The following is a 288358-nucleotide window of genomic DNA, read 5'->3' as shown; positions in this document are numbered from 1 at the left end:
ATCACTTGGAGGACTCTGAGACAGACTGGTTCAAGGTTCTCTGGTCTGATGAGACCAAGATCGAGATCTTTGGTGCCAACCACACACGTGACGTTTGGAGACTGGATGGCACTGCATACGACCCCAAGAATACCATCCCTACAGTCAAGCATGGTGGTGGCAGCATCATGCTGTGGGGCTGTTTCTCAGCCAAGGGGCCTGGCCATCTGGTCCGCATCCATGGGAAGATGGATAGCACGGCCTACCTGGAGATTTTGGCCAAGAACCTCTGCTCCTCCATCAAGGATCTTAAGATGGGTCGTCATTTCATCTTCCAACAAGACAACGACCCAAAGCACACAGCCAAGAAAACCAAGGCCTGGTTCAAGAGGGGAAAAATCAAGGTGTTGCAGTGGCCTAGTCAGTCTCCTGACCTTAACCCAATTGAAAACTTGTGGAAGGAGCTCAAGATTAAAGTCCACATGAGACACCCAAAGAACCTAGATAACTTGGAGAAGATCTGCATGGAGGAGTGGGCCAAGATAACTCCAGAGACCTGTGCCGGCCTGATCAGGTCTTATAAAAGACGATTATTAGCTGTAATTGCAAACAAGGGTTATTCCACAAAATATTAAACCTAGGGGTTGAATAATTGACCCACACTTTTATGTTGAAAATTTATTAAAATTTAACTGAGCAACATAACTTGTTGGTTTGTAAGATTTATGCATCTGTTAATAAATCCTGCTCTTGTTTGAAGTTTGCAGGCTCTAACTTATTTGCATCTTATCAAACCTGCTAAATCTGCAGGGGGGTTGAATACTACTTGTAGGCACTATACATGAAAGCTTATGCACAGCTCTGGAATTGAATGAGCGGCAGCAGGTGTGTTTTTAGGGGTTAAGAAAGGGGTGAAAAAGGGTTTTTTTTTGTATTTTAGTCCCACTACTAACCTAGCGCTTAGTGACAGTGAGGACTGTGGAAGAAAAGGGCAATAGGGTCTTTTCAACAAAACTAGAATTTTAGTAAAAGGTAAAGAACTCACCTATAGGAGTTGTGCCCGTCACAACCCTTATAAACGTATATGTATCCAACGGTGAAACAGCTGCAGCCCCGGGTGTAGTATTTCAAGGTTTGGAAGGAGACGGGTTGTAATGCCGCGCTATTCACCACTCCAGAAATATAAAATGATTAATGACTTTTTATTTCATGCACAGGTCTACGCGTTTCAGGAGTACTCGATTCCCTTCATCAGGACATAAGGCAAAAGAACATCAAGCCTGCTGATTACATGGATAAATCACCATTATATACCCCTACAGTGACATAAAAGAAACACCCACAAAAGAAAAAAACGTGGCGGGATGGTTTAAACTTGAAAATAAATAATGACGCATTATACAGATATAACCCAGAAAAGTCAATCTAATATATAAAGCTTAATGTGTGTGTGTGTGTGTGTGTGTGTGTGTGTGTGTGTGTATGTATGTCCGGGATAGGCATCTGCATCGTCGCAGCTACAGCCACAACATTTTCTACACTCACACGTCTGGACCCCGATAGCGTCATAGGCTAGGTTGTGAGGTGATATTTTAACCCCGCGCGTTTCAATTTACCAATCAATTTTGCCCCTATCTACATAATGGGGAAAAAGTGAAACGAAAAGTGTATCCGCACCGTCACATTTACAATCACAAAATTTTTCACAGACACCTCACGTGACCCAGGGAACGTCGTAGACTATGTTTTGACAGGAAAATTTAACCCCGCGTTTTACAGTTACGCTCCAAAAAAACTTGCCTCCATTAAAGTAAATGGAGCCTGGAACTACAGGTTATTAGTAGGAGCTGTGATTGGTTGTTATAGGACGGTGAAGGAGACAGACCTGGAAAGAGACAGACGGGGAAAGAGACAGACGGGGAAAGGGACAGACGGGGAAAGGGACAGATGGCGAAAGAGACAGACGGGAAAAGAGACAGACGGGAAAAGAGACAGACGGCGAAAGAGACAGACGGGAAAAGAGACAGACGGGGAAAGAGACAGACACATGCAGACAGGGACAGAGACAGGCAGACAGGGAAGGAGGAGACAGCCAGAGAGACAGACAAAGATAGATGGGGAAAAACCCAGACCTTGATAGAGAAAGACAGGGAAAGAGAGAGAAATAGAGAGACAAGGAAAGAGACAGACAGAGACAGGCAGAGAGGGAAAGAGACAGACAGGAAAAGACACAAAGAGACGGGGAGACAGACGGGGAAAGAGACAGACCTGGAAAGACAGATGGGGAAAGAAACAGAGAGATAGAGACAGACAAAAAAAGAGACAGACAGAGACAGGTAGATGGGGAAAGCGACAGATGGGAAAAGCGACAGACGGGGAAAGCGACAGACGGGAAAAGTGACAGACGGGGAAAGCGACGGACGGGGAAAGAGACAGACGGGGAAAGAGACAGACGGAGAAAGAGACAGACGAGGAAAGAGGCAGACCTGGAAAGAGGCAGACCTGGAAAGAGGCAGACCTGGAAAGAGACACCTGAAAAGAGACAGACGGGGAAAGAGGCAGACCTGGAAAGAGGCAGAGCTGGAAAGAGACAGACCTGGAAAGAGACAGACCTGGAAAGAGACAGACCTGGAAAGAGACAGACCTGGAAAGAGACAGACCTGGAAAGAGACAGATGGAGCACATTACTTGGCCAATTTAGTTAAATCTGTGTGGAATATCTGGAATGTTTCATAGTTTTTAAGGTTGAAGGGAGACTCTAAGTCCATCTAGTTCAACCCGTAGCCTAACATGTTGATCCAGAGGAAGGCAAAAAAACCCCAATGTGTCAAACAAGCTCCAATGGGGAAAAAAAATCCTTCCTGACTCCACATACGGCAATCAGACTAGTTCCCTGGATCAACACCCTGTCATAAAATCTAATATACATAACTGGTAATATTAATTTTTTTAAGAAAGGCATCCAGGCTCTGCTTAAATGTTAGTAGTGAATCACTCATTACAACAACATGTTGAAATATATGTTGTGAAATGCTTCTATTAGCTTAGTTTTTGCCTTTTAATAATTACATTTCTATTTGTTTTGTGGTTTTTGTGTGCAGAATAAATTTTTGTTACCAGGAGTTATTAACCCGGGCGAAGCTGGGTAGTACAGCTAGTAATAATATAAAAAAATACACAGCAATTTTAATATAATAAGGATTAAAAAGTAAAATGTTATCATGTGAAAATAAATAAATTCTTTTTGAAAACAAATGTTTTGTTTGGGTCTTGAACCTACAGTTATCGCAAAACTTGTGATTCAGGGGTGTGTGAAAGGGACACCAAACCCTCAACCTACGGCTCCACTAGTAAAGATTGCTAGAAAAAAAGGAGACAAACTCTAGCGCCACCTATTGGACGTAGCAATCCTAAAAGTCAAAAGTGGCTTTTTAAACAAGCCTTTTCATAAAACTTGGATTTATACCAGATCAGAATCCCGATTGCCCCTCGTCAGTGCAAAGTATGGGTATCTGATCTGGCTTATGAGAAGCTATGGGGACCACGGGCAAGACTATTCTCCTTATGGATTGCTACTTCCAATAAGTGGCGCAAGAGTTTGTCTCCTTCCTCACTGGACGGACAATTTGAATAATTCCCAGAGGGGCATTGCAGCTATAAGTCCCCTCACTGGCAGCCAGCCTGGTTTGTCAGGTCTCCATAAGGAGAATAGTCTTCCTTGTGGTCCCCACATAGCTTCTCATAAGCCAGATCAGATACCCACATTTTGCACTGACGAGGGGCAATCACCCCGAAACACTGTCGGAAAATTGGGATTCTGTTCTGGAATAAATCCTAAGTCTAATGAAAAGGCTTGTTTAAAAAGCCACTTTTGACTTTTAGGCTATGTGCGCACGTTGCGTCCTGATTAGTGCAGGAACAAGTGCACCTGCTGGCAAACTTGACACTGCGTTTTGACAAAAAGAATGCATCCAAAACGCATGTATTTTGGATGCATTTTGCATGTATTCTACATGCGTTTTGGATGCATTTTTGTCAGTGCGATCCCCCGGCAATTCAGCTTTGCTACATGCCCGCTGACAGCAGACACAGACAGTGCCGGGCGATGAGAATGAACTCGGATGAACTTCACCCGACTTCATTGTCATCCCGTGGCTCTGTCTCTGTGTGCTGTCATGAACTCCAATGAACCTCTGAGGTCAGTGCCAGGACACAGGAGTCCGCAGCAGTGACGTCAGAGCTTCACCCGATTTCACTGACATCGCGCGGCTCTCTCTTTGTGTCACAGCCTGATTTGCGGTCACACGTGAAGGACTCACCTGTGATCACAAATCCCCTGAGTGACTGCAGTGAGCCGCGCGATCAGCTGTGCTGTCACTCTGGTGACCCGCGGCCACAGCTGCACTCCTCCACCTGAGAGCGGTGGCTGCGAGTAACCTCAGGACTCCCCGAGGACTCATGAAACGCGTAGACCTGTGCATGAAATAAAAAGACATTAACCCGTTAACGACCGCGGGCAGTAATATTACGTCCTAGCAGTCATAGTGTTACTGCCCGCGGTCTGTCGCCGGCAGCATGCAGCGATCGGCGCACATCTCAGCTGATTTTCACAGCTGAGATGTGTGCCTGCCAGGCACGAGCAGAATCATTATCTGCTCGTGCCGTTTAACCCCTTAAATGGCGCTGTCAATATGTGACAGCGCCATTATAACGGCATCGGCGGTAAACATTTACTTACCGCCCGATACTGGAAGTCATGTGACGTGACTTCCGGTGGTTGTCATGGTAGCACAGGGTCATGTGATGACTCCTGTACTGCACATAAACTACTTTCAGTTTCACTCGGCCCGGAGCCGAGTGAAGCAGAAAAGGAGCGTATCTGCTATTTACAGCTGTATAGCTGTGATCAGCAGATAGTGCAGAGCGATCGGATTGTTGATCCTTATAGCCCCCTAGGGGGACTAGTAAAATAAAAGAAAAAGTAAAAAAAAAAGTTTTAAAAAATTAAAAAAAAAACCTAAAAGTTCAAATCACCCCTGTTTTGCTCCATTGAAAATTAAAGGGTTTAAAAATTAAAAATATACACATATTTAGTATTGCCACGTTCAAAAACGGCCAATCTATCAAAATATAAAATGAATTAATCTGATCAGTAAACGGCGTAGCGGCAAAAAAATTCCAAACACCAAAATTACGTTTTTTGGTCACCACAAATTTTGCGCAAAATGCAATAACAGGCGATCAAAACGTAGCATCTGCGTAAAAATGGTACCGTTAAAAATGTCAGCTTGAGATGCAAAAAATAAGCAGTCACTGATCCCGAAAAATGAGAACACTACGGGTCACGGAATATGGCGTAAAACGTGCGCCACTTTTTTCGGACAAACGCCAATTTTTTTTTAAATAATAATAATAATAACAATTTATTCATTTATATAGCGCTATTAATTCTACAGCGCTTTACATACATCTATCCCCTTATTTAAAGTAAACCTATACGTGTTTGGTGTCTACGAAGTTATAAAAAAGCAAAAAAGAAAATATCATTACTTACAGCAAGATGGAATTGCAGCTGTATATTGCTCAGGCCAAAAGACTACTACTACTCCATCAGGATACAGCTAAACCCCCACTAGGTGGAGGCAACACAGGTGCAGGTGGAGCCATTCACACGCACTTCCAAATATGGAGGAGGTGACAAATATGGAGGAGGTGATGGCTGGATGGTAAAACTGCACACTGGTGGCTTGCATAGAGCACTGTTCACACTAGCAGACGCACAGTCACAAACCCGCAGCCTATTAGGTGACGCCCATACTATTAGATCAGGCGGGCTGCCAAGCCGTACACCTCAAAAACTTTTTTTGTACAGGATACAGCCAGGCCCCTTTTTGTTAGGCCTTGCTATCAGAGTTTCTGTCCCTACGTAGCGCGCAGTGGGGGTACGGCTTGGCAGCCCGCCTGATCTAATAGTATGGGCGTCACCTAATAGGCTGCGGGTTTGTGACTGTGCGTCTGCTAGTGTGAACAGTGCTCTATGCAAGCCACCAGTGTGCAGTTTTACCATCCAGCCATCACCTCCTCCATATTTCGAAGTGCGTGTGAATGGCTCCACCTGCACCTGTATTGCCTCCACCTAGTGGGGGTTTAGCTGTATCCTGCTGGAGTAGTAGTAGTCTTTTGGCCTGAGCAATATACAGCTGCAATTCCATCTTGCTGTAAGTAGTGTCTACGAACTTGCACTGACCTGAGGCATCACACCCACACATCATTTTTACCATATAGTGAACATAGTGAATAAAATATCTTAAAAACAATAGTGCTATCGCACTTTTTTTTGCAATTTTTCCGCATTTGGAGTTTTCTTTGCTGTTTTCCAGTACACTATATGGTAGAACTTATGGTTTCATTTAGAAGTACAGCTCGTTCCGCAAAAAATGAACTCTCACATGACCATATTGACTGAAAAATAAAAAAGTTACGTCTCTCGGAAGAAGAATGGCGAAAAAAAAAAACGGAAAGCGAAGGGGTTAATCATTTATATTTCTGGAGTGGTGAATAGTGCGGCATTCCAACCAGTCTCCTTCCAAACCTTGAAAATCTAGGGCTAAGTGGCACCTGTGAGCTGCTATTAACCCCTATTACCCCGATTGCCACTGCACCAGTGCAATCAGGAAGAGCTGGGTAAATTGCTGGGCTTGTCGTATCTAATGGATGTGAAAATCCCGGGCGGCTTCTATTTTTAGGCTGGGGGCCTAATAACCATGGACCTCCCCAACCTGCGAATACCAGCCCCCAACTGTCAGTCTTTATCATGCCTAAATACCAAAATTGGGGAGACCGCACATTAGTTATTTAAAAAATTAAAAACAAAAACACATGTGGATCTTCTTATTTTGATGCATTGCCAAGATAAGCGCACGGCTGGGGACTGTAGCCTGTAGCCGTATGCTTTATCTGTGCTGGTATCATAATAAACAGGGATCCTACCCCAATTTTTTTACTTATTTTCTTTTACTGTACTATAGACACACATAGAGCCTGTGATTGGAAGCAGTGAGACACTGTCACTTAGAATGGGGGCGCGTCTGACTGCAACCAATCACAGATGCCGGTGGGCAAGGAACGCAGTGCATATGCCTGAGCCTAATGAGCAGCCCCGGAAGTGAATGGGAGGCCGCGGCAACAGTAAAAGCCGCACTGGAGCCTCGGTAAGTATACCGCACCTGCTCGTATCCCTTCTACCACCATTTTTAATAGCCAGATAGTGGTCCCCATAGAGTTATATTCAGGATAAATTCTGGGCCAGAACCGGATTTTTTTCTTTAAATCCGCCAGTCCCTGTTAACTACGAGTTCGTCCATCACTATTCAATTGTATTTGGTACCATTGACCTTAAACTGTATGACTTGGGTCAAACGTTTTGAATATCCTTTCACAAGCTTCTCATAATAGTTGGTACATGTAACAGTGTGTCTCCCCAGCCTGTAGCATAATGTAATTAGGCCTCCAGCAGTATCCAGTGTCCTGTAACTGGTGGGGGATTGTGTGTATACTGTTCCCCTCTGCAGGGGGCTTCCCTAATACCCAACCCAAGTAGTCCTGCTGGAGCCTGTGTTTCTAGAAACTTATATATACCGCGAGCTACATGTTAAGGGGGTGGGTATGAGCACTTCTGCCCATCCAGGGGTCTGTTCTAAGGAGAGGTGGAAGAATTAGCCACATGTTTGGTTAGTTAGTTGTTGCAGTGTTTGGTGAAGGGCTAGGATCTGTTGCTCTGGCCAGGTCCTGGTGCCCGTGTATGGACTATTAGACATTAGAGATCGGCTGCTATGTAGGATTGTGTTGTCTTTGCCATCCTGCTGGATTTAAGGAACTCCTCTAAGGACTGTTGTTGCATTTTCCTTGGCATTGGATTACCGGGTGGTACCCCCGGGTCTGTTCTGTTCCAGACTCTAAGGAAATATATTACCGTATTTTTTGGACTATAAGACGCACCGAACTATAAGACGCACCCTTGTTTTAGAGGAGGAAAAAAAATATAAAAAAAAATTATAGTAAAAAAATGTGGTCGTTACACACTGTTATTTCTTTATCGCTTCATTGGGGGACACAGAGACCATGGGTTGTATGCTGCTGCCACTAGGAAGCGACACTAAGCAAAAAAAGGTAAACTCCTCCTATGCAGTATACACCCACCAACTGGCAATCATTCCTCAGTTTAAGCTTCGTGTCCATAGGAGGTGGACACACTTGGGGCTGCTCTCAGCCCCCCAGGTTTGTATTTTTAATATTTTACTTTTTCTTTTACAGACACAGCTCGTCGGGCGACAGGGTGTAATCGCTCACCCTGCTCTCCCCCCTAGAGACCGGTCGCACAGAAGTGGGGTCCGTCCGCCACTTCCGTTGTCCTCCGTGTCTGTCTGGCAGGACCCTAGCCCCCTAACACTCTCAAGACTGTTTGGGGGGCATCCACACAGAGGGACAGGCGGATGGTCCTTGCCCCCCTCCCCCTGCACGCGCGCCTTCCACAGCCGGCCTGATCAGGGAGGGGAGACGAAAAATCATACAGGACGACCAATACCCGTCTCCCTATATCTTTTCCAGGATCAAGGAGGACTATCAGCCGTCGGGACAGGTACTCTCCTGTTCCCCGGGCCATGGGGGGCTCCGTTTTAAAATAAAAAAAAAAAAAAAAAGAAGAGGATCCATAAGATTAACCCCCCTTACCCCGGGTCAGCTCTCCATGCAGGCTGTGCGCTCGCCCTCCCTCCACAGTCCCGGCCCCGTCCTCGGCGCTGTCCACCGGTTCCTCCTGCGGCCTCACCTCTAATTTAGCCCCCGGCTTCTCTCTGGCCTAGCTCCCATCCGGCCCACGCCCCTCCCGGCCAGCCTATCGCACGAGTCCTTACTCCCCAGCAGGCCCGCCCGCTCCAGCAGCCAGTCACAGCAGGCCTCTCTGCGCGCCCTTTCCAGCCAATCACGGGCGCTCTCTCTCCCAGCCGTCCCTGAGCCAATCCCTGCAGGTTTACTTCTGCTGTGCGCCGGTTTTGCGCGCTCTTTTCCGGCTCCTCCCCCGGTCCGGATGCTCTCAGCAGCGCCATCACAGCCCTGCGGTTTCTCTGTGCGGCGGCAGCATTCCACGTGCAGCCACCGGCCTCATACCCCTGCAGCTCCACGGAGCCCCCACCTCTGCTCCCTCAGCCTGCAGTCTGACACACCAGCAGGACACAGCGCCAGCAGACACAGGACGCCAGAACCTGGGTAAGCCCTGCCACTGGGAGGCAGCTCATTCCCCAGTACCCCATCCACCTGGCATCCTCCGCTCTGTTCTCTTCTCTCTCTCCTCGCTCTCTCTCCCTTCTGTCCCATGTCCAGCACAAGAGCGTCCCGCTCTCAGCCACAGGCCATAGTCCTACACTTCGCCTGCACCTCTTGTTTAAAGAAGTTTCCCTCAGGGCAGTCCTCCCCCATCTGCCAAGCCTGCAGCACCCCCAGCATGACTACTACGGAGCCCCCCACCGCCCGTAACGAGGACTCGGCCTCCACACCTGAGTGGGCTGCAGCTCTCTCACAGTCCGTGGACAACCTAACTAAGGTATCTCAAACCTTGGTTTCAGCCATAGAGCGTCTGCCCGCCTCCACCTCTGGAGCCCCCCCGGTGGCCCAGAGCGAGTCTGAGCCCGCAGCGCTACTAGCCCGGCAGGGCAGGACGCACAAGAGGTCTAGGAAGCGGTCCTTCTCGGGATCGTCCTCCAGCTCTCCTAACCCCTCCACGGCCTCCAGAGCGGTACACTCTCCATCTCCTACCTCATCTGCGGCAGCTCCGGATTCGGATCAGGACCCTGATTCGGACTCCGATCTGGACTCTGAACATATCTCCAAGATGACCAGTATGATGGACAGTCTGGTTATTGCCGTCAACCAGACCCTAGAGGTGAAGGATGTAGATCCGACCCCTACCAGTCAGTCGGTCCCTTTCAAAAGGGCCAAGAAACCGCCAAGGAGCTTTGGCAACCATAGGGAATTTGAGGACATTTTCTCTAGACAGTGGGAACATCCCGACAAGCGTTTACAGAAGCGCAAGCGGGCACAGGTCCTTTACCCCTTTGCACCGGAACTTCTTCAGAAGTGGTCAGCGTCTCCTTCAGTAGATCCTCCAATCTCCCGACTTTCATCTAGTACCACCTTACCGCTCTCTGATGGCGCCTCCCTTAAAGACCCCTCTGACAGGACCATAGAATCTCTTGCCAAGTCGGCCTTTGAAGCCTCCGGTTCTGCCATCACTCCAGCCTTTGCATCTACCTGGGTCTCCAAGGCTGTCTCCGCCTGGGCAAAGCTACTCCGGCGCGGTATCCTGGCTGAAGCTCCCGGTCCTGAGCTGGCAAATCTGGCAGATCAGATCGCCCATGCCGGAAAGTATCTAGTTACTGCGTCCCTCGACTCCGCTGCTTCTGCAGCCCTGGCAGCCGGCAACATTGCCGCAATCCGCAGAGCATTGTGGCTTAAGGCGTGGAACGCGGACTCAGCATCCAAAAAGTCTCTCACCAGTCTCCCCTTTTTCGGGGCCAGACTCTTCGGAGAAAAGCTGGACAAGATCATTTCTGAGGAAACAGGGGGTAAAAGTACCTTCTTTCCCCCAACGAAGGGTTCCCCGAGCACCTCCCAAACGACGGGTTTTTCCCTTTCGTCCCTTTCATCAATTTACTGCCAACAGCAACACCCGTCGGGAGCGGTCGCCAGCACGTCAAGAGAGACGGAAGCCCTCCTTTAAGGCAACACCCCACTGGCGTTCCTGGCGTTCCCATGGCCAGCAGTCCAAGACCTCCAGCTCCAGATCCAACAGATTCTCCTCCGCATGACTGGGCTCCCATTCCCGGATCCTCATCCAGGGTCGGCGGTCGCCTCCGGCTGTTCAGAAGCGCGTGGCTTTCCGTGATAGACGACACCTGAGTCCGAGACGTCGTCTCTCACGGCTGCAAGATAGAGTTTTCTTCTCTCCCACATTCACGCTTCGTCAAGTCCAAACCCCCCAAGGATCCCTCTCTCACGAAGGGTTTCTTCGTGGCCATCCAGTCCATGCGAGATTCTGGGGTCATCACCCCCGTCCCCCCTCAAGACCGATTTCGGGGTTTTTATTCAAACCTTTTTGTTGTTCCAAAGAAGAATGGCACCGTCCACCCCATTTTGAACCTGAAGTGGCTCAACAAGCGTGTCCGTCTCCGTCACTTCCGCATGGAGTCTCTGCGCTCAGTGATTGCATCCATGGAACCCGGGGAGTTCCTTTGTTCGGTGGACATCCAGGACGTCTATCTTCACATCCCGATCTTCCCAGCTCATCAGAGATTCTTACGTTTCGTGGTTCAGGATCAACACTTTCAGTTCACAGCTCGGGCTCTCAACGGCTCCCAGAGTCTTCACCAAGGTGATGGCAACCGTCATGGCTATTCTTCGGACCCAGGGAATTCTAGCCATCCCGTACCTGGACGACATTTTAATCAAAGCTCCCTCGACATCGGAGTGCAGCGAAAGCCTCAGCATCACCCTGGATACTCTAGCCCGTCTCGGCTGGTTGATCAACAGACCAAAGTCATCTCTGATCCAGGCACAACGCATCTCATTCCTTGGCATGGTCTTCGACACCGCACAGGCGAAGGTTCTCCTGCCCGAGGACAAGCTCTCGGCTATTCTCAGGGGAATTTGGAAGCTCCAACACGCTCCCCGTTGATCTCTTCGGTATTGCATGAGCATTCTCGGGAAAATGGTGGCGTCAATGGAAGTGGTGCCCTACAGTCAATTCCATACACGTCCTCTTCAGGGTCTCCTTCTATCAAAATGGGACAAGTCCCTTCACTCCCTGGATCGCCCAGTCGCGCTCCCTCCACGAGTCAGAGAGTCACTGGAATGGTGGAAACGCTCTCCCCTCATCCTCCAAGGGAGATCATTTCTTCCCCCTCGATGGAAGGTCATCACGACAGACGCCAGTCTACTAGGCTGGGGAGCCACATTCCAAGACCTTACAGTTCAGGGTCGCTGGACCGAGCCGGAAACAAACCTTCCCATAAACATTCTGGAGCTCAGGTCAGTTCGCTTGGCTCTCCTACACTGGGAGTCCCTGCTCCTAGGACACCCAATTCGGGTACAGTCCGACAATGCGACAACTGTGGCCTACATAAACCACCAGGGCGGAACACGCAGCCGAGCGGCAATGAAGGAGGTGTCTCAGATCCTCGACTGGGCCGAACAGAACATTCCAACGATCGCAGCGGTCCACATTCCGGGAGTGGACAATTGGGCCGCCGACTTCCTCAGCCGAGAAGGCCTCGACGCGGGAGAGTGGTCCCTCAATCCCAGCATCTTCCAGCAGATCTGTTCCCGGTGGGGGCCCCCGACGTGGATCTCCTGGCATCCAGGTGGAACCACAAGGTGCCCCAGTTCGTGTCCAGAGCATGAGATCCACTGGCGCTCGCAACGGACGCCCTAGCGATCCCCTGGTCGCAGTTCTCTCTGCCGTACCTCTTTCCTCCGCTTCCGCTCATCCCCAAATTAGTCAAGAAGATCAAATCAGAAGGAGTCCCGGTGATTCTCGTGGCCCCGGATTGGCCCCGTTGTCCATGGTATGCAGAACTCGTGCACCTTCTCGCCGACGTCCCGTGGAGACTACCAGACGTCCCGGACCTTCTCACTCAGGGACCATTCCTCCACCAGAATTCACAGTCGCTCAATTTAACGGCATGGCTGTTGAAGCCGCAGTACTAATTTCCTCGGGATTCTCAGAAAGGGTCGTCCAAACAATGATTAGAGCACGGAAACCTTCCTCCTCCCGCATCTACCACCGTACGTGGAAGGCCAACTTCCGCTGGTGTGAAGCTAACCAGGTCGCAGCCATGACCTTCTCCTTACCAGTTCTGCTGTCTTTCCTGCAGTCTCGTCTGGATGCGGGGTTGGCACTCAGCTCTCTTAAGGGGCAGGTGTCTGCTCTTTCCGTTCTCTTCCAGAAGAGGATTGCCTCTCGCTCACAGGTTCGCACATTCATCCAAGGGGCCGCTCATTCTGTTCCCCCCGTCCAGCCTCCAGTGGAGCCTTGGGACCTCAACTTAGTTCTGTCCGTTCTTCAGCATCCCCCCTTCGAACCTATTCAGGAGGTGTCTCTAACGTTCCTTTCTTGGAAGGTCGCCTTCTTAGTTGCCATCACGTCAATCAGGAGGGTATCTGAACTAGCAGCGCTTTCCTGCGGCTCCCCCTATCTCGTCTTCCACCAGGATAAGGTAGTCCTTCGGCCGGTACCGTCCTTTCTTCCCAAGGTGGTCTCCTCTTTCTATCTTAACGAAGACATTGTTCTTCCCTCCTTTTGCCAGAACCCGTCTCACCCTCGTGAGATTCTTCTCCACAAGCTGGACTTGGTCAGAGCCCTCCGCCTGTACATTTCCAGGACGTCTCATTTCAGACGGTCGGATTCTCTATTTGTGCTTCCATCCGGTCCACGCAGAGGCCTCCCCGCTTCCAAGTCCTCCATTGCGCGATGGATCCGTTCTGCCGTACTAGAAGCCTACCGGGTAAGGGGCAGAGCGCGCCCACTCAGGATTACGGCCCATTCCACCAGGGTGGTGGGAGCCTCTTGGGCGGTCCGTCACCACGCTTCAGCGTTGCAGCTTTGCAAGGCTGCGACCTGGTCTTCGCTCCACACTTTCACGAAGTTCTACAGGGTTCACACTTTCGCATCCTCTGATGCGAGCCTCGGTAGACGCGTTCTGCAGGCTGCAGTGGACCAAGGTCAGCCCTGAGAGTAACAATAGACCCACCCGTGGGACTGCTTTAGGACGTCCCATGGTCTCTGTGTCCCCCAATGAAGCGATAAAGAAAAGTAGATTTTGGGTACTCACCGTAAAATCTCTTTCTTGGAGCCTTCATTGGGGGACACAGCACCCGCCCTTGTGTTGGATACATGTTACTGTTGAATGTTGATTTTAATGTTCACTTCTGTAAGATTGTTCATTCTTTCTTGTTGTCTCCTATTGCTTTCTCACTAACTGAGGAATGATTGCCAGTTGGTGGGTGTATACTGCATAGGAGGAGTTTACCTTTTTTTGCTTAGTGTCGCCTCCTAGTGGCAGCAGCATACAACCCATGGTCTCTGTGTCCCCCAATGAAGGCTACAAGAAAGAGACTTTACGGTGAGCACCCAAAATCTACTTTTTACTGCTGACAGGGTGATATGGAGGTAATAATATCACCAAATTCTGTACTCAAATCTCCCATTCTGGGTACCTTACAGGTATATATGGCTTCCATCGTGGAATATGTATATTCCCCATCATTATATGTATGATCCTCCAATCTGGTGTGTGTATAATTTTATATATATATATATATATATATATATATATATATAGATAGAGAGAGTTATATAGTGTGTGTGTGTATATATATATATATATATATATATATATATATATATAGTGTGATATAATCACTGGTACTATGCTGAGAGGGTTAAGGTGTGTTACCTGGGCCGGCTCTGCTGTGGACAGCTAATGAGATAGGTGGGACGGCTGTTCACCATATCTCCACCTCGGGGTGTGGTCCCAGGAATGAAAGTCAGGCCTCTGGACACACCCAGGGCCCTGCACTGAAGTTCCTGTGCTGGAGGAAGTAGCTGGGTGTATTGGTGGGTGGAGGTAAGGAAACAGCATCTGAGAAGGCTCTGCAGGGACTTATGGACTGAACATAATCTGAAGGGCTGAGGTTTGGGAATGTACCTGTTTTCCTGCCTGTACATGCCATGTGATGTCCGTACCAGCGCGGTGCTTTATGAAGTTGAATAAAGCAGGCTGTGATCTTAAGAAACTGTGCCTCCTGTGTCTACCTGAAGCCCTCATGCTGAGCGAGTAACCCCCTATGTTGCAAGGTGCAACGTCACATATGGTGCTAGATAGCGGGCAGCGTTCCCAGGAGCACGTGGTGGATATACACAGCTGTGGATCGGCGGGTCCACGAACAGTGACAGCGCCCTCAAGCACCTGGCGGTGAAACAGCAGGTGGCGGGGTTCCGTGCTGCAGTGGCGAGAGTCCAGCGACTGGAGGTTCCAGGCCAGCCCGGAATTGCGGGGCCCTGCTTGGTGAGCAGTGATACACCACAAGCTGGAGATCCTGGTTGTACGGGCGGTACAACCCGAAAGCATGGAGGGGCTCCTGAAACAGCTGCTGCAGAGACAGCAACACCAACAGCATGTGCCAGGAGGGCCAGTGAAAGCAATTGGGGCTGAAAGCAGAGGGAATGGGTCATGCAGACGTTGTGGAGGAGCTGTACCAGTTCCTGGTGCGGGGACAGCAGGAGATGTCAGTGTGCAGCGATGTGGCAGCCATGGACCAGTTTGAGCGTTCCCTTCGGGGGCCAGTATGGACACTGGGTGCCCAGGGAGATAAGGGCGAACGGTGTGAACTGGGGGCTAAGGACATTGCATGGAAACCCCAAAAGGGAGTGGAGTCCCAAAAAGGGGTGGTTGCCCAAAAGGCGGTGGAGTCCGAAAAAGGGGTGGTTGCCCAAAAGGCGGTGGAGTCCCAAAAAGGGGTGGTTGCCCAAAAGGCGGTGGAGTCCCAAAAAGGGGTGGTTGCCCAAAAGGCGGGAGTCCCAAAAAGGGGTGGTTGCCCAAAAGGGGGCGGAGTCACAAAAAGGGGTGGTTGCCCAAAAGGGGTGGAGTCCCAAAAGGGGTGGTTGCCCAAAAGGGGGCGGAGTTCCAAAAAGGGGTGGTTTCCCAAAAGGGGGCGGAGGCCCGGAACGGGGTAGTTACCCAACAGGGGGCGGAGCCTCAGAAAGCTGTGGTGACCCACAAGGGGGTGGAGCATTCACAAGCCAAACAGGTGGACTATAGCAAGGGGCAATGGGGTTCGCCTTACATATGTCCTACCTGCGGTATAGGCTATCCATCCGGTATGAGGCCACAGAAGTGCTCCGTGGACTTGAATGGGCTACGTGTGTCTGGTCTGTTAGACCCGGGGAGCCGGTTGACCTTAGTGAGACCCATGCCTGATCTCCATGTGATGGTGGGTAGGACGATAGAAGGAAGTTGTGTGCATGGGACCACTAAAGTATATCCTCTGGCCAGGGTGATTATTCAGACGGCCAAACGTTTGGGACGCCCTGATGTGGGGGTAGTTCCAGATCTGTTATATACGGTTATCATAGGACGGGACTTTGAGCTCTTTCAGGATTTATGGAAGACAGAGGCCGGGACCGATTGCACAGGAATGAGTCGGCCCTCGCCTAAGAAAGCCTCTTTTCCGTATGAGGTTATACAGATTCCCTGTGGGATATTGGGGTGCAATGAGGAGATTGTACCTCCACATGAGGACTGTCAAGGGTTAGGGGTGACCATGGCGTCTCCAAAAGGAAGTGACAGTGTGACCACTACAGTTTTAGTAGCTCCAGGAAAGGGGGCCGACACCTGGTTAAGTGGGGACGTGTTAGTCCAGGACACCAGGGGGAGTGACGATGACTCCAGTAAAGACACTGACTCAAGAAAGGTGACAAACAAGTACAGTGAGGTACAGAAGTGTGAGAAGGGGAAAACTTCCTCCCGACGCCGAAGACGTAATAAGCGCCAAGAGGTGGCACAGTGTATGCCGCCTGAGGGTGCAGAGAAAGTGAAATACCTGGGTAATGAAAATACGTTGCCAGTAGCAACTGCTACGGTAGAGTCAGACAGTGATATCCTACAAAAGAAACAGGAATCAAAGACTGAACTGACACATTGTCACGACAAAAATCAGCAGGGTGAAATTGCAGGGAAGGAACTGACCAAAGAAGTAATGGCAGTGTCTCCTATAATTTCCAAGCATGAAGCTGGTGGTCTGTCGGATGAAAGCACTGTAGGAGATGAAATCCTACAGAGTAATACAGGAGACGGAATCCTGGACAGTATTGGTGGCGTACAAATCCACAAAGGTCCTGGTGAGCAGACCGGTAAGCTACCCAGTGTTGAAGTGATGAATGTTGAAAATGGTGCCAAGGTTCTAAGAAGAACAGAGTGCCATGCTGAAGGGCGTAACACCCTGGTAGAAGGCGATACTGTAAACTCCCAAGAGAAGGCAGAGGGTGACACTGCAGAGACCCAAGAGGAAGTTGGAGGGAATGCAGTGAAGTCCCAAGACACAGCTGGTGCTGTAAAAGTGGAAAGAGCCTCTGAGGAAGAGGTGAAGTCTGGATGTGAGGTCTCATCAGAAGCTGAGAGCCTGACTGACTCAGTGGGTAAGACCAAGACCGCAGACAAGAAGATTGACTCAGCTAAGAGCCGGAAACCCGAAGGCTCTGAGGCCGGGGCGGAACCCGAGGCGTGTGTAACTCAACAGGTGAAGCCTTTGGTGGAGAATATGGAGGAAGGCAAGAGACCTCAGGAACAGTCTAGTGTCCTTGACAGTGAAGGAAGCAGACCAGTCTTCAAGTGCAGGATAGACGTGCCGGAAGACTTAAGAGAAGCCTGTGCCAGTGAGAAGGTGCATGAGAGATTCCAGAAGGCAGTAGGGGCCTGTAAAGTGTACTTTGCCGCAGAGACTAATCAGTTGGTGGTGTGCTCTTTCAGTTATGTCACAAAGAAGCGAGTGGCCATCCTGAGTGACATGCACCTACGGTGTCTTCGTACTAAGTGGATCATCACTGCAAAGAAGAATGAAGACACCAGACGCTTGGCGCAGCTGACCGCAGGCTGTCAAGAAGCAGTGGTTGTGAAGAAAGCATTAATTGGACTGGCATTGAGAGCACTAAGAAATAATATTAAGCAAGCCAGGAAGGTTCCAGGTGTCACAGCTGTGCATTTAGATAAAGACAGTGGAACATTTCGTATCTATGGGACAACTGCAGAAGCGGTGAAGACAGCTCGACGGTTGTTGGAGTTTGTGGAAGAGATCATGCAAGTGCCCAGAGAGATGGTCTTGAGGCTTATTGGATGACATGGAAGAGCCATGCAGGAGATGGTTGATAAGACCGGTGTGACGACATTAAGAATTGATATTCATAACGAAGCCAGGAGGCCCTGTGAAGTTGGTATGGTTCCATGTGCCATTGTGGGCACAACTGGGTGTGTTGAAGATATACAAGCCCTCCTAGAATACCGTTTGGGATTCCTGGAAGAGTTAAAACAATTGAATCAAGAAAGACTGAGGATTGCAAATCAACTTCGCCAAGTTGGTGTGGTTTGGCGACCATATAGGGGCTATGGCCCCGAAGAGAAAGGTGGCCCACTTGATGAGCTTGTTGCTTCAGAGGGCAAAAGCAAGTCCAATGGTAAAAGGAGCCAGGGTCATAGAGGACCCAGGTATTCATCGGGCTATAGCCCAGACTCTGAACGGTCTCAGTCCTGTGAGACACAATCCAAAGGACTGAATGAAAGTAGCGATGTGTCGTTAGCCAATGTCGTTGACAATCCGAGAAACAGACGACGATGCCCGGGTAGAAGAGCCCACGATAGATTTATACACAGACCCTGCGGAGGGCCTGGATATGGCGCCTTTTCTGGCAGTTCACCGCTGAGGCCCCTCGATAGTGACCCCTCTAGTGGTCGGGATAGCTCAGGGTTAGACAGAACGGTAGTATCGACTGGGAGAGAGACTCCCTCCTACAGTGACCGTGGGTGGCAGCCTTGGAGAGCTGGGACTGACCAGGGGGCGTATGAGAGTGTTTGCTGGGGAGGGTCCGGTGACTGTGACGGACGGTACGTCAAGGGCTGTAGTCCGGGGCGGACAGAGCAGGTGCTCTTATCCGCTATGTCAAGGTGCCAAAACCCCCCGGCTTTGGGCAGAGGGGGAGGATATGTGATATAATCACTGGTACTATGCTGAGAGGGTTAAGGTGTGTTACCTGGGCCGGCTCTGTTGTGGACAGCTAATGAGATAGGTGGGACGGCTGTTCACCATATCTCCACCTCGGGGTGTGGTCCCAGGAATGAAAGTCAGGCCTCTGGACACACCCAGGGCCCTGCACTGAAGTTCCTGTGCTGGAGGAAGTAGCTGGGTGTATTGGTGGGTGGAGGTAAGGACACAGCATCTGAGAAGGCTCTGCAGGGACTTATGGACTGAACATAATCTGAAGGGCTGAGGTTTGGGAATGTACCTGTTTTCCTGCCTGTACATGCCATGTGATGTCCGTACCAGCGCGGTGCTTTATGAAGTTGAATAAAGCAGGCTGTGATCTTAAGAAACTGTGCCTCCTGTGTCTACCTGAAGCCCTCATGCTGAGCGAGTAACCCCCTATGTTGCAAGGTGCAACGTCACAATAGTTATATACTGTGTGTGTGTGTGTATTATAGTGTTATATACTGTGTGTGTGTGTATGTATATATATATATATATATATATATATATATATATATATATGCACACACATGTATATTATATACTGTATATATAGTTATATACTGTGTGTGTATAAATATATATATATATGATCCAACCCCATCCAGGTGTACAGTAATGCCTTTATACACTATATTATTTATTGCCTTACTTGTACAGATGTGATGCTCACCATGCTTCAGTTTGGTCCTGGCACTAGAAGCAAAGTCTCCCATATCTTGAGGACCTGCAGTGATGTAATGAAGAGGCAGGGCACTGTGCCGTTCTGGCCGACCCCTCTTCATTACATCACTGCAGGTCCTTGTTCAGCTACGGGAGACTTCGTTTCTAGTGCAGAGGAAGGATCAAAGTGAAAGTAATGTGAGCACTCAGCACAGCCTGCGGGCCGTGATGTGATAGTATGCCATGCTCTGGCCCGGACACTGCAGTGATCTGCACTTCCTCCGGGGCAGATGACTGCAGCGGCTCCCTGCTCCTGCCTCCTTCACAGCTGACACACGGTCTCCGCAGCCTCTGCAGGAAGCCAGCGGCTGGAGCTCCCACGTGTGTCCGCTGTTTACATTAAACAAGTATTGATTTGCTGCTCCTCACACCCGCTTCTAGTCACTGACTGCAGAGAGAGGTGGGCGGGGAGCAGCTAATGAATATTCATGTACTTTAAGCAGCGGGTACACGTGGTTTCTCCAGCCGCTGGCTTCCTGCAGCAGCGACCCTCCCTGCCTCCTGTGATCCTACTGCATAGCGCTGACTCCCCACAGCTCCCTACCCCGCACGCACCCCGCTTTGACATTCAGACCATAAGACGCACCCCACACTTTCCTCCCAAATTTGGAGGAAAAAAAGTGTGTCTTATGGTCCGAAAAATACAGTAATATTTAATCTTCTCCCAGTTCCCAATAAAGTTCCTTTAGATTATTCACCGGCATACTGTCTCTGCCTGCTCTGTCACACACCTCGCCCCAGTAGGAATTTGGGTCCATTCCTCCTGACTGAACTGCTGTTATAGCCATGATTGTAGGTCCCCTTGCTCGCACCTGCCTTTTCAACTTTGTCCATGGATTTGTCACACTTATGCATGGCGAACGTGTTCACATCAACAGACGTCTGACGCATAACGAAAATACAACAGACAATACAACAAGAAAGAGGGAATACCAGGGACACAATAACAACGGTGGGCCCTAGCTCTAGTGACAGGGGTAGATGGAACACCTCCTATCCTCACCTGTAGCTCTCCCTGCACTCCTAGCCAGGCAGGTCCGATACAGTCTTCGCAACTCTTGCCAAAAAGGAACCTGAGGAAAAACCCTGTAGCTGCCATGGCTTGTGCGTTGGCAGGTGGCAGACCCTAGCTTCACTAATATAACATAAGGAAAGGTAAGACAAACAGAGGAAAACAGCAACAAAAAAGGATAAAGTCCGGCTTCTGGGACGCTCCTTCTCAGCTACTCCCACCGAGGGGGCCAGTATACAAATGGAAAATGGATTTGAATCTTCAGCACGGATTGCTGGGAAACACCTCTATTAAACCTGAAGGAGTGTGGCTACAAAGCGGCTGCAGCTGACACACTCAGCTAGGAACTGCTGGAAAAGCTCCTAGCAGCAAAACTGACATTAACCGTTTCAGTACTAAGAGAAACGAAACAAGATTTAAATGTAGAGAGCCAGATGCATATGAGAGGCTCCAGTCCTAAAACTGTCACTAGTCTCCAAAAATAGGGAGACGACTGTGACAGGATTTCATCACTAATTTGCCTTTGTCTGGTGGGAAAACTATTATTTGGGTGGTAGTTGACCAATTCTGCAAACAAGCTCACTTTGTTCCTTTATCTGGATTACCCAATGCCAAAAAACTCTTTCCTAATGGTTCATTAATCGGGTTGTATATTTACAAGGAATTCCTATGAATATTGTATCCGATAGAGGGGTGCAATTCATATCTAAATTTTGGAGGGCTTTCGGTAAAAAATTAGTGATTGATTTGGCTTTTCTTCTGCTTATCTCCCTGAAATTAATGGCTGGACTGAGAGGGCAAATCAGTGTTTGGGACAAATTTTAAGATATTTTGCAGTTGCTCAGCAGGACGATTGGTCCTCATTTATACTTCTTGCTGAGTTTGCCTTTAACAGCCGATTCAATAGGCACACTGGAACCTCACCGTTCTTTTGCAATTTTGGTTTTAATCCCCATTTTGGTGTGTTCTCTAGAATGAGTTCTGGCTGTCCTGGGGTAGAGGTAGTCATATAAAAACTTGGGGATGTCTGGAGGAAAGTTCAAAAGAATATTGGGGTTGCTCAGCAACTGCAGAAACAGTAGGTCGATAGGAAACGCTTGTCAGGTCCCATCTTCAAGGTGGGAGATAAGGTTTGGCTATCTTCTATGAATAGTTTGTGATGTGAAATTCTACTGCCAGATCTCCTGCTATTTAGTATTAACCTGTTACCAACCTTGGATGTACTGGGTACGTCATAACTCGTGTCATTAAAGTCCTGCATACAGTTAGGTCCAGAAATATTTGGACAGTGACACAATTTTCGCGAGTTGGGCTCTGCATGCCACCACATTGGATTTGAAATGAAACCTCTACAACAGAATTCAAGTGCAGATTGTAACGTTTAATTTGAAGGTTTGAACAAAAATATCTGATAGAAATTGTAGGAATTGTACACATTTCTTTACAAACACTCCACATTTTAGGAGGTCAAAAGTAATTGGACAAATAAACCAAACCCAAACAAAATATTTTTATTTTCAATATTTTGTTGCGAATCCTTTGGAGGCAATCACTGCCTTAAGTCTGGAACCCATGGACATCACCAAACGCTGGGTTTCCTCCTTCTTAATGCTTTGCCAGGCCTTTACAGCCGCAGCCTTCAGGTCTTGCTTGTTTGTGGGTCTTTCCGTCTTAAGTCTGGATTTGAGCAAGTGAAATGCATGCTCAATTGGGTTAAGATCTGGTGATTGACTTGGCCATTGCAGAATGTTCCACTTTTTTGCACTCATGAACTCCTGGGTAGCTTTGGCTGTATGCTTGGGGTCATTGTCCATCTGTACTATGAAGCGCCGTCCGATCAACTTTGCGGCATTTGGCTGAATCTGGGCTGAAAGTATATCCCGGTACACTTCAGAATTCATCCGGCTACTCTTGTCTGCTGTTATGTCATCAATAAACACAAGTGACCCAGTGCCATTGAAAGCCATGCATGCCCATGCCATCACGTTGCCTCCACCATGTTTTACAGAGGATGTGGTGTGCCTTGGATCATGTGCCGTTCCCTTTCTTCTCCAAACTTTTTTCTTCCTATCATTCTGGTACAGGTTGATCTTGGTCTCATCTGTCCATAGAATACTTTTCCAGAACTGAGCTGGCTTCATGAGGTGTTTTTCAGCAAATTTAACTCTGGCCTGTCTATTTTTAGAATTGATGAATGGTTTGCATCTAGATGTGAACCCTTTGTATTTACTTTCATGGAGTCTTCTCTTTACTGTTGACTTAGAGACAGATACACCTACTTCACTGAGAGTGTTCTGGACTTCAGTTGATGTTGTGAACGGGTTCTTCTTCACCAAAGAAAGTATGCGGCGATCATCCACCACTGTTGTCATCCGTGGACGCCGAGGCCTTTTTGAGTTCCCAAGCTCACCAGTCAATTCCTTTTTTCTCAGAATGTACCCGACTGTTGATTTTGCTACTCCAAGCATGTCTGCTATCTCTCTGATGGATTTTTTCTTAATTTTCAGCCTCAGGATGTTCTGCTTCACCTCAATTGAGAGTTCCTTAGACCGCATGTTGTCTGGTCACAGCAACAGCTTCCAAATGCAAAACCACACACCTGTAATCAACCCCAGACCTTTTAACTACTTCATTGATTACAGGTCTACGAGGGAGACGCCTTCAGAGTTAATTGCAGCCCTTAGAGTCCCTTGTCCAATTACTTTTGGTCCCTTTAAAAAGAGGAGGCTATGCATTACAGAGCTATGATTCCTAAACCCTTTCTCCGATTTGGATGTGAAAACTCTCATATTGCAGCTGGGAGTGTGCACTTTCAGCCCATATTATATATATAATTGTATTTCTGAACATGTTTTTGTAAACAGCTAAAATAACAAAACTTGTGTCACTGTCCAAATATTTCTGGACCTAACTGTAGGTTTGCTGATTTGTACAGCAGACATGTGCGGCTATCAGGCGCAGGTGGATCCGCGATCCACCCGCACTTGTTAAGCCTTTAGGTCGCGCTGTCAAAGTGTGACAGCGCAATGTAAATGGCCGCAGTAGGGAACGCGCCTTTCCCCATCATCGAAGGCCCTGTGATGCGATCATGGGGAGCTGATGGTTGCACAGGGTCATGTGATGATACCTGTCGCTACCATGACGTAGTTCCTGTTACAGCCGGCAGAGTACTGGCTGTTACAGTAGAGCAGCATGTCTGCTGATCAGAGCGATGCTGCAAGCGAGGTCAGACTGCTGATCGTTATAACTAGTAAAATAAATACAAAAGATGAACCGCCCCCAAAAAAACCCAAACGTTCAAATCACCCCCATTCACCCCTTTGAAAATAAAAGGGTTAAAAATTTTTAAAAATATACACATTTGTTGTCGCCACGTTCAGAAATGCCTGATCAAAATATAAAATCAATTAATCTGATCAGTAAATGGAGTAGCAGCAAAAAAATTCCAAATGTCAAAATTATGTTTTTTGTTAGGTGCAAATTTTGTGCAAAATGCAATACCAAGCGATCAAAATGTAGCATCTGCGCAAAAATGGTACCACTAAAAACGTCAGCTCGAGACACAAAAAATAATCTGTCACTGAGCCCCATATCCTGAAAAATGAGAACGCTACAGGTCGCGGAAAATGGCGCATCACTTTTTTGGACAAACTTCTGATTTTTTTTTAACCCCTTAGATAAAAGTAAATAGATACATGTTTGGCATCTATGAAACTGAGGCATAACACCAACGCATCAGTTTTACCCATGTAGTGAGTAGTAACAGAATAAAATACCCCAACAATCTTGCACTTTTTTTTGTAATTTTTGCGCACTTGGAATTTTTGTTGTTGTTTTCCAGTACACACTATGCTAAAACTCATGGTTACATTTAAAAGTACAACTCATCTCACAAAAAAACAAGCCCTCATATGGGAAGATTGAAGGAAAAATAAAGTTACAGCTCTCAGAAGCAGGGGAGCAAAAAACAAAAACGAAAAGTCGCAAGTTGAAAGGGTTACAGGGAAAGTATAATTTGCATATTTTTTTTTCAAACTTCATGAAAAGCAGTAAATTATATGGTGTTGCTCAGCTGCGACTAGTAAGTATAAATGCTATACTACACACTACTGCCACATGTATTATGAGAAGCAGATAGTCAACATACTTAATGTTGCTCAATATTAGGCCTCCTTATAAAAATATGTGAGGTACCACTTTTTTGACCATCCGTGTTTATTTTTAAATCACCCATCTGTATGTACATTTTTAAAACTGGGTGTCATCTATGTTTTTCTGGTATGGATCTAGAAAATAAAATTTAAAAGTTTCTCCTATACTTTCAATCTTGTGTGTGTACAAGTTTATATGGATCCATAGATGTCTATTGGCCCTGGTCATCAGTGCTGCCAGAAAATACTGAATGTCTAACTTGTGGTTCACACGGAGACACGGCCGTCTGAAAACAGACATGTGAGCAGCAGAATAGATTATAATGGGCACATGTGGCATCCGTGAAAAAAAATATATGCTACATGTCCAGATGCTAAACATACCAGTAAAATGGACATTTGAAATGGGCCTTAGGGCTCATTCAGACGTCCTTGTGTAGTGACCAGAAAAGCCACTACTAATGTGTGTTCTGTATTATCTATGTGATTACATTTGTGACACCTATTCCCCACCTTGGGAGGAGGTAAATTATTTAGCGTTGTGCTGCCCACTACTGCCTTGCTTTGGTATTGCAATTGAAAAACCGGTTAGATGCGGTTGAGTTGCTGTGATGCAGAGAAAGAAAAAAAAAGACCTCCATTGAGATATGCGGGGAGTGTAATTATCACACTATTCGGAGCGCCCCGTTTCTGCAACAACAGAGTACTGAAAAACACAGTTAATCCAATTGATAGTGACATCCATCCTCCCAAGGCCGGGATAGGAAAAACGCTTGAACTAGTCCACTGTGTAAGAGATCTCTTTATTTATTGCTATGAAATGACTGTCTATTGGAAATGGAAAAAACAACTTTGATTGACTAAAGGTTGGCTACAAGATTTAAGTAAAGTTCCTCATTTACGTTTTTATAGAATCCTTGGTGTCTGTCTTCCTTCAGCGGCCTTATACCTGGCAGATATCACCACAACTCAGTCTCCTATCTCTGTTATTTTTCTCTTTATAATTTGCCACATAACCTAGGGATTTGCTGGAGCCATCGGAGACACCGTGACCTGAACATCCTCTGAGGTAGTAGGCCCGGCTTCTCACAAGGCGGTGCGGCAAATTACACTTGCACCTCAGTCCAATCCCAGATCGCAATACAGTTAATGGCTGTGGCTCCCAACCAAAACACGACAGCTTCATATATATTTCTCTGAGGCTGTGTCATTCTGGTCAGGAGAGCCACAAGCAGTCCATGCATTGTGGTCCTATATCTGACAGATGTGCACGGACATCTCAATGAGTCCTTAAAGCGCACCAATCACCTGGATTTTTGTATATAACCTAAAGTCATTGCTATGCTGATTCTACACACTTTTAGCTTTCAGCTAGGATGTATAGGTTTTGAAACACAAGCAAGTAAAGTTTGTAAAATGAGCAGCTTTTTGAATGACAGCAGCTGCTGATCAGCTGGGGTGGGTATTCATACTCATTCCCGCCACCTGCCTGTTGTTTCTCCAGTGTTATTTATGCTAATTCTATTATAGAATCGTTTTACTGACTAAAAGGACCTGTGCTGATGTCATACCCATGTGACTATAAGGGGTGGGGCCTCAGCCAACAGAAAAATAAGGTTGCTTCCTGATATTAGCTATGTTGGCTGAGGCATAAATAACAGATAGGGAGAGGAACAACAGGCAGGGGTGCGGGAATCACTATCAAACCCCACCCCAGCTATCAGCTGATCGGCAGCTGCTGTCATTCAAAACCTAAACATCCTAGCTGACAACTTAAGGTATGTGTAAAATCAGCATGGTAGTGCCAGTATAGCACTGGCTTTAGGTTATATAGGAAAATTCAGGTAATTGGTGTGCTTTAAGTGATAAAGGCCATACAAAATTATAATAATGAGCAGAATTAAAGAGAATGTCACCTTTCAGAAAAATCTTGGTTCCTGGGTGCAGTTTGATATAATAAAACAAACCACACTTAACTCCCTGTCTCCGGGTCCAGCGCTAAGTCTCTGCCTTGCTCCTGGAGTCAAGTATTGGCTGTGGCGTTGATGTTACATAGACAGCCAGTGTGCTCGGTGGCTAAACATCTAAATATCCTCCAAGAGCGACTTCTCCTAATGACCCAGTAACAGATTAGTGATGAACAATACTTTTTCCACCAGAATAGAGACCAAATCACTAGGAAAAAGGGATAAATGAGAGCCTCGATGAACAAAACATAGAAATTTTGGGTCTTTGGCCAGGAGACTTCCCAGATCTCAATCCCATTGAGAACATGTTGCTAATCCTCAAAAAGTGGATAATGAAACAAAAAACACAGAAATGGTGATTGACTCCAAGCACTGATTAGAACAGAATGGATAAACATCAGTCAGAATTTGGCCCAGAAGATGATATCCTGCATGCGAGGAAGAATTGCAAAATCTTAAGTCAACACTGTAAAATATTGAGTTTTTACATAAATTTGCTTGTCAAGAATAGCTTAAAAATATATTAAATGCTTATAATTGTACTTCAGTAATCACTGAAACATCTAAAGGATCTAAAAATACTTCCACTCTAAACTTTGTTAAAGGGAACCTGTCACCAGATTTGGTGACTATAAGCTGTGGCTACCACCACTGAGCTCTTATGGACAGCATTCTAACATGCTGCATATAAGTGCCCAGGCCGTGCTGTATAATGTTAAAAAACACTTTTATAATATTCACCAAGAGGGGTGGTCCAGTCCGATAGGTGTCGCTGCTCTCTGGTCCGGCACCTCCACTCTGCTGCAATGTCTGTCCTTCTTTTTCCCAGCTCAGTGTGGATGATGCGTCTACGTCATCCACACAAGCCGACATTGAGGTTCTGCATAGGTGCACTTTGATCTGCCCTGCTTAGGCAGATCAAAGTACTGTAATGCACAGGTGTGAGGAAAGGTAAAGACCGCCCATGCATGCACACCACAATACTTTGATCTGCCCTGAGTAGGGCAGATCAAAGTGCGCCTGCGCAGAACCGCAATGCCTGCTGGTGTGCATGACGTAGGACGCGTCATGCATATGGCCCTCAGAAGGATGGCGATCGCCGCAGAGAGGACAAGCCAGAACGGAGAGCATCGACATCCATCGGACCAGACTGCCCCCTAGGTGGGTATTATGAAAGTGTTTTTTATTTTCTACACAGCGGCATAGGCTCTTATATACAGTATTCTGGAATGCTGTATATAAGCGCTCACTGGTGGAGGCCGCAGCTTATAGTCACCAAATCTGGTCACAGGTTCCCTTTAAAACTAAAAATGTATTTCAGTCTAAAAACTTTTGGCCACAACAGTACAAGGGCAGAGCCGCTGAGCTCACCGGTTGGCTGCTGTACTGTCAACATGGTGTCAGCACTGCAGGCTTTACAGGACACTGGGAGAACAGCTGCATAGACTTAGTGCTAGACCCGGTGATAGTAGTGAGTAAAACGTTTTGTTTTTTTTTATAACAGTGTCCATGATCCAAGATTTTTTGAAAGTGAACCCATTATTATATTCATCATGTTGTTTTGGCTCTTAACAACAGGCACAGTCTTAAGTGGCAACTTACGAAAATATACTGCTAACCTAAGAACTATAGACATCATCTTGGTATTGACAGTAGTGTAATGTAAAGTAAGCAGAGTTCTGGTTTTACTCAGGAAGATGAGTTTAATGAGAAATCTGCAGACACCAGATCCTAAACAAGTTGTCAGTCTGCTTTCCTACACTGTACAAATAAAGAAAAGGAATCCGGCACTCATAAATAAGAGATATGGGTTTTAACTCCTTAATGACGGACCCAATTTTGACCTTAGTGACCAAGCCAAATTATAGAAATCTGACCAGTGTAGTTTTATGAGGTTATAACTCTGGAACGCTTCAACAGATCCCAGTGACTCTGAGATTGTTTTTTAGTGACATATTGTACTTCATGATAGTGGTAAATTTAGGGTATTTTTTACGTTTATTTATGAAAAAATAAAAGATTTGGAAAAAGTTCCTCTATCAGAGACAATGTGAGAGAGGACTCCATGGACTTTGACAATCTCAAACACATGGGCTAAAGTCTTGGCATTAGGCAACGACAGTAAGGCAATAAAATGTGTTACCTTAGAAAATCTAGCCACCACATCGAAAATAACCATATTACCAGCAGGGGAATGTAAATCAGTAATAAAAGTCTATGGAAATGTCTGTCCAAGGTTGACTAGGAACACGCAGACTTCAAATATCTCGAAGGATGAGAGTGAGATGCCTTCAACCACGCACAGGTAGCACATGCAAACACAGATACCGCATTCCTCCAGATTTTGGGCCACCAAAAGCAACGCAATATGAGATCTAGAGTACCTCTGACCCCAGGGTGACCAGCCAGGAAAGAATCATGATGCTCCCTCAGAACCTTAAGACAAAGATTCAGGAGAACAAATTACTTGTTCATCGTCACCCCAGTCAGTGCATCACCTTGAGCCTTAGAAATCTCGGATTCCACATCAGTACTGAGTGCAGACACCACCACTCCCTTCTGAAAAATGGGGATCGGTTGCTCACACAGTTACCCCCTAAAAAACGCCTGGACAAAGTGTCAGCTTTAATGTTTTTAGAATCAGTGAATAAGTAACCAAAAAAATCATAGTCCGCTGCAGGCAGTTTCCGCTGTTGCAGTGAACAGATTTTAGATTTGGCTAAAGATAATTTGTCTGGATCATCATAGATGAGCTCAAGTGCAGAGAAAAAAACATCCACCGACAAAACAACCGCTGACTCAGAGGACAAAGAAAAAGCCCATGCTTGTGGGTCCCCAACTCAAGAGTGAGGTCACAATTCCCAGTCGCTGTGCCTCACTACCAGAAGAGTAGGGACGTAAACGGAAGTACAATTTACATGCTCCCCAGAAAATCTTTCCATGAGGGGCAGCTTGAGTTTGGATGATGCAGCGACCAGAACAGATTGTGGCAGACTGCGCTTGTTGCTATACCATGCCCTTTAATTATGCCACTTGGAGAGACTAGGTCTGCATTTGCGTCAATAGCGAAGCAATGGGTCCATGCTGGAATATAAAGTTGGGGCACCTATAATGTCACAACGACTTTGAGATAGCGGGGAACTGGGACTCCTAAGCTGTCCCTCAAGCTAGGGATACCTAGGCTATCCCTCTTCTCAGGGATACGCCTAATGGTGGAGAGGCCTAAGTCTCTTTCCTGGCCCGCCCTGCTCCTGACCAGTCTTGATCTAACTTCCCCTCCCCCATGGAGGTATGGGACAGGAGTGTGATAAAACTACAGAAAAAAACAGACAAGGGAAAAGACAAAACTCTTGTCACACAACACGAACAAACATAGTATAAGACAATAAGAAATTCAGAAGGAAAACAAGGATATATTATAAACAAATTAAACGCATCAGTGGACCTCATTGCATTGTTTCAGGGCAACAACTACACTAAGCATGCAAACAGAAAACAAAAAAGTCTTTATATTTGCCCACAAAACATCACATATTCAAATCAGAATTGATTAGAAAAAAAGCACCGGTATAAAAAGTATAGAAAGAATATGTTTTCATTACAGTAAATATCAAAAAAGGTGCAAGGATATGGACAATACAGGTAATACATATAAATAAACAGGACAAACGACAGATGAGCGTGAAAGAGCTCCACACATCTACTCAGATAATACAGCCATATAGAGCTCAGGTATGTTATTGTCAGCAAGTGAATATAACTTTCAAAGCACAAAGGACATTTACCCAGATGGTAACCCCACAGTGCCTCCCAACAAGTATGTTACTAATAGTCAAATAGGGACCAAACTGGGGGGGGTTGGGGAGGATTTGGAATCCAATGTCATGGTACATCACATTATAATGGCAATAGAACCAAATCCAGAGCTTACCAAGTGGTTATCAAGGCCAGGGTAGATGTGGGGAAGGGAAGTCCCTACACATGTTTCGCGTGTTACCGATTCCTCGGAAAACAAGGGCAGGAAGGAAGTACATAACAGGGGTACACTCCACAACCGCACCAAGCAAAAAGCACCACTAAACACAACTGACAAAAGAGAGAATCTGGGACACCACATCACACAGACAAACACAGAATAAACTATAGCTGGCATGGGTAGAAAGATGCCAACAGTATAAATAGGAGGGAATCCGATGTGATACATCTCCCCACAACATGTAATTAAAGGAGCAAGCAGACTAGCAGAGATTAACTTTTGCTAGCCTGCCTATGAATCGGCAGACAGCAGGTCAATCGGGTGGATTGTCAGCATCTAAACAGAGTCCAATGCTACTATGACAGTAGGTAACGTTTGTGCAAAACTCCATGAGGAAAAGTACTAAACAATTGTGGTCACAATTAAAATGTAACTTTTAAAAGTTACATTTTAATTGTGACCACAATTGTTTAGTACTAGTGATGAGCGAGTACTAAAAAGCTCGGGTGCTCGAGGCTCGGGCCGAGCATCCCAAGATACTCGTGTACTCGGCCCGAGCACCGAGCCCAATGTTATCCTATGGGAGACCCGAGTATTTTTGTGAAATGACCCCCGGCAGCATGTAGAAACCCTAAAAATGGCACAAAAGTCTCAGAAGAGTGCTCAAATGACATGGCAACAGCATGGGGAAGACCCCTTGAAGCATTTATCACTCAAAAGTCACAGCTGTGAACAATTTTGTCCGCGTTTTACGCCATTTTTACGGACTCACCAGAAAACCTTCCAAAATGACACCAAAATGAATTTTCATGGCGGAAATGTTAAGGTCACATACCCAATAGTGAGATAGAGCTAATGTATGTTACTTTTTGAGATTAATACATGAAAGATTTTACGTAAAACATTGTGTGGCACTCCAATGTCCCTGAGAAGAGACGTACATAAAGGCCTCTGAGTCTAATGTGCCCATTTTGAGGAAGTGAGTCTTTGTAGTATTTTCCTTTGCCAGGGCAGTCCAAAATTGTGAGGTTCACCAATGCCCCTGCATACAGACGTGCATGAGGGCCTGTAAACCTGAAGTGCCTATTGTAAGGAGGTGGGTCTATTGTAGTATAGCCCTTTGGCAGGGCAGCCAAAAATTGGGAGGCTCCACGTTGTCCCTGGATAGAGACGTGCATGATGGCCTGTAAACCTGAAGTGCCCATTGTAAGGAAGTGGGTCTATTGTAGTATAGCCCTTAGGCAGGGCAGCCAAAAATTGGGAGGCTCCACGTTGTCCCTGGATAGAGACGTGCATGATGGCCTGTAAACCTGAAGTGCCCATTGTAAGGAAGTGGGTCTATTGTAGTATAGCCCTTTGGCAGGGCAGCCAAAAATTGGGAGGCTCTACGTTGTCCCTGGATAGAGACGTGCATGAGGGCCTGTAAACCTGAAGTGCCCATTGTAAGGAAGTGGGTCTATTGTAGTATAGCCCTTTGGCAGGGCAGCCAAAAATTGGGAGGCTCCACGTTGTCCCTTGGATAGAGACGTGCATGAGGGCCTGTGTGAGGTAAATCCGGAGATATGACGATAAATCATGATATTCAAGTTATGTCAGGAAGCCCTCTCCTGGTGTCACCCCCCCTTTCCTTCACACAACTCCTTCAATCAGAAAATTTACCACAGGGATAAACGGTTTGTTTAGCAGATAGGTGTCAAAGGAACTGGTCTGTGTTCCACTTACACCTCCAACAGCCATCTCCTCTGATATGGAGATTAGATGACTTGGGAACAATGGACGCAGGATGACCCCCTGCCGTCACCCTGTAACAAGAGTTGTATCTCATTATAAGGCTATGGAACTATCCAGACAGAACGACTCCAGTAAAAAAATGGTTCATATCTCGCAAGCCATATTTCCGATAAATATGGCAACCATAAAAATGGTGTCTCCGCATGCGGACGATGCTGGCACACCCTTTTTATGGGAGCAGGACCTGGGGAAATACCCCAGGCGTGATATCAGCCAATGGGGAACTAGTAGACAAGTCATGAGTCCTCTCGTTCTGTAGCTAAATTCATAACTGTCACAATGAGAGCGTTGGCGTCTGCCTACGACGCTCCCAGGCCAAGTTATGGCCATATCCCCTGTTGTGGATATTGTCCATAACTCCAGCCAGGGGTGGAGCAGTGCTCCCTCTGAGGTCACTAAGGTAGGAGGGGACCTGGATTTGCCCAGGTTGATAACCCTACTTCGGCCATTTTCCAGTGTTCTTTCGCCGGGGGTCACGTGTAGGAAACATCTGTGGGAAGGATCCTAGAAACCTGGTCTACAGCGCCCCCCTGTGGCCAGACGCACAAGGTAACTGCTGGGACTGTGTATGCCTGTTTGTAAACCATGCTTTATCTGTAACTGTACTCTGACATATGTATATTCTGTAGATCTCCTATTGTATATATTGTAGTTTCTAGTGTGCTTTAGGCTGATTAAATTATATAATTAATCTTGGGCTGTTCTGTTATCTCGATCTTGAATCCCACGTCTGTGTGTTCGGCTAATAGTTACCGTGAAGCGGTTGGTGGCAGCGAGTTGTGCCAAGGATTATTGTGGGGAGGCCAGTGAGATTCGGGGAGGTTTTATATATTCCGCCCGCGGAGGTCGGGGGAATATATACCCTACTCTCACCGGGGACCCTTCAATAATCGGCATAAGTAGTATAGCGGCCTCCTTGCTTATTGTCGGGCAATTCCATAATTGGCCTGACTATAAGAGGGGCGCTAGAGAGCGCATCACGTGCTCTGTCTGTCGGTCGGGAGGTATAAAGGAGGGGTGACCCCCACTTGTTACCCCCCGATTGTGACGTACTGGTAGCCAGCGCGGGGGATTTCTGAGTGACCCCCCCCGGTGGTTCGTGACATATTGGTGGCAAGCGGTGGGATCGAGATAATAGTGTGTGTGAGTGTGAGACCCATACTCCCAGACACTAAAGACTGCCTGCAGCAGCTGTGGCTGCTGGGGTCTTCAGACTAGCTCAACACTAGAGTGTCAGAGTGCAGATACTGTAAGGTGTGTGGGTGCATCAGGTGTCAGTTCTGTGTCAGTGACCAAAAGTCTGCAAGAATGGCTGATGGCACCAGGAGCAGAGCTATGCAACTGGCCAATGCTAAAGCAGGAGCCGAAGAGAGGGAGGACGGTGCTGTGGACAGTAATGAGGAGGTTGCCCACGAGTCCTCCAGGAGCTCGACGCCAGAAAACCGTTCTGCAGAGGACAGCGCACAACCTGGCAATTATGGACAAGATGAGGAGCAGCTCACCCAAGGGTCCTCAACGAGCCAGATGCCAGCCCTCCGCTCTGCAATGGACAGTGAATCACCAGGCTCCGCAGCGGGCCGCAGATCACCACGTGCCATTCCACCGAGCCTGGGAGGCTCGGATAGCCTTCTTCAAATGGCTATGGCCCTTCTCCAGGCTGGAGACCAGGAGGGCTACAAGGAACTCCTGGCAGAGCGCAGGGCAGAGCGGCAGGCAGCGCGTGAAGAGCGCCAGGCAGAGCGTGAGGCTGCGGAGCGACGGCAACAGGCAGACCGTGACCACCAGCTGCAGCTAGCTCAGCTCCGGCCCTCATCAGCCACACGTGACCTTCAAGACACCAAACTTCCAAAGGTCCGTGTTGAGGACTTCCCAGTGCTGGAGAAGGATGGAGACTTGGACTCTTTCTTGACTGCTTTTGAACGGACTTGCCTGCAGCACCATCTGGACAAGGACCAGTGGGCCAAATACCTGACCCCCCGTTTAAGGGGTAAGGCCCTGGATATCCTTGGGGACTTGCCTGCTGAGGCAGATCAGGGCTACGACACCATCAAGCGGGCCCTGATCCAACAGTACAACCTCACTCCGGAGTCCTACCGCAAGAAGTTCCGGACCCTGCAGAAGGGACCAAAGGACTCCTGGGCTGACCACCGGCGGGCACTTGCCCGAGCTGCCGACCACTGGACCCAAGGCCTGCAGCTTACCACCGGACCAGAGATCCTAGACTTGGTCATCACAGAGCAACTCTTGTGGAACTGCCCTGAGGATCTCCGCCAGTTCATCCGAGACCAGAAGCCAAAGGGGTCCACGGCTACAGCTGCCCTGGCCGATGACTACACCAACAATCGGGCTCCTGAGGCCAGGAGAGCAGCCACCAGCAGCACCTGGAGAGGGGGTAAGATGAATTCTGCGACTGCCCCACCTGCCCCTAGACTGCAGGGGGTGTCCCCCTCAACTCCCCTCTCCAGGCCCGTGGCAGAGCCAAGACGGTGCCACCAGTGCAACCTACCTGGACACTTCAAGGCCATGTGCCCTCAGCGTCCCAAGGCCCCGGCTCCGTCCCCGTCCCAAGGGCCGCCCAAGGTGTATTGTGTGGGTGGGGGTGGTGGTAGGTCCCTGGACAGCTTCCAACCTGTCACCGTCGGCCGGTCTGTGACCATAGGACTGCGAGACAGCGCCTCGGAGGTGACTCTGGTGCGGCCTGAGATGGTGTCCCCCCAAGACTTGATACCTGGAAAAACCCTCGCTGTCTCCGGGATTGGAGGCATTGACCCGGCGCTGCCTGTTGCTGGCATTTATGTGGACTGGGGCGCAGGGCGAGGGGTGAGGGAGGTGGGGGTAACTGATCGGATCCCCGCAAACGTGCTACTTGGGACAGATTTGGGGCAGATAACCTCCCAGTTTGGGCCCCCCCCAAAGGCTGAACCTTCAGCCAGTACTGACATGACTCCTGACAATGTTAATGTGTTCTCTATGAATGATGTAAGGGAGGGGGGAGTGAACTCTGATATTTCTGCTTGCATAGACACCATAGACACACACACAGCTGCAGCTGTGACAGGGGAGGGGGTCAGAGAAAGGTGTGACAATGCCTCTACAAGTAATCAGCCTGTGAGCTGGGATCTGTTGCCCTCTGCAGGGATAAGCAGAGAGCAGGGTGCTGCAGGGGGAGGACCAGTGTGTGGGGTGGGGGCTACCACAGCAAATGTGGGGTCCCCAGAGATTTCACAGCGGGGTTCTGTTGCTGCAGGGGGGGAACAGGCAGGTGAGATTGGGGCCGGTCCCGGAGCGGAAGTGCTCCCAGGTAAGATCTCAGTGCAGGGTTCCCCCACAACCGGGGTGTCAGGAAGCCAGGTAGGTCTGCCTGAACCGGCTACTTGGTCAGGAACGGAGGAGGAGCAGGCACGACCCACGGTCGCAGCGGCTGTGGCCGCTGTCACCCGCAGTGGGAGTGCTGGAAGCCAAGGGGCCTCCCGGAGGTCCGATAGCTCTTCCCCTTCTGACCAAGTGGCAGCCGAGTCAGGTGGAGGCCAGGACACAGGTCCCGGGGTACTGACCGAAGATGTGACAGTCTCGTCGATTCTGGCCACATCTAGTCAGGGGTTTCAGGCAGCGTTAGAAGCTGACGACAGCCTGAAAGCTCTTAAGGAGCAGGCGGCACAGCCTCCCTCGGACTCGGACCCAGAGCGAGTGGTCTGGGACCAAGGACGGCTGTACCGGGTCACGGTCCAGCAGGGTTCACCGGAGGCGTGGCCCAGGGACCGACAGTTGGTGGTACCCTATCCGTTCCGGACGGAGTTGTTGCGGATCGCACATGAGATTCCGATGGCCGGACACCTAGGGATCGCTAAGACCAAGGCCAGGTTAAACCAGCATTTCTACTGGCCAAAAATGGGGGCCGATGTGGTTGCCTACTGCCGTTCGTGTGAAACCTGTCAGAGAGTGGGGAAGGCGGGGCCACACCCCAAAGCCCCACTGGTATCTCTGCCAATCATCGATGAGCCTTTCAGGAGGGTGGCTGTGGATCTGGTCGGCCCGCTGGCCATCCCCAGCAGCTCCGGGAAACGCTTCATACTAACGGTAGTGGACTATGCCACCCGGTACCCAGAAGCAGTGGCTTTGTCGTCCATTCGGGCTGACAAGGTGGCCACCGCATTGCTGGAGATTTTCTCCCGAGTGGGTTTTCCCCAGGAAATGCTCACTGACCGGGGGACCCAATTCATGTCCCAGCTGATGGAGGCCCTCTGTAAGCAAGTCCAGGTGCGACATCTGGTGGCCAGCCCGTACCATCCACAGACTAATGGCCTGTGCGAGCGGTTCAATGGCACCTTAAAGCAGATGCTTAAGATGTTGGTCGACTCCCACGGGCGTGACTGGGAGCGGTATCTCCCACACCTGTTATTTGCTTACCGGGAGGTTCCACAGGCCTCAACAGGATTCTCACCGTTTGAGCTCCTGTACGGGCGACGTGTGCGGGGCCCCCTGGCTCTGGTGAAAGAGGCTTGGGAGGGGGATTTGGCCACCCCTGGAGTGTCGGTTATCGAGTATGTCATGCGCTTCCGGGACAAAATGCAGGCCTTGACGCAACTGGTACACGACAATATGGCTCAAGCCCAGGCCGATCAGAAGCGTTGGTACGACCAGAACGCTTGTCAGAGGACCTACCAAGTGGGTCAAAAGGTGTGGGTACTGGTCCCCGTACCACAGGACAAGCTTCAGGCAGCCTGGGAAGGCCCATACCTCGTGTACCAGCAGCTCAACCCTGTAACGTACCTGGTCACCCTGGACCCTGCCCGTGGAAGGCGGAAGCCCTTCCATGTGAACATGATGAAGGCACATCATGAGCGGGAGGCATGTGCACTCCCGGTGTGCAACCTGCCCGAGGAGGGAGAAGCGGAAACCCTCTTGGATATGCTAGCCCAAGTTAGGGCAGGCGGATCCATTGAGGATGTGGAGGTTGGCCACCAGCTCTTGGAGGACCAACGGTCCCAGCTGTGGGCCACCCTACACCCCTTCCGGGGGTTGTTTACCAACCAGCCCGGAAGGACTGACTTGGCTGTTCATCACGTGGACACTGGGGATCATCCCCCGATCCGGCGTTCAGCATATCGGGTCTCCCTGGAGGTGCAGCAACACATGCGCCAGGAGATTGACGAGATGCTGAAGCTGGGGGTGATCCAGGCATCCAACAGCGCTTGGGCCTCGCCTGTAGTCCTCGTCCCTAAGAAGGACCGAACCACTCGGTTCTGCGTGGACTACAGGGGGCTCAATGCTGTCACAGTCGCCGATGCGTACCCAATGCCACGCATCGATGACCTGCTCGATCAGTTGGCCGGGGCTCAGTACCTGACCATCATGGATCTGAGCCGGGGATATTGGCAGATCCCCCTGACTCGCAAGGCCAGGGAACGCTCTGCCTTTATTACCCCATTTGGACTGTACGAGTCCACGGTGATGCCATTCGGGATGAGGAATGCCCCTGCCACTTTCCAGCGGATGGTCAACACCCTGCTCAAGGGACTTGAAGGGTACGCGGCCGCGTACCTGGATGACATTGCCGTCTTCAGTCCCACCTGGGAAGATCACCTAGAGCATCTAGCACAGGTGCTCAGGCGGATCCACCAGGCAGGTTTGACCATCAAGCCGGGAAAGTGTCAGCTGGCCATGAGCGAGGTCCAGTACCTCGGTCACCGGGTAGGCGGGAGAACACTGAAGCCCGAGCCTGAGAAAGTGGAGGCCATCGCATCCTGGCCCACCCCCAGGACCAAGAAGCAGGTGATGTCCTTCTTGGGGACCGCTGGGTACTATAGGAGGTTTGTTCCATGCTATAGTAGCCTGGCAAAGCCCTTGACGGACCTCACCAAGAAGAAGCTGCCCTCTGCAGTCGATTGGACAATGGACTGCGAGACAGCCTTCCGGGCCCTAAAGGACGCCCTGTCCAGCCCGCCCGTGCTACAGGCAGCCGACTTCACGCGGCCGTTTGTAGTACAGACCGACGCCAGTGACTTCGGCCTCGGTGCGGTGCTCAGCCAGGTGGACTCTGCGAGCCAAGAGCACCCAGTCTTGTACCTGAGCAGGAAGCTGTTACCAAGGGAAGTGGCCTATTCCACGATGGAAAAGGAGTGCCTGGCCATAGTGTGGGCCCTGCAGCGTCTGCAACCCTATCTATACGGGCGCCACTTCATCGTGGAGACGGACCACAATCCCCTCAGCTGGTTACACACAGTCTCCGGGACGAATGGCAGGTTGTTGCGATGGAGCCTGGCGCTCCAGCAATACAACTTCACCATTCGACACAAAAGGGGCCGTGACCACGGTAACGCAGACGGGCTGTCCCGACAAGGAGAGGTCGCGGACGGGCGCACGGGGGAACACCGGAGTGTGCTGCCCCCTAGCGCCCTCAAAAGGGGGGAGGTGTGAGGTAAATCCGGAGATATGACGATAAATCATGATATTCAAGTTATGTCAGGAAGCCCTCTCCTGGTGTCACCCCCCCTTTCCTTCACACAACTCCTTCAATCAGAAAATTTACCACAGGGATAAACGGTTTGTTTAGCAGATAGGTGTCAAAGGAACTGGTCTGTGTTCCACTTACACCTCCAACAGCCATCTCCTCTGATATGGAGATTAGATGACTTGGGAACAATGGACGCAGGATGACCCCCTGCCGTCACCCTGTAACAAGAGTTGTATCTCATTATAAGGCTATGGAACTATCCAGACAGAACGACTCCAGTAAAAAAATGGTTCATATCTCGCAAGCCATATTTCCGATAAATATGGCAACCATAAAAATGGTGTCTCCGCATGCGGACGATGCTGGCACACCCTTTTTATGGGAGCAGGACCTGGGGAAATACCCCAGGCGTGATATCAGCCAATGGGGAACTAGTAGACAAGTCATGAGTCCTCTCGTTCTGTAGCTAAATTCATAACTGTCACAATGAGAGCGTTGGCGTCTGCCTACGACGCTCCCAGGCCAAGTTATGGCCATATCCCCTGTTGTGGATATTGTCCATAACTCCAGCCAGGGGTGGAGCAGTGCTCCCTCTGAGGTCACTAAGGTAGGAGGGGACCTGGATTTGCCCAGGTTGATAACCCTACTTCGGCCATTTTCCAGTGTTCTTTCGCCGGGGGTCACGTGTAGGAAACATCTGTGGGAAGGATCCTAGAAACCTGGTCTACAGCGCCCCCCTGTGGCCAGACGCACAAGGTAACTGCTGGGACTGTGTATGCCTGTTTGTAAACCATGCTTTATCTGTAACTGTACTCTGACATATGTATATTCTGTAGATCTCCTATTGTATATATTGTAGTTTCTAGTGTGCTTTAGGCTGATTAAATTATATAATTAATCTTGGGCTGTTCTGTTATCTCGATCTTGAATCCCACGTCTGTGTGTTCGGCTAATAGTTACCGTGAAGCGGTTGGTGGCAGCGAGTTGTGCCAAGGATTATTGTGGGGAGGCCAGTGAGATTCGGGGAGGTTTTATATATTCCGCCCGCGGAGGTCGGGGGAATATATACCCTACTCTCACCGGGGACCCTTCAATAATCGGCATAAGTAGTATAGCGGCCTCCTTGCTTATTGTCGGGCAATTCCATAATTGGCCTGACTATAAGAGGGGCGCTAGAGAGCGCATCACGTGCTCTGTCTGTCGGTCGGGAGGTATAAAGGAGGGGTGACCCCCCACTTGTTACCCCCCGATTGTGACGTACTGGTAGCCAGCGCGGGGGATTTCTGAGTGACCCCCCCGGTGGTTCGTGACAGCCTGTAAACCTGAAGTGCCCATTGTAAGGAAGTGGGTCTATTGTAGTATAGCCCTTTGGCAGGGCAGCCAAAAATTGTGAGGCTCCACGTTGTCCCTTGGATAGAGACGTGCATGAGGGCCTGTAAACCTGAAGTGCCCATTGTAAGGAAGTGGGTCTATTGTAGTATAGCCCTTTGGCAGGGCAGCCAAAAATTGGGAGGCTCCACGTTGTCCCTGGATAGAAACGTGCATGATGGCCTGTAAACCTGAAGTGCCCATTGTAAGGAAGTGGGTCTATTGTAGTATAGCCCTTAGGCAGGGCAGCCAAAAATTGGGAGGCTCCACGTTGTCCCTGGATAGAGACGTGCATGATGGCCTGTAAACCTGAAGTGCCCATTGTAAGGAAGTGGGTCTATTGTAGTATAGCCCTTAGGCAGGGCAGCCAAAAATTGGGAGGCTCCACGTTGTCCCTGGATAGAGACGTGCATGATGGCCTGTAAACCTGAAGTGCCCATTGTAAGGAAGTGGGTCTATTGTAGTATAGCCCTTAGGCAGGGCAGCCAAAAATTGGGAGGCTCCACGTTGTCCCTGGATAGAGACCTGTTAGGTTCTTAGTGCCTCCGTGCTTGCATTTAAAAACCGCACGTGTGTGCCTGTTGGTGGCAGCTTTCCGCTGCACTTGTGTGCGTTTTGCAAAAACTTGGATATAACGCACAAGTCTAGTGAATACACATCAGCACAGCATTGCAAAATGCGCAAGGGCGTTGTCAACGCACAAGGAAGTGGACGTGATGGTGGTGCCGGGAGAGACCGAGGTCGTGTGCAAGCTCTAATTTCGCCACAACAAAGGGCCACATCTACTCGCTCGCACGTCCTGTCCCAAATTCTTGGGGACCGCAGCAGTACACCGCTCTTGAACCAAGACCAGTGTCAACAGGTTGTTAGTTGTATAGCAGATAATGCTTCCAGTCAGATTGGCACCACCACAAACACTCTGTCTTCCACACGGTCAAGTGTCAGTAGCCGTGATACTGCACCGCACATTTCAGAACCTGATCCTCCTTCCTACCACCAGGCCGAGTACACGTCCACGGACATTACTGATCCCACACTTGGACACTCGGAAGAGCTGTTCGTTCACGTTTCCATTCACACATTCTGGCCTCTCGCCAGCTCCTGTTGAAGTGGGCCATGACGAGATTGTATGTACAGATGCCCAAATATTTGAGCAGCCACGTTCTCACGAAGTTGGCAACGTGTCTCAACAAGGGGTGGACGATGATGAGACACAATTGTCAGGAAGTCAGGAGGAGCAGGGTGCGGAAGAGGAAGACGACGTGGTGGATGATCCAGTAACTGACCCAACCTGGCAGGAGGATATGCAGAGCGAGGACAGCAGTGCACAGGGGGAGGGAGGCGTAGCATCCCAACAGGCAGTAAGAAGCAGGGTGGTGGCCCCAGGCAGACGTCAGGCAACTGTTCCCCGGAACAACACGACACAAGGTGCCTGTACAAATGTTAGGTCTTCCCGAGTCTGGCAGTTTTTTAAGTTGGCTCCAGATGATTCTAAAAAGGCCATTTGCAACACCTGCCGTGCCAGCATCAGCAGGGGTACCAAAACTAGCAGCCTGACCACCACCAGCATGATCAGGCACATGTCAGCCAAGCACCCGACTTTGTGGGATGTACAACAGAGTCGAGGAGCAGTGCTTGCTGATGTCACTGCTACGTCTTTGCTTGTTGTGCATGCGAGCCAATCCCCTGTCCATGCTGCCCGCGAACAAGCCTCCTCCGGCCCTGCACCTGCAGTTGCCCACGCAGAAATAGCACCATCATCAAGCACGTCCTTGTCCCAGCGCAGCGTTCAGTTATCCATTCAGCAAACCTTTGAACGCAGGCGCAAATACACTGCCAACGCCCCACATGCCACACTTCTAAATGCTAACATTTCGCGACTGCTTGTGCTGGAAATGTTGCCTTTTAGGCTGGTTGAGACAGAAGCATTCCGCGACCTGATGGTGGCAGCTGTCCCACGTTACTCGGTCCCCAGCCGCCACTATTTCTCCCGGTGTGCCGTCCCCGCATTGCATAACCACGTGTCACAAAACATCACACGTGCCCTGAACAACGCTGTTTCAGCCAAAGTCCACCTAACCACAGACACGTGGACAAGTGCATGTGGGCAAGGCCGCTACATCTCGTTGACGTCACACTGGGTTAATATTGTGGAAGCTGGGACCCAGTCTGAGCGAGGGACGGAACACGTCCTTCACACACCAAGTTTTGCAGGCCCTACCTCAGTCAGGGTTTCACCCACACTCTACAGCTCCGGAATGTCATGCTCCTCAGCCTTCTCCTCCTCCTGTGCATCCTCATCCACTTTACCCTCCACACCAGTCCCAAGCTGGAAGTGTCGCGGGCGGAGGAGGGGACGCTGCGCTCTCCCACTGCTCGGGTCCGGCTGCCGCTGCTCTACGGCTGCTGCTGCTCGGTGGCTCGAGTGATGGCCGGATCCCGGGGACTCGAGCGGCGCTCATCGCCCGTGAGTGAAAAGGGGTCGTTTGGGTTTTGGGGATATTGTCCGTGACGCCACCCACGGTTGTGGTGATTGTGTGGACACCACCGCTGCTCTGGACGGGGATCCCGGGAGCCTGTGACAGGGAGCAGCTTTGTTGTTATTTCTCCCCTCCGTGGGTAGGGGGGTTGGTTGTCCCGGGGCCCGGTGATGGGGTAGAGATGGATGACAGGCGGGTTGCGGGGCCTGATGAGGTGCAGGGTCGCAGGGGCAGCGCTGTGCTGCACGGCACGGAGGTACTCACTCAGCCCAATGATGATGACACAGTTCACGGTAAAACAAATGGCTGGATGGACGGGTCCCTCGGACAGCTGCGGTTGTTCCTCCCTGCAGGTTAGGGATGACTGTCTCTCCCTGCACCTAAGTTCAGTGTTGGTAGTGATGGTTTCCCACCGGTAACCCGCTCCCCGACCTGGATATGGGCCGGAGGAGCCCCTTTTGCCCACAGGCGCTGGCCCTGGGAGACGGTAGCCCTTGGCGGTGGCGGTGTCTCCCCTTCACGGTTGGACGGTTGCCTTCTATCGTGACTTGGCTGTTTGGAAACCCTGAGGTCCCCTTCACTAACGGATTTGGCAAATTCACGGCGACACCAAGCCTTGCCGGGATCCGAAAGGCCCCTGCCAATGGTGCTGGCTTCTCTTTGTATACCGGTCCGGTACGGCCGGGTCACCACCCGTCCACGGTCCTTACGGCAGACTCCAATCGGCCTCCACTGCAGACGGTCACCACATCCTGCCAACCTTGCTGTCCTGTCCGGGCCACACACCCGGACCAACTTCAGGCTCTTTGCTGTCACTTTTCTCCTCTCTACTACTTTACTCCTTCCACTTCCTTAGCTTAACTCTCACTGCCTGTGTTTTCCCTCCTCCTTGGTGGGTGGAGACCAACCGCCTGGCTCCACCCCCTGGTGTGGACAACAGCCCCTGGGGAAGGCAACAAGGATTTTGTGTTTTGACTATGATATGCTTGCAGGGAGTGTGGGGTGTGTAAGTGTTGTGCTCTGTGGCCCCTGGCTTGTCCAGGGCGACACAGAAGCACTGCAGCACTGCCTCAGCGAAGCGGCAACAGGCTGTGCTGAAGCTAATCTGCATAGGTGACAAACCCCACAATGCAGAAGAGGTGTGGACAGCTCTGAAACAGCAGGCAGATCACTGGCTCACACCTCTGAACCTAAAGCCAGGAAAGGTTGTGTGTGACAATGGCCGGAACCTGGTGGCGGCTTTGAGGCGAGGCCAGCTGACACATGTTCCATGCGTGGCCCATGTGCTCAACCTCGTGGTTCAGCGGTTTCTAAAGTCATACCCAGAGCTGTCTGATCTGCTGGTAAACGTTCGCCGCCTGTCTGCACATTTTCGAAAGTCACCTACTGCTTCAGCCGGCCTTGCCGGCTTTCAGCGCCATTTGCATCTTCCGGCTCACAGACTGGTGTGTGATGTCCCCACGCGTTGGAATTCAACTCTGCACATGTTGGTCAGGATATGTTAGCAGAAGAGGGCAGTTGTTGAGTACCTGCATCACCTAAGCCGTCGGGAAATGGGTCAAACTCCACACATAACACCTGAGGAGTGGAGATGGATGTCCGACCTATGTACCATCCGCCAAAACTTTGAGGACTCCACCAAGATGGTGAGCGGCGATGACGACATTATTAGCGTCACCATACCGACTCTCTGCCTTCTAAAATGGTCTCTGCTCAAAAAACAATAAGTGATGCATTGCAGGCGGAGCGCGATGAGTTTGAGCAAGAAACAGTAGTGGGTGTGGGTGATAACACACAGCCCAGCCTCGTCTCATCACAACGTGCAGTGGAGGACTATGACGAGGAGGAGGATGAAGACATGGAGCAACTCTCTGGCCAAATTGAGGATATGACATGCAGTCATATCCTCGGTTCAGCGTGGCTGGCCAGAGGACAGGGTAGATAATGAGGAGGAGGAGGAGGAGGAGGACAGCATGTTCAGTCATCGTGTTGGTCAGGATACTGAAGTGATGGCTGTTAAGAGTCTGGCACACATGGCTGACTTTATGGTAAGCTGCCTGTCTCGTGACCCTCGCGTTAAGAACATCTTGGCCGACAATCATTACTGGTTGGTAACATTGTTAGACCCACGCTAAAAGGAGAACTTTATGTCTCTTATTCCCGAGGCGGAGAGGTCAGGCAAAATGCAGCAGTTCCAGAAGGCCATAGTCACGGAAGTAGGCAAAGCATTCCCCTCACAAAACGCTAGCGGCATAGGTCAGGAATCAGTGGACAACCAAGGCGTACAGCCGAGAGGGGTACAAGTCCAATCCGCCAGAGATAGGGGAACAGTCTTTAAGATGTGGGACAGTTTTCTCAGCCCCTCACATACCACAGTCCCTGAGGTGCGGGGTAGTGCCACAAGAAATCCTAAGTTTGCCCAGATGCTCAAGGAGTACCTTGCAGATCAAACAACTGTACTCCGACATTCCTCTGTGCCTTACAATTAATGGGTATCCAAGCTGGACACGTGGCATGAATTGGCTCTCTACGCCTTGGAAGTCCTGGCCTGCCCTGCCGGTAGCGTTTTGTCAGAGCGTGTTTTTAGTGCCGCAGGTGGAATCATTACAGATAAACGCACCTGCCTGTCAACTGTAAATGCTGACAGGCTGACTCTGATCAAGATGAACAAGGGTTGGATTGGGCCAGACTTCACCACACCACCAGCAAATGACAGCGGAATTTAAAGTTTGTAACGGGAATTTGCCATGTACCTCCACTCACCCATGGTAACACACTTCTGGACTTTGGCTAATCGCTGGACTGCTCCTCCTTCTCCTCATGCGCCATCATGATGACCGTTACAATAGTTAGGCCGTTGTTTCAGGTATACCCCCAGTGATAATTTTTTTCGCCCATTCTTTCAGAATGGGCATTACAATGACAGGAGACCCGCTCCTTTGCAATGGGAACAATGTTTTGAGGCCCTCATGCACATCTTTATCCAGGGACAATATGGAGCCTGTACGCTGCCACCGACAGGCACACACGTGCGGTTTTTAAATGCAAGCACGGACGCAATAAGAACCTAACAGGTTTTTAGGAGCGACAATTACTGAGAAGTCTGACACTGTCAGCCACTGCTGACTGACGTGTATTATACACTACACTTGTGCGTTATATAATAGTTTGTGAAAAACGCACACAAGTGCACCTGTATGCTGCCACCGACAGGCACACACGTGCGGTTTTTAAATGCAAGCACGGACGCAATAAGAACCTAACAGGTTTTTAGGAGAAAAAATTACTGAGAAGTCTGACACTATCAGACACTGCTGACTGACGTGTATTATTCACTAGACTTGTGCGTTATATAATAGTTTGTGCAAAACGTGCACCTGTACGCTGCCACCGACAGGCAAACACGTGCGGTTTTTAAATGCAAGCACGGACGCACTAAGAACCTAACAGGTTTTTAGGAGAAAAAATTACTGAGAAGTCTGACACTATCAGCCACTGCTGACTGACGTGTATTATACACTACACTTGTGCGTTATATAATAGTTTGTGAAAAACGCACACAAGTGTGCACCTGTACGCTGCCACCGACAGGCACACACGTGCGGTTTTTAAATGCAAGCACGGACGCACTAAGAACCTAACAGGTTTTTAGGAGAAAAAATTACTGAGAAGTCTGACACTATCAGACACTGCTGACTGACGTGTATTATTCACTAGACTTGTGCGTTATATAATAGTTTGTGCAAAACGTGCACCTGTACACTGCCACCGACAGGCACACACGTGCGGTTTTTAAATGCAAGCACGGACGCAATAAGAACCTAACAGGTTTTTAGGAGCGACAATTACTGAGACGTCTGACACTATCAGACACTGCTGACTGACGTATATTATTCACTAGACTTGTGCGTTATATAATAGTTTGTGAAAAACGCACACAAGTGCACCTGTACGCTGCCACCGACAGGCACACACGTGCGGTTTTTAAATGCAAGCACGGACGCAATAAGAACCTAACAGGTTTTTAGGAGCGACAATTACTGAGAAGTCTGACACTATCAGCCACTGCTGACTGACGTGTATTATACACTACACTTGTGCGTTATATAATAGTTTGTGAAAAACGCACACAAGTGCACCCGTACGCTGCCACCGACAGGCACACACGTGCGGTTTTTAAATGCAAGCACGGACGCAATAAGAACCTAACAGGTTTTTAGGAGAAAAAATTACTGAGAAGTCTGACACTATCTGGACTGTTTTAGACTGTGTACACCAGCCCCAGATATGATGAAGGCTGGTATACGGTCACCACTAGGAATGGCTATATACCCTGCCTGCCTGCCTGCCTGTATACTGCTACAATAATCCTGACAAGGACTCTTCTGGTCACTAGCCTGTATTCCGACCTGGCTATACCCTGCCTGTATAAGTTTGGACATGACACAAGTCAGGTACAGAATATGTTTTTAACTTTAGTAGGTTAGGGACTGTCTCAGATGGGTACACCGTGACGAGGTGAGACAGCTTCTTACCTTTTTGCAAAAATGTATATACTAAGTACCCTGTTATTAAGCACTTGCAATTTATTTATAGTCAGGGTATTTTTCCTACAATTTTTCTCCTTGTTTTTTTTCTAGTCTTGAGGCTGCAATTCACATGCTTGTAATGTTGCATGTTTATTGAACATTTGTTACAGCTCAGTTTTTTTGTTTTTTTTTGTGTTTTTTGCCTGCCTGTATATAGCAACAATAGTCCTGAGAAGGACTCTGCTACTGTATATAATACTGTACTGTATATAATACTGTACTGTATACTGGCTATACCCTGCCTGCCTGTATACAACTAGAATAGTCCTGAGAAGGACTTCTGGTCACACTGTTTGCAGCCCTGCTCCGGAACTAACTATAAAGGGCCGCAAACCTTTCCCTGAAGCAGCGACCCTCTCCCTGCACTGACTGTCTGGATGGCTGTGAGCAGAGCACAGCGCGCCCGCCGGTATAAAGGCTCGGTCACGCTGTGCGGGCCGGCCAATCACTGCAATTCCACAACTAACAGGGCTGTGGCATTGCAGTGGTCTGCCAGCCAATCCCTGCATGAGGGCTGGCTCTCAAAAGAGCGCCAACATGCAGGGATGAAGACCACGAGTACAGCACGAGTATCGCGAGATTACTCGGTCCCCGCCGAGTAGCCCGAGTACAGTGATACTCGTGCGAGTAACGAGTAGTAACAAGCATACTCGCTCATCACTATTTAGTACCTTTGCTTTGCTGGTTATTGACTATTTGGTAAGCAACGACACATCTTTACTTGCAAAACTCCATGAGGAAATAAATAACTTTCTATAACCATCAGAAAGCTTCTAACACCTCTCAACTGGAATTTTGGACCTCTCTTCTTTTGTAAACTGCTCCTGGTCTCTCCTATTTGAAGGATGCCTTCTCCCAATAGCAACTTTAAGATCTCTCCACAGATGTTCAATGGGATTTTGATCCGGATTCATTGCTGGCCACATCAGAACTCTCCAGCACTTTGTTTCCATTTCTGGGTGCTCCTTGAATAATGTTTGGGGTCAATGTCCTGCTGGAAGACCCATGACCTAGGATGCAAAACCAACTTTCTGACACTGGGCAATACATTGCGGCCAAAAATCTTTTGGTAGTCTTCAGATTAATGATACCTTGCACACAGTCGAGGCACCTAGTGCCACAGGCAGCAAAGCAAAAAAATCTTTCAACCTCCACCACATTTGATTTTAAGTGTGAAATACAATATATTTTTCTATGTGCTTTACTACTGTGAGAATCCAATATATATTTTTCTATATGCCTTTTCTATAACCAAGCTTTCTTTTATATATGAGTAACAAGAGACTGTAAGCTTGTGTACACCAAGGTCAGCAGCTGATTTCATGAAACAAGGAAACAGAATGAAGAGGTTGATAATAATGATGACTGGCTACAAAGTTCAGATCCATGGCTGATGTGCTACGTGATAAAAACTCTACAACTTATGGAGTTGGAAGGGCTGTAAGGGAAGTCCCAAAAAATGGATAAACGTCACAGGCTTTTTGCATATGCTTTTAATATAACCAATGGTATACTTAGGAATTTTACTAAAAGATTAACCCATTATTGCTCTATAAAAAGGCTTCTGATAATAAAAGCACCTGGAGAGAAGGAATTCATACCAGCTGTGTGGTGTGAATTTCTTCCGCCGGCTCTCAGTGACCTTCAATCTGAGACTACAGCAGACATTCACTGTTACGAAAGAGATTTTCTGAAAACTATGGAATTTCTCCTTAACATAAGTACTGTGTTCTTTTCTTTGTAGTTCTCATTCTGCTTTCAATAGACAAAATGATGTGCCTTACCAAAAAGCTCTATTTTGATCTCATCTGTACACAAAACGCTTTCTGAGAAGAATTTTGGCTTAGTCATGTACATTTTGGTAAACTGCAGTCTAGCTTTTTTATGTGTCTGTGTCAGCTGTGGGATCCCCTGCGTCTCCTGCGATAGCCTGTCATTATATCAAATGTTAACGAACAGTTCGCATTGGCACTGATGTACCCTGAGCCTACAGGACAACTTGAATTTCTTTGGAACTTAGTTGAGGCTGCTTATCCACCATCCTGCATTGCAACCTTTCATAAATTGTTCTCTGCCATCCAAGTCCAGTGAGATTAGCAACAGTGCCATAGGTTGTAAACTTCTTGAATACGTTGTGTACCACGGACAAAGGAACATCAAGATCTCTGGCGAAGGACTTGTAATCTTGAAATTGTTGATATTTTTCAATAATTTTGGTTCTCAAATCCTCAAACAGTTCTCTTCTCTCTGTTCTCCATACTTAGTGTGGTATACTCAAATCTACATTAGTGTTTAAAATAGCAGTCCAATATGACTAACCAGATTATTCAGTTTTAGGTATAAATTATATTACTACATGTCAAACAATTTACCAGTTGGTGCAGTAGATTCTTAGAAAACCAACAGACTCAGCATTCATGATCTGCATATTTTTGAGTCTATATTTGAATAATTAATTGAAAGAGGGTGTATTCAAACTAATAGCAGTGTGGAGTTAAATTAGTGAGGTCAGTCATTCTGTGAAGAAACAGGTGTGAATCAGGTGGCCGTTATCTAAGGTTGAAGCCAGTATGTTGTACATTTCTCATTGAAAGCCTGAGAACTATAGGTAATTCGAGACATTATTCAGAAGAATTGCATACTTTGATTAAAAAGTTGATTGGACAATGATAACCTGTTTAGCTAAATGATCTCCAATGCTTTAAAATGAAAAGCAAAAACAGAGAGAAAACGGAAAACTACCATTCAAGTGGATCAAACAATAGCCAAAATGCCAAAGGCTCAGCCAATGACCAGCTCCAGGATAATCAAAGACAGACTCGAGTTACCGGTGAGTAGTGATGGGCGAACCCCCCCCACCCCCCCGATATTCGTGTTCGGGAGACTCGCCCAAGCTTTTTGTAAAGTTTGGAGTTCAGGTTCTGAGATAATGCGAACTTGCGTCCGAACCACGAACTTGGACTATACAGTTATGGGATAAAGCGGGGGGGGGTTCTGTAAGATAAAAAAAAAAAAAGTTAATAATAAACATTGTCATTATACTTACCTCTCCCGCGACGCGTCCTGCAGACTCTGTCTCCCGGCTGCTTCTGTTTCTGGGTCCGATCAGTAACGTCCGGGGGTATTCACTGCACTGCTTGTCACTCGGCAGTCTTCGGCTGTTGTCGCCTGTGTTCGTGGTAACATCAGAGTTCACCCGAATCCATGAGCCATGGACTCGATTGAACTTTGACTGTCACTGTGCGAGTCTCACATCGATATCACCCGGCACGGCACACTCTCTACAGGAGCGGGTTGGCTGCATGTATTTCCATGCAGCTGAGGCGCTCCTGTCAGGAGTGTGCGCAGTGTTGGGTGATACCGATGCGAGACTTGCACAAGTGGAATCATACCCTCAGTGTCAGCCCGCTTCTCGTTCTGTATAGACGTTTGTCTGCACAGAGCGATGAAGCAGCACTGATATGGCTCTCCCTGTGGACTACATCGGGCTAAGGAGTTTTTTTTTATATTAAAGATGGAGTCTCAATTTTTTTTGTTTTATTTTCTATAAAAAAAAAAATTTGTATGTGTTGTGTTTTTTCTTTTTTACTGTTTACTAGAAATTCATGGTGGCCATGTCTAATTTGTCGTGACACCATGAATTTTGAGCTTAGTACCAGCTGAGAATACAAAGCTGGTATTAATCCCTTTATTACCCAGAATGCCACTGCCATCAGGGCTGCTGGACGAGCTGGGTAAAGAACCTGGAAATGTCGCTAAGAAACAATGCGCCATTTCAAGCGGCAGCTGCAGAGAATCCCAGCCCCCAGCTGCCTTATTTTACCTGACTAGTGATCAAAATACAGAGCAAGCCCACGCATTTCTTTAATTATTTTTTTAAATAATTAAAAAATTAATGGGCTTCCCTGTATTTTGATTGGCAGCAAAGGTAAAGCCAGGCAGATGGGGGTGGCATCCCGTAGCCATCTGCTTTATCTTTGCTGAGAATCAAAAATATTGCGGAGCGCTATGTCATTTTTTTTTTAAAAGATTTATTTTTACAGTACTATGATGTTTCTTGTCGGGTCTATTTACCGCATACCAAGAATCATGGACCAGTTTGTATATATCAAACTACTTGAAGAGGTCAATTTGCCTGACGCTGAAGAGGAAATGCCCTAGAAATGGGAGGTTCAACAAGAGAAAACAAGATAATGACTCTAAACACACCTGTAAATGAGCAAAATGTTGGTTCCAGTACAACAAAATTGTGGTTATGGAGTGGCCAGCCCAATCCCCGGACCGTAACCCCTGACCGATTTTCTCTTTTTAGTTTTTTTTTGCTCCCCTTCTTCCGAGAGTCATAGTTTTTTATTTTTCTACCAATCTTGCCATATGAGGACTTGTCTTTTGCGGGACAAGTTGTACTTTTAAATGAAACCATAAGTTTTAACAGATACTGTACTGGAAAATGGCAAAATTCCAAGTGTGGAAAAAATGCAAATAATAACTGTGATGCATGATTGTTTTTGGGATATTTTATTCACCACGTTCAATATATTGTAAAACTGATGGTTCAGTGCGATGCCTCTGGTTGGTACGAGTTCGTAGACACAAAACATGTAGAGGTTTACTTAAAAAAAAAAAAAAATCAGACCTTTGTCGAAAAAAAGTGGCAGACTTTTTGCCCCATTTTCCACGACACGTGCATTCTCATTTTTCAGGATTTATGGCTCAGTGATGTCTTATTTTTTGCGTCTCGAGCTGACTTTTTTAATGGTACTATTTTTGTGCAGATGCTACGTTTTGATCGCCTGTAATTGCATTTTGCGCAAAGTTTGCTGTGACCAAAAAAATGTAATTTTGCTATTTGGAATGTTTTTGCCGCTATGCAGTTTACTTATCAGATTAATTGATTTTATATTTTGGCAGATCAGGCATTTCTGAACACGGCGATACCAAACGTGTATATTTTTTTTAACCCTTTAGTTTTCAATGGAGCGAAAGGAAGGTGATTTGAACTTAGTTTTTTTTAATTTACTTTTATTTTTACTAGTCCCCCTAGAGGACTATAAGGATCGGCAGTCTGATCGCTCACTCATTTTTGTTGATCACAGCTACACAGCTGTGATCACCAAAAATACTCACCTCTTGTTACAAGCAGCAATCGGCTGGCTGAAACAGGAGGTTCAGCTCATAGTGATCACGTCACAGCGCCACCGATGGAGCCGGGTGAGCGAATATTTACCACATTTGTCAATCACGAATCCACCTGTGTCTGTGAGGCACACGTCAGCTGTAGAAATGAGTAGACATGTGCGCATATCACCACCAGCTGCCCGCAGCAGCCGCAGGTCATTATACTATGGTGGCTTAGGACGTTAAGTGGTTAATCCGATATAACACTTGTGGGGTGACATAAAAAATCCAGTTTCTGAGGCAAAGCCAACAAATGCATATAAATTATGAGATGTATTTAAAGTATCCTGGGCTGGTATAACAGTTGACAGGTGGCAGAAGTTGGTTGACTCTATGCAACAAAGGTGTGAAGCAGATCTAAAAAACTGTGGTTATATGAGGTTAGTGATTCACAGAAATGCTAAATCCTAAATAAGAATACATATTTTGAGTATGTAAAGACAACAGCAGACACTACTATTTTTTTTTTTGAACAGCCCAATGTTCATTTTTTCATATTTGCTGTAAAGTAGTTACAAATTATATACATTTATATGCAGGTTTTGATTTAGAAAACATTGTGCAATGTTCCCAATGCATGGAAATAAAAACTATTATAAAGATTTTGGGCTTAACTCGTTTTTTAACACTTATTTTGAACACAATTGTACAATGCAAAGATTGAGTCAATTTATCCCTTTTTGTCTGGTTTCAAGAGTGATTTTCACATTGCCCACACCTGTTACCTGACACAGGTAAGTTTGAATGAGTATCATATAGTTGAAACAGTTGTTTACCCACAATTTTGATAAGATGTTAACAATTTTGTCTTGCTTGTTTTGAGGGTTTTGTGTTAAATTATGTCCAAATTGCCTTCTTTCCCCTCAGTTTTTTGTTATTCCAATACACAAAGGAAATAAACGTCTATAACAATGTGTAATTGCAATAATTTTGCCAACACTTTTGGCCATGACCAAGTATAAAAGAATTTATTTGGGTTACAAGTGCTTAAAGGGAACTAATCACCAGGATTTCCGTATATAACCTAAGTTCAGTGCTATACTGGCACTATCAGGCTGATTCTATACATACATGTAAGTGGTCAGCTCGGATGTTTAGGTTTTGAAATCCAAAAAAGTAAAGTTTATAAAATTAGCTGCTTGTTGAGTGACAGTTGCAATGGAGCAGATCATATATTCATAGTTATCCTCTCCCTCTGTAAGAATTAGCATAAGTATTATACAAACGATTCACTTAGTTGCAGGACCTGTGTGAGGCCATATAGCAGAATGAGCGCAGGAACTTCTGCCCTTGCGACTAGTCTCTGTGCTCATTAGTATATCATATAGGACCTTTAGAAAAACTCTAGATCCCTATATCTATGCTACTATGTATCGCCTGGGACTGCTAGGCATGGATTAGCAATATGCACCCAGAACTGCTTGCGGTTCTGGATGCATATTGCACCTGACAGATTCCCTTTAAGCCACTTTGTCAGTATGCTTCAGATCTTCTTTCCTCATAAAGCCACCTATTTTGTTAAGTGCACCAGTCCCTCCTGCAGCAAAACAACTCCACAACATATAGCTGCAACCCCGTGTTTCACAGTTGGGACGGCGTTCTTAGGCTATGTGTCCACGGTAGAATGTACCTGCGGATTTTTCTGCCGGATTTGCCGCGGATTTTGATGCGGATTTTTTTTTTTTCCCCATTCAAAACCAAAAATCCGCACCAAATCTGCACCAAACAATTGACATGCTGCAGATTTTTCCGGATCAAAATCCGCGGCAAATCCGCAGCAGAAAAATCCGCAGCATGGACACAACATTTCCAAAATGCCATTGAAATGGCTTGGAAGTGCCGCTGCTGCAGATTTTCGGGAAATCCGCGGCAAATCCGCTGCAAAATCCGCGCAAAATCCGCAGCGTGGGCACATAGCCTTAGGCTTCAAAGTTTCTTCCTTTTTCTTCCAAACCGAACGATAGTAATTATGGCCAAACAGCTCAATTTTACTTTCGTCAGAACATAGGGCATGTCTCCAAAAATTAAAGGGAACCTGTCAGGTCCTGTATGCACCAAAAACCAAGAGTGGTTTTGGGTGCATATTGCTAATCCCTGCCGATCAGTCTCAGCCTGTAGTAGCATAGATAAAGGGCTTTAGAAAAAGTGGTATTTCGAAATATCCTTTATGATAGGATGTTAGTTTCCTTGGCTAGTCTGACCCCTTAGCATGTAAGCACATCCCTTTGGGCATGCTAATGAATGTGCAGCGTCAGAGGCATGATTGATCTCACCTCTCTGCTGTCACCGTGCCAGTCGCTGGATTTTGGCTCAGTCTGTATGATCAGAAGTCCCGGACTTCTGGTCATGCGTACTATGAAGCTGGGTGTACGTGTCCCAGCTTCAAACTGGTGTAGTGCGCATGACCGCAAGTCCAGTGACGTTCTGATCATGTACAATGAGCCGAAAAACAGCGGTGGCAGCAGAGAGGCGAGAGCCTCACCTATGCCCATTCTTTAGCATGTTAGCACACCCACAGGGGTGTGCTTACATGCTAAGGGGGCCGACTAGCCAAGGGGACTAACGCCCTTGTGACTAGTCCCTGACCTCATTAGCATATGATAAAGGATGTGTATAAACTTTTTATTTTAAAAAAAAAATCCCTTTATCTATGCTACTGTAGGCTGGGACTGCTAGGTAGGGATTAGCAATATGTACCCATAACTGTTCTTGGTTTTGGGTGCATACAGGACCTGACAGGTTCCCTTTAAGGTGTTTATTCCTGTGTGCATTAGCAAATATTAATCTGGCTTTTTTTGTTTCTTTTGGAGTAATGGCTTCTTCCTGTAAGAGTGGCCTTTCAGCTTATGTTGATACCGTCCGTACTCGTTTCACTGTGGATAATGACAATCTTACCAGCTTCCACCAGCATCTTCACAAGTCTTTTTCTTTTGTTCTTGGGTTGATATGCACAAGTATAACCAAAGCTCGTTCATCTCTGGTATACAGCACCCGTCTCCTCGCTGAGTGGTATGATGGCTGCACATTTCCATCTTGTTTGTACTTGTTTATAATTGTACAGATGAACGCCACACCTTCACGTATGTGGAATTTGCACCCAAGTATAAACCTGACTTGTGCAAATCCACAATTCTCTTTGAGATCTTGGCCGATTTCTTTTGACTTTCCCATTATGCTGCAAAAAGAAGCAGTGAGCTTCAGGTGTGCATTAAAATACATCCACTGGTGTGTGTCTAATTAACTTACATGTTGCCAATAAACCAGAAGCTTCCAGAGATATAGCATCATCAAAAGGGGGTGTCCCATATTGTTTAAAAGCATAGAACTCTTAGTGTATGTAAACATTTGACTTTGCATGAAGTAATAATGCCTTAAAACATTCTCTCAATATTCTGGCATTTGGCAAATATAAATAATTTTGGTTCCTAACTGATCTAAAACAAGAAAAATGTATTCTGATTTCATGTCAGATAGTGAGAAAAACATGTATATACAATGCCTACAAGTAGTATTCAACCCCCTGCAGATTTAGCAGGTTTACACATTCGGAATTAACTTGGCATTGTGACATTTGGACTGTAGATCAGCCTGGAAGTGTGAAATGCACTGTAGCAAAAAAGAATGTTATTTCTTTTTTTTTTTTTTTAAATTGTGAAAAGTTTATTCAGAGTGTCATTTATTATTCAACCCCTCAAACCACCAGAATTCTGATTGGTTCTCCTAAAGTATTAAGAAGTATTTCAGGCACAAAGAACAATGAGCTTCACATGTTTGGATTAATTATCTCTTTTTCCAGCCTTTTCTGACTAATTAAGGGTATGTGCACACGTTGCTTTTTTTTCCGCGCGGAAAAAAACGCACCCTCTGGCAGAGGGGAGAATGGTAAACAATGCTTTTTGAGAAACAACGCATCGAAAACGCATGCGTTTTTCATACGTTTTTTTAGGTGCGTTTTTTAAGACTTGGGTACCTATACGTCAGAAAACCCCCACAAGTGACCCCATTTTGGAATCTGCACCCCTCAAGGATTTTATTCAGGAGTATATTAATCATTTTGAATCCACAGCTACTTCCCCCAAAATGTAGCTGTAGCAACAATATTCTCACTGATGGGCTATGTGGCCATGATCCAGCGACACGGCGTCTAGTACCCAGTGTCAGCCTTCCTGCAGAGATGTGAGTGTTTCCCACGGGAGAACGCAGCTGCCCATGCCCACGATTTGGGTTCAGGCTGCTGTGGAGCTCTATGCTACCTGCAGAGCACACTCATCTCCGCAGCATAAATTGACATGCTGAGGCTCGGGAAGCTGCGCCACCGGTCGGTTTATGCTGCGGAGAAAAGAAGCACAGTGGGCATGAGATTTCTAAAAATCCTTCCACTGTGCTTCTACTGCACAACGCAGCGTCATGGACGCAGGGAAAACAATCTGCGCCCAAAACGCTGCAAACCCCGATTGTGGGCATCCAGCCTAAAAAGCGTCAATGGAGGTCAAATATATATACAACGTCCCACCCCCCCCTGCATATTCTAAGCTGGCACCTTTAGTACCTTTCATGTGGCACTAAAGGGTGCCTAGCCTAGTTTTTATCACAAAAACAAAAAAAAAAATGGCGTGGGGTCCCCCTATTTTTGATAGCCAGTCAGGGTAAAGCAGACAGCTGTAGCCTGCAAACCACAGCTGGCAGCTTCATCTTGTCTGGTGATAAATTTGGAGGGCTCCCCAGGTTTTTTTTTTATTATTTAATAAATAAAAATAATAAAAAAAAAATAACATGGGGTCCCCCCAAATTAGATCACCAGCCAAGGTGAAGCTGACAGCTGAGGTCTGGTATTCTCAGGGTGGGAAGAGCCATGGTTATTGGACTCTTCCCAGCCTAAAAATAGCAGGCCACAGCCGCCCCAGAAGTGGCGCATCCATTAGATGCGCCAATCCTGGCACTTCGCCCCAACTCATCCCGCGCCCTGGTGCGTTGGCTAACGGGGTAATAAATGGGGTTGATACCAGATGTGTAATGTCACCTGGCATCAAGCCCAGCAATTAGTGATGTCACGGTGTCTATCAGACACCCGACATAACTAATTGACAGTAAACAAAAGCAAAAAAAGACAACAAAATTTTTTTTATTAGAAAAAACACTCCCCAAATCATTCCCTTGTTCTCCAATTTAATAAAAAAAAATGGGTCCGCAGAAATCCATTTGGATGTCCCACGTCGGCTCTGGACCTTCTAGAATATGGGGGCACGTTCAGGGAACGTATCCCCCATTTTCTAGGAGGGCAGACCCTCCATTTGAGGAGAGTGGGTGCAAAAATCTGCACCCACGCTCCCCGGGTCACAGCTGCAGAGTGCGAGCAGCCAGCACAGCTCACACTGAACACAGTGCTGGCTGTCAGCTGCTCTGCACATGTGACCGGCCAGCGTGCACTGTGAAGGAGGGGGCCGCGGGGGATCAACGCTGCGACCGGACAGGTATGTATGACACCGGGGAGAATTGGGGTGAACGGGCAGGGCCTGGGTGCATTTTTCTGTCGCATGTTTCAAGGCACATGCGACAGATAACATAGGAGCAGGGCGGCCGGTGCGCTACTGTGCGCGCGGCCATGTTGGATTTTCGGGAGGGGGGTCGGGGGTCGGGGCGGGCACTTTGGCGACACCGGGGGCTTTGCCAGGAAGTGAGGTCAACAGGAAACCTCTTGACCTCACTTCCAGGTAAATGCCTGCGTTCTGGCGTGCCGACAAAGCCCGCGGACCGCAACAAAAAAGGTCCATGCGGTGTAGCTGCGTTCTGACCCCACATCATTGATTTCAATGGGGGAGAGAACGCAGCCACAACGCACAAAAGAAGTGACATGCTGCTTTTCTTTCCGCACCGATTTTTGGCATCCAAAACGCTGCGGAAAGAAACGCAGCGTGTGCACTGATTTTTCAGCTTTCCCATACACTTTGCTGGGAAAGCTGAACGCATGCAATTTGCCACTGAAACGCTGCGGTTCAAAACGCAGCGTTTCCGCGGTAAAAAACGCAACGTGTGCACACAGCCCAAGACCCTCCCCAAACTTGTGAACAGCACTCATACTTGGTCAACATGGGAAAGACAAAGGAGCATTCCAAGGCCATCAGACACAAGATCGTGGAGGGTCACAAGGCTGGCAAGGGGTACAAAACCCTTTCCAAGGAGTTGGGCCTACCTGTCTCCACTGTTGGGAGCATCATCCGGAAGTGGAAGGCTTATGGAACTACTGTTAGCCTTCCACGGCCTGGACAGCCTTTGAAAGTTTCCACCCGTGCCGAGGCCAGGCTTGTCCGAAGAGTCAAGGCTAACCCAAGGACAACAAGGAAGGAGCTCCGGGAAGATCTCATGGCAGTGGGGACATTGGTTTCTGTCAATACCATAAGTAACGTACTCCACCGCAATGGTCTCCGTTCCAGACGAGCCCGTAAGGTACCTTTACTTTCAAAGCGTCATGTCAAGGCTCGTCTACAGTTTGCTCATGATCACTTGGAGGACTCTGAGACAGACTGGTTCAAGGTTCTCTGGTCTGATGAGACCAAGATCGAGATCTTTGGTGCCAACCACACACGTGACGTTTGGAGACTGGATGGCACTGCATATGACCCCAAGAATACCATCCCTACAGTCAAGCATGGTGGTGGCAGCATCATGCTGTGGGGCTGTTTCTCAGCCAAGGGGCCTGGCCATCTGGTCCGAATCCATGGTAAGATGGATAGCACGGCCTACCTGGAAATTTTGGCCAAGAACCTCCTCTCCTCCATCAAGGATCTTAAGATGGGTCGTCATTTCATCTTCCAACAAGACAACGACCCAAAGCACACAGCCAAGAAAACCAAGGCCTGGTTCAAGAGGGAAAAAATCAAGGTGTTGCAGTGGCCTAGTCAGTCTCCTGACCTTAACCCAATTGAAAACTTGTGGAAGGAGCTCAAGATTAAAGTCCACATGAGACACCCAAAGAACCTAGATAACTTGGAGATCTGCATGGAGGAGTGGGCCAAGATAACTCCAGAGACCTGTGCCGGCCTGATCAGGTCTTATAAAAGACGATTATTAGCTGTAATTGCAAACAAGGGTTATTCCACAAAATATTAAACCTAGGGGTTGAATAATAATTGACCCACACTTTTATGTTGAAAATTTATTAAAATTTAACTTAGCAACATAACTTGTTGGTTTGTAAGATTTAGGCATCTGTTAATAAATCCTGCTCTTGTTTGAAGTTTGCAGGCTCTAACTTATTTGCATCTTATCAAACCTGCTAAATCTGCAGGGGGTTGAATACTACTTGTAGGCACTGTATGTCTTTTTAGATAGTGTATGTAAACTTCTGGTTTCAACTGTACATGCATATTACCTTGTTTTGGTATGGTGGCCTAAATAAGAGTAATTCAGTACGCTTTTCAAGCATTGGTAATCTAAATAATCTTTTATACTTAATTATCCAAGCCTCATATTTATATATTGTAGTCTCTGAATGTGTGTGAAATATAGTACCAGGTGCCCCTGCCATTTTAATTCGTAGCAGTGTTTTTTAACTATATATTTTTGCTATGATGTTTTAATTCATTATTAGTTGAGCGGACTTCTAATAATCCGGGTCCGGCGGATCCGTCACAGGTTGGAAAAGAAGTCCGGATCCATGTATGTGAATGGGGAGCGGATTCGGGACAAGAGAGCGAGCGAGAAAAAAAAAAAAATATTCCAGATCGTGCAGCCGGATTCCTGCGACCGGGTCGGACCCGGATCGGGCGCTGATACCGCGCAGATCTGGATTTTTACAGTTCGGATCCGCTCAACACTATTCATTATCTAAGAAAAACAATGTTTTATATTATTGGTCTTGCATTTTTTGGTGTTTACCCCTAAAATAATGAAACAAAACTGGACATGTCTGGTATCGCCGTAATCGTACTGATGAGGAGAGTCATTTGTGAGGTAGTTTTGTACTACAAAATGTACACTGTAAAAACAGTTCCCAAAATACCATGTTACAATTGGGTTTTTCAGTTTCTCCCATTTGAATTTTTTCCCCGTTTTACAGTACGCGATGTGTTAAAATGAATGATATCATTCAAAGGTACCTTATAAATCTCAAATAGCTAATGTACAAAAAGACAGCTTTCATATAAAATATTTTATTGTTTCTGAAAACATTAAAAAAAAACAAACAAATTTTGAGCACTTTTCATAAAAAAACATAACTGAAATTCTACTGCAATTTTAAACTACTGTAGTTTCAGCAGTACAACAGACAACAAAACAAGGGGTCATTTTTTTGCCTTTTTAAATTGAATATGAAAGGATATGAAAGGGAGTTGTATCTGTCATATGCTGCAGATTAAGCACATTATGTTGGGTCTGTACAGTGACTCAAATGCAATGCATATATTCTTCCTTTCATAGTCCAAAGGTCTGAGTATTGCAATTTTTTTGCAAAATGATCTTCTACATTACCATGATCCAAAGGTCATTTAGTATTTCATTTTAAAACCCTAAAATAGTAATTTAAAAAGTAAAAACACAAGGAAACAAAAGAACATATTTAACAACTAAGCGAAGTTAGTTAAAAATTAAAAAAACAAAAACAAAAAAACAACTGAATAACAATGCTTGTCTGGTCAACACAGAACAAGTATTTAGTACAGCAAAAGTGGTTACAGGAATATACTGAGACTGTACAAGGTAATACACACATGCACATTTTGTGATCATGTATTAACACGGTGAAGCAAATAAACTTAATTTCTTCCTGCTGTAATATTCTCATGTAAGAGAATAAGAAATATAAATATCTCATTGAGATTAATGCACATTGCTACATAAGACAATTGTCTGTCATTTTTATGACATTCCACATTGCTAATATAATGAATTTCATCACTTTTTTTTTTTATATTTTTCTACTGTAAATCTGGGGCAAAATAGTTGCATTTATCCAAAAAGAGGTGCCGTGCCACAGGTTCAAAAGAAGTTTAGTGCAAGAAGTGAACCTGAGAACTTCTTTGTAATTAATGCTCTTCTTTCCAAGAACTGTTCCTATAGGATCAGGATGCATGAAACCTCTTTTTAAGTAGTTTACAGGCAATAAGAACAGGCACTACTCCCAAGAAGATGCCTTCCAGCAAAATGTAAAAGAGTTTGCTGCAATACTGTACATAAAATGCGCTGCCAATTTTTTTTCCATAGATCTCAAGGTTAGCAAATTGAGATTTCACCGCAAGAAGAGCCTACATTACACATTCGGCAAACAGTGCAAAATGGTCAAGCGGTAAATAGATCAGAAAGCATATATTCTTTTTTAACTACTATAGAATAAACAGTAAAGTACTAGCTATGGTCCAAATGCCCTTGACATTTTTTAGTTCACAAGTTGCCTTAAAATGGCTGCTTAGACCAAAATTATTCAAATTTACCCTTTGGGTTTTTTCCTTCCATTTTTTTGTCTTTTAATACTTTGGTACGCAATAGTGCTCCATCTCAATGTACAATAGTGAAAAGTACTAAGAGCAGGTACTGAAAAAAAGAAAAAAAAAAAACTAAAATACCAGCAAACACATAGAAACAGCCAAGTAAACTCACTATCACAATCAGGTTTACAGAGCTCTGAGTTGGCCGTAGCACCTTTTGGTAAAATGATATACAACGTTAATTGTCTATTTTGCATTTTTTTTCTTTTTCTTTTTTTTTTTTTAAAAGACGAAAGCTGGCGAAGATAAAACACAATCAATATTTAATATTCTATACAACTACAACTTCCATTAAACTATGAATTGGGCCAACACTGTAGTCAGTGGGAGTTTTGCATTTTCACTCTGCAAAAGTAGATTGATGAAGTGTTGCCAAAAGTTAAAACAATAGTATGTGGAAGTATGAAACTATCCAAGCTTGTTCACAGAGCTAAAATTCATTAACATGCAAAAGAAACGACAAAATAAAAACAAAACAAAACAAAAAAGTCAGCTTACTTTCAAATGGCATGTTTGGTTATAAAATGAATAGAAGAAAGCTGCTCAGACATACAGCTATCTTAAATAGTTGGGATAAGAAAGTGACAAATGCAAAAACAAAAAAAAAAAAAATCTCTATAGGAAATAGTTTTTCCTGTATGTTGTATCTGATGTTCCGGAATAACTTTTATTCCCTAAATAGAAGAGTAGGGTAGCCATTGATCGGCATGCAGGCATCTTAAGTAAAAAGGAGTAAGAAATGAAATGTTATTTGTAGTCCATTAGTAACTTTTCTGGGAAATTGAGCACATGCCACAAACACACAGTTTCTAATATGTACAAATATTAGAAATCGCAAAGCTTTACATTGGTTCCAGTTGAAAGGGGGAAGTCCGAGGAAGAACCTTGTCCTATCAGACTGGATACTTCCCAGATACTTTCAATCTACACCATTTATACCTTCACCAAAGAATTACTTTTATTTTCCTACTAATTTTTTTCTTCTTTTTTTTGCTTATGTGGATGTAACTAATAAAATATAAAACAAAAATGCATAAAAGGTGATGTGAGGTCATGTGTTAAAATAAGAATAAAAACATGAAAAAATTTACATCTTAGTGCATTTTCTTACATTTACAGCTTTTCAAAATGACTTTTCCTCAATGAAATAAATAACTTTTTTTTCTTTAAAATACATATGCCACAAATGATATGATTTTTTTTTAACTCAAGTCTCCATTTCTTCAAAATGGGCAGTCGTTGTTCTTTGCCGTTAACCGAATAGATTATAGGGCATGTCAGCAGTAGCATGTTCAGGGTTTATCTACAACTGTTATACTGGTTTCATTAGTGTAGCAAAATAAAAAAATGGACTTAATACTGGCTCATTAACTGCCCAACAATGCACTGCAGATTAATTATGTTAAGAACAGATGAAATATAGAGAACCTGTGCAGCAAACGTTTTGAAAATCTCATAATTATAAATGTTTCTGCTGCGGGAGGCACTTCCATTAAGACAAATACAAATGTCTGCCTTTTGTTTGATACAGTGTGCTACATTATAGTACAAGTTTAACCCAACATTTCAACTGTAGGATGGTCTTTACTTTCTATCCATTCAAATCCAGTCGAGGTCATAGAGTTAATGGATTCATTACAGATCTGCTGGAACAAAGGATCATTGTTCAGCTCCTCCAGTGTAGCTTCGTCGTCCTGTACATGTTGCCGTCCTGGATCAAACAACAAGTTCGGATCTAAAGTGTTCAGATCATTAATGCTGCCTGAGAGGTCAGAAGACAACCGGATGTCGCTGGAGAAATCAGAGGCATTGTTCAAATCTGAAGCCACTTGGACGACAAGTTGCTGGTTGGTTTGGAGGCTTTCCCCATCTAACAGGTCTTTAACAGTGCTGTTGAAATCAAGTTGCTGCTCTCCAATTTCAGATTGTGCTTGGTTGTCTCCAGTAGTAAAACCAATTGGATCAGTACTGCTGTTCTTTGTGAGGTAAGCTGGCGTTTGGAATTCATAAGCTGAAGTGCTGGAATTCATCATATTTTGTTGATTGGCACCAGAAAACATTGGTGATGTTTCCAAAATCTGAGTGAGATTCATTCTTGCAGTATAGTTAGAAGGCATATTGTTTATTCCCAACCCACGCACGGCATCATCACGGTCAGAATCCAGTTTGTTTAATAAAACATGAGTGATGCTTTGTGTGTTAGTTTGCTTCTGTAGGGATGGGAAAGCGGTCTGCATCATTACAGTTAAGGGGACAGACTGACTTCTTTGCGCTATGCTGTTGGCACTGGTGTCTGTCTGAACATTTGCAAGTATATTTTGAACTTCTGGAGTTACTATGGATCCAAAAGCAGTCGCATTAGATCGAGAAGCATTTGAAATGGGGCAATTTGTATTTCCACTTAAATTACGTTGGCGATGAACGGCTGGGCTGACACTACGACACCTGAAATTGCCATTTCCAGTAGTACCAGTACCTTTGTTGTCTAGAGGAGCAGGAACTGCAAAACCCTCCTGTTTGCTGGTACTGCTTATTGAAGGCAGCTGATGCTGAACTGGAGATACAGGAGTCAAACGTCCAAAGTGATTGTCATGATGTCTCGTCTGAGACTGATATGACTGACCTGGTACAGCAAAAGCATGTGGCTTTCTGAAACTGTCTTCTACCAGCTCCTTATAACTTGGAAGAATACCATGAGAGGAAACGGAAGAATTACCAACAGAGCTGTATCCATTATTCATCCATTCCAACTTCGTCTTGTCTGGGTGAGTAGCCATGGGCCTCTGCATGGGCTTTACAGGACTACTCGAAACAATGCTAGCATCATGGTAAGAGATGCTGGAGTTTATAGGGGTAAAAGCAAATGGATTCCTGCATTCAACTGGGCTTGGAGGAACACTACTGCTGCAGTTAGAATGTGGAGTCCCAACAGGGGTATGCCGGCTACTTCCCAAAGCACTATCTACAGGTGTTGTCTGAGCTAGCCGAGAGCATGGACTCTCTCTCGACAAACTCTGAGTGCCAGAAATCATCTCTGAAGTAGGAGTTGGAGTCAAAGTTGGAGTGGGTGTTGGAGTAGGTGTGTGAACTGGAGTTCCAGTGCTATGTACTGAATGAAAGAAGTGGGCACTATTTGAATGTGTGGGTACTGGTGTACCATGGGCAGCTGATGCTTGGTTTTGGAGCACCATTCCTAAACTACCATAGTTCTGAGAGTTATTATTCATTGACATTTGCTCCTCCATAAGGACTAACTCCTCAACAATGCTGTCTTGTGTGAGATCATCATCAAATGAAAAGAAACTGTCAGTGTTAGGAGGGTCTGTGAGATCAGAGCGCTGAGGTAACTGGTTAGAAGAATGTGCTTGAAGCTGATTCAAAGATGAATCCTCAAGTTGCTGGCTGTAAGCGTCTTGTGGTAGTCCTTCAAAGTCTACAGGTTCCCACACAGTTTTTTGCAAGTTATCAGCACCAGAAGTTCCTGGCATATCCAGGACACCAATAGTTTGAGCCTGTTCGCAATTACCAGATGTGAAATTTGAACTTTCAGCAATCTCCTGCCAAGTGTTTTGATCAAAGGGGATATCAGACTTTGAATCATTGACAAATTTAAACACGCTACCTTCTAGTTTCACTTTAATGTCCTGGGAGGTGGCTATGAGCTCTTGAGGAGGATCAGTGGTCTTTTCAACACAACTCAAGGAATAATTTGTTACCATCTCTGCAGTATTTCCTTGCTGCGTGCCATCACTGGGTACTAAAGTAACATTTACTGCATGATCATTTTTCGATGTCAATACTTTCTGAACTTTCTTAACACTACTAACTGCTCCCGGTCTCTGACACTCTGAAGTGGCTAAAGAGAGTTGACCAATAAGTGATTTTTTAGCTGGCGGTATCTGCAAGTCTTGAACTGTAGGAGTCAAACGCTTCCTGGGACTCTTACTAGACAATCTGAGGTCTCTTACAGCAGGATCATTTATAGTGATTGGACTGGGGCCACTGTTGAACAAGATTGGGGATGCAACACACAGAGTCACAGTACCTTGACTGCTGCCTGCTGAGGAAACAGAAGTGCCTTCAAATGAGCGACTTTTACATTTGGTCCTTGTTCCCTCTACCCTTTGATCAAGGACTTTAACGGTCTGAGTGTCACGAGCAATATCTAGAGATTGTTTATCCTGACTGGCTTTGGGTGTAAATAACATAACAGGCGTTGCTTTTCTAGACTTTGAACCATCTGTGTTCTCTTGGCACTGTACTTGATTCTCGTCAGTCACTATTTCAGGCTCAGTTTTTACCTCCACTGAAGATGCCACAGGGGTACCCATTCTAGGTACAGGAGATTGCAAAGAAACTACAGAGCCATTTCTGATTTGTGGCACAGTCCTATTGTCATCTGTTAAACTTCCACTGCTGCTCACAGGTGTTGTCTGTTTCACAGAAGTAGTAGCATTACTGGGAGCAAGAGATATTGTGGTCATTTTCACAACATTCAAAGCGCTAACATGTGATGCTGGCACCACATTTTTAATTGGGCTACTGGTGATAACCACAGTGGTGGGTGAACGGATCGTCAAAGGATTAGAACTGGCTGGCTTAGGCAAGATCTGAGCGTAGCGATGTCTAGCAGATCGATCACCAACAGGACTTGCTGGAACATTTTGGGGAGTCTTTGGTGACTGCTTTACAGACTGCATGTGCTGAGTGACCACTTGAACATTTAACGGTAGGACTTTCCCCTCAGAGGATCCGATGGGACTAGGTGAGGTCACAAGTGGCCGTGTTCTTTGCACCTGTTATAAAGAAATGTAATAGTTTAGTGCAAAGAAGTTATAATAATTATAAGAAATCAACTATTCAAAATAACAAAATATGTATGTGTTAATTAACATTATTAAACTCAGGTTTAACATTTGGGGGGTCCTCACACTGCCAACTGCCCAATCAGGGCTGACAGAATCAGAGGGGAATGGTAACACCTGGTTGACCATTCATAAATTTGTTAGCGGGATAAGAACAGCACAGATTTAACGCACAATTCTATATTCCTTATAAAAAAAAATGATCTGGAATTGTTCTTTTATGTGGAATACCAATATTTATTAAAGCAAATCTAAAGTTTTAGGTGACTCCTTAGGTTAAACCTTGGTATGTAAATACATAAGGAGCAGCTTTATTTCTGGCCATTATAGGACTTCAAATGATCATTTTTCTATGATCTCAGCTCCAGAATGGGTGAAGATTTCATTGGTGTCTTCTGTGCACTGCAAATTTAGAACAGTGGAGATAATGCTCCACTACCTCCCGAAACACACGCTCATAAGCGACAGTAGTAACATATAGAGAAGAAATATGCAGTGTAACTGTGAACCATAAAACGTCAAGTGTCTCAAGTTGAAAAAGAGACAGCAAACTTTTAGTAGAAATAAAAATAAAATTGTTATCTTCACTTAAATTACTGGCTACTGCTGTTAACCACTTAAATGCTGCTCTCAATATTGTGAATCCTGGAAACACACAATTACATCACAGGGTGCTAAAAGGTTGCCATTGCAGCGAGGTGCATACTTGAAAATCACTGTGCCTGCCATGACAGTACTACTACAAAGACTAACTGGTGGCTGGAGTCCATATTTTTTTTCAATATACTGCGGTATTACAGAATATAGCACAAGCAATCGGACAATTGCAGGTTCAAACCCGCTAAGGGAACTAAAAAGTAAGGTTAAAAAAAAAAAAGTAAAAAATATACATGTATAAAAATTTTTAATCGCCCTATTTTAACCCCATTTAAAATGATTAAAAATGTAAAAAGTAAACATATTTTGAATTATTGCGTCTGTAATAGTGTGATAAAATAAAATAAAAATAAATAAAACAGATAAATGTCTTTACATGCTTGCATGTGTTCTCTGCAAGGGGTGCAAGCACAGTAAGGGCTGGCGCAGATGACTATATTCCATCCGAGTGTGATCCGTCAAAAAATCTGATCACACTCAGACCAATGTTATTCAATGAGGCCGTGCACAAGTCCTTTTTTTTTTTTAATCCTCCACCGGCGAGAAAAATAGATCCCGCTTTGATCAGTATAATCAGACCGTTTTTCTTAGATAGAAAAAATACGGTTGTGTGAACCCAGCCTATGTGTGACAGTCTGGAGTGTGGCTAGAATCCCTGTATTTGGTATGTGCAGGTAGGAGTCCATTGTGTGACCAGGTGTGTAGAAGGTTAGTCTGGAATAGTCACAGTTCTTGGTGTGTAGAGTGTCCCTGGAATCTGTGCAGGTATGTACATTGTGTGTGTCCGATATCTGTGCAGAATGTGTGCAAAAGTGAGCAATGTGGGTGTCTGAATGGGCTGCAGTTTTTGTATAAATGTGTGAACAGGGCATCTATGCATCAAAATGTGTGCCTGGAGTTTGCACTGGTGTACATTTTGTGTAGAATTATGTTGCAAACGTGTGCAATGTTATCTATCCATATCTATCGAATAAGTTTTATTTCTATAGCGCCAACATATTCCGCAGCGCTTTACAATTCAGAGGGGACATGTACAGACAATATGAGACAACACAAAATAACAAAATTAGGATACCAGGAGGAGTGAGGGCCCTGCTCGTAAGCTTACAGTCTATGAGGAAATAGGGGAGGCACAAAAGGTGAATGGGGGGGAGAAAAGCTTGTTATATATGGTCCAGCCATAGATTTAATAGGGGATTCAAAACCAGCTGCATGGACCAGTCATCACCCAGAATTTATACAGGTACAGGGGACAAGAATTGAAAGTACATTTTTGGGAAGGGCAGAAAGGGACTAGATTAGATCAGGGCAGTGAGGTGATAGGCTAGTCTAAAGAAATGATTTTTTAGGGCCTGCTTAAAAGGTGTGGATGCTGGGAATTAATTGGATTGCTCTTGGTAGTGTGTTCCAGAGCATAGGCGCAGCTCGTGAGATATGTTGAAGACGGGAGTGAGAGGTTCGAATTGTTGAGGATGTTAGTCTTAGGTCATTAGGGTGGGGTGATAGACAGAGATGAGGGAGGAGATTGTAGGGTGGTGCAGAACCATGGAGAGCTTTGTGAGTGAGAGTGATAAGTTTGTATTGGACTCTGTAGCGGATGGGCAACCAGTGCAATGACTGACAAAGAGCAGAGGCATCAGTGAAGCGGTTGCAGAGGAAAATGATCCTGGCTGCGGCATTCAGAATGGATTGGAGAGGGGAGAGTTTAGTAACAGGGAGACCAATTAGTAAAGAATTACAATAATCCAGGCGAGAATGAATGAGAGCGACAATAAGAGTTTTTGCAGAGTCAACAGTAAGAAAAGGTCGAATTCTCGAGATGTTTTTGAGGTGGAATTGACAAGAACGAGCGAGTGAACGAATGTGGGGAGTGAAGGAGAGATCGGAGTCAAATATAACCCCAAGACAGAGGGCGTGCTTCTGGGGCGTAATGGTAGAGCCACAAACAGAAATGGTAATATTGGGTTTCGGATGGTTAGGAGAGGGAGGAAATAGAAGAAGTTCAGTTTTTGACAGGTTCAGTTTTAGATAGAGGGAGGACATGATGTTAGAGACAGCGGACAGACAATCGGTAGTATTTTGTAATAGTGCAGTGGTGATGCCAGAAGATGTGTACAGTTGGGTGTCATCAGCATAGAGATGGTACTGAAAACCAAATTTGCTGATGGTTTCTCCAATAGGGGCTGTGTATAGAGAGAAAAGGAGGGGGCCAAGGACTGAACCCTGAGGAACCCCGACCGTAAGGGGAAGAGGAGAGGAAGAGGATCCGGCAATGGATACAGTGAATGAGCAATCAAAGAGGTAAGAGGAGAACCAAGAAAGAACGGTGTCCTTGAGCCCGATAGAGCGGAGCATAGTGAGGAGGAGCTGGTGATCCACAGTATTGAATGCAGCAGCGAGATCCAGGAGGATCAGCAGGGAGTACTGACCATTAGATTTAGCTATTAGTAAATCATTAGAGACTTTAGTAAGAGCAGTTTCAGTAGAATGTAAGCAGTGGAAATTGGATTGTAGAGGGTCGAGGAGAGAATTATCTGACAGATAGCGGATTAGACGGGAATGGACCAGGCGTTCCAGGAGTTTTGAGATGAATGGGAGATTAGAGACAGGTCTGTAGTTATCTATCTATCTATACACAGTACAGACCAAAAGTTTGGACACACCTTCTTACTCAAAGAGTTTTCTTTATTTTCATGACTCTGAAAATTGTAGATTCACATTGAAGGCATCAAAACTATGAATTTACTTAACAAAAAAGTGAGAAACAACTGAAAATATGTCTTATATTCTAGGTTCTTCCAAGTAGCCACCTTTTGCTTTGATTACTGCTTTACACACTCTTGGCATTCTCTTGACGAGCTTCAAGAGGTCACCGGAAATGGTCTTCCAACAGTCTTGAAGAAATTCCCAGAGATGCTTAGCACTTGTTGGTCCTTTTGCCTTCACTCTGCGGTCCAGCTCACCCCCAAACCATCTCGATTGGGTTCAGGTCTGGTGACTGTGGAGGCCACGTCATCTGGCGTAGCACCCCATCACTCTCCTTCTTAGTCAAATAGCCCTTACACAGCCTGGAGGCGTGTTTGGGGTCATTGTCCTGTTGAAAAATAAATGATGGTCCAACTAAACGCAAAACGGATGGAATAGCAGGCCGCTGCAAGATGCTGTGGTAGCCATGCTGGTTCAGTATGCCTTCAATTTTGAATAAATCCCCAACAGTGTCACCAGCAAAGCACCCCCACACCATCACACCTCCTCCTCCATGCTTCACAGTGGGAACTAGGCATGTAGAGTCCATCCGTTCACCTTTTCTGTGTCGCACAAAGACACGGTGGTTGGATCCAAAGATCTCAAATTTGGACTCATCAGACCAAAGCACAGATTTCGACAGGTCTAATGTCCATTCTTTGTGTTCTTTAGCCCAAACAAGTCTCTTCTGCTTGTTGCCTGTCTTTAGCAGTGGTTTCCTAGCAGCTATTTTACCATGAAGGCCTGCTGCACTAAGGGGTACTTCACACACAGCGAGATCGCTACTGAGATCGCTGCTGAGTCACGTTTTTTGTGACCTCATTAGCGATCTCGCTGTGTGTGACACTGAGCAGCGATCTGGCCCCTGATGTGAGATCGCTGCTCGTCACACACAGTGCTGGTTCGTTTTTTTATTGTTGCTCTCCCGCTGATAAGCACACATCGCTGTATGTGACAGCGAGAGAGCAACAATCCTGAATCTGAAGGGAGCAGGAGCCGGCGTCTGACAGCCTGCGGTAAGCTGTAACCAAGGTGGTTACCCGATATTTACCTTCGTTACCAGCCTCCGCAGCTCTCACGCTGCCAGTGCCGGCTCCTGCTCCCTGCACACGCTAAGTTAAGCGGTGTGAGCTGGTAACTAAGGTAAACATCGAGTAACCATACCCGATGTTTACCTTAGTTACCAGTGTCCGCAGCTTCCAGACGCCGCCTCCGTGCAAGCGCAGCGTCGCTTGCACGTCGCTGCTGGCTGGGGGCTTGTCACTGGTCGCTGGTGAGATCTGCCTGTTTGACAGCTCACCAGCGACCATGTAGCGATGCAGCAGCGATCCTGACCAGGTCAGATCGCTGGTCGGATCACTGCTGCATCGCTAAAGTGTGAAGGTACCCTAAGTCTCCTCTTAACAGTTGTTCTTGTGATATGTGTCTGCTGCTAGTACTCTGTGTGGCATTGACCTGGTCTCTAATCTGAGCTGCTGTTAACCTGCGATTTCTGAGGCTGGTGACTCGGATAAACTTATCCTCCACAGCAGAGGTGACTCTTGGTCTTCCTTTCCTGGGGCGGTCCTCATGTGAACCAGTTTCTTTGCAGCGTTTGTTTTTTGCCACTGTACTTGGGGACACTTTCAAAGTTTTCCCAATTTTTCGGACTGAATGACCTTCATTTCTTAAAGTAATGATGGCCACCCGTTTTTCTTTACTTGGCTGCTTTTTTCTTGCCATAATACAAATACTAACAGTCTATTCAGTAGGAATATCAGCTGTGTATCCACCAGACTTCTGCCCAACACAACTGATGGTCCCAATCCCACTTATAAGGCAAGAAATCCCACTTATTAAACCTGACAGGGCACACCTGTGAAATGAAAACCATTTCCGGTGACTACCTCTTGAAGCTCATCAAGAGATTGCCAAGAGTGTGCAAAGCAGTAATCAAAGCAAAAGGTGGCTACTTTAAAAAAACCTAGAATATAAGACATATTTTCAGTTGTTTCACACTTTAAGTATTTCATTCCACACGTGTTAATTCATAGATTTGATGCCTTCAATGTGAATCTACAATTTTCAGTCATGAAAATAAAGAAAACTCTTTGAATGAGGTGTGTCCAAACTTTTGGCCAGTAGTGTGTGTTATTATATATATATATTATATACACACACACATACATATATATATGTGTATGTATGTATGTATGTATGTATGTATGTATGTATGTATGTGTGTGTGTGTGTGTGTGTGTGTGTGTATGTATATATATATATATATATATATATATATATATATATATATATATATATATATATATATATATATATATATATATATATATATACACACCGTATTTTTCGGACTATAAGACGCACCTGACCATAGGACGCACCCTGGTTTTAGAGGAGGAAAATAGGAAAATAAAATTTTAACCAAAAAATATGGTCATGACACACTGTTATGGGGCGAGGATCTGCTGCTGACATTGTTATGGGGGTAATGTCCCCAAATTCTCTACTAAGGTACCCCATTCTGATAAGGATCCTCCTGCTTTGTATATGATCCTGCTCATATACCCCCCATCCTGCTAATAATATACCCCCCATCCCCCATGAAATGCCCCCATCCATCCTGCTCATGAAATGCCCCCATCCATCCTGCTCATGAAATGCCCCCATCCATCCTGCTCATGAAATGCCCCCCATCCATCCTGCTCATGAAATGCCCCCCATCCATCCTGCTCATGAAATGCCCCCCATCCATCCTGCTCATGAAATGCCCCCCATCCATCCTGCTCATGAAATGCCCCCATCCATCCTGCTCATGAAATGCCCCCATCCATCCTGCTCATGAAATGCCCCCATCCATCCTGCTCATGAAATGCCCCCATCCATCCTGCTCATGAAATGCCCCCATCCATCCTGCTCATGAAATGCCCCCTCCTAGTAAATGGCGTGTATCCTGTGGCACAGGAAAGAAAAAAATAAACGTTTATACTTACCCTTCCTCACTCCCTGAAGCACCGATCTCTGTCTCAGCTGCAGCGCCGCTGTGTGGAGCCGTCACCGTTGTCTGCAGCATCGCGTCTTCTTGTCTGTGCCGGCGGTCAGCTGATCGATTCTGGTGGATACTAGCGGCGCGCACAGCGATGACGTCATCGCGGTGCGCGCCGCTAGTGTCCAGATCAGCTGACCGCTGGCACAGACAGGAAGACGCGATGCTGCAGGGGGGCGGCTCCACACACGGTGACGGGTGAGTACACTGATTCACTGCACCCCGCGTTGATAATGATGCGCGGGGAGCAGTGAATACAGCCGCACATGATCACTCCAGGCTGTAGTTGCCAGGGGTGATCACGGCCGGCTGCTAATTATGCACGCACCCCTCCCATCACCCCGCCCACCTGTCAGCGCCGGTTTCGCTGAGAGATGATGGGCGGGAGGATGGGCGTGCATATGTAATGAGCGGGCCCACGTGGTCACGGCAGGCTGCGGCAGGCTGCTACAGCCTGCTGGTGCCGCCGATGACCCGCTCCACCCTCATTCCCCGCACCCGCAACCTTATAGTCAGACCATAAGACTCACCCCCCACTTTCCCCCAACATTTGAGGGGAAAAAAGTGCGTCTTATGGTCCGAAAAATACGGTATATAACACTGTATATGTATGTACATCGTGGACACTTGAATAGCCAGCAGCTTTTACCCTGGACTTTCGAAGGCTTTTCCTGTCCTGGTACTGTAACATGTTACTTACAGCTATGCTGCACAGACTGACTATAATGAGCAAGCTCATCTATTAAACATTAAGAGGTATACTAATGGACAACTTCTAGGTTACACAAATAACATCAGAAAGGCAATGAAAGTGTACTGCTGTATATGGAGCCCTCTCTACAAAGGCTTGGTTGGTGGAAAGTGTCAACAGCAAAGATAAGGAAGCCTTGAAATTATAAAGATTACCTATGGAAGGCTCTCATCGTCCTCTATTTCTTGTAGCCATCATAAGCACGTGTGTCCTTTTTCCATTATCTTGACGACAGGTAACAGTAATCTTTACCTTCTAAAGTTTACCTTTAATAATTGTCTACCTCACCTCTCATCAGAAATGTGTAAAGCTGGGTTTACACACTGCAACATCGCAAAGGACATCGCTGTAACGTCTCCGGTTTTGTGACGTAACAGCGACCTCCCTAAGTCTCTGCTAAGTCTCTGGTGAGCGTTCAAACAGGCAAACCTGGCCAACAACTCAACAGCGATCCAGACCTGCAGAGCGACCTAGCTGGTTGTTGGGGACGTTGATAAGCAGCCTTTTGAAAGGGAAGTTGCTAACAAAGTCTCTGCAAAGTCTTCACACACTGAAACTTCATGCTGCACAGCGGGAAACAAAGGACCTAGGAATGGTCCTGAACGATTTGTAACGATTACAACTTCACAGCAGGGGCCGGGTCGCTGATAGGTTTCACACACTGCAACATCGCAAACAACATCGCTATTGCGTCACAAAACCGGTGACGTTACAGCGATGTCGTTTGAGATGTTGCAGTGTGTAAACCCAGCTTAAGTAATGGAGAGAAACAGCTTTCCTGGAGAAGCTTTTGTTGTGTGTGTTCTTCTAGGACATCACTTTTAAAACCCCTTAACAACCCATGAGTCGTCTCCCTGCCTGTGATGCAGGCTCGCATAATGAGCCCGCATCTTTCCTGCAGACGAAGGCTGAATCATTCAGCCTTTATCTGTGTCTAACAGTCGTGCGTGGAGCCCTTCTGATCCCTCATTGGCGCTCCTGTGACACAATTGCGGGACGTTAATGTGTTGTCATATACAGCAATGCTGTGGCAATAAAAAATAACAATACACATTTGGTATCGCTGCTTTTGTAAAAGTCTGATCTATCAAAATATAAAATAAATTAAGCAGAGTGGTAAACCATGTAACGAGAGAAAAAATAATCAAATCAAAAATCACCAGAATTGCAGTTTTTTGGCCAATGCAAAAACAGTAAAAAATTGAATGATTAATACATTGCATATACCTCAAAATAATATCAATAAAAAAAATCAGTTTGGGGAGCAAAAAAACAAGCCCTAGCACAGCTCTAAACCCCCAAAATTGAAAACATTACAGCTGTCGGAAAATTGTGATGCAAGCAACATTTTTTTTCTACATTATTCCCCGCTTAGCATTACAGTACATAAAATTAATGGTGTTATTCAAAAGTACAACATCCCACAAAAACAAGCCTTCACATGGCTATATCGACAGAAAAATAAAATAAGTTATGGCTCTTGGAACAAACCGAGGGAAAACTAAATCGTAAAAAAAAACAAAGAACGAAAAAAAAGAAAAGATTGCCTGGTCCCGAAGGGAGTAAAATTCTGGTGGAAACATGGTCGGCATTGACAACATTATTGGAGCTACATAAATTTATAAAAAAAATATTAATTTTGCAAAATTCTTGCTTTACTTATTTACAACCTGTATTGGAACAGTCCAGACAAGAATTAATAATCAGCTTTATGTTATTGAAACCACTTACAGCTTAGCCCCTTTCTGGGAAGGGTAAGGTCCACCAAACACCAATTAATGTTGGCCAAGTCTGCTGATATCTACAGATCTGACACTCTAATATGTATGGGGGACACAGATTGTTATAGAAGATGTAGATCGGGCATGTCCGATCTTGGGCTGTCGATTGCCTTATTTTCCAATAGATAACCTGTCGCCAGTATTTTTTAGTGACTGCTTCACACAGAGAGCACAAGAGCATTCGGCTGAACGATTGCTCATGGGTGTGGAAGAGCTGACCCAAAGTATCGTTTGGCCAACAGCCATCTAATGTGTATGGCCAGCAATAGCCTTTCCTACATGAAACCACTGTGTAGTATTTTGTGTAAGACTACAATTCCCATAAATGTGATTTACCAGAGTCAGCAGAATATGAGGGGATTCAACAAAAAAATGTAGCTGTACAACAGAATTGGCTCTAAAGGCAAGTGCAGACCTAGATGACAAATTTACATCTCAATATCTGGCAATAAAATTGCTATAAGCCAACGCATGAAAATTACCGGAATTGGGCTCGGAACAGCGGCCACAACAATTCCAATGGGCTGAGGAGAAAGGATTGCAGGGCTTCCGTTACAAATACTAGTTATTCCGTTGGGTGCGGGCCCATCTTGTTTTTTTATTTGCAGCTCTCCAGGTAAAGGTGACTGTAGCTTTTGTTCTTGCTGCTTTTTCTGGATTTTCCTTTGAAGCTGTTGTTTGGCATCTACGGGGGAAGCCAGGGTCTTCACTTGGGGGTGGAAAGCGTTGCTTTCAGACATAGGCACAAATGCAGATGTCTGGGTTATTCCTTTCAATCCTACAATAAAAAGATACATTTTATTATGGCGCATAACGAGATTAGCCGGTAGAGGAAGTCACATGACGTGACCATGTGACTTCCGGTAGTTGTCATGGTAGCACAGGGTCATGTGATGACTCCTGTAGCTGACATGAATTACTTTCGGTTTCACTCGGCCCAGGCCGAGTGAAGCAGAAAGTGACCATATCTGCTGTTTACAGCTGTATAGCTGTGATCAGCAGATGTGGCAGAGCGATCAGATTGTTGATCCATATAGCCCTCTTCTAGGGCAGAGGTCTCAAACACGCGGCCTGCGGGCCGCATGCGGCCCCTCAGAGTAGTTTGTGCGGCCCCCAGGCCCGTGCCCCTGTTCACTATCGCGGCAGGTGCAATGTCTCTGTCAGTGATTTATGTGAGAGATCACGAAGCAGAGATGAGGCAGCGCGGGACAGGTGAGAAGAATGGTGTGTGTGTGTGTGTTGGACGTTAACCCCTTAGCGACCTATGACGTACTGGGTACGTTATGGCTCCCTGGTACTTAAGGACCCATGACGTACCCAGTGTACGTCATGGCGAAATCGCAGTCCCGGTGGCTGCGATCGCTGTGCAAATACCTTAGATTCGGGGAGGAGGGGACCTCTGCCTGACAGGAGGGGTGGTGTCTCCTCCCAGGACCTACGGAGGCTGTGATTGCCTGACGAACGCCGCTCAGTCAATCACAGCCACTAATGTTTCAGCCATTGAAAATCGCTGAAACATTGAAATCCAGCCAAGATCAAGGCAGCTGTAGCCCTGATCATTGGATGGAGCTGGGTGACCTGTGTTTCACCCGCCCCCAGCTCTGATTGGAGAGACTGGCCTTGTGACCGATCTCTCCAATCACTGTGGATCTGGGGCCGCAGACCACTCCCCTCAGCTTCACTCCGGCGTCTGTGGAAGGTGAGGGGAGCTGCAGACCCATTACAACAGGATGGGGACAAAGTGCACACTTTACTGACTAGGATGGGCACATTATTAGAGGATGGGGACATTACTATAGGGTGGGGGCATTACTACAGGATGGGGACAAGGTGGGCACATTACTGTAGGATAGGGACATTACTACAAGGGGACAAGGATGGGAAACATTACTATAGAATAGTTAACCATTAAAAGGCATCAACCACTGAGGACTTCAGTTCTTTAAAACAATTTTTTATCTCTACTGGCTAACACGATACAAAGATATATTTTACCTGTATAGAATAGGGATAATGCTGGGAACATTACTATAGGGTGGGGACAAGGTTGGCACATTACTAAAGGATGGGCACATTACTATAGAATGGGGACAGTACTTTAGGATGGGGACAAGGATGGGGAACATTACTATAAGATGGGGGACAAGGATGGACACATTACTATAACATGGGGACAAGGATGAACACATTACTACAAAATGGGGACAAGGATGAGGAACTTTACTTTAGGATGGGGACAAGGATGAGCACATTACTGTGGGATGGGGACTAGGTTGGGGTACAATACTACAAGGGGACAAGGATGAGCACATTACTGTGGGATGGGGCACAATACTACAAGGGGACAAGGATGGGCACGTTACAACAATATGGGGAACATTACTAAAAGATGTTGGTCAAAATTTCTATATAGTGGTAATTGTAAGACTATTAGTTACAAGAAAGGAGTAAAATGTAAAAAAAAAAAAAAAAGTTTATATTTAAACAAAGAATGTGCATGTTTGCTATAATGAACAAGTGAAAATGTTCAAAATCAGCGATCCAAAGGTGTGTAAAAAAAAAAAATTAAATATATATATATTCTATATGGTACCAATAAAAATGTCACTTTGTCCTGCAAAGAATGCGGCCCCCCAAATTATTTTTTTTCCTCTGTGCGGCCCATACACCCCGCCGAGTTTGAGACCCCTGCTCTAGGGGGACTAGAAAAATACAAAAAAAAGTAAAAAAAAAATATATAATCAATTAATCTGATCAGTAAACTGAAAAGCGGCAAAAAAAATTCTAAGCGCCAAAATTAAGTTTTTTGGTCGCCACAAATTTTGCACAAAATGCAATTATAAGCAATCAAAACGTAGCATCTGCGCAAAAATGGCACAATTAAAAACGCCAACTCGAGACGCAAAAAATAAGCCATCACTGAGCCATAGATCCCGAAAGAAGGGAATTTTGTTTACTTACCGTAAATTCCTTTTCTTCTAGCTCCAATTGGGAGACCCAGACAATTGGGGTGTATAGCTTCTGCCTCCGGAGGCCACACAAAGTATTACACTTAAAAGTGTAAAGCCCCTCCCCTTCTGCCTATACACCCCCCCGTGCATCACGGGCTTTTCAGTTTTGGTGCAAAAGCAGGAAGGAGGAAACTTAAAAATTGGTCTAAAGTAAATTCAATCCGAAGGAAGTTCGGAGAACTGAAAACCATTCAACATGAACAACATGTGTACACAAAGAACAACAGCCCGAAGGGAACAGGGGCGGGTGCTGGGTCTCCCAATTGGAGCTAGAAGAAAAGGAATTTACGGTAAGTAAACAAAATTCCCTTCTTCTTTGTCGCTCCATTGGGAGACCCAGACAATTGGGACGTCCAAAAGCAGTCCCTGGGTGGGTAAAATAATACCTCGTAATAGAGCCGTAAAACGGCCCCTTCCTACAGGTGGGCAACCGCCGCCTGAAGGACTCGCCTACCTAGGGTGGCATCTGCCGAAGCATAGGTATGCACCTGATAGTGTTTCGTGAAAGTGTGCAGGCTCGACCAGGTAGCCGCCTGACACACCTGCTGAGCCGTAGCCTGGTGCCGCAAAGCCCAGGACGCACCCACGGCTCTGGTAGAATGGGCCTTCAGCCCTGAGGGAACCGGAAGCCCAGAAGAACGGTAGGCTTCGAGAATTGGTTCCTTGATCCACCGAGCCAGGGTTGATTTGGAAGCCTGTGACCCTTTACGCTGGCCAGCGACAAGGATAAAGAGTGCATCCGAGCGGCGCAGGGGCGCCGTACGAGAAATGTAGAGCCGGAGTGCTCTCACCAGATCTAACAAGTGCAAATCCTTTTCACATTGGTGAACTGGATGAGGACAAAAAGAAGGTAAGGAGATATCCTGATTGAGATGAAAGGGGGATACCACCTTAGGGAGAAATTCCGGAACCGGACGCAGAACCACCTTGTCCTGGTGAAACACCAGGAAAGGGGCTTTGCATGACAGCGCTGCTAGCTCAGACACTCTCCGAAGTGATGTGACTGCTACTAGGAAGACCACTTTCTGCGAAAGGCGTGAAAGAGAAATATCCTTCATTGGCTCGAAAGGTGGTTTATGAAGAGCCATCAGCACCCTGTTCAGATCCCAGGGTTCTAACGGACGCTTGTAAGGAGGGACTATGTGACAAACCCCCTGCAGGAACGTGCGTACCTGTGGAAGTCTGGCTAGGCGCTTCTGAAAAAACACAGAGAGCGCTGAGACTTGTCCCTTAAGGGAGCCGAGCGACAAACCCTTTTCCAATCCGGATTGAAGGAAGGAAAGAAAAGTGGGCAAGGCAAATGGCCAGGGAGTAAAACCCTGATCAGAGCACCAGGATAAGAATATCCTCCACGTCCTGTGGTAGATCTTGGCGGACGTTGGTTTCCTGGCCTGTCTCATAGTGGCAATGACCTCTTGAGATAACCCTGAAGACGCTAGGATCCAGGACTCAATGGCCACACAGTCAGGTTGAGGGCCGCAGAATTCAGATGGAAAAACGGCCCTTGAGACAGCAAGTCTGGTCGGTCTGGTAGTGCCCACGGTTGGCCCACCGTGAGATGCCACAGATCCGGGTACCACGACCTCCTCGGCCAGTCTGGAGCGACGAGGATGGCGCGGCGGCAGTCGGACCTGATCTTGAGCAACACTCTGGGCAGCAGTGCCAGAGGAGGAAACACATAAGGCAGTTGAAACTGCGACCAATCCTGAACTAATGCGTCTGCCGCCAGAGCTCTGTGATCTTGAGACCGTGCCATGAATGCCGGGACCTTGTTGTTGTGCCGGGACGCCATTAGGTCGACGTCCGGCATCCCCCAGCAGCAACAGATCTCTTGAAACACGTCCGGGTGAAGGGACCATTCCCCTGCGTCCATGCCCTGGCGACTGAGAAAGTCTGCTTCCCAGTTTTCTACGCCCGGGATGTGAACTGTGGATATGGTGGAGGCTGTGGCTTCCACCCACAGCAGAATCCGCCGGACTTCCTGGAAGGCTTGCCGACTGCGTGTTCCGCCTTGGTGGTTGATGTATGCCACCGCGGTGGAGTTGTCCGACTGAATTCGGATCTGCTTGCCTTCCAGCCACGGCTGGAACGCCTTTAGGGCAAGATACACTGCCCTTATCTCCAGAACATTGATCTGAAGGGAGGACTCTGGCTGAGTCCAGGTACCCTGAGCCCTGTGGTGGAGAAAGACCGCTCCCCACCCTGACAGACTCGCGTCCGTCGTGACCACCGCCCAGGATGGGGGTAGGAAGGATTTCCCCTTCGACAATGAAGTGGGAAGAAGCCACCACCGAAGGGAGGCTTTGGCTGCCTGAGAAAGGGAGACGTTCCTGTCGAGGGACGTCGACTTCCTGTCCCATTTGCGGAGAATGTCCCATTGAAGTGGACGCAGATGAAACTGCGCAAAAGGAACTGCCTCCATTGCTGCCACCATTTTCCCTAGGAAGTGTATGAGGCGCCTCAAGGGGTGTGACTGGCCTTGCAGGAGAGATTGCACCCCTGTCTGTAGTGAACGCTGTTTGTCCAGCGGAAGCTTCACTATCGCTGAGAGAGTATGAAACTCCATGCCGAGATATGTCAGTGATTGGGCCGGTGTCAGATTTGACTTTGGGAAATTGATGATCCACCCGAATCTCTGGAGAGTCTCCAGAGCAATGTTCAGGCTGTGTTGGCATGCCACTCGAGAGGGTGCCTTGACAAGCAGATCGTCTAAGTAAGGGATCGCCGAGTGTCCCTGAGAGTGTAGGACTGCTACCACTGTTGCCATGACCTTGGTGAAAACCCGTGGGGCTGTCGCCAGGCCGAAAGGCAGTGCCACGAACTGAAGGTGTTCGTCCCCTATGGCGAAACGCAGGAAGCGCTGATGCTCTGGTGCAATCGGTACGTGGAGATAAGCATCTTTGATGTCGATTGATGCTAGGAAATCTCCTTGGGACATTGAGGCGATGACGGAGCGGAGCGATTCCATCCGGAACCGCCTGGTTTTTACGTGTTTGTTGAGCAGTTTTAGGTCCAGAACAGGACGGAAAGATCCGTCCTTTTTTGGCACCACAAACAAGTTGGAGTAAAAACCGTGACCCTGTTGCTGAAGCGGAACAGGGATCACCACTCCTTCTGCCTTCAGAGTGCTCACCGCCTGAAGAAGAGCATCGGCTCGCTCGGGGGGCGGAGATGTTCTGAAGAATCGAGTCAGAGGACGAGAGCTGAACTCTATCCTGTAACCGTGAGACAGAATGTCTCTCACCCAACGGTCTTGTACCTGTGGCAGCCAGGCGTCGCAAAAGCGGGAGAGCCTGCCACCGACCGAGGATGCGGTTTGAAGAGGCCGAAAGTCATGAGGAGGCCGCTTTGGGAGCGGTTCCTCCGGCGGTCTTTTTAGGACATGACTTAGACCGCCATGAATCGGAGTTCCTCTGACCCTTCTGTGGCCTGTTGGACGAGGAGAATTGAGACCTGCCCGCGAGCCGAAAGGACCGAAACCTCGATTGTACCTTCCGTTGTTGAGGTCTGTTTGGTTTGGACTGGGGTAAGGATGAGTCCTTTCCCTTGGATTGTTTAATGATTTCATCCAATCGCTCACCAAACAGGCGGTCGCCAGAAAATGGCAAACCGGTTAAGAACTTTTTGGAAGCAGAGTCTGCCTTCCATTCACGTAGCCACATGGCCCTGCGGACTGCCACCGAATTGGCGGATGCTACAGCCGTACGGCTCGCAGAATCCAGGACAGCATTAATGGCGTAGGACGCAAACGCCGACGCCTGAGAGGTTAAGGACACCACCTGCGGAGCAGAGGCACGTGTGACTGCATTAATCTGCGAGTGACAAGCTGAGATAGCTTGGAGTGCCCATACGGCTGCGAATGCCGGAGCAAAGGACGCGCCGATAGCTTCATAGATGGATTTCAACCAGAGCTCCATCTGTCTGTCAGTGGCATCTTTGAGTGAAGCCCCATCTTCCACCGCAACTATGGATCTAGCCGCCAGTCTGGAGACTGGAGGATCCACCTTGGGACACTGAGCCCAACCCTTGACAACGTCAGGGGGGAAGGGATAACGTGTGTCCTTAAGGCGCTTAGAAAAGCGCTTATCTGGACAAGCTCGGTGTTTCTGGACTGCCTCTCTGAAGTCGGAGTGATCCAGAAACGTACTCATTGTACGCTTGGGAAACCTAAAACGGAATTTCTCCTGCTGAGAAGCTGACTCCTCAATTGGAGGAGCTGGGGGAGAAAGATCCAACACCTGATTGATGGACGCTATAAGGTCATTCACTATGGCGTCTCCTTCCGGTGTATCTAGGTTGAGAGCGGCCTCAGGATCAGAATCCTGATCTGCCACCTCCGCTTCATCCTCTAGAGAGTCCTCCTGCTGAGACCCTGAGCAGTGTGATGAAGTCGAGGGAAGCTCCCAGCGAGCCCGCTTAGGCGGTCTGGGACTGCGGTCCGTGTCGGAGACCTCACCTTGGGACCTATGAGTCACCCCAGGAGCACTTTGCTGCTCCAACCGAGGGAGGCCTGGGGTCAATGATTCAACAGTGCCCGGGGCCTGTGTTACCGGTCTGGACTGCAAGGCTTCTAGTATCTTAGCAGACCATTTATCCATAGACTCAGAAAGTTTGTCAGCGAATACTGCAAACTCCGTCCCTGTCACCTGGACAGTGGTAGCAGGTGGTTCCACCTGGGCCACCAGTGGCAGAGGCTCCGGCTGAGTAAGTGTCACAGGGGCCGAGCATTGCACACAATGAGGGTAGGTGGAACCTGCCGGTAGCATAGCCGCACATGAGGTACAGGTTGCAAAGTAAGCCTGTGCTTTGGCACCCTTGCTTTTTGCGGACGACATGCTGTTGTCCCCTCTGAGTACAATCCGGGAGGGTATATAGCCAAAAACCAACAGTGCGACCGTACAGAGTAAATGTATAGCATATAAGCATATATATATATATATATATATATATACACACTTCGGCACCCAGGGGGGCCAGCACCTAGTAACAGGTGCGGCTTACCGACCGCCCAAAGCGGTTGTGTGACCACCAGATTCCCTGCCTGGGCCTCCCAGAGCCGTGTTGTCTCTCCTCTCCAGCTTCAGAAGTGCTGACAGGAATGGCTGCCGGCGTTCTGTGAGGAGGAGGGGGCCGTGGGCGTGCCCTAGAAAGTGCGGGAATCTGGTGCCCCACGGTGCTCAGTGAGGGGGGAGGAGGATACAAAGTATGCTCCAGCCCTCAGCGCTGACGTCCATTGCAGCGTCCCTCCCTTCCCCTGACTGGCAGGCCCGGGGGCGGGAGTATGCGGTACTAGGCCGCAGAAGCCGGGGACTAAAGTTATAAGCGCGGCCGGCAAACAAGCGCGGTCAGCGCGGTAGTCCCGGCGCACTAACACACCCAGCAGTGCTGCAGCGTGTATAACACAAGCGCTCCATGCGCCGTCCCCAAGGGGACACAGAGTACCTCACAGTAGCAGGGCCTTGTCCCTGACGATACCCGGCTCCTGTCCAGCAGATTCCCCAGGGGCTGCGGAGGGAGCACGGTCCCAGTGCCTGGAGACCGATTAGGATCCCACTTCACCCAGAGCCCTTAAGGGATGGGGAAGGAAAACAGCATATGGCTCCTGCCTATGTACCCGCAATGGGTACCTCACAACCTTAACAGCACCGCCGACCAGAGTGGGGTGAGAAGGGAGCATGCCGGGGGCCCTGTTATGGGCCCTCTTTTCTTCCATCCGATATAGTCAGCAGCTGCTGCTGACTAAATTGTGGAGCTATGCGTGCATGTGTGCCTCCTTCGCACAAAGCATAAAAACTGAGGAGCCCGTGATGCACGGGGGGGTGTATAGGCAGAAGGGGAGGGGCTTTACACTTTTAAGTGTAATACTTTGTGTGGCCTCCGGAGGCAGAAGCTATACACCCCAATTGTCTGGGTCTCCCAATGGAGCGACAAAGAAAATGAGAACGCTACGGGTCACGGAATATGGCGTAAAACTTGCAACGCTTTTTTCGGACAAACTTAAAATTTTTTTTTTAACTCCTTATATAAAAGTAAACCTATACATGTTTGGCGTCAACGAACTCGCACTGACCTAAAGCATCACACCCACACATCAGTTTTACCTTATAGTGAACACAGTGAAGAAAATATCTCAAAAACTTATAGTGCTATCGCACTTTTTTTGCAATTTTTCTGCATTTGGAATTTCTTTGCCGTTTTCCAGTACACTATATGGTAAAACTTATGGTTTCATTTAAAAGTACACCTCGTTCCACAAAAAAAGGAGCCCTCACATGACCATATTGACCGAAAAATAAAAAAGTTACGTCTCTTGGAAAAAGAATGGTGAAAAAAAAACAAAAAACGGAAAGCGAAAAATCTGCCAATCTGCCGGTCGTGAAGGGGTTAAGCATGTTCATTGTATTAGCCCAACACTGTAGTTAGCACTACAATATTACAAACAGTTCAAGAAAAAAAAAAAAAGAAAAGAAAAGAAAAGAGGTTGGTATAGGTTTCTTACAATGGGACCCTAAGAATGACTGATGCCCTTCTCACACTCTAACCTGTCCTGTCACAACCAGGCAGCCCATTGATTTATGTACTACTGCCATTCTCCTGTGGCTAAGCTGCATAAATACTCTGTCATCAAAAGCTCAAATGTATTTAAAGGGAACCTGTCACCAGTTTTGGTGACTATAAGCTCCGGCCACCACCAGAGGGCTCTTATATACAGCATCCTAACATGCTGTATATAAGAGCCCAGACCGCTCTGTAGAACGTAAAAAACAGAAGGTCGCTCCGGTGCACACCAGTCGGATGGGTGTCTCCTCTTTCGGCCATCTTGGTCTTCCTTCTTCTGAAGCCGGGGTGCATGACGCGTCCTACGTCATAAACACAGGCCGGTATTGAGGTCCTGCGCCGGTGCACTACAATACTTTGATCTGCCCTGAGCAGGGCAGATCAAAGTGCTCCTGCGCAGGACCTCAGTGCTGGAGAGTGTGTAAAAAGATGAGGCGCCGGTCCCGGAGAACGGAGACACCCATCCGACTGGTGTGCACCGGAGCGACTTTTTAGGTGAGTATTATAAAGTGTTTTTTTTATGTTCTATACAGTGGTTTGGGCTCTTATATACAGCATGTTAGAATGTTGTATATAAGGGCCCAGTGGTGGTGGCCGCAGCTTATAGTCACTAAATCTGGTGACAGGTTCCCTTTTATAAGGGGTGTAATAGTTACCTACATAAATAGGCTTATCTATACCGGTCACATGTTTTGCCTGGCTTGATGGAGGTAAAAGGTCTGTTACTTCATCCTTGTCAAGGAATGGGGGCATAACATGTCAGGCACTGGCCATACAATTTATATGCAAAAATCGTATGCAAAGGTTTTGTAAGATATTCCATACAAAACTGTAGAAAATGGGTTGAAAGGCTGTGTGGACCAAGTGGAGAACCACTACAAATTACATTATTTTATTTTTTCTAAATTTTCAGTAATTAAAAAAAAAAAAGGATGTAATCTAAAGAGAAATGGGATTACCTGCAGAATCACCAGCCATCACAGTCAACGCTGCCATTGATTTAGTACCAATATAGTGGCTTTTGACCAAAAAACGAGCCAAGTCCAAAACGGAATCAAATGGCTGACTAAGGACCTTCTGTGCCCACTCACAAACAAGGCGACAGGCTGCAGACACAACCTCTTCATCAGCATTCTGCAGCTGAGCCGATACTTCCATGCCATCCAGCTGAAAACAAGAACAAAGAGTAAGGAGAGCAGCCATTTTCATGAAAGCTAACACACATAATTCCACTTCTATAACTTTTTTTTTTCCAAGTTCAGCTACTATGGTATGTAAATATGCCACATTACTTATTATACAGTTTGTATGATATAGCTTTTACTGCATTTACAGTTTTGCTTCTTGGCATTGTGAACAGTCAACAACAGGCACATTGCTCACAGCTTAGCTGATCTTCAATATTAGAGAGGTTATTTTTTCCTGCATAAGATACTGTTCAGTGACCACACTTCCCAAAATACAAATCACCAAGGCATACTTTACAGACAGTGAGCTGGGAAATTCCAGTTCTAAGGAGTGCAGAATTGTGAATGCAGCTCTGGACAATCAACAACTCAGGGTCACAAGATAAATAATACAATACAATTACAAAGCTACATTTTTTCTATGCAAATTAATTCTATATGAAAACGGTCAGCCAAGCGCTCTTATGCTTTTTATGAGAAAACCGCTGGCAGACATCTTTGGTGGTGGCTTATCTCAGGCAGGACAAAAGGATTGGCAGTTTGAAATCGAACATACCGGATCCTTTAAATGTAACTGTATCTATACAAAAGATCTTATATATGACCGGCGCTGCACAGTGCTGCTGATTTGTGGAGGTCCAGTTCCCGAGACCCTTAACGGTCAAAATACTGCTCTGAAGTCTGTAGCTCATACACAGAATAAAGGTGCAATAGTAAGTCTTTGAGGCTGTGCAGTCGGTCTCACAGAGCAGTTTACGGACCCATAAGCTTACTATTAAGCCCATTAACAGTTCTGTGCGCAGCTCATGAAGAAGATTCATATTTCAGAATTGTATGTTGACTGATCGGTGGTGGTCTAAGGACCCCCACCGATCAGCAGCACTGTGCACGGTTGTCACAAATAGACTTTACATAGTGACAGTTACAATTTAATGTCAAACAGACATTATCGGCCAAACCGTTGATATGGGTAGGTTTGTCTGATGTGTATAAGGGCTACAAGAGGTTTATACAGTGAATAAGCACTGAGCATTGGAAGTGGAAAAAATTACATGGGTTTCAAAGATTTATGTAAACCCTCCACTCAAAAAAAACCCAAAAAACTATCACATAAAAAAATTAAAAACTAACTTTACAATATTTCAAGTTTTCCCAATCATTTTTTAAAAGCAGATTGCCTATAGTGATGTTAGGTCGATTGGTAGGAAATGGTACATAACACAACCCAAGAAAGTGTGTTGTTTTACCATGTTTTCAAGTAGAAGGCTATAAAACATTTTAGCCTCAGAAGCATTAAATATATATAGACATATACATATACCGTATTTTTCAGACCATAAGACGCACCTTTTTTCCTCCAAATTTGGGAGGAAAGTGTGGGGTGCGTCTTATGGTCTGAATGTCAAAATGGGGGGTACCTGTGGAGTAGGGAGCTGTGTGGAGGGAGCGGCTATGCAGTGGGATCACAGGAGGGTCGCTGCTGCAGGAAGCCGGCTGCTGGAGAAACCACATGTGCCCGCTGCTTAAAGTAAAGGAATATTCATTAGCTGCTCCCCGCCCACCTCTCTCTGCTGTCAGTGACTAGAAGTGGGTGTGAGGAGCAGAAAATCAATACCTGTTTAATGTAAACAGCGGACACATGAGGGAGCTCCAGCCGCCGGCTTCCTGCAGAGGCTGGGGAGACTGTGTGTCCGATGTGAAGGAGGCAGGAGCAGGGTGCAGCTGCAGTCATGTCTGGCCCGGAGGAAGTGCAGATCACTGCAGTGTCCGGGCCAGAGCACGGCATACATCACAGCACAGCCTGCAGTCTCTGTGCTCAGGGCTCGCATTACTTTCACTTTGCTCCTGCCTCTGCACTAGAAACGAAGTCTCCCGTAGCTGACAAGGACCTGCAGTGATGTAATGAACGGCACAGTGCCCTGCCTCTTCATTACATCGCTGCAGGTCCTCAAGATATGGAAGACTTTGCCTCTAGTGCCAGCACCAAACTGAAAGCTAGGTGAGCATCACATCTGTAAAAGTAAGGCAATAAATAATATTGTATATAAAGGCATTACTGTACAACCTGGATGGGGTTGGATCATATATACACACACAAACACACACACACACACACACACACCAGATTGGAGGATCACACATATAATGATGGGGAACATACATATTCTACAATGGGGGCCATATATACCTGGAAGGTACCTAGAATGGGGGATATGAGGACAGAATTTGGGGATATTATTACCTCCATAACACTGCCAGCAGTAAAATAAGTGTGTCATGACCACAATTTTTTACTTTAATTTTTTTTCTATTTTTTCCTCCTCTAAAACAAGGGTGCGTCTTATAGTCCGAAAAATACGGTGTATATATATTTATTATATTATATATATATATATATATATATATATATATATATATATATATATATATATATATTTTAAAAAAAACAAACAAACACTCTCCCAATGGAAATTGTTACAGGTAATAAAAACACCTTCCAAAAGAGATAAGGCTACAGTATGTTTATAAATGACTGATAGACTGTGGCTTTTTCTCCTGCACACTCATTCAGATGTATGGGGTGGCTTTTAGTTGAGTAACTTCTGCAAGGGAAATTTAACATATGTGGACATGCCTAAAGTACAAAAACATTGCACCAAAACATTACTACTACAGCCATCTATGTGCATGTATTGTAATACATTCAATTACAACTAACTCAGAAAAGAAAAAACAGTAATTAAACTTTATTAATTTTAATTTCATGGATTAAGTAATAATTGCTTTTTTTGAGCCACAAATATTATTTTTTAAAATAGACAAGTAGTACAATAAGCCTTTGTAAAAACAAAAAAAGCAGCCAACAATTACCCCATCTCCCGTCTTGTTGAAATCCAGATTAGGCAGTGATGGCATATGCACGAAAGCTTTCTTCCTCAATCCACTGTAGCAATACGTAATATAGTTAAGGTTAATATAAGAACTGGGATATTAAGCATTCCATTACATTAGGTCATAAAACGAGATATATGGCAGAATATCCATCAATGTTATGTATTTGGTGCAAATAAATGCTGCCTTTAAAAAAAAAAAAACAAAAAAAAAAACAAAAAAAACCTCACATCTCAATGTTCGCAGTTTTTACCATAGTTTTTGACATGCGCTAATGGTGCAGCTATAGGCCTTGTGTTTCACCACATCAGAGGGGTAATTCCACCTCCACGAACTAAATCAGAACCTAGTTACTAAGTCTGTACAAATATGCAAAACTTGGGGAAAAAAATATTTAAAATTAAATTTTACTTATGTAGGCCCCAGGGTTTTTTTTGGTGCTGTTCCCTAATCAAGTAAATTACAAAAAAATGGAACAAACATTTAATACACAACCTGTCCAAACTAGCAGTGGTGGTGGCTTTCTTCAATCTAAGTGGAAACTCAGATTAAGGCTATGTGCGCACAGTGCGTTTTTGCGCGTTTTTCAGGTGCGTTTTTGGCTTCAAAACTGCAGGACTTTGCTTCCCCAGCAAAGTCTATGAGTTTTCATTTTTGCTGTCCGCACACATCTGTTTTTTTTACCTGCGTTTTTGAGTTAAAAAAAATGGACGTCAGTTCTTTCCTGCGTTTTCCCCCCATGCAATGCATTGGAAAAACGCAGCAAAACGCAGAGATCAAAAACGCCGCAAAACGCAGCCAAAAACGCACCAAATCGCGGCAAAAACGCATGCTTTTTTATGCCTTTTTTCGACGCAGGTGAGTTTTTAGCGGCCAAAAACGCACAAAAACGCAGCGTCAAAAAGACGCAGTGTGCGAACCTAGCCTATAAGGGACAATGTGACCTTGAGAAGTGCTATTTCCCTGCAGTTATAAGGGTAATCTTCAGGAAAATAGTGTATAAATGCTAAGCAACCGAATTACTAAAGTAGCAGCTGCAGGGAGAAAATAAAGTTAAATCCTCCCTGTAATTCCTTGCTTCTAATGAATCATCGGGGCAGGGAGCAGTTAGTCAGCATTCACTACACAATGAGTGTGCTGTGATCTTCATCCTGCACATCCATTGACAGCCTGCCACACACACACACACACACACACACACACAAACACACACACACACAAACACACACACACACACACACACACACACACACACACACACACACACACACACACACACACACACACACACACACACACACACGTGCTGCAGACACAAGGCGGAGCAGACTGTCCAAGTACCGGGGAGTGAATACATTGCGCTCATTGTGTAGTGAATGGTGACTGTAGCTGCTCCCTGCATCTCCCTGGTGACTGGAAACAAGAGGCTACAGGGAGGATATAATTTCATTTCTCTCTCTTCTTCCAGTAAGCCAACTACATGAAGTTTAACCTTTTCATGACCTTGCCATTTTCCACTTTAGTTTTTTTCCATAACGTTTTTATTTTTCTATCAATTTTGCCATATGAGGGCTTGTTTTTTGAGGGACGAGATGTACTTTTGAATGAAGCCAATCACTCCACCATACAATGTACTGGAAGACGGGAAAAAATATTTCAAGAGTGGTGAAATTGCAAAAAAATGTGCAATTCCGCAATTGTTTGAGTTTTTTTTCATTTGGTTCACTGTATGTTAAAGGGGTGGTTCAACCATTTTTTTATTTTCCCAATGAGTGTCACTTACCATTATATGCATCTTCTCCATTGGCTTGTATTTCCAGTTCTGGCACTGAGCAGCGCTATCCTGCACGCTCAGTGCCTGTCACATGACCCCCTGGAGCTGTGGCCGCCAGTATCCTCTAACGTCCCGGCATTTCCGGGCTCTCAAACTTGACGCTTATGTCAGAGGATGCCGGCGCCACTCACACTGATTGACTGGGCTGTGGGCGGTGACTACCGCACGTCACAGCCCAGCATCGAGGGGAGGATCCGGAGGACGCCAGTGTGGAGCGGTGAAGGCAGAGCGCGCCGCTTACCATCGTTCAGCTGTGGGAGGTACGGGCTCCAGTGTGGAGTACGGGGGGGTTTCCTCCGCTGAAATCCCCCCTGTCACGCAAGTATGTGATCACACTGTCCACCCGCCCGCTGTGCTCAGCTGTCAGGAGAGCGGGCGGTGTCGGCAGTGTGATCATATAATCCTACCAGCAGCACAGGTGACCGGACGCTGCATGGGACCAATCTGCTCCACTCTGTCACCTGCACAACAAGTCCCATAGTGGAGACAGTAAGTGACATGTAGCATCCGGTCACCTGCACAACAAGTCCCAGAGTGGAGACAGTGACATGCTCTGCTCTGACACATAGTGTGCTATATGTCACTAACTGTCTCCACTCTGGGACTTGTTGTGCAGGTGACCGGATGATACATGTCACTAACTTGCTCCACTCTGTGACTTCTGCTGCATGGTACCAACTGTATACACCCTGATTACCATGATTAGGCAGTGCACACAGGAAGGAGGGGAGGGAACTGTTGTGGTGGAGATCTGAGGGGAGGGAACAGTTTGGGTGGAGCTCAGAGTGGGTGTGAGATAGATTGCTAGTTACTGCAAAGGATTATGGAAGTTGTAGTAACTGAACCCAGGAAGTCAAGAGAGCGATTAACTCCATCAGAGCTGGAGCCAGAAATGAAGATGTTATGCTAGAGCATGATAAAAGGTAATATTGGTAAAATAACGTGATAGATGTGTGGAGAGGCACATAATAGCAAGATTTATCAGAAAAAAAAAAATCAGTTTTGGTAACTGGACAACTTCTTTAAAACTGACCTGGAAATGTGTTTCTCCAGAGCAGTACAAGTACATTAGATACCAAATGTATATTTTTTTTTTACATTTAAAAACAAGCAAAAAATTTAGAAGTTTGTAAAAAAAAAAAAAAAAAAAAAAAAAAATTAAAAAAAATTATCGCTTTTGCTTCCATTTTCTGAGAACTGCATATTTTTTATTTTTCAGGATACTGGAATAAGTGATGACTTATTTCTTGTGCCTTGAAGGGATATTTTTATGGATACCATTTTTGGGTAGATGCGGAGTTTTGATTGCCTCTTGTACTTTATTACAATGGTGCTGCAGGGAAAAAAACAGTAATTCTGGGGTTTTGAATAATTTCTGTTACGCTGTTTACCAAATGGGATTAATTTATTTTATATTTTGATTGATCGGTCATTTCTGAAAGCAGCGATACCAAATGTGTGTATTTTTAATTGCTTAATTTTGCCTTTTATTAAAAATATTTGAAAAACGTTTTTTGTTCACTTTTTATTGTATTTACAAGTCTTCTTAGGAGACTTGAAGCTCTGAATGTCTGATCGCTTGTGCTATACTGAGCAGTGCCTCTGTATAGCTGAAATCATGATCTCCTATGAGTGCCGGCTCACAGCCAGCATTCACAGGAGGATTATAATGACACATGGGTCATCAGGTGACACCTGGCTGTCATGACAACCCATCGTTGACCCGCAATCATGTAATGGGAGAACTGTTGGGTGCAAGGAATAACACGCTCTCCACCAGCGAGTGTTAAATCCCACCATCAAGAGAATGACTGCAAGCTTTAACAGGTTAACAGCAGATCTCCGACCCACACGCAGCTGTTAGAAATACATGACAGGTGATCAGATCAGCCGTCATGTGCACTGAAAAATGCGATCTCACTGCGAGCCTGCATCAAAGGCAGAGACACAGCCTTTGACGTAAATGTACATCATAGTTATGAAGAGGTTAAATGCTCTTTACCACAATATCTACAGGTAAAGTTTTGTATTTGTAAGTTATTAATTTGTGCATTTTTTTCTATTAAATGGTTTGCTCTCTTTTTTGTGCTGAACCTCCACGTGTTTTTTCTTTATGGAGGTATATTTCTTTATCCTCAAAATATTTAACTACAATTGTTTACTTGTCTTCTACACCCTATTTGCTATTATACAATTCTTCATTCTCTTCCTATAAGCTGGCTACATTGGTCTTCAAGCCTATTTACCAGCAGATTACCCCTATATCTACACGTACATTTTTTTCCAAGGTAGCAGGTTACCTTTAGGCCCTGTGCGCACTTACCGGATTTTGCCGCGGATTTGCTGCATGTTTCGCTGCAAAAAATGTTCATAACATCTCTGCAGTGATTCACCAGCAAAACCTATGGGGAAAAAAAAATCCTGTGCGCACTAGGCGGAATTTGACAGCTGCATGTTTTGCTGCGGGATTCCCGCAGCAAAAACAATTGCATGTCACTTCTTTTCCGCACAGCGCTGCACGATTTCACTCCATTGACTGCCATGTAATCGTGAAATACCGCAGGGAATAACGCAGGCAGCAAATTCTGTGCGGTTCACCGCGTTTTCCTGCGTTATTCCCTGTGGTATTTTGCGGTTAACCTGCGGTAATGTACATCGCTTGCCTGCGGTTTTGCAGGGAAGTGATGTCATTATGACAGGAAGAGGAAGCGGAGCAGAGAGTAAACACACACATCACAGACACACACAGACATTACAGACATAGAACACAGACATAGAACACAGACATATAGAAACACACAGAAATCAAACGGAAATATAGAAAACAAAACACGTGGGCTCCGCTGTATATTTACTGTCCAGCCGAGGTAAGCACACAGCGGCGGCCCGGTATTCTCAGGCTGGGGGGGGCGAGGGGCAGGGTTAATGTCCCCCGCCTCCCTCCCACCTCCCGCAGCCGAGAATATCAGCCGCAGCTGCCCCGGGACTGTCGCATCCATTATGCGGCAGTACCGGAGTGTCCCCGGCTCTTCCTGCTGCCGTGATGCAGTGGCAGTCAGGGTAATACAAGGAGTTAATGGCGGCGGATCACCGCCACTAAGTCCAGGCTTGATCATGGCAGCGTCTATGAGACAGCTGACATGATCAACCCGTAAGTAAAGTGAAAAAACACACCAAAAAATCCTTTATTTTAAATAAAACACAAATAAGCCTTGTTCACCCTTTTATTAACCCCTCCCGAAACAAAGCTCTGACGTAATCCACAGCTCTGGCATAATCCACAAGTCCTGCGCTGCTTACATCCAGCCGCGACTGACACACAGCGCTGAATGAATGCAGCCTCGCAGCGAGACAGCAGAGGTAATTACCGGTCATTTCCCATGGCCGGTAATGTGAACTCACTACCGACTGTGAGAAATGCAGCGATCTGTCATCTATCTATCCCTCTATCTATTCTTCTGTCTCTTTATCTATCTACTATCTATCTCAGAAGGAAATGATTTTTTTTTTTTTCAATGTGCTTTATTGCATTGAATGCAATAAAGCACATGTACCAACCCACACGCGGCAAAACCGCGGCAATACCGCGGTAAAACCGCAGCAAACCGCATGCGGTTTTCGGGTGCGGTTTGCTGCGTTTTTTTACCGCGGGTGCGGTAATCTTTCAGTGCCTGCGGAATTTTCTTGAGAAAATTCCATTTTCCAGTGCGCACATAGCCTTAAGGTGACAAAAGTGCAGCTCTATTGTGTAATATTGTAGATAGCTGAATGCCTGCTGAAAACCTTGTGGCCAGAATATGATGGCCCGTGAGCTGGGTCCTGGATGGGCAAAAGGCCACTAGATATAGCATTAACCAAAAATAGAATTGAGGCGATTACTATTCAAGTAAACCACAGGGGTAAAAGTATTTCTCCCTAGACACTTCGGGCATTATTATTAATCTAGTAGATGTTAGCAATTTTACTATAAAGCTAATAGGGAGGTCATTAACCCTCTACATGCCAAAAGGTACAATTATTCCTAATGTACCCCATGAATAATTATTTCTCCAAAGACCAATATGTTTAACTAGCCTGGAAATGATGCAGTAGATCTAGATTGTGTGATAAATTAGTGATCGTCTTTGTGAGCATGGAAAGGATAGTCTGATGACTTCAATACCAAAAATTGCTGGATATAGGTGAACAACCTGATCCAATTCTTCTGTTATTAAAACCATTTACTCTATATATTTTAAAGTCAAATGCGCAAAGAAAAAAAAATCCCAAAAACACACAGTATGACTAATTCTGACGCTATTTCTCCTTGAACTCCACTATCAGGGCTCAGGCAGACATTATGAAAATCGGATCACTCAGAGACCACAATGCACACCACGGAAGCGGATCACTCGACCTGAGCGTCACAGGAACCAGTCATTCTCCGATCTGGAATCCCATGACCATGCCGTGCAATGAGGTCCTAGATCAGAATGATTTACACGGACGTGTGCATGCGCTCTAAAGGAACATGGTCTACACTTCACATGCACTAAATCTTAGTTGCAAGTAATTTACAACAGATGTTTTGTGATGGAGCCGTGCAGATCTGGACACACTTGAAGTAAAGGATATTTTGATTTCCCTCTTGTGCCCAGGCGACGTGCCTTCATGTTTGGAAATACATTTTTCATAATCTTTCCAAAGTCAGCAGCACTTAGTGGGTGATAGCCAAGATTGTCACAATAGCTCCTGAAAGACAGTGATGAGAACATTGATTTAAGTAACAGGGTTGGACAGACACTTCAAGGTAAGGCCACGACATGAGACAAACACTGGATTTAAGGTATTACTCTAATCACAGATATATAGGATAATGTACAGGCCAGGCAAGAAAAAATCTGCAGTCACAATGCATAGTACAATCAACTAAGTAACACAAAGTGAATTTACTGTGAGATTATAGTACTCTTCTGATAGAGGCTTGAAGAGTAAGGGGTGCTTCACACACAGCGAGCTCGCTGCCGATATCGCTGCTGAGTCACGCTTTTTGTGACGCAGCAGTGACCTCATTAGCGATCTCGCTGTGTGTGACACTGAGCAGCGATCTGGCCCCTGCTGCGAGATCGCTGCTCGTTACACACAGCCCTGGTTCGTTTTCTTCAAAGCCGCTCTCCTGCTGTGACACACAGATCGCTGTGTGTGACAGCAAGAGAGCGACAAATGAAGCGAGCAGGGAGCAGGAGCCGGCGTCTGACAGCTGAGGTAAGCTGTATCCAAGATAAACATCGGGTAACCAAGGTGGTTACCCGATATTTACCTTAGTTACCAGCATCTGCAGCTCTCACGCTGCCTGTGCTGCCGGCTCCGGCTCTCTGCACATGTAGCTGCTGTACACATCGGGTTAATTAACCCGATGTGTACAGCAGCTAGGAGAGCAAGGAGCCAGCGCTAAGCAGTGTGCGCGGCTCCCTGCTCTCTGCACATGTAGCTGCATTACACATCGGGTTAATTAACCCGATGTGTACTGTAGCTATGGTAGGAGAGCAAGGAGCCAGCGCTCAGTGTGCGCGGCTCCCTGCTCCCTGCACACACAGCTGTGCGCTGGTAACTAATGTAAACATCGGGTAACCATACCCGATGTTTACCTTAGTTACCAGTCTCCGCAGCTTCCAGACGGCAGCTCCGTGCAAGCGCAGCGTCGCTTGCACGTCGCTGCTGGCTGGGGGCTGTTCACTGGTCGCTGGTGAGATCTGCCTGTTTGACAGCTCACCAGCGACCATGTAGCGATGCAGCAGCGATCCTGACCAGGTCAGATCGCTGGTCGGATCGCTGCTGCATCGCTAAGTGTGAAGGTACCCTAAAGGTGGCTTTACACACTGCAACATCGCTGTAACGTCACCGGTTTTGTGACGTTATAGCGACCTCCCCAGCGACATTGCAGTGTGTGAAACACAGCGACCTGGCCCCTGCTGTGAAGTTGCTGATCGCTACAAATCGTTCAGGACTAGTGATGAGCGAGTACTAAAATGCTCGGGAGCTCGAGGCTCAGGCCGAGCATCTCAAAATACTCGTGTACTCGGCCCGAGCACCGAGCCCAATGTTATCCTATGGGAGACCCGAGTATTTTTATGAAATGACCCCCGGCAGCATGTAGAAACCATAAAACTGTAAATTAAAAAAAAAAAACGTGCGTGTGTGTGTAAGCGTGCATATATATATACACGCGGAGTGGAGTGCGGGAGGGGCCGTAGCCGAGCGGGGAAGTGTCGGGCTAAAGGCACGGTCACGCTGTGCGGGCTGGCCAATCACTGCAATTCCACAACAGGGCTGTGGCATTGCAGTGGTCTGCCAGCCAATCCCTGCATAAGGGATGGCTGTAAAAAGAGCGCCAACATGAAGACCACGAGTACAGCACGAGTATCGCGAGATTACTCGGTCCCCGCCGAGTAGCCCGAGTACATTGATACTCGTGCGAGTACAGAGTAGTAACAAGCATACTCGCTCATCACTATTCAGGACCATTCTTTGGTCCTTTGTTTACCGCTGTGCAGCATGATCGCTAGAAAGTCTCAGTGTGTAAAGGGGCCTTTACAGCGACTTCGTTAGCAACTTCCCTTTTAAAAAGCTGCTTTACAACGTCCCCAATGACTAGCTAGGTTGTTCTGCAGGTCCGCATCGCTGTTGCGTGGTTTTCCAGGTTTGCCTGTTTGACAGCTCACCAGCGACTCACCAGAGACTTTGTAGCGATCTCGGCCAGGTTGGGATCGCTGGTGGGATCGCTAGAAAGTCTCAGTGTGTAAAGGGGCCTTAAGGCTGGGTTCACACATAGCAACAGCGACGTCGCTGTTACGTCACCATTTTCTGTGACGTAACAGCGACCTAGTAAGTCGCTGTTATGATCGCTGCTTAGCTGTCAAACACAGCGACGCAGCAGCGATCATAACGTCGCTACATGTGCACAGAGCAGGGAGCCACGCACACTGCTTAGCGCTGGCTCCCTGCTCTCCTAGCTACAGTACACATCGGGTTAATTAACCCGATGTGTACTGCAGCTACATGTGCACAGAGCAGGGAGCCGGCACTGGCAGCGTGAGAGCGGCGGAGGCTGGTAACAAAGGTAAAGATCGGGTAACCACCTTGGTTACCCGATGTTTACCCTGGTTACAGCTTACTGCAGCTGCCAGATGCCGGCTCCTGCTCTCTGCTCGCTTCATTTCGTCGCTCTCTCGCTGTCACACACAGCGATCTGTGCGTCCCAGCGGGAGAGCGACGACCAAAAGAAACGAACCAGGGCTGTGTGTAACGAGCAGCGATCTCACAGCAGGGGCCAGTGTCACACACAGCGAGATCGCTAATGAGGTCACTGTTGCGTCACCAAAACCGTGACGTAGCAGCGATTTCGGTAGCGATCTCGCTATGTGTGAAGCACCCCTAAGGGTCCCGTTACATGTAGTGACGTTCCAGTGATCCCGACAATGATACGACCTGGTCAGGATCGCTGGTATGTCGCTACATGGTCGCTAGTGAGCTGTCAAACAGGCAGATCTAATTAGCGATGCAGCAACGATACGGCGATCCGTATAATGACCTCGGCGGTCGTTGGGACACTGTCATACAGCAGCTATTCTGATGACTCAGACCGCAATGGAACGCTGAGTTCTGAGTCGCCAACGATGTTGCTTGTCGTCGTTATGGCGTCAAACACAGCAATGCATGCTGCCCAGCGGGACACCAACGATCAAAAAATGAACCAGGACGTTCAGGTATGATCGCAGCGGGGGGGGAGGGCAATCGCTATGTGTCACACGTAGAGATCGCTAGCGAGGTCGCTGTTGCATCACAAAACCTGTGACATTTCAGCGATCTCGCTAGCGACATCGCTATGTGTGACGGGGCTTTAAAGTTTACCAATAATCATAGGTTTTTTAATCTGTAGAAAAATGGAAAACACTGTTAAGGCCCAGTCACACACAACGACTCACCAGCGATCCCGAAAACGATGCGACCTGATAGGGATTGCAGGTAAGTGGCTGGGAGGTCGCTGGTGAGATGTCACACAGTCAGATCTTACCAGCGATGCAGGAACAATACAGGTCGCAGTAGCGACCTGTATAACGATCTCAGCAGTCACTGTGACCCTGTCACACAGTGTCAAACACAGCGATGTGTCCTGCTCAGCAGGACATCGCCTTTGAAGAAAATGGCCTGGACCATTCTGCAATGACTAGAGATCTCACAGCAGGGGCCTGATCGCTGGTAGGTGTCACACATAACGAGATCGCTAACGGGGATCGCTACTGCGTGACAGAAACCGTGACTCAGCTGCGATCTCGTTATGTGTGACGGTACCTTAAGGCTATGTTCACACAGGATATTTGTGGTAAGTTTTTGCTGCGTTTTTTAGCTGCAGATTTGCCTTGGTTTTATGCAAATCCATGCTAATAAAATGCTGCTTTTTACACTCCCAGCAAAGTCTATGAGATTTCTGATATCTCATGCGCACACACACAAACACATCAGGTTTTTTTCCTGACTGTTTTGTCAAATACCAGCAATTTTAGTCAGGTTTTTAAATAATGAGCATGTCAATTCTTTGCTGCATTTTTTATTGATACAATCTATTTTGTAGAAAAAAAAAGCAGCAAGTCCGCACTAAATCTGAAACAAAAACGCCACTAAAATACCCAGGAAAAATGCACCAAAAACGCAGATGACTCAAAGGAGATTTCCTGCCACAAGATCAGGTTTTGGTCAGGAAAAAACTTACCAAAAAAGCCCTGTGTGAACATAGCCTTAAAGGGTTTTCCAGGCTTATCAGACAAGTTTGTAGTCACTATATGTGGCAGCAGACTTGTGAATCCTCACATTGCGAGCAGTGCGTACTGAGGATTCTCCAGTGACGAGACTATGCGGTCATGTGATCATAAGTATGCAACATGCATACTCCCAGCCACATTCAGACTACAGTCACGGCCTTGCTCAGCTCACTTGTATTAAGCAAGACCGCGCACGTCTAGTTGGTATGTAACCAGAAGTATGCACATCGCATTCCTGTAGTCACAAGACCGCTCAAGTCTTGCCGTCTGCACCAAAGAGTTCTCAAATCACGCTGCAAGGATTCACAAGATGGCAGTCACAAAGTGACTGTACACTGATGAAAGCCTGGGTAACTACTTTAAAAAGAAACTATAATCAGAAAATGACCTACTTGAATCAGATTTTGTGTTAATTTATTTTCCAATGGTTTACTTTTACACATTACAATGTGTATTAAAAATAAAAAAAAAAAATCTCAAATCTTGACATTGTTCAGAGTGACCACTGCGGGTTTTTTTGTGCCAAAAATGATTCTGCAGGATTTCTCACCAAAAATAATTATATCCAAATGTCGCTTTTTCAAAAGAAGTCCACCGATACATTTACGTGTCCAGTCCATTCCTCCGTTACGGAGAAATCATAGTTTAAATTAATATGTAAATGTGGCTGAAGGACTATAGAAGATCTGAAGCCTCTGTCACTATAGCTCTATTCCCAGTCCAAAGCCGTCTCCTCCTTCTGCTTGACTGACCTGGAGGTACACAGCATGCAGGCTGATAGTCAAGCAGGAGGCGGCGCTGCTGGGCAGGGAATAGAGTTAAGCTGCTTTCACACTACGTTTTTTTAGCATGCGTCATGAACGTTTTTTTGCTGTAAAAGTGGATCCTGTTTTTACAAAGAAAAACGCATGCAAACGCATGTGTTATTTTGCAGGATCCTGCCACTTAAAGTTTATGGGCGGGCATTGGAGTCATGTGATCGGGAATGAGGGAAACTGAACGTGATAGACTGGGAGCCGGCAACTGACAGCTGCAGACGCTGGTAACTAAGGTAAACATCGGGTAACTAAGCGAAGTGCTTTGCTTGGATACCCGATATTTACCTTGGTTACAAGTGTCCGCAGCTGCCAGGAGCCGAGCTGCCTGCTCCCTGCACACGTAACCAAGGTACCATGGTTACGAGCGTGCGCTGCTCTCAGGCGAGGGAGAGAGAGGGGGGTGAGAGAGAGGGAGGGGGAGAGAGGGGGGGGGAAGAGAGGGAGGGGGAGAGAGGGAGGGGGAAGAGAGGGAGGGGGAAGAGAGGAGGGGGAGAGAGGGAGGGGGAGAGAGGGAAGGGGAGAGAGGGAAGGGGAGAGAGGGAAGGGGAGAGAGGGAGGGGGAGAGAGGGAGGGGGAGAGAGGGAGGGGGAGAGAGGGAGGGGGAGAGAGGGAGGGGGAGAGAGAGGGAAGGGGAGAGAGGGAAGGGGAGAGAGGGAAGGGGAGAGAGGGAAGGGGAGAGAGGGAAGGGAGAGAGGGAAGGGGAGAGAGGGAGGGGGAGAGAGCGAGGGGGAGAGAGCGAGGGGGAGAGAGAGACTGATCACGCCAGGCTGGTTTCTGGGCATGCTCAGTAGAGCAAGCAGGATCCTGTCTATCAGCATGCCAGAGTTCACATGCGTTTGCATGCAGTATAGTCAGGATCCAGTGAAAAACAGTATTTGGACGCAGCTCAAAAACGCTACAAGTAGCGTTTTTGAAAAATGTTAAACTGCAAGTCGATGGATCCTCACTATAACGCATGTGAACGCATGTTGACGCGAGTCATTATTGCAAATGCTTTGAAATGAAAACGCATTTGCACTGGATCCGTTTTTGCGTTTAAAAAACGTTCATGACACATGTTAAAAAAACGTAGTGTGAAAGCAGCCTTAACTATTTATTTTTTTATTAATACAAATTGTGATAAAAAAAACGAAGAAAAAAAAATACAAAACAAATAAACCTAATTGAAAGGGAACGTGTCACCAGGTTTTTGGTATGTCATCTGAGAACCGTATAACATAGGAAAAGAGATCCAGATTCCAGCAAGGTATCACTTAGTTTACTAGTTGCAGCAGTTGTGACACATCACAATTTTTAGATGTAGGATGAAGCAAGCTCAGAGAGCCAACCCCACCGACATCAAAGTTCTCAATAGACATTGTCTATTGACAGTGAGATACTTATTAGAGGAGGGGCGTGGTTGGACCAGAGTTCAGATGTTAGGCTATGTGCGCACTAGGCGTTTTTTTCACGCTGCGTTTTTATGTGCGTTTTTGTCTAAAAAACGCACCCGCGGCTAAAAAAACGCGGCAAAAACGCATGCGTTTTTTCCGCGATTTGGTGCGTTTTTTGCTGCGTTTTTGCTCACTGCGTTTTTAATCAGTGCACAATGCCATTAAAGATTGTTGATGGAAAAAAAAAAAAAAAAAAAGGTCTGATGTCATTTCCTTCTTCAAAATGTTCATTGTATGCAGGAGAGCAGACAGCTGCAGAACTAGTGTATGCAGGAGAGCAGACAGCTGCAGAAACTAGTGTATGCAGGAGAGCAGACAGCAGCTGCAGAACTACAAGTCTCAGCATCCTCCATTCACTAGTGTATGCAGGAGAGCAGACAGCAGCTGCAGAACTACAAGTCTCAGCATCCTCCATTCACTAGTGTATGCAGGAGAGCAGACAGCAGCTGCAGAACTACAAGTCTCAGCATCCTCCATTCACTAGTGTATGGAGGAGAGCAGACAGCAGCTGCAGAACTACAAGTCTCAGCATCCTCCATTCACTAGTGTATGCAGGAGAGCAGACAGCAGCTGCAGAACTACAAGTCTCAGCATCCTCCATTCACTAGTGTATGCAGGAGAGCAGACAGCAGCTGCAGAACTACAAGTCTCAGCATCCTCCATTCACTAGTGTATGCAGGAGAGCAGACAGCAGCTGCAGAACTACAAGTCTCAGCATCCTCCATTCACGAGTGTATGCAGGAGAGCAGACAGCAGCTGCAGAACTACAAGTCTCAGCATCCTCCATTCACTAGTGTATGCAGGAGAGCAGACAGCAGCTGCAGAACTACAAGTCTCAGCATCCTCCATTCACTAGTGTATGCAGGAGAGCAGACAGCAGCTGCAGAACTACAAGTCTCAGCATCCTCCATTCACTAGTGTATGCAGGAGAGCAGACAGCAGCTGCAGAACTACAAGGCTCAGCATCCTCCATCCAGGACTGTATGCAGTTTTTTGCCCAAAAAGAAAAAAAAATGACATGGGCTTCGCCATATTTTTTGTATGCTAGCCGGGTACAGCAGGCAGGTACGGGCTGCCCCCAACCCCCAGCTGCCTATTTGTACCCGGCTGGGAACCAAAAATATAGAGAAGCCCTTTTTTTTTTAATTATTTCATGAAATAATTAAAAAAAAAAATGACGTGGGCTTCGCCTAATTTTTGAGTCCAGCCGGGTACAACTAGGCAGCTGGGGATTGGAATCCACAGTGCAGGGTACCCATGCTTTCTGGGCACCCCCACTGCGAATTGCAGTCCGCAGCCACCCCAGAAAATGGCGCTTTCATAGAAGCGCCATCTTCTGGCGCTGTATCCAACTCTTCTAGCTGCCCTGGTGACGGGTGGCTAGCTAGGTAATAATGGAGTTAGGGCTAGCTGTATATTATCAGCTAGCCCTAAGCCCGAAATTCATGGTGTCACGCCAATACATGGCCACCATGAATTTCTAGTAATGATAAAAAAAAAACCACAACACAGAGAAAAATATTTTTATTAGAAATAAAACACAACACAATTAGTGACTCCATCTTTATTGAAATAAAACCCCCCTCCGCAGTATTCCTGGGTCAGGGTCCCGCGCCGTCCAATCAGGATCCAATATCATCTGATCGGTTTGCTGGAAGGCAAAGCGATCAGATGATGTGTCAGGATCTAGGGGCTGAATCCCATCACACATCAGCTGATTGTATAAAAGCCGGTTATACAATCAGCTGATGCATCAGTAGAAAAAAAAAAAAAATACATACTCACTTATGTGCTGTGGTGATGACCGGCAGCTCCTGGAGCGATCGATTGGACAGGAGTCTGATCCTATACGATCGCTGCCGGAGCTGCCGGTAATCAGCTGATGAAGTCCCCCTGACGGCAGGATCAGCTGATAGCCGGCCGGGCAGGAAAAAGCCGGCGACACCGCGATCAGCTGATGCGTCAGGTGACTGCATCAGGTGATCCACCGCCAGGTCCTGCAAGCAAGGTCCTGCCGGCCGGGGAGACTGCACACAGCCAGAGCGGCGGTACCGGGAGGAGATGGGAGCGGGCATGGCACCGGGACCCTGCGGACAGGTGAGTATATGACATTTTTTTTTTTCTACTGTTCACTTTGTTTTTCGCCGCTGCCTCCACCTCCCGCCCAGACATGGCGCCGCACGGAGCTGACATGGCACCGGACGGGAGGTGGACGCAGCGGTGACGGTACCGGGAGGATTCCTGCTTCTGTGTTTACAACAGAAGGAATCCTCTTCCTGTACACGTCACTGTAGTGCCCACCCCTTGCGTGTATAGCTGCGTTTTTAGTCATAGAAACGCGGCTATATGCGTTATTCATTGCGTTTTTAACATCTCATTGAATTCAATGAGTGAAAAACGCAGTGGAAAACGCAGAAATAATTGACATGCTGCGTTTTTGTGGTCACCACAAAAACGCAGCTAAAAAAAAACGCTGTGTGAGGACAGCACTTCTGAAAACCCATTGACATTGCTGGGGAAGCAATGTCACTGGCTTGCGTTTTCAGCACAAAAACGCGGTTAAAAAACGCCGCTAAAAACGCGGGCAAAAACGCCTAGTGCGCACATAGCCTAACATATTCGACGCAGTGACAATCTTCTGGTGTTAAAACCTTCATTGTATGGAAACAACAGCACACAGCCTAATAAGTGACACATCGCTGAAATCTGTCTCTCAGCCCTAACCGCATCCTGTCCTCAGATTACATAAAAAAGATAACTGAGAAACAAAAAATCCATCAGGTACATACGGTATTTATTTTGTAAAGGGGTAATTAGCACAAAAAGGACACTGTTGGGGAACCAAATATTAGCAACGCTAATTATACAGTATATCACAAAAGTTAGTACACCCCCTAAACATGTTTGTAAATATTTCATTACTGTATATCTTTTCATAGGACAACACTGAAGATATGACACTTTGATACAATGTAAAGTAGTCAGTGTGCAGCTTGTATAACAGTGTAAATTTGGTGTGTCCTCTTAATAATCCAACACACAGCCATTAATGCCAAAACTATTGGCAACAAAAGAGAGTACACGACTATATGAGAATAGATAAATTGTGCCCAAAGTCAATATTTTGTATGGCCACCATTATTTTCAAGCACTATCTTAAAAGGGAATCTGTCACCAGGTTTTTAACCCCCTAATCTGAGAGCAGCATAATGTACAGACAGAGATCCTGATTCTAGCTGTGTCTCACTTACTGGGCTGCTTAGTGTAGTTTTGATAAAACCATTGTTTACTCAGCATTACATTATCATTAGGGGACTACTTGGCGTGCTGCCAGGTAGTCCGTTCATGAGCTCTGCATAACTGCTAGATCTGCAGCAGAGAAAACATAAAACATTGATTTTTATCAAAATAACAGAAAACAGTTCAGTAAGTGAAACATCGCTGGATACGGTAAGCACGTGCACTCAACTTCTTTCTTCGACCATGACGAGGCCTGATCTGACTGGAGCCTGTCTTGTTAAACTGCTGTATGGTCTTGGCCACCGTGCTGCAGCTCTGTTTCAGAGTTATGGCAATCTTCTTATAGCCTAGGTCATCTTTATGTAGAGCAACACATTTTTTTTTCATATCCTCATAGTATTGCTTGCCATGCTGAACTTCCAGTGATCAGTATGAGAGAGTCGGAGTGATGACACCAAATTTAACACACCTGCTCCACATTCACACCTGATAACATGTAACAATAATGAGTTACATGACATTGGGCAGAGAAAATGGCTAATTGGGCACAATTTGGCCATTTTCACTTAGGGTGTACTCTTTTTTTGCTGCTAGCGGTTTTTACATTAGATAATAATATTAATCTTTACTTCTATAGTGCCAACATATTCCACTGTGCTTTACAATTCAGACTTTCATATATAATTAAATTCACTGGGTGGGCGGGGTTAAACAGAGTGCGGCATTCAGAGAACTGGCAGATCTACAGCAGAGAAAACAGGGATTTTTATCAAATTTGCAGCAAGCAGCCCAGTAATTGACATTGCTGGAATTATGGTCTCTGCTCCTATATCATGCTGCTCTCAGATTGGGTAGAAAAAACTTTAATATAGTCTGGAAGAATAGGATGCATCACAGCTTAACAACCTAAAAAAATAAAGTAGGAAGCCCACATAGGGTTAGCTATTGTGAAATATTTCCTTTAAGGAGCTGCTACTAATATTAAAATACGGGAAACTATGAACTCTAAATCCATAGAATGATATAAACTGCTCCCATTATAGTAAATCTGACACTAAAGACCTTCTGATTCACATGAACGATGTTAAAGTTGGAATCCATGGAAGGGTTAATAAAATAAAAATAGATGTTCACATGTGAGGACACACAAGGTGCTAAAGTCTTTAGGTTTAAACCCGCAGATGCCCATGTGCATCAGGATGAGAAGGCGATGATGTAAAAAAGCTGAGGAGGACTGACAATGAGCGGAGGGCTTTAAGGACGTGAGAAACCTACAAGTGTGTGTCAGCAGAGCGAGGATAGAAACAAAGACAGCTGCAGGAGTAATATGAGATGGAAAATATGGAAAGGACAGATATATTTGTATATCATCAGCATATAGTCGATACTGAAACCCAAACACATTAATCAGTGGTCTAAAAACTATATATACACCCAACACTGCTCAAAAACAGGAAGGGAACGCTTAGGCTGCTTTCACACTACGTTTTTTTAACATGCGTCCTGAACGTCTTTTTAATGCAAAAACGGATCCAGTGCAAATGCGTTTTCATTTCAATGCATTTGGAATGGACTCGCGTCAACATGCGTTCACCTGCGTTTGCATGCGTTATAGTGAGGATCCAGCGACTTGCAGTTTTTTAACATTTTTCAAAAACCCTACTTGTAGCGTTTTTGAGCTGCATCCAAATACTGCAAATTGCTGGATCCAGACTATACTGCACGCAAACGCAGGTGAACGCTGGCATGCTGATACTCAGAGCAAGCAGGATCCTGTCTATGCCCAGAAACCAGCCTCGCGTGATCAGTCCCTCTCTCCCCCTCCCTCTCTGTATCTCTCCGCCTCCCTCTCTGTATCTCTCCCCCTCCCTCTCTGTATCTCTCCCCCTCCCTCTCTGTATATCTCCCCCTCCCTCTCTGTATCTCTCCCCCTCCCTCTCTCCCCCTCCCTCTCTCCCCCTCCCTCTCTGTATCTCTCCCCCTCCCTCTCTGTATCTCTCCGCCTCCCTCTCTGTATCTCTCCGCCTCCCTCTCTGTATCTCTCCCCCTCCCTCTCTCCCCCTCCCTCTCTCCCCCTCCCTCTCTCCCCCTCCCTCTCTGTATCTCTCCGCCTCCCTCTCTGTATCTCTCCGCCTCCCTCTCTGTATCTCTCCGCCTCCCTCTCTGTATCTCTCCGCCTCCCTCTCTGTATCTCTCCGCCTCCCTCTCTGTATCTCTCCGCCTCCCTCTGTATCTCTCCGCCTCCCTCTCTGTATCTCTCCGCCTCCCTCTCTGTATCTCTCCGCCTCCCTCTCTGTATCTCTCCGCCTCCCTCTCTGTATCTCTCCGCCTCCCTCTCTGTATCTCTCCGCCTCCCTCTCTGTATCTCTCCGCCTCCCTCTCTGTATCTCTCCGCCTCCCTCTCTGTATCTCTCCCCCTCCCTCTCTCCCCCTCCCTCTCTCCCCCTCCCTCTCTCCCCCTCCCTCTCTCCCCCTCCCTCTCTGTATCTCTCCGCCTCCCTCTCTGTATCTCTCCGCCTCCCTCTCTGTATCTCTCCGCCTCCCTCTCTGTATCTCTCCGCCTCCCTCTCTGTATCTCTCCGCCTCCCTCTCTCCGCCTCCCTCTCTGTCTCTCTCCCCCCTCCCTCTCTGCCTCTCTCACCCTCCCTCTCCCCCGCCTGACAGCTGCAGACACTCATAACCAAGATAAATATCGGGTAACCAAGCAAAGCACTTCTCTTAGTTACCCGATGTTTACGTTTGTTACGTGTGCAGGGAGCCCGGCTCCTAGCACCTGCGGATGCTCGTAACCAACGTAAATATCGGGTATCCAAGCAAGTTACCCGATGTTTACCTTGGTTATGAGCCTCTGCAGCTGTCAGAAGCCGGCTCCCAGTCTATCACGTTCAGTTCCACTGACTCCCGATCACATGACTCCAATGCCCGCCCATAAACTTAAAGTGACAGGATCCTGCAAAATAACACATGCGTTTGCATGCGATTTTTTGCTGTAAAAGCAGGATCCGCTTTTACAGCAAAAAAAACGTTCATGACGCATGTTAAAAAAACGTAGTGTGAAAGCAGCCTATCTCTGTATAACCCAGAGTCAATGAAACTTCAGTTATTAATCTGTCCAGTTAGGAAGTCAGGCACTGATTGTAAATCAATTTCACCAACTTTGGTGCAAATGAATGTGACAATAGGTACAGGCAAGGCAACCTCCGAAAAAGGAAGGGTAGCACAGGTGCTAGCTACAAGACCATTACTCTATCCTGACTGATTCTGCCCCAATTTTGGACCTGGCTAGTGTCCTTGTCATTACTAGTAGCATGAGGTGGTACCTGCAGCCCATTTATGTTGCCCAATTAGTCAAGCTCCTCAAGGAGGATAGCTCTAGGAAGTTTGCCGTGTCTTACATCACATGCACAGGAGCACGGGGCACATACCAACACACAGGACTGGAATCTGCTCTTTGTTTGCAGAGGAGCACTGCCAGTGTCCTATAAAGTGCATGTTTATAGCTATTGCTCAGAAACCGCCTATATGAAGATGGCATGAGGGCCAGATGTCCTGTAGTAGGACCTGTGCTCACAGTCAGGCACTATGAAGCTTGAATGGAGGTGGATCAGTTATACTCTGAGAAGGAAGGAGGCTCGCAGTAACCTCCATGTAATAGCAAACAGTACCATGACTGCTGTTAGGTGCTGGGATGAACTCATTGGTGCAGAACAATATAATAATAATAATATATAATAATATTTATTCATTTATATAGCGCTATTAATTCCACAGCGCTTTACATACAATGGCAACACTGTCTCCATTGGGGCTCACAATCTAGGTTCCCTATCAGTATGTTTTTGGAGTGTGGGAGGAAACCGGAGTACCCGGAGGAAACCCACGCAAACACTGTGAGAACATACAAACTCCTTGCAGATGGTGTCCTTGGTGGGATTTGAACCCAGGACCCCAGCACTGCAAGACTGCAGTGCTAACCACTGAGCTACCGTGGCCAGAGAGTGTAGGCAGTTACTGGATGACAAAGGCAATGATGCAATTGAGTGGCCCTCAGTCCTGAATCTAACTAAGAACCTCTAGAACATTATGTATATGTGATGCAGCACCACACACTGATCAAAACATCACTAATGCCATGATCCAGGTCTGGGAGCAGATCCCCAGGACACCATTCACAACATCACCAGGAGCATATCCAGATGTCGTTGGAAGGACATATAGGCATATGGGGGCCATACACAATACTGAGCCATAATAACATTAATGCAAATTACACACGCCTATGATTTTATTTTACTTGGTTGTTGACTTTGGTTCTAATTGACAGTTGACATGTCACATAATTCTCTACAAATTACACAGTTTATAAAGTGTCACTAGTTTCCATACACGTTCCATACATGAAAACTAGTGACCCAGAGGTGTGGTATAGGGATGTCAAAGAGGTGGGTTAAACACAAAAAAACTAATCTGTAGTTATTACAACTTACGAGGATTCTTCACACTTTTCAACCAAAACCATACTGATCTTAAAGGATTGGCCAGTTGTATTGTGCTACAATAATGAAGCGATGATCATGCTCAAATGTTCACTGCAGCCGATTACTGGCCTCATGTATGTACAGTGATTGGCTGCAGCGGTTTGTGTCTTGGTCTGGATGCTATTATTACAGGTCAAATCCATAAGACAGGTGGGGAAACTAAAGCAGGGGGAAAATTACCAGATCAATGCTTTTTTTTATATGTTAGTACATCTCCTGCCATAGTAATTTTTTTTTAACCTTGACAACCCCTTCAGTAAATTAAACTTTACCCTGCAAAGAAAAATAAAAAAGGAGAAATACAGCCAAACATATAAATTAACTGTTTCAGGGCGTTGAATAGCGAGTTTACCAACATGAAGTCCGTTATGATAAATAATACAATAGTCCAATAAAGGTAGGAGCTACACAAGCAGGATGTCGGCACTGTACTTACTTATACTCATCATAAACCTCCTGCTTTGGCAGAGAAGTCTCTGGGTGCTCCTCTAAGGTATTCCGGATCCAGGAAAATGCATGCGTTTGCTGAGCTCGACTAGATGACAATGAGCTCTGATCACTGAAAAATAAGAAAACAAAAATCATGAAACTTCTTTCCTTTGGTAAATACAGTAAGTATGTGCCCATTAGATATTTCTTAAACAGTATCTTTATGCAGTCAGTAAATATAATCAGAGGTAAACATTAAAGGCTTTATTCATCCTCCCCAGGTCTGGCGCTGAGTCACCGCCAATGCTCCGGGTATAAGTTATCCCCTTAACGTACTAGGTCCATCATGGGTGGTGTTCCTGCCTTTGATGAGAGCTCAGACGCCAAGTCAGCAACTTTCCCTGCAGATGTTGGCTGATTTGATCAGCCGACACGTGCCTCTAACAGCCGTGGGTGGATCAGAGATCTGCCTGCAGTTGTTAACCATCTAAATCCCCCTGTCATTCTGACAGGTTTATTTAACACTCACTGGTGGCAGAAAGCGCGTAATTTCACCCTCCCATCAGCACTCTCGTGACGTGATTTTGGGGTGCTGATAGGTTGACATGCCAGCCAGGGGGTCAGCTGAGGACCCGTGTCTGTTATGAGGATCCTCCTGTGAACACTGGCTGCAAGCTGGCATTCATAGGAGACTGTAATAATTGCTATACATCAGGGCTGATGCTCTGCTTTGTACAGATCAATCGATCGTAGCTTAAAATCCCCTAAGGGAACTAGTAATAAAACAAAATAAGTAAAAAACAAAAGTTCAAATTGTTTTATTTTCAACGGGGCAAAAGGGGGACAATTTAAAAAAAAACCCTGCATATTTGGTATCACTGCGTTCAGAAATGTCCGATCTATGAAAACATAAAATAAATTAATCCAATCAATAAAAAGCGTAACAAAAAAAAAATAAAAAAATGCCAGAATTGCAGTTTTTCGGCTGCCACATCAAAAAAGAAAATGTAATACCATGTGTTCAAAACATCGTATAAACTACAAAATTATATCAGTAAAACATCAGCTGAGGGTGCAAAAGACAAGCACTCACACAGCTGGAGATCGCAAAAATGTATAACGCTATGGCTCTTGGAAAGGAGTGAAACAAGGAAGATTTTGGTTTTGCAAAAAAAATATTTTTTTTCACCACTTAAATAAAACAAAAGCTATACAAATTTGATATCTATGTAATCTTTACAGACCTGAAGAATCATACTGCCAGGTCTATTTTATGGTAAAGTGAACGCTGTAAATAATAAAAAACATTCTATTTTGCCACACTTGGATGCTTTTCCCGGTTACCATTACATCATATGGTAAAATGAATGGTGTAATTCAAAAGTACAACTCATCACGCAAATAACAAGCCCTCACACGGCTATTTCGACGGAAAAAGAAAAAAAAATGTCTCTTGGAATAAAGGGGAGGGAAAAACTAAAGCACAAAAACGGAAAAAATTGCCCAATGCTTAAGGGTTTATAGTCTGCTGTGCGGACGTCACATCGATAGTACTGTGTCTTGGTCTGGATGCTATTATTACAGTTCAAATCCATAAGAGAGGTGGGGAAACAAAAGCAGGAGGAAAATTAACAGATTAATGCTTTTTTTTTTATATTGAACTCAGTGGTTTCTGCCATCAACTTGGGTAGAGCCACTGAGCTCACTGATTGTCTGCAGTGCTGATGTCACATCAATAGAACTGCAGTCAACAGAAACCAGGAGTAGCGGCGGTGGGGACTCCACGGTGGACCTGGGAAGGATGACAAAAACAGTTTGCCTTTAAAACAAAACAAAAAAAAATGCAATTAAAGAAAGAAAATTCCTACATCAGCATAGAAGAGGGTTCTTCACGGTAAGAGCAGTGAGGCTTTGGAACTCTCTTCCTGAGGAAGTGGTGATGGCCAACTCACTGAATGAATTTAAGAGAGGAATGGATGCTTTTCTTCATAGCAAAAGTATAGAAGGTTATAAATAGCATAATCTTACAGGTAGATAGAAGAGCGACCAAGATTATTAGAGGAATGGGTGGGCTGCAACACCAAGACAGGTTATTAAACTTGGGGTTATTTAGTTTGGAAAAACAAAGGCTATGGGGGGGAATCTAATCAATGTATAAACATATGACGGGACAGTACAGAGACCTTTCCAAAGATCTCTTTACACCTAGGCCTGCGACTGGAACACGGGGGCATCCGCTACGTCTTGAGGAAAGAAGGTTTAATCATAACCACAGACGAGGATTCTTTACTGTACGAGCAGTGAGACTATGGAACTCTCTGCCGCATGATGTTGTAATGAGTGATTCACTACTAACATTTAAGCAGAGCCTGGATGCCTTTCTTGAAAAATGTAATATTACCAGTTATGTATATTAGATTTTATGACAGGGTATTGATCCAGGGAACTAGTCTGATTGCCGGATGTGGAGTCAGGAAGGAATTTTTTTCCCCATTGGAGCTTATTTGCCACATTGGGTTTTTTTTGCCTTCCTCTGGATCAACATGTTAGGCTACGGGTTGAACTAGATGGACTTAGAGTCTCCCTTCAACCTTAAAAACTATGAAACTATGAATTAGGGGAGAGGCGTTTCTGAATCCAGAAAATTAAGTAACAACTGAAATTAACTAATCAGTTAGACATTAGCAAGACAAATAATCCATGGCCCATAGCAGTTTTCCTAGGCCTTGCTTCTTATTAAAGTGCTGGACATAGTATCCTATTTGACTGCGGCCAAGATATCACTCTCAGTAAGTTTGCCAGTAACTTTAAAACAGTGCAGTCAGACTCTAAGATGAGCTTCTCAAATATTAACGCAGGTGATTTGGAACTTGGCTTCACATCCACCAATAACAATTTTTGGGGAAAAAATAAATTTGTCTTTGCCATATAACCATTGACACAGTAGTCACATGAAAACTACTATACATTACTATTATAATAGATTAAGGCTAGTTTCACACTTGTGTTCAGCGCATTCCATCACTATGGAGAATAGCGCAGTCCGTTAACGCACTGCGCTATTCTCCATAGACTTGTATGGATGACGCAGCGTCGTTATTTTGATGCTGCGCCGGGCAGATGAAACGCTGCATGTAGCGTTTTTCTGCGCTTGGCGGAGTGTCAAAAAAACGCAACCTGCAGGAATCTGTTTGGCGTCCGTTGTTTTTATAATGGACGCCTATGGTGGCGGATTCCGTTAGAATGCGTCATTTGACGGATTCCGTTAACGCATCCGTCTTTACACAACTGCGCATGCTCAGATGTGTAAAGTCAAGGAAAAAACCTATAACGGATTGCGTTATTTTGTACGATCCGTAGCATCAGTTGTGCCACTATATGCAACTCATCCGTTGCATGCGGCACACAACGCAATGCTACAGATCCCGTCCAACGCAAGTGTGAAACTAGCCTAAGATGGAAAGTCTACTAAATGGCTGCAGGTTCACTACAATGTATTCTATCGGCAGTACAAGATGTGGATTGTGGATTAAGAGGTGTCTGACATCACAAGTATTCCACCATTAAAGGGAACCTGTCACCACTTTTTTGGCGTATAAGCTGCAGCCACCACCACCGGGCTCTCATATACAGCATTCTAACATGCTGTACATAAGAGCCCAGGCCGCTGTGACAACATAAAATTCTTTATAATACTTACCTAACGGTCGTGCGGTTGGCCATATGGGCGTCTCCGTTCTCTGGTGCCGCCTCTTTCAGCCATCTTCGTTATCCTTCTTCTCTAGTCGCGGTGCATGACGCGTCTGATGTCATCCACATTCGCCGACATTCAGGTCCTGCGCAGGCACACTTTGTTCTGCTCTGAGCAGGACAGATCAAAGTATTGTAGTGCGCCTGCGCAGGACTAGCGAGTGTGTATAATGTAGACGCGTCATGCAAACAGGCTTCAGAAAGAAGACAAAGATGGGCGAAAGAGGCGGCGCCGGCACCGGAGAATGGAGACACCCATATGGCCAACCGCATGACCGTTAGGTAAGTATTATAAAGAATTATTTATGTTCTCACAGTGGCCTGGGCTCTTATATACAACATGTTAGAATGCTGTATATAAGAGCACGGTGGTGGTGGTATAAAAAAGATATCTGTGACTGTACAGGAAAAAGTTTTATTTAGCTACACTGTATGCACAAGACATACACGTCCATTTAGTGTGACAGAGCCCTGATAATGTTCTTCACCACTGCAACTAAAGGTAATGGAGGAGAAAAGCATCATGTGCACATTGGTATGAGCTGTGCAGAATACTGAGAAAATATGTGCTTCAGAAAAATCAAGACATCCGGAAGTAGTAAGGCCTAAGGCTGCCCTCGCCCTTCCTCTGGAAGAGCTGCGGCTGCCCTTGCCCCTTAGTACGGAAGAGCTATAGCTCCCCTCGCCCCTTACGGACCATTGGACCCGTGGAAGCGTGTTTAAACGCAAAACGGCCGTCGTCCGTGAGGTATCCTGCACCCGGCTCCTTCACTGCCCTTTTAATATGCACCACTTAATTTAATAAAAAAGAAAAGTTTTTTTTTTTACCGGAGATTTGGTGTGCCGTTGGACTTTTTTCTATATGGTTCCATACACCTACAACTATCCTGTTTCATCAGCGAGCATCCAGGACTGGAGCCTTACTAAGGGAATACTGCTTCTAATCCACTCCTCCCAGGATTGTAAACAGGTCGTACAGCGGTGGTACAGAACCACATCTACCACATCAGCTGAGGCTGCCCTCGCCCCTTACTACGGAAGAGCTAAGGCTCCCACGCCCCTTACTACGGAAGAGCTACGGCTCCCCTCGCCCCTTACTATGGAAGAGCTACGGCTCCCCTCGCCCCTTACTACGGAAGAGCTACGGCTCCCCTCGCCCCTTACTACGGAAGAGCTGAGGCTCCCCTCGCCCCTTACTACGGAAGAGCTGAGGCTGCCCTCGCCCCTTACTACGGAAGAGCTACGGCTCCCCTCGCCCCTTACTACGGAAGAGCTACGGCTCCCCTCGCCCCTTACTACAGAAGAGCTACGGCTCCCCTCGCCCCTTACTACAGAAGAGCTACGGCTGCCTTTGCCCCTTACTACGGAAGAGCTGAGGCTCCCCTCGACCCTTACTACGGATGAGCTGAGGCTGCCCTCGCCCTTCCTCCGGAAAAGCTGCGGCTGCCCTCGCTCTTCCTGGATGTCTGATTACGTCTCTAGTAAATAAGAGCCAGCACTGATTGGCTGCAGGTAAAGCGTGATATAATGTCACAAGAGCCCCAGAAAAGCCATTGTCGACACCACCGTAACGTGTAAGGTGAGTATAGGTGTTATTTTGTTTCAGGGGTAAATAGGGATGGAGAAGGGGTTGTCTGAGCAGATGAAAACTCCTTTAACACTAGAACTACTGGACTCGTGACACCTATATAGAAATACATGGTGCAAAGTAGTCAAAATGACTACCTCATTAGTTCTAGTGTTAAGGAATTATATAACATGCTGCACGGTTTTGTTTTTATTTTTTAGAAAAATGTAACTCCGAACTCCCATCCTTTAGTCCGCACTCTACATTTCAATGCTTGCTTTACTAGCAATGTGTACTATTTTGTCAGTTGGAGTGGACCATTACTTAAGTTGCCCACCCTACCCTAAGCACGATATGAGGGTAGCCAGAGTGTTGTCTTGGTCATTGAGCTCCTCTGTGTCTGCAATCTTTGTAAGCCTATGGAGCCCATCACACTGCAACAATAAAATATGCAATGTAATCACAGGTTTAGGTTCCCTGGATTGGAGGGGTAATTTAATAAATAAAAAGTTCAAAATATTTTTTTTTTTTTTTTTTTATAAAGCAGCTCGAATCAACCCCTCTTTTCTTGAAATTATACAGAATCGAAAAAAATGCATGGCGTCATTGAAAACTACTTGTCTTGCAAAAAAAACCCTACAAAAACAAGCCCTCATACAGCTATGTCAACTGAAGAATGTTAAAAATGACCATCAAGGGGTTAAATGTCATGCACGTCTTAGAACCAGAGAACATCGAAATCAAAATGTATATTTTAGCAGCAAACACTGCTTGTCAGAACACAAATAAAATATCATAATCTCTCTATCAAAAGAGAACCCATCACCATTTTATTTGCTTATAAACAATGCCCATCACCTTTAAGCCCTTCAGCCCCCGGGCACTTTCCGTTTTTGTTTTTTGCTCCCCTTCTTCCGAGAGCCGTAACTTTTTCATTTTTCCGTCAATCTTGCCATATGAGGGCTTGTTTTTTGCGGGACGAGTTGTACTTTTAAATGAAACAATAAGTTTTACCATATGGTGTACTGAAAAACAGCAAAAAAATTCCAAGTGTGGAGAAACTGCAAAAAAAAGTGTGATGGCACAATAGTTTTTGGGATGTTTTATTCACGGTGTTCACTATATGGGAAAACTGATATGTGGGTATGATGCCTGAGGTCGATGCGAGTTTGTAGACACCAAACATGTATAGGTTTACTTGTATCTAAGGGGTGAAAAAAATTCACAAGCTTGTCCAATAAAAGTGGCGTACAATTTGTGCCATTTTCCGAAACCCATAGCGTTCTCATTTTTTGGGTTCTGAGGCTCAGTGACAGCTTATTTTTTGCGTCTCGAACTGACATTTTTAACAGTACCATTGTTGCGCAGATGATACATTTTGATCGCCTGTTATTGCAATTTGCATATAACTTGCAGCGACTAAAAAACGTAATTTTGGCGTTTGGAATTTTTTTGCCGCTACGCCGTTTACCAATCAGATTAATTGATTTTAAAGTTTGATAGATCGGGCATTTCTGAACGCGGCGATACCAAATGTGTGTATTTTTTATTTTTTTAATCCTTTAATTTTCAAAGGGGTGAAAGGGGGGTGATTTGAACTTTTAGGTTTTTTGTTTTTTTAAAACTTTTTTTAACTTTTTTTTATTTTACTAGTCCCCATAGGGGGCTATAGCGATCATCAATGCGATTGCTCTGCCTTATCTGCTGATCAGGCTACACAGCTGTAAACAGTAGATATGTTCACTTTCTGATTCACTCGGCTCCGTGCTGCGTGAAACCAAAAGTGACTCATGATAGCTACAGGCGTCATCACATAACCCTGTGCTACCATGGCAACCCCCGAAGGTCACGTGATCACGCACATGACTTCCGGTGGGGGCGGCGGTAAGTGAAAATAATGGCCGCGCGCATATACATCTCGCTGCCAGACTTTGGCAGCGAGATGTCAGGGGTTAAATGTTGAGGGTGGAATGCAATTCCCCTGGTAACATGCAGTCACACATGTCAGCTGTTGAAAACAGCTGATATGTGCGCGGATCGCCGCGTCCTGTCCACGGCAGAAGTCAGGCATTAACCTCACATGATCCATGACGGATAGATTTGTCATGCGTCGTTAAGGGGTTAAGATCACATGACTGGGGCTTATATCCTCAGACGTACCCTACGTATCTCAGAAAAGTCTATTATACTTGTCCAGTGCTTGCGTGCGACACCTTGTCCGGCAGTGATAATCTCCTGATAAAACACTGATTGTATTGAAAATACAGCCCACAGCCTAATAAATGACACAGTGATGGAGTCAGGCTCTATGTCCCTACATTATGCTGGTCTAAGGTCAAACAGCAAGAACATGCTAAAAACCTGATAAAACTAGCCTTCCCTCCCACCTCTCACTCGCCTATCAAAAAACTACAAAATTGTTTACGTTCAATGCACATACCTTTTCTCCACATTGCTAGGACCAGAAGGCAGTTGGAGGTAGAGGTAGAGTTTCTCAAGATCTGTAAATTTCTCAACTTCTTGCTGCACAAATAAAAATGTAGAAAATCATTAGTTCAAAACAAAGATCAAAATAAATATTTTACAAGAATTCAATTGATAAAAAAAATAGAAATCAAACACTATAGAAAGATGTCATGACAGTAACATAAGGAGTCATAAGAACCCAGCCGCTCTTTATCATGTCATGGGGGCGCGGAATGACGCACTCCCCACTGGTGTGCATTAAATCCCATTGTCAAAGATTGACAATGTTAATTAACAGGCGCAGGTGGATCTCTGATGCACCTGCACTTAATAGCTGCACATGTCGGCCGATCAGATCAGCTGACATGTGCGGGGAAACAAGTGGGCTCAACAGAGACCTTCAAAGTCGTGAAAGGGTTAATCCATGACGGCCACTGCACGTCATAATGTGGGAACTGACACCTGCTGATGACGTCCTATGTCCGTCATTGGTCATTAAGCGGTTATCCAGTCTTAGGTTACACGGCTACAATGTGAGGAATCTTTGGTGTCGAGAGCAGGCAGTCATGTAATAGCAAGTATGCAATTTGCATATTTCTAGCGACATTCTGACTAGACTGTATTCGGCCTTACTGAATACACTTCAATTGAGAGAGGCAGCGCCCATGTAGTCGGCAAGTGACCGCAAAATATGCAAACCACATACAACCGCGTCAGCCCGCTCCTGGGACTGGAGAATACTGACAGCGTGCACGATGTGAAGATTCACAAGTCTGCAGTCACTATTGACTTGTAGCCTAAGGCTATGTGCGCACTAGGCCGTTTTACCCGCGGATTTACCAGCGGTTTTGCTGCGGAAATTTCTTGAGAAATGTTTGTAATCTTTCTGCAGACATTTCCCAGCAAAACCTATGGGAAAAAAATAGCTGTGCGCACGCTGCGTTTTTTTCTCAAGAAAATTCTTTGTGAAGATGTTCTTGAGAAAATGAGCATGTCCATTATTTTCCGCAGGTACCTGCGTAATACCGCCGGAATTTCACTCCATTCACTGTAATGTAATCGCAAAATACCGGGGGTATACCGCAGGTAGCAAATGATGTGCGGTATACCCCCGGTATAGCCGCGATTTACCTGCAGTAATGCTCATCGCTGCCTGCGGTTTTGCAGGAAGTGATGTCATTAAGGCAGGAAGAGGAAGCGGAGCAGAGTAAACACACGTCACACTCCCTGGACGCCGCACAGAAGCACTTCCGTGTGACCTCCAGGTGCCCGTGCAGTCTGTGTCCCGCTCCGGCCCCGCGGCTGCCTGCCCTGCAGTGTGTCAGTATCTGCCCGCAGTATCAGCAGCTTGTCACGCTGCAGCACAGGCAGACACTGACACTCAGCAGTGCGTGCAGCCGCGGGGATGACGAACGCTGCTGTCAGGAGGCGAGAAGAGATCATTACCTGCTGTGACGATCTCCTGCCTCCTGACGTCACCGCTGTCACTGCCGTCTATGCCCGCGGCCCGAGACTGTCACTAGCGGTGACGTCACGGGCTCTCACGATACTGCTGACAACGCGACGGGCATAGAAGTGAGAGACAGCGCTGATGGCAGGACTGCAGGAGATCATCACAGCAGGTAATGATCTCATCTATCCTCATGACAGCAGCGCTCGTCATCCCCTGCAGTGATCTGGGCTGACCTATTGATGTTAGCTCAGGTCACTGCATTACTCTCCCAGCCAATGGGGAACATTCTGTTCTTCACTTACTGGGACAGTGACTATGGTATGGATCGTCGTGGGACCCCCCCCCCCACTTATTGGATTACGCCGGACGCAGATTTGATTGTTCTTGTCAATAAATTGGTGAAAGAGGTAATGTGGGGAGCGTTTTTTAAAATAAAACTTATTTTGTTGTCTATTTTTTATTTCTTACTGACTGGGTTGGTGATGTCAGGTATCTGATAGACGCGTGACATCACTAACCCCAGGGCTTGATGCCAGGTGACATTACACATCTGGCATCAACCCGATATATTACCTCGTTTGCCACCGCACCAGGGCAACGAGATGAGTTGGGGCGAAGCGCCAGGATTAGCATGTCTAATGGATGCCCCACTTCTGGGGCAGCTGCGGCATGCTATTTTTAGGCTGGGGAGTGTCCAATAACAGTGGACCTCCCTAGTCTGAGAATATCAGACCCCAGCTTTCCGCTTTACCTTGGATGGTGATCCAATATGGGGGGGACCCCACGTTTTTTGTTTTAAATTATTTATTTAATGTAAAATAACAGTGTGGGGTGCCCTCTGATTTGGATTACCAGCCAAGGTGAAGCTGCCAGCTGTGGTCTGCAGGCTGCAGCCGTCTGCTTTACCCTAGCTGGCTACAAAAGATGGGGGGACCTCACGTCATTTTTTTTAAATTATTTATTTTTTGGCTAAATACAAGGCTAGGCACCTTTTAGTGCCACATGAAAGTCACTAAAGGGTGCCAGCTTAGAATATGCAGGGGGGTGGGACATTATATATGTCTGTCTCATCTATCTATCTATTCATCTATCCATCTATCACATCTATTATCTATATTATTTATTGCAGCTCAGCATAAAAAAACGCAGGGACCAACCTGCGGAAAAACCGCAGCAAAAACGCATGCGTTTTTCCCGCGGTTTTGGTGCGTTTTTTTTACTGCAGGTGCGGTAATCTTCAACTCCCAGGTTTCTCAAGAAATTTTCTTGAGAAAAATCACTTTTCTAGTGCGCACAAAGCCTAAAGGTACGGTCACACTAAGCGACGCTCCAGCGATCCCACCAGCAACCTGACCTGGCAGGGATCGCTGGAGCGTCGCTACACGGGTTGCTGGTGAGCTGTCACACAGGCAGATCTCACCAGCAACCAGTGACCAGCCCCCAGCGACGCATGGAAGCGATGCTGCGCTTGGTAACTAAGGTAAATATCGGGTAACCAACCCGATATTTACCTTGGTTACCAGCGCACACCGCTTAGCTCTGGCTCCCTGCACACCTAGCCACAGTACACATCGGGTCAATTACCCGATGTGTACTCTGCTACGTGTGCAGGCAGCAGGGAGCCGTCTTCTGCGGACACTGGTAACCACGGTAAACATCGGGTAACCAAGAAGCCCTTACCTTGGTTACCCGATATTTACCTTTGTTACCAGCGTCTGCTGCTCTCACACTGCCAGTGCCGGCTCCCTGTTCCCTGCACTCCTAGCCAGAGTACACATCTGGTTAATTACCCGATGTCTAGTCTGGCTATGTGTGCAGGGATCAGGGAGCCGGCACTGACAGCGTGAGAGCGGCAGACGCTGGTAACGAAGGTAAATATCGGGTAACCAAGGTAAGGGCTTCTTGGTTACCCGATGTTTACCGTGGTTACCAGCGTCCGCAGAAGCCGGCTCTTGCTGCCTGCACATTCAGTTGTTGCTCTGTCGCTGTCACACACAGCGATGTGTGCTTCACTGCGGGAGAGCAACAACTAAAAAATGGTCCAGGACATTCAGCAACAACCAGCAACCTCACAGCAGGGGCCAGGTTGTTGCTGGATGTCACACACAGCGACATCATTAGCAACATCGCTGCTACGTCACAAAAGTCGTGCCTCAGCAGCGATGTTGCTTAGTGTGACGTGGCCTTAAGACCAGAAAACCAATTTAAAGGGATCCCCCAACATAATGTTGGCAAGGAGATTCTGAATCCAATGGTGTATCACATAGATTATTGGCTGAAGCCTTTCTGAAACAATCACAGAATTTAGATCCAAGAAAACACCAAAGCTGTGCTGCCCACACCAGGTTCTCAACAGAGATCGTGCATTGACTGAGATATCAATCACAGCAGGGGGCCATGCTGGACTGCCCTGCACATGAGTTTTTAGTCCTGTAATGTTAATCAAAAGGCAAAAAAGTCATTAGATTACATAAACAATAGCACACACATAGATAAGAGAAACACAGTTGCTAAAGCATGCTGTGCTCAACTTGCATAGCAAAAACCTGCACAGATTGCCTTTAAAAACCCAACAACACCTGTAGGGAAATAGATATGGACATTATAACACTGGCGATTTACCAAGATCCAGCTGTGTACACATCTGTACCTAAATTTATTACATGTGAAAAAGCAAAAGTCTAAAAGACTGCTCTGGTATCAGTAGTTCTACATTATGCTTCCATTCAGAGAAATGCAGTATTTTTGAACCATGCTTGGAGCTTCTGCACACATCTTGGTTACAGATTTATTATACTGCTGACTGCTTGTGTATTTGGCAGGACGACACTAAATATTGTCCAAATCCAATGAATGAATGAGTTTCTGTAGTATAACAAAGCATCAGATCCCACACAGGCTTTATTTTCCTGAATTGCATATTTATATCATCTATTTGTAGACAACAAGACAGTGACTCTGCCCATTGTATTCATGGCTCTCCTGAAATTCCAAACAAGTATGTGCTAAACAGTGCGCTTGATATATATATATTCAAAGACCACTTACATGTTAGCTCTGTACTCTGGATCACAAAGAGGGTCTTGAGTAGAGATGAGCCACCCCCTAGCGTTCGAGTTTGGTTTGTCGAACGGACGGTCTGTTCGACGAACCACTCAAACCCCATTGAAAACAATGGCAGGCAAAAAACACAAACACATAAAAACACATAGAAAACACCTTCAAAGGTGTCCAAAAGGTAACAAACAACTCCCAAGACACCACAAACACATGGGAAAGTGACAAGTACATAAAATCATGCAAAAACAAAAGAGCTGGACGAGTAAAAAGAGGAGACACAGATATAGGCATGTCATGCCCTTCTAAAATCATGTAAAACCCAGCAAGTGGACGCCAAGCAGAGTCTCCCTTTTTCCCAAACATTGGGCCACACAGACATCACTTAAGTGTCATCACTTGTCCCCCAGTTGTAAACTTGACAGGTAGATTTTCATGAAGCACAATCCAAATCCACAAGCCTTTACTCTCCCCAGGATGACGCCGGGGTAGGTAGCAAAGTCCTTGATGAACCATGACTTGTTCATCTTGGCTCATTGTTAAAAACACAGCAAGTGGACTCCAAGCGGAGTCTCCCTTTTTCCCAAAAATTGGGCCACACACACCACTTCAGTGACATCACTTGTGCCCAGTTGCAAACTGGATGTGTTGATTTGCATCAAGCACATTCACAAATACGCCAGCCTTAACTGTCCCCAGGATGACACGAGGGGTAGTACATTCCTTGTGGATCCATGACTTGTTCATTTTGATGAACGTTAGTCTGTCCACATTGTCACTGGACAGACGCGTGCGCTTATCTGTCAGCACACACCCAGCAGCACTGAAGACACGTTCAGAGACAACGCTGGCAGCTGGACACGACAAAATCTCCAAGGCGTAAGTGGAGAGCTCAGGCCATTTTTCAAGATTGGAAGCCCAAAATGAGCAAGGCTCCATTTGCAAAATCATGGCATCAATGTTCATTTGGAGATACTCCCGTATCATCCTCTCCAGCCGTTGACTATGTGTCAGACTTCTTGTCTCTTGTGGCCTTGCATTGGATGGTCTAAAAAAAATTATGAAACGATTCCATAAAATTGCTGTTACCAGCGCCAGATACGGTGCTGCTGGTACGGTTAGACTGATAATGATGAGACAGTCCCATGCTTGGCAAGTTACAACTGGGAGATTCACTCCGTGCACCACTGGTGTTTGGTGGAAAAGCAGAGTTAAGATTGAGTAACAGTTTTTGCTGATACTCCTGCATACGTGCGTCCCTTTCTATGGCTGGGATTATTTCGCCAAATTTGGACTTGTACCGGGGATCTAAGAGTGTGGAAAGCCAGTAGTCATCATCACTTCAAATTTGGACAATCCGAGGGTCATGTTGTACGTAGTGCAGCAAGAAGGCACTCATGTGTCTTGCGCATCCATGGGGACCAAGTCCTTGCTGTGTTTGTGGCGGTGAGGTGATAACCGTGCTTCCTTCCTCTGACATCTCCCCCCAACCTCGAACAACCGAAATTTGACCAAGGTCTCCCTCATCCGCTGAGTCTTCCATGTCCATGGACAGTTCGCCCTCCATTTCTTCATGTTCTCCTGCACCTTCATCAACATTTCGCCTGCTAACATGCGCTCTTGTTGATCCCTGTCCCCCATGGTCCCATGCCTGCCGCGTTGATGATGATAAACGTCTGGACCTTGGTGATGTTGTTTTGTCTTGCGCATATGAATCCTCCTGTAGTTCCTCCCCTTCCTGTTGTCCCACCCCCTCACTCCGAATAGTGTTTAGCGTGTACTCCAGCATGTAAATGACTGGAATTGTCATGCTGATAATGGCATTGTCAGCGCTAAACATATTCGTCGCCATGTCGAAACTGTGCAGAAGGGTGCATAGGTCCTTGATCTGAGACCACTCCATCAGGGTGATCTGCACCACCTCTGCATCTCGTTAGCCCAGGCTATACGTCATGGCATATTGCACCAGGGCTCGACGGTGCTGCCACAGTCGCTGTAACATGTGGAGAGTTGAATTCCAGCGTGTCGGCACATCGCATTTCAGGCGATGAACCGGCAGGCCGAAAGACTTCTGGAGCGATGCAAGTCAGTCAGCTGCACCGGTTGAACGGCGGAAGTGAGCAGAGAGTGACCGTGCCCTGTGCAGAAGCCCATCTAGGCAGGGATAGTGGGTTAAAAATTGCTGGACAACAAGATTCAACACGTGAGCCATACAAGGCACGTGTGTCACCTTACCCCGGGTAAGAGCCGCACCCAGGTTTGCAGCATTGCCGCACACGGCCTTCCCTGGCTGCAGGTTGAGGGGACACAACCATTTACTAAACTCACTCTCCATAGCGGACCACAACTCCTCAGCTGTGTGACTCTTATTTCCCAGACATTTCAACGTAAAGACCACCTGATGTCGTTGAGCTCTGCTGCCAACATAGTAAGGAGGTGTGCAGGATTCCTTGTGCGCAGCTAAAACGCGGGTGGCCTAACCAGGCAGGCTTGGGGCGGAGGTGGAGGACCCAGACGAGGTTGAGGAGGCAGAAGCAGTGGAGGAACTTCCACATACAGAGGATTGACGCACAAGTCGTGGGGATGGCAAGACTTTTACAGCAGACCCTTCTCCATCTCGCACCATGGTTACCCAGTGCCCAGTCAGCGACATGTAAGGCTATGTGCGCACGTCGCGTAAAAACATGCAGTTACGCTGCGCTTTGTAGCGCAGCGTAACTGCATGCGTCCTGCCTCCCCTGCACAGTCTATGGAGATTGTGCAGGGGCCGTGCGCACGTGGCGTTTAAGAGCGCAGCGCTTCGGCTACTGCCGAAGCGCTGCGCAAAAAGAAGTGACATGTCACTTCTTTCCTGCGCTTTGCCGGCAGCTCCTGCTCTGTCTATGGCAGGAGCTGCAGGCAGAGCGCATGGAATCGGCGCTCACTACGGACATTTCTGCAGCAATCTAAAGCGCACATGTGCTCTTCAGATCGCTGCAGAAATATCTGCAGGGCTTGTACGCAACGTGCGCACATAGCCTAACGCCCCTGTCCATGCTTACTGGTCCAAGTATCGGTGGTGAAATGCACCCTGTCACACACAGAGTTTCTCAAAGAAGCGGTGATGTTGTGTGCGACATGCTAGCGCAGGCACACCTTTCTTGGAGAAGTAGTGGCGACTGAGCATCTGGTACTGGGGCACTGCGACGGACATAAGGTCTCAAAAATCCTCTGTGTCCACCAGGCAAAAAGTAATATAGCAAAATACCAGAGGTAGTCCACAGTAATCACAACAAATTAGCTGGACCAGTTACGGAGCTTTAGAAAAATTCACACACATAAAACATAACTTTTAATTCATACAAGGAATAAAAGTGAACTGAAATTCACTAGTGAGAATTAAAACCAGAGGTGCCAATAGTCCAATCATTCGGACCATATCAGGCTGAGGGCACAGTTAATAGGCCCAGAAGTACGGTCTGTCTCAGCTTACTCCAGGCAAGGTGAGTTAGAACACTCAAACCTTCTAACAAACCAGTCAGCTGAGAAAGAAATAGGTGCACACACAGAAAAAATTCCAATCAAAGCCCCCTTTAGGGAGGGGGAGGGGTTTCACCAGTGTGTCACAGGCAGTTATACTGGTACCTAAGTAAAGCCATAAAAGGATCCCACGTCATATGGGAACGGTCTTACCAGGTCCAGGAATTAATATCAGGCATACAAACAGGGTACCGGCTCTTGAGGGGGGCTGTCAACCAGCACATCAAATCCCATACATGCCAGGAAACCCGTATCAGGCATATGGATGGATCTTCCCACTCCCAACGTTTCACAAACAGATCATCAGGGGAGTCCAAGTGGGATGTCAAAACGGGCTGTTGCCAAGTGTCATCATAACGCAACAGTCCATGAATGCCCAGGTCACTAAGAAAAAATATAGAAATAAACAAGGGGTAAGCCCTGGAAACTACCTGCCAGGCCGTAGTCATCAAGCCCCATGGTTCAAAAGACTCACCGCACTATGGCGTATATCCAGACCTATTTCGAAGTTGCCACGCTCGGCGCCCAGACGGACGCTCCATATATAGCCCAGCGCATGCGCAGTAAGGTCAGAATTATCATGACGCGTACTCCCAGAAGACCGCTGGACCGGAAGTACCGCGTTATCCACAGCCGCGTCGCAAAGAGAAACACAGCAACCACTACCTGGTGTCGTCATATCCAGGTGAGTGGAACGCAAGCTATTAAGATATTAATTCTTGGACCTGGTAAGACCGTTCCCATATGACGTGGGATCCTTTTATGGCTTTACTTAGGTACCAGTATAACTGCCTGTGACACACTGGTGAAACCCCTCCCCCTCCCTAAAGGGGGCTTTGATTGGAATTTTTTCTGTGTGTGCACCTATTTCTTTCTCAGCTGACTGGTTTGTTAGAAGGTTTGAGTGTTCTAACTTACCTTGCCTGGAGTAAGCTGAGACAGACCGTACTTCTGGGCCTATTAACTGTGCCCTCAGCCTGATATGGTCCGAATGATTGGACTATTGGCACCTCTGGTTTTAATTCTCACTAGTGAATTTCAGTTCACTTTTATTCCTTGTATGAATTAAAAGTTATGTTTTATGTATATGAATTTTTCTAAAGCTCCGTAACTGGTCCAGCTAATTTGTTGTGATTACTGTTGACTACCTCTGGTATTTTGCTATATTACTACTTGAATTACAGTTGTCTATGGCAGGTTTTTTATCATCCGATATTGATACTAGGCAATGGGCCTCTGAGGCCAAGGATGTCTTTTCAGAAAAAAATCTGGTACTTAAACGATATACACCTACCCTGAGCGGTGCTTTCAAGGACCTGACCAGGGTATATAAGGAGCGGGTGGTATCCTGGTGGGAAGTTCAATCATTAGAAAGTTATCTTAAGGACAAAATTGTTCCCAGACATTTAAGGATAACTTTACAGCCTGGTTACCGCCATAAGAATACTGACTTTATTACGAAATGGGAGAAGGAGGCCACTGAAAGTACCCTCAGGCTCATGAAATTGCTGTTGGAGGAAGAGAGGAAGAATCTGTCCACTTTGGAAGATTCCCTGAAAGAACATATCGATACAACACGCAAATTTTCTAGTGAAGCCGATTTTGCACATAAAGAACTAGTTTTGCAAGGTGTGATAGAAAAATTCCAATATAAACTAAAAGAAAGGAAACATAAGTTTTATATCAGAGATCTTCAAGATTTTAAAGATAATAGGGTTAATTTTCCATCTGGCAATCGAACGACCAGACAGAGTGAGACAGACATCTCATCGACTGACGCTGAACTCTCTGATACGGACACCAGGGGTAATTTATTTAGACCCCAACAACAGTATAAAAAACAGAGAGGGAGAGGTAGATCTAATTTTAGGGGAGCTGCTCATAATTTTGGCCGAGGGGGTTTTTTAGACAACCAATATCACCTGAGGAGCAAGGGCCAACTAAATCCCCTGTAATGGTTGGAGCACCTCAGGTGATAAACTTGTCTTCTAGACCCCTGAATGACACGGAGTTACTCGTTTTAAACAAAGGTTTATCCTTTGTTCCCACCACTGATTTTGACAAATTTACAGCAATTAAGGATTTGAACCTTTTCGCTAGAGGTCTTAAATGGAAAAAGTTTTTTGGGAGACAAACTGAGAAAACATCAGCAGAATTAGGGATCCCGGAAGATCTAGTACAGGACGTTAGACTGCTTTTCCATTTGAGCGACACGAATCCTAATGATCTAGGGGTAGGGCCGTTCACGACTCTTAAAAACAAAAGTACGAAAATGCCTCCAACAGTGGCGGAGATTGACGCCATTGATGTCTTCGTTAATCTGGTTACTGAGGATATTAAAAACTACACAGGAACACGTAGGGGTCACTATAATCTGTCACGGTTTGAAATGCTCAGCTTACAGAGTCTGGAAAAGGACTCCAGTATCACCATAAAGCCCTCCGACAAAGGGGGTAACGTGGTGATACTGGACTCCAATGACTATAAGAACATCTGTCTCAACATTCTTAATGATGAGGCATGCTATGCTAAACTAGACTCGAGTCCGATTGTAGGCTTTAAGAACGAACTAAAAAGCATGTTGGTCGAAGCCTTGGACATGAACATTCTGGACAAAAATGAATTTGATTACCTGTTACCTGCCTTTCCAGTAATGGCGACGTTTTATATTTTACCAAAAATACACAAGGGGTGTAACCCCCTAAAAGGTCGCCAGATCGTGTCAGGTATAGGCAGTATAACAGAGAAACTGAGTATTTACGTAGACAGGATTTTGAGAGCCTTCGTGCTTTCCCTTAATTCTTATTTAAGGGACACAACCGATTTCCTACGCAGAATTGATGACATCTTTTTGGAGGAAGGCATGCTGCTATGCAGCACTGACGTAGAGGCTCTGTACTCCTCTATACCCCATACGTCTGGAGTGGAGGCGGTGAAATTCTTTCTCGGTACCAGAGGGAGCCAGTATACCCAACATAACAACTTTGTCATTAAGGCCCTCACCTTCTGTCTCACCAAGAATGTGTTTACCTTTGGTGGGAGGTTCTTCCATCAGCTCAGGGGGACTGCGATGGGGACGTGCTGTGCCCCATCGTATGCTAACCTCCTCCTGGGCTGGTGGGAGGAGAAGGTGGTTTTTGGCGGGTCAATGGATACCGAAGACGTCGTCCTGTGGGCTAGATACATAGACGACGTCTTCGTGATCTGGAAGGGATCTGAGATGGACTTTCATGCATTTATGACCAAATTGAACAACAACAAAATCAGTTTGCACTTCACCAGCGAAATAGGTGGAGATAGACTGGCCTTCCTTGATGTTTTGGTGGAGAAGGGACCAGAGGGTCGTCTAAAAACAACCACCTATAGAAAGGCTACCTCGTCCAACTCTTTGTTAAAATGGGAGAGTGCCCATCCTGGTCCTCTAAAAAGGGGGATCCCTAAGGGACAATTTGTGAGGATGCGGAGAAATTGTTCTGATGATGCTACCTTTCTCACACAAGCGGCGGACCTGAAGGGACGCCTGAGAGAGAGAGGCTATCCTGAGAAGGTGATCAAAAAAGCGTACAAATCAACATGCAATCTGGACCGAGGTGGTCTATTAAACCCTAATCAAAGTAATGTGGCCACCCCTGATGTTTTGAGATTTATCACAACATATAACAACGGTGCAACGGACCTGCGGAGAATACTGTCCAAACATTGGCCTATTTTACATATGGACCCCACAGTTGACAAACATCTTTCCAGCCATCCATCTATCACTTATAGAAAGGCCAAATCCTTAGGCGACAGACTTGTACACAGTCACTTTCAGGAAAACAGGACAACTGTGACTAAGAGTGGTGCAAAGGGCTGTTTCAAGTGCCACGATTGTATCAACTGCAGATTTGTGGAGGAAGGGAAAGAATTCAAAAACTCCAAGGGCAACAAAACATTCTACGTGAGGTCACTTATAACCTGTCAGTCGAAAGGGGTGGTGTATAGGGTTAGTTGTGGCTGTGGCAAATTGTACGTGGGCAAGACCATCAGGGAGCTGAGACGTAGAGTGGGGGAACACAAGAATGACATTATCAAGAAAAACGACACACCAGTGACGAGACATTTTAAGGCTTTCCATAATGGCGACCTGGGAAGCTTTAAAATAATGGGCATTGACTTAATTCATCCCCCACTGCGTGGTGGGAACTGGGATAAGGTCATCCTCCAGAAGGAATGCTTCTGGATTTTTAGCCTGGATACCATGGCTCCGGCAGGATTAAATGAATCCCTTGTCTTTACCCCTTTTTTAGGAGCACCTTAGAACTAGGGTACTTGTTAGGAGGGTCAGCCAACGCCCGAGTGGGGGCACCATAAGCGCAGGACTGGTAGGGTGCCGACCCCCACATGTTAGGTAGGGATACCTCTCTGGTAGGGACAGTCCGCAGTGTGCACCTTAGATAACCTAACCCCCCCCCCCCTCCCCCGCTGCATTGTTTACTCTATTATAACTTTCTAGGCTCCCTCTGTATTGCCCTTTTGATCACCTCCTGGGATGTTGCTTCTGACTGCGTACCGCGTAAATGATGTTTTGTCTGCTGAACATCGTTGTGGCTGTATTGCTTAGCCCTATGGTCCCCTCGGTGCCCTCTCTGTGCAAAAAATCCCGTTTTTTTTAATTCCCTTCTTAATTAGAACAATAATAATATATATATATATATATATATATATATGTTTTCTGTCAAACACCCTGGTGGCCACATATGCCTAGGCCCCTTCTGATAAAACTGCCTGACCGATGACTATGCTGATTAATACCGGCATTTTGAGGCCTTGTACCTCCATGCCCGATATCTATAATGTACTTTGCGGCTATCACAAGTGGCGTCCATATTGCTATGGTGACGCCATATGCATCTCTGAGGGAGGGTAGCTTGCGTTCCACTCACCTGGATATGACGACACCAGGCAGTGGTTGCTGTGTTTCTCTTTGCGACGCGGCTGTGGATGACGCGGTACTTCCGGTCCAGCGGTCTTCTGGGAGTACGCGTCATGATAATTCTGACCTTACTGCACATGCGCTGGGCTATATATGGAGCGTCCGTCTGGGCGCCGAGCGCGGCAACTTCGGAATAGGTCTGGATATACGCCATAGTGCGGTGAGTCTTTTGAACCATGGGGCTTGATGACTATGGTCTGGCAGGTAGTTTCCAGGGCTTACCCCTTGTTTATTTCTATATTTTTTCTTAGTGACCTGGGCATTCATGGACTGTTGCGTTATGATGACACTTAGCAACAGCCCGTTTTGACATCCCACTTGGACTCCCCTGATGATCTGTTTGTGAAACGTTGGGAGTGGGAAGATCCATCCATATGCCTGATACGGGTTTCCTGGCATGTATGGGATTTGATGTGCTGGTTGACAGCCCCCCTCAAGAGCCCTGTTTGTATGCCTGACATTAATTCCTGGACCTGGTAAGACCGTTCCCATATGACGTGGGATCCTTTTATGGCTTTACTTAGGTACCAGTATAACTGCCTGTGACACACTGGTGAAACCCCTTCCCCTCCCTAAAGCGGGCTTTGATTGGAATTTTTTCTGTGTGTGCACCTATTTCTTTCTCAGCTGACTGGTTTGTTAGAAGGTTTGAGTGTTCTAACTCACCTTGCCTGGAGTAAGCTGAGACAGACCGTACTTCTGGGCCTATTAACTGTGCCCGCAGTCTGATATGGTCCAAATGATTGGACTATTGGCACCTCTGGTTTTAATTCTCACTAGTGAATTTCAGTTCACTTTTATTCCTTGTATGAATTAAAAGTTATGTTTTATGTATATGAATTTTTCTAAAGCTCCGTAACTGGTCCAGCTAATTTGTAACCAGGCAAAAAGGCAGCATTTCTGTAGCCAACAGCTTGCAGAGGGTTAAAGTCAACCTCTAAGGCTGCTTTCACACCTCCGGTTTCTGCAATGCGGCACACTCCGGCACTTTGCAGGAAAATCGCAACAGTTTTTTTTTGCTGCCGGTTGCGATTTTCCTGCATAGACTTTAATTAGTGCCGCATTGTGCCGCATGGCCTTGCGTTCCATCCGGTTTTTGCCGCATGCGGCAGATTTAGCCGATGCGGCGGCCGGATGGAACGTTGCCTGGCACGTTTTTTCGTGCGGCAAAAAAAAACGCATCGCGCCGCATTCGGCCGATGCGGCGCATTTTTCAATGCATGCCTATGGCGGCCGGATGCGGCGCGATGCGGCAATAACCGCATCCGGCCGCTGCATGCGGTTTTTGCCACTGCGCATGCTCTGTAGCATGCCGCAAGCGGCAAAAACCGGACTGGCCGCAGAGGAAAAACTTATGCAAAGGATGCGGTGTTTTCACCGCATCCGTTGCATAGCTTGCACAGCCGGATTGAGCCGCAGAGCTCAAGCCGGATGTGTGAAAGCAGCCTTAGCTTTGTCATGGCTCGGAGGAAATGGCCTTTTAATTATCCACATCTGAGGGACCGAGATCTGGCTGCTGTGCGGAGACGGTGTGGAGTAGGGTGTCCCTGGAAAACTGCTGGTCTGTGAGGAAAGTGCAAGCGGAGATATGATATTGCCTTGATCCAAAGTTGGTGCTCTCGATGTCTGAGAGAGCTCTACAACAGCACCTGTTTCCCTTCCCAAAACAACTGATGATGACCTGCCAAGCAAACTGCCTGTTGTGTTTAAAGAGGTGGAAGGTCTGCGTAGAAAAACATGTGTGACAGCTGTCCCCACAGTCATAGAGGATGAAGATGTAGTTGAAGGGGCAGATGGTGGTTGGCCCGCTCCGCTAGGCTGCATTGTAGTAGTGAGCTTCCCACTGGGACTTATGCTTGTTATTCATGTGATGGTTCATGGACGAAGTAGTCAAACTAGTGAGTTTTTGGCCTCTACTTACAGATTGGCAACAAAGCCTACAGATCACATGAGTTGGGTGATCCTTTGCGATGTCAAAAAAGGACCAGGCAATGCAGCTATTAGAGCCCATGCGACCTGCAGAGCCACCCAGACTTGTGCTCAGAGGCAGAGTTGTGGCTGAGGATGCAGTTGTTGACGTGCTTCCAGTACTCCGTCTTTGTCCAGGAAGGCGCAAGCTAACCTCGTCGTCAGTCTCATCTTCCTCCACCGCCTCTGCTGACCTCCTCAAGTGCCTGACTGTGGGTTGACAGTAAGTGGGATCTAGAACTTCATCATCAATTGTTGTGTTTGCACTCCCCTCGCCCTCAGACCTAACCTCTTCCTGCCCTGACTGAATAGTTAAGTTGTCATTCCAATCAGGTATTTGAGTCTCATCGTCATCAGTATGTTCCTCATTGTCTCCACCAAGAAGTGTTACAGTTTGGGAATGAGGGTCTACCATTATGCTCAGAAACTTGGTCATCAGGGCCTGAATCAAACTCACAAAGTTTCTGGGCATCACTGCAGACCATTTCCTGGTCTGTACTCACTGTAGCTTGGGAGCAGACCTCTGATTCCCAGGCTATAGTGTGACTGAACAGCTCTGCAGACTCACCCATCTCTGTTACAACATACTCTGCAGGGCGGGTGGAGACTTGAGAGCTGGGAGAAAGCAAGTGCGATTGGGGTGACAGCTTAGAGGACTGTTGTTTTTTGGATGTTGAAGTTGAGGTGGAGGAGAGGCCACATGTTGGAGCACTTGAGATCCATTCAAGCATGTTCTTTTTTTGTGCATCACCTACCTTTGTTACAGTAGTTCAGTTCTGTAAAAAAAGGGAGCACATCAGATTGTCCACGGAAAGTAGTAGACATCTTACTTTTGCTTGATGATGGCCTTTCTTCAGCAGATGTTACTGTAGCTTTACCACCTCCCCCACGGACACAAACTTTTTTTCCCTTTCCAACACGCCTGTTCCCCTTTCCACCAGCATGTCTTTTGCCACTCATTTTGTTTGTGACCAGATTGGACACTTAAAATGTAGTAGCAAAAATGGAGAGGTGGTGTACATTGCAGAGGTGGTCTAGCTTTATTGATAGCTGAAGAACCAACACTGACTATCCCTAACAATGCAACTATGGCCCTAAAACTGGCAGCACTGTTTGCTATTAAAATTACGTAGCAAAAATTGGCAGGTGTGTAGAATGCAGAGATGGGGTACCTTGCGTGGCACCAGAGGAACACTAAGTAAGTATCCCAGACACTTTTAGTATGCCACTAAGTGTCAGCACTGTTTGCTATAAAAATTGCGTAGCAAAAATGGGCAGGTGTGTAGAATGCAGAGGTGCTGTAGGTAGCAGGACAGCAAAGGAAGCCTCAGTTTCCATACCTGCCAATGAAAAAATGTAGCAAGGAATTGCCTGAGCTGATGTAGCCAGACGCTGTTATCTAAAGCCCTGCACAGCATTGGTACAGACCTGCCTAGCAACAATGCCTATGAACGGTTGTAATGCAGCCCTGAAAAGGGCTGAAATTACAAGTAGTCCCTAATCCCTAAAGCGCTGTGTAGATTGGACTGTATGTCTATAGCGCACACAGCAGCAGGGGCAGCAGGAACGGGAGCGGTGACTGTAACCCACCCGCAGCAGAGAGAAAATGGCGGTGAAGGGGAAAATGGCCGTGTCTTATAAGGCAAGGACATGTGACATGCACAGCCTATGACACATGCCCTTGCTTGTCTAGCAAAAATCCACTTTGCTGTGTGTGTGTGTCTGTGATTTGCTGACAGCCTGGCCCGCCCCACTGTACGCGCGGTTAGAAGAAGAAAAAAAAAAAATTGTGATCGGCATTCTTTCAGCACTCAGAAGCAGCACTGATCTAAACCCCGTCCCCCCCGCACACTATACGCTGAATTTTGATAATATCATGATTCACAGTGACTCACACTATTACAGTGAGAAGCCAGCTAGTAACTAGCTACGCTTTTTGTTGATCGAACCATTCTCGAAAGTAACTCGAACTACCAAACTTTTACCAAATCGTTCGAGTTCATCAAACGACTCGAACACCGCCCAAAATCACTCGAATATGAAATTGGCGAACCTCGAACATCGCTCATCTCTAGTCTTGAGAGGGGACCCCTTTCTCAGATGTTCACATGCTCCATCAAAGCATTTGGACTAAAGGCTGTCTTCAAGTAAAAATCCCTTTAAATCACTACTCCAGAGTTTGTTTTTTTTCCCTGCTTTTATAAATGTTACTACTGGAGTGGTACCACTAATGTAAGGTCCCTGGATTTAGTCTTATACTTACCAGCCACCATCTTCATCGGCTCTCGGCGCCTGTCTTGTCAGACTCCAGCAATTTGTGACCTGTCGGATCGCTCCAGTGTTTGTTGGACGATTCAGAAGTCACAACTCAATGCAAGTCTATGAGAACCAGAATGAGGCTTTTCAGTCAGAGAACTTTCTGGTCAATTAAAAGTCACAAGATGGCGAGGAACCGCTGCTGTATTGGGAAAAGCTGAAGACGGTGGGTGGCAAGTATAAGACCAGGTGCAGTGACTTTACATTAGTGGCACTACTCCAGTGCCGCTATAGAATTACAAAACAAAAAAAAAATTTTTTTTTTGCAAAGCTTCTTCTATAGACTACAATGCTAAAAATAGAGAGCACATGGATAGAAATGTGTAGTGAAGTGATTTTTCAAAACCCTAAGACTTGTACATGTGATTTTGATCTTGGGTAGCACGGTCGCTAAAGGTACTTTCACACTTGCGTTGTTTTCCTTCCGTTACAATCCGCCCTTTTGGAAAACAGCGAAATCCATTAACGGAATCCGCTGTTTCCCATAGACTTGTATGGTTGACGGATTGTGCCAAAAGGACCTGCGTTGCTTCCGCTTGGCGACGCTCCGTTGCTTCCGCCCAGCGGGAGGAACGCAGCATGTAACGTTGTTATGAGCAGCCGAATCCTCAGGATTTCACTGCGCATGCTCTTTTTTTTTGTTTGTTTTTAAAATCACAAACTTTATTTTGTCTCGCGGTGGCTGAACGTTCAGCTGAGCGCCCACCTGGCAAGTGACAGCGCTCACCTGAACGCCCGCTGGCATGCCCGCCCGGCGGCAAGTGAAAGCGCTCAGCTGAGCGCCCGCCCGCCAGCATACCCCGGCCGCCGGAAAGTGAGAGCGCTCAGCTGAGAGCCCGCCCGCCGGCATGTGAGAGCGCTCAGCTGAGCGACCGGCCGCCGGCATGCCTGGCCGCCAGCAAGTGACAGCGCTCGGCTGTTCGCCCGCCGGCATGCCCGGCCGCCAGCAAGGTACAGCGCTCAGCTGAGCGCCCGCCCGCCGGCATGCCCGGCCGCCGGCAAGTGAGAGCGCTCAGCTGAGCGCCCGCCGGCATGTGAGAGCGCTCAGCTGAGCGACCGGCCGCCGGCTATTGAGAGCGATCAGCTGATTGTTCACAATAGTCTGCTGCCGGTAAGAAACTGTAAAGAAGAAAAAAAAAAATATAAAAAAAAACCAAAAAGCTTTCCGTTGTTTTGTACGATCCGTAGCATCCGTTGTGCCACTATATGCAACGCATCCGTTGCATTCGTCACACAACGCAATGCTACGGAAGCCGTCCAACGCAAGTGTGAAACTAGCCTAAGTGGTTAGAATTGTTGCTGTGCAGCGCTGAAGTCCTATAATATGATGGCACTATATATAAAAAAAAAAGCATAATAATGATCTATTGCTATAAATGTATATATATATATTATAGCAATAGATTATTATGCTTTTTTTATATAGTGATATAGTGCCATCATATTCTATAGAAAATATATCTATCTATATATATATATGTTATATATATATATATATATACACACACACACACACACGCACACACACACACACACATATATATATATATATACACATACACACAAAGTACAGACGAAAAGTTTGGACACACCTCATTCAAAGAGTTTTCTTTATTTTCATGACTCTGAAAATTGTAGATTCACATTGAAGGCATCAAAACTATGAATTCACACATGTGGAATGAAATACTTAAAGTGTGAAACAGCTGAAAATAGGTCTTATATTCTAGGTTCTTTAAAGTAGCCACCTTTCGCTTTGATTACTGCTTTGCACACTCTTGGCATGCTCTTGATGAGCTTCAAGAGGTAGTCACCGAAAATGATCTTCCAAGAGTCTTGAAGGAGTTCCCAGAGATGCTTAGCACTTGTTGGCCCTTTTGCCTTCACTCTGCGGTCCAGCTCACCCCAAATTATCTCGATTGGGTTCAGGTCTGATGACTGTAGAGGCCAGGTCATCTGGCGTAGCACCCCATCACTCTCCTTAGTCAAAGAGCTCTTATACAGCCTGGAGGTGTGTTTGGGGTCACTGTCCTGTTGAAAAATAAATGATGGTCCAACTAAACGCAAACTGGATGGAATAGCATGCCGCTGTAAGATGCTGTGGTAGCCATGCTGGTTCAGTATTCCTTCAATTTTGAATAAATCCCCAACAGTGTCACAAGCAAAGCACCCCCACACCATCACAACTCCTCCTCCATGCTTCACGGTGGGAACCAGGCATGTAGAGTCCCTCCGTTCACCTTTTCTGTGTTGCACAAAGACATGGTGGTTGGATCTAAAGATCTCAAATTTGGACTAATCAGACCAAAGCACAGATTTCCACTGGTCTAATGTCCATTCCTTGTGTTTTTTAGCTCAAACAAGTCTCTTCTGCTTGTTGCCTGTCCTTAGCAGTGGTTTTTTTTAGCAGCTATTTTACCATGAAGGCCTGCTGCACAAAGTCTCCTCTTAACAGTTGTTCCAGAGATGTGTCTGCTGCTATAACTGTGTGTGGCATTGACCTGGTCTCTAATCTGAACTGCTGTTAACCTGCGATTTCTGAGGCTGGCGACTCGGATAAACTTATCCTCCGCTGCACAGGTGACTCTTGGTCTTCCTTTCCTGGGGCAGTCCTCATGTGAGCCAGTTTCTTTGTAGCGTTTGATGGTTTTTGCCACTGCACTTGGGGGACACGTTCAAAGTTTTCCTAATTTTTTGGACCGACTGACCTTCATTTCTTAAAGTAATGATGGACACTCGTTTTTCTTTACTTAGAATTTGTTTTATGGCAAGAAAAAAGCAGCTAACAGTCTATTCAGTAGGACCATCAGCTGTGTATCCACCAGACTTCTGCACAACACAACTGATGGTCCCAACCCCATTTTTAAGGCAAGAAATCCCACTTATTAAACCTGACAGGGCACACCTGTGTAGTGAAAAACATTTACGGTGACCACCTCTTGAAGCTCATCAAGAGAATGCCAAGAGTGTGCAAAGCAGTAATCAAAGCAAAAGGTGGCTACTTTGAAGAACCTAGAATATAAGACATATTTTCAGTTGTTTCACAATTTTTTGTTACGTATTTCATTCCACATGTGTTAATTCATAGTTTTGATGCTTTCAATGTGAATCTACAATTTTCAGTCATGAAAATAAAGAAAACTCTTTGAATGAGGTGTGTCCAAACTTTTGGTCCGCAGTAATAAAGATTTTATATATATATATATATATATATATATATATATATATATATATATATATATATATATATATATATATTACACACACACACACACACACACACACACACACACAATGTGCAGAATTATTAGGCAAATGAGTATTTTGATCACATGATACTTTTTATACATGTTGTCCTACTCCAAGCTGTATAGGCTTGAGAGCCAACTACCAATTAAGTAATTCAGGTGATGTGCATCTCTGTAATGAAAAGGGGTGTGGTGTAATGACATAAACACCCTATACAAGGCGTGCTTAATTATTAGGCAACTTCCTTTCCTTTGGCAAAATGAGTCAGAAGAGAGATTTGATGGGCTCTGAAAAGTCAAAAATTGTGAGATGTCTTGCAGAGGGATGCAGCAGTCTTGAAATTGCCAAACTTTTAAAGTGTGACCACCGAACAATCAAGCGTTTCATGGCAAATAGCCAATAGGGTTGCAAGAAGCGTGTTGGGCAAAAAAGGCGTAAAATAACTGCCCATGAATTGAGGAAAATCAAATGTGAAGCTGCCAAGATGCCATTTGCCACCAGTTTGGCCATATTTCAGAGCTGCAACGTTATTGGAGTATCAAAAAGAACAAGGTGTGCCATACTCAGGGACATGGCCAAGGTAAGGAAGGCTGAAAAACCACCACCTTTGAACAAGAAACATAAGATAAAATGTCAAGACTAGGCCAACAAATATCTTAAGACTGATTTTTCAAAGGTTTTATGGACTGATGAAATGAGAGTGACTCTTGATGGGCCAGATGGATGGGCTAGAGGCTGAATCAGTAAAAGGGCAGAGAGCTCCACTCCGACTCAGACGCCAGCAAGGTGGAGGTGGTGTACTAGTATGGGCTGGTATCATCAAAGATGAACTTGTGGGACCTTTTCGGGTTGAGGATGGAGTGAAGCTCAACTCCCAGACTTACTGCCAGTTTCTGGAAGACAACTTCTTCAAGCAGTGGTACAGGAAGAAGTCGGGATCGTTCAAGAAAATAATGATTTTCATGCAGGACAATGCTCCATCACATGCATCCAACTACTCCACAGCGTGGCTGGCCAGTAAAGGTCTAAAAGATGAAAAAATAATGACATGGCCCCATTATTCACCTGACCTGAACCCCATAGAGAACCTGTGGTCCCTCATAAAATGTGAGATCGATCTACAGGGAGGGAAAACAGTACACCTCTCAGAACAGTGTCTGGGAGGCTGTGGTGGCTGCTGCACGCAATGTTGATCGTAAACAGATCAAGCAACTGACAGAATCTATGGATGGTAGGCTGTTGAGTGTCATCATACAGAAAGGTGGCTATACTGGTCACTAATTTTTGGGGGTTTTGTTTTTGCATGTCAGAAATGTATAATTTTAAATTTTGTGCAGTTATATTGGTTTACCTGGTGAGATGGAAATATATTTGGTTTTTATTAAGTTGCCTAACAATTCTGCACAGTAATAGTTACCTGCACAAACAGATATCCTCCTAAGAGAGCCAAATCTAAAAAAATCCCACTGCAACTTCCAAAAATATTTAGCTTTGATATTTATGAGTCGTCGTTGTTGATCAATAATAAAAAAAAATCCTCTAAAATACAACTTGCCTAATAATTCTGCACACGGATATCCTGAAAGAAGCATGAAAAGCACTGCAGAACACAGACCCATTAAAGTCTACCTGTAAAAATCAGGGATAAAGCACGTATATCCAAATGAGGCCTTAGGTTCTGTATAGCTACAGAAGAATGGGTGAGCTACCTCCCAACAGTACAACCATTATTCTCCCTGATGGGGGATATCTGCTGTCAGTAATTCATTTTAGTGAAACATTTAGATGAATCAAGGGACATGTGTGAATTTTTTTTTTTTAGATGGGAACAACTACATAGAACACAATCGTTTTTAGGGTAAAACACACATAACATTTTTGCATGTAGTAGTAAGTAGTAGTAGTAGTAGTAGTAAGTAGCATTAGTAGTAGTAAGTAGTAGTAAGTAGTAGTAGTAGTAGTAAGTAGCATTAGTAGTAGTAAGTAGTAGTAAGTAGTAGTAGTAGTAGTAGTAAGTAGCATTAGTAGTAGTAAGTAGTAGTAAGTAGTAGTAGTAGCAACGACTTATTTGAAGAAAAAAAACCCCCCCGAAATCCTTAATTTTGAAAGACAAAACAGCAGCTAACAAAAAAAAAACCAACTGTTTTTACTCTTATGTGCTGACTTGATGGCATAGTTCTCATATATAGCACCGTCCCCAGTTTGTGTAACATTTCGGCAGAGCAAGATTTCAGTATGTACTTTATTCCATCCCATTAGATTTCATCTGCTGAGAATCCTCAATTAGACTGCTCAGCACATTACAATGTCCAGGCACCAAGACATTATAAAATAGAAGGTTTATAATCTAACTGGATAATCCGGCATACATGTAGGGTAGCTTAATCGCTGTCTAGACTGAGATTATGAAGGTTTGATGGTTAATGCCAGTACCGGAGAAATGACAAAAATTGACTTAAAAAAACAAAACACAATGAAATGCTTAGGGAGTTAGCCGGGGTTATTTGAGAACAGAAAAAACAAGCTTAATAATCTTAGAATCAAACATCAGGACAATTATTAATATTCTGATATTTTCTGAAGTCCACAGATTGCCTAAAATCACTTAGTCACTGGGAGGGGTCGTTTGCTATTTCAGAGTAAGGCTATGTGCACACAGTGCGTTTTTATCACGTTTATTGATGCGTTTTAGGCTATGTGCGCACTTACTGGATTTTGCCGCGGATTTGCTGCATGTTTCGCTGCAGAAAATGTTCATAACATCTCTGCAGTGAATCACCAGCAAATCCTATGGAGAAAAAAAATCCTGTGCGCACTGGGCGGAATTTGACAGCTGCATGTTTTGCTGCGGGATTCCCGCAGCAAAAACAAGTGCATGTCACTTCTTTTCCGCACATCGCTGCGGGATTTCACTCCATTGACTCAATGTTAATCATGAAATCCCGCAGTGAATAACGCAGGCAGCAAATTCTGTGCGGTTCACTGCGTTTTCCTGCGTTATTCCCTGCGGTATTTCGCGGTTTACCTCCGGTAATGTACATCGCCGGTCTGCGGTTTTGCAGGGAAGTGATGTCATTACAGGAAGAGGAAGCCGTGCAGAGAGCAAACAAACACACAGATCACACACACAGACATCACAGACATAGAACACACAGACACATAGAACACACATAGAAAGAAAACAGAAATATAGGAAAAAAAAAAAGAACGTGGGCTCCGTTGCATATTTACCGTCCAGCCGAGGTAAGCACACAGCGGCGGCCCGGTATTCTCAGGCTGGGGAGGGAGAGGGGCAGGGTTAATGTCCCCCACCTCACTCCCCCTCCCGCAGCCGAGAATATCAGCCGCAGCTGCCCCGGCACTGTCGCATGCATTATGCGGCACTACCGGCGTGTCCTCGGCTCTTCTTGCCACCGTGTAGCAGTGGTGGCAAGGTAATACAAGGGGTTAATGGTGATGGGGGACCACCGCCATTAACCCCAGGCTTGATCATGGCAGTGTCTATGTGACAGCTGACATTATCAACCCGTAAGTAAAGTGAAAAAAACACAGACACCGAAAAATCCTTTATTTTAAATAAAACAAACAAGCCTCATTCACCATTTTATTAACCCCTCCCGTACCAAAGCTCCGGCGTAATCCACCGCTCCGGCGTAGTCCACAGGTCCTGCGCTGCTTCCATCCAGCCGCGACTGTCACAGACACAGCGCTGAATGAAAGCAGCAGACAGCAGAGGTAATTACCGGTCATTTCCCACGGCCGGTAATGTGAACTCACTGCCGACCGTGGGAAATGCAGCGATCTGTCATCTATCTATCCTTCTATCTATCCCTCTGTCTGTCTATCTATCCCTCTATCTATTCTTCTGTCTATCTACTATCTCAGAATTAAATGACTTTTTTTTTTCTTCAATGTGCTTTATTGCATTGAATGAAGCACATCCCAACCCGCACGCGGCAAAACCGCGGCAATACCACGAATAATACCGCGGTAAAACCGCGGCAAACCGCATGCGGTTTTCGGGTGCGGTTTCCCGCGGTTTTTTACCGCGGGTGCGGTAATCTTTGAGAGCATGCGGAATTTTCTCAAGGAAATTTCATTTCCCAGTGCGCACAGAGCCTTAGTTCAGTTTTGTCACAAAACTACATGCAAATCCTTACGCCAGCAAAGTCAATGAGAATCCTGAAGTTTTGTGCATGTTGCATTTGTTTGCCCTTGCAAATTTAGTACAGAAATAATTCTGCAGCGTGTCTATTCTTTCAGCGTTATTGCAGCATTTTCCACCCCAGAATGCATAGAAAACAAATGGAACAAAGACATACAAAAAATACATCAAAAACTATGCAAATCACGCGTTTTTTCTGCCAAGAGATGCGGAAATGGTGCAGAAATTTCAGCAACCAAATCCTCAACGTGTGCGCATACCGTTAGGATATGAAAAACAGAACCTTTTTCTATTGTGTGGTTAATATAGGATAATAGAAGAATTACCCGTTACACAAAATCTGCCTGTCTTGTCATGTTCAGAGACGACTGTACAAAAATACGTTCCATATTCCAGACAAAGTTCAGTAAGCATTATCCTGCTCAAACCACACAGGAGAATTCAGGTCCTGTTTTTCATGCCCCCACTCCATCACCTATATATGTAAATGCAGTCCAGTGGAAAGGTCACTTTTCATAAAACATCAATGCTCAAATAACTGTTTTGAGCAATAACAATCCACTTAATAACTGCAGTAGTTTGGACCAATAAGGCAAAAGTAGCCGGAAACCTCATCCGATACACTAGGCTGACATTTCTCCTTATAATGTCACCACAGCCTCCTCCCTGGATTTGGAAAACAGAGCCTGATGGCAAGTTATTGAATTGATGATGCCCTACAACTTTGTAATTCACTTTTTTTCTCTATCTTGTTCCGTTTTCGAGATAAAAATGCTAACTCCGTTGTTTTCCACCAGGTGGCGCAATAGGTGGTTTCATTGCGTAGTATGCATGGCTACTTTACTATACCTAGACACCACTTCTATGCCTATAGCTGCCGCTGTTCTCAAGTTAATAGCAGCGGACAGGATATGGGTGGACACACTATCACTGTATACTAGAGCATGGAAATAAGCTATATCTAGATATATTTGGCATACTATATGGTATATACACTAGAGATATTAGAGTTTGTGCGCACTAATTCAAAGGACCCAGTCCATCGGTCACATCAGTAATGTATGACTACGGCTGGCAACTCTGAAAACCCTGCTCTTATTTGACAGGATATATGGCTCTTCTTCTGATTAGCTAGACTGGTGAGTCATCACATGAGCATCATCTCACGGTAATGATGATGTGGTGCCTGGCCAGCTAAGGGCAGTTTCACACATCCGGCTTTTCGACGGATTGCCGGATCCAACGCACTCCAGCACAGTGTGATACAGTACAATGGCAGCGTGGCAACTTCCGGGTCACATGCTGTTATGTGACCGGAGCTTGTTGCGCTGCCATTGTACTGTATCACACTGTGCTGGAGTGCGTTGGATCCGGCGAAAAGCTGGATGTATGAAACGGCCCTAAACAAAATAGCAGCAGAGACACACATACACACACACACACACACACACACACACACTCTTGCAGCACAGAGATAAAAAAATGAGAAAATGTGTCATATTAAGGAGATCACAGGACATTATATGCATATCTCCCTAATATATATATATATATATATATATATATATATAAAAATATATATATATACATATACACACACACATACACACACACATACACACACACATTATATTATATATTATATATAGATAATTTTATATGGCTCTGGCAAAAATTAAGAGACCACTGCAAAATTGTCAGTTTTACCTCTTTATATGTATATTTTTGAGTAAAATGTAAATTGTTTCTTATTCAATAAACTACTGACAACGTCTCCAAATTTCCAAGCATTAAATTTTGTATTTATTTTCTGAAAATGAGAAATGGTCAAATTAACAAAACAATGCATTGCTTTCAGACCTCAAATAATGCAAAGAAAACAAGTTCATAATCATTTAGAAACAACAATACTAATGTTTTAATTCAGGAAGAGTTCAGAAATTAATATTTTGTGGAATAACCATGATTTTTAATCACAGCTTTCATGAGTCTTGGCATACTTTCCACCAGTCTTTCACACTGCTTTTGGGTGACCTTATGCCACTCCTGGTGCAAAAATGTAAGCAGTTCTTCTTTGTTTGATGGCTTGTGACTATCCATCTTCCCTTTTATTACATTCCAGAGGTTTTCATTGGGGTTTAGGTCTGGAGATTGGGCTGGCCATGACAGGGTTTTGATATGGTGGTCCTTCACTTACACATAGATTGACCTAGCTGTGTGGCATGGCGCATTGTCCTGCTGGAAAAAACAGTCCTCAGAGTTGGGGAACATTGCCTGAGCAGAAGGAAGCGACTGTTTTTCCAGGATAACCTGGTATGCGGCTTGATTCATACGTCCTTCACAAAGTTTAATCTGCCCAATTCCAGCCTTGCTGAACCATCCCCAGATCATCACCAATCGTCCACCAATTTCACAGTGGGTGCAAAACACTGTGGCTTGTACGCCTCTTCAAGTCTCCGTCTAACCATTAGACGACCAGGTGTCGGGCAAAGCTGAAAATTAGACTCGTCAGAGATTACCTCACTCTAGAAATGGGGCTGGAATTGGGCAGATTCAACTTTGTGAAGGACATATGAATCAAGCTGTATACCAGGTTATCCTGAAAAAACAGTTGCTTCCTTCTGCTCAGGCAATATTCCCCAACTCTGAGGACTGTTTTTTCCAGCAGGACAATGCGCCATGCCACACATCTTTTATAGAATAAAAGAACAATTTACATTTTACTCAAAAAGAAACCTATAAAGAGGAAAGTCAGAAAAACTGACAATGTCGCAGAGGTTTCTTAATTTTTGCCATAGCTATGTATATGCATATGCAGATAATATCCTGTATTTCTTTTATACATACACACACACACACACACGGTATACATTTCTGATTTTATGTCAGACAGTGAAGAAAACATGCGGATGTGTCTTTCAGATAGTTTATGTAACTGCCATAGCTGTGTATATGCATATGCAGATAATACAGTTAGGTCCAGAAATATTTGGACAGTGACACAAGTTTTGTTATTTTAGCTGTTTACAAAAACATGTTCAGAAATACAATTATATATATAATATGGGCTGAAAGTGCACACTCCCAGCTGCAATATGAGAGTTTTCACATCCAAATCGGAGAAAGGGTTTAGGAATCATAGCTCTGTAATGCATAGCCTCCTCTTTTTCAAGGGACCAAAAGTAATTGGACAAGGGACTCTAAGGGCTGCAATTAACTCTGAAGGCGTCTCCCTCGTTAACCTGTAATCAATGAAGTAGTTAAAAGGTCTGGGGTTGATTACAGGTGTGTGGTTTTGCATTTGGAAGCTGTTGCTGTGACCAGACAACATGCGGTCTAAGGAACTCTCAATTGAGGTGAAGCAGAACATCCTGAGGCTGAAAAAAAAGAAAAAATCCATCAGAGAGAAAGCAGACATGCTTGGAGTAGCAAAATCAACAGTCTGGTACATTCTGAGAAAAAAGGAATTGACCGGTGAGCTTGGGAACTCAAAAAGGCCTGGGCGTCCACAGATGACAACAGTGGTGGATGATCGCCGCATACTTTCTTTGGTGAAGAAGAACCCGTTCACAACATCAACTGAAGTCCAGAACACTCTCAGTGAAGTAGGTGTATCTGTCTCTAAGTCAACAGTAAAGAGAAGACTCCATGAAAGTAAATACAAAGGGTTCACATCTAGATGCAAACCATTCATCAATTCCAAAAATAGACAGGCCAGAGTTAAATTTGCTGAAAAACACCTCATGAAGCCAGCTCAGTTCTGGAAAAGTATTTTATGGACAGATGAGACAAAGATCAACCTGTACCAGAATGATGGGAAGAAAAAAGTTTGGAGAAGAAAGGGAACGGCACATGATCCAAGGCACATCACATCCTCTGTAAAACATGGTGGAGGCAACGTGATGCATGGCTTTCAATGGCACTGGGTCACTTGTGTTTATTGATGACATAACAGCAGACAAGAGTAGCCGGATGAATTCTGAAGTGTACCGGGATATACTTTCAGCCCAGATTCAGCCAAATGCCGCAAAGTTGATCGGTCGGCGCTTCATAGTACAGATGGACAATGACCCCAAGCATACAGCCAAAGCTACCCAGGAGTTCATGAGTGCAAAAAAGTGGAACATTCTGCAATGGCCAAGTCAATCACCAGATCTTAACCCAATTGAGCATGCATTTCACTTGCTCAAATCCAGACTTAAGGCGGAAAGACCCACAAACAAGCAAGACCCGAAGGCTGCGGCTGCAAAGGCCTGGCAAAGCATTAGGAAGGAGGAAACCCAGCGTTTGGTGATGTCTATGGGTTCCAGACTTAAGGCAGTGATTGCCTCCAAAGGATTCGCAACAAAATATTGAAAATAAAAATACTTTGTTTGGGTTTGGTTTATTTGTCCAATTACTTTTGACCTCCTAAAATGTGGAGTGTTTGTAAAGAAATGTGTACAATTCCTACAACTTCTATCAGATATTTTTGTTCAAACCTTCAAATTAAACATTACAATCTGCACTTGAATTCTGTTGTAGAGGTTTCATTTCAAATCCAATGTGGTGGCATGCAGAGCCCAACTCGCGAAAATTGTGTCACTGTCCAAATATTTCTGGACCTAACTGTATCCTGTATTTTTTTTATACATACAAATATATATAATATATATATATATACATACATATATATATATATATATATATATATATATATATATACATACATACATATACACACACACACACACACGGTATACTGATTTTATGTCAGATAGTGAAGAAAACATGCGGATGTGTCTTTCAGATAGTTTATGTAACTGTCTGGTTCAAGAGTGTGTGTGTGTGTGTGTGTGTGTGTAAGTAAATATGCACACACATACAGTTGAAACTAGAAATTTACATACACTTTCTATAACGAAACATCTCCATGTTTTTCTCACTATCGGACATGAAATCAGAATAAACCTTTCCCATTTTAAGTCAATTAGGAACCAAAATTATTTATATTTGCCAAATGCCAGAATAATGAGAGAAAGAGAGAGAATGTATTCAGGCATTTTTAGTAATACGGCTCCTCACATAAAGGGTCACTAGGTCTTTGCTACCTCATCTGCATCTGAGAGCCTCATCATGTAGAGACACAGACCCTTATTCCAGCAATGTGTCACCTACTGAGCTGTTTGCTGTCATTTTGATAAAATCAATGTTTTCTCTGCTGTACAGTATATCTAGCAGCTATACAGAGCTCATGAATATGCTGGACTATCTGGCAGCATGCCAAGTAGTCCTCTAATAATAATAATAATAATAATAATAATAATAATAATAATAATAATAATCTACTGCTCAGTAAACAGTGATTTTATCAAAACTACACTAAGCAGCCCAGTAAGCGACACACCGCTTGAATCAGGATTTCTGCCCTTCCATTATGCTGCTCTCCGATTAGTTTGTTAAAAACCTGGTGACAGAGTCCCTAACAGGTTAACCCTTTCACAGAAAATAACATACGAATGCCACTAACTGCAGCGAGAATATAAGGAATTTTTGATCTACTGAGCACCAAATATGTGAGAAAAGGTTCCTGTAGACATAGACATGTATGAACTGCACATCCTGGACTTTTAGTTTTAGGAAGTGTTGTGTGTCTCAGATTCTGCTTAGGTCTGACATTTAGCTACAAAGATTGTAAAGTGCTGGGTGACATTTTCACAATGTTCCAGATATTTACTCGAAGGCTGCTATTAAGAGTAAAGGAGGATAGGAATAGGTGCATATTTAGGCAGCTTCTTATGTTCCCCTGTTGCCCATTAAGAGGGTATGCCCTATAACAGGGGTGGGGAACCTCCGGCCCGCGGGCCGTATACGGCCCACGACGACTTTTTATGCGGCCCCCAGGCACATTCCCAGGGACCGCTGTGCTCTGGCAGCAGCCGCGCTTTTCCCGGCTGCCGGCCCTTTAAATCTCACTGCCTGATGCCTTGAGGGTAGATGCTAGAATGTACGGGCTCTATCCAGATCCTGACTTCCAGGACCTGACTGCAGCCCATACATTCTAGGCTTAACCCCGGCCTGTGCTAGTGTGCTCCGGTGGGCGGGGTAAGCAGCACGCTGCGATATGTCACAGAAGAGCTGCAGCAGACTTACCAGCCTCCCGAACCTGCTGTGTGTGTGACTCCTCCTCCCCCTCACTGTGAGTACGCAACCCATCGCCGCCCCCCCCTGCTAAGTGCTGTGTACTCCCTCGTGCTGTGTGTACCCCTCAATGCTGTGTACCCCTAATGCTGTGTGTACCCCCAGTGCTGTGTACCCCCTCGTGCTGTGTGTACCTCCCAGTGCTGTGTACCCCCTAATGCTGTGTATCCCCTAATGCTGTGTGTACCCCCCCAGTGCTGTGTACCCCCCAGTGCTGTATGTACCCCCAGTGCTGTGTGTACCCCCTAATGCTGTGTGTATCCCCTAATGCTGTGTGTACCCCCTAATGCAGTGTGTACCCCCTAATGCAGTGTGTACCCCCTAATGCAGTGTGTACCCCCTAATGCAGTGTGTACCCCCTAATGCAGTGTGTACCCCCTAATGCAGTGTGTACCCCCTAATGCAGTGTGTACCCCCTAATGTTGAGTACACCCCTAGTACAGTGTGTACGCCCTAGTACTGTGTGTGCTCCCCTAGTGCTGTCTGTACCCCTTGGGTGATGTCTATGCCCCCCCAGTGCTGTCCGCACCACCTAATGCTGTCCATGCTGCCACCAGTGCTGTCCATGCCACGGTCAGTGCTGTCTGTGCACCCTTATGCTGTCCGTGCTCCCCAGTGCTGTGTGCCACCCCTCAGCACTATGTACCCCCCAGTGCTCTGAACTTGCTACTGCTGTCTGTACCCTCCCACTGATTTCTATGCCCCCCAGTCTGTGCCCTCCTGTTGAAGTCTATGCTCCCCCAGACTTCTCTGTGTCTCCCTAGTGATGCCACCTAGTGCAGTCCGTGCTGCCACCTAGTGCAGTCCGTGCTGCCACCTAGTGCAGTCCGTGCTGCCACCTAGTGCAGTCCGTGCTGCCACCTAGTGCAGTCCGTGCAGCCACCTAGTGCAGTCCGTGCAGCCACCTAGTGCAGTCCGTGCAGCCACCTAGTGCAGTCCGTGCAGCCACCTAGTGCAGTCCGTGCAGCCACCTAGTGCAGTCCGTGCAGCCACCTAGTGCAGTCCGTGCAGCCACCTAGTGCAGTCCGTGCAGCCACCTAGTGCAGTCCGTGCAGCCACCTAGTGCAGTCCGTGCAGCCACCTAGTGCAGTCCGTGCAGCCACCTAGTGCAGTCCGTGCAGCCACCTAGTGCAGTCCGTGCAGCCACCTAGTGCTGTCTGTGCCACAGCCAAGGCTGTCCATGCCCCCCTACTGATGTATATGCCCCAGCCCCTCCTGTGATGTGTACTCCCAGTGTCTCCTGTAATTTATGCACCCCAGCCCCTCATGTGATGTATATGCCCCAGCCCCTCCTGTGATGTATATGCCCCAGCCCCTCCTGTGATGTATATGCCCCAGCCCCTCCTGTGATCTATATGCCCCAGCCCCTCCTGTGATCTATATGCCCCCAGCATCTCCAGACCGAGACAAACCTGGAAAAGCAGCTGTGAGAAACAAGATGATCAATATCACCGAACATCACAGTCACACCAAACAGAAGCAGTTCCTGCCTCCACAGTAGGGGTGAGTTAATTAATCGTTTGACCAAATATAGCTGGGTTATTTTTCAAGTTGATAATGTTGTGCGGCCCCCAAAGGTTAGTAGGAAATTCCAAATGGCCCCCGGCAGTAAAAAGGTTCCCCACCCCTGCCCTATAAGGTTAATAGGACATTATAAAAGTTGGTACATTGCTTGTGATTCCTTCTGGAAGCTAGAAAGAAGTCTTTGGTAAGGGGTACTTCACACACAGCAAGATCGCTACTGAGATCACTGCTGAGTCACGTTTTTTGTGACCTCATTAGCGATCTCGCTGTGTGTGACACTATGCAGCGATCTGGCCCCTGCTGTGAGATCGCTGCTCGTTACACACAGTGCTGGTTTGTTTTTTTATTGTTGCTCTCCCGCTGATAAGCACACATCGCTGTGTGTGACAGCGAGAGAGCAACAATCCTGAATGTGAAGGGAGCAGGAGCCGGCGTCTGACAGCCTGCGGTAAGCTGTAAGCAAGGTAAACATCGGGTAACCAAGGTGGTTACCCGATATTTACCTTCGTTACCAGCCTGCGCAGCTCTCAAGCTGCCAGTGCCGGCTCCTGCTCCCTGCACACGCTAAGCTAAGCAGTGTGCGCTGGTAACTAAGGTAAACATCGGGTAACCATACCCGATGTTTACCTTAGTTACCAGTGTCCGCAGCTTCCAAACGCCGGCTCCGTGCAAGCGCAGCGTCGCTTGCACGTCGCTGCTGGCTGGGGGCTGGTCACTGGTCGCTGGTGAGATCTGCCTGTTTGACAGCTCACCAGCGACCATGTAGCGATGCAGCAGCGATCCTGGCCAGGTCAGATCGCTGGTCGGATCGCTGCTGCATCGCTAAAGTGTGAAGGTACCCTAAGAGTGCCTCCCTATCAGGTGGACTAGACATATCCTCTTATCACATAAACAGTCATTTTGCCTTGAAAGTGTGATGGTGGTGTTGAGAGTGGAGCGCAAGAGACCAATGATCACCGCAGTGTCACTTTTAGAGGCTCTATCCTTAAAGCGTACCAATCACCAAGATTTTCCTATATAACCTAAAGCCAGTGCTATACTGGCACTATCATGCTGATTCTATACATACCTTTAGTTATTAGCTAGGACGTATAGGTTTTGAAACATAAGTAAAAGTTTGTAAAATAAGCAGCTTCTTGAATGACAGCAGCTGCCGATCAGCTGATAGCTGGGTTGGATTTTGATAGTGATTCCCACCCCCTGCCTGTTGTTCCTCCCTTGTTATTTATGCCAATTCTATTATAGCTGTAGAATTGTTTCACTAAGTCAAAAGAAGGACCTGTGCTGATGTCATATTCATGTGACCAGAAGGGGCGGGGACTCAGCCACCAGAAAAATAAGGTTGCTTCCTGGTATCAGCTATGTTGGCTGAGTCTCCACCCCTTCTGGCCCCATGAGTATGATATCAGCACAGGTCCTTCTAGTGACTTAGTAAAACGATTCTATAATAGAATTAGCATAAATAACAGGGGAGAAACAACAGGCAGGAGGGCGGGAATCACTATCAAAATCCAAGCTAGCTATCAGCTGATTGGCAGCTGCTGTCATTCAATAAGGTGCTCACTTTACTTGCTTGTGTTTCAAAACCTATACATCTTAGCTGACAACTAAAGGTATGTAGAGAATCAGCCTGATAGTGCCAGTATAGCACTGGCTTTATGTTATATAGGAAAATCCTGGTGATTGGTGCGCTTTAGTGAGACAGCCCGTTTAACCTAAGAAATATTCATATAGATATCAGGAATAAGGATTGTTCAAACTATGTATATTTTTTTTTTTCTGGCCACTACTATGAACACTAAGGATTTCAGAGAAATGCCAACAAGAACTTATTCTCCCTCTGTGATTTCCAGCCTGCCATGTATTATACAGACAGTCATTTATCTGAATGAAAGAATGGGGATTTGGAGATGGGACATGAAGCAATCAGTTATGTGGTATAGCTTTTGTCTAAATGGTCATTTTGAGACTTCCACTTTAGGGACATGCCTTAAAGGGGCGGTTAAAGTCCAAAGTAATTTTTCTCATAAAGCTCTATTTCCAAAATCTTACCTATTGTCTAATATACTTGAATTAGAAATTCCATATCCTTCACTAACTACTTTTCTACATATTTTTTTTCACCTGCTTTTGGATAAAGTTTCGTTTAAGAATCCCAGAGCGAAGCGTCATCAGGGGGAAGAGGCTTCAGTCACTGCCACAGCCTCTGCCCCCACCCTGAAACAAAGCGCCATCAGGAAAATATATAACATCAGTCAAGTAAGAATAGAAAACCTGCATCCACATGACTGTCTCTACACATAGTGCATAACCTCTGTTCACGCTTCGTGCAGGAATCAGAACCAAAGGGGTCTCCTGGAAGAATACTCAGAGGTGTCAATCGTGACACCTCAACTTAGTGTGGGCAGATGTCATTGTAGCCTGGCTGGATATTTCCTGATTAATATATGGAGAGGGGTGGTTGGAAACACAAACTATTTAAAATGCAAGGTGCTTGCCCCCAAACTAGCCAATGGTCCAGTCACAGACCAGCAATTGTAATATTATAGTCTAGGCCAGAGGTCTCAAACACGCGGACCCTCAGGCTGCTTCGTGCCGTCCCCAGGCCCGTTTCCCTGTTAACTATCACAGCAGGTGCAGGGGCCGCAGCCACAGTCTGCACTTTGTTAAGATGACTGTTTTGCCGGCGCTGCACTCTCAGAGTCAAGGGCTCTGAGCGCGCAGCGTCGGCAAAACAATCATCTGACAGAAATCGCTGCCAGGGGCTGCGGCCTGTAGACAGCAAAAAGCAGAGATGAGGCAGCCTAGGGAATGCAGGACAGGTGAGAAGAATGGTGTTTTTTATGTGTGTATGTGAAGGACAGCACATTAACCCCTTAGCGACCTATGACGTACTGGGTACGTCATGGCTCCCTGGTACTTAAGGACCCAAGACGTACCTAGTACGTCATGGCGAAATCGCAGCCCTGGTGGCTGTGATCGCTTTGCAAACACCTTAGATTCGGGGAAGGAAGGGACCTCAGTAGGGGTGATGTCTCCTCCCCGGCCAACGGAGGCTGTGATTGGCTGAAGAACGCCGCTCAGCTAATCACAGCCACTGTAATGTTTCAACCATTGAAAATGGCTCAAACATTGAAATCCAGCCATGATCAGTGCAGCTATTGCACTGATCATTGGCTGGAGCTGGGTGACCTGTTTCACCCGCCCCCAGCTCTGATTGGAGAGACCGGCCTTGTGACCGATCTCTCCAATCACTGTGGAACTGGGGCCGGAGACCATTCCTCTCAGCTTCACTCCGGCGTCTGTGGAAGCTGAGCAGAGCGATCGGTAAGTTCTAGCGCCACTGCCCCCTTTTAGCCGCCGCCGCCACTGCCCCCCCCCCCCCCACCCGTTACTACAGGATGGGGACATTACTATAGAATAGGGACAAGGTGATCACATTACTATAGAATAGGGACAAGGTGGGCACATGACTATAGGATGGGGACAAGGTGGGCACATGACTATAGAATAGGGACAATGTGGGCACATGACTATAGGATGGGGACAAGGTGGGCACATGACTAAGATGGGGACAAGGTGGGCACATGACTAAGATGGGGACAAGGTGGGCACATGACTAAGATGGGGACAAGGTGGGCACATGACTATACGATGGGGACAAGGTGGGCACATTACTATAGGATAGGGCCAAGGTGGGCACATGACTATAGGACTATAGGATGGGGACAAGGCTGGGGACATTACTAAAGGATGGGGACATTACAACGATGGGCATAATACTATTGGATGGCAACATTACTATAGCATGGGGACAAGGCTAAGGTCATTACTATAGGATGGGGACAAGGTGGGCACATTACTATAGGATGGGGACTAGGATGGGCACAGTACTACAGGATAGGGACATTACTACAAGGGGACAAGGATGGGAAACATTACTATAGGATAGGGATAAGGCTGGGGACATTACTATAGGATGGGGACAAGGATGGACACATTACTACAGGATGGGCACATTATGATAAGATGGCGACAAGGCTGGGGACATTACTATAGGATGGGGACAAGGTTGGCACATTACTATAGGACGGGGACAAGGTGGGAATATTACTATAGGATGGGCACATTACTATAAAATGGGACAACACGACAGGATAGGGAGATTTCTACAAGGGGACAAAAATGGGGAACATTACTATAAGATGGGGACAAGGCTGGACACATTACTACAAGATGGGCACATTACGATAAGATGGGGACAAGGATGGGGAACATTACTATAGGATGGGGACGAGGATGACCACATTACTGTAGGATGGGGACTAGGATGGGGCCCAATACTACAAGTGGACAAGGATGGGCACATTACAACAAGATGGGGAACATTACTAAAAGATGTTGGCCAAAATTTCTATATAGTGATAATTGTAATACTATTAGTTACAAGAAAGGAATAAAATGTAAAAAAACAAAACAAAAAAAAACAAACACAAAACATAAGGCATGACTTTTTTTTACCATCAAAATTTTTGTTATATTTAAACAAAGAATGTGCACATTTGTTATAATAAACAAGTGAAAAATGTTCAAAATCAGTGATCCAAAGGAGTGTAAAAAAAAAAAAAAAAAAAAAATAATATGGTACCAATAAAAATGTCACTTTGTCATGCAAAGAATGCGGCCCCCAAAATTTTTTTTTTTCCTCTGTGCGGCCCATACACCCAGCTGAGTTTGAGACCCCTGGTCTAGGCTGTCCTGGAAACATAAGCCCATGACAAGGTGTATAAAGTGATGGATGGCACAATAGGAAGGTGTTCACATGTTGGGGTCGGCCTCTGCTGATTGTGATCCATAGTTAATTTCTCCTTCCCTCAGGGAAACAGAAGATAACTGTAGATGGATTGTTTAGGTATTTTCTGTTATTTCTACCTTTTTATTTATTTTTATAGCTGTTGTGTATATTTGTATATCGCTTTATTTTTATCTTTTATTGTAAGCACTATCCTTTTTATATTGAAGCTTTCATCTTTAATAAGTTTGATCCTTTTATGATCTAAAGAATCCATCTGCTTTCAGAGCGTCGGTGACTGTTTTGATTGTCTGACATTAGCATATATTTCGGGGACTCATCACTCTGCATCTTTGAGTGTATCCGGGGAGTGTAGACAGTATCGGGTGATATTTCTGCTCACTTTATAGCCTAGAACAGAGATTGAGTGCGGGATTGAGTCAGAAGGGATAAATGAACCGTTGTGTGTATATAATAATGTGTATATAATATATATATATTCATTTATATAGCGCTATTAATTCCACAGCGCTTTACATACATCAGCAACACTGTCCCCATTGGGGCTCACAATCTAGGTTCCCTATTAGTATGTTTTTTTTTGTGGGAGTGTGGGAGGAAACCGGAGTACCCGGAAGAAACCCACGCAAACACGGGGAGAACATACAAACTCCTTGCAGATGTTGTCCTTGGTGGGAATTGAACCCAGGACCCCAGCGCTGCAAGGCTGCAGTGCTAACCACTGAGCCACCGTGCCGCCCTGTAGGCACAATCCGCGTCATGTGCTCGGAAGTGTGTACGTGACACACTCGTTTCAGGGATTGGTTTAGTCCCAGCGTGATATGTGCTGTGCACAATGACGGCATGCTCTGTTACTAGCTCAGATCAGCAGTATTGAGCCAGCAAAAGAGCGCATTTACTAGTGATGCCACTGGCAACTCACATCACTGGTCTCTGCATGCCTCGTAATCTGACAACACGCTCTTAGCCGGCTCATTACTGTTAATCTGAGTCAGCAACACAGAGCAGGACTAAATCAGCGCCAAATGAGAGTCACTGATGAGGTTTTGCATCAAGGAGGGAACAAAGGTTGCGGCAGTGGCTGCAGCCTCTGCCCCATGAGGACGCTTCATTTGAGTATTCCAGCATGCACTGTAATTCTTAAACAAAATGTCATCCAAAAAGGAGTGAAAATAAAATTAGAAAAGCAGTTTAAGGATGCAGCATACTTCAGCTGCGTCCAAATCGCTGCGATGTACAGTACATGCACACTGGATGAGATTTCTAGAAATCCTATGCCGGCTGTGCAAAAACTGACCTGCGGTGTGGATTTCCGAACCGCAGCATGTCAATTGTTTGCTGCGGAGTCGCAAGCGTCCTCCGCAGGGAGAATAGGTGAGAGAGACCACAGCACTCAGAGCCTGGACCATTGGCACGGGCAGCAGCGGTCTCCTGTGGAGGAGACTCGCAGCCCCGCAGATCAGGACACAGCGGGTCCTGATCATGGGCACATACCCTTATAGCGTAGTTAGGGAATGGTAAGGAATATTTAATCCAAGTATATTAGAAAATAGTTTAGATTATGGCACTATAATAGGGATTTAGGGGGGGAAATTACTTTGGACTTCAGACCACCCCTTTAATTTTTGTGGGTTTCTCAAATTTTTGTCATTTTTTAGTCAACTTCTTTGGTTAAAGAACTGAAGCTTAAAAAATCTGTAAAGTTCTCCCAGCCAATTCATGAAAAGTATTGTGAGAAACAACTCCTAAGGCTGCTTTCACACTACGTTTTTTTAACATGCGTCCTGAACATTTAACGCAAAAACGGATCCAGTGCAAATGCGTTTTCATTTCAATGCATTTGCAATGGACTTGCGTCAACATGCGTTCACCTGCGTTATAGTGAGGATCCAGCGACTTGCAGTTTTTTTTTTAACATTTTTCAAAAACGCTACTTGTAGCGTTTTTGAGCTGCATCCAAATACTGCAAATTGCTGGATCCTGACTATACTGCACGCAAACGTATGTGAACGCTGGCATGCTGATAGACAGGATCCTGCTTGCTCTACTGAGCATGCCCAGAACCAGCCTGGTGTGATCAGTCCTCTCTCTCCCTCCCTCCCTGTCTCCCCCTCCCTGTCTCCCCCTCCCTGTCTCCCCCTCCCTGTCTCCCCCTCCCTGTCTCTCTCCCCCGCCTGAGAGCTGCGGACACTTGTATACAAGGTAAATATCGGGTAACCAAGCAAAGCGCTTCTCTTAGTTACCCGATGTTTACGTTGGTTACGTGTGCAGGGAGCAGGCAGCCAGGCTCCTAGCAGCTGCGGATGCTCGTAACCAAGGTAAATATCAGGTATCCAAGCAAGTTACCCGATGTTTACCTTGGTTATGAGCCTCCACAGCTGTCACAAGCCGGCTCACAGTCTATCATGTTCAGTTCCACTGACTCCCGATCACATGACTCCAATGCCCGGCCATAAACTTAAAGTGACAGGATCCTGCAAAATGACATGCGTTTGCATGTGTTTTTTTGCTGTAAAAGCAGGATCCGCTTTTACAGCAAAAAAACGTTCATGACGCACGTTAAAAAAACGTAGTGTGAAAGCAGCCTTACTTATCATGAAGCTGTCGAGAAATGAGTGGACATCTTTGCAGAGTCTTTCATTTTTTCAGGTAAAATGAGAAACAAACACCGTTGCAAGAAACCTGGCAGCCCCATTATAGTTATAGGGTTTGTTGGGCGACGTTCAGAGTCTCTCATGTGACAAATCCGTCCTGGTATGAATTCAGTTTATGGACTAGCAGAATTGCAAACACAGATGTGAACATCGCCTAAAGAACAAATGTGACTTTCACAGCGTAGAGAGCAAAACAAAATTATTAGCACTGATTGAATATGAATAAAAATAAACTAGATGGATTACTAAGGAAGTAGATCATATTACTCACCAAAATGCAATCCACTTTCGACTGTATGGATTTACTGCAGAAAAGAAAGAAAATCAGAGTTACCCTCATAATAATGACTCCAATCATCACATGAAATGGTAGAAGATCTCGGAAAAATGAGAAACAACACCGCACATTAGAAAACAAAATGAGAAAATAAGTAGACAATTATATAGATGACAAGAAGGTGGCCCGATTCTACGCATCGGGTATTCTAGAATTTACGTATTGTGTAGTTAATGTATGATTTTTGTTATATATATAGATGTTATTGTGTGTAGTTGCCACTGCTTGTGTAGGGCGCTGTAAATGTTCTGGGTGTTGTCTGGGTGGGGGGGGGAGAGAGCGGTGTTGTTTGTGTTGCGTTGTGTCTGTAGCGTTGTGTGTGTGTGGTGCTATGTGTGTTGCGCGGTTTATGTGGGTGTGTGGTGTGTGTGTGTGCTTTAGGGGGAGGTATGTTTTGTGCAATGTGTGTGTTGCGCGGTATGTGCATATATTTGTGTGTGCCGCGGTGTTTGTGTGTTGTGTGTGTGCAGCATTGTCTGTGTGTGTGTGTGTGGGTGTCTGTGTAGGGAGGTGTTTGTGGTTCCCAGTGTGTGTGTGTGGTGTGTTGTGCGGTTCGTGTGTGGCGGTGTGTGTTTTGGGGGGAGGTGTGCACCCCCCATCGTGCTCCTTCCCCCATGCTGCACCCCCCATCGTGCTCCTTCCCCCATGCTGCACATCCCAAATCGTGCTCCATCCCCCATGCTGCGCACCCCCCATCGTGCTCCATCCCCCATGCTGCACCCCCCATCGTGCTCCATCCCCCATGCTGCGCACCCCCCATCGTGCTCCATCCCCCATGCTGTGCACCCCCCATCGTGCTCCATCCCCCATGCTGCGCACCCCCCATCATGCACCATCCCCCATGCTGCGCACCCCCCATCGTGTTTCATCCCCCCATTCTGGGCACCCCCCCATCGTGCTCCATCCCCCATGCTGCACCCCCCATCGTGCTCCATCCCCCATGCTGCGTACCCCCCATCGTGTTTCATCCCCCCATTCTGGGCACCCCCATCGTGCTCCATCCCCCATGCTGCACCCCCCATCGTGTTCCATCCCCCATGCTGTGCACCCCCCATCGTGTTTCATCCCCCCATTCTGGGCACCCCCCCATCGTGGTCCACCCCCATCGTGCTCCATCCCCCATGCTGCACTCCCCATCGTGCTACATCCCCCATGCTGCGAACCCCTCAGAGAGGAGTATAATAGGAGGATTATAATAGGAGGAGTATAATGGGAGAAGTAGTCCTGGGGAAAGAGGAGTATAATGGGAGGAGTTGTCCTGGGGGAGAGGTGTACAGGTGCCCAACGTGTGTGGGGGGCGTGGCCGAGCGGGCATAGTGTGAGGGGGCGTGGCCGAGCGTGCATCACGTGCGGGGGGCGGGCCTGGCCAAATGGGTAATCCATGCGGGGGGCGGGGCCAGGCCGAGCGGCCAATCCATGTGGAGGGGCGGGGCCAGGCTGAGCCCGGCGGCCAATCCGACGGTGTTCACTGTAAGGACACAATGTCACTGTAACGACACAATTTTGGAGCAAGACAGACAGACAGACAGACAGAATAAGGCAATTATATATATACTAGAAGGTGGCCCGATTCTACGCATCGGGTATTCTAGAATTTACGTATTGTGTAGTTCATGTATGATTTTTGTTATATATATGTGCGGTATGTGCGTATATTTGTGTGTGCAGCGTTGTCTGTGTGTGGGTGTCTGTGTAGGGCAGTTGTTTGTGGTTTCCAGTGTGTGTGTGTGGTGTGTTGTGCAGTGTGCGCGCGCGCGTGTGTGTGTGTGTTGGGGGGAGGTGTGCACTCTCCATCGTGCTCCATCCCCTATGCTGCGCACCCCCCATCGTGCTACATCTCCCATCCTGCGCACTCCCAAACGTGCTCCATCCGCCATGCTGCGCACTCCCAAACGTGCTCCATCCGCCATGCTGCGCACTCCCCATCGTGCTCCATTCCCCATGCTGCGCACTCCTCATCGTGCTCCATCCGCAACGCTGCGCACTCCCCATCGTGCTCCATCTCCCATGCTGCGCACTCCTAAACGTGCTCCATCCGCTATGCTGCGCACTCCCAAATGTGCTCCATCCACCATGCTGCGCACTCCCAAACGTGCTCCATCCGCCATACTCCACACTCCCCATCGTGCTCCATGCCCCATGCAGCGCACTCCCCATCGTGCTCTATCCCCTATGCTGCGCACCCCCCATCGTGCTCCATCATCTATGCTGCGCACTCCCAAACGTGCTCCATCCGCCATGCCGCGCACTCCCAAACGTGCTCCATCCGCCATGCTGTGCACTCCTAAACGTGCTTCATCCGCCATGCTGGGCACTCCTCATCGTGCTCCATCCCCCATGCAGTGCACTCCCTATTGTGCTCCATCCCCTATGCTGCGCACCCCCCATCGTGCTCCATCTCCCATGCTGCGCACTCTCAAACGTGCTCCATCCGCCATGCTGCGCACTCCCAAACGTGGTCCATCCGCCATGCTGCGCACTCCCAAACATGCTCCATCCGCCATACTCCGCACTCGCCATCGTGCTGCATCCGCCATGCTGCGCACTCCCAAACGTGCTCCATCCGCCATGCTGCGCACTCCCAAACGTGCTCCATCCGCCATGCTGCGCACTCCCAAACGTACTGCATCCGCTATGCTGCGCACTCCCAAACGTGCTCCATCCGCCATGCTGCGCATTACCAAACGTGCTCCATCCGCCATGCTGCGCCAGCATCAGCCTCTGTACCCGCATCATCAGCCTCTCTGCCCGCAGCATCAGCTTCTCTCCTCCCAGCATCAGCGTCTCTGTCCCTAGCATCAGGCTCTCTCCTTCCAGCGTCCCTCAGCATCAGCCTCCCTTTCCCAGCCTTCCCAAGGATCAGCCTCTCTCCTCCCAGCCTCCTTCCTCCCAGCCTCCCTCTCCCAGCCTCCCTCAGCATCAGCTTTCCTGTCCCAGTCTCCCCCAGCATCAGCCTCCCCAAGCATCAGCCTCCACCAGCATCAGCCTCTGTTCTTCCAGCCTCCTCCAGCATCAGCTTCCCTAAGCATCAGCCTCCCTCGTCCCAGCCTCCCTCAGCATCAGCCTCTCTCCTTCCAGCCTTCCTCAGCATCAGCCTCCTGTCCCCAGCCTTCCCTAGGATCAGCCTCTCTCCTCCCAGCCTCCTTCTTCCCAGCTTTCCCATCCCAGCCTCCTTCAGCATCAGCATTTCCCTCTTCCCCATGATCAGCCTCTCTGCTCCCAGCCTCCTCCAGCACGCCCTGCTCCTCTGCCGACACTCACACACCCGATCGCATGCACTCACACACACACCCGATCGCATCCACTCACACACACACCCGATCGCATCCACTCACACACACACCCGATCGCATCCACTCACACACACACCCGATCGCATCCACTCACACACACACCCGATCGCATCCACTCACACACACACCCGATCGCATCCACTCACACACACACCCGATCGCATCCACTCACACACACACCCGATCGCATCCACTCACACACACACCCGATCGCATCCACTCACACACACCCGATCGCATCCACTCACACACACCCGATCGCATCCACTCACACACACCCGATCGCATCCACTCACACACACCCGATCGCATCCACTCACACACACAGACACTGACGATATGGCACTTACGCGCTCATACTCACAACATCCGGGGATATCACATGCTTCTGGCCATGTGATCCTCCGTCAGGTCCTGGAAGATCACAACAGCACATTTTCGCCGCCGAGAAGCAAGCGATATCCCAGGATGTCGTGAGTATGTGGATGCGATGTGAGGTGTGTGTGAGGTGTGTATGAGAGTGAGTGTGAGTGTGATCTGATGTGTGTGTATGTTTGTGTGTGTGCGTGTGGACCTTCCGGCGCAGCAGGACCTTGATGGGCTTGTAACCATGCGAGCATGGTTACCAACGTATCCACACCACTCCCACCACTGCCGTGGGAGCGGGGGCCGGGGGAGGGGGAGGGAGTACAGTACTCACCTCCGTGACAGCGCTTGTAACCATGCGAGTATCCACACCACCCCTTTGGGAGCGGGGGCCGGGGGGGGGGGGGGGTTGGGGGGGGATAGGGAGTACCGTACTCACCTCCGTGACAGCCGTGTCAGTTAGAGAAATGCGCGGGGGGAGGGAGGGGGTGGGGCCAGAGCTAACGTGCATTGCGTGAGGGGGGCGGGGCGTGGCGTGGCTGAATTGCCAATGCCTGCAGGGTGCCGGGGCGAGAGGCCAATCTGTGGGGGGGGCGGAGCCTGGGCGAGCGGCTGGCCAATCCGTGTGGGGGCGCAGCCTGGGTGAGCGGCCAATCCGTGTGGGGGGGCGGGGCCATGGCGAGCCCAGCGGCCAATCAGCTTTGTGTCACCGTAAGGACACAATTTTGGAGCATGACAGACAGACAGACAGATAGATAGACAGACAGACAGACAGAATAAGGCAATTATATATATAGACTAGAAGGTGGCCCGATTCTACGCATCGGGTATTCTAGAATTTACGTATTGTGTAGTTCATGTATGATTTTTGTTATATATATATATATATATATATATATAAATAGATGTTGTTGTGTGTAGTTACCAAGTGTTTGTGTAGGGCGCTGTACATGTTCTGGGTGTTGTCTGGGTGTGGCGGGGGGTGAGAGCGGTGTTGTAAGTGTGTTGCGTTGTTTGTGGAGCGCTGTGTGTCTGTAGCATTGTGTGTGTGTGTTGCGCGGTTTGTGTGGGTGTGGTGTGTTTTGGGGGGAGGTATGTTTTGTGCAATGTGTGTGTTGTGCGGTATGTGCGTATATTTATGTATGCCGCGGTTTTTGTGTGTTGGGTGTTGTGTGTGTGCGGCGTTGTCTGTGTGTGTGGGTGTCTGTGTATGGCGGTGTTTGTGGTTCCCAGTGTGTGTGTGGTGTGTTGTGTGTGTGTGTTGGGGGAAGGTGTGCACCTCCCATCGTGCTCCATCCCCCATGCTGCGCACCCCCCATCGTGCTCCATCCCCCATACTGCCCACCCCCCATCGTGCTCCATCCCCTATGCTGCGCATTCCCCATCGTGCTCCATCCCCGATGCTGCGCACCCCCCATCGTGCGCCATCCCCCATGCTGCGCACTCATCGTGCTACATCCCCCATGCTGCGCACCCCCCATCGTGCCCCATCACCCATGCTGCGTACCCCCCATCGTGCTCCATCCCCCATGCTGCCCACCCCCCCATCGTGCTCCATCCCCTATGCTGCGCATTCCCCATCGTGCTCCATCCCCGATGCTGTGCACCCCCCATCGTGCTCCATCCCCTATGCTGCTCATTCCCCATCGTGCTACATCCCCCATGCTGCGCACTCCCCATCGTGCTCCATCCCCCATGCTGCGCACTCCCCATCGTGCTCCATCCCCCATGCTGCGCACTCCCCATCGTGCTCCATCCCCCATGCTGCGCACCCCCCATCGTGCTACATCCCCCATGCTGCGCACCCCATAGTGCTACATCCCCCATGCTATAATAGTTCTCCTATTATACTCAGAGAGGAGTATAATAGGAGGACTATAATAGGAGGAGTAGTCCTGGGGGGAGAGGAGTATAATGCAGGCTCCGTGCACATGTGTACCGGGAGCCGGTGTACGCTGGTAACTATGATACACATCGGGTAACTAAGGGACCTTAGTTACCCGATGTGTATAATGGTTACCAGCGTTTACCGGCTCCGTCACGATCCCAGCATCGCAAGGGTATGTCTGGCGCTGCTGGGATCGTGACGGAGCCTGTGTACACTGGTAACTATGATACACATCGGGTAACTAAGGGACCTTAGTTACCCGATGTATATAATGGTTACCAGCGTTCACCGGCTCCGTCAAGATCCCAGCATCGCAAGGTTATGTTTGGCGCTGCTGGGATCGTGACGGAGCCGGTGTATGCTGGTAACTATGATACACATCGGGTAACTAAGGGACCTTAGTTACCCGATGTGTATAATGGTTACCAGCGTTCACCGGCTCCGTCACGATCCCAGCAGCGCAAGGTTATGTCTGGCGATGCGTGCGGAGGGCCGGGGCGAGCGGCCAATCCATGCGGAGGGCGGGGCCAGGCCGAGGCGAGCGACCAATCCGTGGGGGGGCGGAGGCGAGGCGAGCGGCCAATCCGTGTGGGGGGGCGGGGCCATGGCGAGCCCAGCGGCCAATCAGCTTTGTGTCACCGTAAGGACACAATTTTGGAGCAAGACAGACAGACAGGCAGACAGACAGGCAGACAGACAGACAGAATAAGGCAATTATATATATATATATATATATATATAGATAGTTCCAGCATAGCATGAGCAGTGCTCCGCTGTACAAAACTCGGACCTACGTACGGGATCCCTTGACCTGTATTGCATACAGCAAGATAAAACTACTGAAAAAGTAATATACAACTTTAGAATTTTTTTTTTTAATTAAAAAAAAAACAAAAACAAAACAACCACTATGTCCGGAATAAAATGAATCTCTGTAAACCTTTCCGAGAGAGACATTCATTAGCATTTCATTAAGCCGTGCAGCAGAGTGTCCTCTGGACACCTCTATGCTAATCATAAGGTATTCAGCTATCAGGAGCACTATGTATGTGCTCCAGCTCAGTCTACTATAAATACATACAAACATTGCAATATTAGGCACAACAACATTTGGAAATCCAATGCTTCACCTACAAACTAGATTTTTTTTTGCCTTGTGTATACAACTGGTTTCCTTCAGACTGACCTCATTTCACTGCAAAATTAGCCAGAGGATCACGGTGACCGGATGCTGTGGCCAAGATCGCAAAGTCTAGAAAAGCTAATCACACAGCAACCCCTACTTATCTGCGTGCTTTTCATCCAGCTTGTAAACAGATTGATTGCAGAATAAAATGCAACAAGAGTGACACTAAGGGTGGTGTCACACACAGCGATGACGACAATGACGTCGCTGCTACGTCACCATTTTCTGTGACGGAGCAGCGACGTCCCGTCGCTGTCGCTGTGTGAGACATCCAGCAACGACCTGGCTCCTGCTGTGAGGTCGCCGATCGTTGCTGAATGTCCTGCTTCATTTTTTGGTCGTCGCTCTCCCGCTGTGACGCACACATCGCTGTGTGTGACAGCGAGAGAGCGACGAAATGAAGCGAGCAGGGAGCAGGAGACGGCATCTGGCAGCTGCGGTAAGCTGTAACCAGGGTAAACATCGGGTAACCAAGTGAAGACCTTTCCCTGGTTACCCGATATTTACCTTCGTTACCAGCGTCCGCCGCTGCCAGTGCCGGCTCCCTGCACATGTAGCTGCAGTTAATTACCCGATGTGTACTGTAGCTAGGAGAGCAGGGAGCCAGCGCTAAGCAGTGTGCGCGGCTCCCTGCTCTCTGCACATGTAGCACAGCGACGCGTGTCGTTATGATCGCTGCTGCGTCTGCTGTGTTTGACAGCTAAGCAGCAATCATAACAGCAACTTACAAGGTCGCTGTCGCTATGTGTGAACCCAGCTTAAAGCGATCCCAACAACAATACAACCGGATAGGGATCGCTGGTAAGTTGCTGGGAGGTCACTGGTGAGATGTCACACTAAGCGACGCTCCAGCAATCCCACCAGCAACCTGACTTGGCAGGGATCGCTGGAGCGTCGCTACACGTGGAAGCATGCTGCGCTTGGTAACTAAGGTAAATATCGAGTAACCAACCCGATATTTACCTTGGTTACCAGCGCACACCGCTTAGCGCTGGCTCCCTGCACACCTAGCCACAGTACACATCGGGTTAATTACCCGATGTGTACTCTGCTACGTGTGCAGGCAGCAGGGAGCCGGCTTCTGGGGATGCTGGTAACCACGGTAAACATCGGGTAACCAAGGAGCCCTTCCCTTACTTTACCTTCGTTACCAGCATCCGCCGCTCTCACACTGCCAGTGCCGGCTCCCTGTTCCCTGCACTCCTAGCCACAGTACACATCGGGTTAATTACCCGATGTGTACTCTGGCTATGTGTGCAGAGAGCATGGAGACGGCACTGGCAGTGTGAGAGCGGCGGACGCTGGTAACGAAGGTAAATATCGGGTAACCAAGGTAAGGGCTCCTTGGTTACCTGATGTTTACTGTGGTTACCAGCGTCCGCAGAAGCCGGCTCCTTCTGCCTGCACATTCAGTTGTTGCTCTGTCGCTGTCACACACAGCGATGTGTGCTTCACAGTGGGAGAGCAACAACTAAAAAATGGTCCAGGACATTCAGCAACAACCAGCGACCTCACAGCAGGGGCCAAGTTGTTGCTGGATGTCACACACAGCGACATCACTAGCAACATCGCTGCTACGTCACAAAAGTTGTGCCTCAGCAGCGATGTTGCTAGCGATGTTGCTTAGTGTGACGTGGCCTTAACATTTCTATGTAAAAATCGGAAGCAAAATGTTCCTGCCCCAACCTCATTCATTCCATTTCTGGCTGCAACTTTTTTTTAGTAAATATATAGAAAACAGACTAATATAATAAAAAACAGAAACTAATGCTCAGCACACTGGATAATTATTTACGCTAACAGTGTAGGGTCACAAGACTGGGGGTCTCAGCATTACACTTCAGTGGTGGTGATCTGTCTGTAGTGAGAAAAGCCCCTTGGGATCTATTAAAGAGTGGGGGGGTTCAGCGCAAACTAAAATCCACGGTATATACAAAATTTATTGTGGGTTTGCCACAGATTTTAGGCTATGGTAAAATAAGCCGCAACAATCCACAACTTGCTACCATGAATTTCCCTGGTGTGTGAACTTAAAGGGGTTGTCCGACATAACAAAAATTTTTGAGTTTAAGCTAATCTCTGCTGTATTGTCATAAAAAACACCCCTACATTGTTATTTTTTGTTTTCTAACTTTTGTTCCTCTTGAATTATCCCTTTATTCTCTGCAGCTCCTTGTTTACATTCAGCACAAGCAAACTGACCACTTCCTGTGCCAAACCTCCCAGTCAGAGCTGACACCGCCCGGCCTCAGTGTCCATCCCCACCCCAGTGTCCAGCCTCGCCCCCTGCCCGCCCCCTGCACACACATCGGGCTGTGCACCACATATACACACACACACATCGGGCTGTGCACCGCATATACACACACATCGGGCTGTGCACCGCATATACACGCACACACATCGGGCTGTGCACCGCATATACACACACGCACACATCGGGCTGTGCACCGCATATACACACACACACACACACACACACACATCGGGCTGTGCACCGACCCCCCCAATAGGGAGTACATACTCACCCGTCCTTGGTCCCCGCCGCTCCTGCACGTTCGCGCGCTGTCTGTGCTCTGGCCATATCAGCACAGTAGTGACGTCACCGCTGTGCTGAAGAGAGCACAGACAGCCGGGCAGTGATGAGAAGCTGCGCTCCTTCTCATCAGCGTTTTCAAATATATCGGCATCTGTGATGCCGGTATATTTGAATGTGCGATCCTGAGTAGGGGGCCCGGTGCTGGCGCTGACACCGCTGCAGCCGCCGCCAGGCCCCGCCCCCAGGTCACAGGTCCCACAGAAGTGCAGGGGGAGGTTGTGGGCAAAGTACAGGTGAGGGAGAATGTGGGGGGCGGGGCTCATCGCACTGTACCCGCCCAGCAGGGAGGCGACATGCTGTTTCCCGATGTGCATGTCAACATGGCCCTGCCCATGTTGACATGAAATGACCGGAAGCAGCAAAATCGCGGCACATGACCACTCTGAGCCGGGGGAGAGGGGCTGACAGCAGGGCAGGTAAGTGGTCACTATCTACTTACCTGCCCCAATGTAGCCCAATAGAGTAATAATCAAAAAAACTCAAAATAAGCCGGATAACCCCTTTAATGTTAAAATCTCATTAACTTTGCTGCTGCTGTAAAATTCAAGAACTTTACCATAAATTTGCCTGTACAGGGAAACGTTCCCGATACCTAGAGATTGGTATTAATATTGTTTAGCCACGTGAGCCTGGCAACCGATCAGAGGTCGCTAACGGGCTGCAGTGTTCACTCCGAGGAAAGTAGCTCAATAGTAGCCACTGATTATCATGCCACATGAGCCCTGGGGGGAGAGTATAGGGCATTTTTACTTTATCATTTATTAGGGGCCCCCATACACAGTAGTCTGTTGGGTGAACCTGCCGATACGACTGGCAGCATGTGTACGAGGGTATTAACCCCTTCAGCCCCGGGGCACTTTCCGTTTTTGCGTTTTTGTTTTTTGCTCTCCTTCCAAGAGCCGTAACTTTTTTATTTTTCCGTCAATCTTGCCATATGAGGGCTTGTTTTTTACGGCACAAGTTGTACTTTTAAATGAAACCATAAGTTTTACCATACAGTGTACTGGAAAACAGCAAAAAAATTCCAAGTGTGGAAAAACTGCAAAAAAAAGTGTGATGGCACAATAGTTTTTGGGATGTTTTATTCACCGTGTTCACTATATGGTAAAACTGATGTGTGGGTATGATGCCTGAGGTTGGTGCGAGTTTGTAGACACCAAACATGAATAGGTTTACTTGTATCTAAGGGGTTAAAAAAAATTCACAAACTTGTCCAATAAAAGTGGCGTACGTTTTGCGCCATTTTCCGAAACCCGTAGAGTTCTCATTTTTTGGGATCTATGGCTCAGTGATGGCTTATTTTTTGTGTCTCGAGCTGACGTTTATAATGGTACCATTTTTGCGCAGATGCTACATTTTGATCGCCTGTTATTGCATTTTGCGTAAAACTTGTGGTGACCAAAAAACGTAATTTTGGCGTTTGGAATTTTTTTGCCGCTACGCCGTTTACCAATCAGGTTAATTGATTTTATACTTTGATAGATCGGGCATTTCTGAACGTGGCGATATCAAATATGTATATATTTATTTATTTTTTAACCCTTTCATTTTCAATGTGGGGAAAGGGGGGTGATTTGAACTTTTAGGGTTTTTTTGTTTTTTTTTTAAATTTTTTAAAACTTTTTTTTATTTTACTAGTCCACCTAGGGGGCTATAGCGATCAGCAATCCAATCGCTCTTATCTATCTGCTGATCACAGCTATACAGCTGTAAACAGCAGATACAGTCACTTCCTGTTTCACTCTGCTTCGGGCCGAGGGAAAGCGAAAGTGAAATGTCATTGCTCCAGGCGTCATCACATGACCCTGTGCTATGATGGCAAAAACCGAAAGTCACGTGATCACTCATGTGACTTCCGGTGGGGGCGGCGGTAAGTGAATATCTTCACTGCGCGTATATACATCTCGCTGCCAGACTTTGGCAGCGAGATGTAAGGGGTTAATGTTACGGGTGGAAAGCGATTCCACTCGTAACATGCAGGCACACGTCAGCTGTTGAAAACAGCTGATATGTGTGCCGATCAATGCCGCCTGCCCGCGGCAGGGGGCGGGGCTTAACGGGACACGCTCCATGACGGATATATCCGTCCATGGTCGGGAAGGGGTTAAAAGGGACTCAGTTGGCAGGTTTTTGTTATGTATTCTGACAGCAGCATAATACTGAGGCGGATACCCTGATTCGGATGATGTATCACTTAGTTTACTGATGCAGCAGTTGGGACACAATCACAGTTTTCTGTGCTGCAGATTTAGCAGAGCTCTGAATATTGAGCCCAGTATAACCCAGCATTGAGTGTTGGTTTTCTCAGCACAATGTATATTGACAGAGAGCTGCTAATCACTGCTGGGGATTGGTTGGACCAGGAAGCAAAGGTTAACTAGTCAGATAATGATAATCTGCTGATTAAACACTGAATTTGCAGGCTAGTAAGCGAGATCCCTGGAATCAGCATCTCAGCCCCTACGCCATGCTGTTCTTAGATTATATTGGACAGGCCCTATTGACAGATTCATTTTCATCGTCCCATAGCAACTTGAAAAAAATATCCAAATGCAGGTCCTAGTGAACCTGGCAGGAGGGCAGAGTTACCAAACTCATCACATTGTGATATTAGGTTGTGAAAAGCGGATTAATATTGAGGTCAGAAGTGAAAAAAAAAATGTAAGAATGATATTTCAATCAAGTAACAGTTACAGCACGAAGCCCAAGCAAACACATTGCTACCAAACTAGGTTATGTGAGTAAAAGATCAACAATAGAATTCACTGAAGTGATGACCCCTGCTGGGGAGAGATCAGTACTACAGTGAACAAATAAAGGGAATCTGTTACCTTTTGAGGTTTTTAAGTTATATATTTAAGCATACAGGTTGTATACAGCTGAAACTACTCATACCTGTATGCCTCCTGGATGATGTCCAGCAAAAATAATCTTTTATATCTTTGATCTTTCAGGCTATGGGACATACATTGCCCACAAGATAAGACTGACTCCAGTATACATTATACAGGATTGCTACTCCCCTTCTCTCCAGTGTGCCTTTGACATCATGTGTGTGGCAGGTAATACGCACACCTGCTTGTCCTTATTTTCATGGTGAGATGATGTGCCATACAGTAAATTGACAGCTGCAGACAATCATTGTCCCAAGTAGTCAAGTGCCATACATGCTAGCATCAGAGGCCAGAGACTGACTGCAGTGGTCACATACGGGTGCATCTCAAATTAGAATATCATCAAAAAGTTAATTTATTTCGGTAATACAAAATGGGAACACATATTATATAGAGTCATTACACACAGAGGGATCTATTTCAAGTGTTTATTTCTGGTAATGTTGATGATTATGGCTTACAGCCAATGAAAACCCAAAAGTCATTATCTCAGAAAATTAGACTAAATATCAAAAAACACCTGCAAAGGCTTCCTAAGCATTTAAAACCCTTAAGCCCGCTTTACACGCTGCGATATCGTTACCGATATCGCTAGCGAGTGTACCCGCCCCCATCATTTGTGCGACACAGGCAAATCGCTGCCTGTGGCGCACAAAATCGGGCGGACCCGTCACACTACTTACCTGCCTAGCGACGTCGCTGTGACCAGCGAACCGCCTCCATTCTAAAGGGGAGGTGCGTTCGGCGTCACAGCGACGTCACTAAGCGGTCGCCCAATCAAAGCGGAGGGGCGGAGATGAACGAGACGTAACATCCCGCCCACCTCCTTCCTTCTTCATTGCCGGAGGCCGCAGGTAAGGTGAGGTTCCTCGTTCCTGCGGTGTCACACATAGCGATGTGTGCTGGCGCAGGAATGACGAACAACATCGTTACTGCAGCAGCAACGATAATTGGGAATAGGGGGGCATGTCACCGATGAACGATTTTGAACGTTTTTGCGACGATTCAAAATCGCTCATAGGTGTCCCACACAACTAGATCGCTAAAGCGGCCGGATGTGCGTCACAAATTCCGTGACCCCAATGAGATCGCTTTAGCGATATCGTAGCGAGTAAAGCCACCCTTAGTCTGTTCAGTAGGCTACATAATCATGGGGAAGACTGCTGACTTGACAGATGTCCAGGAGGCAGTCAGTGACACACTCCACAAGGAGGATAAGCCACAAAAGGTCATTGCTAAAGAAGCTGGCTGTTCACAGAGTGCTGTATCCAAGCATGTTAATGGAGGAGTTGAGTGGAAGGAAAAAGTGTGGTAGAAAAAGGTGCACAAGCAACTGGGATAAGATTGTTAAGAAAAGGCTATTCAAACATTTGTGGGAGATACACAAGGAGTGGAGCCACCACACACACAGATGTATCCAGGACATGGGCTACAACTGTTGCATTCCTTGTATCGAGCCACTCATGACCAATAGACAACACCAGAACCCTCTTACCTGGGCCAAGGAGAAAAATAACTGGACTGTTGCTCAGTGATCCCAGGTGTCATTTTCGTATGAATATAAATTTTGCATTTTATTTGGAAATCAAGATCCCAGAGTCTGGAGGAGGAGTGGAGAGGCCACAATCCAAGCTGCTTGAGGTTTAGTGTGAAGTTTCCACAATCAGTGGTGGTTTGGGGAGCCATCTCATCTGCTGGTGTAGGTCCACTGTGTTTTATCAAAACCAAAGTCAGCGCAGCAGTCTACCAGAAGATTTTAGAGCACTTCATGCTTCCTTCTGCCGACAAGCATTTTCCAGCAGGACTTGGCACCTGTCCACACTGCCAAAAGTACTAATACCTGGTTTAATAATCACAGTATCACTGTGCTTGAATGGCCAGCAAACTCACCTGACCTAAACCCCATAGAGAATCTATGGGGTATTGGTAAAAGGATGATGAGAGACACCAGACCCAACAACGCAGACGTGCTGAAGGCTATCAAAGCAACCTCATAACACCTCAGCAGTGCCACAGGCTGATCACCTCCATGCCACGCCGCATTGATGCAGTAATTCATGTAACAGGAGCCCCGACCAAGTATTGAGTGCATTTACTGTACATACTTTTCAGTAGGCCAACATTTCTAGGTTTCAAATCATTTTGTTCAGATTCTCTTATATAAAATATTCTAAATTTTCTGAGATAATGACTTTTGGGTTTTCATTGGCTGTAAGCCATAATCATCAAGATTAACAGAAATAAACACTTGAAATAAATCACTCTGTTTGCAATGACTCTATATAATATATATACAGTGCCTTGTCAAAGTATTTGGCCCCCTTTTTCAAACTTTACCCACATTTCAGGCTTCAAACATAAAGATAAAAATGTTAATGTTATTCTGAAGAATCAACAACAAGTGGGACACAATTGTGAAGTTGAACAATATTTATTGCTTATTTTAAACTTTTTTAAAAAAATAAATAACTGAAAATTGGAGCGTGCAATATTATTCGGCCCCTTTACTTTCAGTGCAGCAAACTCACTCCAGAAGTTCATTGAGGATCTCTGAATGATCCAATATTGTCCTAAATGACTGATGATGATAAATATAATCCACCTGTGTGTAATCAAGTCTCCGTATAAACGCACCTGCTCTGTGATAGTCTCCGTGTTCTGTTTAAAGCCCAGAGAGCATCATGAAGACCAAGGAACACAATAGGCAGGCCCGTGATACTGTTGTGGAGAAGTTTAAAGCCGGATTTGGTTACAAAAATATTTCCACAACTTTAAACATCCCAAGAAGCACTGTGCAAGCGATCATATTGAAATGGAAGGCGTATCATACCACTACAAATCTACCAAGACCCTGCCGTCCCTCAAAAATGTCATCTCAAACTAGGCAAAACATCTGTGGATGGACACCTGGCCTTGGTAATTCCCTTGTCATATCTTTAAACTTGTCAAAGAATTGGATATTGACTAAAAGGGCCACTTAATATGGTGGTTATGGTGGTTTCCTAAAAAGAGCCACTCCTTGGCTAGGTCCTTCCCGGAGGGATATCTGGCTATTTTCTGTGTTGAGACTCCTAACAGAGGCTCCACGGACTTTTTTGATTTGCATATTTCCCAGGGGGCAATGCACCTAGAATTTCACTGTCTTGAGCGCCCTTGTTTGGCTGCTGGCAGTGTTTTCTCTGGCTGGTCTCCCCGAGATCAGTGATTGTTTGTCTTGTTGGTCTACTAGGCATTGCTCCCACCTAGCCAGAATCCTACTCCACACTGATGAGGGGCAATACCCCGAAACAGCTATCTGTGGATGGATACCTGGCCTTGGTAATTCCCTTGTCATATCTTTAAATTTGTCAAAGAGTTGGATATTGACTAAAAGGGCCACTTAATATGGTGGTTATGGTGGTTTCCTAAAAAGAGCCACTCCTTGACTAGGTCCTTCCCGGAGGGATATCTGGCTAGTTTTTGTGTTGAGACTCCTAACAGAGGCTCCACGGACTTTTTGATCTCAAACAAGGAGAAGACTGATCAGAGATGCAGCCAAGAGGCCCATGATCACTCTGGATGAACTGCTGAAATCTACAGCTGAGGTGGGAGAGTCTGTCCATAGGACAACAATCAGTCGTACGCTGCACAAATCTGGCCTTTATGGAAGAGTGGCAAGAAGAAAGCAATTTCTCTAAGATATCCATAAAAAGTGTCATTTTAAGTTTGCCACAAGCCACCTGGGGGACACCAAACATGTGGAAGAAGGTGCTATGGTCAGATGAAACCAAAATCAAACTTTTTGGGCACAGTGCCAAACGATATGTTTGGCATAAAAGCAGCACCGCTCATCACCCTGAACACACCATCCGAACTGTCAAACATGGTGGTGGCAGCATCATGGTTTGGGCCTGCTTTTCTTCATCAGGGACAGGGAAGATGGTTAAAATTGATGGGAAGATGGATGGAGCCAAATACAGGACCATTCCTGAAGAAAACCTGTTGGAGTCTTCAAAAGACCTGGGACGGAGATTTGTCTTCCAACAAGACAATGATTTCAAACATAAAGGAAAATCTACAATGGAATGTGTCACAAACCACCGGGGGGTCACTCAGAAATCCCCCGCGCTGGCTACCAGTACGTCACAATCGGGGGGTAACAAGTGGGGGTCACCCCTCCTTTATACCTCCCGACCGACAGACAGAGCACGTGACGCGCTCTCTAGCGCCCCTCTTATAGTCAGGCCAATTATGGAATTGCCCGACAATAAGCAAGGAGGCCGCTATACTACTTATGCCGATTATTGAAGGGTCCCCGGTGAGAGGAGGGTATATATTCCCCCGACCTCCGCGGGCGGAATATATAATATCTTCCCGAATCTCACTGGCCTCCCCACAATAATCCTTGGCACAACTCGCTGCCACCAACCGCTTCACGGTAACTATTAGCCGAACACACAGACGTGGGATTCAAGATCGAGATAACAGAACAGCCCAAGATTAATTATATAATTTAATCGCCTAAAGCACACTAGAAACTACAATATATACAATAGGGGATCTACAGAATATACAGTTATGTCAGAGTACAGTTACAGATAAAGCATGGTTTACAACAGGTATGCAATTCAATCAGTTACCTTGTGCGTCTGGCCACAGGGGGGCGCTGTAGACCAGGTTTCCAGGAACTCTCTCACAGGTCTGTCCCAACCAGGCCCCCGAGCAGAAGAACACTGGAAAATGGCCGAAGTAGGGTTATCAACCTGGGCAGATCCAGGTCCCCTCCTACCTTAGTGACCTCACAGGGAAGCACTGCCACTCCCCCTGCATGGATCAGAATTATCCAGCAAAGGGGATATTGGCCATAACTTTGCCTGGGAGCGTCGTAGGCGGACGCCAATGCTCTCATTGTGACAGTTATGAATTTAGCTACAGAACGAGGGGACTCATGACCTGTCTACGAGTTCCCATATGGCTGATATCACGCCTGGGGTATTTCCCAAGCTCCCCCTTCCATAAAAAAGGTGTGCCAGCATCGTCCGCCTGCGCAAACACCATTTTTATGGTTGCCATATTTATCGGAGATATGGCTTGCGAGATATGAACCATTTTTTACTGGAGTCGTTCTGTCTGGCTACTTCCAAGCCTTGCTAATGAGATACAACTCTTGTTACAGGGTGACGGCAGGGAGTCATCCTGGGTCCATTGTCCTCACATCATCTCATCTCCATATCAGAGGAGATGGCTGTTGGAGGTGTAAGTGGGATGTGACACCTTCACAGATGCTGGACATTTGAGCACAAGAAGGGAGGGGGGCACTGCCAGGGAGTGATGAGAGCAATTATGACTTCTAGTCATAATTCCTCTTCATATCCCAGGATTTACCTCACACCTCCCCCCTTTTGAGGGCGCTAGGGGGCAGCACACTCCGGTGTTCCCCCGTGCGCCCGTCCGCGACCTCTCCTTGTCGGGACAGCCCGTCTGCGTTACCGTGGTCACGGCCCCTTTTGTGGCGAATGGTGAAGTCGTATTGCTGGAGCGCAAGGCTCCATCGCAACAATCGCCCATTCGTCCCAGAGACGGTGTGCAACCAGCTGAGGGGATTGTGGTCCGTCTCCACGATGAAGTGGCGCCCGTATAGATAGGGTTGCAGACGCTGCAGGGCCCACACTATGGCCAGGCACTCCTTCTCCATTGTAGAATAGGCCACTTCCCTTGGTAACAGCTTCCTGCTCAGGTACAAGACTGGGTGCTCTTGGCTCGCAGAGTCCACCTGGCTGAGCACCGCACCGAGGCCGAAGTCACTGGCGTCGGTCTGTACTACAAACGGCCGCGTGAAGTCGGCTGCCTGTAGCACGGGCGGGCTGGACAGGGCGTCCTTTAGGGCCCGGAAGGCTGTCTCGCAGTCCATTGTCCAATCGACTGCAGAGGGCAGCTTCTTCTTGGTGAGGTCCGTCAAGGGCTTTGCCAGGCTACTATAGCATGGAACAAACCTCCTATAGTACCCAGCGGTCCCCAAGAAGGACATCACCTGCTTCTTGGTCCTGGGGGTGGGCCAGGATGCGATGGCCTCCACTTTCTCAGGCTCGGGCTTCAGCGTTCCCCCACCTACCCGGTGACCGAGGTACTGGACCTCGCTCATGGCCAGCTGACACTTTCCCGGCTTGATGGTCAAACCTGCCCGGTGGATCCGCCTGAGCACCTGTGCTAGATGCTCTAGGTGGTCCTCCCAGGTGGGACTGAAGACGGCAATGTCATCCAGGTACGCGGCCGCGTACCCTTCAAGTCCCTTGAGCAGGGTGTTGACCATCCGCTGGAAAGTGGCAGGGGCATTCCTCATCCCGAATGGCATCACCGTGGACTCGTACAGTCCAAATGGGGTAATAAAGGCAGAGCGTTCCCTGGCCTTGCGAGTCAGGGGGATCTGCCAATATCCCCGGCTCAGGTCCATGATGGTCAGGTACTGAGCCCCGGCCAACTGATCGAGCAGGTCATCGATGCGTGGCATTGGGTACGCATCGGCGACCGTGACAGCATTGAGCCCCCTGTAGTCCACGCAGAACCGAGTGGTTCGGTCCTTCTTAGGGACGAGGACTACAGGCGAGGCCCAAGCGCTGTTGGATGCCTGGATCACCCCCAGCTCCAGCATCTCGTCAATCTCCTGGCGCATGTGTTGCTGCACCTCCAGGGAGACCCGATATGCTGAACGCCGGATCGGGGGATGATCCCCAGTGTCCACGTGATGGACAGCCAAGTCAGTCCTTCCGGGCTGGTTGGTAAACAACCCCCGGAAGGGGTGTAGGGTGGCCCACAGCTGGGACCGTTGGTCCTCCAAGAGCTGGTGGCCAACCTCCACATCCTCAATGGATCCGCCTGCCCTAACCTGGGCTAGCATATCCAAGAGGGTTTCCGCTTCTCCCTCCTCGGGCAGGTTGCACACAGGGAGTGCACATGCCTCCCGCTCATGATGTGCCTTCATCATGTTCACATGGAAGGGCTTCCGCCTTCCACGGGCAGGGTCCAGGGTGACCAGGTACGTCACAGGGTTGAGCTGCTGGTACACGAGGTATGGGCCTTCCCAGGCTGCCTGAAGCTTGTCCTGTGGTACGGGGACCAGTACCCACACCTCTTGACCCACTTGGTAGGTCCTCTCACAAGCGTTCTGGTCGTACCAACGCTTCTGATCGGCCTGGGCTTGAGCCATATTGTCGTGTACCAGTTGCGTCAAGGCCTGCATTTTGTCCCGGAAGCGCATGACATACTCGATAACCGACACTCCAGGGGTGGCCAAATCCCCTTCCCAAGCCTCTTTCACCAGAGCCAGGGGGCCCCGCACACGTCGCCCGTACAGGAGCTCAAACGGTGAGAATCCTGTTGAGGCCTGTGGAACCTCCCGGTAAGCAAATAACAGGTGTGGGAGATACCGCTCCCAGTCACGCCCGTGGGAGTCGACCAACATCTTAAGCATCTGCTTTAAGGTGCCATTGAACCGCTCGCACAGGCCATTAGTCTGTGGATGGTACGGGCTGGCCACCAGATGTCGCACCTGGACTTGCTTACAGAGGGCCTCCATCAGCTGGGACATGAATTGGGTCCCCCGGTCAGTGAGCATTTCCTGGGGAAAACCCACTCGGGAGAAAATCTCCAGCAATGCGGTGGCCACCTTGTCAGCCCGAATGGACGACAAGGCCACTGCTTCTGGGTACCGGGTGGCATAGTCCACTACCGTCAGTATGAAGCGTTTCCCGGAGCTGCTGGGGATGGCCAGCGGGCCGACCAGATCCACAGCCACCCTCCTGAAAGGCTCATCGATGATTGGCAGAGATACCAGTGGGGCTTTGGGGCGTGGCCCCGCCTTCCCCACTCTCTGACAGGTTTCACACGAACGGCAGTAGGCAGCCACATCGGCCCCCATTTTTGGCCAGTAGAAATGCTGGTTTAACCTGGCCTTGGTCTTAGCGATCCCTAGGTGTCCGGCCATCGGAATCTCATGTGCGATCCGCAACAACTCCGTCCGGAACGGATAGGGTACCACCAACTGTCGGTCCCTGGGCCACGCCTCCGGTGAACCCTGCTGGACCGTGGCCCGGTACAGCCGTCCTTGGTCCCAGACCACTCGCTCCGGGTCCGAGTCCGAGGGAGGCTGTGCCGCCTGCTCCTTTAGAGCTTTCAGGCTGTCGTCAGCTTCTAACGCTGCCTGTAACTCCTGACTAGATGTGGCCAGAATCGACGAGACTGTCACATCTTCAGTCAGTACCCCGGGACCTGTGTCCTGGCCTCCACCTGACTCGGCTGCCACTTGGTCAGAAGGGGAAGAGCTATCGGACCTCCGGGAGGCCCCTTGGCTTCCAGCACTCCCACTGCGGGTGACAGCGGCCACAGCCGCTGCGACCGTGGGTCGTGCCTGCTCCTCCTCCGTTCCTGACCAAGTCGCCGGCTCAGGCAGACCTACCTGGCTTCCTGACACCCCGGTTGTGGGGGAACCCTGCACCGAGATCTTACCTGGGAGCACTTCCGCTCCTGGACCGGCCCCAATCTCACCTGCCTGTTCCCCTCCTGCAGCAACAGAACCCCGCTGTGAAATCTCTGGGGACCCCACATTTGCTGTGGTAGCCCCCACCCCACACACTGGTCCTCCCCCTGCAGCACCCTGCTCTCTGCTTATCCCTGCAGAGGGCAGCAGATCCCAGCTCACAGGCTGGTTACTTGTAGAGGCATGGTCACACCTTTCTCTGACCCCCTCCCCTGTCACAGCTGCAGCTGTGTGTGTGTCTATGGTGTCTATGCAAGCAGAAATATCAGAGTTCACTCCCTCCTCCCTTACATCATTCATAGATAACACATTAACATTGTCCGGAGGCACGTCAGCACTGGCTGAAGGTTCAGCCTTTGGGGCGGGGCCAAACTGGGAGGTTATTTGCCCCAAATCTGTCCCAAGTAGCACGTTTGCAGGGATCCGATCAGTTACCCCCACCTCCCTCACCCCTCGCCCTGCGCCCCAGTCCACATAAATGTCAGCAACAGGCAGCGCCGGGTCAATGCCTCCAATCCCGGAGACAGCGAGGGTTTTTCCAGGGATCAAGTCTTGGGGGGACACCATCTCAGGCCGCACCAGAGTCACCTCCGAGGCGCTGTCTCGCAGTCCTATGGTCACAGACTGGCCGACGGTGACAGGCTGGAAGCTGTCCAGGGACCTACCACCACCCCCACCCACACAATACACCTTGGGCGGCCCTTGGGACGGGGACGGAGCCGGGGCCTTGGGACGCTGAGGGCACATGGCCTTGAAGTGTCCAGGTAGGTTGCACTGGTGGCACCGTCTTGGTTCTGCCACGGGCCTGGAGAGGGGAGTTGAGGGGGACACCCCCTGCAGTCTAGGGGCAGGTGGGGCAGTCGCAGAGTTCATCTTACCCCCTCTCCAGGTGCTGCTGGTGGCTGCTCTCCTGGCTTCAGGAGCCCGATTGTTGGTGTAGTCATCTGCCAGGGCAGCTGTAGCCGTGGATCCCTTTGGCTTCTGGTCTCGGATGAACTGGCGGAGATCCTCAGGGCAGTTCCACAAGAGTTGCTCCGTGATGAACAAGTCCAGGATCTCCGGTCCGGTGGAAAGCTGCAGGCCTTGGGTCCAGTGGTCGGCAGCTCGGGCAAGTGCCCGCCGGTGGTCAGCCCAGGAGTCCTTTGGTCCCTTCTGCAGCGTCCGGAACTTCTTGCGGTAGGACTCCGGGGTGAGGTTGTACTGTTGGATCAGGGCCCGCTTGATGGTGTCGTAGCCCTGATCCGCCTCAGCAGGCAAGTCCCCAAGGATATCCAGGGCCTTACCCCTTAAACGGGGGGTCAGGTATTTGGCCCACTGGTCCTTGTTCAGATGATGCTGCAAGCAAGTCCGTTCAAAAGCAGTCAAGAAAGAGTCCAAGTCTCCATCCTTCTCCAGCACTGGGAAGTCCTCAACACGAACCTTTGGAAGTTTGGTGTCTGGAAGGTCACGGGTGGCTGATGAGGGCCGGAGCTGAGCTAGCTGCAGCTGGTAGTTACGCTCTGCCTGGCGCTCTTCACGCGCTGCTTGCCGCTCACGCTCGGCCATGAGTTCCTTGTAGCCCTCCCGGTCTCCAGCCTGGCGTAGGGCCATAGCCATTTGAAGAAGGCTATCCGAGCCTCCCAGGCTCGGTGGAATGGCACGTGGTGATCTGCGGCCCGCTGCGGAGCCTGGTGATTCACTGTCCATGGCAGAGCGGAGGGCTGGCCTCTGGCTCGTTGAGGACCCTTGGGCGAGCTGCTCCTCATCTTGTCCAGCAGTGCCCGGTTGTGCAATGTCCTCTGCAGAGCTGTTTTCTGGCGTCGAGCTCCTGGAGGACTCGTGGGCAACCTCCTCATTACTGTCCACAGCACCGTCCTCCCTCTCTTCGGCTCCTGCTTTAGCATTGGCCAGTTGCATAGCTCTGCTCCTGGTGCCATCAGCCATTCTTGCAGACCTTTGGTCACTGACACAGAACTGACACCTGATGCCTCCACACACCTTACAGTATCTGCACTCTGACACTCTAGTGTTGAGCTAGTCTGAAGACCCCAGCAGCCACAGCTGCTGCAGGCAGTCTTTAGTGTCTGGGAGTATGGGTCTCACACTCACACACACTATTATCTCGATCCCACCGCTATGCCCCCAATATGTCACAAACCACCGGGGGGTCACTCAGAAATCCCCCGCGCTGGCTACCAGTACGTCACAATCGGGGGGTAACAAGTGGGGGTCACCCCTCCTTTATACCTCCCGACCGACAGACAGAGCACGTGACGCGCTCTCTAGCACCCCTCTTATAGTCAGGCCAATTATGGAATTGCCCGACAATAAGCAAGGAGGCCGCTATACTACTTATGCCGATTATTGAAGGGTCCCCGGTGAGAGGAGGGTATATATTCCCCCGACCTCCGCGGGCGGAATATATAATATCTTCCCGAATCTCACTGGCCTCCCCACAATAATCCTTGGCACAACTCGCTGCCACCAACCGCTTCACGGTAACTATTAGCCGAACACACAGACGTGGGATTCAAGATCGAGATAACAGAACAGCCCAAGATTAATTATATAATTTAATCGCCTAAAGCACACTAGAAACTACAATATATACAATAGGGGATCTACAGAATATACAGTTATGTCAGAGTACAGTTACAGATAAAGCATGGTTTACAACAGGTATGCAATTCAATCAGTTACCTTGTGCGTCTGGCCACAGGGGGGCGCTGTAGACCAGGTTTCCAGGAACTCTCTCACAGGTCTGTCCCAACCAGGCCCCCGAGCAGAAGAACACTGGAAAATGGCCGAAGTAGGGTTATCAACCTGGGCAGATCCAGGTCCCCTCCTACCTTAGTGACCTCACAGGGAAGCACTGCCACTCCCCCTGCATGGATCAGAATTATCCAGCAAAGGGGATATTGGCCATAACTTTGCCTGGGAGCGTCGTAGGCGGACGCCAATGCTCTCATTGTGACAGTTATGAATTTAGCTACAGAACGAGGGGACTCATGACCTGTCTACGAGTTCCCATATGGCTGATATCACGCCTGGGGTATTTCCCAAGCTCCCCCTTCCATAAAAAAGGTGTGCCAGCATCGTCCGCCTGCGCAAACACCATTTTTATGGTTGCCATATTTATCGGAGATATGGCTTGCGAGATATGAACCATTTTTTACTGGAGTCGTTCTGTCTGGCTACTTCCAAGCCTTGCTAATGAGATACAACTCTTGTTACAGGGTGACGGCAGGGAGTCATCCTGGGTCCATTGTCCTCACATCATCTCATCTCCATATCAGAGGAGATGGCTGTTGGAGGTGTAAGTGGGATGTGACACCTTCACAGATGCTGGACATTTGAGCACAAGAAGGGAGGGGGGCACTGCCAGGGAGTGATGAGAGCAATTATGACTTCTAGTCATAATTCCTCTTCATATCCCAGGATTTACCTCACAGAATGGTTCACAAATAAACGTATCCAGGTGTTAGAATGGCCAAGTCAAAGTCCAGACCTGAATCCAATCGAGAATCTGTGGAAAGAGCTGAAAACTGCTGCTCACAAACGCTCTCCATCCAACCTCACTCAGCTCGAGCGATTTGCAAAGGAAGAATGGGCAAGAATTTCAGTCTCTCGATGTGCAAAACTGATAGATACATACCCCAAGCGACTTGCAGCTGTAATCACAGCAAAAGGTGGCACTACAAAGTATTAACTTAAAGGGGACGAATAATATTGCACGCTCCAATATTCAGTTTATTTTTTATAAACGTTTGGAATAAGCAATAAATTTCGTTCAACTTCACAATTGTCTCCCACTTGTTTTTGATTCTTCACCATAACATTAAAATTTTTATCTTTATGTCTGAAGCCTGAAATGTGGGAAAAGGTTGAAAAATTCAAGGGGGCCGAATACTCTCGCAAGGCACTGTATCGGTTTTCCTTTTTGTATTGAATTACTGAAATAAATTAACTTTTTGATTTTATTCTAATTTATTGAGATGCACTTGTATATATTTGGAATAAATAAAAGGCTGCAGACAGTATGGTTTATGGATGCTTCGCAGCCTCAGGGCCTGAATAATCATTGCGACAATAATGAATTCTAAGGTATGAAACCTTTTACCAGAGAATGTATGGGGCAGCAATTCATGACCTAAAGCTGAAAAGACTATGGATGACGCAAAAAGAAGATAAAGAAGGTGTCTTAAACTGGCCAAGTCAGAGTATTAACATTACCATATCAAAATGTAGTGACACTAAAAAGGAGGGGCGCTTAAGCAAGGAAACTCAAAAATACTGGTGAGCTGGAACAGATATGCATAAAGTAATGGTCCAAAATTCCTTAATATTACACTAAAAAGACATACAAGCCATGTCATGCTTCTCAGAAAAATTAAGATATCCTTTTCAGAGGATTGGAACGCTAGTGCTACCTATTGGAAGTAGCAATTCAACCTCCTGTGAGAGGTCTCTCGCCCAGCCAAATCAGACATCCTGCTTTACACTGATGGGGGGCAAACACCCTGAACACGTTTCTATAAAGTGTCTGGTTTGGCTTCTTATCCTTAGTTATGTGGCAAGTCTCGTAGGGTCGATATTGATTTTTAGGATTGCTACTTCTAATAATTGGCACTCGAATTTTAGCCCTTCACACTGAAGAGGTTACTTGCATATTCAATGTTGCCAAAAACTAATTTGCAGCTACAGAAAACTATTCACAAAGCTAACTACTCAAAGAAGTCTCCACAGGTTATTCATGTCAACGGTTCACTTTCTCTCCGTGTACTGTTTTTGTCTATAACTGTGTCTTACAGAACAACCAAAGCACAATTTTTAGAGAGATTACCGTATTTTCCGGTGTATAAGACAACTGGGCATATAAGACGAACCCCAACTTTTCCACTTAAAATATAGAGTTTGGGATATATCGTATATACCCGAGTGTAAGCTGACCCCAGTAATATCCCCATTGTTTAGTGATGCTCCATTTTTTAGTAATGTCCACTACAGTAATGTGCCCATTGTTTAATAATGTCCCCTGCTGTAATGTGCCCACTGTTTAGTAATGTCCCATGCAGTAATGTGCCAATTGTTTAATAATGTCCCCTGCTGTAATATCCCCATTGTATCGTAATGTCCACTGCTGTAATATCCCATGCATCACTGTTTAATAATGTCCTCCTGCTGGTTCCCTTCTGTCCCCTATCATGCCGTTGTTTACACACAATAAAAGATACTCACCTTTCCTCCGTTCCCGTGGTGCCTCAAGCTGCTTCTTGCAGTCCACAGGCATACACATAAAAGACAACCCCCGACTTTTGAGAAGATTTTTAGGAGGTTAAAGTCATCTTATACGCCAGAAAATACGGTAATATACAAAAATAAGGTAATTTCAAAATAGTTCATTATTTATGCAGCTGTTTTTATATATATATATATATATATATATATATATATATATATATATATATATATATATATATATATATATATATATATATATATATATATATATATATATATATATAAAAAATCATAGGCATCTGTTCGTGTATGTTAGGCAATGAGTGAACACACAGAAACTGCACGGTCCATTACTGTGGTTTACTTAAATGTTAGAGAATGGTAGCTTCTATCTAAAGTAATTTCACAACCGGGGTTGGAATTTACAGTTTTTCCCCCCACATGGTCAAGAATTAGGACAATTGAATTTGCTACTGGTTAAAGATGATGGCTGTGATCCCTGCATAGGAGCATCAAATATCCTAATAAAGAGACAGCCTTACGCAGCCTATGGCAATTATCTTGACCCATGGGGAGTCGCTGTTCCGCTGTAGAGGATCTGAATAAGCCCAAAAGCCAAGGTTCATTTATGCCTCAGTAACAAGTCTTTGATGTAACAAGATCTCTGGTCTGCACAAACGGTCTTTCATAAAATAAATACATTTAGAAAGACTTTACTACCGTAGGTTCATAAGAGGAAATCCAATAACTACAGTATTTACAACACATTTCCATAAACAGGCACAACGTAATAACATACAGAATTATGTTGGTGCCTTGTTTTACAATAAAATACACGTGTGCGACTTTCCGGTGGTCCTACCAAAGAGTGGGGCGAGATTAAAATTCTTATATACGCCACTTCAGTTAGAACCATCGACACATCACGTGTACGTGCGAGATTTCAGGTGGTCCTGCCATGAAGTACACTGATTGGGGAATGTCAATCACTACTAGGGAGACGCGAGTGGAGCATCTGAACCACGGCTGGTCCTTGCGAAGCAAAGCCCTGTCTGGCTAGTCCTACCTCATTTACATTTCACAACCTGCAGAATAAAAAAAAGAGCTGTTATAAAGTACAGAAAAATTAGATTCCAAATTTTAACGTGTTTATTATAATAATGCTATCAGCATTTAACTATAACTGCAGTTGAGAGATTCCCCTTGAAACAAAAAAGCAAAAAGGGTTGATCAAGCTTTTTATTGGTGGGTTTTTCCTAGATGTCATGCAGTGTTCAGTTCCAGACTTATTAGGTGTCATGGCGGCATCAGCCCATGTTCACACTGCAGAGCCTGACAGGCCACCTGATGTCTCCTAGTTGTTCAGCCAGAGCTGGGCGTCGGCTGTTTAATGCGCTCTGTTCCTCAGTCCTGCAGGGGTTGACCTTGGGAACTCTGCTAGGAGCTCAGGTTGCCAATTAGTCATCTACTTCCTATATAAGATTGTGGATCTCACTACTCAGTGCAGATTATAACTTCAGCTTTTTGCTCCAAGTGATACCAGTCTTGTTAGTGAACCTGTTGATGGTGATCTTTGTTGCGATATTGAGTGGTGTGAGCGTTACCCTGTTGTGCATTACTTGTGTTACTCCTGTGTGTTTTGACCGCAGTGTGTACTAGTTTTCATTCTCCATTGTCTGTGTTGTTTTTTGGGGTTTTATTATTGGGTTTTCCAGCCCGCACCAAGAGTGGGGAAGTAAGATCAGGAGCTAGGGCCACACTGGGGGCTTGGACCAGGCTACCATCAAGCCTACCTTCAACATAAGAAACAGCGCAGGATCTCAAGTCTGAGGGCCATACTCCGTGATACTAGGATAGGTCATCAATATCAGATCGGTGTGTGACCATCGCCTGGCATTCCCACTAGTCTGCCGTTTTCAGCCCTGGCCAGATATAAACAGTGAACAGAACCGAAACATCATAGCTGTGCTGATTATGTAGTGCTCGTAGCAGAGAACTCCAGAGGTCACTTTACTTTTGTAATCAATATCATGAGCCTGAACAGCTCTGATAAGTTAGTGCTAGCTGCCTGTAAGCGTGGCATATGAGCACTTAGGCCAACATTGCTGGCAGGCTGTAAAAAAAGGCAGACAGGGCACCTGTGCAGCATCAGCACTGGATCGATCAGAGAATAAAAGAGGAAGCAGTCATTTGTGTGCACAGAACAGGGAGGTTATTAAAAACGCAATCATGTTTGCTCTACTAGTTACAAAAACGAGGAACTCTAGTGTCCCCAGAGTCCAGACAACCCAAGAATGTGCTAATGGTATCCGTGTGTCATGCAGTTTACATTGGGGCATTTTATAGTGGATAGCCTCTCATAATTTTATAGTGACATGTCTGTGCCGCTTTCCTGGTGCTAGCGCCAGATTACGACAGCTGCCCAAAGATCCTTTCAGTGCAGTGGGCTGCTCGAGGCTGAAAGATTTCACTCCGCTGTGTTAGCAGGAATGTGGCAATGGTCTCAGTATCCTCCTAATTATGTGCATTTAACACAACATGCATCGTAAGGCGTCTCGTGTTCTGATAAATGTGTAAAATAATACCGTATGTAAAAAAAATAAAATACCATAGCATTCACTTCACTCCTCAGAAACAGCAGCACTAATCTAGTTATCAGGTTGGATTTTCTTGCAGATTCAAGGTACAGTTGACATTTTTTATTCTTGCCACTGTGGTAGGATACAGTAGTGGTCAGATACTAGATTGCAGTCAACATCCCATTCTGCCCAGCTCCTACAGTATTAGGCTATGTGCCCACGGGAGCTTGTTTCTGCGGATTTTGCCGCGGAAAACCTGCGGATTTTTCTGGATTTTCCAGATAAATCCGCAGGTTTTAGCATGTACAGTCACTCCCCATGTTATCCTATGGGACATGGGGAGTGCTGTGTCCACGTTGCGGAAAGTGCGGCTGCCGAACATGCTGCGAATGTCCGCATCCGCAGGTATAATTGCATGTCAATTATTCATGCGGAATTACCTGCGGATGTCCCGGCCCTCCGCTATGGAGATAGAGGCCGGGACGTCCGCAGGTAAGCCGCATGGATGTCTGCATGTTTCCCGCAGCTATTCCGCTGGAATCTCGCAGCTAAAAATAGCTGCGGACGTTGGCGGGCAGCTGCGTGAAACATGCGGCCGTACCTGCGGATACATCCGCAGGTACGAGCGCCGTGGGCACATAGCCTAAGGGTACTACTAAAGTCTGGCAGCAGCGCCTTCCCTTTATGGTAATAAAGCTCTTTGCTGGTACACTAGAATACATGTCTGTCGGAGGAGCTACACAATAGGCTTCATTCACACAAACTATGTAGGTTTTTGTGATATTTTTTGCAAATAGAACATGTAACAAATCACACAAGATAGGACCAATCCCCAGAACAGACTCACATGCCAATAAATGGGTCCATGAAGTATGACTGAGAAGCCAGTCATATGCTGTCCCGCGGATGAGTGAATGCAGAATAAAGCAGAGCAAAGGGGACAAACCCTGAAGACAAGTTTCCCTGTTCTCCACTTCTGTTCAAAAGGGGTCATCATACAAACGCTATTAATCTACTGTCATTGTGCTAATCTGCAGGTAAATACAATTCCAAACACATTCTGCTGTCTACCATAATGAGTGGCTGCAGGGAGAAAATAAAGATATGTTCTCTCTGCAGCTGCTCTGTTCTAGACATCCGGATGGCACCAGTATCAGTGAGCAGTCACCACTCTTTACACAGTGAGCACATTGTACTCACTCCCTCTGCTTCTTGACTGACATCCTACACCACAGCATGTGTGCCAAGCTGGTTGTCACACTGGGAGGGATCCTACAGTGGGCTCAGCAGTGACTGTTTACTACCACTGGTGCCACCCAGATGACTGGAACTTTTTTTTTTATCACAGGTTTCCCTTTAAACAGGGGGAGGTGTTAATTTTTTGAACAGTTGATGCCAGAAAATTGATACGCAAAAGTTTTGTGCAACTAAATCTCTTTGAAAACCTTCTTAATCTGGGGAAAGCTTTTGTTTTTGACCATTAACACCACATAAAAGTGTTAGGTTCTAGGTTCCTATATATATTGCATGCATAGCAACAAACAGGAAAAAAAAAAAAAGATGCTGCACTATTTTTCCAGTAAAAACACAAACACTTCTAATGAAACATACAGGAGTCATCCTCTGAAAGGAATGTTACGGTATTCAAGAATTTTCATGATAGGTTTTTGCTACCTCCTGAGAGCAGCATGATGTAGGCAAAAGAGACCCTGAATCCAAAGATATATCACTTAGTTTACTGGGTGCAGCTGTTCTGTTTAGATTTAGCAATGCAGCAGAGCTCAGAAAGCTGCCCCTGCCTACACCAGGCTTTTGGTATACCACATATATAGACAAGGAGCTGCTAACCACAGCAGGGGGGCATGACCAGACTAGATGAACTGTAGCTCACCCAGTCCAATGATGATAATCTTCTGAAGCTAAGATAAACATTACAGGTAAACTGCACAGTGTGAAGAAAGAGGCATTGCGGAGATCTCTTTGTTAACCCCTGCTGTATTCAGATTACATAGCAAAAACCTGCTGACACATTCCCTTTAAGGCTTGCTCTTAAAAAAAAATTACAGCTTGAACTTTTTTTTAAAAAAAAGTCCTCTGCAAACTTCAACTAGATAAAGAAGTTTCTATACACAATACATAGCCGACAACTAAACACTACTTCACAATTCTGCAATTTATAAATGTGCTTTTTTAAAAACAGGCCTTCACATGTCACTGATCAATGCATATGAATGAAGTGGTCTAATGCCCCTTCCATTTAGAGGACTTCATTCCGTCACTCCCCCCTGAGGGGTCAGAAGTCATACGAGTGAAAGGTAGGGGTCATCAGCTGGAATAACTCCCAAAGGTTATTAATTCATTTTTTGTCATCAACATGTGAAACAAAAGCCCCTTTATGGCGGCAAGTTCTTGACTAGTATTTAATCACACAAAGGCATTCTTCTCAGTGGGATGGTAAAATAAAAATGAATGTCTACTTAATACTGATTTAAAGTTGATTTGCAATGCCAATGCGTTGAGCCCTTTGTCTCAATGTGTTTTCTCTATAAGCCTTTGTGTTGCTGGCTTTTCAGCTAGTTTTAAGACAGGCAAAAGAACTTCGAGGGGGAGAAGAAAGCTCCACATAATGAAGCGAAACTCTCTACAGCTTGAATATACTCTCCACAACATTGAAACTGCAATACTAGGAAGGAAAAGTCATGGCATTATGGAAATCACAGGATCGACAGACATGTTAATAGTATGCAAATGATGAAAATTCTAGAAACAACACTTTCTAAACATCTGGATTTATTATCAGGTAAGAGCGCCTCACACAGAAATATCAGCACTTACACGCCTTGGCATGCCATCAATGAGGTTATGTAAGGGTATATCCAGACCTTTAAAAAGGAAAAAAAAAGTGCCTAAGCACTTAATGGAGGTAGTTGCTACCTAACTGCCTATTGTGCTCGGCACAGACTGCTCCTGCCAGCTATACATTGGCTTTGTCAACAGAGCGGAGGCTTCCATTCTGCAGATGTGGTGGGACCGCTGACATCTTACTGGTTTACTGCTGGCTATCCGCTGCCTAACTGCGGGAGCTAGCTGTCAATCAGCACTATGTTGGCCGTCCCACCCAGTCTACAGAGTAGAACGGATGGGAAGCTGCTTCTATTGACATAACGGCAGAGGGAGCAGCTGAATTGCCGGCAAAAAATGGTGGTAAGTAATCGCTCTGTGCTACATTGATTTGGTAGTACAGATATTTCTTCAAAGCGGCCCAGCAGACGTTTTTTTTTTTTACATGAGAACAAAAGGACGTATTGTTGCTCATGCTATTGTGGAAGCCTGTACTACAATGGCTTGCAGCATCTCTAGGCTTGTGTCACATCAAGCACATCTGGGACATCATTGCTTAGCAAATGTGAAGGAAGCTGCCAGCAGCGGATCTTGATGATTTGCCCAAGTGCATTCAGTGTGGGAGATCAGTCCTCAGACAACCATTAATAACCTCACTGAAATCACATTAACATTTCTAAGGCTAGTTTCACACTACGTCTTTTTAACATCCGCTGAAAACGTTTTTTTAGCGGAAGTACGGATCCTGCTTTTACAGCAAATAACGTATGCAAACGCATATGTTATGATCCTGCACTGGATGTTTAGGGGCGGGCATTGGAGTCATGTGATCGGGAGTGAGGGGAACTAGACTGGGAGGAGGCTTCTGACAGCTGCAGACGCTGGTAACCAAGGTAAACATCGGCCTTGGATACCCGATATTTATCTTGGTTACGAGTGTCTGCAGCTGCTAGGAGCCGGGCTGCCTGCACACGTAACCAACGTAAACATCGGGTAACTAAGATAAGTGGTTACGCGATATTTACCTTGGTTACGAGTGTCCGCAGCTCTCAGGTGGGAGAGAGAGGGAGGGGGAAAGACAGAGATAGAGAGAGAGGGGGTGAGGGAGGGAGTAGAGAGATAGACAGATCACGCGAGACTGGTTCTGGGCATGCTCAGTACTTTCTGGGCATGCTCAGTACAAAAGCAGGATCCTGTCTATCAGCACGCCAGCGTTCACCTGCGTTTGCGTGCGTTATAGTCAGGATCCAGCAATTTGCAGTATTTGGACGGAGCTCAAAAACGCTACAAGTAGCGTTTTTGAAACATGTTAAAAAACTGCAAGTCACTGGATCCTCACTATAACGCAGGCAAACGCAGGTGAACGGACGTTAACGCGAGTCCATTGCAAATGCATTGAAATGAAAACGCATTTGCACTGGATCCGCTTGTCCGCTAAAATAACGTTAAGGACGGATGTTAAAAAGACGTAGTGTGAAACCAGCCTAAGTGCGTGTATTTCCTCACGACACAAAGACTCAATGCTGAATACATTCAGATGTTTTGAAAAATGTGCTTACATATATATATATATATATATATATATATAATATATATATAATGTATCTGTTGGAGAAAAGTCAGTTTCTGACCGAATCGTCCTGTGTTATGGGCCATTAAAGAAAGAAAAACCTGAACAAAAATGGAGTGCTGCCTTCTGATTTTTTTTTAATATATTCAATGGACGGTAGGATGCTGTTTCTGAAGGATTATTGCACCCAACTGTAACTTCTCGGTGCTTCTCTGGAAAAATTTTTATTGTTTGTTTGTATGTGTATGTATGTATGTATGTATGTATGTGATATGTATTTATATATATATATATATATATAAAAATATAAAAGTTTGGACACACCTTCTCATTCAAAGAGTTTTCTTTATTTTCATGGCTCTAAAAATTGTAGTTTCGCATTGAAGACATCAAAACTATGAATTAAAACGTGGAATGAAATACTTAAAGTGTGAAGCAACTGAACATATGTCTTATATTCTAGGTTCTTCAAAGTAGCCACCTTTTTTGCTTTGATTACAGCTTTGCACACTCTTGGCATTCTCTTGATGAGCTTCAAGAAGTAGTCACCGAAAATGGTTTTCCAACAGAAGGAGTTCCCAAAGATGCTTAGCACTTGTTGGCCCTTTTGCCTTCACTCTGCGGTCCAGCTCACCCCAAACCATCTCGATTGGGTTCAGGTCTGGTTGGAGATCAGGTCATCTGGCGTAGCACCCCATCACTCTCCTTCTTAGTCAAATAGCACTTACACAGCCTGGAGGTGTGTTTGAGGTCATTGTCCTGTTGAATAATAAATGATGGTCCAACTAAACGCAAACCGGATGGAATAGCATGCCGCTGCAAGATGCTTTGGTAGCCATGCTGGTTTAGTATGCCTTCAATTTTGAATAAATCCCCAACAGTGTCACCAGCAAAGCACAATCACACCTCCTTCTCCATGCTTCACGGTGAGAACCAGGCATGTAGAGTCCATCCGTTCACCTTTTCTACAAAGACACGGTGGTTGGATTCAAAGATCTCAAATTTGGACTCATCGGACCAAAGCACAGATGTCCACTGGACTAATGTCCATTCCTTGTGTTCTTTAGCCCAAACAAGTCTCTTCTGCTTGTTGCCTGTCCTTAGCAGTGGTTTCCTAGCAGCTTTTACCATGAAGGCCTGCTGCACAAAGTCTCCTTTTAACAGTTGCTCTAGAGATGAGAAGGTGTGTCCAAACTTCTGGTCTGTACTGTATAAATATTATATATATATATATATATATATATATATATATATATATATTATATATTATATATATATATACAAGTAAAATATATCTTTGTACCGTGTTAGCCAGTAGAGATAAAAAAAATTGTTTAAAAGAACAGAGAGTCCTCAGTGGTTGATACCTTTTAATGGCTAACTGAAAAGATGGTAATAATTGCAAGCTTTCGAGACTACTCAGGTCTCTTCATCAGGCATGGTATAACACAAAATCTGAAGAGTCACGTATTTATACACAACAGGACTTAGAATAGTGCAGTAAAAAAAAAAAAAAAAAGAACAAGTTATATGAAACAGAACTATCTCTATGGCAGGGGGACAAGCTGTTCTAGCCATAAATACTGATGCAGTTCAGTGTGAAAGTTTTATTGTCCTTTGATAAGGGTCTGGTCCAGGGCTGTGACATGCTCGGATGGTCAGAGGAGCACATCTTTTAACTGATGTAAAAAGACATGAATCCATGGATTCATGTCTTTTTACATCAGTTAAAAGATGTGCTCCTCTGACCATCCGAGCATGTCACAGCCCTGGACCAGACCCTTATCAAAGGACAATAAAACTTTCACACTGAACTGCATCAGTATTTATGGCTAGAACAGCTTGTCCCCCTGCCATAGAGATAGTTCTGTTTCATATAACTTGTTCTTTTTTTTTTTTTTTTTACTGCACTATTCTAAGTCCTGTTGTGTATAAATACGTGACTCTTCAGATTTTGTGTTATACCATGCCTGATGAAGAGACCTGAGTAGTCTCGAAAGCTTGCAATTATTACCATCTTTTCAGTTAGCCATTAAAAGGTATCAACCACTGAGGACTCTCTGTTCTTTTAAACAATTTTTTTTATATATATATACATATATATATAATCTGCACATCATTAATCTGTCTATCCATCCTGTGATTTCCATGATTTCAGAACTTTTCCTTCTAGGTGTTGAAATTTCAATGATGAGGAGTGCAACATCACAAGATGCTCAGTGTGTACAAAGACCATGTGAAATTTAGAAAACACACATGTACATGGAGGTGAATGTAAAAATGATTTGCCCAGTTAACATACAGCTTATAAAAGATATAATAATGTGGGCCAAGAGTGGAATAAGACGGCTGGCATTGAAATACATTATTTGCTGGTTAAAGTGGTCCAGGGAATAAATATGGCTGCTACTACCATAGAGGAAATGTTGTTCTTGCTTTGAGTTGTCTGGTATTCTTTAAAGAGAACCTGTCAGGTCCAATATGCGTTCTGACCTACAAGCAGGGTGATGTGTGGCCTAGTAACCCCTTCCTACCCATCCCTGTGTTGTAATATTGTGTTATGTACATGTATAAAAAAAAGTTGTATTACTTACATGCTCCCTATGTAAATAATCAGAGGGTCTAGTCCACTGGGTGTCGCATCGCCCCGTGGGCGTTTGCATGCTCTCCGTTGTATCACGTCACTGTGGGCGTGATACCATGGATTTACATGAGCGACGTCACCGTCAGCTCCTTGAGATCCTGAGTATATGGGACCTCAAAGGTTCCCTTTAACCTTTTCCTATCCTGAGTTCCCCCGGTGGGGACAATCCAAAAATTCCGTTACGCTCCTTTGTCGGGCCACTGCCTTGTTTATCATTCACATGTGAATAAATTGATTTCCCGTTGATTTATTTTACAAAATTCAAATTAGATAGACAATCTGCACATCACTTTAGTCAAAAGGGATCTAGTCGGTAAAAAAAAAAAAGCATTTACATGTAGCCATAGTGGTAATCTGTAGGTAAATACTATTTTTAACATATGCGGCAGCCAAATTGGTAGTGCAGCTGCAGGGAGAAAAGTAAGTTATATTCTCCCTTCAGCCATTCACTTCTAGTTATTGGAGTGACACCAAGGCGGTGATCATTCAGCATGCTGTAATTACTCCACCTGTTCCTTGATGGTTATGAAGCTTTGCAGCATGTACAGAGCAAAACGTCAGTCAATAAGCAAGAGGAGTAATTACAGAGCGTTCTCTGTGTAGTGAGTGATGACCATTCAATGCCCCAACACTTCCCAGATGACTAGGAAGCAAGTGGCTCCAGGGAGAATGGAACTGTGGACGGGACTTTTTGTTTCTGCTCCTGCTCTCCGGTCTGTAAAATTTCATTTAAGTACATAGCAGAGAAGCTGTCTGAAAGATCAGGGCAGGTAGCCAGCAAGCAAACTAATTACAGTGGCAGGATCAATGCATGATTGGATGTGAAGGGAAGAAAGTTTCCGCACCTATAGTTCTGGAAGAATTCTACGGAACCTCTCACCTAAAAAAAATGGCAAGTTAAAAAGAGTACAGTCCCTGACAGTTCTGTCGCTTATCCATGTTATGTAAATAAAAGCTTATAACCTGACTTTAAATTCATCCATTGGTTTCATAAATTACTCTTTTGAAAGCTGAAACTCTCCCAGATTTGGTTTAAGTTATGAAAATAAAGTTGCTGCAGGGATGAAATAGTGATCATTTAATGAACACAGAAAGGTCAGATTTTGGCAAGACAAAAGTTTTGTCGCCCACAGAAAGTAATGTGAAATTCAAACAAATAATTAACTTCTAACACAAAGATATGTTGCATAATATTGGTGAATGAAGTTGTGGTGCTATTAGAGCCATATTTAATATTTTGTGTGGCTTCCATGAGCCTGAAGGACTGCATCCATGCGGTTCAACAATGATTCATACAATTTATTGATGAAGTCATCAGGAATAGCACAGAATGCAGTCTTACATGCCTCCCAGAGTTCACCTAGATTCTTTGGCTTTGTCTTTCAAGCTTCCTCTTTCATCCTACCCCAAACATGCTCAATGATGTTCATGTCTGGTGACTGGGCTGGCCAGTCCTTGAGCACCTTGATCTTCTTTGCCAGGAGGAACTTTGTTGTAGAGATGGATGTATGAGATGGAGCACCATCCTGCTGCAAAATTTGACCCCTTTTATGATTGGGAATGTAAGAGGTAGCTAATACTTCTTGATATTTTAGGCTATTGATATTGCCTTCCACCTTGCAAATGTTTCGCACACCCCTATACTGAATGTAACCCCAGACCATGATCTTTCCATCACCAAACGTAACTGTTTTCTGGATCCATACGGGCTCCAGTAGGTCTCCTGCAGTATTTACGGCTGCTGTGGTGTAATTCAACTCATTCATCAGAGAAATCCACCTTCTGCCACTTTTCCAGCGTCCATCTCTTTAGAAGGCTGTGGGACTTGGGAAATGTCACACAGTTTTTTAATTGTTTTTTTGTTTAGTGCTGGCTTCTGGGCACTGATTCGACCATGGAGGCCATTTTTCGAGACAGAATCCTACAAACTGTTCTAGTTGACAAAGGGACTTGAGGGGCCCAGGCCTTTTGGAGCTCTGCTGCTGTGAAAGAGGGGCTGGCTTTAGATTTTCTAAACAACAAACGTTCCTCCTGAGCAGTTGTCTTGCGGGGTCTGCCAGACCTGGGCTTGTCAAAAACATCTCCAGTCTCTTCAAACCTTTTTTTAATTCTTTGTACTTGACACAGACACATTAAAGGTGCCAGCCACCTCTGCAGTTTATCTGGTCTTCTGTCGCTTGATAATCAAGGCTTTGGTCGCAGGGTGGACTTTTGGCATGTTGTCAGAGGTCAATCTGCAGTTCAACTGAAGGTCTCGGGTGCTGGGTTTCTTTTTATACACACCGACTAACCGATCATTTAGTGAGCACAGGTGAGGATGTAAACTAGGATTGAGTGCATTATATGATAAGGCGACAAAACTTTTGTCTTGCCAAAATCTGACCTTTCTGTTTATTAAAGGGGTGGTTCACCCATATTTTTTATTGTCTAGATCGATATTATATTGAGAAACAATGTTTCTCTCAAATACCTTGTGTTGTCAATAGTGCCTGTGAGAGGCGCTATTGCAGACCGCTGCTCCCCGTCCAGTGACGTACCCGTCCAATGCTGCCTCGTCACATCCGTGCAGCCGGCTACATTCTGAGCCCATCTGCTCCCTGCTCCTGCTCCTCCTCCCTCCTCCCTCACAGCACGTCTCTTGCTTGCAGCGTTCTGCGAGGAGGGAGGAGGGAAGGGGGAGCAGGAGACGCGCCGTGCTAGGAGGGAGGAGGAGGGGGGAGCAAATGGGCTGTGACAGCAGTGAAACACCGCTCACAGCTCAGAGTCTGGAAGACTGTAGCCGGCTGCACGGATGTGACGTGGCAGCATTTGACGGGTACGTCACTGGACGGGGAACAGCAGTCTGCAATAGCGCCTCTCACAGGCACTATTGACAACACAAGGTATTTGAGAGAAACATTGTTTCTCAATATAATATCGATCTAGACAATAAAAAATATGGGTGAACCACCCCTTTAACTGATCAATATTTCAGCTTTGCAACAAGTTTATTTTCATAACCTAAACCAAATTTGGGAGGGTTTCAGCTTTCAAAAGAGTAATTTATAAAACCAATGGATGAATTTAAAGTCAGGTTATTAGCTTTTATTTACATAACATGGATAAGCGACAGAACTTCTGTCAGGGACTGTATAGCAATTGATACTTATCTAAAAAATATTAAACTGTTATAACTATTAACTAGGGGTGGGTAGGGGAGACTTGAGCAGTAAGACCAAGCTTTGTTGTACAAGAACAGGTACGCTGGAAATTAAGGTTTATTGCATGTGTAGCTTGCAACATTTCTTTACACATTTCTCACTGAGCTTCCAAATTAGTTTATTTGAATTCTGCTCCAAAAATGTTCAACGAAGCACAAATGTATTTAGGTATTAGTGTGGCCGAACCAGGAGAAAAACTTCAGTTATATGTCGTGAATAGCTCTAAAAATTAATGACCAACACTCGTCTATTACAAAATGCACATATAGGCATTTACTTTAAGCTTCTTTATCAAAAGACTTCTTCCAAGGGTCAAATTGAAAATGCATTTACAGTGAAAGTCTTCTGGGAGGACAGTACTGGTATACTGCTGGAAAAATATACTAAAAATCTAAATAGACCAATTCACCAATATCATTTTAATAAGCCATAAATACCTAGTCCAAAAAAAATACGATATTCCATGCTGTGTAACTTTTCTGGAAAATTAAGATTTATTTTTTGGAATGGGAAAACAAGCATTGACATAGCAGTAAGAACGAGCTGAATATCTGAGGACAGTGACTTCACAACAATCCCAGGTGTTATTTTGAGCTGTATTCACATGTGCAGTTATAAATATGACAGTAACAGGATTATTTCTTAAGAATCATCAGTAACCAAAGACATATGATTATCTTTAGCACCACCATGCCCTTACCATGTGTTCAATTAATGATTGCAAGGTGAAACAAGAGGGTTCAGGCCGTGTGCCACACAATACTAGACACTGACATCTGAGAAGAACATCAATGCTTAATATAAAATTGTACTGTAGCATCTTAAAGGGGTTGCGTGACAGTGAAATAGAAAAATATTTATAAATTAATTATATTTAGCCTTTTCTTTCCCTACTAAACAACTTTATTAACTTTTAGAGCCTCCTGAAAATTGGCACCAGTTGGAGCACGTTAACTTTACAAAGATATTATGTTAAGCTTGTAAGTTATGTTAAAGTTATAAACTATAAGTCCAAAAGGAGTCTACCAAAGGTTCTTCCCTAAGGGCTGTTATTTATTCCCTTGCATGACGTTAACCAATCATACGCAGGAAGCATCATGCAGAGGAAAGAATAACATGACCAGAACATATTTTCTACTATTATATGTAATAATATGATTTCTGCAGCTATTGTGTAGAGTAGTACAGAGCTGATTGTCATTACAAACACCCGATGCACCTTCCATATTATGGCAGTCAGTGTTGGGGAGATGGAGAGTAAAGCTGTGCTGAGTGAGATTACAAACACTTCTGCACCTCCCTCCACACTGACTGCCATGAAATGGAAGCTGAATGTGTTTGCAATCACACAGCTATGCCATGCTCTACACCAGGGGTCTCAAACACGCAGCCCCTCAGGCTGCTTCGTGCGGCCCCCGGGCCCATGCCCCTCTTAACTATCGTGGCCGGTGCAGGGGCCACAGCCACTGTCTGCACTTTGTTAGATGAATGTTTTGCCGGTGGACGGTTTCAGAGTCAAGTGCTCTGCGCGCGCAGTGTCGGCAAAACAATCATCTGACAGAAATCACTGACAGGGGCTGCGGCCCCTGCACCGGCTGCGATAGTTAACAGGGGCACGGGCCTGGGGGCCGCACGAAGCAGAGATGAGGCAGCCGAGGGAGCACGGGACAGGTAAGAAGAATGGTGGTTTTTTTTGTGTGTGTGTGTATATATACGTGTGTGTGTGTGTGTGTGTGTATATATACACGTGTGTGTGTGTGTGTGTGTGTGTGTGTGTGTGAAGGACAGCACATTAACCCCTTAGCGACCTATGACTTGCTGGGTGCGTCATGGCTCCCTGGTACTTAAGGACCCATGACGTACCCAGTATGTCATGGCGAGATCGCGGCCCTGGAGCCCCATCGTTTTGCGATCGTACCTTAGATTCGGGGAGGAGGGAACCTCAGGAGGGGTGGTGTCTCCTCCCCGGACCTACGGAGGCTGTGATTAGCTGAGCGGCGTTCGTCAGCCAATCACGGCCTCTGTAATGTTTCAGCCATTGAAATCCAGCCATATCATTGCAGCTGTAGCACAGATCATTGGCTGGAGCTGGGTGACCTCAGTTTCACCCACCCCCGGCTCTGATTGGAGAGACCGGCCTTGTGACCGATCTCTCCAATCACTGTGGATCTGGGGCCGGAGACCGCCCCCTCAGCTTCACTCCGGTGTCTGTGGAAGGTGAGGAGAACGATCGGTAAGTTATAGCTCCACTGCCCCCTTCAGCCGCCGCGCCCCCCACCCATTACTGCAGCATGGGGACATTACTATAGAATAGGGACAAGGTGTGCACATGTCTACAGGATGGGGACAAGGTTGGCACATTACTATAGAATAGGGACCAGGTGGGCACATGACTACAGGATGGGGACAAGGTTGGCACATTACTATAGAATAGGAACAAGGTGGGCACATGACTACAGGATGGGGACATTACAAGGATGGGCATAATACTATTGGATGGGGAAATGGCTGGGGACATTACTAAAAAATGGGGACATTACAAGGATGGGCATAATACTATTGGATGGGGACATTGCTAAAGAATGGGGACTAGGATGGGCACAGTACTACAGGATAGGGACATTACTACAAGGGGACAAGGATGAGAAACATTACTATAGGATAGGATAAGGCTGGGGACAGTACTATAGGATGGGGACAAGGATGGACACATTACTATAGAATGGGACAACTATATCATGGGGACAGTACTACAGGATAGAAAGATTGCTACAAGGGGACAAGAATGGGGAACATTACTATAAGGCTATGTGCGCACGTGTGCACTCTGCACCGCACCTAAAAGGTGCACTTCAGAACGCAGCTGAAAAGCTCCGTTCTGAAGCGCATGGTGCCAGCAGAGAACGTGCGCTCTGCATGCAGCTCCTGCCATAGACAGAGCAGGGGCTGCCGGCAAAGCGCACGGAAGAAGTGACATGTCACTTCTTAGAACGCCCACTTCGGGCAGCAGCCGAAGCGCTGCACTCTAAGACGCCACGTGCGCACGCGGCCCCTGCACAATCTCCATAGATTATGCAGAGGACGCAGGACGCATGCAGTTACGCTGCGCTACAAAGCGCAGCGTAACTGCATGTAATACGCACACGTGCGCACATAGCCTAAGATGGGGACAAGGCTGGACACATTACTACAGGATGTGCACATTACAATAAGATGGGAACAAGGCTGGGGACATTACTATAGGATGGGGACAAGGATGGGCACATTACTGTAGGATGGGGACTAGGATCGGGCACAATACTACAAGGGGGCAAGGATGGGCACATTACAACAAGATGGGGAACATTACTAAACGATGTTGGCCAAAATTTCTATATAGTGATAATTGTAACACTATTAGTTACAAGAAAGAGAAAAAATGTAAAAAAAATATATATATATATATATATATATATATATATATATATATATATATATATATATATATATCTATATATGGCATGAAATTTTTTTACCATCAAATTTCTTTTTTTTTTTACATTTAAGCAAAGAATGTGCACATTTATTAAAATAAACAAGTGAAAAATATTCAAAATCAGTGATCCAAAGGTGTGTAAAAAAATATATATATGGTAGCAATAAAAATGTCACTTTGTCCTGCAAAGAATGCGGCCCCCCAAATGATTTTTTTCCTCTGTGCGGCCCATACACCCAGCCGCGTTTGAGACCCCTGCTCTACACAGTAGCTTCAGAGATCATTACATATCATGGGTAAAAAAAGAAATTTTGGCCTTGCATAATGCCTCCTCCTGATGATTGGTGAACTTCATGCAGGGGAAAAAAAAAAAACACCCTCATAGATAACTCTCCAGTAACACCCAATTGGGCTTATAAATTACATATTACAAGCAAATATCTCCGCAACGGAGAGGTACAATTAAATGTAAAAACTGTTTTTTGTCTGGGCCAATATTCCATGATGTGGCCAGTTTAACATGCTAAATCTGGTGAAAGGTCTTTTTAAAAGAATTGTCTGAAATAGTTTTAAGTTCAGGAATGGTTAGTTTGAAAATATTAAATTGAGGCAACTCTTCTTTCAGCTCCCCTGTGGATCCAGCTCAGGCCCATCCGGAGGTGGTCACCTACTCTGGAAGTGTTTGCAGCAGAATTCCAAAAGTGTTCTGGGGAGTATTTCTAGTTTTAGATAAAGGTATACTGAGGCACATTGTAAATTTAAAGCACACAGTTTTTTCATTGCTACATTGTGCACGTTCTTCTTGGTGGTGGTGCTGCTGTCAGAATGTGTCGTATTTTAATGTTCTTCATTTGTGCAACTATATTACGGTGCTTTCACATCAGCGGTTTTTTGCCGGTCAGCAAAAAAAACGCAAACCGCATATGACCGGATCCTGTGGATTGAATGTGCAATGCATGCAACAGCAATTGTTATTTTACCGGATCCTTCTACTTTTACTGGCGATGGATGCAGCGGGACACAGAATTTGTCGGCCGGCACTGGAGTCAGCTGAACTCCTGATCTCACAGCCCGCACATGCTGTGATGGATGCAGGTTAACAGCAGTCACTGCCTGCTGCAGATCACGTATGACCGTGTGCGGGCTGTGTAGTCAGGAGTTCAGCTGACTGCTGTATCGGCTGATTACTTGTTCTGTGTCCCCCTGCATATATCGCAGCGTGTGCGGGCTGTGAGGTCAGCTGAGTCCGGCCGGCACTGGAGTCAGCTGATCTGAACTCAGCTGAACTCCTGATCTCATACCAGCAAAAAAAGTTAGGCTGCTTTCACACTACGTTTTTTTTAACATGCGTCCTAAATGTTTTTTTGGGGTTTTTTTTAACGCAAAAACAGATCCAGTAGAAATGCGTTTTAATTTCAACGCATTTGCAACGGACTCGCGTCCACATGCATTTGCGTGCGTTTCAGTCAGGATCCAGCGACTTGCAGTAATTTAATTTTCTTCAAAAACGCTACTTGTAACATTTTTTACCTGCATCCAAAAACTACATGTGACTGGATTCTGACAGTACCGCATGTGAACGGTGGTTTGCTGATGGAAAGGATCCTGTTTGCTCTACTGAGCATGCCCAGAAGTCAGTCAGTCTCTCTCTCTTTTCCAGGCTGTCACATTCAGTTCCACTGACTCCCGATCACATGACTCCAAAGCCCGCCCATAAACTTCATGTAAAAGGATCCTGTAACATAAGGGTATGTTCACACATCAGGTTTTTGCTGTGCAGCACAATCCGGCGCTTTGCGGTAAAAACGCATCAGTTTTTTTTGCCGCCGGGTGCAGGTTTTCCTCAGACTTTTATTAGCGCCGGATTGTGCTAAATGCACTTGCGTTTTTGCCGGATGCGGCAAAAATCGTCACTCCGACGGCCGTAAAGAGGAACGTTTTTTGCCAGCGGCAAAAAACTGCATAGCGCCAGGTACGGCGCTGTGCGGCATGGTGCATAATGAAAGTCTATGCGCGCCGAATACGGTGGCATGCCTCAAATTCCGGAAGCATGTAGCGGATTCGGTTTTTACTTCTGAGCATGCTCAGAAGTGATTGATTTTCTGGCAAGCAATGAATTTCTATCACTCACTCTCTCTCAAACTCTCTCTCTCACTCACTGACTCATTCACTCACTCTCACCCACGCGGCACTGCACGGCTGTCACAAAGCTCTGGCGGCTTCTCCTGATTTGAAAATGCCGGCCGCCCATCATTCAATCTCGTATTCACTGCTTTCCCCGATCACCGGCGCCTATGATTAATTGCAGTCAGACACGCCCCCACGCTGAGTGACAGCTGTCTCACTGCAACCAATCACAGCCGCCGGTGGGAGAGTCTATATCTTGAAGTAAAATAAATAATTAAAAAAAAACGGCCTGCGGTCCCCCCCAATTTTGATACCAGCCAACATAAAGCCACACGGCTGAAGGCTGGTATTCTCAGGATAGGGAGCGCCACGTTATGTGGAGCCCCCCACTCTAAAAATATCAGCCAGCAGCCGCCCGGAATTGCCGCATCCATTAGATGCGACAGTCCCGGGACTCTACCTGGCTCATCCCGAATTTCCCTGGTGCCATGGCAATCGGGGTAATAAGGGGTTAAACATGGCAGGCGTCTATGAGACACCCCCAATGATTAACCTGTAAGTGAAAGTAAATAAACACATACACCCAAAAAAATACTTTATTTGGAATAAAAGACAAAAAAACACCCTCTTTCACTATTTTATTAAAATCCCCAAAAACCCCTCCAAGTCCGACGTAATCAACACGACACTTTCAGCTCTGCTACATGAAGCTGACAGGAGCGTCAGTAGTTCACAGCCTTTGGGCTAAATACAAGGCACAACACAATGAAAGTCACTAACGGGCACCAGCTTAGAATATGCAGGGGGTGGGACATTATGTGTTAGACCATCTATCCATCCATCCATCCATCCTAGCTCTTTAGGCTATGTGCCCATAATCAGGATTTGAAGCGTTTTGGAGGCAGAGTGTTTTCACTGCACCCATAACTCTGCGTTGTGCAGTACAAGCACAGAGGAAGGATTTTTAGAAATCTCCTGCCCACGTCACTTCTTTTTTCTGCAGCATAAACTGACCTGCGGTGCGGCTTCCTGAGCAGCAGGATGTCAATTTATGCTGTAGAAACTAAAGTGTTCTTCGGAGGGAGAATAAAGTCCGCAGCGGCCCGAACCCGGATTGTATGCACAGGCAGCTGCATTCTCTTGTTGACATCACCTACATCTCTGCAGGTGAGCTGGCACTGCATCCTAGACAGTGTCGCCGGATTGTGGGCAGGTAGCCTAAAAGTGAGAAATTTGGCGCTACAGCAACATTTTTGTGAAGTGCATGTAGATTCAAAATTCTCAGGATACCCCTGAAAGTGCTTGAAGGGTCTAGTTTCCAAAATGGGGTCACTTGTGGGGGTTTCTCCTGTATAGGTGCCCTAGGGGGCTCTGCAAATGCGACGTGGTGCCTACAATTTATTTCAACTTTTACAAAATTCAAATCATGCTCCTTTCGTTCTGAGCCTTAGGGGTACTTTACACGCTGCGACATCGCTACCGATATATCGTCGGGGTCCCGTCGTTAGTGATGCACATCCGGCGCCGGTAGCAACATCACAGAGTGTAATTCTAATCAGCGACGATCAGCGATCGCAAAATCGTTCCAAAACGGTGATCGTTGACACGTCGTTCATTTCCTTAATATCGCTGCTGCCACCGGTACGATGTTGTTCGTCGTTCCTACGGCATCACACATCGCTATGTGTGACACCGCGGGAGCGTCGAACATCTCCTTACCTGCGTCCACCGGCAATGCGGCAGGAAGAAGGTGGGCGGGATGTTACGTCCCGCTCATCTCCGCCCCTCCGCGTCTATTGGCCGGCCGCTTAGTGACGCCGCAGTGACGTCGCTATGACGTCAAACGCACCTCCCCCTTGAGGGAGGGATTGTTCGGCGGTCACAGCGACGTCGCTGACCAGGTATGTGCGTGTGACGCTGCCGTAGCGATAATGTTCGCTACACCAGCGAGCACCAAATGTCGCACGAGTGACGGGGGCGGGAGCTATCGCGCTCGACATCGCAAGCAATCGCTAGCAATGTCGCAGCGTGTAAAGTACCCCTTACTGTTTGTCCAAACAAAGGGTTTTTGTGCCACATATGTGGTATCACTGCGCTCATAACATATTGCATAAACTGTGTTGTCCATTTCATGGTATTTCCTCTTGAAAAAAGGAGGAATTTGGTGCTAAAGCAACATTTTTCTAAAAAAAAAGTAAAATTTTCAATATAACTACCTAAGGTTATCAAATTCTATGAAGTACCTGTGAGTTTCAAAATGCACACTATACCCCTAGATTAAATCCTTGAGAGGTCTAGTTTCCAGAATGGGGTTACTTGTGGGGGAGCGCCACTGTTTAGGCACCTCAGGGGGTCTCCAAACGCAACATGGCATTCGCTAATGATTCCTGCCTATTTTGCAGTCAAATGGCGCTCCTTTCCTTCCGAGCCCTGCCATGCACCCAAACAGTTGATTTCCACCACATATGAGATATCGGTGTACTCCGGAGAAATTGCACAATAAATTGTATGGTGCATTTTTTTCCTGTTACCTTTGTGAAAAAAAAGCTACCTGGTTGAAGTAACAATTTTGTGGTAAAATTTTATTTTTTTATTTTCATGGCTCAACGTTATAAACTTCTGTGAAGCACCTGGGGGTTCAGGGTACTCACCAAACATCTAGATAAATTCCTTGATGGGCCTAGTTTCCAAAATGGGATCACTTGTGGGGGGGTGGTCTGCTATTTACATACCCTAGGGGCCCAACAAATGCGACATGGTGCCCGCACTTTTTCAGCCAAACTTCCTTTCCAAAATTCAAATATTGCTCCTTCCATTCCAAGCCCTCCCAATTGTCCAAACAAAGGTTTGTGTCCACATGTGAGGTATCCCCACGCTTATAAGAAAATGGATAACAAACGTTGGGTTCAATTTTTGGAATTACCTCTTGAAAAAGTGAGAAAATTTATGCTAAAACATTTTTGAGGAAAAAAAAAAATGAAAATTTTCAATATGACAACGTAATGTTATCAAAATCTGTGAAGTACCTGTGGGTCCAAAATGCTCACTATACCCCTAGATAGAAGCCTTGAGAGGTCTAGTTTCCAAAATGGCATCACTTGTGGGGGTTTCTGCTGTTTAGGTACCTTAGCAGACCTGTAAATGCAACATGGTGCCCGCAATCTATTTCAGCCAAATTTGCTTTCCAAAATTCAAATATTGCTCCTTCTGTTCCGGGCCCTCCCATTTGCCAAAACAAAGGTTTCTGACCACATTTGTGGTATCTGTGCGCTCATAAGAAAGTGGGTAACAAATTTTGGGGTTCATTTTGTTGTGTTACTTCTTCTAAACGTGAATAAATTTGGAGCAGAGCAACATTTTTAGGTAAAATTTTATTTTTTGCTTTTTTTCATTCCACATTGCTTTAGTTACTGTGAAGCACCTGAAGGGTTAATAAACTTCTTGGATGTGGTTTTGAGTAATTTGGGGGATGCAGTTTTTAGAATAGTGTCACTTTTGGGTATTTTCTGTCACCTAGGCCTATCAAAGTCACTTCAAATGTGATGTGGTCCCTAAAAAAATGGTTTTGTAAATTTTGATGTAAAAATGGGAAATTGCTGATAAACTTTGAACTCTTCTAACTTCCTAACAAAAAAAAAATTTGTTTCCAAAATAGCTCTGATGTAAAGTAGGCATGTGGGAAATGTTATTTATTAACTATTTTGTGTCACAGAACTCTCTGGTTTATTAACGGTATAAAAATTCAAAAGTTGAAAATTGCAAATTTTTCAAAATTTTTGCCAAAATTCAATTTTTTTTTACAAATAAACGCAAAAAATATTGTCCAAAATGTTGTATTAACATGAAGTCCAATATGTAACGGAAAAAACAATCTCAGAATCACCGGGATCCGTTGAAGCGTTCCAGAGTTATAACCACGAAGTGACAATGGTCAGAATTGAAAAATTTGGTCTGGTCATTAAGGTGAAAATTAGCTCCGTCACTAAGGGGTTAGGCTATGTGCGCACGTTGCGTAATTACATGCAGTTACGCTGCGCTTTGTAGCGCAGCGTAACTGCATGCATCCTGCGTCCCCTGCATAATCTATGGAGATTGTGCAGGGGCCGTGCGCACGTGGCGTCTTAGAGCGCAGCGCTTTGGCTGCTGCCCGAAGCGGGCGTTCTAAGAAGTGACATGTCACTTCTTCCGTGCGCTTTGCCGGCAGCTCCTGCTCTGTCTATGGCAGGAGCTGCAGGCAGAGCGCATGGAATCGGCTTTTTTTTTTTCACTACGGACATTTTCTGCAGCGATTTGAAGCACACGTGTGCTCTTCAGATTGCTGCAGAAATTTCTGCAGTGACTGTACGCAACGTGCGCACATAGCCTTAAAGCTGTATGTGGCTTATTTTTGCTGGATAAGTTATGGTTCGGTATCACACCATGCATCACACTGAAAAGTAGGCAACAAAATTTAATTTAGTGACGTTTTTGTTTCTGTAGTATTCACTCTATGGCAATAACCTGGAAACAAAATTTTTCAAGTCAGTACAATTACGGCAATATCAAATTAACATTTTTTTATTTTTTAAAGTGGTGGAAAATTTCACACATTAACAATGACATTTTGGTTTGTGTCACAATTTTCTGAAAGCTGTAATGTATGTATCTCTCCTTTGATTGTGTGACGGCTGGGTGAGTTTTATACATAAGGCTAGCTTCACAGCGCATCTTTTACTGCGTTTTTGGTACATATTTGAGGTCACAAAGATGCACCTAAATGCATGGATTTTCCTCTCCCAGCAAAGTCTATGAGATTTCTATTTTGCTGTCCACACTGGGCATCTTTTGGCTGCATATTGGCTGTGTTTTTGAAGATGCAGTATGTCAATTCTTCTTGCGTTTTTCCAGCATTCTTGAGCCCTTCCAGGCAATAGATTTGACTTAAAAAAACGCACTGGGCAAAATGAGGCAAAAACGCATATGTTTTGTTATGCATTTCTCTTGGGGCAAACATTGCTCCCTCTTTGTGGTTAGAAAAGATGCAGTGTGTGAACATAGCCTAAGTGAGACGACTGTTTCACCAATATCAGGTACACAAGTCTTAATTTTTTTGCCTGTTTTTGGTTTTTTTTAGAAATGTTATGTTTTAATCAATGAAACTTTTACAGACGCAGAAATATCAAATGTTATTTCTTATTACATTATTTTTTACATTTTTCACTTTTATGTTCTCCTTAGAGGTCCTGAATCTGCGATCATCTGCAATACCTTAGTATTGCAGTGTATAGTAGAATAGGAGGTCTCCTATAAGGAGGTGTGTGGCGGAGCTCCATAGGAGTATCACAATGGCAGGGATGATGGCAAGCCCCCGGTGTCCACGGTAGCTCATGAGTGTCAACCAATAGTGCTATTTAAATGTCAGAGATTGACATCTTCCATGTGTAAGCATCTGTTACATGTGGTGGGAGCTCCCCTCTACACATAGCCCAGTGCTGACGAACATGCAAGTCATTTTGTGCTAAGGGGGTAATTAAGAAATTACATTTGTTTTGCCTAGGGGAAAAAATAAATCTAAAAAATAATTACTGTAAGACATTAAAATTGCAACCTAAATACACTTAAAAGAAACCGGTCCCAAATTGTTAGTTCTGGTCACGTTTCTGTAAGCATGTGCAATAAGAAGCTTGGAGCTATGTAGAGTAGACAGTACATGGTTTAGGTTATCTCCAGAAAACCAGAGCAGAGCTTCATACTGCACATGCTCACAGCAGCAGAGCTTCATACTGCACATGCTCACAGCAGCAGAGCTTCATACTGCACATGCTCACAGCAGCAGAGCTTCATACTGCACATGCTCACAGCAGCAGAGCTTCATACTGCACATGCTCACAGCAGCAGAGCTTCATACTGCACATGCTCACAGCAGCAGAGCTTTATACTGCACATGCTCACAGCAGCAGAGCTTCATACTGCACATGCTCACAGCAGCAGAGCTTTATACTGCACATGCTCACAGCAGCAGAGCGTCATACTGCACATGCTCACAGCAGCAGAGCTTTATACTGCACATGCTCACAGCAGCAGAGCGTCATACTGCACATGCTCACAGCAGCAGAGCGTCATACTGCACATGCTCACAGCAGCAGAGCTTTATACTGCACATGCTCACAGCAGCAGAGCTTCATACTTCAGATGCTCACAGCAGCAGAGCTTCAAACTACTGCACATGCTCACAGCAGCAGAGCTTCATACTTCAGATGCCCACAGCAGCAGAGCTTCAAACTACTGCACATGCTCACAGCAGCAGAGCTTCATACTACTGCACATGCTCACAGCAGCAGAGCTTCATACTGCACATGCTCACAGCAGCAGAGCTTCATACTACTGCACATGCTCACAGCAGCAGAGCTTCATACTGCACATGCTCACAGCAGCAGAGCTTCATACTGCACATGCTCACAGCAGCAGAGCTTCATACTGCACATGCTCACAGCAGCAGAGCTTCATACTGCACATGCTCACAGCAGCAGAGCTTCATACTGCACATGCTCACAGCAGCAGAGCTTCATACTGCACATGCTCACAGCAGCAGAGCTTCATACTGCACATGCTCACAGCAGCAGAGCTTCATACTACTGCACATGCTCACAGCAGCAGAGCGTCATACTGCACATGCTCACAGCAGCAGAGCTTCATACTACTGCACATGCTCACAGCAGCAGAGATTCATACTGCACATGCTCACAGCAGCAGAGCTTCATACTTCAGATGCTCACAGCAGCAGAGCTTCAAACTACTGCACATGCTCACAGCAGCAGAGCTTCATACTTCAGATGCTCACAGCAGCAGAGCTTCATACTACTGCACATGCTCACAGCAGCAGAGCTTCATACTGCACATGCTCACAGCAGCAGAGCTTCATACTACTGCACATGCTCACAGCAGCAGAGCTTCATACTACTGCACATGCTCACAGCAGCAGAGCTTCATACTGCACATGCTCACAGCAGCAGAGCTTCATACTGCACATGCTCACAGCAGCAGAGCTTCATACTGCACATGCTCACAGCAGCAGAGCTTCATACTGCACATGCTCACAGCAGCAGAGCTTCATACTGCACATGCTCACAGCAGCAGAGCTTTATACTGCACATGCTCACAGCAGCAGAGCTTCATACTGCACATGCTCACAGCAGCAGAGCGTCATACTGCACATGCTCACAGCAGCAGAGCTTTATACTGCACATGCTCACAGCAGCAGAGCTTCATACTTCAGATGCTCACAGCAGCAGAGCTTCAAACTACTGCACATGCTCACAGCAGCAGAGCTTCATACTTCAGATGCTCACAGCAGCAGAGCTTCATACTACTGCACATGCTCACAGCAGCAGAGCTTCATACTACTGCACATGCTCACAGCAGCAGAGCTTCATACTACTGCACATGCTCACAGCAGCAGAGCTTCATACTGCACATGCTCACAGCAGCAGAGCTTCATACTACTGCACATGCTCACAGCAGCAGAGCTTCATACTGCACATGCTCACAGCAGCAGAGCTTCATACTGCACATGCTCACAGCAGCAGAGCTTCATACTGCACATGCTCACAGCAGCAGAGCTTCATACTGCACATGCTCACAGCAGCAGAGCTTGAATGCTTTGAGGCACCGCAAATCATTCAAGTGAAGTAAAGTGCTGACAACAACAGCACATTACTACAAGGGGGGCACAAGGATTGGCACATTACTACAAGGGGGCACATTACATTTTATTGGTATCTATTTTATTTTTGAAATTTACCAGTTGCTGCATTTCCCACCCTGGGCTTACACTCGAGTCAATAAATTTTCCCAGTTTTTTTGTGGTAAAATTAGGGGCCTCTGCTTATACTCGGGTCGGCTGATAATCGCGTATACACAGTATCTAGGGACTTCTACATATTAACATTTTCTCTCTGTATTGTTTTCCATGCCCAGAAAAACCTTTTAAGTCAATCAAATTCAAAATCACGAGATCCAGTAGAAAGTAATAGCTAAAATATCATTAAACGCAAATGGTGAAAAATCCCTACTTGATAAGAATCAGAATAACCTCCCAAAACTCTTTTTTCAGATGGACAAGTGATATCACTTGGCTATAGAAAAAAAAAAATAGTCCATTGATCATTGGTGGTCTACATGGAATAACATTAATTTTAAGTTGTGCAGATGTTTTGATGGCCAACATTAACCAGAAGGAACAAAACCACTTAGATTAAGTATTACTAACCAGTCAAATAGAGTAATTTGTGAGGGCACCCAAAGTGACACTAATCAAGAAAACTGTAATGCAATTGTGTGTAAAGCGCTGTGGAATTAACAGCGCTATATAAATGAATAAATTATTATTATTATTATTATTATTAGTGCACGGATGTGCTCTGCCTAGTCTAGATTACTAATCCATCCATGGGTAAAGACCGCTGATGTTATTCCTGTATTTTTTTTTAATCAAGGCTGGGGATCACATCAAAGTGTCAGCCAAGATATATTTGGACTACACAAGTAAACAAAGTTTAGAGCTTGCAATAAACTGCCCAAATTAGATCCAAATTTACTGCAAAAAAAAAAAAAGTCAAGTCTGCCATACTAATTGTATACTTCATCACCCCAGGCTTCAAGCACAATGTTCAACAGAGAAACATAAAATCCTCTGACTTCTATGTTAATATTCCTTTAAAGGGAACCTGTCATCAGAAATTTCGCCCAAAAGCTAAAAGATTCCCCCTCTGCAGCTCCTGGGCTGCATTCTAGGAAGGTCCCTGTTATTATTGTGCCCCATGTGAGACCAAAATAAAGCCTTTATAAAGTTCTACCTTTTTGTATGCAGCTTCTGTAAATCTGTCACGGGGGCGGGCTCTCTGCCGTCCGTTATTCTGCCTCCTGGTCCTGTATGCCGCCCCCATCGCTCCTTTCCATATCTGATGCACCGCCCACTGCTCCAGCCATCCCCGCGCATGCCCAGTGCCAGTCTCACAGGACTGAGCAGTGTGACCGCTGGTGACATGTGCGCAGGCAAGTGATTATGGACGGGACTGTGACTGTTATCAGCAAGTACCCGCCCATAATCTCGTGAGCGCGCAAACCTAACCAGCGGTCACACTGTGCTCAGGATTTATGCTAGACTGTATGGGCTGCTTCCAGGGATGACGTCCCTTTGTCACGTGATAGGGGCGTGTTCAAAATACTATCACATGACAAAGGGACGTCATTCCTGGAAGCAGCCCATACAGTCTAGCATCTACACTGAGCTCAGTGTGAATGCTGGAGAGGTTTGCGCGCTCACGAGATTATGGGCGGGTACTTGCTGATAACAGTCACAGTCCCGCCCATAATCACTTGCCTGCGCACACGTCACCAGTGGTCACACTGCTCAGTCCTGTGAGACTGGCACTGGGCATGCGCGGGGATGGCTGGAGCAGTGGGCGGTGCATCAGATATGGAAAGGAGCGATGGGGGCGGCATACAGGACCAGAAGGCAGAATAACAGACGGCAGAGAGCCCGCCCCCGTGACAGATTTACAGAAGCTGCATACAAAAAGGTAGAACTTTATAAAGGCTTTATTTTGGTCTCACATGGGGCACAATAATAACAGGGACCTTCCTAGAATGCAGCCCAGGAGCTGCAGAGGGGGAATCTTTTAGCTTTTGGGCGAAATTTCTGATGACAGGTTCCCTTTAAGGTGGCACAGATGGTCCTAGCACCATCCAGATTCCCTCCCATTTCAGACAATTCGCTTTACCATTTGTGTCCCCCTCTTTCCCCATACATTGTAAGCTTTTGAGCAGGGCCCTCATTCCTATTGTAGCTGCTGAACTATGAGCTATTTTGTTTTGATTTTCTGTGCAAGCCCCCACCTGATTGTAAAGTGCTGCGGAATATGTTGGCGCTATAAAAATAAACTTTATTATTATTATTTATTAAAGCGGACTGCACTGGTTCTTTATAAGGTTAGTCTCCATACGGACATTAGCAACATCTAGCAATATGCCATGCAGTGTCCCATTGGCTGTGTATAACTATAGTAACAGGTATATAAACGTGACAGTGATGTCTGGTAAGTGCCACTTCATCTTCTCTTTAAGGTTGGGGCCACATGAGCATATGGCATCCGATACGAGTGCATTGGGAACGGCCCCATAGAGTAACATGAGTCCGGGTGAAATGTAATTTTTTTACCGTGTTTCACTCGGACCATTTTACTCGTTGTGTGTCCTAGCCCTAAAGGACCCCACCAGCTGCCAGAGCGGACGCTTTTATCCTGTTACTCTATTGTAACAGTGCGCATGCTTAACCCTCGTAACTGGCATAGGGAATTAATGGAGTGGCTGACGAGCATGCGCACTGCTACTATGTTCTAATGATTGGCCCTGGTCCCAGCGGTCTAGAAGTTCTCACCAGTCCCCTTTAAAGGGAACCGGTGACCACTTTTTTGCCCTATAAGCTGCGGCCACCACCACTGGGCTCTTGTATACTGCATTCTAACATGTTGTATATAAGAGCCCCGGCCGCTGTGAGAACATAAAAAACACTTTATAATACTTACCTAACGGTCGCGCGGTTGGCTATATGGGCGTCTCCGTTGCCGCCTCTTTTGGCCATCTTTGTTCTTCTTCTTCATTGCAGATCAAAGAATTGTAGTGCGCCTGCACAGGACCGGCGAGTGTGTATGACGTAGCCGCGTCATGCACCCAGGATTCAGAAAGAGGACGAAGATGGCCGAAAGAGGAGGCACCGGACAACGGAGACGCCCATTAGGCCCACCGCGCGACCGTTAGCTAAGTATTATAAAGTGCTTTTATGTTCTACACAGCGGCCTGGGCTCTTATATACAGCATGTTAGAATGCTGCATATAAGAGCTCGGTGGTGGTGGCCGCAGCTTATAGGCCAAAAAAAGTGGTGACAGGTTCCCTTTAAGACATTGGTAAAAAAAAAAATCTCAACTTTAGCAAAGCTTATACCCAGACACACACACATAGCTTAGGTTTATTAAATTAAGGACATTAGAATAAATGGATTGCACATGGATGTATTATAGTTTTTGGCTCTTTTCATAGGTCTGTTTTTTGTTGGCAAAAAAAAACAAACCAAAAAACGACAACTAATGTTGATTAGGCTAGGTTCACATTTCCGTTGTTTTAAATCCGTCAGGGACGGATCCGTCGTTTTTAAGATGTCAACTGACGCAACGGATGTGTTTTTCACAGGATTCCGTTCACAGGAATCCTGTGAAAAAACTGATCCATCGCGTCCGTTACATCCGCTGTGCGTCCGTTTTTGACGGATCCGTCATGATCCATTTGTGTTTGGGACAGCCTACTGGGTGTGACAAACATGCTGGGCATGCTCAGTAGAGCATGACGGAATCCAGCACCATAGACAAACATTACAAGCTTGACGGATTCCTGTGCGGTGCGTTAATTTTGACGGCCCAAAAAACGTTACATTCTGCGTTATTTCCGCCCGGCAGTCAGTCCAAAGACAACTGATGCGCCGTGCAGCAGAAGCAACGCAAGGTTATCAGTCGCAATCCACCACTCATACAAGTCTATGGGAAACAATATTTACCATAGCCGCGGATTGTGACTGATACAAATTGACGGAAATGTGAACCTAGCCTTAAACTCAACCATTCTAAAGTCAGATTTCAAGCACCCAATGGTATTAAATCTACGAAATATTTGAGGGCAAAAAAAATGCAAAGAACTCCTCAAAACTAATTCCTTAAAGGATGCAGTCTCCAAAATGTGGTTCTTTTTAAACAGGTTTCTTGTATTTTAGAACCTTAACGCCATCCTTGCAGAATCTATGTAATCTGCGATTCAAAGGGAATATTTTAAAGGGATTATCAAGGGAATGAACAATACATATTTCAATCCAGATTATGTCGAACTATAAAGGGTTATATCCCTCATCCCATCCTTATGTCACTTCATGTGATTCTACTGACCCTCACTATGCCATCATGTCAAAACACTGTGGTTGCTCCTGAGTATCCTCCTCCCTTCTGGGACACAACATCACAGACAATGGGGCATCGCCAGCCCACTCACCAAGACTTATCTCACAGATCTGTGGGCGTAGCTTCCATCTTGATCCTAATGGAAGCCAACCCCCTGACCACGACTACTTACAGACTGAGCACGTTTGTCAAAACGTCACAAGGCTAAAAACTATACTAAACTAAAATTATTGAGAGACCCACAAAACAAAAAAAAAAAAAACAAAAAAAAACACACAAACAAGACCTCCCACATGCCAGTTGCAAAAAAAGAAAAAGAAATTATATGTTAGAATATAGGAGCTTAAATTATTTTTTATTTGAATTGTTCATATATATTTTTATGGGATTTTATTACAAGGAAGTAATAAGGTATACACTATAAATATATATGTGGTTTTGCCATGTTCTTAACAACCAAAACTATAAAACAAGCACTTCATTTATCAAGCCAAAGTAAACACCATTAAAACACAAAGAAAAAAAATATACAAAGCCAGAATTGGCGTTTCATGATCATTTTACTTTAGATTAAAAAAAAGTTTAAACAATGTTTTTGTTTTGTTAAAATATTTCAACACGTGTGATCACAAAGGTGGTATCAATAAACACTAGAGTTTGTCATGAAAACATTATTTTGGAAAAATTGGACTTTATCGTAAAAAAAAAATTTATTAATATAAATAATTTATTAATGAGACATGTAAATGCATTCCAAACTTTTTGCTACGTAAAAGTCAATCCAGATTTTAAATTTCCAGAATAGGAGCAGATTTTTGGGTCTCAAGTTCTTATGATTTTATAAAGATATATACAATGTAGACATAGGCCTAAAGGGCACTTTACAAGCTGCGATATCAATATCGCTAGCGAGCGTACCCACCCCTGTCGGTTGTGCGTCATGGGCAAATCGCTGCCCGTGGCGCACAACATCGCTTACACCCGTCACACGGACTTACCTTCCCTGAGACGTCGTTCTGGCCGGCGATCCGCCTCCTTTCTAAGGGGTCGGTTCGTGCAGTGTCACAGCGACGTCACACGGCAGCCGTCCAATAGAAGCGGAGGGGCGGAGATAAGCGGCCGGAATATCACGCCCACCTCCTTTCATCCGCATTGCCGGTGGATGCAGGTAAGGAGATGTTCGTCGTTCCTGCGGTGTCACACACAGCGATGTGTGATGCCGCAGGAACGTCGAACAACCAGCAGCATGCACCACCAATGATATTATGAAAAGGAGCAACGTGTCAACGATAAACGATTTTTGAGTTTTGTGATCGTTGATCATCGCTCCTAGTTGTCAAACGCTGCGATGTCGCTAACGGCGCCGGATGAGCGTCACAAACACCTTGACCCCCGACGATATATCGTTAGCAACGTCGCAGCGTGTAAAGCACCCTTAAAATGTATGTCTGGACGTGGACGTTCCATATTAAAATTTTATTTTAAGGATGTGTGGTGTATCTGATTTTCTAATTGGGTCACAATACCTATGTATAAGCTTTTTGTGCAAGATAAAAAAAAAAAAGTTTAATTTGGAAAAAAAAGAGAATTTTGTTTACTTACCGTAAATTCTTTTTCTTATAGTTCCGTAATGGGAGACCCAGCATATCTGATGTAACAAAGTGTATGAGTATGTTTCACATACATTACTCACAAAAAGTTAGGGATATTTGGCTTAAGGACTCTTAATTGCAGGAGTATAAAGGCCATGTCTCACTAAGCGACATCGATAGTGACATCGCTGCTGAGTCACGACTTTTGTGACGCAACAGCGATCTCGCTAGCGATGTCGCTGTGTGTGACATCCAGCAACGACCTGGCCCCTGCTGTGAGGTCGCCGGTCATTGCTGAATGTCCTGGGCCATTTTTTGGTTGTTGCTCTCCCGCTGTGAAGCACACATCGCTGTGTTTGACAGCGAGAGAGCAACAATCTGAATGTGCAGGGAGTCGGCTTCTGCGGACGCTGGTAACCAAGGTACACATCGGGTAACCAAGCAAAGCGCTTTGCTTGGTTATCCAATATTTACCTTGGTTACCAGTGTCCACAGGTTCTAGAAGCCAGCTCCCTGCACACGTAGCCAAGGTACACATCGGATAACTATAAGCAAAGCGCTTTGCTTAGTAACCCGATGTGTACTATGGTTACCAAGCACAGCGTCGTTACATGGGTCGCTGGTGGCTGATCTCTGATCGCTGTGGAGACCTGTGTGTGTGTGTGTGTGTGTGTGTGTGTGTGTGTGTGTGTGTGTGTGTGTGTGTGTGTGTGGAGTCTGTAAGCCAAACCTTCGACTCCGACTCCTCAATTTCCCTTGCACCGACTCAGACTGACTCCCACATATGTTGCTTATAGTTAAGTGAAAAATGTATTGTAGTACAATGTGAACATCAGACATTTAATCATTTTTATGATACAATAATCAAGATATTCAGATAACATAAAACATATTTATTGGAATACAACTTTAGAACACAAAACTGTAATAAATTGTAACTGTTATACAATATGTAATATACAGTAGATTACATATATATCTTGTGTGTGCATGTATAATATATATATACTGTACACATATATATATATTGTATATATAGATATTGTATATATATATATATATATATATATATATGTATAATATATATATATACTGTACACATATATATATATATCTATATATTGTATATATAGATATATATATATATATTATAAATAAAATTACATATTGTAGTACGATATGTCTTCGGGGTCATGTCATTAGTGACGCACATCCGGCATCGTTTGACATATCGTAGCGTGTTACAGCTATGAGCGACTGTGAACGAGCAAAAATACTCCCCTTATCAATGCTCGTTGACACGTTGCTCATTTAAAAAAAAAAAAAAAAAAACCAACGTCCTTCTGTGCGCCGGTTGTTCATTGTTCCCGAGGCAGCACACATCGCTCCGTGTGACACCCCGGGAACAATGAACTGCAGCTTACCTGCGTCCCGCCGGCAATGCGGAAGGTGGAAGGTGAAGGTGGAAGGTGCGGAAGGAAGGTGGGCGGGATGTTACGTCCCGCTCATCTCCGCCCCTCCACTTCTATTGGGCGGCCACTGAGTGACGTCGTTGTGACGCCAAACGTCCCTCCCCCTTCAGGAAGAGGATGTTCGCCGCCCACAGCGAGGTCGTTTGGAAGATAAGTACGTGTGACAGGGGTTACCGACTTTGTGCGACACGGGCAACAAATTGCCCGTGTTGCACAAACGATGTGGGCGGGTGCGATCGCACGATAAATCGCCGCATGTAAAGCGGCCTTAAAGGAATTGTCTCCTGCACAGTCAGTTTTGATGAACAATTGAATTTTTCTATTTCTTTGAGAGCAAGTGAAAAACTTTACTGAAAACTGGTCAATCTGCTGCTATAGGAGACGGAGTGAAATCTTATTCCTTGCAGCAACACTTTGCTGCTCCATGTCATCTAAATACTTGACAAAGTTAAACTCCTCATCTGAGATGAGGATGAAGATATGGCAGCAGTAGCACTGTCAGGCCCCAAGTCCTCTTGCGCCTGGCAGTCCTGTAGCCGCTCATCCTAACTGCTACCTCACTCAAACTTTCTTTTCTTTTAGTAAGCTGTTGATCATCAAGCAGTATACGATGACTTGGGTCCACATAAACAGCTGCCAGAAGAATGTTATTTTCCAATAGCTGTGTCTCTCTCCATTTCATTGAAGCAGAAATGCCATCTGCGATTAAACCTCCTCTTTGGGACAGGCAAAATTGCAAGTTCTTCCACTCCCTTATGAAAAAGCCAGGAGTTAAATCCTCAGCTTGTAATTTTTTAGTCACGGTAAATGGGTGATTAAAGCAATTCCTTCAATTCAGCCACCTGTGTCCATTGACCTTCATTTAAGGTTACTTGAGGGTTCACCATATCTATAAGAAACGATTTTAGTTCAAGCAATCGCTCAGTCATTAAATAAGTGCTGCCTCACCAAGTGGCTTGATCAACAATTGCCCCTTTCCCAGCACATCTCTTCAAGATGGAATCAATTTTAGGGGTTCTGGCGGCAACAACCAACTTCCTCACTTTTAGAATCAGATTTCCAGGATGTCCGCCCAGTTTCACACATCCTGCTTTTCGTTTGGCAGATGTGACGCACGCCAGTACAGTACGATACAGTACAGTGTCAGCGCCACAACTTCCTGGTCACATCCTCCGGTCACATGAAAGCATGTGACCGTCGTTTGTCGCGCTGCCACTGTACTGTATACACTGTACTGGAGTGCGCCGCATCCGCCAAACCGGCGAAAAGACGGATGTGTGAAACTGGGGTCCCTCTTGCAGACTCTCTCTTATTGCCAGCTGCAGAGTGTGCACAACACAGCGCATGTGATGAATATGAAAGTGTTTTGAAGCAGCTTCAACAAGATCATCTAATCCTAAAGTATAATTTTGCTGTTCTTCTGTTGTAATATCCGATTGTTCCTCAGTTACATGAGCAGCACTGTGGCCTTCCATCTCACACATGCTAAATCCTAAATTTTCTTCTAGATGTTGTTCATAAGGGCTAAGCCACACGGCGAGAAAATCGGTGCGAGTGGAGTGCGATAAAACATCGCATTCCACTCGGACCAATTCTAGCCTGTGTGTCAGCACACATGGGCGATTATTTTCTCAGCCCTAATCGGACCGAGAAAACAATCGCAGCATGCTGCGATTGTAATCCGAGACTCTTTCTCTCGCACCCATTCAAGTGAATGGGGCGAGAGAAAAATAGCACTGCACTCGCAGTACACCGGTGTACTGCCAGTGCAATGCGAGAATGGCTATAGCTGACTACGCAGGAGAGAGGGAGAGAAATCCCTCCCTCCCCTCCTGAGTGCCGGCCCGCCCCCCGCAGCTGAGGTCTGCTCGCACGAACGGACCTCAGTTGCAAGGACACAGGCATGACACTCGGCTCTGCTGTACTGCCAGCACGAGCCGAGTCTCATGCAAGGGGATCGCAGTAGTCCCCGTGTGGCCCCAGCCTTACTCTCATTCATCAGTTTACTTGTACTTATGTTTGAAGCATTGTCCGTTACAATGGCAAGAACCTGTTCTTTTTTGCGTTCCTAATCTTGCATAACTTTTTCCACTAAGGCCTGGAGAAACTGGCCGGTGTGATGAGCTTTAGTATCTTTTACTGCCAGTGTCTTGCTAACAATTTCTTTCTTGTCACAAACATATCGAACATTGATGGCAAAATAGTTCAGTGAAATGCAGTGACTCTGGGCATCCCAGCAAACGCAATGGGTTTCAAGATAGGACATTCAGACACAGCGTTTTGTGGGGATCCTCACAAAGAATGAGCATGTTAGTTTGTGTGGCCTTTTTCTAATCTGCTTTTGCTATTGAAAGCATTATCTATGAGCTCAAAAAGCTTTCAGGTGATGCGGTTTTTTAAAAAGCTGGTCTGCTTTTGCAGCTGAAAAACGTATCCTCAAAAAACGCAGCAAAAACGCTGTGTGTGAATGCAGCCTTAGATCAGGAATAGAACAGACATTTATAGGACATTTCATAAGTTTCCCAAATTCCTATGAAAAAATATTCAGCACATTCTGCATTGCACTACTGTCCCCAATTTATTATATATTTTAGGAGTCGGTGCATTTTATACCGACTCCGACTCCATCAAAATGACCTCCGACTCCACAGCCCTAGTGTGTGTGTGTGTGTGTGTGTGTGTGTGTGTGTAGATATATACAGTGGGAAAATAAGTATTGGATACACTGCCGATTTTGAAAATGTTTTCCCACCCACAAAGAACGGAGAGGTCTGTAATTTTTATTATAGGTACACTTCAACTGTGACAGACAGAATACCCCCCAAAAAAATCCAGAAAATCACATTGTATGATTTTTAAATAATTAATTTGCATTTTATTGCATGAAATAAGTATTTGATACAATAGAAAAACAGAACTTAATATTTGGTCAATAAACACTTGTTTGCAAATACAGAGGTCAGACGTTTTCTGTAGTTCATGACCCAGTTTGCACACACTGCAGCAGGGATTTTGGCCCACTCCTCCATACAGATCTTCTCCAGATCTGTCAGGTTTCAGGGCTGTCAAAGGGCAACATTGAGCTTCAGCTCCCTACAAAGATTTTCTATTGGGTTCAGGTCTGGAGACTGGTTTGACTACTCCAAGACCTTGAAATGCTTCTTACGGAGCCACTGCTTAGTTGCCCTGTAGCTGTGTGTTTCAGGTCATCGTCATGCTGGAAGACCAAGCCACGACCCATCTTCAATGCTCTTACTGAGGGAAAGAGGTTGTTGGCCAAGGTTTGCAACACATGACCCCATCCATGATCCCTTCAATACGGTGTTGTCATCCTGCACTCTTTACAGAAAAGCACACTTAAAGTATGATGTTTCCCCCCCATGCTTCATGGTTGGAACGGTGTTCTTGGGGTTGTACTCATCCTCCTTCTTCCTCCAATCACAAAGAGTGGAGTTGATACAAAAACGTTTTATTTTGGTTTAATCTGACCTTCTCCCATGGCTCTTCTGGGTCATCCAGATGGTCATTGGCCTGGACATGTGCTGATGTTTACAGGGGGACCTTGTATGCCCTGCAGGATTTTAATCCAGGACAGCGTAGTGTGTTACTAATGATAATCTTCGAGACTGTGGTTCTTGCTCTCTTCAGGTCATTAACCAGGTCCTCCTGTGTAGTGCTGGGCCGATTCCTGACCTTTCTCAGAATCATCTTTATCTTTCTAGGCGAGATCTTAAATGGAACATCAGACAGATGGACAGTCATCTTGTCTTTCTTCCATTTTCTGATAATTGCGCCAACAGTTGTTGCCATCTTAGCAAGCTGCTTGCCTATTGTCCTGTAGCCCATCCCAGCCTTGTGTAGGTCTACAATATTGTCTCTGGTGTCGTTCGACAGCTCTTTGGTCTTGGCCAAAGTGGAGAAGTTGGCATATGATTGATTGTGTGAACAGGTGTCTTTTATACAGGTGATGAGTTCAAACAGGTGCAATTATTACAGGTAATGAGTGCAGAGTAAGAGGGCTTCTTAAAAGGAACCAACCACCAGAATTTTGCTATATAAGGTAAAGACTGTGCCATACTGGCACTAGGATGCTGAATTCAAGTACACCTTTTGTTGAAAGATCGGATGATTGGTTGCTGAAATATCTGTAATTAACATTGCAAAAATGCACTGCACATTTGATTGGCGTGTGCAGCAGGGGCGGGCCTTAGTGGGTTGGGTCCTCACTGTAAAGTCCTCCTCTAATGTCCTCCATGACTTGCCCCCTTTTCTTTATTTAAATAACATGCCAAGCCGCCATAGATGCTATTGACGGCGCATTTGCATTGCCACAGTAATGATGTCTTCATTAAAATGGAGCCAAAGTCCGCACATGCGAATACCATGATCTCTGGTGGCATTTTATTGAAGACACTCTGGAGAAGACTATGAACGGCATCAGCGTCTGTGCAGTTTGTTTTTTTTATTTACACTGTGCATGAGTTCCTGACGCTGAGGCTATGTGCGCACGTTGCATACAGTCACTGCAGAAATTTCTGCAGCAATCTGAAGAGCACATGTGCGCTTTAGATCGCGGCAGAAATGTCCATAGTGAGCGCCGATTCCATGCGCTCTGCCTGCAGCTCCTGCCATAGACAGAGCAGGAGCTGCCGGCAAAGCGCAGGAAAGAAGTGACATGTCACTTCTTTTTACGCAGCGCTTCGGCAGTAGCCGAAGCGCTGCGCTCTTAAACGCCACGTGCGCACGGCCCCTGCACAATCTCCATAGACTGTGCAGGGGACGCAGGACGCATGCAGTTATGCTGCGCTGCAAAGCGCAGCGTAACTGCATGTATTTACGCAACGTGCGCACATAGCCTTATAGTTTTCTCTGCAATGTCTTCAGCACCCTAGTGCTAGCATGACACGGCCTTTACTTACTAAATCCTGGTGGTTGGTTGCCTTTAAAGAAAAAAAATAACAGGTCTGTGAGAGCCAGAAGTCTTGCTGGTTGGTAGATGATCAAATACTTATTTCATGCATTAAAATGCAAATTAATTATTTAAAAAAATCATACAATGTGATTTTATGGATTTTTTTTTATTCTGTCTGTTATAGTTGAAGTGTACCTACGATAAAAATTATAGACCTCTTGATTCTTTGTAGGTGGGAAAATTTGCAAAATCGGCAGTGTATCAAACACTTATTTTCCCTAGATAGAGACATACATAGATAGATAGATGTGTTACACACAGGGTTTGGATTGTTATCTTGATGTTCCAGAATGCGATATGACTATATTTGAATAGATGTTTAATTTTTTTTTAAGAATAAATGTGAATTGCTATTCATAGAAAAAAGAAAAAAGAAAAAAAAAAAAAAGACATCCCCTGAAATCAAGCCCCAGCCAATCTTTCAGAGCAAAAATAATATAAGGACCGTTATCTTATTTTCGGAGAAACACGGTACATATGTCAAAGCTAGGAATGTTCCTGGTAGATCACACTTTTGGCTCAGGCCGGAATGTATTAGAAAGACCTGCTTTTCATTAGCTTTGAAAACACTGCTCAGCAACTACTGCACATTACTTAGGCCTCATTCAGATATCTGTTTTTCACTCACATGCTCTCGATTTCAGACAGACTTGAATGGATATGTCCGTGTCCATGTTCTTTTGTGTGTCCACAAGAAAAAAAAACAAAAAAAACTTGGGGGACATCCATTTTTGAGTTGAGTAATGAAATAAAATCACCTATACAAGTTGGTGGGTCCACGAAAATCATGGACATCAAACTAATGTCCTATTTAATGGGTAGATGAAGCTTTGTCAACATCATTGTTTTCTTAGGAAAAAAACAAAAAAAAAAAAAAAACTTGATGAAACACTGCTGGCAAAAACTGACACTAACCAGACATCGATAAAAATGTGATTCAAAACACTGATAAAAATCGCAGTAGTTTTTTCTTCACGTACATGAAAAAAAAAACAAGATGTCGAAATGAGGTCAAAGAAACAACACTCTGGTACTCTGATAAAGGTGGTGGCTGGGGAGATGTGCCCTATGCGTCCTACGTCATCCACACTTGCCGGTATTGAGGTCCTGAGCAGGGCAGATCAAAGTATTGTAGTGCGCCTGCGCAGGAACGGCCAGTGTGTATGACGTAGGACGCGTCATGCAACGCGGCTTCAGAACGAGGACAAAGATGGCAGAAAGAGGCGGCGCCGGCACCAGAGAACGGAGACGCCCATATGCACCACAGTGACCGTTTAGGTAAGTATTATAAAGTGATTTTTACGTTACACACAGCGGCCTGGGCTCTTATATACAGCATGTTAGAATGCTGTATATAATAGCCCGATGGTGATGGCCACAGCTTATAGGCCCCAAATCTGCTGACAGGTTCCCTTTAAGAGCAGACCCTAAAGGCCCCGTCACACACAGAGATAAATCTTCGGCAGATCTGTGGTTGCAGTGAAACCATGGACATATTGTTCCATTTGTACACAGCCACAAACCTGGCACTGGTTGTCCACAATTTCACTGCAACCACAGATCTGCTGCAGATTTATCTCTGTGTGTGACAGGGCCTTAGGTGTATAGACAGAGTAATTACCAGGTAGCTGTCAATGTTGGATAACCATTGGGTTCCTGTATGCCTCCACTGACACATATCGGTGTGAAACACAGAGGTGTCAATATTTTCACCTTGTGTAGCTGCTCTGACTGTACTGCAAAGCTGGGAAAAAGTAAAAATATTTTAAGTTTTTTGTATCATAAATCTAGTTTTACAAAATCCATAGATAAATCCATGATTAGAGAGCATATTTGCATCTGTGGGTGAAATTGCAAATGTTTTGGTAGCTGGCAACCAACAGAAACGCAATATCTCTCTGAAAAAAGGTCAAAAAGTAATGAACGCAGCACTCCATAGATTGCAGTGAAAAAAGGAGACTTGTATTGGTCCATAAAGTGTGCCAGGCAACGTTTCGGCTCCTGGAACCTTTTTCCAAGCCTGAAATATGGATACATCATATTCATGTGTGGTATGTATAGAATGCTTGAAGGATGTTTGCATATGGTTCACAAGTAGGTTCCTGGGGGAAAATATGAACCACAGCAGAAATGAGGACTAAAACTGGAAGTAGAATGTAATCAGCCATCCCACTCTTACATCAGCTGAGAGAGAAGTGAGGGGTCTGGCGAGACGCTTTACGATATAACATCTACCGAATATCAAGGTTAGACCCCAGGAGAAGCAGCATGTAGTGCAGATCTGTCCATATTTCTCATATTTAAAAAGTTGGTTTCTTGCTGCTCTAAACATACCCACGAACGCTTTAAGGCTATGTTCACACACTGCGTTTTTTACCTGCGTTTTTGGTCCGTTTTTGCTGCAGAAATTTCTTGAGAAATTCTTGTAACCTTTCTGCAGACATTCCCCAGCAAAACCTATGGCAAAAAAAATTAGCTGTGCGCACACTGCGTTTTTTTCTTAAGAAAAAGAATGAGCATGTCACTTCTTTTCTGCAGCTAACTGCGTTATTTGCCATATATAATTGGCACAATAACGCAGGGAGCAACCAGCGGTAAAAACGCACCAAAAACGCACCGAAAACGCGGCAAAAACGCAGGTGCGTTTTTGGTGCATTTTTTAACACAGGTGCACTCTTAAGAAATTTCTTAAGAAATTTCTTAAGAAAAATCATTTTTCTAGTGTGAACATAGCCTAAGAGTGTGAGAATAACTTGGCTGTGTTACCTTGTGTATGCCAGAGGGCAAGAAGCGTGCTTGGGAAAGCTGGGTGACGTGTGCTAGTGTGTGATCCAGTGTGTTCCACTATTCAGAGACACCTGCATATATATATGGCTTTCATGGAAGAGTCATCTTCTGTATCCTCACTATAAAATTCAGCATCAGACGTATGCAAAAGAACAAACAAGCCTGGTACATTTTGGAAACAAGTCCGGTGGACCGATGGGGTTAAAATGGAACTCTTTGGCCAAATGATCAAACGTGTGTGTGGAGAAAAGGCAGAATTTCAGGAAAAGAATATTTCGCCTACCATTAAGCATGGCGGTGGATCAATCATGTTTTGGGGTTGTGTTGTAGCCAATGGTAAGGGAAACATTTTACGAATAGAGGGAAGAATGAATTCAAAGAATTTTCAACAAATTCTTGATACAAACATAACACCATGTGTAAAAAAGCTGAAGTTGAAACGAGAATGGCTTCTACAAATGGATAATGATCCTAAACACGTCAAAATCCACTATAAACTATCTCATAATGCGCAAACTGAAGATTTCACAATGTTTTCCCCGCCCACGGCAGTCCTGACGTCTGTGATTGGTTGCAGTCAGACGTGACCCCAGCCTGTGTGACAGCATCTAACTGCAACCAATCACAGGCGCTGTCTGCAAGTCTATCGTACAGTAAAAAAATAAATAAAAATTTGGCGTAGGGTTCCCCCATATTATGATGCCAAGCACAGATAAAGCAGCCCCCAGCCATGTGCTTATCTTGGCTGAGTATCAAAATAGGAAGAACCACATGCTGCTTTTTTTTTAAAAAATTATCATAGAATGGTAGAGTTGGAAGGGACCTCAAGGGCCATCGGGTCCAACCCCCTGCGAGCGCAGGCTTTCATAAATCATCCCAGCTATATGTTTATCCAGTTTCCACTTGAAGATTTCCAATGAGGAAGAGCTCACCACCTCCCGTGGTAGCCTGCTCCACTCCCTGACTGCCCTCACTGTCAGAAACTATTTCCTTCTGTCTAATCTGAATCTCCTTCCTTTAAGTTGTATCCCATTATTTAAATAAATAGTATTAAAACACCATTCAGTTGTCGTCGCACCTCCCTCTACCCCCTAATTTTGATACCCAGTCATGATAAAGCCCCACAGCTGGGAGCTGGTATTCTCAGGCTGGGGAGACCCATACTTATTAGGCCCCCCCTAGTCTAAAAATAGCAGCCTGCAGCCGTCCAGGATTGTCGCATCCATTAGATGTGACAATCCCAGCACTTTACCCGGCTCTTCTTAATTGCCCTGGTGCAATGGCAATCAAGGTAATAAGGGGTTAATGTTAGCTCACAGCTGCCACTAAGCCTTAGCTTAGTAATGGGGAGCGTCTATGAGACCCCCCCATTACTAATCTGTAAGTAAAAATAAATAAAACACAAGCACCGAAAAAATCCTTTATTTGAAATAATATACAAACAAACACCACCCTCTTTCACCAATTTATTAACCCCCAAAACACCCAGGTCCGAAGACTATTCCAGCTCTGGTACACCTGAAGTGACAGGGCGGAACCACAGAACATGACCGCCCGCTGTGAGCTTCAGGCAGAGACTGAGCTGCACGATGAGCGGTGGTATCATTCAGGTTATTTGCGGTCACAGCTGGAGGTCCCCACGGTCCTTCACATGTGATCGCAGGTAACCTGACCTCAGTAAAGTCAGTGACCTCACCGATCTGCATCTCCTGGCAAAAACTGCAGGTTTTTTTGCCAAGAGATGCAGATGTGGTGCTGAAATTTCAACAGCATGTTCTTGCACCCAATCTACACCTCCTGGAAAAATAAAAATGCATCATTATCGCATGTGGTATAATACGGTAGTGATGTGATTTATTTATTTATTTTTTTTGCTAGGAAACCTAGATTAGGTGCAGGAATATGGTATAAAAATTTTAGCACCAAATCTGCATCTCTTGGCCCAAAAAGCAAAAACAAAGAAAAAACAAAACGGTTTTCACGCGGTTATGGTGTGATTTTCTGCCAGGAGGTGCAAATTTGGTGCAGACATTTCAGCACCACATTTGCACCTATGGGTAGAATACACCACTGAAACAGCGTCAAAACAGGAGTTCTTTTTGCATTTTTGAGTCAAGAGATATAAATTTGGTGATTACGGTACATTTTTACATAATATTCTTGCACGCAATATACACTTCCTGGCAAAAAAAAAAAAATGCACCAAAACCACATGCAGTATGATGCAATTTTTTGCCAGAAAACGTAGATTGGGTGCAGGAATATGGTGTAAAAATGTCAGCACCAAATCTGCATCTCTTGGCAAAAAAACAGCGGATTTCAGCCAGAAAATGCAGACCTGTGAACTCCGTGACCTCCACCTGAGAGGAGTTCACTGAGTTTAATTAGGTCACCTAAGGTCAGGTTACCTCCGATCACAGGTGGAGGACCGTGAGAACCTTCAGCTGTGACCGCAAATAACCTGAGTGACGTCACCACTCATCGCGCAGCTCAGTCTCAGAGGGCAGTCATTGTGTTACAGCCGCGTATTCTGCCTTCAGATGTAGGAGAGCTGGAAATGTCGTGGGACCTCATGTGGATTACGTCGGACCTGGGTGCTTTTGGGGTTAATAAATTGGTGAAAGAGGGTGGGTTGTTTGTATTTTATTTCAAATAAAGGAATTTTTCGGTGTTTATTTCTTTTCATTTACAGATCAGTAATTGGGGTCTCATACATGCCTCCCATTACTAATTTAGGGCTTAGTGGCAGCTGTTGGGTTATTAACCCCTTATTACTATCTCACCAGTGCAATCGAGATGGGCCGCGTAAAGTGTCGAGATTGTCACACCTAATAGATGCGACAATCCTGGGCTGCTGCTATTTTTAGGCTGGGAGGGGCCAATAAGCATGAGTCTCCCTGAGAATACCAGCTGTCGGGTTTTATCATGGCTGGGCATCAAAATTGGGAGGAACCAGAAGCCGGTTATTTAAATTATTAATTAAATAATAATAATAAAAAAAAAATAGCCACATATGGTTCCTCTTATTTTGATAAACAGCCAAGATATGCGCACGGCTGAGGACTACAGCCTGTAGCCAAATGCCTTATCATGGCTGGGTATCATAATATGGGGGGACCCTACACCAATTTATTTTTTTTATATCACAATATTGACCTACAGACAGGGTCTGTGATCGCAAGCAGCTAGATGCTGTCACACAGGCTAGAGGCGCGTCTGACTGCAACCAATCACAGACTGCAGTATTATCGGTAGGCGAGGGAAGAAGTGAATATGCATGAAGGTAAATGAGCGGCCCCGGAAAAAGTGTGAGCGGCCCGAAAGCAGTTACAGCCACGACGCAGACTGTCAGTATTCGCGCCCTTGCTCTAATCCTCCTAACCCTTCCACCACCATTTTTAAGAGCCGGATTCTGGTCCCCATAGACTTATATGGGGACAGGCGTCCGGTCAAATATCAGGGATCAATTCTGGGCCGGAACGGATTTTTTTTTTTGTCCGGTTAGTCCCGCCAATCCCGGATATCTGCGACTTCACCCATCACTAGAAACTAAATGTAACTAAAGTTGCTGTGTAACCCCAGTTGTAGGGGTACAGACAGCGCCATCATCAATGAACAGCCAACAACCTATGGCAATAGACTACAGAACTGCTAAAATAATTAATACTGAAATTCACAGTTAACACTTAACTCCTTTCAGTGACAAATACACACAACCAAAGGGGGCCTACCCCTCCCCTGAAACAACCATGGTCTGCAGAAATAAGCCCTAACTTATACCAGCCCGTGGCCGAGGCATCACCATGAACACTGGGAAGCTCTTGGGTACAGAACCGTTTTAGGACATGTGCTCTTCATTTAATGCACCTTATATGACCTTGACATTGCTTGAATAAGTCACACTCCGGGTAAAACTAGCTGCCAAAACAAAGTGTACGATTGCCATTTGTCACACCAATTCAGTGACATCCAAGTAAATGCTGCAGACTGCACATAACACCCCTGCTGGCTACCAGAGCCGCGTGGTCCGGGCAGATTATGTTTATTAATTATTAAATGGGAGTGTATGTGTGTTAAGAGCATTGCACTTAAATCTACAAGGTCATGGGATCAAGTCCTCCCATCACCACTAATCTTGTCAACATGGTTTAACCAGTTGGGTTCCAGATTGAACAGTGTCCCTTTATAGTCTGATTTATGCATTTCCCAACTAACCTTGTATTTCTCCCATACAACCCTGGTCCCAGCCGATCTGCAGCGACTGCCCAGTGCTGCACAGCTGGCACCACAAACAATGCATATGTCTGTTACTACCACAATAGAAGGAGCTTGCAAGAAATATATGAACGCATCAACAGCCCCCGAGCCATTGTATGCAAAGACTAATACTTAATCCAGCAGAGAGGTTGTAAATCACATTTATTAAATCTGCTAGAAAACACGGGGAGCGTAAATTATGCATAAAAGGGTGTCTATATGTATTAAATCAAGGTCTGCACTCTGTAGCCATTTTGTCAGAAATATGACATGATACCAGCTGCAAGGGAATGTAAACAGCCTCATCCGATCGCTTCTACCCAGCCCAGTGCAGAGGAGGGTACAAAAATATACATCTCCGGAGTCGAGCAGGGGCTCCAGAAACCCCATTAATCATGAATGCAACCTAATAACATGATGTGCATGGTACGGGTGCAGATCGTGCCAATAAGCCGTCTAAACAGGTGTGATTTTTATCCATCAGTATTAGACACTCCCATAATGCATCAGTCTAGTGACCTGATGATAGAAAAAAAAGGCAGCCAGCCATTCAGCAAATGAGACTACATCTGACCACCTTTGTTATTCTTGTACAAATATGTCATCCCTGAGGAGAGCAACCACCATCTCCATCCAGTGATCTGCAGGGTAATGGGGAGACGGCATTGTACACGGCCCCGAGATCTGCAGTGCCCTGTGTGCATGGAGAGGCAGCAGGCATCATCCTTCCTGGGAGCTGCAAAATAAATATCTCACCTACCCCTCCTCCTCCACATAGAAAACACATCTAGAGCCGCCACTACCAACTTCTATTTATACCCTGAACCAGGCTGCACAAGAACAATGAGTGTGCCCAGGTGACAGCCATGCTGCACATAGGACATCTACGAGATGACCCTGGAGTACAAGCCATAGAAATATACACATGTATGAGGGCGCACAGGTCATATATACACATGTATGAGGGCGCACAGGTCATATATACACATGTATGAGGGCGTATAGGTCATATATACACATGTATGAGGGCGTTTAGATCACACATGTATGAGAGCGTACAGATCATATATATATATATATATATATATATATATACACACACATGTATGAGAGCGTACAGGTCATATATACACATGTATGAGGGCGTATAGGTCATATATACACATGAATGAGAGCGTACAGATCATATATATATACACATGTATGAGAGCGTATAGATCATATATACACATGTATGAGAGCGTATAGATCACACATGTATGAGAGCGTACAGATCATATATATACACATGTATGAGTGTACAGATCATATATATACACACACATGTATGAGAGCGTACAGATCATATATATACACATGTATGAGTGTACAGATCATATATATACACATGTATGAGAGCGTACAGATCATATATATACACATGTATGAGAGCGTACAGATCATATATTCACATGTATGAGAGCATACAGGTCATATATAAACATGTATGAGAGCATACAGGTCACATACACACACACATATATGAGAGCGTGCAGATCATATACACACACGAGAGCATACAGATCATATAATACATTATATATACACGCACACACACATGTATGAGAGCGTACAGATCATATATATACACATGTATGAGAGCGTACAGATCATATATAAACATGTATGAGAGCATACAGGTCACATACACACACACATATATGAGAGCGTGCAGATCATATACACACACGAGAGCATACAGATCATATAATACATTATATATACACGCACACACACATGTATGAGAGCGTACAGGCCATATAACTATACACATATGAGAGCTTACAGGCAATATAATTATACACATGTATGAGAGTAATTTTATATATATATATATATATATATATATAATCTACATATACACATATACACACACACGTATGAGAGCGTACAGGCCATATAATATATATATATATATATATATATATATATATATATATATATATATATGTATGAGAGCATACAAGCCATTTAACTATACACATGTATGAGAGTGTACAAGCCATATAAATATACACACATGTATTAGAGCGGACAGGCCATAATATATATATATATATATATTATATATATACATATACACACACACACACACGTGTATATATATACACACACACACACACAAGAGCATACAGGCCACATCACTTATACACACGTAAGTGCGTACAGGCTATAGAAGTATACAAATGTATGAATGCACTAGTCAAATAAAAAAAAACACATGTATGAGAGTGTACAGGTCAGAAATAGCTACATATGTGGGATTGTACAGGTGATATAAATATGTACATGTATGATTGAGAATGTACACGGTGTGTGTTACATACAGACACGGTATGAGCTAGCACATGTAGGTTAAATGTCGTACAAGTATGAGATAACACAGGACCAGGTCACATCCTGTGTACATATGAGATCTATTGTTTATGTCAAGTGACATATACACAAGAGATGATACAGTATATGTAAAGATCACATGACAAATGAAGTTTATGTGCAGAGTTCATGGTGTAAACATATCTGGGCACAATAAAAAAATATGTATCTGCAGATATTGATACACACTTGTGTAGGGTCACGTACATGTGTGCGATGTATGTACATTCATAGTGACTTGTGCGCTAGAGACACCCATGGCATGCAGTGTATATATGTAGGGACATGCTGATGTTGTAGGGAACAGTGTATATGTGTATATATATATATATATATTATATATATATATATATATATATATATATATATATATATATATACACACATATATATACACATACACACACACACACACACACACGTTAAAATTTCAGGCAAGTGTGGAAAAAATGTTGCAATATAAGAATACTATAAAAAAAAATAGAAGTATTAATAGTTTATTTTTAACAGTTAACAAAATGCAAAGTGAATAGAAATTTCTAAACCATATCAGGATTTGTGATGACCGCCCTTTGCCTTCATCAGTTCTTCTAGGTACACTTGCATCAGTTTTTGAAGGAACTTGACAGGGAGGTTGTTCCAAACATCTTGGAGAAATCACCACAGATCTTTAGTGGATGTAGGCTTTGTAAATCCTTCTGTCTCTTCATGTAATCCCAGACAGACTCAATGTTGAGATGAGAAGGCTATGGGGTCACAACACTTCCAGGACTAAATGTCCTTCTTAACAGGGAAGATTGTACTTAATGACATCGTCTGCATGTTTGGACTCATTTCCTTGCTGCAAAGAAAATTTAGAGCCAATAAGACACCTCCCTGATGAGGTTTCATTATTGATAAGTATTTGCCAGCATGTCTCAGCATTAGGGACCCCATTAATCTTGGCCAAATCCACAACTTCATTTGTTAAAAATTGAGTCCAAAGTTGCACGGATCCTCCCCAGGTCTATTGTGGCCTGCAGACACTCATTATACCGCTCGCGGCCTTTGGGTGAATAAACTGCCCTTTGTTACAGCCAGATTTTTCACAATTTGACTCCTCAGTTCAGAGCTTTTGTTGATGGTTTTCAGCCCCCCAGTCCCTATGTTTTTGTGCATAGTCAAGTCACATGGCCTTGTTTTCATGTCAACATTGTTTTTGGCCACAATTCTTCCATGATGACCACTTCTGGTCAAACTTCTCTGTGTCTCTGTAAGAAAAGGCACTTTGTTCGCTGGATAGTCTTACAGTATTGACAGTCTGCAGGCAACAGTGAAGCATGGTGGACGTTCCTTACTTTGGGGCTAGATTTTACCAAATGGAGTTGGAGATTTGGTCAGGATAACTGGTGTCCTCAATGCTGAGAAATAGAGCCAAATACTTATCCATCGTATAATAATACCATCAGAAAGGTGTCTGTCTCCAAATTTATTCTCCAGCAGAACCACCCCCCCAAACAGACAGCCAATGTCATCAAGAACGATCTTCAGTGTAAAGCACAAGGAGTGTTGTTGTTATGACCCTATACAGGGCCCTGATCGTATCAGAGTCTGTATGGGATTGGGAATTGCACACAGGCCGACATCCACAGAAGATCGGAGGTTATTTCTCCAAGATGTTTGGAACAACCTCTGCCAAGTTCACTTAAAACCTTGGTGCAAGTGCACCTTGAAGAATGGACACTAGTTCGCAGGTCAATGGAATCACGCCCAATATTGATGTGATTTCTTTTTTTGTTCATTCACTATGCATTTTGCTAATTAAAAAATATAAGTGTTAATAGTTTATTTTTTTCAAAGAATTCTTACTTTTTAGCATGTTCTCCACACCTTCCTAAAATCTTGGTTTAGTGCTGTATGTAATGACGTGTGCAGTACATGAGAAGATGACCTGGGGCTGATATCACACATGTACAAGTGCAGCCGACCTGAGGACATCACACGTGTACAAGTGCAGCCGGCCTGCTGACATCACACGCGTACAAGTGCAGCCGGCCTGCTGACATCACACGCGTACAAGTGCAGCCGGCCTGCTGACATCACACGCGTACAAGTGCAGCCGGCCTGCTGACATCACACGCGTACAAGTGCAGCCGGCCTGCTGACATCACACGCGTACAAGTGCAGCCGGCCTGATGACATCACACGCGTACAAGTGCAGCCGGCCTGATGACATCACACGCGTACAAGTGCAGCCGGCCTGATGACATCACACGCGTACAAGTGCAGCCGGCCTGATGACATCACACGCGTACAAGTGCAGCCGGCCTGATGACATCACACGCGTACAAGTGCAGCCGGGGCTGACGACATCACACGCGTACAAGTGCAGCCGGGGCTGACGACATCACACGCGTACAAGTGTAGCCGGGGCTGATGACATCACACGCGTACAAGTGTAGCCGGGGCTGATGACATCACACGCGTACAAGTGTAGCCGGGGCTGATGACATCACACGCGTACAAGTGCAGCCGGGGCTGATGACATATCACACGCGTACAAGTGCAGCCGGGGCTGATGACATATCACACGCGTACAAGTGCAGCCGGGGCTGATGACATATCACACGCGTACAAGTGCAGCCGGGGCTGATGACATATCACACGCGTACAAGTGCAGCCGGGGCTGATGACATATCACACGCGTACAAGTGCAGCCGGGGTTGATGACATATCACACGCGTACAAGTGCAGCCGGGGTTGATGACATATCACACGCGTACAAGTGCAGCCGGGGCTGATGACATATCACACGCGTACAAGTGCAGCCGGGGTTGATGACATATCACACGCGTACAAGTGTAGCCGGGGTTGATGACATATCACACGCGTACAAGTGCAGCCGGGGTTGATGACATATCACACGCGTACAAGTGCAGCCGGGGTTGATGACATATCACACGCGTACAAGTACAGCCGGGGTTGATGACATATCACACGCGTACAAGTGCAGCCGGGGTTGATGACATACCACACGCGTACAAGTGCAGCCGGGGTTGATGACATATCACACGCGTACAAGTGCAGCCGGGGCTGATGACATCACACGTGTACAAGTGCAGCCGGCCTGCTGACATCACACGCGTACAAGTGCAGCCGGCCTGCTGACATCACACGCGTACAAGTGCAGCCGGGGCTGACGACATCACACGCGTACATGTGTAGCCGGGGCTGATGACATTACACGCGTACATGTGCAGCCGGGGCTGATGACATTACACGCGTACATGTGCAGCCGGGGCTGATGACATCACACGCGTACATGTGTAGCCGGGGCTGATGACATCACACGCGTACATGTGTAGCTGATGACATCACACGCGTACATGTGTAGCCGGGGCTTATGACATCACACGCGTACATGTGTAGCTGGGGCTGATGACATCACACGCGTACATGTGTAGCTGATGACATCACACGCGTACATGTGTAGCCGGGGCTGATGACATTACACGCGTACATGTGCAGCCGGGGCTGATGACATTACACGCGTACATGTGCAGCCGGGGCTGATGACATTACACGCGTACATGTGTAGCCGGGGCTGATGACATTACACGCGTACATGTGCAGCCGGGGCTGATGACATTACACGCGTACATGTGCAGCCGGGGCTGATGACATCACACGCGTACATGTGTAGCCGGGGCTGATGACATCACACGCGTACATGTGTAGCTGATGACATCACACGCGTACATGTGTAGCCGGGGCTTATGACATCACACGCGTACATGTGTAGCTGGGGCTGATGACATCACACGCGTACATGTGTAGCTGATGACATCACACGCGTACATGTGTAGCCGGGGCTTATGACATCACACGCGTACATGTGTAGCCGGGGCTTATGACATCACACGCGTACATGTGTAGCTGATGACATCACACGCGATACATGTGTAGCCGGGGCTTATGACATCACACGCGATACATGTGTAGCCGGGGCTGATGACATCACACGCGTACATGTGCAGCCGGGGCTGATGACATCACACGCGTACATGTGCAGCCGGGGCTGATGACATCACACGCGTACATGTGCAGCCGGGGCTGATGACATCACACGCGTACATGTGCAGCCGGGGCTGATGACATCACACGCGTACATGTGTAGCCGGGGCTGATGACATCACACGCGTACATGTGCAGCCGGGGCTGATGACATCACACGCGTACATGTGCAGCCGGGGCTGATGACATCACACGCGTACATGTGTAGCCGGGGCTGATGACATCACACGCGTACATGTGTAGCCGGGGCTGATGACATCACACGCGTACATGTGTAGCCGGGGCTGATGACATCACACATGTAGGCTACATACAATGGCAGATGAATGAATGACATGGAGCTCACCAGATGGAGTTCTTGATCTTCTGTTGCAGTGCACTGGCCTCTGTCCCTTGCAGTCCTGTCACCAAGGCTGGCAGTGCCCCTGGGGAGGAGGAGGGCAGCTGGGGCTGCTCGGGCCGCTGCTTCTTCGCCGCTTGTTGTTGTTGTTGCTCCTCTGCCATGATGACGGCTGATGCTGGGCTCGGTGTGTGAGGAGTGGGGAGGGGTGGACGCGGGAGGACGGAAGGAGCTCTGCACACTAGGCCTTTACCCCGACCTCGAGTATATCGCCTCCCTTGGCTGGAGGGACATGACGGGGGCAGCTCGGCCGGGGGGAGGGTGGACAGAGGGCAGCTAGTGCCGGAGAGCGGCGTGCAGCAGGGACACGGGCATGGTGGTGCTGGAGGACGGGGAGGGGAGAGGGCTAGGTGCTAGGAGCAGGATGGGAGCTGGCACGGAGGGCAGCTGGGGACGGGGGCATCAAGGTACAGAAGGCAGAAGTGCCCTCACAGCTGCGCTCCGGCTCAATCCAACACCTGGTCCCACTGCAGCCGCCAGCAGCCCGCACGGCGCTCACTGGAGAGGAGCGGAGGCTGCGCCCGGACTGCGCAGGCGCACTGCTCCTGACAACAACTACTACACATCGTGCCGCACTGACAAGAAGCCCCGCGCCTCAGCTCCATTATTCCCGGCAGTGGCCCCCGTGCTGCACGGCCCTCAGCAGCTATCAGTGGGCTATGTGCCTCATACAGTGTGCCTCACATATATTATTATACACCACTGCTCAGGCCTACTTTTTGCTTCAGGGAATGTTCACACCACGCTTTTATCAGGCTGGCAAAATTGACAAGGTTTTCAATGGAAACATCTTCAGGAAGCAATGGCGTTTTATGCATTTTTTTTTATAACACTTTTTCGTGTGTGTCTTTTTGTTGTGAATTTAACTCAGAAGAGAAGAGACCCATCCAGTGGAGATAGGCAAGGTAAGTAAAATATACATTTATTTAATTCATTAAAATAATGCCGCCTCAGAGCTGGCACCGACAGATCCACTGGGATGAGAAAACCAACGCGTTTCCACAAAGTCCATGATTAAGACATAATGTTTTGTGGAAACGCGTTGGTTTTCTCATCCCAGTGGATCTGTCGGTGCCAGCTCTGAGGCGGCATTATTTTAATGAATGAAATAAATGTTCTATATTTTTGGCCTATTTCCACTGGATGGTTCTTTTCTCTTCTGAGTTTCTTCAGCCCTGGTCGGGGCGTTTTCCATGCAGACCCAGTGATTCACTCCGGACCTCTGAAACTGGTGAGCTGGTTTTTGTTTTGGTTTTTCTATGAGTTTTCTTAACCACTAGAGATGAGTGAATCTGGACAATGAAGTTCAGTGCTTGTCCTGAACTTGGATTTTACAAAAAAAAAATGTCCAGATTTGGAGTTTGGGTGCTTTACGTGTGCTGACCACTCGATCGAGCATCGGGGAGCTCAGGTACCGCTTACAGTCTCTGCATGACTTGCACTGGGGGTAACAACAGTAATATCTAATGTAATGTGCACCAAAGAAAATGGAAAAAGTGGTGCAGTTAGCGGAAGATCCAGAATCACCAACAGGAGCCGTTTGTGCCAGAAAGAACCGCCTGTGCGGCCAGAGCCGTCTGTGCCAGAAAGAGCCGTCTGTACTGGCAGAAGCCATCTGTGCCGGCAGAACCCGTCTGTACCCACTCTATACTGTAAGGAGCCGTCTGTATCGGCAGGAGCCATCTGTGCCGGCAGGACCCGTCTATACCCACTCTATACTGGAAGGAGCTGTCTGTACCGGCAGGAGCCATCTGTGCCGGCAGGACCCGTGTATACCCACTCTATACTGGAAGGAGCCGTCTGTACCGGCAGGAGCCATCTGTGCTGGCAGGACCCGTCTGTACCCACTCTCTACTGGAAGGAGACGTCTGTACCGGCAGGAGCCATCTGTGTCGGCAGGACCCGTCTATACCCACTCTATGCTGCAAGGAGCAGTCTGTGCCGGCTGAAGCCACCTGTGCCCATTCTATGCTGATAGGGGCTGTCTGCCCGCTCTATGACGGGAGGAGCCCTCTGTGCTGGCAAAGATCGGCGCCAGGCACAACAGGCAGGGAGTTAGCAACTACCTGCCTGTTAGTTGTTAAGCTTATAGTAGAGTTGAGCGAGTACCTAACTATTCATACTTGCTATACGCATAACGAGTACTGTCTACTACTAGCGTCTTCATTCCGAATAGCATGTGCAATGCAAGTCAATGGGGAAAAACTCGCAAAGTAACGAGCAATCCGAATGCTGTACTATTCGTGCGAGTAGCGAATAGTGCGGAATTCGGGTTACATTGCGAGTTTTCCCCATTGACTTGCATTGCACACGCTATTCAGAATGAATACACGAGTAGTAGACAGTATTCGTTAAGAGTATAGCGAGTACGAATAGTTAGGTACTCGCTCAATTCTAGTGTATAGTAAAAAAATAAATAAATAGTGGCACCTTTGCTTCCAAAAGTGATACACACGGACCAGGTGGGTTTTGTGGGGGGCCGAGAGGCAAGAGACAACACGAATAAGACGTTTCTTTTGCTGGCTCGGGCGAAGGCAAAGGCACTACCTATGTGTTTACTTTCCATAGATGCGGAGAAAGCCATCGACCGGGTCAGCTGGAGTTTCATGTTGGCAGCGTTGAGACAGGTGGGGATAGGTGACAGGTTCCTTAGAGGAGTGGCCTCCCTTTATAGTACACCGACTGCCAGAATAAAGGTAAATGGGTCCTTATCCGCGCCAATTAGCATAAAAAATGGTACCAGACAGGGTTGTCCCTTATCCCCCCTCCTATTTGTTCTCGTAATGGAGCATTTGGCTTTGGCCATTAGACAGAACCCAGATATAAAAGGGATAGAGGTGGGAGAGCATCATTGTAAAGCGGCATTATATGCAGATGACCTCCTCCTATACATTACACAGCCCCACATATCCTTTCCCTCCTTGGTTAAGGAAATTGAGAACTTCGAACATATAAGCAACTTTAAAGTTAACTATAATAAATCAGAAGCCTTGAATTTCACTCTGCCGGGGAGGGAAGTAGATCATATTGCATCCAACTTTCCTTTTAGATGGCAGACATCGGCCCTGACTTATCTGGGGGTGGTGGTACCACGGGACAATACCAAGATTTTTCACCTCAATTACCTCCCTTTGTTGGAACGCACTATGAGAGATCTTAAACAAATCGATAGACAGAAACTGTCCTGGTTTGGACGTATTAATGTCATCAAGATGGATGTTCTCCCTCGTATTCTATATATCTTTCAAACGGCCCCTATAGCACTACCATCGTTTTTCTTCACCAGAATACAGTCAATTATTAACAAATTTGTGTGGGGAGGGAGGAGCTCTCAGGTGAGGAGGAGAGTCTTGCGTAGAGGTAAGGGAGAGGGGGGGGCAGGGTTGCCAGACTTTAAAAAGTACCACAAGGCGTCTCTTCTGCTGAGACTAATGGATTGGCAATTTAATAGGAGCACTAAACAATGGGTGAGTCTGGAGCAGGTTTGGTCCGAAACGCCCCTGCGGTTCCTCCCGTGGATCACACCGCTGCGGAGGGGACAGATAGATGGAGAGGTGGAGTTTCTCAGGGCATCCCTAAGGGTCTGGGACGTTGAGTGCAGGCGGGGATCTCTCTCAAGGGGTCCTGGTCCACTCTCACCGCTTTTCTCTAACCCGGAGTTCCCCCCAGGGATGGGAGTCGAGCGTTTCTTAGGTTGGAGGAGGGGTGAGGACACACGGATAGCCCAGACTTTGCACGGTTTGGAAGTACCCCCCTTTTCGGCCCTTTTGCTCCCAGAGGGTCGGCATCCAACGGCTTGGCTGGAATACCTTCAACTTAGGTCCTTCTTGATGGTTGACAACAGACTTGGGCTTTTTGCGGCTCAGCCCACAAAATTTGAACAATTGTTTTTGCTGGAGGATTCTCCCGGGCATCTCTTGTCTCTGATTTACTGTTTCCTGATTACAGAGGCGGACATGGGAGACCTTAAATACATCGAGAAGTGGAATAGAGATTTGGGGACTTTCATTCCTGAGGAGGACTGGAAAAAGTCCTTTATCCTCACTCATAAATTTTCCATCGCCTGTGCAGCACAGGAAAAAAATTATAAGATTCTGACCCGTTGGTACAGGTGCCCGGATACTCTACACGCAATATTTCCCGGGGTCTCAGATAGCTGCTGGAGGTGCGGAAGGGGAAGGGGGACAATGCTGCATATCTGGTGGGACTGCCCATTGATACAACCTTTCTGGAGGTCCGTGTTCAAAGCATACGCTGTGATTTGCGGAGAGCAGTTGGTGGGTTCCCCTCAGATTGCGCTGCTTTCAATTCTCCCGGGATCGCTTAAATCACAGAAAGCGGGCCTTCTGAGATACTGTCTTACGGCGGCACGCATGGTGATCCCGAGATACTGGAAATCGACTGGGATGCCATCTGTGAGGGAGTGGTATGCGGAGATGGCCATCATCCACAGGATGGAGTCCCTAACGGCAGAAACCAATGACTCAGTGGATAAATTTCTTAGGATCTGTACCCCCTGGACCCTGGCTCTTGATTCTCTACCATTTCAGAACCTTATTGGTAACGCATGACGCGTGTTACGTTAGTCCAATGTAGCGGCCCAGTACTGGGGAAGTAATCCCTACCATGCCTTCCCTCCCTCTCTTTCTGTTGCTCCTCTCTCCCCCTTTTCCTTCTCTTCTTTTCCTTATCTTTTCCCCTTGCTACTTTCCTTTCTCTCTAGTTCTCGTTAAATCTTCAAATTTTTTCCTTTTCTTTTTTGTTTTCGGCAGTAGCCTCACTTTGTTTGAGGTGTAGTTCTCAATTGGAAGGAGATTGTCTGTATTATAAAAGGTGGTTACATGTCATATGCGTGCCTTATGATAGTAAGAGAAGAGGTGTTAGTTAGGATGTGGCTTATACTCTTCTCTGTAAGTTGACATGAAGTAATCACGTATTTGAATCTTCTTTTTTTTTTTCTTCCTGTAAATTCTCTTGTTTACGTTAATAAAGAAAGATTAAACATAAAATAAATAAATAGTCCCGGACAACCTCTGTAAGCATTCAGTAAAGCTGGGTTTACACACTACAACATCGCAAACGACATCGCTGTAACGTCACCGGTTTTGTGACGTTACAGCGACCTCCCCAGCGACATTGCAGTGTGTGAAACCTATCAGCGACCTGGCCCCTGCTGTGAAGTTGTAATCGCTACAAATCGTTCAGGACCATTCCTAGGTCCTTTGTTTCCCGCTGTGCAGCATGCATCGCTAGAAAGTTTCAGTGTGTAAAGGGGACTTTACAGCGACTCCGCGGCTCTGTCTGTGTAGCGTCCTGATTAGCGGTCACCTGTGAAGGATTCACTGGTGACCGCTAATCCCCCGAGTGACTGAAGTGTCCCCCCCTCTCTCATACTCACCGATCCCCGATGACCGGCGCTGCACGGCGTTCACACTGCTCCAGCGGCTTTTCCTTTTTTGAAAAAGCCGGCCGCCCATTAAACAATCTCGTATTCCCTGCTTTCCCCGCCCACCGGCGCCTATGATTGGTTACAGTGAGACACGCCCCCACGCTGAGTGACAGGTGTCACACTGCACCCAATCACAGCAGCCGGTGGGCGTGTCTATACTGTGCATTGAAATAAATAATTAAATAATTAAAAAAAACTGCGTGCGGTCCCCCCCAATTTTAAAACCAGCCAGATAAAGCCATACGGCTGCAGGCTGGTATTCTCAGGATGGGGAGCCCCACGTTATGGGGAGCCCTCCAGCCTAACAATATCAGTCAGCAGCCGCCCAGAATTGCCGCATACATTAGATGCGACAGTTCTGGGACTGTACCCGGCTCTTCCCGATTAGCCCTGGTGCGTTGGCAAATCGGGGTAATAAGGAGTTATTGGCAGCCCATAGCTGCCAACAAGTCCTAGATTAATCATGTCAGGCGTCTCCCCGAGATTCCTTCCATGATTAATCTGTAAATTACAGTAAATAAACACACACAACTGAAAAAATCCTTTATTAGAAATAAAAAACACAAACACATTCCCTGGTTCAACAATTTATTACCCACAACAAAGCCTTCCATGTCCGGTGTCTTCTGCTGCTCCTGTCACCTGCATGCAGCAGAGCTGGATGCGACGCTGGGGGACCGTGGATTACGCCGGACATGGAGGGCGTTGTTGTGGGTAATAAATTGGTAATGAGGGAATGTGTTAGTGTTTTTTATTTCTAATAAAGGAATTTTGGGGTGTGTGTTTTTTAACTGTAATTTACAGATTAATCATGGAGGGTGTCTCATAGACGCCTGACATGATTAATCTAGGACTTATTGGCAGCTATGGGCTGCCAATAACTCCTTATTACCCCGATTTGCCAACGCACTAGGGCAAATCGGGAAGAGCCGGGTACAGTCCCAGATCTGTCGCATCTAATGTATGCGGCAATTCTGGGCGGCTGCTGACTGATATTGTTAGGCTGGGGGGCTCCCCATAACGTGGGGCTCCCCATCCTGAGAATACCAGCCTGCAGCCGTATGGCTTTATCTGGCTGGTATTAAAATAGGGGGGGACCGCACGCCGGATTTTTTAATTATTTATTTACTTACACGGCACACAGACAGAGCCGCGCGGCATTAAATGAAGTCGGGTGAAGTTCACCTGCTTTTTTGACACGTCCCCAACGACCAGCTAGTCGCTCTGCAGGTCCGGATCGCTGTTAGGTCGTTGGCCAGGTCTGCCTGTTTGACAGCTCACCAGAGACTTTGTAGCGATCCCGGCTAGGTTGAGATCGCAGGTTGGATCGCTAGAAAGTCTCAGTGTGTAAACCCAGCTTAAGACGCTAGTGGGCTTTTTTAGTTGGAAACAATCACAAAATGCTCCATAAGGCACCCAGGCATCTTCTGTTGTAAAGTATGAAGAAGAATGGTCAGGTCACTTCTTTTAACCACTTAAGTTTTTGAGAATCAAAACCTGTTAAAAAAAGAAAAAACCGCTCAAAAAAACTAAACATATTTGCAGCAGGTCATTATTACACAGAATACCGGAGACATGGACACATTCAATGGGGTTACTCACACAGCCGTGTTTTCACGTGTGTCCGTGTGCTCCACATGGCGACATGTCACAAATGGCATCACAAATGTCACACAGACTGAACACTGAGGTGATCCGTGTGACATGTACCGGAGAAAGCAACGGTCATTTAAATAAAAAGTAATTTTTATATTTGCCTGTCTCCAGTGCTGCTGTTGCTTCCGGGTCCCGCTCATTAAGCTCATGCACTGATCGCGGACCCGAAAGTAACAGCAGTGCTGGAGGCAGGTAAGCATACCAGCGCATTTTGTCCATGTTCTATCTTGATGTCACATGGCTTGCACACTTAGAACACACGGAAAGTACCTTCCGCACGGACCATCACACACACGCGTTAAATGCACAGACGTGTGAAAGAGGCCTCAACATACAGTTTTCAAATTGATAATAAAGAGCACCTGACACTGGGTCAAAAGGGACCAGTTTTTGCTCCTATGTTATTCCTGTTGCTCCCAAATATTCCCCTTTCTTTCCCTTATTCTTCCATACATTTCCATAGAATGAGTCCTTTCTGTAGTGCTAATTGTATGGTGTTTACTAAAGGGGTCCTGCTTGTGGAATCATCTGGGAGCATGTCTTTAGGCCTCTCTGAATTATTACCTTGTGAGCCACACCGCCTTTCTAAAAGATGTCCAGGCTTAGGGAGGAAGTCTGCAGATAGTGTGTCTGCAGACTTGGGAATCCTCACAGCATGCACACTTTTAAGATTTCTTGGAGACTGGAAGTATGTGATTTGCATACTTCTGGACACATTCCGACTAGACATATTGAGTGAGGCAGCGCAAGTCTAGTCGTCAGATTACTTCCTGTATACAGATTACACTCGCCTTCTCTCACCACTGCTCACGTTACTTGCTGTGAGGTTTTACAAGTTTGTAGTCATATAGAGTGACTGCAGACTTGTGCCTAAAGCCTGCGTAATCCCTTTAAAACAAAATAAAAACACCCATATCTCAGAAGTCATATGAAAAATTTATATGAAAAAAATGGCCAGTTCTGACCTAGTGATAGAGCCTCTTCAAGTTAAAAGCCTCGCTTGCATCAAAACCGTGCATCAGTCTTGTTTCAGCGTATTTAACCTAGCCTAAAACCAGTGACCTGTGATGTGGATTTTTGCCCTGGACATGTAATTTCTTGCCCAAGATTAGACAAACTAGTCAGCTTGCCATATACGTTGATTAGGCTAATCTGCGTGTAGATCTGCAGCATGAGAAATTGAGAGCGTAATTGCATGCATCCTGCATCCCCTGCACAATCTATGTAGATTGTGCATGAGACGTGCGCACGATGCTTTTATGAATGCAGCGATTTGGGTGCTAAAATTTTTACCCAAATCCATGCGTTCATAAAATGAGCATGTCAATTATTCCGTGTGCTATGGCTGCAGCTCCCACTCTGTCTATGGTGGGGACAGCAGCCCGAGCGCACGATATCGGCTTTTTTTCTATAAAAAAAACCTGCATCCATTATGCAGTGTTTCTGCAGAGATTTGAAGCGCACATGTGCTGTCAAATCGCTGCAAAATATTCAGCAGTTACGTGGGCATGAGCCCTTAGGACTCGCTCACAGGAACATATGACTTGGATGAGTGCAATGCGAGAAAAAAAAGGACTCAGGATATTCAATGAGGCAGTACAGATCTGGGATTTTTTTTTCCCCTCTCAGCTGTATTTTTCATTTATTTTACTCACTTATATAGCATTAATACAGTCATGGCCAAAAGTTTTGAGAATGCTACAAATATTAATTTTTACAAAGTCTACTGCTTAAGTTTTTCTAATGGCAATTTGCATATACTCCAGAATGTCATAAAGAGTGATCAGCTTAACAGCAATTACTTGCAAAGTCAATATTGTCTAAGAAAATGAACTTTAACCCCCAAAACACATTTCAACATCATTGCATTCCTGCCTTAAAAGGAGCAGCTAACATTGTTTTAGTGTTTGTTCCATTAACACAGGTGTGGGTGTTGATGAGGACAGGGCTGGCGATCAATCAGTCATGATTAAGTAAGAATGACACTACTAGACACTTTAACAGGAGGCTGGTGCTTGGTATCATTGTTTCTCTTCAGTTAACCATGGTTATCTCTAAAGAAACACGTGCAGCCATCATTGATCTGCACAAAAATGGCCTAACAGGGAAGAGTATCGCAGCTACAAAGATTGCACCTCAGTCAACAATCTATCGCATCATCAAGAACTTCAAGGATAGAGCTTCCATTGTTGCCAAAAAGGCTCCAGGGCGCCCAAGAAGGACCAGCAAACGCCAGGACCGTATCTTAAAACTGCTTCAGCTGCGGGATCGGACTACCAGCAGTGCCGAGCTAGCTCAGCAATGGCAGCAGGCTGGTGTGAGTGTTTCTGCACGCACTGTGAGGCGGAGACTGCTTGAGCAAGGCCTGGTTTCAAGGAGGGCAGCAAAGAAGCCACTTCTCTCCAGAAAAAACATCAGGGACCGACTGATATTCTGCAAAAGGTACAGGGAGTGGACTGCTGAGGACTGGGGTAAAGTCATTTTCTCAGATGAATCCCCTTTTCGATTGTTTGGGACATCTGGAAAACAGCTTATTAGGAGAAGAAGAGGTGAGCGCTACCACCAGTCTTGTCTCATGCCAACTGTTAAGCATCCTGAAACGATTCATGTGTGGGATTGCTTCTCAGCCAAGGGAATCGGCTCACTCACAGTCTTGCCTAAAAACACAGCCATGAATAAAGAATGGTAGCAGAATGTCCTCCAAGAGCAACTTCTCTCAACTGTCCAAGAGCAGTTTGGCGCCCAACAATGCCTTTTCCAGCATGATGGAGCACCTTGCCATAAAGCAAAGGTGATCACTAAATGGCTCATGGAACAAAACATAGAGATTTTGGGTCCATGGCCTGGAAACTCCCCAGATCTTAATCCCATTGAGAACTTGTGGGCAATCATCAAGAGACGGGTGGACAAACAAAAACCAACAAATTCTGGCAAAATGCAAGCATTGCTTATGCAAGAATGGACAGCTATCAGTCAGGATTTGGTCCAGAAGTTGATTGAGAGCATGCCAGGGAGAATTGCAGAGGTCCTGAAGAAGAAGGGTCAACACTGCAAATATTGACTTGATGCATTAACTCATTCTAACTGTCAATATAACCTTTTGGTACTCATAATATGATTGCAATTATTTTTATGTATGTGATGTAAACATCAGACAAACACAATTAAAAACCAGAGGGCAACAGATCATGTGAAAATATATTTTTCTAGTCACGGCAGTGACTAGAGCTAAGGCCTAAGAAACACGGCATGAAAATCGGAGCAAGTGGAATGCGATAAAACATCGCATTCCACTCGGACCAATATTATCCTATGTGCTAGCACCCATGAGCGATTATTTTCTCAGCCCTATTCGGAACGAGAAAACAATTGCAGCATGCTGTGGGTGCAATGTCATCCTAGATTCTCTCGCACCCATTCAAGTCTATGGTGCGAGAGAAAAATCGTACTGCACTTGCAGTACACCGGTATACTGCAAGTGCAGGGCGAGAATGGCAATAGCCATCAACGGAGGAGGGAGGGAGATAAATCCCTCCCTCTCCTCTGCAGCGCCGGTCCACCCCTCCTCAGCACTGGCCTGCCCCTCCTCAGAGGCGGACCACCCCCACAGCTGTGATCTGATCGCACGATCGGACCTCAGTCGCAGTGACACTCGGCTCCTGCTGTGCTACCAGAGTGAGCCGAGTATCATGCAAGGATCGAATTAGTCCCCCGTGTGGCCCCGGTCTTAAATATAAACTCTCCGTTCACATGTTCTCAGACTATGAGCTGAGAGGAAAAAAAAAAGACAGAACCCCTCTTGCAGTCTCCTGCTAATTAAAAACACCTGGGTCAAATGGGAGGAGTGCTGGTCCAAGTAAAACAAAAACAAGGACAGTAATGCGATATGCCAGAACTGGTCAAAAAAGAAATGGACTGATCAGCCAAAAAAATAAGGTGTAAGTACTTGTATTTTGTATGTCGTATTTGTCTAGCAGTGTTAGATCAATGTATGATTTTTGGATGACTGTTCCATGTTTTTTTTCCATAGTTCTGGTATATTTAATTACTGGTTTGTTTGTTTTTTTTAACTTTGACCAGCGCTCCTACCATTTGACCTAGGTATGTTTAATTAGCAGGAGACTGCAAGATGGGTTCTTCCTAATTTTTATTTTTTTTTTGTTCTGCCAGCTTATGGCCTGCGAACATATAAAAGATGAGGTTTTTTGTTGTTTTTTTTTCTTCACTATGCACTACAATTTATTCACTAGGTGTTAGTGAGTCGCCCACGCCACAGCGGTCGCCTTAGGGACACCGCTCCACCTCCAGGGACGCCGCAGGGACAGCTCGCAGGGATATTCTCTGGCGACAGGTACGTCAGGTTTACTTGTATAGGAGCCGTGACGCGACTCTGTTTGCGGGTGACCGCCACTGCAGTTTAACGAGCATCTGAGGCTGATGGTGTCTGCAGTCTGGTGGTATGGCCTCCTGATATTGAGGCTGGCCCCAAAAGCTCGGGTGTATGTATGTAGAACAACAGGTCGCAGAAGAACTCAGTCTCAGTCCAAAGTGCCTTGCAACTGGTTTTTACTCACTTTCATATGCTTCAAGTGATACTCGGGCGATGCTGAGATACACCAAGAGAGACCCAGGTATCCTGCAGGCTGGTATAGGGGTAACTGCTAGCTCGCCTTCCTAGCACTTCTTGTTTTGGACAGCCCCTGACTTAAAGTACCGTGGGATTCATCCAGGGAAGTCGCAGCTACCTTTTCTCCCCTTTCTGGCCCGTTTGTGGGCAGCATGGACCAAGGTGGATAGCTCAGGCTCAATCCTCCTTATGGGCTCCCTCGTTGCTGCTGATGATCGGACTCTGTTTTGGTTGGTGTGGGACTTGTTGTCCACCTCACCGGCAGGTTTCGCAGACCACTAAATGGATGTCTGGCTCTAGGGACCTGTTCCCCGTGCGTTCCTAGCCCTCCAGAAGTCTCCGTACACGACCAGCTGAATCCTCTTCCTCAGCATCTTTCTGTCTAACTTTTGTTGACCATTGTCCCCCGCCAACAGCCACTACACGTGCAGGGTCTGACTAGCATGTCCGCTCCGTTGCGTCTCCACTTCAGACTCGGCTTGCTCATCTCCTCCTTTCTCTGACTGACTGCCACTGCAACCTAGCTTCCAGCTTCTCCACCGCACCACTAGCTGAGATGTGGAGGCCACGCCCCCTCCTGGGTCTGCCCAGGGGTCCCCTCTAAGGTGTGTGTGTGAGACCTGGTCACTATGTGTCTGTGCGTACACACCCTATTCACCCTTTAGGATTACCTGTTTGCACTCACCCAGCATGGGTGCAGTACTCAGTGGTGCCTGACCATGTCAGGAGCGCCACATCCCCCCTTGGTTATCAACAGCACATCATTTTTTTAAATATAAACTTTTAATACAAACTTTCCCACACAGGGGCAATATTCACATTAAAACATCACACCAGGTACCATTCTTCACCACCCACAAGTCCTGAACCCACCCAAAAACCTCCAGAAGGTAGGTCACTGGTCTCTTTGGTGACCATGTTTGGGCCATCTGCATACCAGACCTTTCCTCCAATCTTCCTCTCTTGAGGATGGTAGTGCAGGGTAGGCCCCATAAACAGGTGTACCTACTTCCTTGTGTTGGAGAGCCAGGCCCCATAAACAGGCGTGCTCCCTTGTGGTGCAGAGCCAGGCCCCATAAACAGGCATGCTCTGGGCTTTTGGACAGCAGGCCCCATCAACAGGCGTGCTTCCTGGTGGTGCAGAGCCAGACCCTATAAACAGAAGTGCTCTGGTGTTGGTACCACTGGGGTAACTATGTACAATGCGAGAGTTTGTGGCTATAGCCAGTTCATAGCCTATGGTCCTTTGGTAAAAGTGCACGAAACCAGGTGCTGAAACAGGTGGATATTGAACAGTTCTCACAAAAGTTCTTGTGGGCACATCTTCTTAAAACTTTGCTTCAACTTTAAAACAGGTTAAACTTTCCTTTACTTTTCTTTACTCTTCAACTACATGGACCTCCCTTCAAGATCAGGGCTTGGTACTTCGATGCTCTGGTTCTGGGAAGTGACATCTTGGGTGCTTTGGACTTCTTGGGCATTCTGGGTATCTTGAGTATCTCCTAGTGGTGGTGACTCTGGAGGCCTGGTACACACAGTGGGGTTACAACTTGGGCTTGCCACTGTTTCCTCAGGACACTGGAACACATCTAAGGCGAACCATCCTTTTTCACCCATATGCCTGGTAAATTACACGATGTCCCCTGCATAAAGGTCACGACCTGGGTGTCCTTGCTGTAGGTTAGACTGGACATCCCATCTGGAAACAAATATGCCTTCTTTTACTCCAGACTCCACTATGAAGCCATATCCTGTGTGACAGTTAAATTCTTCTACCACACCACAGTGGATGGGACCTCTGGTCTGGTGCTTGGCCCGTCGCAGGGTCTGTTTCTCCCGCAGAGCCCTAGCCTCTACTTGTTCTTGTTCAGGGGTAAGCTGCACAGGGGGGTGCCTTGCTTTCACGCGTCGCTGTCTTTTGCGGGCTGGCCTCAGCATTACCATTACCTGGTTGTCTGCAGGCTGCCAGGTGACATAAATACTGGGCATATAGGCATCCATCTATTCCTCCTCAGCAGGAAATCTTCCAAACTCCTCCGGTCGTTTGGGAAGCGTCGGCTCAGCTTCCAGGCTTCTCCTTCTCCTTAAAGGTGCTGTGTACTCCGGGGATGAGCTTTCATCAGCTGGCCAGGGTGGTGGATCCCTCTCTAGCATAGAGGGTACTGGGACCGCTCCAGGTCGATATTGCGGCTTGGAAACCAGGTACCTGTCTACCAGGTGTGCCGTGAACCGTGCCTCCATCTCTTCTTTTACCCGTGCCATTTCTCTATCTGCTGCAGGCCGGGGTACAAGGACGGGATCCTCCGTCAGCACTTGGGACGCTGTGACCACTTCTGGTCGGGCAACTGAGACAGACGGCGTTGCGGCCTGGTCTGGTCTGGCCGTGACGGGCGGCGCTGTGGCCTGGTCTGGTCTGGCCGGGACGGGCTGCGCATCGAGCACTGGCGGCAGGGTCGACATACTGGGGCAAGCAGGGGCAGTCTCAGGCTCTCTCAGACTCCGGCTGGAGACATCCCGCATCAAGCTTGCTATCGCCGGCAATGACTCCAGTTGAGTGGGGGCGGCACCTCCACGCGGGCCTCTCTGCACCGACATTTGCATGTTTCTTATCGCTGATATCACTTCTCTCTTCCACGCAGCTATCTCCTGCCTGCTCCGCTCCTCCATGCTGTCAACCATTCTTCCAACTTCTGCCTCCAGCTCAGCAGCAGTCAAAGGCCTGGTCCATCCCAGTTCCTTGCGGTCGCCTCCTGCGGACGCCATCTTGACGCTCTTGCTGGTTAACAGGTTCTCCTCACACTCGCGTCTAAGTTTAGTTTCTTTCTGCTTTCCTCCCACAGGACTGGGGCATCCCTCCAGCCCAGGGGCAGATCCGTCCCCATCTTCCTTTCTCGCGGAGCCAGAGCGCTCCAGGGGTTCCAAGATAACCACACCTCTTCATGGGCGGTACCTCTCTTTTGCGCGGGCTGCAGTCTTCAAATTCTATTTGCCCAACGGGCAGCAAGAGGTACCCTAACTAAAGACCTAATCAAATAAACTTTATTAAATTATATAAATGGACAAGGATTAAAAATTAGCTGGATAAATTCCTAAACGTTATATGGCTGGCTATCACCTACACTGCCTGTTAAAACTACCTAACAGCTAATAGCCTCCTCGACATGTTTCGCCATGACTGGCTTCATCAGGGGGCTGAGGCTATAGAACCAGTAGGATATTAGCTGTTAGGTAGTTTTAACAGGCAGTGTAGGTGATAGCCAGCCATATACAGTCATATGAAAAAGTTTGGGCACCCCTATTAATGTTAATCTTTTTTCTTTATAACAAATTGGGTTTTTGCAACAGCTATTTCTGTTTCATATATCTAATAACTGATGGACTGAGTGATATTTCTAGATTGAAATGAGATTTATTGTACTAACAGAAAATGTGCAATCCGCATTTAAACAAAATTTGACCGGTGCAAAGTATTGGCACCCTTATCAATTTCTTGATTTGAACACTCCTAACTACTTTTTACTGACTTACTAAAGCACTAAATTGGTTTTGTAACCTCATTGAGCTTTGAACTTCATAGGCAGGTGTATCCAATCATGAGAAAAGGTATTTAAGGTGGCCACTTGCAAGTTGTTCTATTTGAATCTCCTATGAAGAGTGGCATCATGGGCTCCTCAAAACAACTCTCAAATGATCTGAAAACAAAGATTATTCAACATAGTTGTTCAGGGGAAGGATACAAAAAGTTGTCTCAGAGATTTAAACTGTCAGTTTCCACTGTGAGGAACATAGTAAGGAAATGGAAGAACACAGGTACAGTTCTTGTTAAGCCCAGAAGTGGCAGGCCAAGAAAAATATCAGAAAGGCAGAGAAGAAGAATGGTGAGAACAGTCAAGGACAATCCACAGACCACCTCCAAAGATCTGCAGCTTCATCTTGCTGCAGATGGTGTCAATGTGCATGGGTCAACAATACAGCGCACGTTGCACAAGGAGAAGCTGTATGGGAGAGTGATGCGAAAGAAGCCGTTTCTGCAAGCACACCACAAACAGAGTCGCCTGAGGTATGCAAAAGCACATTTGGACAAGCCAGTTAGGAAGAAGGTCCTGTGGACTGATGAAACAAAGATTCAGTTGTTTGGTCATACAAAAAGGCGTTATGCATGGAGGCAAAAATAACACGGCATTCCGAGAAAAGCACTTGCTACCCACAGTAAAATTTGGTGGAGGTTCCATCATGCTTTGGGGCTCTGTGGCCAATGCCGGCACCGGGAATCTTGTTAAAGTTGAGGGTCGCATGGATTCAATTCAGTATCAGCAGATTCTTGACAATAATGTGAAAGAATCAGTGACAAAGTTGAAGTTACGCAGGGGATGGATATTTCAGCAAGACAATGATAAAAAACACCGCTCCAAATCTACTCAGGCATTTATGCAGAGGAACAATTACAATGTTCTGGAATGGCCATCCCAGTCCCCAGACCTGAATATCATTGAAAATCTGTGGGATGATTTGAAGCGTGCTGTCCATGCTTGGCGACCATCAAACTTAACTGAACTGGAATTGTTTTGTAAACAGGAATGGTCAAATATACCTTAATCCAGGATCCAGGAACTCATTAAAAGCTACAGGAAGCGACTAGAGGCTGTTATTTTTGCAAAAGGAGGATCTACAAAATATTAATGTCACTTTTATGTTGAGGTGCCCATACTTTTGCACCGGTCAAATTTTGTTTAAATGCGGATTGCACATTTTCTGTTAGTACAATAAACCTCATTTCAATCCAGAAATATCACTCAGTCCATCAGTTGTTAGATATATGAAAGTGAAATAGCTGTTGCAAAAACCCAAATTGTTATAAAGAAAAAAGGTTAACATTAATAGGGGTGCCCAAACTTTTTCATATGACTGTAACGTTTAGGAATTTATCCAGAGCAGTGTTGGTCCACGGCCGCACTTATCTAATACGGAATTGGCTTCCCACCTCCCAATTTTTAATCCTTATCCATTTATATAATTTAATAAAGTTTATTTGATTAGGTCTTTAGTTAGGATACCTCTTGTTGCCCGTTGGGCAAATAGTGTTTGTATAATTGCCCCTACGCTGACCGGGTGTGACAATCAGAGGTTAATGTTTGTGCAGTTTTCAATTTTGCGCGCTTTTGCAGTATCAATATGGCGGCGGTCCGCATTGTGGCCGGCGGCAGGTAAGGAGACGTTCCTCGCTCCTGCGGTGTCACACACAGCAATGTGTGCTGCCGCAGGAGCGACGAACAACATCGATAATCAACCATTACCGATTTTTGGTTTTGGAACGACCTCTCCATGGTGAACGATTTTCACCATTTTTGAGGCCGCTTAAGGTCGCTGGTAAGTGTCACACGCTGCGACATCGTTAATGACGCCGGATGTGCGTTACTAACAACGTGACCCCGACGATAAAACATTAACGATATCGTAGCGTGTAAAGCCCCCTTTGCTCGTTACTTTGAGAGTTTTTCCCCATTGACTTGCATTGCACACGCTATTTGGAATGAATACGTGAGTATAAAGCCCGCTACACACGCTTCAATATATCTCACAATCCGTCGTTGGGGTCAAGTTGTAAGTGACACACATCCGGCATCGTTTGTGAGGTATCTGCGTGTGACAGCTACGTGCGATCAGGATTGAACGCAAAACCGTTGATCGCAAACACATCGTATCATTCTCTAGAATTGAGCGTTTTGTTGCACGAACCTAGTGAATTGTAACGTGTGACATCCCTCATACGATTTTGGTGTCTGATGCTATGTGCGCAGGTGTGCGCTCTGCACCGCAGCTTAAAAAAGGTCCGCTTCAGAGCGCAGCTGAAAAGCTGCGTTCTGAAGCGCCTCACAATGTCTGTCATTCACTAATCTCTGTCAGTCGGTCACTATCTCTGTCCCTCACTCTCTGTCCATGTCAGTCTATCCCCCTCTCTCATATACTCACCGATCCCCGATCCCCGGCGCTGCACGGCGTTCACACTGCTCCGGCGGCTTTTACTGTTTTGAAAAAGCCGGCCGCCCATTAAACAATCTCGTATTCCCTGCTTTCCCCGCCCACCGGCGCCTATGATTGGTTACAGTGAGACACGCCCCCACTCTGAGTGACAGGTGTCACACTGCACCCAATCACAGCAGCTGGTGGGCGTGTCTATACTGTGTAGTGAAATAAATAATTAAATAATGAAAAAAAACGGCGTGCGGTTCCCCCCAATTTTAAAACCAACCAGATAAAGCCATACGGCTGAAGGCTGGTATTCTCAGGATGGGGAGCTCCACGTTATGGGGAGCCCCCCAGCCTAACAATATCAGCCAACAGCCGCCCAGAATTGCCGCATACAATATATGCGACAGTTCTGGGACTGTACCCGGCTCTTCCCGATTTGCCCTGGTGCGTTGGCAAATCGGGGTAATAAGGAGTTATTGGCAGCCCATAGCTGCCAATAAGTCCTAGATTAATCATGTCAGGCGTCTATGAGACACCCTCCATGATTAATCTGTAAATTACAGTAAATAAACACACACACCCGAAAAAATCCTTTATTAGAAATAAAAAACACAAACATATACCCTGGTTCACCACTTTAATCAGCCCCAAAAAGCCCTCCATGTCCGACGGAATCCAGGATGCTCCAGCGTCGCTTCCAGCGCTGCTGCATGGAGGTGACCGGAGCTGCAGAATACACCGCCGCTCCGGTCACCTCCACGCAGGTAATGAAGACAGCCGCGCGATCAGCTGCTGTCACTGAGGTTACCCGCTGTCACTGGATCCAGCGGTGGCCGCGGGTAACCTCAGTGACAGCTCAGCTGATCGCGCTACTCACCGCCGCTCCTATCACCTCCACGCAGCAACTGAGGTGAGTAGCGCGATCAGCTGAGCTGTCACTGAGGTTACCCGCGGCCACCGCTGGATCCAGTGACAGCGGGTAACCTCACTGACAGCTCAGCTGATCGCGCGGCTGTGTTCATTAGCTGTGTGGAGGTGACCGGAGCGGCGGTGTGTGCTGCAGCTCCGGTCACCTCCATGCAGCAGCGCTGGAAGCGACGCTGGAGCATCCTGGATTACGCCGGACATGGAGGGCTTTTTGGGGCTGATTAAAGTGGTGAACCAGGGTATATGTTTGTGTTTTTTATTTCTAATAAAGGATTTTTTCGGGTGTGTGTGTGTTTATTTACTGTAATTTACAGATTAATCATGGAGGGTGTCTCATAGACGCCTGACATGATTAATCTAGGACTTATTGGCAGCTATGGGCGGCCAATAACTCCTTATTACCCCGATTTGCCAACGCACCAGGGCAAATCGGGAAGAGCCGGGTACAGTCCCAGAACTGTCGCATATAATGTATGCGGCAATTCTGGGCGGCTGTTGGCTGATATTGTTAGGCTGGGGGGCTCCCCATAACGTGGAGCTCGCCATCCTGAGAATACCAGCCTTCAGCCGTATGGCTTTATCTGGCTGGTTTTAAAATTGGGGGAAACCGCACGCCGTTTTTTTTCATTATTTAATTATTTATTTCACTGCACAGTATAGACACGCCCACCGGCTGCTGTGATTGGGTGCAGTGTGACACCTGTCACTCAGAGTGGGGGCGTGTCTCACTGTAACCAATCATAGGCGCCGGTGGGCGGGGAAAGCAGGGAATACGAGATTGTTTAATGGGCGGCCGGCTTTTTCAAAACAGTAAAAGCCGCCGGAGCAGTGTGAACGCCGTGCAGCGCCGGGGATCGGGGATTGGTGAGTATGAGAGAGGGCTGCTAACTTCAGTAACTTAGGAGATTAGCGGTCACCGGTGAGTCCTTCACAGGTGACCGCTAATCAGGGCGCGACACAGACAGAGCCGCAGCATGACCGTGAAGTCGGGTGAAGTTCACCCGAGTTCATTCTGACAGTGCGGCTCTGTCTGTGTCTGCTGTCATCTGCCATTCAGCTCTGCTACATGGCTGTCTGTGTCTGCTGTCAGCGGCCATGTAGCAGAGCTGAATGGCAGATGACATAGTAAAAACGCATCCCTACACAGTACACACGCTTGGCAAGTCAATAAATAAAAAAAAAAAAAAAAGGTGCCCAATGCATACGTCACAGAACACATGATCTAAAGGATCGCACACAAAATTGACCAATTTAACATAGACTACTAACGCACGTGTGACAGCAAATGAACGACCAACGTGCAATCTCATAAGATCCCGTATGCAACCTGGGCGTGTCACATTGCAAATGCGATTGTACAACTAATTGCAACGTGTAAAGTGGGCTTTAGACAATAGAAAGGGGGGGAGCCAGAACTGCTTGAGAGTGGCATGCAAACAATTAAAGGTGTAAATTCACAAATTATTCCAACTGTATTATAATGCAAAATGAGATTTTTAGAAAATAATTGATCAATTTTTTTTTTCTCTGCTTATCGGTTCGGTGGCTGACCCCCCACTATGCCGCGCACGCCTGGTTTGGTTTGCAAATTCCTTCTGTTTTTATCAAAATTAAATATTGATGGCTGTTCATACTCAACCACCTCACCCTTTTCCACAGGCTCTGCTAATTAAGCACCATTTACTTGGGCCTGTTCTGCCTTTATTCATGGACCCTGGTCTTGGACTGTGAGGGTCAGTTCTGACATTGTCCTGGTGTGTATGGCGTTCGCTGCACATGCTGGGACCTGGGCTGCCTTTATTTGCGGTTGCCTCTCCTTGCAGCATGGAAGCAGTTTCTGAAATGTTATAGGTAAATGTGTTGCCTCAATATGGTTCTGCTTTTAATGAATTTAGGAGGCCGCATGGCACAATGTTAATATTAAATATAGAGTAGGACCCCCGCCCCTATCGAGATTTGCCGTGAAGTGGCAGGGGTGGCTCAAAAAATTGATCCATTGTTTGCTAAAAATCTCATTTTGCATTATAGTACAGTTGGAATAATTTGTGAATTTACAGTTTTAATTGTTTGCATGCCATTCTCAAGCAGTGCTGGCTCCCCCTTTCTGTGAGTATTAGACAGTACTCGTATGAGTATAGCGAGTACGAATAGTTAGGTACTTGCTCAACTCTAATGGCGGCCATTGTTGCGGTCTTTGTGGAGTGGCATCTCAGTATGGGTGCTGTGGGGCACCAGGTCACCCCCTCTGCTGGTAAACTGTCATCAAGATGGTAGTTGGTGGATAGTACCACACCTTTTAAAGCACCACTCCAGTGTTGGTTTGTTTTTCAGTGCTGGAGTGGCGCTTTAAATCTAAGTTCCCTGCCATATACTCAATGGCAGATAATAATGAGGGAAATTAAGGCTACCAGTTGTGCTCATTATGTTTTGTGTGGCAACACATACTCTCCTCCCTCCCATTCCCCTAGCGCAAATATCTGGGCAGAGAGCTTTCCTGGAATTACAATGTAAGCAATACAGAACGGCTGTGCAGCTCGAGGAAGCTTCTGTTGCTTTGTGCAATGATGTTATCAGCTGGTGTCTGCATGTGCATGCCGACATCAGGAAGAATTTGAGCCCTAGGGGAACAGAAGTGAGGTGCTCGTGCTGTATATAGAGGGCTGTGGGGGGTGTATGTGCATGCCGACATCAGGAAGAATTTGAGCCCCGGGGGAACAAAAGTGAGGTGCTCATGCTGTATATAGAGGGCTGTGGGGGGTGTTCATGCTATATATAGGGGTCTGTGGGGGAGGTTCATGCTGTATATAGGGGTCTGCGGGGGGATTCATGCTGTATGTAGGGGCTGTTGGGAGAGGCTCATGCTTGATATAGGGGAGTGTCAACATACTTAATTCTGCTCAATATTAAGTAATATAATTAATAATATAAAATGACAATTAATATGTTGAGCATAATTAATTATGGCCTTTTGGTTCAGCTCTCCTCAACAGTCATGTGGCCCCTGGGGAAACTTAATTTCCCACTCCTGCTATATTAATACTACCGTAACTATTGAACTTGTTCTACGGCCGGGTGTCAATGATTTACCACCGGGGCGGAACTTTGTGGTTGTTTTTTTTTTGTTTTTTGTTTTTTTTTTAAATCCCTCCTCTGGCCATGACTGCCGTAATCATCCCTATGGCTACTGCATACGCACTGCTATGTTCACGTTGTAGTGGAAATCTTAAATAAAATGGCACCGCATTCCGTGCATGTGCATACCGCTAATTCTATAATTTAGAAGTCAGACCTGGCAAGACTACCACAATAGGGGTGCCAAGAAGCCAAAATATAATGTAAATCCTCAAAAAATAAACTTCGGCACACCAGTAAGGATGAGGAAACAGTTTCTGTGATCAGTAACTCACATTGTTTATTAATAAGGTATTTTTATGAAAAGAAAGTCCGACGTATCGACCCTTCAGGGGTCTTTTTCAAGGACAATAATTTTACACAGAAAAAATTAAAGAAAAATTTTTACAATCATAGAACATGATGTTGAAATACATAAACAGAAAAAAATCCTCCATGGGACGAGACATGATAATAAAATCATATATGAGTTAATCTAACATTATGCAATAGTGTATATAAACGTATATAATTTTATCCTCCATGAGGTGACGAGAATCTGGGAAGATACAACCAAGAGTAAGTATTGGACACAAGAAATATAGAAGCATGCAAAACAACATACCTATGAGGTACATGTACGCAATGTATTATCCACACGGGATGAATTATCAGGCCGTGTTTTTAGTATACCTAAAACAGGTAGATGCAAAAAAGGGTTAGAGAGAGAACAAAAGTCACGTGATGGCTACAGGGGTAATATAGTTCATATGTGACCCACCTTAGGAATAAACAGAAGAGAAAGAGAAGTTGGTGTATCACAGGACAGTGTCCAAGGAGGTCAGGTGGCTCAGAATGACATCTGCAAGGTATATATATATCGGTATACATGAAAAAAAGAGACATTGTTAAGGAAGACACTCGTAGTAAGGAAAAAGAATAGACGATACAAAAAGGTATTACCCACTATGGATGTAGGGGTATGGAACCTGGAAGGGTACAGGTGAGGGGGGGGTCACCTGTTTTGGAATCATAAAAAATGTAATCAAAAATTAAAGAAAGGGATGACAACAGAGTGAGCGTGTTGAAAGCATACCATGTGGAAGAGTGTATAGGTCCAATTATTCCTATAGACTGTCGGTCAATTACAGCAAGCTGCAGGGTTGCTAGAGGCCAAAGGGCTGAAGCTAAACATAAAGGAAAGGTAGAGAAATACATGTAAGAGGAAATATAGATATGGAGGCGAACTGTAAATAAAGGGAAGGTAACATACCAGGAGTAGTGAGGAATCCTCATGTATGGAAGAGATAGTGGGAATGGTCTGGCCCGTTAATATATGTGTAACTTGAAGGAGTGGAGAGAATATGGATGGTTACAGATATGATACAGGCATTAATATTACATAGACTCAATTGCATCCAAGTAGTAATGTGGCGCCCTGGACAAGCCAGGGGCCACAGAGAACAACACCCACACACCCCACACTCCCAGCAGGCACACCGAAGTCAAACACAAAACCCTTGTTGCCTTCCTCCAGGGGCTGATGTCCACACCAGGGGGTGGACCAGGCGGTTGGTCCCGCCCACCGAGGAGTTCACAGTCCTTGAGGCGGGAAAAGTAAACAGATTAGTTTTGGAGAGGAGTGAGGACAGTTGGAGAAGTGAAAGTGGAAGGAGGAAAGTAGTAAAAGAGCAGCCTGAAGTTGGTCCGGGTGTGTGGCCCGGACAGATCAGCAAGGTTGGCAGACGGTGGTGACCGTCTGCAGGAGTGGCCGATTGGAGTCTACCGTAAGGACCGTGGACGGGCGGTGGCCCGGCGGTACCGGACCGGTACGCGAAGAGAAGCCAACACCATCTGGCAGGGGCTTACGGACCCTGGCAAGGCTAGTAGTCACCGTGAATTTGCCAAATTCGTTAGTGAAGGGAACCTCCTGGGTTTCCCAACAGCCAAGTCCCGACAGAAGGCAACAGTCCAACCAAGTGAGGGAGACACCGCCACCGAAAAGGCAACCGTTTCTCAGGGCCAGCGCCTGCGGGCAAAAGGGGCTTCTCCGGCCTATATCCAAGCCGGGGAGCGGGTTACCAGTGGGAACCCATTGGAACCATCTACCGTATCTAGGTGCAGGGAAAGGCAGTCACCATCAACATGCCGGGAGAAAACAACACCGCAGCCGTCTGTGGGACCCGTCCATCCAGCCGTGTGTTTTACCGAGAACTGTGTCCTCATCATTGGCTGAGTGAGTACCACCGTGCCGTGCGGCACAGCGCTGCCCCCGCGACCCTGCACCTCACCAGGCCCCGTAACCCGCCTGCCATTCATCCCTACCCCATCACCGGGCCCCGGGACAACCAACCCCCTACCCACGGAGGGGAGAACTAACAACAAAGCTGCTCCCTGTCACCGCTCCCGGGATCCCCATCCAGAGCAGCGGTGGTGTCACCAATATCACCACAACCGTGGGTGGCGTCACGGACAATAATCAAAACCCCCACAATCAAAATCCCCTTTTCACTCACGGGCGAGGAACGCCGCTCGAGTCCCCGGGATTCGGCCCACCGCTCGAGCCACCACCGAGCAGCAGCAGCCGCAGCAGCAGTGGCAGCCGGACCCGAGCAGTGGGAGAGCGCAGCGTCCCCTCCTCCGTCCGCGACAGTAGCATGGGGATCTATCCATTATCACTGGGACAATGGAAAATCTATGTTGTAAGAGGCCACACAATCTGGTATGCAGATATGGTAGGAGATGACATAAAAGGACCTTACCAGGGAAGTTTCCTAAGTGAGGAAAGGGCTATGTTGAGCCTCTAAAAAAGAAAAAAGAACAAAGGTGAAAACCATTGGAGAAAGTACTTACATGCTGGCGTGGCAAGGGTTAGCAATTCCAGAACTTGTGACCCACCTGTATAGGAATGAGGGAGGACAGCCAGGCAGAGTGTTGGTGGTGCAGGGGGTTTATAAAGCTTGCCATACCGCTAATTCTGGCACCGTTTTATTGAAGACACTGTGTCTGCGAATATTATCTGAAACAGACTGTTGATATTCACAGAGACAGTATCTTCAATAAAATGGCTCCGGAGTTGGCGGTATGGGCATGCGATGACTCAGACATTTTATTTAAGAATTAAACCAAAACGTGGGACAGAAGGACACATTCAGCATTTATTATATATAATTATTGGCAGATAAGAGTAGCAGCATGCGGTGGTCAGATAGGTGACAGTGAATTGGCCACGTGTGTGCACTGGCAGAGAGCAGCAGTGGTCGGCGCAGGTGACGTCAGTGAATTGGCCGTGTATATGTATTGGCAGATAACTGAGAGCAGCGGTGGATGGCTCCCGTACTGGGAGCGGTAGCGGCAGCAGCTGAAGACTGAGATGCCGGCGCGGGAGAAGCGGAAGGCCGAAGTGTTGAGCAATACATACCGGGAGATAGACAACCTCCGGCAGGCAACTTTCCGGGTGCGGGGCCCGACGTACCAAGGACAGGTCCGGCATTTCAACCCCCAGAACGGATGGGGCTTCATTTAAGAGCCGGGCCTGGAGGCTGATATTTTCGCATCCCGGAGGGATGTGGCCCCCCATTTGCCTACGGGCCACCCGGATTGAGACCTGGAACCAGGAGAGCTGGTCTCCTACACCCGGCACTGCGGAGAAAGGGGGTGGTTTGCCCTCGACGTGAGAAAGTGGGGAAAGATGGATGAAAAAGTGTGCCTTCACCCCACTCAGCCATTTCCACGCAAGGAAGATGATTAAGGTAGCGGTTCCCGGCTACCCCAGTTAAACCCCGTTAACAGTTTTTCAGTTTAAAAAGGACCGCGGCTTTTGGACTGGAAAAGCCAACCCAAAAACTTTTGGGCTTTGTAAATAAATACCGATCTCTCTTCTCATCCCGCCGCAGTCTCTGGAGAGGCTGATTGGAGGAATGGCCTGCGGTAGAGTTGGCCGAGGCCCAGTCACTACTGAAACCGGTGACTACCCTCCAGGCCAGGGGTCCCCGGACTTGGGGCCCTTGAGATAGACTGCCGGGTAAGGAACTTTAAACCCGGCCCATGTGGGCGTCACCCGGACCCGTTCCTGGACTTGGGCAAAGGGGTGTGCACCAGTGCTTAGTGGTGGCACCAGAGAACAGGTTGTTTTGGGTGGGGGCGAAGTACGAAGGTGGTCCGGTCCATCCCGTTCCGTTTAGTTATGCAACGTTTAAGCAAAGTGCCTCCCGTAAGGGAAGAAATTGTAAAAAAATCTTAGTATACTTGTTATTTTGTCTTTTCTACTTTTTACAGTTCCGGTTAAAAATAATCGGCGATGGTCGGACAGTCCGCGGACGGTCTGTATTAAACCAAGGGGGAATGTGACGCCCTGGCAAAACCAGGTAGTCACACAGTTTTAGGCCCCAACACAACACCTCTCCCACACAGGGCGCAGCTATCTTCAGGTCACATGATGTCCGCATGCTGTTGACCTCCCTCGGCATGCAGTGTGTGGTGTGGGTGGGTGGTTCCTCACCTCTCCCCTTCCTGCTATGTTGACGTGAATATAGCACTGTGCATGCGCTGGCTTGGCTTCGAATGGAAGGACGCATGCAGCGACCTACAGTGAATAGACATATTAAGAATAGATTGGTTACATTTGATAACTGTCTGGTTGCTATGGACAACTAATCAGCTCAGCTTTCATGATACCTTAGTAGCTTCAATGCTGAAGCTGCACTCTGGTTGCTATAGGCAACCAGAACAGTCTTACTGGGAGGCAATTTTCTGAGCCGTATACTGAGGGGATTGAGATATATTGAGATATATATGTAAGAGTGGTAGCCCTCGGGCTGTGAGGAGCTCTGAGGAAGCTGGGAGTTGTAGCTCCCCTGGACCTAGAGGAGTCGGACCCCTGGTCGCAGGGGATTGAGGCTAGGTGCCTGGGACCTGTCTTGGAGGAAGGTTAGCAGTCTGGGCCTAATCACCAGTCCAGGACCGAAGCACGTAAGGGTTCGCGGACCCTAGGTCAGGGAGAAGCTTCAGGCGACCCGGCAATTAACCTGCGGAGGACAGGGCCTTTATGGACTGTTCCCATGAAGCTCAGAGATCGGGGGCACTAGCGCAGGGATAGGGCTTTACAAACAAGCGGACCACTGAAATCCCAAGCGTGAGCTCCTGAGAGAAGGCTCCTTCACTTATCCATAGTTGGGAGCAGGGCCCGGAAAGCTCCAAGCTGACGGGCCACAAAGGACACTCTAAATTTTGTGCCAGGAGGCAGGTCACGGACTACCAGGCAGTGCTGCAGGGGACGGGACCCTGATGACCCCCCCCACATCCCCCCAACCTCCTCTCCCCAGGAGACAGCGGCAGTCAGAGACTTGGTTTACCCTGTTGTCAGCGTCTGCTTTATTGCTGAGTGAGTACTTAATTAACCCCTGCAACCAGCGAGCCTGCGCTCCCCTGCAACCCCTCCATCCAGAGTTCTGGGGCCTTCCCTACCCGTGGAGGGAAAACGTCATCTAGCTGCCCCCCCCATTCCATCAACCCCGGTACTCCCATCGGCAGCGGCGGTACTCTCCATTACTGCACACCACGGGTGGCATCACGAACTCTCTCTCCCCTGTAAATAACCCCCCTTATACATTTAAGAGTGGCTCTAAGCCCCCGAGTCCAGAGACTCCCCCTGCATCCCATAGCACCATCCAGAGTCCCGGACCTTCCCCTACCAATGGAGGGTAACGTCATCTTGCTGCCCCAATCCATCACCCCGGGTACTCCCAATGGCAGCGGCGGTACTCCCAATTACCGTACACCACGGGTGGTGTCACGAACTATACCTATCCCCTGTAAATAATCCCTTTCTTTTGAGTGTGGCCCCTAGCCCACGAGTAATCACCACCCCCGAATCCGAGCGGTTCAATCCGCTGCAGGGGCGGCACACAATCATAATGACAACCAAAAACATCCAAATGACCCTGATCAAAAGTTCACATACCCTGGTGATTTTGGCCTGATAACGTGCACAGAAGTTGACAAAAATGGGTTTGAAAAGCTAATAAAGGTGAGTGAGTTTCTGTGATCCAGAGAGACTCTTGTAACTGTTATCCAGCCACTGACATTTCTGGATTGTGAGTCATGAGGAAAGCAAAAGAATTGTCAATGGATCTTTGGGAAAAGATAGTTAAACTGTATAAAACAGGAAAGGGATTCAAAAAGATATCCAAGGAATTGATAATGCCAGTCAGCAGTGTTCAAACTGTGATTAACAAATGGAAAATCAGGGGCTCTGTAAAACCCAAACCACGATCAGGTAGACCAACAAAAAATTCGGCCACAACTGCCAGGAAAATTGTTCACGATGCAAAAAAAATCCACAAATGACATCAGCTGAAATACAGGTCTCATTGAAAACTAGCGGTGTGGCTGTTTCAAGATGCACAATAAGGAGGCGCTTGAAGAAAAATGGGCTGCATGGTTGAATTGCCATAAGAAAGCCATGACTGTGCAAAAGTATCTCACCTATAATACGCCAAACAGCACAGAGACAAGCCTCCAAAACTCTGGAACAAGGTAATTTGGAGTGATGAGACCAAAATTGAACCTTTTAGCCATAACCATACACGTTACAGTTGGAGAGGTGTCAACAAGGCCAATGATGAAAGGAACACCATTCCTACTATAAAGCACGGAGGAGGATCGCTGATCATGTGGGGATGTGTGAGCTACAAAGGCACAGGAGACTTAGTCAAAGTTGAAGGAAAGATGAATGCAGCACGTTATCAGCAAATTTGCACTCATCAGCCTGAAAGCTGCGCATGGGACGTACTTGGACGTTCCAACATCACAACGATCCAAAACACAAGGCCAAGTCGACCTGTCATTGGCTACAGCAGAACAAAATGAAGATTCTGGAGTGGCCATCTCAGTCTCCTGACCTCAATATCATTTGAGCCACTCTGGGGAGAACTCAAGAGCCCAGTTTATGCAAGAAAGCTCAGGAATTTACAGGAACTGGAGGCTTTTTGACAAGAAGAATGGGCCGCTTTACCATCTGAGAAAAAATAAAGAGCCCTGTCTACAGCTACAACTACCACAAAAGACTTCAAGCTGTCATTGATGTTAAAGGGGACAATATATGGTATTAAGAACTGGGGTATGTGATCTTTTGATCAGGCTCATTTGGATGTTTTTGATTGTCATTAAGAGTTAAAGAAAGAAAACACAGTAGTTTTACAATAAATGGCTTCACCCAACCACTGACCATGAGTGGAAAAAAAAGATTTTGTGTTATCATTCATATTCTCTGAAAAAAGGCAGGAAAGTAAAGTCTGCTGGGGTATGTAGACTTTTGAGCACAACTATATATAATGTGCTGTATACTAAAGGGACTGAGAGAGAGATATTATGATCTGTTGTATACTGAGGGAACTGATATCATGTGCAGTATACCAATCAGTTTTAGTTCTGCAGTAGCAAAGAGACGTGGCCTGTGATTGGCTCCAGCAGTGCACGAGCGACCAATCAGTAGCTGGGGACAGGTTCAGCAGTACATGGTGAATAGCGCTATACATAGAGGATAAACTTTGCATGTCCCACTGTCTTTCCCACGCATCACATAATCTATAAAGGGGATTGTGTGCACATGTCATATGATACATATGGCTAGGGGGCCATGCCTTCTATACTGCTCAGGGCTCTGGCTTCTCTTAATTTGCCCCTGCATATGCTCACCTTCTGCACAGCGTCATGCTTTACTGACACCATTCCAGTCCCCGTGGTGCCATCTTGTGACAGTAACTCTGACTGGCAGGAAGTCAGAAGTTATGTCACAAACACTCAGTGCCACTCAGAGCCAGAACGAGCCTCTCATAAAGATGTATTGATTTGTGACCTCCGGCGAAATACTGAAGCGCACTGGCAGGTTACAAATCACCGAGACCGACCGGAGAAAGTGAAGCTGCATAATGTTGTGACTAATCATTTAACATTTTCATGACTAAGGACGTACCAGTACATCCTTGGCTGTGTCTGTCCCTTTTAATGTGGGCTTGCGTGGCATGTTCAGACATGTGCAGTTAACAGGTGCGGGAGGATCTCTGATCTACCCGTGACTGTTAGCCCCTTAGGTCCCGCTGTCAAACTGTGACCGCACACGCTAAGAGGCTCCGTGTAACGTCCTGGAGGTGGATTTACTGGGCCGTGCACCGGACTCCCCCAGTGAGGCAACCCGGAGCTAACCCCTATAGAGGGACTTTCCGATCACTCCACCAGAGGGCCTAGATGCACGGTAGCCGGAACACTAGGGGTACGGGATAAGAGTCCTTCAGGGATCTGTACAGGAATGTCTGAGTCCAACGGGCACCATAGGCAGGACGGATGACTGGAACTGGATTCAGGTGCCAGGTAGGAACAGCACACGGGGTCCGGGTCCAGCGAGACGTAAATGCTGATGTTACCAGGTGAAGTCGGGGATCGGTGACGGGTTCAGGCTGATGGGAGATGGCGGGATCCTCAGCAGACAGTCACCAGGAGACTTCTTGGGGAATCAGCCATCAGGACCGGGTTAGAGTGGCGATAATAGTTGGCAAAGCCTAGGAAATGTTTTAATGGCTTTCAGTCCGGAAGGAGGGGGCCACTTAAGTATAGAAGACACCTTCTCGGGATCCATCTGCAAGCCCATGTCGGAGATCACGTAGCCCAGAATGGGAAGGGATGTGCGTTCAAACACACATTTTTCGTACTTAGCGTACAGGCGGTTCTCCCTAAGCCTTTGAAGAACGAGTCGTACATTCCTTCTGTGGGTCGGCAAGTCCGGGGAATAGACAAGGATATCATCCAGATATACGACCACACAGACATAGAGAAGATCCCTGAACACGTCATTCACCAGTTCCTGGAAGACAGCCGGAGCGTTACAGAGACCGAAGGGCATCACACAGTATTCGTAGTGCCCGTCACGAGTGTTGAATGCTGTCTTCCATTCATCTCCCGGGCGAATACAGACCAGGTTGTAAGCTCCGCGTAGATCTAGCTTGGTGAATATACGGGCCCCCCCTGAGCCGATCGAATAGCTCTGGGATCAGAGGTAGAGGATACTTATTTTTCACGGTGATCTGGTTCAAGCCCCGGTAGTCGATGCAGGGGCGTAAGTCACCTTCTTTCTTCTTGACAAAGAAGAAGCCTGCTCCAGCAGGAGACGACGATCTCCTGATAAACCCCCTTGCCAGGTTGTCTGCAATGTAGTCTGACGTGGCCTGGGTTTCGGCAGGGGACAAGGGATAGATCCGTCCACGAGGAGGAGTAGTTCCGGGCAGCAAGTCGATGGCACAGTCGTAGGGTCGATGTGGTGGTAATACCTCTGCCTCCTTCCTGTCAAAAACGTCCACGAATGACCAATATGCGGAAGGCAGTCCCGGTAGGGACTCCAGTGCTGGAGGCTGATGGACGGGCCGTATAGACTGCAGACAGTTCTCGTGACAAGACGGACCCCAACGGGTAATCTCTCCAGAGCGCCAACTGACGACAGGTTCATGTACTCTTATCCAGGGTAGGCCCAGCAGGAGTGCATGAGCCAGTTTCGGGAGGACATATAGAGCAATCCTTTCGGTATGCAGAGCACCAATTCGGAGTTCCACGGGTTTGGTGATAAACAACACGGAGTCGGATAGGGGTTTCCCATCCACAGAAGCAATCACAAGGGGTTTTGCAAGCGGGATGACAGGTACCTGGTACTTGTCCACCGTAGCCTGTTGGATGAAGTTGCCCGCTGCCCCCGAATCAAGATACGCCTCTGCCGTGAACCGGGTCTCCTCCGTCGTCACTTGGACGGTCCATGTAACTGGGTCTGAGAGGGTTCCGGTACCTAGGGTGGCCTCTCCTACCAACCCTAGAATTTGGAGTTTCCCGGCTTCTCGGGGCAGGAACGAAGCAGGTGGGTACAGTTTCCACAGTAGAAACACAGACCCTTGGCGAGCCGTTCTGCTCGGCGTTGCTCGGTTTGTCCCAGCCGATCTATTTGCATAGGTTCGTGAGTAGAGGTACCGGACGGCACTGACTGAGGGGTGGCGGACCTCTGCGGAGGGGAGGTGAGACGTGTCGGTCGCCTCTCCCGGGATACTTCCTTGGACCATTCCTGGAAACGGAGATCAATCCGGGTTGCTAGAGAGACCAGAGCATCCAGGGTAGGAGGATCGTCACGACCGGCCAACTCATCCTTGATGCGGCCGGAGAGCCCCTCCCAGAAGACTGCTGTCAATGCCTCGTTGTTCCACCCTAGCTCAGAAGCAAGCGTACAGAACCGGATGGCGTACTGACCAACCATTAAAGTCCCTTGGGGTAGCCGGGGGGAGCGAAGAGGCGGCCGTGGAGGTGCGTCCAGGTTCATCAAAGGTGTTACAGAAGGCCTCCAGGAATCCCCAAATGTCAGTAATCACAGGATCTTCCTTCTCCCATAAGGGACTCATCCAGGCCAATGCTTCGCCCTCCAGATGGGACATCAGAAAGGCAAAGAGGTGTGGAAGCAACTTGAAATGCAGCGAGCATTGATTTAGGAAACCTCTACAGGTCTTGGGGTCCCCGGCATACCGGGGCGGAGAAGCCAGTCAAAGTTTCGAGGTCGCAGAGGAAGCCATTACGGAAGCCGCTGCCGTGTTCTGAGTCAACAGGTATGTGGCTGTTGCTTGAAGAGTATTCAGGCGGGTGTCCACTGAAGACATAAAGGCCAGCATGCGAGATTGGGTCTCGCGTTGTCGTACCAGTTCTTGCTGTAATCCGGCCAGCTGGGACGCTAGTGCTTTGGCGGAATCCATGGCCTGATCAATCTGTAATGTCCTGGAGGTGGATTTACTGGGCCGTGCACCGGACTCCCCCAGTGAGGCAACCCGGAGCTAACCCCTATACAGGGACTGTCCGATCACCCCACCAGAGGGCCTAGATGCATGGTAGCCGGAACACTAGGGGTACGGGATAAGAGTCCTTCAGGGATCTGTACAGGAATGTCTGAGTCCAACGGGCACCGTAGGCAGGACGGATGACTGGAACTGGATTCAGGTGCCAGGTAGGAACAGCACACGGGGTCCGGGTCCAGCGAGACGTAAATGCTGATGTTACCAGGTGAAGTCGGGGATCGGTGACGGGTTCAGGCTGATGGGAGATGGCAGGATCCTCAGCAGTCACCAGGAGACTTCTTGGGGAATCAGCCATCAGGACCGGGTTAGAGTGGCAGGCGGGCTCTGCGGAAGAGACACCGTTAAACTGAGACAAGGCACAAAGGGACCTGAACACCTAGCTATGGGAACACGTTGATCAGGCACCGCCCACATGGAAAAGAAATCCTAATATACCCTGTACCTGTAATTGGCCATATCCTGTTTCCGGGACGTTGGCCCTTTAAAAAGAGGTGAGTGGACGTGCACGCGCCCTAATGCGCATGTGTGAGGATCTTGTGCCGGAGGCCAGAGCAGGAAGCGGTGCAGAAGATGCAGGGGGACCCGACAGAGTGTCCTGGGTCGCAGGGAGACGCTGGGACTGGCGGGCAGGAGGCACGGAGGACGTAGAGGAGGGAGAGTGAGGGGAGCAGCTGCGGGCAGGAGGACCGGGAACCGAAGCGGTGAGTGACAGACGGCGCTGGGACCTGGGGAGCATGACACTCCGGTGGGGATTTCGCCTTTTCCATGCCGCCATCGGTGGCTCCGTGATCATGTTGGCATGGCAGCGCGGAGTCAGATGATGGTCCCCTGTCGCTGCCATAATTCGTTCACTGTGAATGCTGGCACTCACAGAAACATAGTATTTCTCCTGATTAAAGCAATGCTGAAGCAATCAGACAGTGCAGTGATAAAGTCTCCTAGTGGGAATAGTAAAATAAATTAAAAAATAATAATTAAAAAAAAACATCAAAACGTCAAATCACCCCCCTTTTTGCCCCATTGAAAATAAAACAATAATAAATAAAATCCAAACAAACACATATTTGGTATCACTGAGTGCAGAAATGCCAGATCTATCACAATATAAAACCAATTAATCTGATCAGTACACAGCATAGCGAGAAAAAAAATCTTTTGGTCGCCGCAACATTGCATTGAAATGCAATAACAGGCGATCGAAACATCACATCTGCCCAAAAAAAGTATTATAATTAAAAAGGTCAGCTCAAGATGCAAAAAATAAGCCATCACTGAGCCCCAAATACTGAAAAATTAAACCGCCATGGATCTTGAAAAAATGGCGACAAAAGCATATTTTCTTTTTTTTTCTTTAACGTCTGAATTTTTTTCACCGGTAACATAAAAGTAACACTATACATGTTTGATATCTACAAACTTTTACCAACCTGGAGAATCATAATGCAGGTCAGATTTATTATATAATGAACATGGTAAATAAAAAACAATTGTGGAATTGCACTGCAATTTTTTTCCCTTTTTTCCAGTACAATAAGGGGTCGGTCAAAAGTACAACTTGTCCGAGAAAATAACAAGCCCTCATATATTTATATTGATGGAAAATAAGAAAAGGTTATGGTTGGAAGAAAGAAACGAAAAACGGAAAATTGCCTGTGGTTCAAGGGTTTAAATACATCCTCCTTATTTAAATGATTTTACCTGCCATCATGCACATAGCACCTGTACTTGGTTTGAACAGTCATTCTGTACTGACAGTCCTTTTAACCCCTTCACGACCCTTTAACGTACATATACATCATACAAGTTGGTCCATTCCCGACCAACGAGTTATAGGTACTGTATGTCATGGCAATCGCGAGGGCTCAGGTGCTGTACCCCGCAATTGTTGCCGGTTCTCCAGCTGATGTTGCAGACGAAACCCAACTGTCGTTGCCAGGAGCGCCCATGCTGCTCCTGACGGATTAATCCCCTTAAATGTTGCGATCAATCCTTGTGATCATCCTTGAGATGGTTATACTCCTTCATTGGAGTCAAGCTGAATTTAATTAAACTGATAGGACTTAATTTGGAAGGGCACACACCTGTCTATATAAGACCTCACAGCTCACAGTGCATGTCAGACCAAATGAGAATCATGAGGTCAAAGGAACAGCCCAAGGAGCTCAGAGACAGAATTGTGGCAAGGCACAGATCTGGCCAAGGTTACAAAAGAATTTCTGCAGTACTCAAGGTTCCTAAGAGCGCAGTGGCCTCCATAATCCTTAAATGGATTTCCTAGACTTGACTGTCCAGCCAAACTGAGCACTCATGGGAGAAGAGCCTTGGTGAGAGAGGTAAAGCAGAACCCCAAGATCACTGTGGCTGAGCTCCAGAGATGCCCTAGGTAGATGGGAGAAAGTTCCACAAAGTCAACTATCACTGCAGCCCTACACTAGTCGGGCCTTTATGGCAGAGTGGCCCAATGGAAGCCTCTCCTCAGAGAAAGACATATGAAAGCCCACATAGAGTTTGCAAAAAAAACCCATGAAGGACTCCCAAACTATGAGAAATAAGATTCTGTGGTCTGATGAGATGAAGATAGAACGTTCTGGTGATAATTCTAAGCGGTATATGTAGAGAAAACCAGGTACTGCTCATCACCTGCCCAATACAATCCCAAACTGCACTGAACTCTGGAGGTGTCACCTGAGCTCCAGAGTTCAGCCCAGCCTGTCTGCAGCTGTCATGAACTGAACTGCAATCGCCAGGGAATCAATCACTCGGCGCTCGCTGTTCAGTCCAGGCTGCACTCCGGAGCTCAGATGAGAGCTCCGGAGTTCAGTGCATCTAACCGCGGCCAGGCCTGGTATTACTGGAGATTCTTCCGGTAGCCAGTCCGACGCTGTATGCAAGTGTCAAGGATCCGTGAGACATCTGTATGCCATCTGTATGACATGCGTATGCCACCCGTATTGCATTTTTTTTCTCGCTCCCATAGCCTTGCATGGGGGTGTGAGAGCTGAAACTCGGTGCAAATCGCAGCATGCTGCGATTTCACCAAGAGCACGAGTCGTGCCGTTAAAAATTTAGCAAGAGGACACGGCCTCACAGCTTAACACTGGTGCGAGTGTGTGGTGCGAGTTTTTTTTTTTTTATCAGATCTCACTCGCACAGGAAAATCGCAAGTGGACAAGAGCCCTTAATGAGAAAAAAAACACAACTTTTTTTGAATTTACCAAATGGCTGCAATGAAACAAGGCTTGACAAATTTAAAGGGGACTGAAGAGTTTCCATACCCACATATAAATTTATTTTTATTTTTTCTCAAAATGAAAAAAAAAAAAAAATTCCAATAAATGTAAATTTATGTAAAAAAACCCCCCTTCATAATTAGTATTGCTGCGTCCATACTAACTCGATCTATAAAACTGTCACACTAGTTAACCCCTTCAGTGAACGCTATAAAGAAAGAGAAAACATTGCAAAAACTAGGTCTTTTCATGATACAGCTGAAAACAAACAAGTGTAATAAAAGGCGGTCAAAAAGTCATATGTAGATAAAAATGGTACCACTGAAAACATCATCTTGTCCAAAAAGACCAAACCACCAAACAGCCGTCAGTGAAAAAATAAAAGAACTATAGCTCTCAGAATATAGTAATGTTATAACTATTTTTTTTTCTATAAAATTTGTTTTTAAGGTGGAAAAGCGGCAAAACATAAAAAAAAACCTATATAAATGTGCTATCGCTGTAATCGTACTGACCCAAAGAATAAAACTGTCTCATCACTTTTAAAAACAACAAAAAACCTTTCCTGAATTGCTGTTTTGTATTGATTCACAAAAAATGGATTAGAAAGCAATGAAAAAATGATGTGGCACAAAATGGTACCAATAAAAACTCTAAGTTGCAAAAAAGAAGCCCTCACATAACTCTGTTGGCAGAAAAATAACAAACTATAGCCTTCAAAATTCAGGGATACAAAAAAACCTTTATTTTGTAAAATGCGTTTTTAGTGTGATGGTAGCCGAACCTAAAGAAAAATATACAGTGTCCACCCATATCCTGTCCACCCCCATTAACTTGAGAACGGAGGCAGCTATAGGCCATATGAGCGCCATATGCGTGACCAGCATTCAAAGTTTTGGGGGGGTGATGGGTTTCATATCATAGCATTTCTGTATGCAAGGTGACGATTCATATTGAATTTATGATGCCCTACAATTTTAATTCACTTCTTTTCTCTGACAAAAAGAGAAGAGAAATCAGATCACCGATGCTGCTATCCACCGCTCCCTGTTCAGATCCAGCGCACGGAAGGCTTGACTGCCAGATATCGGGAAATAGAAGAAAAAAGGAAAATCCAGTGCAATCCTCAGGGTATAATTAAAAGTGCAAAAATGTATTTCGAAATTCCATTAAAATATAGCAGTTTAGCAGATTAGTAAAGTTGGTATCGTACCCCATTGAACGTTTCGACACATAGTCTCAGGGGTACTTTGCACGTTGCAACATCACTACTGCGATCTCGTCGGGGTCAAATCGAAAGTGACGCACATCCGGCGCCGGTAAAGACTTTGTAACGTGTAAAGCCTTGAAGCACCGATAATCGATCTCAAAAGCGTCGAAAATTGGTGATCTGTGTAGTGTCGGTCATTTCCATAATTTAGCTGCAGCGACAGATACGATGTTGTTCCTCGTTCCTGCGGCAGCACACATCGCTGTGCATGAAGCTGCAGGAGCGAGGAACATCTCCTTACCTGCGTCCCGTCTGCAATGAGGAAGGAAGGAGGTGGGCGGGATATTTACGTCCCGCTCATCTCCGCCCCTCCGCTTCTATTGGCCGCCTGCTGTGTGACGTCGCTGTGACGCCACACGACCCGCCCCCTTAGGAAGGAGGCGGGTCGCCGGCCAGAGCGACGTCGCAGGGTAGGTATCTGCGTGTGAAGCTGCCGTAGCGATAATGTTCGCTACGGCAGCTTAACACAAGATATTGCATGTGCGACGGAGGCGGGGACGATCGTGCTTGGCATCGCTAGCCGATGCTAGCGATGTCGCAGCGTGCAAAGTACCCCTTAGTCCTGTTAAAAAAAAAAATCATATCAAGTGAAATGTACCATATGACATGTGTACACGATCCCATTTATGTATGAGAAGAAATGTGGTTTAATATGTGTGCGATATTTTGGGCCCCGGATCCTGAGGTAGCCCGAAAGTCTACCTGGTAAAATATGTAGTATGAAAAATATTTTGAGAAATAATAGTTTTGAAAAAAAAAAAACAGGATGCTAAGCGTCTTGGGGAGCAAATCGGTCAGGATGGCCAATCTTAAAGGAAGGAGGTGTATAGGAGGGGGGCAAATAGCGCCCTCTCCTACAAAGGTAGTGTTATTAAAATGGAATTATAATGTATATACTGTAAACATTGTATAATATGTACTAAAGAATATCGGCCCCTAGTGCTGTGTCAGGTGGGAGTTGCAGCAAAGTGTTAGCTGTGTGGTAGATATAGGGTTAAGGGGTAACTAGGGAAACAAGCAGAGCAGGAGTGGAGATGACAGGAGTAGTTAGTTAATAAGGCAAAGCAGGGACACAGGAAGTGTAGAGAGATGGTTGCCTTGCAGACTGAGACAGGAGGGTGGAGAGAATGCAGAGAGTTGTTTTAGAATGTGTGTAGGAAGTGCTTAATTAAGCAGCAGGAGCTGAAGAGTACAGGCTAGGTCCAGAGCTGCGACCTGGCCAGATAGGGAGGAATCCACTCATGTACCGAGATCTTACGCAGTGGAAGGGCAGTGGGGCGTTCTGAGACTGCTGACTCGAAACTGAACTGGTCGGGACCAGCTACGTGTCCGGGGGCACGAGTGAGGTACAGCAGCCACACGGCAAGGAAAGGATACCGGGTGAGTAAGGCTACATAGGACTCAACTGCTGGAGGATAGTGCCCAGGGCAACTGCCAGGAACAGAGATGTTTCCCCCGAGGTAGGACAGACACAGCACGAGTGGTCCTAAGGGTCTAAAGCATGGAAAGAGGCAAGAGTGATCTGCAATAAAGAAGTTCCTGTGGTTTTATCAGTCTGCGTGTACTTTGTCACCATCCCTGCCTATGACAAGGATCCAAAAGGACAGATGAAGTTAATAGAGACTGTGTTGGCTAATGACTTAGGTCCCAGTAGGAGCCCAGCACGGACATTGACATTTACTGAATCAAGGGGAAGTGCTGCTGGCCATCACATGGCTCCCATCTTCAATTTTAACCCCTTCACCCCCAACTGATTTTTTTTTTTTTGGGGGGGGGGGGTTGCTCTCCTTCTTCCCAGAGTTGTAACTTTTTTATTTTTCCGTTAATCTTGCCATATGATGGCTTGGTTTTGTTTGCAGTACGAGTTGTACTTTTAAATGAAACCATAAGTTGTACCATATAGTGTACTGGAAAACTGCAAAATAATTTCAAGTGCAGAAACATTTCAAACAAAGTGTGATGTGATTGCATGATTGCTTTTGGGATATTTTATTCACCGCGTTCACTATATGGTAAAACTGATGTGTCGGTATGATTCCTTGGGTCGGTGCGAGTTCATAGATAGCAAACATTATTTATAGGTTTATTTTTATTTAAGGGGTTAAAAAAAATCAGAAGTTTGTCCAAAAGAAGTGGTGGCACTTTTTGCGCCATTTTTCGTGACTCGTCTCATTTTTCGGGATCTATGACTCAGTGATGGCTTATTTTTTGCGTCTCCAGCTGACATTTTTGATGGTACCATTTTTGCGCAGATGCTACGATTCGATCGCCTGTTATTGCATTTTGCGCAATATTTGAGGCGACCAAAAAATGTAATTTTGGCGTTTGGAATCTTTTTGCTGCTACGCTGTTTACCGTCAGATTAATTGATTTTATATTTTGATCGGGCATTTCTGAATGCGGCAATACCAAATGTGTGTATATTTTTTAATTTTTTTTTAACCCTTTAATTTTCAATGGGACAAATGGGGAAGTGATTTGAACTTTTAGTTTTGTTTTTTTTTTAAAGCTTTTAATTTTACTAGTCCCCCTATGGCCCAATAAGGATCAGCAGTCTGATCGCTTATTAATTTTTCCCGATCACAGCTACACAGCTGTGATCACCAGAAATACTCACCACTTGTTACTGGCAGCACTTGGCCAGATGAAACAGGAAGTGAGTCATAATAGCTACAAAAGTCATCACATCACCCTATGCTACCATGACAACCATCGGCTCACAGTGATCACGTCACAGCACCGCTGATGGGGCCGGGTAAGTGAAGATTTACCGCGGTGGGGATTTAAATCGTGATGTCACATTTTGACATTGCAATTTAAGGGGTTAACAGACATGGGTGGATTTTTGATCACCTCATGCCTGCGAGGCACACATGTCAGCTGTTCAAATCAAATAGCCCGCAGTCGTTAAGTGGTTAAAGTGATTCTGATTAACATCTCAAAGTTTAGCTGTTCTACAATGATTTGGTTGACTCTTTCTAAGTTGTATTATATGGCAAAAGCCATGGTCTGTAAACAGGTTACAACACAGCAAAAGGATTTTATTGTTGAAATGTGTCAGTCAAGAGAATGGTACAACTAAATTTACTAGGCATTAGATATACCATGGAACCCTATGAAGACTCATCAAGAAGTGGCTTAAAGGGAACCTGTCAGCAGAAATTTCGCCCAAAACCTAAAAGATTCCCCCTCTGCAGCTCCCAGGCTGCATTCTAGAAAGGTCCCTGTTATTATTGTGCCCCATGTGAGACCAAAATAAAGACTTTATAAAGTGGTACCTTTTTGTATGCAGATTCTGTAAATGTGACACGGGGGCGGGCTGCCTGATGGCCGTTAGTCTGCCTCCTGCCGCTTTAGGCCGTCCCCCATCGCTGATTTCCATAGCTGTGGACGCCGCCCAGTGCTCCACAGGTCCCCGCGCATGCCCAGTGCTCATCTCTCGTGGATGAGCACTGTGCCCAGTGTCACCGCTGGAGATGTGCGCGCAGGCTTTAGAATATGGGCGGTGCTGTGATGTTTATTACCAAGCAACCGCCCATAATCGCGGGACCGCGCTTTCCCCCTCGGCGTCCTTCGTTCTGCGCAAGCGCGGTGCTGCTGACCCCACGTCACCTCCTTCCCATCTTGCCCTGAGGCAGGAAATAGAAACCTTGTCTTGCAATGAAAAACATCCATGCCCTGCTATGTTTTGAAAAAACTTACATCAAGAAACTCATACAAAATGGCCCCAATCTTCTCTGTCTGAAGACTGTACTGAAATATTAAAGGGGTTATCCAGCTTATTTAGCCTTTTTCTAGTCATTTCACTATTGGGCATTGGGGCAGGTAAGTAGATAGTAACTACCTACCTGCCCTGCTGTCAGCCCCACTCACCCGGCTCAGAGTAGTCATGTGACCGCTCCTGCCGTGATTTTGCTGCTTCCTGTGATATCCCAACGACAGGGCAGGAGCTTATGCTCGCCTTGTTGACGGGCATCACAGCGAGATCATGTAGCTGTCCTGCTGGGCAGGTACAGTGCGTGGCATTTCCTGCCCCCCTTCCCTGCACCCTCCCACACATCCCATAGTGCAGGGGTCTCGCTGCCTGTACGCTGCCCCAGCAGCGGTCAAACCGCTCAGATCCGGTGATTACTCGTGGCTTGAGAGTGTCCGGACCCGGGGGCTTAGAGCCACTCTTAAATGTATAAGGGGGGGTTATTTACAGGGGAGAGAGAGTTCGTGATGCCACCCATGGTGTGCGGTAATGGAGAGTACCACCGCTGCCGATGGGAGTACCGGGGTTGATGGAATGGGGGGGCAGCTAGATTATGTTTTCCCTCCACGGGTAGGGAAGGCACCGGGACTCTGGATGGAGGGGTTGCAGGGGAGCGCAGGGGAGCTGGGAGCAGGGGGTGATCAGGTACTCACTCAGAACGAAAGCAGACGCTGACAATGTAGTAAACCAAGTCTCTGGATGCCGCTGCCCTCTTGGGGGAGCTCGTCCGGGTCTCCGTCCCCTGCAGTACTGCCTGATGGTCTGGAGCCTGCCTCCGTGCACAAATTTTGGCAGTGTCCAAGTGGCCCGTAAGCTTGAAGCTGTCCGGGTCCCCGCTCCCCACTTTTTGTGTGAAGGAGCAGTGCTCTCAGGAGTTCACGCTTGGGATTTCAGTGGGCTGCTTTGGTTGGAAAGCCCTATCCCCCTCGTTGCGCTAGTGCCCCCGATCTCTGAGCTTCGTGGGGACAGTCCATAAAGGTCCTATCCTCCGCAGGTATATTGCTGGGTTGCTTGAAGCCTCACCCCGACCTAGGGTGTAGTACCGCGACATGCTTTTGGTCCCAGACCGGCTATTGTACTTGCTGCTGACCGTCCTCCGAGACTAAGCCAGGCACCCAGTCCCAATATCCTGTGACCGGGTCTCTGACTCCTCCGGGTCCAGACCACCGTTTGCAACCCAATCTTCTCCTCCCCGGGAGCCACACGCTCCCTCCTAGCTCCTCACTGCTCGAGGGCTACCACTCTCCTTGTCACTTCCCTGCCTGACCCCTAGTTGGGCGGCCCTATTCCAGCTTAGCAGCCCACTGGTGTGCCTTACAGGGTGTGGTGTGGGATGTGATTGGGATTTTTGGATGCTGATGGAGGCAGCACTGCAGGTTGGGAACCCAGAACCAAGAGGGATTGAGTCCTGCACTAAGAATAAAGAGCATGCAGTCCCCTGTGACGCCCTGACTAGTCCAGGGGCATCACACACGCAGCACCGATGCTGCAGGTGGCACGCAGGCAGTGGCCCCCTTGCTGAACTTGGCCCCCAGCACAGGCAGTGCAGTCAACGCTGTATATCAGATGACTGATTCACTGGCGTTGTGCAGATGGGAGCGCTGTATACAGCTATGATCAGCTGCCGGCCAATCAGAGGCCAGCAGAGGATGATTGCAGTAGCTGTATACAGAACTTTGCTCTGCAGAGCACCCGGGAATCTGTCATCTGATATAAAGCGCTGTCAGCTGCGGCCCCTGATGCTGCTTGTGGCGTGCAGGCACCTTGCTGATCGTGGCTTCTGCAGGGGGCTTTACAGTCAGCGCTTTATAACAATTACAAATTCCCGGGCACTCTGCAGAGCCAAGCTCTGTATACAGCTATGATCAGCCGCCGGCCAATCAGAGGTCAGCAGCTGTTCACTGGAGAAGCTTCATAGAGAACGCGTCCCTGCACAGTGCCTGGAAATCAGTCCTCTGCTATAAAGCGCTGACTGCACAGCCAACTGCAGAGGCCGCGATCAGCAAGGATGGGGCTGTGGCTGCAAGAGGCAGGACTCCGGGCACCGAGGGAACCAGCACAGGTAAGAAGGATCTGTGTTTGATTTTTTTGTGTGTGTGAAGTATGGCAGGCTAGGGGGCATGTTTGATCCGGTAACTGTGGAAGATTACAAAAAATTCCCATAGGTGAAAAAACACCAAGAAACAGGAGTATTTGGAACCTAGGCTGAACACAATCACCTGACTATCAGACCACACTAGAAGTAGCTGTGGAGCGTTCCTAAAATCCTAGACGCTACGTCACAGCCTTAGAAACTAGCAACACCTCACAGAATGAAATGAAGAAATCTATGGTGCCTCAGAGCAGTCCCCCAAAGGAGTAGGTAGCCCCCCACATATAAAGATTACGGTGATATAGAAAAACACAATACTCAGGAGAAATAGAATTAGCAAAGGCGAGGCCCAACTAACTTGATACAAAGCAAAGGAAAGGAACTGATTGTGGTCAGTGCAAAATCCCTAGAAAAATACCAAACTCCTGATAGTAACAAAAAGGCCCTTGAGATCATACGACCTCACACCCACTAAATCAGATACTCCTGTAAATAATGGGAGAACAAAATACCAAAAGAACACAAAATACAGAAAAGCAAATAATCAAATCAGACAGGGATAAAAATCCCTTTTCCTGCAGGAAAACCAGCACAGGGGAAACCCCCATGCTCACAACACAATAGAAACAAAACTTCACCTGCAAGAAAACATACACAGCTAATCAAGGAAAAACAACACCCTAAGGTGTAAACCAGAAAGCAAGGCAAAAACTGAAACTTTTCTGCAGAAGTCTTGCTCAGGGATGCAGGGAAGGACAAATCGCCAGGCACAGAGACAGGGAATACAGAAAGTGCTCTCCTATATAGACCAAACTTTTCTGCAATAGGACTTCCCCAATTCCCAATTAACACCGACACCTGTCTGAGTCAATGGCTCAGACTTAGCTCCACTACCATTCCTGGCCACCAGAGGGAGCTTCAGAACAGCACCCACATAGACGACGTTCACAACAGGGTCAATTCTACAGGATAGAGCATTACTACAAGAAGAGGAGCCCAAGGGGACATTACTACAGGATGGGCACAAGGAAAGGGGACATTACTATATTATGGGGACAGGGATGGGCACATTACTATATTATGTGACAGGGATGGACAAATTACTATATTATATGTGCGATGGATGTGAGGAGATTGTGCTGTCGCAGATGAGAGAAGCAGGATCACTGCTCTGTACTACCACTGATTGGAAATACAGAGCAGTGATATCTCATCTGTGCAGCACAATCACCTCATATCCACCGCACATATAATGTAGTAATGAGCCGATCTTTGCTGGAGCGATGAGAGGTGCTGGGCAGAATACTGACAGCGAATGAATGTGCAGAGGGCAGGGCTGGACAATGAGGCCAGGTGGTGCCAGCTCTGACTGTGAAGTTTGGCATTGGAAGATGTCATGTTAGGTTGCGCTGCAGGTAATCAAAGTGTGTGCAGAGAATAAAAGGATAATTCAAGAGAAACAAAAGTTAGAAAACAAAAAAAAAATGTAGGGGTGTTTTTATATGACAATACAGCACAGATTAGCATACATTTTTTTTTTAAAGTTTGTCGGACAACTCCTTTAAAATGAAACAATGAGAATTGTCCTGGATGAGGCTACACCTCGTACACACAGAGCAACTGGACACAGATGGTGGCAACCCTGGCACACGCTTAAATGCATTTTCTCCAGCGGTGCACTGAACAGCTGTGGAGAAAATCCAACCTGTCTGAAGGTTTCATCCATTATAAGTTTATGCTTAAAACCTGCAACTTTGTTTTTAACCTCTCCAAACAAGCTTACTTCAACTCCTTCATGACCTCACTATTAGTGATGAGCAAACCCGTGGATGTTTGCATTCGGCTGGATTTTAAAAACAAGTTTGGTTTGGGACCCAATATTCATCCTGGACACCGAACCCCATATAATTCAATGGAGAGCCGAACTTGTGTGCTGTAAAATGGTCGTGGTAAGGGCTTGGGGGCTGCAAAAGAAAGCAAAACGGGAGCAATTGCTTTGCAAACAAATGTGGGTAGTGCATAAAAAAACCCTATTCCCTCCTATTTTTGATAACCATTGTAGATAAGGCAACGTTTTGCATGGTCCGTGGTAAAGGTACATACATATGTGTGTTCGTGTGTGTGTTTTACGTGTGCTGTCCTTGTGCTATCTGTGTGACATCCGGATAGCACATGGACAGCATGAGCCTTTATATTTGCCTGTCTCCGGCACTGCTGTCTTTCGGATCCGCGGTCAGTGCAGTGATAATGTAATGAGCGGAACCCAGAAGCAACAGCAACGCCGGAGACGCGTAAGAATAAATATTCTTTATTTTTATGTCACCTGTGGTTTCTTTGATACAAGTCACATGGATCAGTGTGCAGTCAGTGTGACACCCGTGCTGCCAGCAGAAAATTGACATTCGCTGTATGGAGTCCACGGACACACGTGTACTCCAAAGGGACACACGGTCCATGTCAAAACATGGACATGTGCGCAGACCCATTAATTTTAATGGGTCTACGTGTGTCCGTGTCTCCAGTATGTGTGAAAATGGATGTCACATGTACCAAAGACACGGATGTGTGAAGGAGGCCTAAAGCCTCAGCTGTCAGCTTTACCTTTACTGGTTATACAAAATAGAGGAGATCCCATGGTGTTTTGAGTGATTTAAATAATAAAAAATAGGTGTTTGTTCCATCCTATTTTTGATAACCAGCCAAGGTAAAACAGGCAGCTGGGGACTGGTTTTAGCAGGCTAGGAGGGCCTATGGTTATTTTGCTCCTCACAGCCTGAAAATAGAAGCATACAGCTGCCCCAGATATTGAGCATCCATTAGTTGCACAAAATCTGGCACTTTGCCCTGCTCTTACCAATTATTCCGGTGCAGTGTAAATTTGGCAACCCTTTTGGGGTTGATGTTGGCTGTGAATTGTCACCTGACATCAAGCCCAGGGGTTAGTAATGGGTAGGTGTCTATCACACCCCCCCGTTACTAACCCAGCAAGTATAGAGTTAAAATAAAGGCACAGGAAAAAAAAGTTTATTTCGATAAACTCTCCCCCCCTCATGCCATCATTCACCAATTTATGAATGAAAAAGAAATCCTGCAACTTCCGACTTAATCTAAAGAGTAATGTCTTATGACATTCATAGATTTCTATGGAGCATCGTTCTAAGAACAGTCTCAGAACGAGGCTCCATAGGTCACTACTGGTAAGTGGCAGCGCACAATTTCTCAAGCCTGGGAGAAATTCTGGGCTGCCACTGACCAAAAGTGACCTATGGAGTGTCATTCTGAGACCGTTCTCAGCATAACATTCCTTAGGAATTGATGGGCACTGTGGGACATTACACTGTTGGATTACATTGGACTTCCAGGATTTCTTTTGAATTCATAAATTGGTGAACAAAGTAGTGTGGAGGAGTGTTAATTCCCCAATTGGATTACGTAGGAACGTTGAGGATTTTTTATAATAAATTGATGAATGAGGGAAGGTGATGAAGTGTTTTTTCAAATAAACCTTTTTTGTCCTCTTCTTTCCTGAGTCTGTATGTTTTGAGGTTTTTTTTATGTTTTTAACCCTCTATAATTGCTTGTGTAGTAATGGGGGTGTCTGATAGACGCCTATCCATTAATAAACCCCGGGCTTGATGCTAGCTGTCAATTCACAGCTGACATCCACCCCAAAAGTATTACACTGATTACTACAACACTAGGGCAACTGGGAAGAGCCAGGTAAAGCTCCAGAATTGGTGCATCTAATGAATATGCCACTTCTGGGGTGGTTACAGGCTGCTATTTTTAGACTGGGAAGGGCCAAATAACCATTGGCCTTCCCACCCTGATAATACCAGCCTCCAGCTATCTGCTTTACGTTGGCTTGTTATCAAAACAAGAGGCGGTGACCACAGACACAGGTATATACATCCTCGCCAATGACGCTGGGCAATGGGCATTGAATAGCATGTTAGCACACCCCTGTGGGCGTGCTAAGATGCTAAAATGGCGGACTAGTTGATGTAAATAACACCCTTGCGACTAGTCCCTGTGCTCATTAGCATATCCTAAAGGATCTTCAGAAATACATTTTCTAAATATCTCTTTATGTATGCTGCTAGAGGAAGGGACAGTTAGGCATGGAATAGAAACACGCACCCACAACTGCTCGTTGTTCTGAGTGCATATTGGACCTGACAGGTTCCCTTTAAAGCAATTTTGCAAGGTAGAGTGGGTAAAGCATGTCAATTTTAGATGTGCCATGACTCCTACCCAAAAATACTAAATGCTGTCATAAATTCAAAGGGTGCTTCAAAAAGTGTTACTTTAAGGCTGTGCATATTTATACAACCACATTATTTTAGATTTTTATCTTTGTAGATTTATTTTTTCCATTCAGTGTTACAGATTATAGGTAGCACTCAAAGTTGAAAAATGTATGAAATGATCTTCATATGATTTTGTTTTACATGACAAGAACTATTTTAACAGGGGTCTGTAGAGTTTTTATACCCACCGTCTCTGTCCTAAATATGTTGGTTAATGCAGTGATTTCTTTCTGCAACACTCCGTATACATTTCTCTACATTAAAGAAACAGCTGGGAAGAGTTCTAGAGCATCAATGAGTAAGAGGAAAGTCAAAAAGTGGGGGTCTCCCTGCAGCAGGATAATAATGAGTTCCACACATTGGCTTTAAGAATCAAACAAATGTGGGGAGAGCCTAAGGGGCACTTTGCACACTACGACATCGCAAGCCGATGCTTGCGATGCCGAGCGCGATAGTACCCGCCCCCATCGCAGCTGCGATATCATGGTGATAGCTGGCGTAGCGAACATTATCGCTACGCCAGCTTCACATGCACTCACCTGCCCTGCGACGTTGCTCTGGCCGGCGACCTGCCTCCTTATTAAGGGGGCGGGTCGGGTCGTGCGGCGTCATAGCGACGTCACATGGCAGGCGGACAATAGAAGCGGAGGGGCGGAGATTAACAGGACGTAAACATCCCGCCCACCTCCTTCCTCCCACATAGCTGACGTGAGCCGCAGGACGCAGGTAGGAGATGTTCCTCGCTCCTGCGGCTTCACACACAGCGATGTGTGCTGCCGCAGGAACGAGGAACAACATCGTAACATCAGTCATTTCCAAATTATGGAAATGACTGACGCTACATCCATGATACGATTACGACGATTTTGCGCTCGTTAATCGTATCAAAAAGGCTTTACACACTACGATATCGCCTGCGACGCCGGATGTGCGTCACTTTCAATTTGACCCCACCGACATCGCACCTGCGATGTCGTAGTGTGCAAAGTGCCTCTAAGGGCAGCATCACGCGAGACGATTTATCGTGCAATCGCATAAGCGATCGCACCTGCCCCCATCGTTTGTGCGTCACGGGCAATTTGTTGCCTGTGGCACACAAAGTCGTTTACCCCGTCACACATACTTACCTCCCGAATGGCCTCGCTGTGGGCGGCAAACATGCTCTTCCTGAAGGGGGAGGGACGTTCGGCGTCACAGCGGCCGCCCAATAGAAGCGGAGGGGCGGAGATGAGCGGGACGTAACATCCCACCCACCTCCTTCCTCCTGCATTGCCGGCGGGACGCAGGTAAGCTGTGTTCGTCGTTCCCGAAGTGTCACACGGAGCAATGTTTGCTGCCTCGGGAACGATGAACAACTGGCGCGTAGAAGGAGGAACGACTTTATGAAAATGAACGACGTGTCAACGATAAGGTGAGTATTTTTGCTCGTTCAGTCGTTCGTCGCACGAGCGATCGTACTCGCCCCCGTCGTTTGTGCGTCACAGGCAATTAGTTGCCCGTGGCGCACAAAGTCGTTAACCCCCGTCACACGCACTTACCTCCCGCGACGACGTCGCTGTGGGCGGCAAACATCCTCTTCCTGAAGGGGGAGGGACGTTCGGCGTCACAGCGACGTCACACAGCGGCCGGTCAATAGAAGCAGAGGGGTGGCGATGAGCGGGATGTAAACATCCGGCCCACCTCCTTCATTGCCGGCGGGACGCAGGTAAGCTGTGTTCATCGTTCCAGGGGTGTCACACGGAGCGACGTGTGGTGCCTCGGGAACGATGAACAACCGGCGCAGAGAAGGTGGGACGATATTATGGAAATGAACGACGTGTCAACGAGCAACGATAAGGTGAGTATTTTTGCTCGTTCAGTCGTTCGTAGCTGTCACACGCTACGATATCTCTAATGATGCCGGATGTGTGTCATGGAATCCGTGACCCCGACGACATATTGCCCAATATATCGTAGATTGACGCTGCCCTAAAGTACAGAAGATTGATTTCCATAGAGATAAAAAAATTTTACAGTCATCTGGAAACCGCTCAGGCAAGTTAACTTTCGGTTTAGAAATGGTGAAGGAGGTGCTGCAGTGCCTTGGGTCTAAGGTGGGCTTTACACGCTGCAGCGATGTCGAGCGCAATAGTACCCGCCCCCGTCGGTGGCACGATATGTGGTGATCGCTGCCGTAGCGAACATTATCGCTACGGCAGCGTCACATGCACATACCTGTGCAGCGACGTCGCTGTGACTGGCTGTGATGGGGTATGCGACAGAGCAGTGAGGGATGCCAGGCCAAAGAACAATCCAAAGCACTTTATTGGAACCACAAAGATAAAGCACCAAATATAAATATAAATCCTTAAAGTCTGCAAGGAGTCCACAACAAAGCAAAAGATCCAGGGGCGCCTCCCGGTATTCCAACGCCAGGGAAAATATGGCAAGGGTCCGTATATATGAGTTCCTTGAGTCCAACAGGTTAAACAACAAAACACAATCCCACGTGGCCACTGATCTCCAGTCTGTAACAGTCCATACACAGGCTCTAGGATCCAGCCTCAGCTATAGATCCTAGTCCTTCTCCAGCCGAGATCCAACTAACTGACCTAACATGGGTCTCATTGTTCTTCTCTCCTGGGATCAGCCCCTAAGGTGGGCCCAATTCCGCCTGGACATTTGATGACATTTGATACATGAATGGACTTTAGACTCCTGGCTCTGTTCTGTTTACCAAGTTGTGGATTGGAGACGTCCCATGCTGAGAAGAACAAACAATCCCCCATCAGTAGTACATACAGGACAGTCAAGGAGAGACAGACTATTACACCATGAGCACAGACGTGGGAGGGACACACTGTTACAACCCCTCCCCCCCTCAATTTGTGTACGGACTAGTCACCTCAACAAGTCGCTTGTCAAGTACACGTAAACATGCCGACCCTGACTCAGGGCTCCTCCTGTCTGGACAATCTATCTGCATTTTGGGTGTTGGCTCTAGGTTCTTTAGTGTATGGTGAAGATGTAGGGTTCCATTTTCGGCTCCATTATGTATCCTCCTTCACTTAAACTCTGATTCCTGCACCCACAAATTGGCATTGTATATCTCCCACATCATTGCCTTGGAGAATGTCTGCAGGAAGGCCGCCCATCACACCGATTATGCATTGTTTTGCCCCAAAGCCATAATCCAGGGTTACACTTGCTCTTGGAATATAACTCTGAGTACCTCCAGCCAATTCAATGGCAATTCCAGGTCCCTTTTGAATTGCTTCTGGTTGAATTACTTGGGGATCTGCTATGGTGAGAAAAGCCCCAGTGTCACGAAAGCCAACATATTTTTGGCCATCTAGCACAACCTCCTGTAGATGTTTATGCTGAAGGTCATAAGAACGGGTGGCTGTGGCTCGCACCCCATAGACTCCTGGTAGGGAAGTCAACATATCAGAATCACTTGGCAAATCATCAGGGCCTGAATCCAGCTCTTCTCCTGCTGAGGGTGTCTGTAGATAATGGACAGGCATAGGTTGTCTGCAGCTGTTCTGCCTCCCAACACCTGGACAGTGAGCTTGCAGATGACCAGGCTGCCCAAATTGATAACATCTGCGCTGCGTCTCACTCCTTCCAGTGTGCCTTCTTGAAAAGTAGGTAGGAGACCTTGGTGACTCATAGGGAGTTGCAGGTGCTGGAGGTGGTTGTTGATTTGGAGGATGACTCCACTGGATAGATGGGCATGTGGCCCGCAGATGCCCGGGATGCCCACAGCGATAACATTTTCGCTCTTCTACTTTCTCTCCTCGTTGCATTCCAGAAAATGTGGTAGAACCAACTGGAGGCACATACACACGGGTATCCACATGAGATGGTGATCTAGGAGGTCGAGGAACATTGGGCACTGAAGGGCAAAGGAACCTTTCGTGTTGGGGAGCTGGTCATTTTTGCTCCCTTCGCTAGCAGCTTCTTCCATTGAGGCTTGATAGTGAGTACTTCATCAGCTAGAGCAGCAGCTTGTTCCACTGTCTCTGGTCTCCTCTCGTGCACCCATTCCCCGATCTCAGTAGGGCACTTGGCATAAAACTGTTCTTTTAGGAAGACCTGGATGAACATCTCCCAAGTTAAGGCCCCCTCTCCCTCCAGCCAGCGATGGCATACTTGTTTCAGTCTGTGGGCATACATCTTGAAAGACACTTCCCCATCACAGGCTAACGTACGG

At 46.4% G+C, this 288358-nt stretch overlaps 1 protein-coding gene across 1 annotated transcript; it reads right to left on the bottom strand.

Annotated features, from left to right (window-relative positions):
• Positions 1 to 60648: 60648 nt before the first annotated feature.
• RFX7 (regulatory factor X7) lies at positions 60649 to 237409 on the bottom strand. The gene is made up of 9 exons (XM_075345747.1): positions 236840 to 237409; positions 158504 to 158537; positions 118334 to 118416; positions 110584 to 110706; positions 95935 to 96051; positions 89466 to 89550; positions 86367 to 86574; positions 76321 to 76616; positions 60649 to 66792 (listed from the first exon to the last, which is right to left on the bottom strand). The coding sequence occupies exons 1-9, from the start codon at positions 236995 to 236997 to the stop codon at positions 63550 to 63552; spliced, it is 4347 nt and encodes a 1448-aa protein (XP_075201862.1). The 5' UTR covers positions 236998 to 237409; the 3' UTR covers positions 60649 to 63549.
• Between the last annotated feature and the right edge of the window lie 50949 nt (positions 237410 to 288358).

Source organism: Anomaloglossus baeobatrachus, chromosome 4 (assembly GCF_048569485.1).
Source record: "Anomaloglossus baeobatrachus isolate aAnoBae1 chromosome 4, aAnoBae1.hap1, whole genome shotgun sequence".
Classification (NCBI taxonomy): domain Eukaryota; kingdom Metazoa; phylum Chordata; class Amphibia; order Anura; family Aromobatidae; genus Anomaloglossus; species Anomaloglossus baeobatrachus.
Note: the sequence above shows the minus strand (reverse complement) of the source record. Positions and strands in the feature narration are given on the sequence as shown.

Coding starts and splice junctions, on each gene's coding strand:
- RFX7 (XM_075345747.1), bottom strand. CDS start 236,997: ATGGCAGAGGAGCAACAACAACAACAAGCGGCGAAGAAGCAGCGGCCC. Junction 110,707..118,333: donor CCTAGCAATGTGGAGAAAAG/GTATGTGCATTG, acceptor CTTATTTTTCAG/TGATCAGAGCTCATTGTCAT. Junction 86,575..89,465: donor TCAACAAGACGGGAGATGGG/GTAATTGTTGGC, acceptor TCTTGTTTTCAG/CTGGATGGCATGGAAGTATC.